The sequence below is a fragment of the Phascolarctos cinereus genome, unplaced genomic scaffold (assembly GCF_003287225.1).
Source record: "Phascolarctos cinereus isolate Bilbo 61053 unplaced genomic scaffold, phaCin_HiC Scaffold_4;HRSCAF=312, whole genome shotgun sequence".
Lineage (NCBI taxonomy): Eukaryota > Metazoa > Chordata > Mammalia > Diprotodontia > Phascolarctidae > Phascolarctos > Phascolarctos cinereus.
Window position 1 is genome coordinate 588,335,268 of NW_027555847.1, and position 288,358 is coordinate 588,623,625.

At 38.9% G+C, this 288,358-nt stretch overlaps 3 protein-coding genes across 3 annotated transcripts; 1 reads left to right on the forward strand and 2 right to left on the reverse strand.

Moving 5' to 3' along the window:
- Window positions 1–63,099: 63,099 nt before the first annotated feature.
- Window positions 63,100–73,901, reverse strand: UQCRB (ubiquinol-cytochrome c reductase binding protein). Its single transcript, XM_020968843.2, has 4 exons — window positions 73,798–73,901; window positions 69,819–69,890; window positions 63,767–63,933; window positions 63,100–63,313 (listed from the first exon to the last, which is right to left on the reverse strand). Exons 1-4 carry the CDS (start codon window positions 73,814–73,816, stop codon window positions 63,236–63,238), a joined length of 336 nt encoding a protein of 111 aa, XP_020824502.1. The 5' UTR covers window positions 73,817–73,901; the 3' UTR covers window positions 63,100–63,235.
- Window positions 73,902–77,503: 3,602 nt separating this feature from the next.
- Window positions 77,504–130,338, reverse strand: MTERF3 (mitochondrial transcription termination factor 3). The gene is made up of 8 exons (XM_020968862.2): window positions 130,173–130,338; window positions 113,485–113,832; window positions 110,195–110,347; window positions 108,017–108,206; window positions 96,267–96,414; window positions 95,052–95,123; window positions 91,151–91,312; window positions 77,504–84,108 (listed from the first exon to the last, which is right to left on the reverse strand). The coding sequence occupies exons 2-8, from the start codon at window positions 113,810–113,812 to the stop codon at window positions 83,914–83,916; spliced, it is 1,248 nt and encodes a 415-aa protein (XP_020824521.1). The 5' UTR covers window positions 113,813–113,832; window positions 130,173–130,338; the 3' UTR covers window positions 77,504–83,913.
- A 354-nt stretch (window positions 130,339–130,692) lies between these two features.
- On the forward strand, window positions 130,693–195,747 carry PTDSS1 (phosphatidylserine synthase 1). Its single transcript, XM_020968851.2, has 13 exons — window positions 130,693–131,102; window positions 139,533–139,624; window positions 148,543–148,587; window positions 151,516–151,640; window positions 157,538–157,696; window positions 160,483–160,634; window positions 162,782–162,923; window positions 164,550–164,662; window positions 170,230–170,295; window positions 182,183–182,282; window positions 188,549–188,617; window positions 189,862–189,931; window positions 190,967–195,747. Exons 1-13 carry the CDS (start codon window positions 130,924–130,926, stop codon window positions 191,074–191,076), a joined length of 1,422 nt encoding a protein of 473 aa, XP_020824510.1. The 5' UTR covers window positions 130,693–130,923; the 3' UTR covers window positions 191,077–195,747.
- Window positions 195,748–288,358: the final 92,611 nt, after the last annotated feature.

The window sequence follows — 288,358 nt, forward strand, 5'->3', positions numbered from 1 at the left end:
CACTGCTGTCAAGGAGCTGATGGTCTACTGAGTTTATAGGCTATAAATTGTAACATAACTGGTGGAAATATAGAATCGTTGAATTGTGAGAGGTCTTTTAGGGCTCTGCTTCTTTGTTAGGGCAAGACCATACCCAAATTATTTCAGCTGGAGAATTCTCTATACCTCCTTATACCAGGTGAGGAAAACTCCCTCCATCAAAGCAAGTCAGCATCTTTTTTACAACTTTCAGAGAATTGCCAAGATCACTAAGAGGTTGAGACTTGCCCAAGGTCACACAGCCAGTAAGTGTCAGAGGTGGGACTCAACCCAAGATTTCCTGGCTTTGAGGCCAGCTCTCTATCCACTATTCCACACTACTTATCATTTCAAACCAAACCAAACCAAGCAAAACCATTAATTCCTATTGTTTTTTAATTCTCCAAACAAGACAAATCTACAACTTCTGTTGACAGCCTACTGTGACCCAGTGATTGTATACAGATATCATTGATTATCATGCTGAGTCAAAAATTCAAGCCGTATGACATCAAGGTAAGGAATACAGACACCTGGGTTGAATGAGATAGGAAAATTTCAAAACAAAGCAAAACAAAGCCTCCTTATTCCTGCCTTTTTCTTATGCTACTGTATATACGTGTGTATGTGTGTATGCATGCACACACACATATACATGTTTGTGTATGCATTGCATATATACATGCATATACACACATGTATGCATACATATACACAAGGATGTATATATGCACATATAATTATATGTTTATTCATTTATGCACATATATACATGCATAAGTGTGTATGTGTATATAAAGGTATATATTGAATATTGAATATATATTCAATTTACCACCAGCAGGGCCCTGATTTACATAACTAACTGTTAATCAAGTCCATCTACAGGGGTAGCTCCTCATCCAGAACACATGGTTGTGGAGGGAGGAAAAAAGGGGATCAAAGTAAGTGAATTTTGGATCTTATCCTGACATACTTTTTCTCTTCAAGGGTCCTCAACTCTTCTAATTCCACATCTCCATGAAGAGTTGGCAACTCTTAAAGGTATCCCAGATCTAAGAAAGGAAAATACAATCTGATTTGAAAACAGGGTCAGTCTTAGCCCTTGGTCAAGGAAGTAGTTACTTCTCTCCTCCCGACAAATCTTCTACTAGCCCTTCTCTAATGGCTAAAGTTTTTCCATTAGAAACTTGTGCCCATAAATCAGAGTCTCATCCCCTGAGAAAATACAAGTACTACCAGTACCCTATGAGGGAATAATAGTGGTTAGCAGTAACCTCAATGTAAACTTATTTATCAGAATCCTTTCAATAGGAGAGCTAACAGAGCAGGCTTTTATAGTTGGGAATGTCCAGAGCTATAGTCATTTCCCAATACTGACAGGCCTAAGGGGATAATGGCCAGTTTGGGCACTAGTCACAAAAGCAGTAAAGGGTATATGGCATAAGCAGAACACCATGAAGAAGGAGAAACTAAGTTTGTTTAGTAAGGATTCCACTGGAGTGAAATTAGGCTGGAGGAAGTCCTCAGGGTCAGAGGTTGCTGAAACAAACTCAGGGTTTATGACTTGGAATTCATGACTTAGGGCTTAAGTAGAACCTAGATGCAGCTAATCAATTATAAAAGTCTTGGCTTTCAGCTCATTAGGAGGTATTTGAGGAATTCTAGTGATAATCAAAAAGCAATATGTTGGCATGGGACCCAATACCACAGAGAAAGCTCTCTTGAAGAGTCTGCATAGATGTCGACGGGCCATCTGTTGTTGGTGCTATTGCTCATCTTTTGCTTTTGAAGAGGACCAATTACATCTCAAGATGATGTCAGGACTTGCTCAAGAATTGGATTTAAGTGAGTCAGAGTTGCACAGTTGCCAGCCTCACTGTCTCTTCCAGAGATATTGAAGTGCAGTGACAAGACAAAAGTCAAGAGGACTGGAGATGGCTCAGGATGCAGAGGATGAACACGGCATTTCTGATGTCTGACCAAGTTCTAAGTGCTCCACAGAGCCCCCTTCAGGCCACTGGGATAAATTGTTCTCATCCTCCCATTCCACTGGAGGAAGTCTTCTCATGCTTCTTAGACATCATCTTAACTCACCAACAGGTTTGAAGCCTGTTGGTTACCCTCAACCCGATTTAGCCCATGTGCTGAGGCAGTTGGCTGCTTGGAGCCACAGGTCAAAGTGAGGTGAAGGTGGGTGAGCATCCCTTAAAAAGCCTCAGCAGGCCCTCACACCAGAGGTGCTAGTCTTCCCTAAACCCTCCATACACCACTGTAGCTACAATGGAAAGAGCACTGACCCTGGAGTCAGACAATCTGATTTAAACCACAAGTCTGATATTTACTACCTGTGCCACATTGGGCAAGACACTTAATCTTCCTGGGCCTCAGTTACCTCATCTGTAAAAAAATTAGAGAGTTGGACTGATTGGGGTTCTTAACCTGAAGTCTGTAAACATGTTTTTGTTTTAATATTTTGTTAACTGTATTTCAATGTCATTGGTTTCTAACTTCCTATGCATTTTAATTTTAATTTGCTATGCATTTTATTTTATGCATTTAGAAATCCTCAATGACACTGTCATAGAATCATGAGATTTCTAGTAGGACGGGACCTTAGAGGTCATCTAGTTTAACTCGTGTTTTCCAGATGAGAAAACATTGGTTCAGAGATATAACAAAGTGACTTGCCCAATATCACACAGCACATAGCAGAGCTGGGATATGAATTCAGGCTCTCTCATTCTGAATCCAGTGTTCTTTCTAATACATCACATTGCCTCTACACGCACACGTGGGCTTTTTGAATTCTCAGAGGACTCTCTTAGGTAGGGTTCAGTAACCTTTTATAAAAGGAATGTACCAAGGAGATTCTGATCATTTTCCTTTAAAGCATGTCTCTACATTTGCTGATTGTGGATTTGTTGAAAGAAGGTAACCCCTGGAGCCCATGAACACAAGAGCTATTTTTTATTCTATATCTATTTCTGGTATATAGAAGGGATACTATGATGGCAGAAAAGCCAGGCCTCATAGAAAATGATACTAGTAGAGTTGGTACTCAAGGCTGTTCTCAGGGTCTGAAGGAGCCCTGAAAACATCCCCAGAGCTCTTCCCCAAATAGGAGACCTTCGAATTGAGAATGTGGCAGAAGAAATAAGGTCCCTATGTCATTGGTCTAACTAAAAGGATGAGTTTTCTTTTGACACTGTCCATAAGTACAGCTAGTTGGAAGTCTGAGCAGCCAGATGCCTTCAGGTGGTATTTGGTATTCCTTGACTTTTTCAGAAGGAAATGTAATGAAACAGCATTTCATAGTTGGTAGGATCCAAATTTTGGCCAAGGTCTATGATTTGAGCTTTAATCCAAGGAACAAAAGATTCCCAAATTTAAATGTTTGGGGGTATCCACTTGCAAGAAGAAAAGTTAACTTCATAAACAAGATTTAAGACCAGAAATTGAGCATTGTAGGCTGGTAAATTTTTCTCACACAGTATTCCATATGGCAAGAACAAATTGAGTCTGTGATTTCTTTTCTTTTTTTTTAAAGACCATAAAATATTACACATTTGTTTAAAAGAAAGAAAAACTATTTGTGAGTTTTCCTGTCATTTGGCATGGTGAATGAGTAGAATCTCCCATGCCACCAAGAATTAGTTTGTAATTTGGGTTTGTAGCAGAACAGTGCCTGTTATGTTGTCTGAACATGAGGGAGTTCCTGAGCCAAACTTCCTTAGAAAACCAGGCTTCAGGTGATTCCTGGGAAGCTTAAGGAACATTTAAAGCAATGTCTGAAATTGATTAGAGTGAAGTCTTCAGAGAGAAATGATTTGCCTGACCTTCCCAGAGGAGACTGTCATCACACTCAGATGTAGACCAGCAAGCCCGCAGTAACTCACACCTGACAACAGGACCGGGTGGACAACACTGGGAGAGAAGCTTATGGTCATCTCAATGGTATGCAGCAGGGCTGAGTGGGGCTCTCCCTGTATATGCAGGTGAGGAAAGAGCCTTCAAAGGCTTCATGGCACCTGGAAGGTTATTGCTAGAGTATTCCAAAGGGAGAGGAATGGGCAGAAAGGAGTGTACTGGAAGGAGGTCTCCCTGAAGACTTATACCCCATTTCTCTCAAAGTCCTGCATCATATCAGCCTCTTCCCTCTTGGAAAACTAAATGAGAGCTGGCCATGTAGCCCGTCTCTATCACTACTGCAACAGGAAGGACTGTCCAGAAGAATGACATAATGTTTTACCTGTTTTCCTACCCAAGACTGAGCCAAGAATCAAACTCGAGGCTTGGAGATGGAAACAGTAACTTCTGTGAACTCTTTCTGTGTTGTAATGTACCTGCTCAGAAAATCCTCTAGTCCTAGAATATGACAAAAGTTTAAGGAGGAGAATAGGGTTCTTTTCTAACAAGTAATTTTGATCAAGATTGAAATGTTCATTTTAAAATATACTCCACTTTACATGTTTCTTATGTAAAATTTCCTGGTGTCTTTCAAGGCAAATTTCCCCAAATCTGAAGTTATCAGCCATGGTTCTGTCACTCAATGTAGGCTGTATCTATAGGATGGGAAATGAGATGGACATATGTGTTGCATACATAGCTAAATGTTCTGCTTAAAATCCTAGATGTGTCATAATTAATCACATGTTTTCAAAGTCCACAAAAACTAGTTTCCCATTTTTTTTCATAAAATAGGTGCTCTTTAGCCTCTTTGCCCCCTTTTCCCTCAACCAGAAAGATGAGGTAACATGGAACTATTTGTTTCATGGGTTATCATGCCTCAAAATTTGATCAATGGGATGGCTTACTTTGACCACATAGTCTGTGGCTGGATCTTCAGTATAACCAAAAATGTATAAAATCATATAAAAAAATTGAGTGAGAGCAAGGGATAACTACTGAGTAATCTGTGTGTGTTTGGGTACCATGCCATGTAAAAAGGGCTAGAGAAAGATTCCCAGCACATTGGGTAAATCTCCAGTGGAAAATTCACAGAAAAATGGTTAACAGTTCAAATCTGACCTCTGATGCTAATGGGTGTGACCTTGAACAAGTCACTTAATATCCATGGGCCTCAGTTTCCTCATAGGTAAAATGAGTGGGTTCTATATCTAAAATCCTATTAATATAATTATAATTATCATCCAATCAGCTATACTCAACAAACATTTATTAACCACTTACTATGAGTCAGGCTTGATCCTAAATGCTAGAGACAAGGGAAAAAAAAAACCAAACAGTCCCTGACCTGAAGGATCTTATACCTAATGAGAGAAGAGAGCATGTATACAAATAACCATATATGTGTATACTATGCAAAATATATAAATAAATAAGCTATATAAAATATATAAATATGTAAAAATATACTATATGATAATACATTTATATGTACATTAGATTAAAATGAATAGCTTGTAGCTGGGGGAAATGAATCTTTATTAAGTGCCTACTATGTGTCAGGCACTATGCTAAGTACTTTACAAATATTGTCTCACTAGTAGCTGGATGGGACCAGGAAAAACCTCATAAAGAAAGAGTTAAGTTTGTGTCTGATTGATTCAAGGAAGGAACAGGCCCTATTCACACTTAGTTTTGATTGTTTGATTCAATCAAAAAAAAAGTATTTACATCTAGTCAAGGAACCAGGACCAAATGGAGTGCTTTTGACTCTACTCTTACATTCATACTCTACAAACTTTAAAACTTAGCTTCAATTCTCACCTCTGGCTGCTTTGCAGAGGAGTTCATAAAGTTCCAGCTCGGATCTTGCATTTAATAGGACTCCCTCAGACATGGGACAAGATTTATGATGAGTTAAAACTCAATAGAATAACCTAGATGGATTCCTTAAGGGTGGGGGAAGGGAACCCAACAACTTAGACAATGATGTCATCTGATAGATCCAACTCTATCAAACCTCTTTGGCATCATTGAGAGTGATCCCCAATTTTCATCAGCTCCTAAGTTGCATGGCCTGACTTGGAGAACTAACCTAGAGGGGCTATGCTTCTTTATTTCTCTTCCCAAAATGAAGAGAAATCATTTTTAGAAATGAGCCCTAGAAATGGTAATTTAATCTGTGGCAGATGTGCCCAAAAGGCTATGATATCATCTGCACACAGGTCTTTCCCCTAGCCCTCTACAGGGGAAAAAAAAACCATATAACATGAAGGGATTTATCAGGTGTATTATCACTAATATTCCCTATATCCTTATGTGCCTCCATGGATTGGCCTACATAAGGTAAAAACAGATGTTAGCTCAGAATTGGGACAAGTGCAACAGATGACCAGCAAGTCGCAATACAAGGAGTCCAAAAAAAATATTTCCAAAGGAACCTCCTCATATCAGAGCATTTATGAAAAGCTTATTTGCAGGAAGCATTTCTGTGACCCTGGCAGAGTAAATGGCTAGCATTCTGAAGATTTGTGGTGAGGTGATTTTATCTGCTGCCTTTTCTGCTCTATCTTCTTCTGCTGAGTAGCCATCAGTGAGTAGTAGTAAGGAGATGCTGGGCAATAGTTAGAAAATGAGAAAAAACTAAAACCCCTAAAACTTCGAAGCTCAGCTCAAGTGCCATGTTCTTCATGGAGCCTGATCCTCCCAGCTATTGGTGCTTCCCTTCCCTCCTCCTCCCCAGACCCTCCACCAACTACCCGGCATTTGTATATACTTATGTATATTTACCTGTGGTCTCCTTCAATAGGATATGAGTTGCTTGAGCACAGATGGTTTCCTTCTTGACTTTGTATCTCCAGTGCCTACCCGTGTCACATTTAAGCAGACTTAGAAATGGCTTCTTGTTAATTGGTTGATTCCAGTGGACTCCACCATTCCATTCTGCCAGGTTCAGTCTCAACATAACTTAAGAGTTTTATGAATTGGAGCAACATGAGCCCTGGCCAGATAGGAGTCTATAGTGAAAATCTAGGTGTCTTTTGTGTCCTGAGAGAAAACATGGCATGGTAGAATGCAAGACATGGATTCAGGAAGAGCTATTTTAATTTTATCTCTGTCTCTAGCTATATGACCATGAGCAAGTCAATTAACCTCTCTGAGACTAAGTTTCTTCATCTGTAAAATGAGATTGATATCATAATTGTATCTCCTACCTCAAAGGATAGTTGAGAGGTTCAAATGAAATAATACATGCAAAGTCCTTTGCAAGCCTTACTATCTGATATAAATGCCATTGCTAGTGAAGATTTTGCTAATTTTCTTTTTTTAATCTTTTTTATTTTAATTAATTTATTTTGAATTATCAACAATCACTTCCATAAGCTTTTGAGTTTTAAATTTTTTCTCCCCCTCCTTCCCTGCCTCCCTCCCCAAGATGGCCCCCAATCTGATATAGGCTATACATACACATTCCTATTAAGCATATTTTCACATTAGTCATGTTGTAAATAAGAACTAGAACTAATATAAGGAACCACCAGAAAGATGAAACAAAACAAAACAGAAGGGAAAAAAATAACAAATAGTATGCTTCGTTCTGCATTCAGACTCCACAGTTCTTTGTCTAGATGTGGATAGCACTTTCCATTATGAGGACTTTGGAGATGTCTTAGATTCTTGTATTGCTGAGAAGAGCTAAGTCTGTCAAAGTTAGTCATCACACAACATGGCTGTTACTGTGTACCACCTTCTCTTGGTTCTGCTCACTTCATTCAGCATCAGTCCATACAAATTTTTCCAGGTTTTTCTGAAGTCTGCCTGCTCATCATTTCTTACAGCACAGTAGTATTCCATTACATTCATATGCCATTGATATTCTGTATTGGTCCAAATATAGACTTTTCTCCAATTATGGAACATGTCCCTAAAATGAGATCTCTTTGAAATGAAAAAAAAAAATACAGGTATACATTTAGATGTGTGCAGTGTGTTTCATTAGGATGTTCATTCAGGGAATTTTTTAAGGTGAAAATTTATTGAAAGCACAATCATAAAGGATATTATTTTCATTCATCAGACCAAAGGAATCAAAACTTTAAGTAAACTTAATTTTAAAAAATGTAAAAAATTATACTTAAAAATACAAAGTTTAAAAAAATTAGATGCATAATGCCAATTTGAGGGAAATATTAGGATGTGCCTGGGCACAACTGGGAAACATTGTGTACATATTTATGGGTATTCATTGGAAAATGCTACTTTTTTTTTTATAAGATTGCACTCAGATTTTATTCATGTCAGATTTGGAAGGATATCCTACACTGTGTTCAGTCCAATATGTTGACTTCTTCACATGAACTTTTGCTTTCGAAATTTAATGCTTGGCAAATATTTAAATGATTAAGTTCTTAAGTTCTCAGAGGACAAGTGGAAGTAATGTTGTATAATACAGTTAACCTCATCCCCTGAGACTGAGGAAGGACTAGCCAGGAGGTTCAGGTTGTAACCATCCAATATTCATTGCCAAGATACAGAGGATGGAGCATAAGCTATGAGTTTTAATCAACAGAGAGTGGCACTTGGTCATGCACACTATGAAAATTAAAATGTATTGTTTAATAATAGTTGATTTGCAGAACCTCACTGTGAAAAAAATGTCCCTTAGTTATGTCACAGGTTGACATCACTTAGCTTAAACAGTATGGTAGTTCACAAAAAGGTGTTGGTCACCATCTTAATCAGTAAAATTAGCGAGCACCCTTACTCTGTGCTCAGGTTGAGTTATTACTATTATTATTTTGATGAGGTTTGTGCTTTCCCTAGAGTTCTTCTGGTAGTAGGGTTCTTCTGGTAAGGAACTCCCTCTCTACCAATGTAGATTGACTAGTATTCCCTAACTTAGTTTTACTGAGTTGCCTGGGAGACAGAGAGGGGTTAAGTGATTTGCCCCAGGTCACGAGACAGTATGTGTCAGAGTAGGACTTGAAAACAAGTTTTCCCTAATCTAAAACCTGTTCTCTATCCACTGACACCTAGAAAGGATCCAGAACCTGACCTTGAAGACTTTTATGGTCTACAGAAAGCACTCTAGAAAGTGTGATCTCATGAAAAGGGCACTATCTTTAGAATCAAGAGACTCCAAAGTGGAAACTGTGGCTCTGCTATTTACTAGCTAGAGAATTTGAGGCAAGTCAAGTAATCTCTGGGAGCCTCAGTTTTCTCACTCATCTATAAAAATGAATTGTATAATACCTTACACCTCACAGAGTTGTTGTGCTTTAGCTGAATGGAGTAGGGAGACCCTTGTGACAGGGAGACCGACCAGTAGGCTGTTACAATAGTCCAGATGTGAGGTAATAAAGATGTACACCGGATGGTGTCAGAGAAGAGAAGGGTGGGGGGTGGTTATTCAAGAAATGTTACGTGTCCACAGAAAAGATTTTAAAATACAGCGTTCACGAGCCAAACACAGATCTACTAAATAAAAGTGAGATGTGGATCAAATTGAAACTGTTAGGTTATAGATATGTATTACAATTCATGTTTACATAGTGCTTAAAAATTTACAAGGCACTTTCTTTAAAACAACACAGTGAGGTAAATAGTTCATATGATAGCATGCATATTTTCCATTTAAGAAAATTTTGATACTCTGTTCTCCAGGTTTTCATGACACCACTCTCTCCTGGTTCTCCTCCTACCTGACAGCTCATTCTCAGTCTCTTTTGCTGGATTTTTATCCAGGTCATGTTATTTCATTTGGTGATCTCATCAACTTCCATGAATTCAATTATCATCTATCTCTATGCTGATAATTCTCAAATCTATTTCTCCAACCTTAACCTCTCTGTTCAACTTCATTCCTGAATCTCCAAATGCCTATTAAACACCTCAAACTGAATGTTCTATAAAGGTCTTAAACTCAACGTGTCCAAAACTGAATTCATTATCTTTGTCCCAGAATGTTTTCCTCTTATAAACGTCCCTATTAAGTGACAAGCAAGGGGCAGCTAGGTGGCGAAGTGGATAGAATGCTAGCTCTGGAGTCAAGAAGACTCATCTTCCTGAGTTCAAATTCATGTTCAGACACATACTAGCTGTGTGACCCTGGACAAGTGACTTAACCTTGTTTGCCTCAGTTTCCTCATCTGTAAAATGAAATGGCAAACTACTGCAGTTATCTTTACCAAGAAAACCCCAAATGGGGTCACAAACAGTTGGGCATGATTGTAAATGACTGAACAACAACAACATATTGTTAGGACCACCACCATCCTCCTAGTCACCCAATCTAGTTGTTGGCCTTGACTCCTCATTCTCTCATTTCCAACATCAATCAGTGGGCCAAGCCTCTCTATTTTCCCTTCATAACATTTCTTGAATAACCACCCCCCACCCTTCTCTTCTCTGACACCATCCGGTATACATCTTTATTACCTCACATCTGGACTATTGTAATAGCCTACTGGTCGGTCTCCCTGTCACAAGGGTCTCCCTACTCCATTCAGCTAAAGCACAGATTTGATCATGTCACCCTTCATTCAATAAACTCCAGTGAGTCCTTACCATCTGCAGGCTCAAATATAAAATTCTCTGTTTGGCATTCAAAGTCCTTCACAACCTAGTGCCCTCCTTCCTGTCCTTTCCCACCCTCATCTTTCCAGCCTTCTTATCCTACCTTATTCCATTCTTCAATCCAGTAACACAGGCCTCTTTGCTGGTTTTCACACAAGATACTCTATCTCCCAGATATGGGCATTTTCTTTTTCTTTTATAATTTTTATTTATTTTATTTTTAATTTATAGAATAAAACAAGTATAATATAATATAATAAAACACAATACAATACAATATAATAATATAACATAGTATATGTAAAACATAACACAGTATAATATAATTAACCATAATAGAGTATAATAAAAAAGATGATTGCACATGAAAGTGCAAGTCTATTATGTACAACTTATTATTCCTTTTAAATACATAAAAGTTATCATGTAAATTTCTTTTTTTCCCTTTTTTTCCTCCCCCACCCTGCCACAGAGATAGCTACCATTAGACACAAATATGTATGCATGTATGTAAGTATGTATGTATGTGTGTAAAATCATTCTCTATATACTTCTATTTATCTGGATGCAGATAGCACCTTCCTTCATAGGTCCTTTGTAGTTAATTTGGATATTTATAATAGTCAAAATGACTTATTCATTCAAAGTTGTTCTTAAAAAACAATATTGCTCTGGCTATCCCTCATGCCTGAAATGCTCTTTCTCCTTATCTCCACCTCCTAGCTGCCTTGGCTTCCTTCAAGTTCCAGCCAAAATTTCAACTTCAACAAAAAAGCTTTTCCCCATCCCTCTTCATTCTAGTGCCTTCTTTCTTCCGTTTATACTGCCTGTTTGTGCATGGTTGCTTGCCACATTATTCTGTGAGTTTGGGGAGCACAGGGACTGCCTTATTTTTGTCTGTACCACCAGTGCTTAGAATAGTGCCTAAGCACTGCATAACATGTACTTAATAAATATTTACTGACTGACTGAAGTAGGTAGTCAATATATTATTATCCTCCTTATACAGATTAGAAGATCAAAATTTTTAGAGGAAGTATATGATTTGAACCCAGAACTCCTTACCTCAGGTCCAGGATCTTTCCATTATACCTATACTCCTACTCAAGAACCAATTTCACAAGCAATTCATTGAATGTCTACTGTGCACAAATGTTCTAGGCACTAGGAGAGTTATAGAGTTTATAAAAGACATTGTCTTCGTCCTTTTGGTTGAAAAGTAAAGATTTAAATGGCCTACATGGTTGTCTCTATCTGGTCTACATGACAAGCCATTTCAATTGATGATTTGGTGTCTGTATCTCCAGTAGCCTCCCTTCAAAAGACATCTTACAAATGGTAGGTTTGCAAGAAAGGTGCTAAAGAAAACAAGTACCTGTTCCCTGCATGAGAAAAGTCATACAGAAAGGCTTGGAGCTAGAAGAAGCCTGCATGAGTCTAGCTAGAATGGAAAGTTGTTATGGTGTGTCACCTTAGAAAGGGGCAAGCTGGTGATGCATTTTGACTGAAACCAGTTTTCCATACTTCCTACTAAAAAGAACATTGGAAATCTGAGTCCAGAGGCATCATGATAGCTCTCCTGCTTGCTAAGTGCTTCTTCCTACATATGTTCTATATAGGATGTGTGGTTGATCCAACTTTGAGTGTTGCACATATTCATTAGTTACGAGCATCTGTGACATTAATATTTGGACAGTAGTACAATTAAGATGGTTTTTCCACAAAGATTATCTCATCAAGAAGAAAGTGACATCAATTTATTTCACCAGTAATGAGGTTTATTGAATTTTCCTTTTCTCATCTGGCCCAATTCTGCACAAGCATGGGATTGGTTAGCAGAAAAGTTACAGCATTAATCAAGTGACTAAAAAATAGATGTAAAAAATCTGCGCCAAGGATCATTTCATTGGGCCCAGCTCACTCACACAGAATAGTTCTAGTGTAATGGTGAAATTAATTAGAGAAGCCCTTGATCAATATAATGAGTCCCTCTAATGAACCTTATGAGATCACAGAGTATGGACCTTACTACTTCTAAAGAACATCTCCCACGGATACAGACTTGCACATATACCTTTCTGACTAGGTTTAAAGATTGGGGCTGCCTCTGATAAATAACTCAGGAAGACTGATGCTTATTGGAAGAATTGTCCCCAGAGAGGTATATAAGAACAAGCTTTGTTATGGACAAATTTTGTTTCTGTGGGGACAGAACTGGACTCATTGGGACTATAAAGTCACAACTTTATTTAAATAGTTGCAGCCCTTTGAGTTTCTTTTGACTGGTTCTAAAATGGCAGCCTTTCTATATACCTTGGGCATATTTTTCCCCTTACGCATAAGGGATTTTATTTTTTAATCATCTCTTGCTAACTTTCCCTTCCAGTGATTACCTTTCCATTGACCCAGTATATAACTCATATATAAATAGTTGTTTGCATGTTGTCTCCTCCATTAGACTGTAAGCTCCTTGAGGGTAAGGACTATTGTTTTTTATTTCCTTTGTATCCACCACTCTTAGAACAGTGCCTGGCAATGATACTTAGTAAATGCTTGTTGATTGTTAAATAAATGCTCTCTGACAACTCTCAACGAATCTTCCAAGAATAGATAACTGCCAAGGACTTCCCGTTTGTGTACAATGGAAAAAAAAAACCCTTAAAAAAACTGTGGATAGAAGCTGTCAGCATAATAATAGCTCCTATTTCTATAATGCTTTAAGGTTTACAAAGCACTTTCCTCACAACTCTGTTGTTAGAGTAATTAGTGCAAGTGTTATTAGTTTTATTTTAGGAATGAGGAACTTCTGGACCTTTTGTCTTATAGCAGAAGTGTGACTCCATATTTAGACTAGCCTTCATTTTAGGTGGTACAGTGGATAGAGCACCCAGCCTGGAGTCAGGAAAATTCATCTTCATGAGTTCAAATCTAGCCTCAGACACTTACTAGCTGTGTGACCCTGGGCAAATCACCTACCCCAGTTTGCCTCAGTTTCCTCATTCAGTTTCCTCATCTGTAAAATGAGTTGGAGCAGAAAATGGCAAACTCCAGGATCTTTGTCAAGAAAACCCCAAATGGGGTCACAAAAAGTTGGACGTGACTGAGAAATGACTGAACAACAGCATCTACCCCCACTACAACACACCCTTGTTTGTTACCTACCTCTGCTTCCTAGAAGCCAATGACGTATTAGTGAGTCTCTGCCCTTCCCCCAAGATCAGCTACAGACACCTGATGCCTACCATTGTTTTATGGCTTCCTATGCTCTGTGTGTGTGTGTGTGTGTGTGTGTGTGTGTGTGTGTGTGTACATCAGTACAGGAAATTACTGATATTCAGAAGTCACTTGGCTAACAGAAGAATGATGTAAATCAATTGATCTCTTTCTGCCAAGGCTTATAATAAGAGTAAAGCTGTTTACTCCAAATTTGTGATATGTAGTCCTTTTAAAACAACATGTAGATCAGTGGAGTTGAATGATTTGTCTACATCATGTATCCAGGAGATATTGGAGCCAGGACTTGAACCCTAGCTTCTGACTCCAAGACAAAACAGTTTTCTTTCCCCTATACCACCCTACCAAACTGTATTATAAGAGTACGTTTCAGTTGCATACAACATTTTAAAATTGTAAAGTACAATCCTGGATTACTCTGAGCACTTAATCCTTATAAATACATTTATTTTTAATATCAACAAATATTTATTAAGTGACTACAGTACTATGTATTGGACACTGTGGTAAATTTTTTACAAATATCTTATTTTATCCTCACCACAACCCTGAGAGGTAGGTACTATTATTATCATCATTTTACTGATGAGGAAACAGAGGCAGGCAGAGGTTAAGTGACTTGCCCAGGGTCACACAGCCAGTGTCTGAAGAGAGATTCTGAAGAGAGATTTGAACTCAGATATTCCTGACTCCAAGTCCAGCATTCTAACCACTTCACCACCTAGCTGTCTATACAAGAGAGTATATGGAATTGATGAAAAATAAAGCTGAGAAAGGTATGATACCATGATAAACCCAGAATGTATCCTTCACTGTAGTTCTTCCAAGTCTGGTTTCAGAACAGAAAAGCTCAGAATCGGAAACTTGATGAAGTACACAAAAGGGAGCACCATGTTTGAAACAAAAATGGAAAGCCACTCTGGTTCAGACATTGATTATCTTCCACCATTTGAGCCCAGTTCTTTCCAGTACAGTAAACTCCAGAAGGAGCCCCTGGGAGCTGTACACGCATGAAGGCCACACGGGAGATCCAGAGGGGCAGGGTAGACCCTCCCAGTACTAGGGGGCTCCAAAAGGCAAAAGGATGGCTTCTGTGTTAAACTAGGAGGTTCAATATTCTTAGCTATTTGTATTCTTAGCTATTTGAATACGCAATTACTTGAACTCTTGTCTCTTTCACTTTCAGATGCCTATACTTCTGCATTGACTACTAAACCACACCTGCCTATTTTTCCCTTCATATTAATCAATGAACAAGCATTTATTAAGCACTGGCTAGCTGCCAATCACTGTGCTAGGTGCTGGGGATACATAAATATCAATGAAAATGTCTCTGCCCTCAAGCAGATTACAATCTATAGGTGCCAACACTCGCACACATTGGTCCATATCTCTGAAATATGTACCTCCTGCCCATTTGCTGCCCAGTTAATCACTTCTTTGGCCTTTTTTGACCCTTTATCTACTTCTGACTCGTCACTAGGATCTGCTCATGGGCTGTTTAGACTATTATATTCTACCAGCAACACAGTATATTCTATGAATGATTCTTGAGTGGGTCAAGGAAGAATGATATACTCTATTGACTGGCCCAAGAGTACTGGTGGCCACCATTATCAGCCACATAGGTCAAAAGTAGGTTAAATGGTAAATTAAGACAAGAAGTAGGGGCAGCTAGGTGGCTCAGTGGAAAAGCACTGGCCCTGAAGTCAGGATGGACCTGAGTTCAAATACAGCCTCAGATCAAACACTTAACACTTACTAGCTGTGTGAACCTGGGCAAGTCACTTAACCCCAATTGCCTAAAAAAAAAGAAAGACAAGAAGTAAATAAGCTAAACCTGTGGATAGAACTACCTTTAACAAAAGGTTAGTGCATCTGTTAGGCTGCTAACCCAGACATGGAAACAGAGGGTAGAAACAGAAAAGAATTTCCAGAAGTAGAATCATAGTAGGGAGGGAGACAAGTTAGGCACCATGCTAAGTGCTTTACAAATATCTCACTTGAACCTCACAAAAACTCTGTGAAGAAGATGCTATCATTATCCCCATTTTACAGTTGAGGAAACTGAGGCAGAAGTTAAGTGACTTGCCCAAGGCTGCACAGCTAGTAAATATCTAAGACCATATTTGAATTCAGGACTCCAGGTCCTGGATTATATCTACTGAGCCACCTAGCTGCATCATAGGGTCCTCTCCTACTCCCTGTACAGGTGCCTGTAGATCTAGGTTCACACAGGTCTTGGGTTCAGTCCTGGTGAAACTGGCATCTGAAGAGAGGCTTCTTTTTCTCACATTCTCTGGCTTTTAATCATTCACCCAGGAGTTCTTGGGAAAATCATCTTTAAAGCTTAGATTTGGTTCGTGTCTAGGCTCTTCCCTCCAAAAACGGGTTCAAAAGGTACTCAATGGAAATAAGGTATAGTATAGCTATTTATTTCCTCTGCACAAAAGCCACCCAGCTTCAAGTTTCTTCAGGAAATAACCCCACTGCCCCTCTTTCACTCCTTGATGCACATTTTGCCCATAACTCAAACAGATTGCTATTCATTTTTACTCCCTCCCCGTCTTTGCCTACTGATGTCTCTAGATGCCATCTCTCCCAACAAGTCTTCCCTGATTCCCCAAACTAGATAGATTCCCTCCTCATTTCCTAATTTGTATTAGAGTGATTTGTGGATTTGCCTTATCTCCCAACTTCATTGGCAAGCTCCTCAATGATAGATATTATGGAGTTTTTCATCTTTGCAAACCCAATGTCTATCACAGTGTTTTGCACATAGGAATAACTATCCTACCTGGGGTTGGAGAGACTTTCCACATTTGCTGACTTGAAAGTGGTTTAGAGTGGGGCAGCTGGGTGGTGCAGTGGATAGAGTACTGGCATTGTAGTCGGGAGGACCTGAGTTCAAATCTAGCCTCAGACACATAACATTCACTAGCTACGTGACTCCAGGCAAGTCACTTAGCCCCATTCACCTCCCCTCCGCCAAAAAAAATGGTTTAGAACTGGAAGGGACCTCAGAGTCCATTTAGTTCAACACCTTTCATTTTGCAAATAAGGAAATTTGAATCCCAAAGATATTAAGTGATTTTCCCAAGGTCACATAGATACTAAATGGCAGAGTTGGGACTGGAATCCAGATTTTTCTGATTACAAATCCAGAGTTCTCTCTAGAAACAATATAAAAAAGAAAAATGCTTCCCCAACCTCCATTCACAATCTTAGTTATTAGTATTTTTGATATATTTATATCTATCACACACATATATATATACATATATATATTTGATATAATATAAAATCTGCTTTAAGGATCAAGCAAAAAAATCTTATTAAGCAGTTACTATGTGCCAGGCATTGTGCTAAGAGCTAGGGATGGGATTGATGACTTCCCCTGCAGTGGCTAGCTCCCTCCATCAATGCAGATCACAACTCTCCCACATTTTAGAGAACAGATTAATGAATTGCAGTGGCCACAATTATTCATTTATGGTCAACCTTCTGATGACAAGCCTCTCCAGGCTTAGCTGGCTGCCATCTTCAACAATATAGATATAGTCTGTCCTTGAAGTCTTTACATCTTGATATGACCTATCAGTTCACTCTACTAGCAAAGCCTTCAGGAATCTAAGGTTACCAGTGCAGTGGTAGAAAGACCACTGGATCAGGAGCCAAATGACTAAGGTTCAAATCCTGCTTAAGCTATTTAGTGACTATGCATCCTTGGGCAAGTCAGATAAATCACAGGGGCCTGTTTCCTTTGTAAAATCAGGGAAAAGGACTAAATGATCTTTAAAGTTTCTTCCACCTCTAAATCTTCTGATCTATGACCTCCACACTACAATGAGGCATTGAAGTAGGGCTTGATACTCAACTGTCAGTAATTATACTGACAACTCACATCTCTCTTAATCTGATCAGAGGATTTAGAGTTGGAAGGGACCTCAAAGGTCAGTTGGTCCAACCTTTGCAGTTAACAGATGAAGAAACCGAGGCCCAGAGAAGTTACCTAAAGTCACAGAAGTGATTAAATGACAGAGGCAAGATCTAAACTCTGAGTCTCTGCACTAACTGTACCCCATAACTGAAATGCTCTACTTCCAGGGTTCTTTACTTTTAAAATACATATATATTCGTAACTACATTATTTCAATATGACTGATTTCTTTAGAAATCCTGCCTATTTTATTTTTGCATTTAAAAACACTATTCTGAAAAAAAGGTCCATAAATTTCACCACATTGTCAAAGGGTTCCATGACATAAAATAGCTTAAGAACCTCTGCTCTCCTCCCTTACCCCTGTATCTTAATTTCCTTGACTGCCTTCAAGACTCAGCTCCAGTATCACCTACTCCAAGAGGCCTTCCTGTCCCAAAAGGTCTCCCACCTACTCTATTTAAATCTTGTATCTACCTAGTTGTTCACTTGTCTTCCCCATTAGAATGTAAGCTCCTTGAGGCCAAGAGTTTGTTTTTGCTTTTCTTTGTATCCCTATCACTTAGCACATCCTAAACATTTATTTAACAAATGCTACTTGACTGACTGACTGACTGACTGAACCCAGATCCCGTTTCCAAAGCAGTCAAGGTGCTCTTTCCACTGGGTTCCAAACCCAGCTTTGCCACCGATTTACTACTTATGTGACTTTGGGGCAAGTAGCCTTTCCATTGCAAACACTGCCTCTATTGGTTCATTTACTAACTAGCATAAGTTCTTTATTAATATTTTCAGGGTGGCTTTTCCCATTTCACTGAATGACCAAGGCTTTGTCATTTATATTTTTTTAATGCAAAGTTTCCATTCAGTTCAGGAGGCATATATTAAGCACCACAACCTCAAAAAGTTCAGGAAACCCTGGCTTGAGCACTAGTACAGGGTAAGCCTGCAGAGAATTGTTTTGTTTTGTTTTGAGGTCAGATCTGAAACACTAGAGGGAATGGGCTCTGCGGTTTCAAAGATGCTGATTGTGCTATTCAGAAAAGGACTTGGAGGATTGGAGTTCTAAACAAAATCCGAGAACAAAGCCCATTTGCCAAGAAGGAAAGCAGATCCCGTGTCGCCAGCATCACCAGCAACTACCGGCCGGCTCTTGCTGACGCAGAGCATCTGCGCTTCCAGGGCAGCTCCTGGGGCGGGGCCCATCAGTTCTCTTTGAGTGAAATCTGCATTTAAATGTTAAGAGCACCAGGGAAAGACGAGAGGAGCTTTTGAAAAACTAGCAGCTGAAAAACAAGCAGCGACCAGGACAGCCAAGTTTCTGCTCTCGTTTCAGTTCAGATACTGGCCCCGTGAAAGTCGTCACAACCAAGTGTTTGCCTTTAAACTGCCTTGTTTGGCTTCGTCCGATGATAAATACTAAGCTCTGAGGTCAGTCTCACCTTTCTCAGAGCACCACAGCTGGACCGCTCAGCCTCCTGTGAGAGAGAAAACTTTTGGAAGCTGCTAAGATAATGACCGATAAACAATGGGCTAGTCTACTCTTTCTTTACGAGACGGAGATTGGGGACGTGCTTGTTATTTTTTTTCTTTTGAAAATCTAATGCTCACAGGACTAGTTTTATCAATAGATTTGCGTCAATTTTCTCTTGTAATAGTTCAGTAGTAGGTGATAGGGGTTGAGGGGGAGGAGCGGGATGGGGAGGGAAGGTGAAGCAGTCCAGCGAGGGGAGGGAGGCCTGGGGACAATGAATATTTGAAATGATCCAAGAACCTTGTTTGAGGCAATAGTATCAATCTTCTCTCAACTTGAACCTAACCTTTTACGTGAGCTCTTAAGAAGTAGCAAAAGGGTCTTTTACCTTTTCTCTTTCATTCTCATACGTCCCAATTTAATGCTTGCAGAATTCACACTTTCATTGGTGTGGGTTGGGTATTCCTGTCACTCACGCAAATGGAAACCTGTCAATCACTTAACAAACTGTCTTTATGTAACCAAAAATTCATTGCCTTGTCAGATGTCCCAATGCCTCCTGTATAACCTCCAACCCACCCCCAGGGTATAGCTCTGGAACAATAAGTAAATTGTTATTGTCACTGCTACTAAAGAAAGTATGTCATTCTTTTCCCCATGGCTCCACCCACCATCTCTGTCACTTTGTAAACTACCATGTATCATCCTGACCACTATCACCACCATCACCACCATATATGGATTGTCTCCTCCAAAAGAAGATAAGCTCCTTGAGGTCAGGGACTATGTTTGTATTCCTAGCACTTCCACAATGCTTGACACATAATGCTCCCTTTTAAAATTCATCAATTCATGCATTCACTCACTCACTCACCCTTAAGTTTAGGCGTGCATGTCTGGTTCTCAGACACCAAAAGTCAGAGTCCATTGATGGATACCTACTGGAAGACTTTGCAGTTTGATAGAACTTGTCAGAACTTATACCCTTCTGGTATAGATGTCCAGAACCCAGCCTCACCTCGATGTCATTATTAGTTGGGGTAAATTTAGTGGAAATGACTCTGAGTTACTTTCAAGTTCAGAGGCTAATAATGGACCACATGACTAAATGGCAGGGGACATTGGTGATCAACCCTATAACAATTGATGGTGCCTTTCAACTTATTGATTCTTTTTTCCTAAGTTTCCTTTAAATTATGAATGCCTTACTTAGATTCTGGTTTGTGGTATAAGTGGAAGGGCCTCTACCTTCAGGCTGATGATTTCTTGATTAAGTAGTATGAATCTAAAGAGTAATTCACTGTCAGTCCTGCAAGTCTGGAGGCCAAGGTCAAAGGGCAGTTCTATGTTGCAAACCCACACAGTCCAAGCACTCCTCTGACCCTGATCCCCAACTTCTAGCACTATGCCTGGGGAACGAGAAGTCAGTGACGGAATGTATAGGGCTAGTACTTGAGAAAAGAGCTATAACCTAGAGGAGGGTCTTTTGCCATATTTTTCTAAAGACCCCGGAGATGTGACTTTATGTTTCCAGGCAAAGAGCCCTGAGTGGCACTGCATTGCTTGCATAGAGTTTATTCACAATGTCAGGCCATTAAGGGGTGCAGTGTCTAGAGTGCGGAACTCCCAGAGTTGGGAAGACCTGAGTTCAGATCCTACCCACACAATCTCTCTCAGCTCCATGCTATTCCCTATGACTGGAAGCCTCTCCCTTCTCATCTTCTCCTCCTGGCCTTCCTGGCTTCCTTCAGGTCCCAACTAAAATCTGCCTCCCACAAGAATCCTTTCCCATTTCTCTTTAATGCCAGCATTCTCCCTCAGAGAGTATATCCAATTTATCCTCGTATACACATCTTCTATGCACGTAGTTGTTTGGATGTTATTCTCTCCCCGCCCCATTAGATTATGAGTTTTTTGAGAGCAGGGATTGTTTTTAGCCTTTCTTTTATATTCCCAGTGCTTAGCATTACACAATTTTTGTTGTTTAGACATTTTCATTTGTGTCTGACTCTTAAGAGTTTTCTTGGCAAAGATACTGGAGTGGTTTGCCATTTCCTTCCCCAGTGTATTAAGGCAAACAGAAGTTAAGTGACTTGCCCAGGATCACACAGCTAGTAAATATCTGAGACCAGATTTGAACTCAAATCTTTCTAACTCCAGGCCCAGCATTCTATCCACTGAGCCACCTAGCTGCCTCATTCTCATTATGCAGAGGAGGAAACTGAGGTACTGACAAGCGCAGTAATTTTTGTTGTTGTTCAGTTGTTTCAGTTGTGTCTGACTCTCTGTGACCCCATTTGAGGTTTTCTTGGCAGAGATACTGAGGTGGTTTGACATTTCCTTCTCTAGGTCATTTTACACATGAGAAAACTGAGACAAATAGGGTTAAATGACTTCCCCAGGGTCACACAGCTAGTAAGTGTCTGAGGCCAGATTTGAATTCAGGAAGATGAGTCTTCCTGACTTCAGGCCCAGCACTCTATCCACTGTGCCACCTAGCTGCCCCAGCATTACACAATGTAGGTGCTCCATAAACGTTCACTTAACTGCTAAATGCTTGCTGACTTGCTGTTTTCTCAGACATGTACCTCTACATTGTGACAGCCACGATTTCTGTAAAATCATCTATATTTCCTGCTTCTTCTTTTGCTTATTTCTGGTCATATTATTTTGAAGAACTAAGTCTTTGATAGTACCAGAAGAATTCCATTAACCAAAAGCCATTTAAAACTAAAATTCTACTTTTGCCACTTAAAAGTTGTAGGATTTTAACAAATTACTGGGCAGTTAGGTGGTGTAGTGGATAGAGTGCTGGGCCTGGAATCAGGAAAACCTGTTGTGTGACAACTGGTCAAGTTACTTAATCCTCTTTGCCTCAGTTCCTCACCTGTAAAATGAGCTGGAGATGGAAATGGCAAACCATTCCAGTATCTTTGCCAAAAAAACCAAAACAAAACCCAAAAAGCAAATGGGTTCGTGAAGAGTCAGACACAACCAAAACAACTGAACAACAGCAAAAAATTACTTCACTTCTCAGTGCCTCAGTTTCCTCCTCTACGTAATGAGAATGAGGCAGCTAGGTGGCTCAGTGGATAGAATGTGGTGCTTGGAGTCAAGATGTGAGTTCAAATCCAGCCTCAGACATTCACTAGCTATGGGACCTTGGGCAAGTCGCTTAACCTCTGTTTGCCTTAATCCATTGGAGAAGAAAATGCCAAATCACTCCAGTATCTTTGTCAAGAAAACCCCATGGACAGTATGATCCATGGGGTCATGAAGAGCTGGACACAATTGAACAATAATAATAACAATGATAATGTTTGACTAGGTGTTCATTAAGGTCTCTTCCAGCCTTGGTCTTTTATGATTCAAATATCTTCTTAAATTTATTTTTAGGAAGAAAAAGCAAATCACAAAAACAAACTTCTTATTAGGCGTTTTGGTCAAAGCATCAACTTTCAGTGACTATTCCAGGGACAGAAACAAGTCAGCCCAACCTGTTACACCTTCTACATCTGTGTAAAGGCCTTTATAAAGTACTTTATTTACACCTCTATAATGCACTTGTCCTGCTTTCTGTTTCATGTTACAAAATAAAATAATATTTTTAAAGTGCTCAGCAAACCTTTAAGTGTTATATAAATGCTATTTATTTTATTGTTGTTGTTGTTATTGTTAATATTATGGTTACCTATATATGTGCCGTATTTCTGAACAAGACTGTAAGCTTCATGAGGGCAGTGACATATGTTGTCTAACTTTGTATCTCTGCCCCTGACTAGCAAAGTACATTGCACATAGTCAACACTTAATATACTTGTACTGAATTTAATTTTATGCCTATGTTTACACTATCATAAGGGGGAAACTATCCATCACAATGAAGATCTTAAAGTCATTCAAGATACCTAATCATCATAGATTTCCTTATGTACAAGATGCTCTGTTCCTTAAGGCAGGAAATCTGACACCTGGAACAAATACAGTTGGGTGTGGCAGGGGTCACAAGGGATGATTTCCCCCGGTCAGGTTCAGTTGCACCAGGGGTCACCAGACCCCAGAAGCTCTGGTCCCAGCTACCATGGTAGTCAGAAGGTAAGAGAAGGCAGCCATGTGGGAAGAGTGGCAGTGGAGGAAGAGGGGATGGGCCCCAGAATAAGGACAGAACCTTTGGGGGAGCACCAGAAGGTATAAGGATGGCAGGTCAGGGAGCCATTGAAAGTAAGTATATCACTCACCCCATCAACGCCCTCAACCATGTCAGTATCCTTGGAAAAAAACCTGGGTTATCTAATGCATTGTTGGTGGAGTTAAGAAATGATCCAACCATTTTGGAGAGCAATTTGGAATTATGCCCAAAGGGCTATAAAAATATGCATACCCTTTGACCCAGCAATAGAGGGCTATATCCCAAAGAGATCGTACAAATTGGAAAAAGACCCACATGTACAAAAATATTTGTAGCAGCTCTTTTTGTGGTGGCAAAGAATTGGAAATGGAGAGGATGCCCATCAATTGGGGAATGGCTGAACAAGTTGTGGTATATGAATGTAATGGAATATTATTGTGCTATAAGAAATGATGAACTGGCAGACTTCAGAAAAACCTGGAAAAACTTGTATGGACTGATGCTGAGTGAAGCGAGCAGAACACAGTAACAGCCATGTTGTGTGATGACTAACTTTAACAGACTTAGCTTTTCTCAGCAAGGATCTAAGTCATCGCCAAAGGCCTCGTGATGGAAAATGTTATCCACTTCTAAAGAAAGAACTATGGAGTTTGAATGCAGATCGAAGCATATTATTTGCTATTTTTTTCCTTCTGTTGTGTTTTGTTTCCTCTTTCTGCTGGTTCCTCCTATTGGTTCTAATTCTTCCTTACAACATAACTAATGTGAAAATATGCTTAATAGGGATGTATATATATAGCCTATATCAGATTGCAGGCCATCTTGGGGAGGGACATAGGGAGGAAGGGGGAGAAAAAATTAAAACTCAAAAGCTTATGGAAGTGATTGTTGATAAATCAAAATAAATTAATAAAAAAAGAAAAAGGAAAAAGAAAAAGAAAAAGAAAAAACCTGGTTATCTTGGCCTAGTTACAACTCTGCTGAAAAATACTTTAACATAGCTTTGATAGATTTCCCAACAGCGAGATTTGAAACACAAAGGGATTTCTACTTAACCTTCATATAGCCAGAAAATTCAATTAACCAGACCACCCCGTTTCCCTGATCATTCTGTTTATTTAGGGTTTTACTGGCTCTTTTTTTTTCTTTAAACTTCCAGTTATAGCATCTCTTCTTTCTGTCTCTCTGGAACATAAATATACCTATGACCTTCTAGCCAGGTTGCCCAGACAGTACCAAAGGGTCCACAGTGACAACCAGGATCTTTCCATGACCAGTATCAGGAACAGTTTCCAGGGCAGAGGTCATTCTCAGGTTACAAGAAACTTATGAGTCCCCAGACTATGAGAGAGAAACCAAAATGTGTTGTAACTGTATTTTCATTAACCCAGACAAAATCCCTTCAGATATTTAAACAGCCACCTCCATCCCCAAACCTTTTTAGCAATCATTGAACCAAAATGCACAGACCCTTTTTTCCCTCCTAGGAGGGTTTTTCCCCCAGGAAGTTATATTTCCTCCTACTGAGGTTATAAATTTATTCAACCACTCCAAACATAGTTCAAGATTAAAGTGTTAAAAAGCAAAATATCAAGACATTAAGCTTTAAGCTAGCCCTGTCATAATTTGAAACACTTGTTCACTAGTCACTCAGTTTTTCTTACTCTCCATCTGCTTTTAGTGTGATATTTAAAATACTAAGAAAATAAAAAACACTGCAGAAAATGGTTAAATGAGCTGGATAATGTGTGCAAGGCTTTGCCTTCCTGCAAGTTAGCTTGCCAACATGGCTTTTGATAGGCATACTTTGATATTAGATTAGAGAGGACCACAACAAAGAATACAAGAAGATGGTAAAGATGGCCCCTCCCATCATAAATAACTGCTCCCTCCTTGGCTCACATGTTATCACCTTGTACCTCTCAGTATTTTCAGTCCTGTAAGGCAGTAAAGAACCTCTCTTTCTCTCTCTCTCTCTCTCTCTCTCTCTCTCTCTCTCTCTCTCTCTCTCTCTCTCTCTCTCTCTCTCTTTCTCTCTCCTTGTCCATATGGTGTGGTAGACAATTCTTTGCCTACTAAGCCAATTTCCAGGAAGAAACTTTCCCCTGATATAAGAAATCTGAACAGTGTCCAAGCTTTTACACTTCAAACATGGCTGGGGTCACTAGCTTAAGTAATTGAGTTGAACAAGTTTTCCACAGCTGGGCATTGAGATTCGCCTCTTGCTCTCATGATGTTTGGCATGCAATTTTTGTCTCATTACCCCTGCTGTCAGCATGCTGCTCCCAAGACAACAGAAAAGGGCCATCAAGAATAACCTTTTGGGATATTGGTATCCAACATCCCCGAAACACAACTGAAGCAGGGCCAGGAAACTTTATCTGGGAGTGTTTCTCTGGCAAGTCGAATCCAAAATACTTTGTAGGCCTTTGACAATAACAAAACCGAGTTGCACAATACATCTTAGAAGGAAAGATATGTTTGAGGTATAGACGAAGGAGAACAGGATCTTTTTCTGCCAAGGTGTAGGCCTAGAGACAATGGTTTGCTCAGGTAGATCTCAGGGGCAAAGCCAGAATACTGTGGGAAGTGACCTAGCAAATGTCCCTTTAGTAACCCTAAAGGGGGCAAAATCATTTGGAGGAGCTTTGGGTGGGTAGGATGCAGACCCCTGGTGAAATGAAGGGAGTGAGGCCATGACAATCAGGAAAACAATAAATCAAATCCTGATTTGTAGCATTTGCTGATTTCCAACACGTAAATGCTTACACTGAAAATTTAACAATTGGCTAGTCTGTGGTACAAACTAGTTCCAGAACATCCCTGACTCACATGGTCCTGTCCCTCACTCTAACTACATGACTGGTCACTTCCTTTTCTGGTCATGCAAGTCTAATGAGATCTTACATGAGTAATGCTTTAGTGGTAATATGCTGTATTATGATGGCTTTATTACTATAACACACAAGATTTTTTTTTACTGCTGAACTTGTGATTTCATTAGTAGAGGGAATTCCTAGTAAGGCACTTTCTTGACCAAAACATTCAGATTTATATCTGCTCTGCAACTTATAGTCTTAGATTACATCCTTTAATGATTCAGTCATATTCTGATCTAGAAATTAAACACCATAAGTAACAAGGTGATTGTTTTGAGCAATAATTTGTTAGCAGACCCTTAGCAATCTTGAGTTTCTGGAGGGGATATATCAAGAGAGATTCAAAATCAAAACTACTAAAAGAATTACATTTTAACCTTCTTCCTTCCACAGACACACATTGGTTCTACAAAAGAACCCATAATTAAACCCATTTCTTGATCCATTGCATGAAGACTTTGGGTCACACTTTTATTTTAAACTAAATGCTGGTGTGGCAAGGTGGCACAGTGGCTAGAGCACTGGCCTAAAGTCAAGAAGACCTGAGTTCAAATTCGGTCTCAGACATTTACTAGCTATATGACCCTGAGCAAATCACTTAACCCTATTTACTTAGTTTCCTCATCTGTAAAATGAGCTGGAGACGGAAATGGAAACTCTTTGCTTAGAAAACCCCAAATGGGGTCACAAAGAATCAGACACAACTGAAAAATGAACAACACCAACAAATGTTGAAAAATCTTTGAATAAGTCATATTTTTTCACTCACAAGATGAGTTCTTTTGCTCAATCTGTTATTTTCAACTTTCCTTTTCAGAAGGTAAGGAATGAGTGTGAAGAAATCCTTAATGACAAAAGCATACAATACTGAACCTGGAAGGAGCTTGGAGACCAGATAATACAAACTTTCCTTTTGCAGAAGAGGGAAGCAAGGCTCTAAGGGTCAGAGTGACTTGCCTAGGAGTCATCCTATGAATCAGTGTCAGTCTGTGGTTTCATACAGACTCAACCCAGGTATTCATACAGATCCAAGCCCATTGCACTGCACTGCCTTAGGGAGGAAGAAGCAATACAATCTCAAAGATTACTTTAGGTCACTTGCTAAAGGGAAAACCTGTATGCAAATGCTGCCTCCAGCAGCTCAAGTTAAAGAAGGTTTTCTGTCCAGGGATATACAGGTAACCAAATCTGGGTTTCCTTGGTAAATATTTTAATCCAACAGTTCCTAATCCACTACCTCAATTTATTTCTTCCTCTCCTTCTCCTCCTTTCCTCCTTCTCTTCTTTCTCCACCCTACTCCAATCCCCATAATCCAGTTCCTACCAGATTCTGGATGCCCCTTCCCCACCACACACACTCTTCCTTTCTCTGAAGTAACCCATAGTTCTATTTAACTTCAACACTTGGACCCACCATTCACTTTCCAATGGTCATTGGTTGGGGGATTTCTGCTTTGCCATTGTTCTCCAGTATTCTTTTGAGAAGAATTTGTTCTTGACATGGTAGTAGCAAGAGCACTTGATTTAAAGTCAGAGTCCTGGGTTCAAGTTCTAGCTCTACCATTGAATGACATTGGGTAACTTGATCTTACCAGTTACCTCTGGACTCTTGGGCTTTTCACCTGCCCTGAAGCTCAATCCTCCTAGAGGTGTTGTCTCCCATAGTTAGAATGTGAGTTCATTGAAAACAGTGACTGTCTCATTTTCCTATTAGGATCCTTCCCATTCATATTACTATATGCTTGGAACATAGTAAATGCTTTATATCATTTTCCACTCCTTTTTCCTTCTCTGCCTCCTCCTCCACTTCTTCCTTCTCTTTCTTCTTCTCTTCTTTTCATTCCCCTCCTCCTTTTCCTCTTTCCTCTTCTCCTCTTCCTCTTCCTTTTCCTCTGTTTTCTCCTCTTCTTCTTCTTTCTTTTCTCATCCTCCTTTTTCTCCTCTCCCACCTTATTTTTTTCCTCCTCTTCTTTCCCTTTTCCTTTTTTCCTCCTCCTTTTTCTCTTCTTTTGTCTTCCTCCTGGTCCTCTTCTTTCTCCTCCACCTTCCTCTCCTCTTTCTTCTCCACCTTTTCCTGCTTCAGCTTTTGCTTTTTTTTCTAGTAAAAGTTAGGTCAGTTGATAATCTCAGAGAAATTTATCCTCTTTTACTATTCCTCCTCCTCTCATGCTTCTGACCCCAGGATGTGTCTGTCTTCACTCTGTCAGATATGGCCATAGGCTTTAGTGGAGAAAAGGACTTTCAAGATCATCTGCTCCACCACCTCTATTTTACTAAAGAAACTAAGGAAGGAAGTACCAAGGTCACCCAAGTACTAAATAACAAAACTCAAACTTTAATACAGATCCTTTGATTCCAAATCTAGTGCTTTTACTACTATGCCATGCTGAGAACAAATATTTATCAAAAGAAAATTGTAGCTTGCTTCCTATTGTTATTATTATTTTTGGTCTTCAATTGTTTCAGTTGTGTCCAATTCTTTGTGACCCCATTTGGGGTTTTCTTGGCAAAAATACTGAGGTGGTTTGCCATTTCCTTCTCCAGCTCATTTTATAGATGAGGAAACTGAGGCAGAGAAAGTTAAGTGACTTGACCAGAGCCACATAGCTACAGTCACACAGGCACAGAGTGTCTGAGGTCAGATTTGAACTCAGGAAGATGAGTCCTATGAAAAAAAAAGTCAGGTAGTATCCCTTAAGAATGATGTAACCATAGTGAAGAGTAAAATGAGCAGAACCAAGAGAACATTGCATACAGTAAGAGCAACGTTGTTTTAAGAATGACTTTGAATGAATAAGTCATTTTGACTATTATAAATACCCAAATTAAATATAAAGGACATATGAAGAAAGACACTATCTATATCCAGAGAAAGAACTGATAAATAGAAGCATATATAGAATAATTTTACATATATATCTATATATACACTTGTGTCTAATGGTAGCCATCTTTGGGGCAAGGTGGGGGAGGGAAGAAAAATGAAATTTACATGATAATTATTATATATTTAAAAGAAACAGCAAGTTGTACATAATAGATTTGCAGTTTCATGTGCAATCATCTTTTTTATTGTACTATGTCATGGATATGTTTGTTTTATTCCATAAATTTAAAAAAATGAAAATTAAATACAAAAAGAATGATGTATGGTGGTGCATGCCTATAATCCTAGTTTTCTGGGGAAGTGGAGACTGGTAGATCTCTTGAGTTCAGCAGTTCTGAGTTGTAGTGAACTAAACTAATTGAGGTTTCCTCACTAAGTTTAGCATTAATATATTGAACCCCAAGGAATGGAGAACCACTATGTTGCGTAAGAATGGGCATATTGACCATGTCAGAAACAGAGCCCATTAAAACTCTTGTACTAATGACTGGTGTGATCAAGCCCATGTATAGCTCCTGCATTTCCAGCCTGAGTAAGATAGGTAGACCCATGTCTTTAAAAAATGTAAAATAAAATACCATAATATGCTTAATGGAAATGAAAATGATCATAAGGAGGGCAGAGACTAGAATTAGACAGAATAATTTGGGACACAGAGAAATTTCTAATCAATCAGTCAATTAACATTTAATTAGAATCTACTATGTGACAGGCACTGTGTTAAACACTAGGGATACAAATAGAAGGAAAAGATAGTTCCTGCCCTTAAGGGAGTCTAATGGGGGAGACAACAAACAAACAGATATGCACAAGGAAGCTATATATATGACAAATAGGAAATCACCAACAGAGGGAAGGTACCAGAAGTAAGAGGCTGGGAAAGGTTTCTTGTAGAAGATGAGATATTAGTTGGTACTTGAAGGAAGCCAGAGAAGTCGGGAGGCAGGGATGAGGAGGGAGAGCATTCCACACAAGGGTAGCCAGAGAAAATGCCCAGAGTCAAGAGATAGAATGTCTTCCTTATGGAACAGCAAGGGAGCCAGTGTCACTGGATCAAAAACTATGTGGCAAGGAGTAAAGTAGAAGGTATAAGAGAGAGGAAGGCTAGGTTATGAAGGGCTTTGAATGTCAAATAGAGGACTATTTATATTTAGTCCTGGAGGTGACAGGTAGCCATGGGAGTTTAGTGAGTAGGGGAGTGACATTGTTGGACCCACGCTTTATGAAAATTATGTACCATGGGGCAATGTTTCTACTTCAATATCTTTGTCATGAAATGATGCTTCTAAGAAGCATAACATGAAAGGGATGAGGGCAAGATTTATAACGTAATAACATAGACATTTGTTAGATGAGGGGGCTCAATGTTGTTTGTTTATTAATTTCATGAGGAATATAAAGCAGCTGAAGAAGGAATAAGTAAATAAAGACCATTGTTAAGGAATAAAAGCATAGACAGAAAACTTAGAGAATTATTTAAGAGAACAAAATAAAGAAACCCTTTTTAGCAAAAGAAAAAATAAGCAAAAAAAATTGTAGGGTAGGACAGGAGGGTTGGGGTTTGAATTTAACCACTTGATGATTAGGAGAGGGGGGGAAATGGAAAAAAGAGGGGAAGAATTAGGTAACTAAATAAAAGGAAAAAATAAAAAGGAAGAAATAAGTTTAGTAAAACTCCAAAACTAGGAGAAACCTAGACACACAAGAGGGAGAGAAGGATTTGAGGGTAAGGAGAAGTAAGCCACAGGAATAGGGTTGATTTAAAGTATAGTAAGCAAAACTAATCACAGGAACAAAGTTCTATGTTAAAAGTAGAAGAGGAACTAAAAATCCTAATTCAGGAAAAAATACTAGAAACACAAACGGAGGAAAATGTAAATCAGACTCATAACTTTTAAAGTGAATAGATTAAGTAATCTAATAAAATGATATAGGACTAAGAAAACAAAACCACACAATCTGTTGCTTATAAGAAACACATCTAAAAAGCAAACGTTGGATAAAAATGAGAGGCTGAAATAAAATTTACTATGCATCAAGTGAATTTTAAAAACCAGGAGTTGCAGTCATGCAATCATACAAAGCACAAAAAAAAAATCAAATATAGATAGAAATAAAAAAAGGAAATTCTATATACTGAAAGGAGCCATAGACAAAAATTAACATCGATATTATACTAATATGTTACAAATAGTAAAGCATCTAAATTCATAAAGAAAAATCAACTGAATTGCAAGAAGATATGAATCATAACACAATAATAATAAGGCACTTAATATTTATCTCTCTGAGTTGGATAAATTAAACAGAAAGATAAGTAAAAGTGAAAATACAGAATTGAACAGATTGTTAGAAAATTTAGAGCTAAAAGACTTGTAAATGGGACCACTAGAGAATAAACATATTTCTCAGCACCATAGGAGGGGAAGATATAGATAGATAGATAGATAGATAGATAGATAGATAGATAGATAGACAGATATAGATATAGATATCTTAAAGTTGATGAATTTTTCATGAATGAAGGTTTACAGTGGAAAAATTGCATTGGTATCTGTACAAATGGTGCTGGAACAATGATGGGCAAGAATGTTGGATTTTTAGCAAAAGTTAAAGCTGGTGGCAATAAACATATCACTTTTACTCACTGCATGATTCATCAGGAGGCACTCATAATCAAAAGAAAAATCACCAGAGTTACATGTTGTGCTTCACAATATTATCAAAATCATTAATTTCATGAAAAGCCATGCCCTTAACAGTCATTTGTTTTCAAACCTTTGGAAAGACATGTACTCTGATTACAAAATGCAGAGGTAAGGTGGCTCTCAAGAGGGTAAAGTTTAAACAGATTACTGAAATAGAAAGATGAAATTGTTATATTTTTGACTGAGCAGAAATCCAATTTTGTTAATTTTTTTCATAATGACTTATGGCTTTCAAAACTGTGTTATTTGTTGGACATTTTTGAAAAACCCAAATGATTTAAACACATCATTTCAAGGAAAAAATTGTAGTATATTTATGTTCAAAGATAAAATTGAAAGTTTTACTAAAAAGTTAATGTATGGAAAAATAGGGTGGAAAAATGGTTCTTTAGAAATGTTTACATCTACAGATGATTTTATAATTGAAAATAAGCTTCCCAAAGATTTAATTGTAAGAGTTATAATTGATCATCTGAAGTGCCTAGAGACACAGTTTCAGAAATACTTCCCTTCAAATTTTGATTCTAAAAAACAAAGTTGCGTTCAGAAACCATTCTCAATCGAAATAAAAAACATCAGTCATCTGCCATTTAAAGTTCAAGAAGAATTAGCTGAGTTATCAAACAACACAGGTTTAAAACTTGAGTTTCCTAAAAAATAGTTAAATTAATTTTGGCTTGGTATTAAGACAGAATTTCCAACAATTTCTGAAATGGCCTAAACATACTTCTGCCATTTTGTACTACGTATTTATGTGAAGCAGTGTTCTTAGCACTGATGATTATAAAATCAAAATATTGATCAACTCTGAAAAATGTTGAAGATGCTCTATGTCCCGCAGTAGCAAATATTCCGCCAAGATTTAATTCTTCATGTAAAAATAAACAAGCACATCCATCTCATTAGTATGCAGATTTGCTTTCATCTTTAATAAATGGTAAAATTATATCTATACCCACAGAATTGTTTTAAAATTCATTTCTTTATGATTTATCATCAGTAAATGTTCAATTTATATACCTATTTCATATACCTATATACCCAGGGTCACTTAAATATTTCTCAGGTGAAAAGTTTAAGAATTTCTGGGCTAAAGAACAAATCATTGGAACACTTAGTAAGCATGTGAAAGACAATGATAATGGAAAAAAAACCCAACATACCAAAATTTCTGTGATGCATCTAATGCAGTCTTTCTGGGGAAAACCTAAAAACCTACAGTCACTAAATAGAAAAAGAGGGGAATAATGAACTGAAAATACATTTTTAAAATGAGAGCCCACAAAATAAATGTGCTCAAAGGTAGCACAAAAGAGAAAATATTGAAGACTAGAAGAGAAACATAAAAATAAAAATAAGAGATTTTAGAAATGATAAACAAAACTAAAAGCTTGCTTTTGAAAAAATTTAAAATTGATAAACTTTTAGCCAAATGGATTAAAAGAAGGCAGAAGAAATCAAATCAACAAAATAGCAAATGAACTACATGAAATCAGAACAAAACCAGAAGAAACAAAAAGAATGATGAGAACTTATTATGCATAATATTATATAAAAACCCATAATAACATAAAAGATATAGATTTCCTCCAAAAATATAAAATACTTAAACTAACTGAATATCAAATAAGCATCTTATATAATAAAATCTCAGAAAGGGAAACAAAATTAACTATAAAGGAACTAGGAAAGAAAAAGAAAATACCTAGTCTAATGGATTCCCAGGAGATGTCTCTTTTAGATGCCTTTAAAGAACAATTAATGCTGATACCAAACAAATTATTGCCAAAAATTGAGAAAAAAAAGTACTCTACCAAACTCCTTTTATGATACAAATATAGTCTTAATGCCTAAGTCAGGGAAGAATAAAATAAAAAGGAAAACTAAAGATCATTATCATTAATAACTGTCAATAAAAATATTTTAAATGAAATCCTGTCAGCATTTACCCAAGATATCACTCATTATAACCAATTTAAATTTATACTGGGGAGATGCAAAAATGTTTCAGCATTAGGAAAACAATCAGTATAATTAATCACATTAACAATAAAGCCATCCAACATGACATGATTATCTTGATAAATCTGAAAAAGCCTTTGACAAAGTACAACACTAATTTATGCTAAAAACCCTACAAAGTACAGGCATAGAAGAACTATTTTTAATATCCTAAAACTTGTGCAAAAAACAAAAGTAATGTGCAGTAGAGATACACAAGAAGTTTTCCCAATAAATAAGGGAGTAGAGCAAGGATGCCTACTTTCACTACTTTACCTGATAAAGTCCTAGAAATGCTAGCAATAGCAATAAGATAAGAGAAAGAAATGAAAGGTGTAAATTTGGGAGGAAAGGAGCTAAAACTACCCCTATTTGCTGAAGATATGATAGTTTACTTAAAACACATAGGGAATCAGCAGAGAAACCAGGTAAAATAATGGCTCCAGCAAAGTTGCAGGCTTTAAAATAAACCTATAGATACAACTACACTTCTAAATGACAATAATAATAGTAATAATAATAATAATAACAATACAATCTAAGAGGCAATAGTAGAAAAGAAACTCTCATTCAAAATAACTACAAAAATTCACGAAATATTTGGTGGTCAATTTACCAAAGTACATTCAATACTTGTGTTTTGCAAAGGGCTCCTTAAAGAATTAAAGAACCTGAGGAGCAGGATACTCTCAGAAAAATCTGGGAAGACTTGCATGGGCTGATGCAAAGTGAACTGTGCTGTGTACAAAGTAACAGCAATATTGTAAGATGATCAGCTGGAAATGACTTAGCTATTCTTAGCAATATGACGATCCAAGACAACTCTAAAGCTCTTATGAAGAAAAATGCCATCCATCCCCAGAGAAAGAACTGATGATGTCTGAATACAGATTGAAGCATACTTTGTTTACTTTATTTTTCTTTATTTTGTTTATGTTTTGTTTCACAACATGACTACTATAGATATACTTCCAATGACTACACATGTATAACCTATATCAAATTGCTTGCCTTCTCAATGGAAGGGGGAGTCAGGGAGGGAAGGAGGAAGGGAGAGAATTTGGAACTCAAGGTTTTAAAAACAAATGTTAAAAATTGTTTTTGCATGTAACTGGGGGAAAATAAAATACTAAATAAAAAAATAAAATGATAAAAAAAATTAAAGAACCTGAAAATAAAATAAGATTGAATTTTTAAAAAATACAAATGGGAGGAGGTTTTAAATAACCACTTAAATAACTGGAGAAATATTCAGTGCTTATAGTTAGGCCATGATGATACAATAAAAATGACAATACTACCATATAGTTACTTTGCAATTTTAATGCTATGCCAATGAAACTATCAAAGGCTTGTTATAGAACTTGATGAAATAACAACAAAATCCATTCATTGGAACAAAATATCTAGAATATTGAGGGAAATAATGAAAAGTGGTAGAAATGAAGGGGGAACAGCTCTTCCAGATCTCAAATTGTGTTATAAAACAACAGTCATCAAAACCATTTGGTACTGAACAGAATTTGAGAAGTAGATCCATGTAACATAGTAGATGGAGAAGAATCAGAAATAATGGAACTCAATAACCTAGTTTTTAATAAACTCCCAAATATGAGTAGTTTATAAAGACATCATATTTGCTAATAATTGCTGGGAAAACTAGAAAACAGTCTTGGAAAAATTAGGTTTAAACCAATTTCTTACACTATATTCTATGACAAATTCAATATATATATGTGCCCTGAATATTAAAGACTATATCATATTAAAGACCAATACCATAAAAAATTAGAAAAGAAAATATCATGTATCTTTTACAGCTGTGATTTGGAGATATATTCTTAACCAAAAAAGAAAAAGAGGAAATTACGAAAGATAAAATAATAATTTTTATTACATGAAATTGAAAATCAATCTATCTGGGATGAGAGACAAAGAAGTTGAATGTGGGAAAAACAAATTTATATTGAACTTTTCAGAAAAAGTTTTGGTATTAATTTTATATATTATATAAATTATATAATAATATATTAATATATTAATTTATATAGAGATAATTTTATATATTAGATATAGAGATGACTAACAAAAATATATCAGTGGTGTTAAACTCAGATAGAAATGGGGACCACTAAACCACACATAAGGATCCCTGTGGGGTTGCATATTGACTTAGAAAATCTCATATTAACATTATATGCTATGGTATTTTTATTGATTTTGTTAGATATTTTCAAATAACATTTTAAACTGTTTCAAGCCACACTCAGGGGTGTTGGGCCACATGTTTGACACCTTTGTTTATATGACCAAAAGCCATTCCCCAATAGATAGCCAAAATATATGAGAAAAAATGTTCTCAAAACATGTTCCATGTCATTAATAAGAGAAAAGAAAAATCAAACCACCCAGAAGTTTCACCTCTTGCCTAACAAATTGGCAAGTTGACAAAAGATGTGAATATTCAATGTAGAAGGGATTGTGAAAAGACTGACATACTAATTCACTGTATTAGTACAACAATGATGGAAAGCAATTTGGTATTATGCAATTCAAGTTATTTAAATGTTCATACACTTTGATCCATAGACTCCACTGCTAGGAATATACCTCAAAGAAACAAATCAACAAACTTTTATTAAATGCTAGATACCAGGCACCATGCTAAGTGCTGAGAATACAAATACATGTGTAAAGAAAGACAGTACCTGCCCTCAAGGAGTTTACATTTTAATAAGGAAAAACAATACATAAAAGGAAGTTGAAAAGCAAGGGGAAGTTGAAAAGGAAAGGGAAGAAGGGAAGTCTCCCATGGTGAAGAAAGGAATTTGGGGAGTCAGAAGCAGACCCCAGAAAGGAAAGAAGATGTTAACTTCACTGATCTGGACACTTCCCTTAAAGTGAGGACTCCAGAAGGAACTGACCAATCAGTGTAAAGGACCATAGAGTGGGAGGAATCTTCCAAGAAGAGAAGGCTGCTTGATAATAGTAGAGAAAGAAGTTTATAGAGTCAGAAATGAGCCCATAGAGGAATGAAGGGGTGTCATGGATAAAAAGAAAAGTCCCAATAGAAACAAAAAATATTTATAGCAGTATTATTATAAACAAAGGAGATGCTCATCAAGTGGAGAACGGGTAAACAAATTATGGTACATGTATGTAATGAAATATTACTATACTTTAAGAAGTGACAAATATGATGAATACATCATGGAAAGACTGACGTGAAAAGATGAAAAGTGAAGGAAGTAGAGCCAAAGAAATAATGTACATAATGCCTACAACAATGGAAATGGAGAGAACAACAACAAAGCAATGGAAAATGAATGTTAAAAAATTACAAAGAACAAGCTTGGCCCCAAACCAGACATAATGAAAAAACACTCTTCCCACTCCTGCACAAACCTGGGAGAGAGAGGGATTCCACAGATGTGGAACATTGCATATACTGTCTGATTTTTAGAATGTATTAATTGGTTTTGCTGATTTTTCCCTCATTTTCCTTTTTCTTTAAAAATATCTTTATTGGGGCAGCTAAGTTGAATGTGGATAGAGCACCGGCCCTGGAGTCAGGAGGACCTGAGCTCAAATCCGGCCTCAGACACATAACACTCACTAGTCTTTGTGACTTAATCCCAATTGTCTCATCAAAAAATATCTTTATTACCTGGGATGGTTCCCTGGAAGGTGAGGGGGGAGGGATACAGAGAGATATTTAGGTGATGTTAAAACAAAAGGTAACAATAAAAATTTATTTTCTAAAAAAAAAGTAAATACAGTACAAAGGTTATCATTATCATGAACAACAATTCATTGTGCATGTACCATATGTGAGACTCATCTGCTAGGGTTACAAAGAACTATATGACACAGTCCCTATTTGTCCTGAATGATGGTCTTACAGTCTATTTGGAATAATGAGGCAAATGTACTAAAAAGAATACAAGGTAGAAGGCACTAAGGGTTTAATGAATGGTTCAAAAAAGTAAGTGGAGCAGTAGTTCAAAGGAGGAAATGATCAATGAGGGCAGCTTTGTTTGGGAAAGTTTCATGAAGGCAGAAGTTGAAGAAGACTTTGAAGAAATGACAGGATCTAGATGAGTGAAGAGGAAGGGTAAAGGCATCACCAGCAAGGAAGCCGTGAGAGCAAACACTCAGAAGCGAGGATGCTCCTAATACACTGTGGAAACATGGGATTTGTTTGAGAAAAGGTGCATGTAAAAAAAAACAGTATGAGAACATGTCAGGATGATCAGAGCCCTCTGTTTTCCATCATGCGTCATCTTTATACCATTAGAATTTTCCTAAACTAATTTATATGAAGAAATGAAGTCCTGATTGGAAGCAGATTGATCAGATGTGGATGGAATGATGATTATCACAGGCAATGTATTTCTGAGAGCCATCGATCTCACTAGGAAATGTTGCTCAGTTTGTCTGACTTGGTCACCTTGTGGTCAGGATTAAACAACCACCAAGGAGCAGGTGGGGTAAATTGTCAAGATGCTAGATCATGTGGTAGAGTTTTCCCTGGTGTCAGATCACTGAGGCAGCTCTCCCCTTGCTAGGAAATGTGTGTGCGTGTGTGTGTGTGTGTGTGTGTGTGTGTGTGTGTGTGTGTGTGTGTGTGTATCCCTAGACAAAATGCCTATATGCTCTCTGGCATGGGCCAACCCTGCCTTTAGTGCCTTTTGATCTAGGCAAATGGATAGCTCACCGAATGGATCACCTTTGTGGATTTTACTGTAACAGGTCTAGGCAGTTGAACCCATAAGCAAAATTGAAGGAATGATAATTCTGTGTCACAAGGTAAATAACAGCCTCATTCTAGATAGCAATTTTGAGTCTTTCCCTATTTTCTCAGGCATGTCCACGTCAAAAGTCACAGGACTCTTAACATTAAGAGGTCGTGTGAACCTTATAATTTTGAGGCAGTGACCAATATAGTGACAACATTCTGCCTTAGCCAACTTTTTGCCATCTGCTTTGCCCACCATTGAATGAGAAACCATGCCCTAGGGGACCTAACCCTTTAAGCTCTGAAACTCCTTCACTGGAGCTGACACTGTTCTGCTTGGTGAGAGTGTCACATGGCCCAACACATCTAGTTGGATCCAGGTATGCGTCACATTGCACCCCAGTCATTTTCTTGCCAATTATGGTACTGCCAGTTGTGATGACTCCCTCTGCCCCAACTTTCCAACTCTGGAATCATAATCAAACCAATTGGGTATGTCAATCAACTCCCCAGTAGTTTCACTCAATGTCCCTGTGATTTTTCAAAACAAAACATTTGGGCAACTCAATGGATAGAGGGCCTGGCTTGGAGTCAGAAACACTCATCTTTCTCAGTGCAAACCCAGCCTCAGACACTTACTAGCTATGTGACCCTGGGCAAGTCCCTTAATCTTGTTCGTCTCAGTTTCCTCACATGTAAAATGAGCTGGAAAAGGAAATGGCAAACCATTCCAGTATTTTTGCCAAGAAAAGCCCATAGGAGATCATGAAGAGTCAGACATGATTGAACAAACCAAAACCCTCCTCCCTGAACACCTCTCTCCTATATGTATTGTCTCCCCCCCTAAACCTGAGGACTCCGTGAGGATAGAAACTTTCTCACTTTTATATTTATATCCCCAGAGCTTAGTAGAGAGCTTGGCACATAGTAAACATTTAACAAATTTTTTTTTCATTCACTTAAGGTACAATGAAAAGGTCACAGGTTTTGAAATTATAAAACCCAGCTTTATGTCCTATCTCTGCCCTTTACTAGCCATGTGACCTTAGTCCTGACATGTAATCTTTGTGAGCCTCATTTTTCACAAAATGGATTTTATATCTGCCATGCCTATCTTATAGGGTTATTGTAAAAAAAAGACTAGATAATAGATATGAATGAAAGAGTTTGGGTAAAATATCAGGCACCATACAAATATAAGATATTAGCATAGGCTGGTGCTAAAATTATCATTCTGTAAATGAGGTGGCACCCTAGAATATATATATGAATATATATATTCATTATATATTTGTTATAAATATTATATATTCATTATATATTGTATAATACCCCTTAGGGAAAAATATACTTACCAAATATATTCATCATATATTATATATTTATTGTAAGTAGTATATATTCATTATATAAGAGGTGGCCCCCTAGGGAAAATGTATATCTGATATCTACAGAGAGAGGGAGGGGAAGAAAGAAAGGAGAGGGGAGGTTAAGTGTTTTGGTAAGGCATAAAGCACTACACCAGTGTAAGAAATTAGAATTAGTCTTTGGAAAATAATCAACCTATAAATGAGGTGGCCCCCTTTTGAGAGTTTATGGTATAGTAGATGTCAGCTGAAAAATGGAAAACAGATGGACGAACAGACATTGAGTGGATTGTTACCATTTCCTAAAGCAGTTTAAATAATGTAAATCAATTGCCATAGCAAAGAGACCAAAAAAGCCTAAAAACCATCTCATCCAACAAATACTTAATCTCTTTGCCAACCATCAAGATATGGAAGCCTATAGCAACACTAATTTAGAATGTAAACTTATTTGAATGTAAACTTACCAGAATATAAACTAAACTTTACTGCTAAATCTTACAGAGGAGAGTCAGAGGAAAATTATATGTGGTATCACCTTATAAAACAATAAGAAACAACAGAGGGGAAAATAAAAATGAAGAAAGCCTGGCAAGAGGCCCAACTAAGTAACCCTGTGGGCATTTGGGGATGAAACTGGAATGAGGAAAACAAACACAAAAATTGAAACATATTACTAGAGATTTTTTTAAACACATTTTTTTAATTGTCAAGGACAATGGACCTGCAACATTTAAACTTGAGCATTAGCCTTGGGTGTGCTGCATGAGGATCTAGAAAAGGCGCTGGAGATAATAGACAGGAAGACTGACTGATATAGACTAAGAATACATGTATACATATATACATACACACACAAAGAGTTTCATGTTAGAGGCAAAAAAATTTTGAAGGCTTTAAGAGATTGATTCTCATGACATCTGAGAGAGGGAAGGCTACCCAAAGAATGGGGGAAAACATTGCTGAAATATTATTTTTATTTTTTAAAAGGTGGCCAAGAGAATTTTAATAACTACCAATCCATATGCCTACTTGCTCATCTCAAAAAATAAAATAAAAATTTATGAAAACAGTCTATGTAGACAACAGGGGAAGCCTTGACAAATGTATAAGAAGAAAAAAGACAGGCCTTTTCTAATTATATTCTACAGTAGACAACATATTTATGTCATGTAACTGACTGAAAGGTGAAGAAAATACAAGATTATACTGAGCTTGTTGTTTGTTGATGATAAAAAAAAATATTTTGTTTTGGTAGAGTAAAACAGTGTCTCCCAATTCCTAGGCACACGAGATTCCTTGAAAGATTTAACAATAAAGAATATTTTATGATCTTATGATTATCAATATCTAGCAAGGAATGAACAGGGAGATATATACTTATCAAGGGGGTTTGTCCCCCACCATGAAGCATTTTCAAAACCAAGTGCAATTGGAAGAGTTTTCTCTATAGATGGTGGGGTCCTCCAAATGATTCTGACTTAAAAAAGACTTAATCTTAGCCTGGAGGTTAAACAATTCACCCCAAAATTACAGGGGCAGTTCAGTGCAGAGAGGATTTGACCCCAGGTTCTCTAACTCCAAATTTTGTTGGTGGTTCTTGGACATAGTTTGGACCACCTGACTTTGTCAGGGAGAGACTTTCTGATTACCATACTTTATAAAATCCCCAATTAAACATCAAAATAGAAATTCTGAAAACCAAAGGAAATACACTTCATCAAATGGGAGCAGACATCCAATAGATGTATCTAAAAAACTGAAATATCATAGATGATAGCATGGAAAAGATTAGTATCCATGAAATCACCAGAGACTCCCAGCAGAAACAATGTGATGCCCAATGGAGACACCATACCAAACAAAGAGATGACGAACCCAGGAGAGAGAAGACCCATAAGTATTCAGCAGAGAGTATCAAGATGAAATCGCCAAGTTCAGGAGAGAGAGAGTCAAGATAAAGGAGTAGCAGGAAGAAATACAGGGAGTTTCACACACACACACACACACACACACACACACCACACACACACACACACCCCTCTAAATAGAAGACTTACGATAAAATGGAGAGTAAAGGACTCACTGCAGAATGAGACATTTTTTTTGAACATAGACAATGTGGAAATTTGTTTTGCTTGACTGTAACATAGTCAGTATGCTCTGTCTACACATGTTTATTATGGAATTATTCTCTATGTATGTTGCCTGGTCATGTTTTTTGCATCCTCTCCCATTATTGGTGTGTAAGAATGTACTTCATGTATGTATAAAGGTAGGAGGATTCTTTATCATTTTATTCACCATACTCTTTGGTGAAACATCTCATTTGAACTCGTGTGTCCTCTGACTGGCTGATAAAAATCACAGAGTAGGGGCAGCTAGGTGGCACGGGCTATAGAGTACCGGCCCTGAAGTCAGGAGGACCTGAGTTCAAATCTGTTCTCAGACCAAACAGTTGACACTTACTAGCTGTGTGACCCTGGGCAACTCACTGAACCCCAATTGCATAAAAAAAAAATCACAGAGTGCCTCAAACTGAGGATAGCTTCTCATAAAAATTACAAAGATGAAAAAAATGGTTGAATTTTTAATAAACTAGGAAATTTGAAGCAGTTACGATATACTTCAGAAAAAACCATTTAACTCAGTCAAGAGGCACAAAGGGTTATACTACACTACACTTAATGTAGTGTTTAATATAGTACTTTTCCCGCTTATGAAGGGAAGTTCCCAAAATGGGAGTTGCATACACAATTGGCAGTTTCAGTACACAGTAAGTAATAAAAGTATCCAACCCCAAACAGGGTCTTGTCCATCATTTAGCATTTCTTCTATAGACAGATATTAATATAATGTGACATTTCAAATTGTGATGTGGAGTACAGTAGTCACACAAGGGACTGACAAAGAAACAGAATATCCATAACAAAGGAAGAGGCTTTCTAGTCACTACCTTTTGGTCAACAGGAATAGAGATCCAAGAGATGGCACTGAATGGCCGTCATAAGACCCACAAAAACATTCTGCAGAAACAATGTGACACCAACAGTACTCAGCACATTATGGCAGAGAGTGGCATGATTACATGCCCAGAGAATTGGGCAGCCTTACAGCATTGGAGGTGTAAGTTCCCTTGGCTTTGAGAGCTCCCTATGCTTTTTCTTCTCTAGGTTAATCATCTCCAGTTCCTTCAATTCATCCTCACATACCAGTCTCCAATTAACTCACAATTCTGGTCTTTCTCCTCTGGACATGCTCCATTTAATCAATTTTGTCAATGTCTTTCCCAGAATGTGGAACAGAACTGAACACAACATTAATTTCCTAGCCTGGAAAATAGGGAATCACAGCACAGAAGGTGTGGTCTGACTAGGGCAGAGTGAGTACTGCAAGCCTCTCACAGTTTCCTCATTGGGAGCTTTAGACTCCAGATCAAAACCTCTCCATACCTTTTGATTCCTATTTTCCAGACTAGGAAATTAAGGTTTCTCAATTTAAAAAAAAAAAAAGGAAAATAATTATACAAATGTTTGAACTTTGAGAGTATTTTATAACAAAAAGTATACCTATTTTTAAAATCTAAAGGGTCCATTCCTAAAGTCTTCTCCTCCCTCCTCCTCTCTTGCCCCCAAAGAGCTGTGTAAATAAATTAATTAAGACTTTGCCTCTTAGAACTCCATTAAAAATGGAAGTTAGGTTTACATAATATTAGGTAGACTGAGTGTTGTGTACTCCTGATCATTTGGTACATTTGCATGAGGCTAAAGGATATCTTTTTAAAGTAAACTGATTTCTAAAACCTTATTCGTTTCTTTGCACATGAGCCAACCCTTTAGAATTCCTTAGGAAAATAAATTTTTGTTTAAATTTTTTTTTAATTTTAGAAATAAAAACAGGCATAACTAATACAAAATGACTTTTAAGAGTCTGGAGAACTCAGCAGAGTTTTAAAGGTCAATCAACCGACAAGCATTTATTAGGTACTTACTGTTTGCCAGCTACCATGCAAAGTGCTTGGGATACAAGTAGGAAGAATCAAATAGCCTATTCACAAGGAACTTACATTCTAATGTAGAAACAACAAATACACATACACATTTATACAGATGAGATACAGAGTGTCCCCAAAATCTTAGTATAGTTTTAAGCTTAAGACTTTTGGGACACCTTGTATAAGCAAATAAATACAAATTCAAGGTAGTTAAGGAAGGAACCAATAATAATTTGGGGCTCAGGAAAGGCTTCATGTAGAAGCTTATGCTTGAGCTTTATATTGCAGGAACAGAGTGATTCTTTATAGCAGGAAGTGAAGAGGGAGTGTGTTCCATGAAGGAGGGACAGCCAGTCCAAGGGTATGGATGTATGAGATGGAGTGTCCTGTGTGAGAAACAGAAAGAAGGCCAGTTTGTCTCCATTGCAGAATACTGGAGGGTAACACAAAAGGAAATTTCAAAGAGATTGGGGCCAGGATGTGAACAGCTTTAAAAGCAAAACAGAGGAGTTTTATATTATCCTATTGGTATTAGGGAGCCATTAGATTAGAAAGATGAGACTGAGGAGAGATTTCCAGTAGGGAGACCAATTAGGAAGCTGTTGCAATAACCTAGGTAAGAGATGATGAGGGTCTGAACTAAATTGGTGTCAGTGGCAAGTTACTCTGATGCTCTCAACAAAATACCCACCAACTATCGCGATGTCCTGCTACCCCTGACTCTCTAGGTATATCTATGTTCCTTTGCATCCTTGTGACCACATGTCTCTTTGTCCCCTGGCTTTGCATATGTTTCTTTTTCTCTGATGTCACTCACTTTTTTCTTTTTCCTAATTGGCTTAAATATCAAAATAATGTGTATTTTGTATTATTTTTTATACTTATTGGATAGAAGCTTGTGTTTTTAGTTTTTAAAACCAGGTGAGTAGAATGGTTTATATTTATTTTCTCTCTAAAACAAAACTAAATTAGGTTTGCTTTTTCTTTCGTGGGCCTGCACTGATTTTTGTCTACTGCAAGTTGTCTCTAGCAGAAAAATGGTTCCCTGCTTCTGCATCACAAAATGTATCTGTACATGAAAAGTTAATGTGTAGAATAAATAATAATTGAAAAAAATCAGAGATGGTTTCTATTTAATGGAATTACATGCTAATTTAAAAACCTGAATAATACTTTTCATAAAGTGAATATAAAAACTATCCTTTATATAGTGCTTTAAAGTTTGCAAAGTGCTTTTTAAATATGATCCCATTCTATCATCACAACAATCTTTGGCAGTAGGTGCTATTATTGTCATCATCTTTTTACAGAGGGACAAACTAAGGCAGAGGTTGATTGCCCCGAGTCACACACAGGTGTCAGAGGCTAAGTCTTCCAAACTCTATGCCCAATGCTCTCTCCACTGCATCACCTAGCTAAAGACTATTGACTACTGTTTTATTTGGTTTGTAAATCACATGCTCATTTACTGGATTTTTAAAAAGTGAAGTACGTCTGACTGTTAAAAGAATCAGAAAAAGTAATTACAGGAGTAAGGACAATCACCAAACCTGGTCATATAGCATAAAAATGTGGTACTCTTTATTTTTAAATGATGTCAATTTGATGTCCAGGCATCAACTATGCAGAAGAGGACAATCTGCATGGTAAAGGGATTAGAAATCCACTTATTTTTACAAATAGTATTAAAAAAAAAGTTCAAATGGAAGCCTTGGAGATATAATGGAATCCTAGGATCTCAGTGTATGAAGGGATCTGAATCCATTTAACTCAAGCCATGCCTGAACTAGAAACTCCTCTATAACGTGATACTGACAAGTTGTTATCCAGTGTCCAGTGAAATCTTCCAGTGATAAGGAGAGCTCATTACCTCCCAAGGCAGCCCATTCCATTTGGAAACATCTCTGATTATTAGAAAGTCTTGCCTTCTATCAAGCTAAAATCAGGCAGATTTTATTTTCCACTCACTGTTGCTACTTATAATCAATACAATAACAATACAACACAATAGCCAGTAATATTCACAAGGTATTTTAAGATTATAAAGATAACTCCATGAAGGATGTCATGCTATTATTATTATCCTCATTTTACAGATTAGGAAACTGAAGTTCAGAGGGGTTAATTTTCTTGTCCATATTCAGCAAGCTAGTTAAATATTGAACCCACATCTCTTCTCTCCAAAACTGTTCTTCTTTTAAGGCAAACCTTGCCTTTTGTCTTCTTGTTATTGTTCAGTAGTTTCACACTTTTCATGACCCCATTTGGGGTTTTCTTGGCAGAAATACTGGAGTGATTTGCCATTTCCTTCTCCAGCTCATTTTACAGTTGAAGAAACTGACGAAAACAGGGTTAGGTGATTTGCCCAGGGTCACAAAACTAGAAAGCGTCTGAGGCCAGATTTGAACTCAAGAAGATGAGTCTTCCTGATGCCAGGCCTGGAGCTATATCCACTGTGCCATCTAGCTGCTTTGTGCTCTAGGGTCAAGCAAAACAAATCTAAACCCTCTCCCATGTGTCAGGCCTTCAAATACTTACCAATAACTCTAATTTCTTTTGACTGTTTTCTTCTCCAGGCTAAACATTCAAAGTTTCTTCCTACTATTAGAACATGGTTTCTAGTCCCCTCAATATGCAGATTGCCCCTTCTGAACATCTTGTTAATGTCCTTTCTATAATATTTTCCCCCAAACCAAACACAGCATTTTTGATGTGGTCTGACTAGGGCTGGATATTATAGCACTACAATCGCTCTCTTTCTGAACCCAAGGTCCCAAACTCATGTCATGCTTATAGTTCACTAAAACCTCCGGCTCTGTTTCCCAAAAACTATTCACGCTATGAAGGGGGAAAAAAATGATGGATTTGGAATCATAAGAGCTGAGTTCAAATCCTGGCTCTGATTCTTTTACTCGCTGTGACTTTGGGCAAGTCATTCAACCTCTCTGGGTCGCAGGCCTTTCAAATGTAAAATGAGAGACCTAGATTAGATGACCTCTATGGTTTTTTCTCACTTTAAATCTACAACCCTACGATTCTAGCCACATTTCTGCCATCATAAAGTTGGCCAGTTTATTTTTTGAACCAAAGTGTAGGACTTTAGAAATATAAAAATTGTCCTTTTGGCAGGCAGTATGAAGAGAAGCGGAAAGTGATCATTTTAATATCTTTGACACAGAGCACAGTCCCTCAGATATTTACAGATTGTCTGCTCTCCGTGTTACAAGGTCTGTAAAGCAGGACGATCTGTTGAGTCTTGCTCTGCCCAGATGTTTATTCATGTAACAACATTTCCCAGCAAAATATAATTCAGCAACACCATCCTGAGACCTCAGAAATGGACATGCTATGGTTTTTTAATATGAAAGCCATAACTAGAATTAAAACAAATTTATGGCAAATAAATTAAAACATTTATATTTTAACATCTACAGACTTTATTAGGTGTTCCTTATACAGTCATCTGGTATGTTTAAAGAGTGAGCAATCATATAAAAGGAAATATGGTCATAACTGATTGAAGTAATAAAATCCTGAAACTAAATAACATCTCATAATTCATTACACAGCATATATTAGATTTCATTACATCAGTATATGACTTAGTAGTAAATTCTCCTGGTGGTCATAAACCTCTAAGGTGTTGTCATCCTGAAAAATGAAGGAGGAGGGATTTAGCAGGATATCAGATGGTCCCAGCTTGAATGAGTCTGGGTTGCTAAAGTTGTGTTGCATCACCACCTGGTGGCGACATGAAATACTACACTTTGGTAAATATACAGTGTTCAGGGGGGCTGTATCATTCTTCACAAATGTGACTTATTTTACCTTTATTTTCAACTCTGATTCTGAGTTTTCAAAAAGTAATGTTTTTACCCAATAATCCCACTACTTGTAATATGCCCTTAGAATGTTATCATAAAGAAAAAAAGGCTATCTGTTTAAGGATGTATATATTCAATTCTAAAAGCATTAGGGGAGGAGAAAGGGGATGAACATTTAAATAGCACCTCCTATGTGCCAGGCACTGTGCTAAGCATTTTAAAAAATATTATTTCATTTGGTCCACACAATACTTCTGAGAGGTAGCTCCTATTATTATCCCCAGTTTACAGTTGAGAAAAACTGATGTAGATAGAGGGTAAGTGACTTGCCCAAGGTCACACAGCCAGGGAATGTCTGAAGCCAGGTTGGTTACCAGGCGTTCTTGACTCCAGGCTCATTCACTGTGCCACCTGCTGCTTCTATTACTATCGCTTTTATTCTATTACTATTATTACTATTACCAAGTTCACAACCAAGATTTCTTCTTCAGTTCCTTTATCTCACCTAATATTTCATCAATTGCCTAGTCTTGTTTATTTTACTGTATAACATTCTCACACATGCTCCCTTCTCTTCTCTGACACTGCCACTCGCACATCAGTACGGTCCCTCATCACCTTATACCTGGACTATTGCAATAGCTGTCTAGTTGATCACTTTGCCTCAAGTCTCTCTCTAATCCAGTCTATCTTCCATTTAGCTACCAAAGTAATCTTTCTGAGTGCAGGTCTGACCATTTCAGTCCCCTACTAAATAGATCCCAGTTGCTCCCTATCTCCTCCTCAAATATAAAATCCTCTATCTGGCTTTTAAAGCACTTCAAAATCTGGCCCTTTCCTGCATTTACAATCTTCTTACACCTTATGCCTCCAATACATTCTATGATCCAGTGATTTTGACCTCCTTATTTCCTGAACAGGACACTCCATCCCCTCTACCAATTCTATGCATTTTTCACTGGCTTCCCTAAATTCCTTCAAGTTCTAGCTAAAATCCCATCTACTACAAGAAACCTTTCCCAGCCTCCATCAATACTAGTGTCTTCCCCTTAGGATTACCTCCAATTTATCATGTGTATATTTTGTTTGTACACAGTTGTGTGAATGTTGTCTCCTCCTATTAAACTATGAGCTCCTTGGAAGCAGGGATGTTTTTTGCCTTTATAATCCCAGCACTTATCACAGTGCTGGCACATAGCAGGTACTCAACAAATACTTGTTGCCTTGACTTGACTTGACTTATAGGACAGTGTATTCATATTTAGTTAGTTTTATGGCATCGTAGCATATAGAATTGATATTAGTACAGTTAAAGTTTGTTTCATCATGCACCAATTTTTGTTTTTAGTTTTTAGATCTTTGAAATGGAAACAATGAAGACATAGAGAAGTTCTGTGATTTTTTTTTTTTGCTATACAAACACAAAATTTATTTGTTGGGTGAGGTTCAGCTTTGCCAAAGCTCTATGTTCTAAGACCTAAAAGATTCTAGGAATCCTAGCTTCTAGAAGATCGAGGGGCGGAGTAGGGCAGTAGGCTTGTTAAACAATAATACTGAGAAACTTTCTATGTCTACCTGAGGATAGTGCCAAGGAGTGTGAATAAGAGTGATAAATTGTTTCCAACCTTTCTTATAGTCTGGCAGAGAAGATATGAGATGTGCATAAATAACTATAACGTAGAATAAGTGCCACAAGAGAGATACAAAGCAGGGGAAAGAGAAAAGCAAAATAACATAGGCAGAAGAAACACAAGAGAGCTAAAACAACTGAACAAAAATCTGCCTCTAACAAGCCTTGTGACTGTGAACAAATCACTTCAATTCTACACACCTTAGTTTTCTCTTCTACAAAGCAAAGGGGTGGACTGGATAATCTCTTATACAAACTCCCCTCCCTTGATTTTTATGACTGCTTCTTGTATTTTTTCTCCTCCCTATCTGTTTCTCCTTTTCCTTTGCTGGATTATCATTATACTCTACTCCCAAGCATAAACGTCCCTCAATGCTCAGTACTACTAGACTCCCTTTTTTTTACTCTATATATTGCCTCTATAAAAGATCACATCTTCTCCTATGTTAAGTTGCCACCTCTACACAGTAGATGTCAAATCTCTATCAGCATCAGCATCAATGAGGAATTGGGAGAGTACCTTAGAGGTCATCTGCTCCAACTCTTGTTTTATAGATGAGGAAACAGACGAAAACAGATTGTGACTTGTCCAAGCTGATACAGATAGTAAGAGTCAGGCCAGGATTTGAAACCAGGTCTTCTGGATTCACATCTATTGCTCTTTTCATTTATGGCAACTCACATGTCCAGCTGCTTGCTTGACATCTCTACCTGGCTTGTCCCACTGGCGCCAGAAACTTAACATGTCTAAAAACCTTAACTCATTATCTTCTCCCCTAAACTTTCCCCTTCTCAATGATCCCTGTCTCTAAGGAGAGTACCACCAACCTCCCAGTACCCCAGTTTTGTAGTCTTAAAGTCATTTTAATTCTTCCCTCTTCCTCACTCCTTCCTATATGACATGTAATATCTAAATTTGTAATTCCAAGTGTGCACTAGGTAGATTAGAATAAGAAAAAATAACTTACAAGTATTTAAGCAGAGGACGAGGGTGGCATTGGGGAAATTCTATAAATACTTTGAGCAAAGCAAGGCCCCTTTAGAGGAAAATGCCTTTAACTCCATGCTTACATAGGCTGGGACAAGAGCTGAACCTGAGAAACCTTGGAAACAACTTAGTTCAGAAAGAATGGTAAGGTTCTTCAACTCTGCCCAACTTTGAGATTTTAGTAAGGAGAAAGCCAGGACATCCCAGCTGCTGAGGAAAATGATATAACTGAGTTCAGTGACCTTTTCAGGCACCTTTCAGGTGTGGAAGTCTTCCTCAAAACCTCAAGAGTAAGCTAAAACTCTCACTCTATCCCTATCATACCATCCCCTAGGCCTGTACGTGTAGAGAGGGCATGCTGCAGACTTTTGCATTTACTTTAACAGTAGTTGATGTCACTTGGAATAAATAAGGTTGTGTTAAAACTTTGTCTCATTCAGCCTCCATCATTACAACAATGGAAACACTGAAGATATGAAATTAAAAATGAACAAATGTAAAAAATATACAGAAATAATTGCCAAATCTTGTTTATTCATTCTCCATAATACCTCTTCTATGTGTCCCCTTCTCTCCATTCAACACTGTAGTTCAGGCCCTTATCATCATTCATCTGGACTACTACTGTAACCCCTAGATTAGCTCTCCCACCTCTGGACTTATTTCACATTATTTCTTTTCATGCACTCCATATTAAAGTTTCGATATGTCCGATCTGCATTCGTATAAGTAGTCCCTTCTCATCTAGGCCTTTTCAGATTCCTGATCTTACTTCAAGTCTAATTTGGGGTGGCCCCTTCTCTGCGGAGCCTTCTAAGATCACCAACTGAGTGCTGTCTCTCTCTCTCTCTCTCTCTCTCTCTCTCTCTCTCTCTCTCTCTCTCTCTCTCTCTCTCTCTCTCTCTCTCTCTCTCTCCTCACATGAACCTAGAACAATGGGATTTTTAAAGCCCTTCACAACCTGGTTCCAATCTCTTTCCAGTCTCATTCTACATTACTATCCTGCCTGTTGTCAGTCCATCAATAGGCATTAAGCACTTACTAAATGCCAGGCACTGTGCTAAGTACTGGGAATAGAAATTCAAGCAAACAGTCAATCTCTGCCTTCAAGGTGCTTAGATTCTCACGAGGAAAGACCAGCCACCTCTTCATTTCTCACCAGGTTGCATGTCACATTTCTCCATTCTGCCCTGGTGCTGGGTATCCTAGACCAACTCTCCACCCCCCAACTCTTTTAGCTTTCTTTTATATGTTGTCCCTAAATGAAAGTTTCTGGAAGACAACATCAAATCAGAGATAAGGGCCTCTGGGGCAAGGGCATGATGGACAGGTATGAAGGAGTGTAGCTTAGTGAGAAATGAAGAGTATTCCTTCACTCTACCATCCATCAAACACCTCCTTAGTGTTAATCATACAGAGCACTCCATCTCCCATCTCCAGGCCTTGGTTCTGGCTGTTCCCCATGCCTGGAATGCTCTTCCTCCTCCTCACCTCGTAGAATCTCTCATTTCTTGAAAGACTCAGTTCGGGCACCACATTTTACAGGAAGTCTTTCTTGATCTCCTCATTCCTTCCTCTCCCCTTCCCAATCCCTGCAATATTAGGGCTTATCCTCCCTCAATACCTTGTATTTATTCTGTCTATATATGGACTGTCTTCCTTCAAGAGCATATAAGCTCTTTGAGGACAGGAACTTTTTTTTTTTTTAGTACCTAACACTTATCACAGAGTAAGTGTTTAAACACTAGAAGGACCAAATTTCAGAAGGATGAAGCAAATATTTCTATCAATTCACATATCTGGTTCTTCTATAAGTAAATGCTTACATACTCTTTTTTTTTTTGCTTTGTTTTCTTGATGAGGCAATCCGAGTTAAGTGACTTGCTCAGAGTCACACAGCTAGTAAGCGTCAAGTGTCTGAGGCCAGATTTGAACTCAGATCCTCCTGACTCCAAGGCCAGAGCTCTATCCACTGTGCCACCTAGCTGCCCTTTGCTTACTCTCTTGATCCTTTCCTTTGGCTCCTTAACTGTCTGTATTATCTGTGTATTATTTGAATTAATACTTTGTATTATCTGTGTATGTCACATCTTTCAAAAAAATTTATTTAGTATTTTATTTTCCCCAGTTACATGGAAAAATAATTTTTAACATTCGTTTCCAAAACTTTGAGTTCCAAATTCTCTCCCTTCCTCCTTCCCCAATAGCCCCTCCCCATTGAGAGGGCAAGCAATTTGATATAGCTTATACATATGTAGTCATACAAAACATTTCCATAATAGTCATGTTGTAGAAGAAAACATAGATCAAAAAAAAAAACTCTCAAGAAAAATAAAGTAAAAAAAGTATGCTTCAATCTGTATTCAGACACCATCAGTTCTTTTTCTGGGGATGGACAGGATTTTTCATCATAAGTCCTTCAGAGTTGTCTCGGATCGTTGTATTGCTGAGAATAGCTAAGTCATTCACAGCTGATCATCTTACAATGTTGTTATTACTTTGTACTTTGTATCAGGTCAAGAAGGCTTTTTCATATTTTCCTGAGAGCATACTGCTCATCATTTCTTATAGCACAATAGTAATCCATCATAATCACATACCACAGTTTGTTCAACCATTCTCTAATTGATGGGCATCCCCTCAATGTCCAATTCTTTGCCCCCAGAAAAGAGCTGCTATAAATATTTTTGTACATATAGGTCCTTTTCCTTTTTTGTTTTTTTAATCTCTTTTGGGATACAGACCTAATAGTGACACTGCTAGGTCAAAGATACTGTATGCATGGTTTTATAGCCCTTTCAGCACAGTTGCAAATTGCTCTACAGAATGGTTGAATTAATTCACAACTCCACCAATAATGCATTAATGTCTCATTTTTTCCACATCCCCTCCAAAATTTCTCCTTTTTCTTTTCTGTTCTATTAGCCAATCTAATAGGCATGAGGTAGTACATCAGAATTGTTTTAATTTGCATTTCTCCAATCAATAGTGAGTTAGAGCATTTTTTCATATGGCTATAGATAGCTTTGATTACTTCAACTGAAAACTGTTCATATCTTTTAATCATTTATCATTTGGGGAGTGCCTCTCATTTTTTCTATGTTTGAGAAATGAGGCCTTTATCAGAGAAACTTGCTTCAAAAATTTTTTTCACAGTCACTATTGCTAACTATATTTCCCTCCATCCTATGCCCCTGCCCCCATTTATTTTATTCTCTCCCTCCTTTCATCCTGGCCCTCTTCAAGTGTTTTGCTTCTGTATGGCACATCTTCAGAAGCAGTTGGCGGCGCAGTGGGTAAAGTGCTGGCCTTGGTGTCAGGAACTTGTTATGCAGTCATTTTCAGTCTTGTCCTCCTCTCCTTGACCCCATTTGGGGTTTTCTTGGCACAGATGCTTGAGTGGTTTGCCATTTCCTTTTCCAGCTCATTTTACAGATGAGAAACTGAGGCAGACAGAATTATTTGCCCAGGGCAACACAACTAGTAAGTATCTGAGGCCAGATTTGAACTCAGAAAGATGAGTCTTCCTGACTCTAGACCTGGCACTCCATCACTTAGTCATCTAGCTGCCCTGGTATCAGGAAGACCTAAGTTTAAACCCAGCCTCAGACCGATCTCTTCCTTAGTTTCTCCTATTATAAAATGGGAATTATAATAGCACCTATCTCACAGAGTTGTCGTGAGGATCACATAAGATAATATTTGCAAAGTGACTATCACAGAGCCTGGGACAGTTAAATCAGTCTCCCCTCCTATGTGAATAGAAACTCATTGAGGGCAAAAATCTTAATTCTGGTCTTTCTGCCCTATTAAATTGTGTGGTTTTTATTGCATACACAATGGGGAATTATTGAATGCTTTAGAGCATGGGAAGTAGCACAGTTACAGTTACAACAATCAGCAGGGCAGCTGAAAGCAGCAATTATTACCCACAGCCCTAACAAAGGGACTAGTCTATCCTACGGTGGAATCGTCAACAACCAGAACTTAGAACTAAAGAGAAGAAAGGTTTCTTTGCTGGTGTTCGGACCTGCTCCGTTTTATTGCTATAACCCAAATCCCTGTCCTTGGAGAAGGAAGGGAAAGCTAGAGTCCATTCAGCTGCAGAACAAGACGAACTAAAACATTAAAAAAAAATTGAGGGGGGTGATTCTTGTGTTCCTGGGTGATTTCCTCTGCATTGTGTATGCCTGCCTGCATCCTGAACCTCAGTACCAATGGGTTTGGTGATGAGTCCACTGAGACCATTCTTTAAAAAAAATAAAAAGATCTGAGCCGTTCCCTATTCTCTTGGGGTTAAAAATCAAGGAACCTTGCCAAAGTGGCAGTATACTCATATTAATTGGCAATCAACGCGTAGGGGAAGGTTAGAGAGAAAAGAGACTGGGCAGGGGCATCAATTAGGAGACTGCAGTCAAGAGTCTAAACGTAAATCATAGACACTGAAGTGGGGTTACGGTGCTTGGAACAGAAGTGACAGATGCAGAAGAGATCCTTATCCCCACACCTCATTTGTTACCATATGACCATCAATTACTTTGTATATAATTTGCATTTTATCTGTGTACATGATGTTATTTTCTCAACGGAATGCAAACTCGTTACCATCTTACCAATTACTTTGTATAATTTTGCATTTTATCCCTGCGGATAATGTTACTTCCTCAATAGAATTCAAACTCTTTGAGAGTAAGACTATTTTCATTTGTCTTAGCATCTTCAGTGCCCAGCATTGTGGCACATAGCTTTTGTTGAGTCATTTCAGTCACAGCTGACTCTCCATGACCCCATTTGGGATTTCCTTGGCAAAGATACTAGATTGGTTTGTCATTTCCTTCTCCAGTTCACTTTACAGATGAGGAACAAACAGGGTTAAGTGACTTACCCAAGATCACACTGCTAGTGTCTGAGGCAGGATTTGAACCAATGTCCTCCTGACTCCAGGGCTAGTACTGTTATCCACCGCACTACCTAGCTACCCTATTTGGCACATAAAAGGGACTTAATAGAGAATACTTAACAAATGCCTGTTGAATTAATGAACAATAAGAATGTATTAAACTTGGTGATTAGACAGATGTCCGGCAGGGAGGTACTTGAGTCAGCTCAAACCAGGTCCTCAAGAACTGATTGTTAAATTCTCAGTGAAAGCATATGCCTCTGGAAATCAACAAAACACTGAAAATCAGGGTTGATTTATTGTTTTGCTGATTACCTAGACTTAAGAAATTGATAGAGGTGGGGTAGCTAGGTGGCACAGTGGATAGAGGACTAGCCCTGGATTCAGGAGGACCTGAGTCCAAATCTAGCCTCAGGCACATAACACTGTAGCTGTGTGTCTCTGGGCAAGTCACTTAACCCCAACTGCTCTGCCAAAAAATAAAAAAAGTGATAGAGAAAAAGTAAACAATGCAGATAAAACTTTTTGATTTTTAAAATGTTTATTATTATGAACTTTCAACAAATACAAACATTCCAAAATACAAAGAACAAAAAGAGGATTGTACGTGAAACTGTGAATTTCTATTATGTTTAGTTTTTAAGTACATGTTAAATTTAACAAGGGAGTAACAAAATTGTCTTCTTGTCCCTTTCTAAACTTATTTCCTTTGTGTATTTTTTAATAGAAAATGATGTCTTTTTTTGTCCCGTTATTTTCATTGGGATTCTCTCTCACACTCTGAATCTGTTGTGGCATCATAGGTGATTGTTATCAAGCCCTAAACCCTACTTTTTTGATGAGTGTGGAAGATTTACACTTGTCTCGTTAGTAGGATATGCAGCTTTATAGCTAGCGCTAGAATGCCTCCTTAAGTGGGACATAGTTAATTAAGAGAGCCTAACCTGGCTTTCCTGTGCAGATTAAACTTAAAACACATGTTGCATGCTTTTTTAATTCTGGAGAGCTGGTAGTTAAACATTTCCCAGCATACTCCTGATGTTAAGGAGAGAAGAATCAAAGATAAATCCAAGGTTTTGATCCAGAATTAATGCGGCAATGCCGTTCATAAGGATTACAGATTTGGAGCTAGAAAGAACCTGAGGTCGTCTAGCCCAACCTCCTAATTTTACAGATGAGTAAACTGAAGTCCACAGAGGTTGTCTTTTGCAGTCATACAGGTAGCAGAAAGTAGCAGAACTAGTGTTTTCTACTCTATTCTCACATTTGCATTTATTTTAGCTCCTAATTTAGATCACTAAATACCAGAATCAACAATCCTTTGCTCATAAATTTCCATTTTTGTCCAAATGCCTTAAACCATTGCCGAGCCTGGATCAGACCAAGACCAATCACGTTTCACCTTCCACTACCCCCAACATAGCCATTCATGGTCTAATAGGACCTACTCTGTTGGGTAGTCTACTTGTCTTTCATTCTTGTCATCTGAAGCACCCGACATCTTTCCCCATAATTCTCAAGAATGAACTTATCCTAATTCGTCTGTCACCCATGTCATTCTTCAGAGTTCCTCATTTACCAAACCAAGGTTTTGTAGTTAGTTCTGCTATAATGCTTGTTTAGAAAATAAATCTGTCCAACTCATGTGACATATTAAGAAACATAATATGAATTCTGGTTTGCTTGTTCATGATTTCTTCATTGAGAAAACAGAGAGAATGCATCACACCCATCAGATTGGCCAACATGACAAAACAGGAAAATGATAAATGTTGGAGACGTGGGAAAACTGGAACACGAATGCATTGTTGGTGGAGTTGTGAAATGATCCAACCATTTTGGAGCACAATTTGGAATTACGCCCAAAGGGCCATATCCCAGAGATCATACAAATGGGAAAAGGACCCACATGTACAAAAAGAGTGATAGCAGCTCTTTTTGTGGTGGCCAAGAATTGGAAATTGAGAGGATGCCCATCAGTTGGGGAATAGCTGAACAAGCTGTGGTATATGATTGTAATGGAATACTATTGTGCTATAGGAAATGATGAACAGGCTGACTTCAGAAAAACCTGGAAAGACGTGTATGGTCTGATGCTGAGTGAAATGAACAGAATCAAGAGAACGTTGTACACAATAACAGCCACATTGTGTGATGACTAATATTGATAAACTTAACCCTTCCCCAGCAATACAAGGATCTAAGACATCTCCATTGGCCTCATGATGGAAAATCCTATCCACATCCAAAGAACTATGAAAGTTGAATTGCTATTTTTTTTCTCTTCTGTTGAGTTTTGTTTCCTCTTTCTGATGGTTCCTCCTATTGGTTTTAATTTTTACTTACAACACCACTAATGTGAAAATATGTTTAACAGGAATGTAAATGTATAGCCTATATCAGATTGTGCGCTGTCTTGGGGAGGGTAGTGGGGAAGAAGGGGGAGAAAAATCTTAAACTTAAAAGCATATGAAAGTGATTATTGATAAATCAAAATAAATTAATAACATTTTTAAAAAAACGGTGAGAATGCAGAAAACTTTGCTACTTTGCACTCACAAGTTGCAACCTTTCTAAAGCCAACTTCCACAAGCAAACTTCGAGTCTTTACTAAGGTAAGCTGCCATATTTAATGTATATCTTCTGGTGCTGTAGGAGCTGTGGGCAAGAGACTAGATCTGAACCCTCTAAATACACACTTTCCATCACTGTGCTACCATTTTTATTACGCTCCTATCTTTTCTTTGTCACTGATGAAGTTTTTTAAGTTGCACCACTGACCCTTATTTTTTCCCATAAATGCTGTGGTTTTTTATTAATTTTGTATAGTGTACTGCTTTTCTGCATATGTCCCATTACATCTGGACTATACTTAATCCTCTCCATTTCTCCTGGGTTATCTGAACCTTCTTTTGACATACCATTATGGGCCATCATTCTGATGCATAGATTATCACAGGAAATACTTTGGAGTTTAACATTAAACTCAACACAAGTAGGGTAAGGAATAGCATGAGAGCACCTAGCCGCCTTTTGAGTTCACTTGACCCAGATGAACCACATCTGTAGGCACTGAAAGAACAGGTAACTGTGACTGCTGAGCTACTCACTGTCAAGTGCTCTTTGATAGAAGGCAGAAAACAGAAAAGTTTCCACGACTGGGAAAGACCAAATGTTCCCACAATCTTCAAAGACAGGAAGGAAATGTGGCCTACAAAGTACAGGCTGCTGAGTTTGACTGTGATGCTTGGCAATATTCTTAAACAAAAGATTAAAGGGATGATTTTGACATTTGACAGTTTCTCATGCTATTCTTGCACAGAACATGAAAAGATGTAGGATAGATGATATTATAGTTAGATGGATCTAGAATCAGAGGCAGCTGGTGGCAGAATGGATAGAGTTCTGGGCCTGGAGGCAGGAAGAACTGAGTTTAAATCTGACACTTGATGTGACCCTGGTAAAATAACTTCAGTTTCCTCAAATGTAAAATGGGATTATATGCCTACTTCAAAAGGTTGTGGTGAGGATTGAATAAGATATTTGTAAAAAGTACTTAGCATAATAGGTGCTTAAGAAATGCTAATTCCCTCCCTAATTGAAATGGCCAAGTCAATTTGGAAGGTCTCCAGTGGGATGTCTTGCTCAAGGATCTATACTTGGCCCTGAACAGTTTAATATTCTTTATCAGTGGCAGATAATATGCTTACTAAATCTGCATATGATGTAAAGTTGAAAGATGACATAATTAAAATCTTAAACAAACCAAACTACAGCAAACTATATGAGGTCTCCATCTCCACACTGCCTATCTAACTACATGTCAGTCCAGATAAAAAACATTTTCTCATACATTTGGTTTTTCATCTGCAGATTTGTAAGTGGATTTTTTTTATGTAAGTAATGAATCTCACTGAAGAAATTCTGTCATGTTCTGGGTCTTGATACAATACATAAAATGACATTAAAAAAAACCCCAAACCAATAACATCTGGGGAACCTCAACACTTTAGGAAATCCCCCTTGCATTTGGACTTTAAACTGGACATGCTCCATGAGAGTGGTGAACATCTTTCAAAAGCCTATCTTTCTGTTTTATGCCTTTAATAGATATTTTATTGTTATCAAGGCACGAAAAAAAAATGAAGTTTACAGACCAAAATTTAATTCCAGGATGAAGCAGTTAAATAAATTCTACAAAGAATTTGACAAAAAATTCTAAACCAAGTCAAAAAATAAACCACCACTCAGGGACTTCAATGAGAAAGAAAGTCAGCATAGGAGATTATGGCAAAAATATATTGGAAACTATGATCCAAGATTAAGAAACAAAAGAGGAAGGACTGACGATGAAAGCCGCTACTCCTCTCTTGACAGAGAGGTGATGGAGAAATATGCTGAATAAAATATACATTTTAGGGCATGGCTAATATGGGAATTTACTTTGAGTGCGCATGTTTGTTATTAAAGTTTTTGCTTTTCTTTTTTTAGTGAGGGAGACGTGGAAGGGGAAAAATTAATGCTTAATAATTAAGAAGCCCCCCCATTCATGACACACCTGACAAGTGGTCAATCATCAAGAAGCATTTACAGTCTACAATGTGCTAGCAACTGGTCATTCAGCTTTTGTTTGAAGACATGGCTAGAAAGCAACCAATGGCAAAAAATAATCTAGGATGAGCAGATTGTAAGCTGAGTCAATAACATGATGCATCAAGAAAGAGTGATCTTGCTGAACGCTGCTTCCAACAGACCACAATTGGAATATCAGGTCCAGCTCAAGTAATACATTTAAGAAGCAAAACTGATAAGCGACTTCACAACAACAACAACAAAGGAACCAGGACAGACTACAAATTATGAAAAGTGAGAACTAGCTGAAGAAAATGGGGTTAAACATGGGAAGAAAAAACACTGGGGGGTGGGGGGAGAAGAAGAGCACGACAGCAGTTTCCAAATATTTGGAGGGTTACCACCTAGATGAGGGATTGGACTTTTTGGCCCTTGAGAGCAGAAAAAAGTGCCAGTTGATAGAAGCTACAGAGATATAGAATTACGGTCTCAGAAAAGGAAGGTACCACAGAATCCATCTATTCAAGGGGTGGGGAACCTGTGGCCTTCAAGGCTCTATGTGGCCCTCTAGGTCCTTAAGCGTTGCCCTTCGACTGAATTCCAACTTCACACAACAAATCCCCTTAATAAAAGGATCTGTTCTGTAAAACTTGGGCTCAGTCAAAAGGCTGCACCCAAGGACCATTCTATTCTAACTCAAACCCGAAAAAGAATCTTTCCTCAGCGTACCCAAAGAGGGATCATTCGTCTTTTGCCAGCTCTCAGTGTGAGGGAATCCACTACTCTGAAACCAATACATCAGTATTGTGGAGAGCTCTGTTGGAAAGCTCTCCCTAAGCCAAGCCTGGACTGGTCTCCATCACCTTTACCCACTGCTCCTAGTTCTGTCCTCTAGAGCCAAGCAGATTTAGGTTTAAGCCAACTTCCACACAGCACCCACCCTTCAAATGCCTGAACACAGGAATCACGTTCCCACCTCTTCCCAGTTCTCTCTGTGCCCAGCTAAGCATTCTCACTTCCTTGAAGTGAATCTCACCACCCAGGTTACTTTCCTTAATGTTTCTCCTAAAATAATAGTACCTAGAATGGAATACAATATTCCAGATAGAGTATGACCAGAGAAGAGAACAAGAGGATAAACATCTTCCTATTCTTGAACATTATGTCCCCTCAATGAACCCTAAATTACATTCCTTAATCAACACATTATCACACTGTTGGCTCAGTAAGCCTATAGTTCATTAAAACCCTCAGATCTGTTGCTGAGTTGAGATCAAGGGTTCTTAATTTGAGATCTGTAAATTTTTTTTTCTTTTTTCTTTGTTTTTGTTTTTATTTGGCTAGGCAATGGGGTTAAGTGACTTGCCCAAGGTCACACAGCTATTAAGTGTTATGTGTCTGAGGCCAGATTTGAACTCAGGTCCTCCTGACTCCAGGGCCAGTGCTCTATCCACTGTGCCACCTAGCTGCCCCCCAAGATCTGTAAATTTTTAAAAAATATTTTGATTACTACATTTCGATATAATTTCATTTCCTTTGTAATCCTATATACATTTTATGCATTAAAAAATATTCTGAACAGTCTAGGCTTCAAACTGCCAAAGGTAATCATTACACAAAAAAGGTTAAGAACTCCTGGTTGAGATAAACTGCTAACCATGCTTCTACCTTGTATTTGTGAAGATGATTTTTCTCAACCATAATGTAAGACTATATTTATTCCTATACTTGGTCAAATATGCTAGCCGGTCAAACTTTTTAAACACTGAATCTCTGGTGAATTTATAACAATGGCATTTATGGCTTTATTCAAGCCAGTGATTTCAAAAAATACTAACAATAAAGAACCACACAGAGCTCTGGGAGTGCTCCTTTGTAAATCTCCTTCCAAGCTGAAGGTGAATCATTAATGACTACTCTTGAGGTTCTGCCATTCATCTAGTTTAGAACCACCTAATTATACTACAGAATCATATAACCCACCTCTCTCCATATCTGCAATAAAATCAACAGGAGAGACTCCTAACTCTTACACTTATGACTACAGGCAAGTCACTTGAGTTCTCTGAATTTGTTTCCTCATTTGTAACACGGTGATAATAATGCCTGATTACCAACCCCCACTCCCCTCAATACTCCCAGTTTTGCTGTGAGGTTCAAATGAAGTATATGCAAAACAACTTTTGAACTTTAAATAGCTATAGAAATGTCAGCTATTATGATTTACCAATCAAATATCACACTTGCAAATAAATTCTTAAATTTTATAAAGAATTCAGAAGTTCTAATTTATAAAGGCTCATAAGCTTCAATTTCTTAAGAAAAAAATGTCCCTGGATATAATCCCTTAAAACAAAAACCCCAATTTATATATGGGTCTATTTTTAAAGTTAAAGCTTAGGACTGAAAAATAAAAATAAGGTTTAAAATTTAGTGTCTAATCAATAAAAGTCATAATATTAGAGATGGCAAAGAAACAACTCTTTTGGTCCAATCCTCTCATTTACAGGTTAGAATACTCAGGTCAGTGACAGCTAAAAGTCCAATTCAAATCCCACCCCCATAAAACCATTTCCTGTCCTTCTTAATCCACAATGTTCTCTCCTTACCCTCATCTCCTATAATAGCCTGTAGATGTACTCCCTTTACATAGCACTTATCACAGGCTAATTATGGTATCATAATAACAATTGTATTATTTAATATATGACCCATCTCTCCCCCCTCCCCACCTCCATCATAAACTCGAGGAAAAGGACAGTATCGTATCTCTTTGTATCCTAACCACATGACAATGTCTTTCGCTTAGTAGTGTTCAATAAATGCTGATAAATTACAAATTATTTTGGTTACTGGGTTATTTCTCTGTATTTTTTCAATTAGAATTTATGTTGTATAGAATTGAATGAACCATGTAAAGCAGAGAGAAAAATTTTGAAATGCACCATAGGCAGAGTTATGGTGGACAAAACACTAAGCCAAGACAGAAGACATGGACTCTAGCACTGACTTAGTCCCCTGACTCTGCCCTCCTGACTCCAATTCTAGCTATCTATCCACAATACTATCTTGCTAGAATTTTCCCCCACAGTCATCTTAATTGCATATTTACAAAGCTAATTATAAAGTAGCAACAGCATTTTGTTGATTATTGGCTAGAGTAGCAGTGAAATTTAACAACCACTCATTTAAAATTATCTTATCCCTCAAGCTAGAGGAAACAGTTAAGTTATGAGGACAACCTTAAAGACACTAGAAATTATATAACACGATTTAAGATGAATGTAGCAAGTTTCAAGATATTTTGATGCAAAGTTTTCTAGTTCACAAGTTCCTATAACAGTTATTTATTTAAATTAAATAAATGTGCAGCAGTTACAAATGGTTAGCTAACCTCATCTTTTGCACAAACATACTTATTAAAAATGTTTTGAAAATTAACGTCTTGATAGATTCTTTTGACGTGATTACTTCTTATTCCATTCTTCTCTCTCTTTTCTTTCACGTATAACCTCCTTCAGATACGGTTGAAGGTATAATTTGTCCTAAAGAAAAAAGTGTCAAGATACTATGTTATATGCTGTGATTATCAGTTTTACATATGCAATTTCTCTGAATTACTAACAAAGAATTCACTGAAACAATTACTTTTTCTAGCTCCAAATCAAGAGAAAACATTTTGAATTTAAAAACTCAGAAATACCAGATTTTCCCCCACAAAGATCTTTTTCAAAAATGGTTTTGCCAATTTATGGGAATAAATGCTGACACGAAGAGAAAGGCTTGTCCTGAAATTCCAATTTTTGGAGACCAGACTGCACTTAGCCTCATTCTAGAAAGTGAAAGTAGCCAAAACACTCAAAAAGAATCCAGTTTTATTGTCATCTCTAGTTCAAAGAATTACAGAGACACAATCTGACAGACTGACTTACACAGTCATCTTTTCCCCCCTAACAATTCCTAATAGTCAGAATTCTGTTATATGAAACGCTTTATACCTCTTCATATTTTGTCCACTGGTTTTTAGGCAGTATCTGATGCCTTATGGTCAGATCCAGAGCTCTCTTGATACGAAACATTCGATCATTATACATATTCTCTGGAAGCCTCCTTATGGCCTCTTTAACATCTTCATCTTCATAAAGTATGTCATCACGCATTAACCCTATTAACAGGAAGAGTAGATGAAAGAGCTGAATTGGACATTTTTTAAAAAACAAAAACTGCTGCAATTTTTTAAGTCATGGAAACATCTCAGAACAGACATTACAGTTTAATGTGAAGGGTCAAGAAGTAAAATCTATCGATGATTTGGTAACTATAGCTCAATTACTATTTGCTTTGAGGCAAAAAGTACAAAAGCATAAAATAAATGTACAAAGCAAGTTTTCATTAAATAGTTGGTAAACTAAAGTGAAATTTAGGCAGGGACATGTTATATAAAAATGGTTTGGTAAATCGAGAAACAAATGATCATTTAGATCTACTGATACAAAATTTATGGCATTTTACTAAATTTAGTTTTTCATCCTAACCTTTTTATCCTCTACAATGATCTCGCTACAATGCCTTATGGTAGCTAGTAGTCAAACTTAGGTTCTCAAAGACTATGTCAGCAGAGTGAAAGTTCTAAAGATTCCACCAAGCTAGAAAGGCTTTCTGAACAGTTCCAGTGACCTGATGGCATCTTCTCTCTAAGGACCAGGAGAGTAAGTAAAAACAGTATGTTGATCACTAGGTGATGAATACTTTGGTCAATCACAGCAACCCATAAAAAAGAGAAAAATTTTAGATGGTCCTTAGTATTATGAAGCCCCTTTCTGCTTCCTCTGTGACAGGGTGGCAGAAATAGGTCAGACAGTACCAATAATTACAGTTTTTTTGATGTTCTGTAAACACAAGTTTAACTGTTCATACTCTGATGTGAAACTTTAATCCAATGACTATGATTCTAAGTTATTATACTACTTAAAATATAATGTTAACAATTCTCTATAAACGAAACCAAAAGACAGAAAATTATAGCTAAAGGGAAAGATGGCTAATGGCATCTTCTTGAGGAAGCAAGTAATGAAACCTGATCATGTCCTCAAAGGCAACAACAACAAAAAAAATAAAATAAACACTTCATGTTATATAATCACCTCATACTCTTGCACTGCTCATGAAAAGAAAATGTTAAATTAAATTTGGGACTAAGAAATTAAAAAGTCCAAAGAATGAATTTTTTCAATATATCAGTCAGTTGCAGCTTTTATTTTTCCTCTCCAAAAAATGCTATTTGTCATGAGATGACTCTAGGAAGGGAGAGGAGAAGGATTCATGGGATATTATGGTGATGTAAGAAACAGAAAATATTAATAAGAACAAAGAAAAAGAAAGAAAATGGCCAAAGATTTGTGGATTACACAGAAGCTTCATACTTGTATCTAACGAGTATATTTTTTTCCAAGAAGAGTTGGAAAGTGTTCAACATTATAAACACTAAACAATATATTTTTTAAAAAATTTAAATTGACCAATTCCTGGGTGCCAATCCAGGAGTTATTTCAGAATTGGTTTTTACATGCAGTCAGAATGACTAGTTAAAGCAAAGATCAAAATCAAATCCAAATTAGAAAGATAAAGGAGAAGACATTGTTTTCAATTACAACTCCAACCCAATCTTTTTTTAATAAGCTGCTGACTGAAAAATGAAAACACAAATGTAAAAACACACACTGATTATCATATGCCTACAGAAGTTTAACCAAACTACTGTCATAGTCAAAGACCTCAGAAATCTTCTCAGGCAGCAAATTTTGCTTTCCATGCCAAACGAGAGCCATGGCAGTCATGAATAACATTGGTTTAGGGCACAATCTCTTTTGCAGAAGGTTATGGAAATAGAGAACTACATCTATCCTGAGAAAACAGGGAAGCAGTAGAGAAGAAAATAAGCATGCAAAAAGCTTTGCGTGAAATCCAACTAAGAAAAATCATCCTAGACTTCTACTTCCAAGAGCCAAGACGGCTGAGTAAGAAATAAGTTACTCTCACTCTTTTATTGACCTCTGAAAGCCTAGAAAATACTGCTCCAGGAAAATCCCTGGAACAGCTGAACCAGACTACTGTCTTGTAGCACAGAAAGCTTGGGGGATTAATGGAAAAGGCCCCTCTCACTCTGGGGGCGGAGGAGCAGTACAGAATGGCAGGAACCCCAGCAAGCCCCACCTTAGCATACCAAGAGGAGGTCCTGAGCCCCAGAGTGGTAGAGCAGCCAAGTGCCAACATAAGGATCCTTGAGTACCTCAGTACAGGCAGGGGAACCTGTAGACACCAGCTTGGAAAACCACCACAGATGATGGTGTTCTCCAGAAGCCAAACACTCCAGTGCGAGGCCTGGGTGAGCAAGTGTTCCCTGAGGGGCAGATTCCCCACCCTTATCCCTAGAGCTCCACTGCTGCTGACCATAGCCCACCACCAAGTAAGCTGCCAGAACCCTACGGCCTCCAACTGCCAGCACCTGAGGCCCCAGTACATAAAGCCAGTGATCAGGTCCTGGACTCCCAGCACAAGAAGAATGGGTCAGCGCTCCCTGCACTCTAGCAGGAGAGCTCAACTTTTTTTTTTTTAAAGTCAGGAAATAAGCAAACACCAAGAGCAAAAAGCAAAAACAGACAATGACCACGGATTCTTATTATAGGGAAAGGGAAGATCAAGGCACAAATTCAGCAAAAGGACAACATTATTAATATACCCACATCCAAAACCTCAAAAGGGAATATTAGCTGGTCTCAAGCTCTAAAAGCCTTCTTGGAAAAGCTCAAGAAGGATTTTAAAAATCATACAAGAGAGATAGAAGAAAAATTGTGAAAAGAAAGGAGAGGTATGCAACAGAGAGAATCAATAGCTTGGAAAAGGACAAAAATTAGAAATTTTAATTAGAAATTAGTAGAAAACAAGTCCTTAAAAATACAACTGGCCAAATGGAAAAAAAGTATACTGAAGAAAATAACTCCTTAAAAAGCAGAATTGGCAAAGGGGCAGCTAGGTGGTATAGTGGATAGGGCACCAGCCCTGAAGTCAGGAGGACCTGAGTTCAAATCCAGCTTCAGAGACATAACACTCACTAGCTGTGTGACTCTGGGCAAGTCACTTAACCCCAAATGCCTCACCAAAAAAAAAAAAGTAGAATTGGCTAAATAGAAAAGAAGGACCAAAAACTCACTAAGAAGAAGAATTCTTTAAAAAGTTTTTAAAATGGGCCAAATGGAAAAGGAGGTACAAAATGTAATAGAAGAAAACTATTTCTTATAAATCAGAACTGGGCAAGTGGAAACTAATGACTCCATGAGAGAGCTAGAATCAGTCAAACAGAAAAAAAAGAATGAAAAAATAGAAGAAAACCTAAAATACCTCATTGGTAAAACAACTGACCTAGAAAACAGACTCAGGAGAGACAATTTAAAAATTATTGGTCTACCTAAAAACCATGACGAAAAAGAGCCTGGACAGAATCTTTCAGGAAATCATCAAGGAAAACCACCCCAAGGTCCTAGAACCAGAGAGTAAAATAGCCATCGAAAAAATCCACTGATTAACTGATCACCTCCTGAAAGAGATTCCAAATTAAAAATACCAAGGAATATTGTAGCCAATTTTACCAGGTCAAAGAGAAAATACTGCAAACAGCCAGAAATAAACCAATTTAAATAACATGTAACCACAGTCAGGATTACACAGGACCTTGCAGCTTCTACAGTAAAAGATCCGAGGAGTATGGAATACAACATTCCGTAAGGCAAAGGAACTTGGATTACAACCAGGGATCAACTACCCAGCGAAACTGAGCATAATCTTTCAGGGGAGGAGATAGACATTCAACAAAATAGGGGACTTCCAAAACTTCCTGATGAAAAGACCAGAGCTCAACAGAAAATTTGATCTTCAAATACAAGACTCAAGAGAGGCATAAAAAGGCAAACAGGACAGAAAAAAACTAATATGTTATTAGTAAGGGCAAACTGTTTACATCCCTACAAGTGAAGATTACACTTGTAACTCTTGAGAAACTGTATTGTTATGCCATTTAAAAGGGGTATACATAGCAGAGGGGATGGGTATAAAAGGACTTTGATGTGATGATAAAAATAATCTAATAATTAAGTGGATTAAGTGGATCTAATTAAGTGGATTATACCAGGAGAAAAGGAAAAGAGGTACAAAAACCTATTCAGTAGAGGGAAAGAATGGCATTGTTTGAACCTTACCCTCATCAGATTTGGTTAAAGAGGGAATAACATAATCAGTTGGGTACAGAAATCTAACTCATCGTATAGAAAGCAGGAGGAGAAAGGGAAAAGAAAAGGGAGGAGTAAACAGAAGGGAGGGAAGAAGCAGTGAGGGTAAAGGAGAGGAAAAAGGAGGGGCTAACAGAAGGGAGGGAAGACTGAGGGAGGTGGTGGTCAAAAGCAAAACTCTAGTAATGAGGGAACGGGAGAAAGGAAAAGGAAAGCATAAAGGGGAGGGGGAGATAGGATAGAGAGAAAGACACAGATAGTAATCATAACTGTGAATCATAATATGAAGAATTCTCCCATAAAATGAAAGCAGATAGCAGAGTGGATTAAAATCCATAATCCTACAATATGTTATTTACAAGAAACACATATGAAGCAGAGGGATACACACAGAGTAAAGGCAAAAGGCTAGAGCAGAATATATTATGCTTCAGCAGAAGTAAAAAATGCAGGGGTAAATGATGAAGATGGGATATAGACACCAAAAAGGAAAACCCTGGACTTTCCCACATGGCCAAATCTCTGGCATTCTCCTGAGGCTATAATCCCAACTGGCCTTTCATTGTGGCTCTGCCCAATCTAGGTAACCCTTAAACTAGCCTTGCCCTCCACTTCTTGCCTCCCTATAGCCCCAGGCCACTTCCCACCTTTAACCCTAAATAGGCTCTATTCTCCAGGTCCATTACCTCACATTCCCACCCCCCCACCCCACTCTGGACTACTTGGCCACTCCTAGATTTCTCCCACAGTCTTTCGGTAAATAAGGTTCATCTGGTCTCCATTAAGGTGCTCAGATTCTTAAAATCTAGCCACTGTTCAGATAAAATATGATGTCTTCCTACCATTCCAATCTTCTTATAGTCTATTCCCCTACACAGCTGATATAATCCAGCCATATTGGCTTACTTGCTAAAGGCCATGATATCTCCCATTTCTGTGCCTTTTCACTGGCTGCTGCCCATGCCTAGAATACTCTCCCAACCTCTGACTTTTAGAATCTCTGGATTCCTTTATGACTAAGACTCAGCTCAAGAGTCATCTTCTCCAAGAGCCCTCTCCTGGGCCCCCAGATGCTAGTGCTATCTTCTGTAAGGTTTTCTTCCACCTAATCTATATTTATCTTGTATATTCTGATTTAATATATGTTATCCATCTCCCCCTTTTCTCCCTTCCCCACCCCCCACTCTTTGATGGAATGGAATGTTTTTGCTTTTTCTTTGTATCCTCAATGCTTAGCACAGTACCTGGCACTTAATTTGCTGAATGATTTTCTTTAACACTCATATTCTCCCAGTGATATTACATGGCTGAGAATAACTGAATACCATAATTAGACAGATTCAAAATTGTTAATGTCATAAAATAATCATACCTAAACATTTACGTTTTAAGTTTGTGCTTAATCATACAAATAGTGCACTGCCATTTTTTGATACTTCCAATTTTTCTTATTTGCTTTTTGGTGAGGCAACTGGGGTTAAGTGACTTACCTAGGTCATACAGCTAGTAAATGTCAAGTGTCTGAGGTCTTATTTGAACACAGGTCTTCCTGACTCCAAGGCTGGAGCTCTATCCACTGCACCACCTAGCTGCCCCCCCAATTTTCCAAAAGCCAACAACATTGTGTAGAAAGTTACAATGACTATCTATATAGTCTCTGCCAATAGTAAATTTCTTAACACTGAATCATTTCAAAATGACAGAACCTGTTTCTCAAAAAAGTACCATTTTTAGAATTTTTTTAAAATGCAAAGATAAAAATACCTACCAAGTTTGTTGAATCCTGCAGCACTGTAATACCACTTCCGAAGACTCTGGAGCCATCGGCCTGATGCTGCAGCTGAAATTACCATAATATTTGTTAACATTATTCATCAGAAATACAAAGTTTGATAAGCAAACATTTTACATCATCCTTCAGGTGTTATCTGGTTAGTTGCTTTACCTCTCAGCTCTCTAGAAAGAAAAACTCTGTGTGAGTTACAAAGAAGGTGCTGCTCTGCCTAGGTAGAGTTTATTCATCTTTGAGTTTCCTACCAATACAGCTCCTACTCAAATAGCAATATGATGCTGACTCTCAAGGATCTATGTAAAAGATTGTAAGTGGTAAAGTAGTCAAGTTGAGTTGATAAAAAGTATCTTAAAGCTAAACAAGAAAACACATAGTCGCCACTTACTAATAATGTGATCCTGGACAAGTCTAACCTCTCTGGGTCCCTAGTATCCTTCCTTATCTGTAAAATGAAGTTAACAGTACCTACCCCAAAGGCTTGTTGCGAGGATCAAATGAGTTAACAAAATTGAATTGTTCTGCAAACATTAAAGTGTTCTATAGAGATGAGGAAAATGAGGTCCCAGAAGATTAAAATGATTTGTCCAGGGTCACAAGTCCAGTTCTAGCCACTTCATCTAGTTATCTCATGCAAACCATTATCACTGATTTAAACTGGGCTAATGTAGGCAGTTCTTAATATATAAACATTCTGCTACTTACAAGCAGATCATAAAGATAAAAATAGTCCTGGTAGTGCCTGCATACCCGTCACTGAAACTCCAAATGCCGGGGGTTGGAGGGAACTCGGGGATGGAGCTGACTACAGATGCTTAAAGTGGCAGACCTGATAATTACTATGTGTCAAGTTGGCTAAACTACTACTTATTATTAAGAGGGAGCACAGGTCAGGCATATTGGGAAATGATCCTGATGTTTAAAAAAAAAAGACACCGAAACACTGATAATGGGTCCTTAGTTACCTTGATCTCCATTAGTTTCTACAATCACATGCACTGTTAAAGAAAGAATGGTCCAGATGTAACTGCTCAGTTAAAACAACAACATCAAAACCACTGATAATATTTTAATGGAGTGCTTAGAGAGCCAATTCTGAGGAATAATTCTCAGGTCCTGCTAGCCTAAGTCCAAAGTATTTTCCTTATCACTGCCTAAATGTTTTCTCTTCATTTTATTATACATAATAGCATAGATTTAGAACTGGATGAGAGCTTAGAGACCCTTGGATTCAACTCCCTCATTTTACAGATGAAGAAACTGAGGCACAGAGAGGTTAAGTGACTTGCCCAGGATCACACAGCTAGAAAACGTCTGAGATTTTTTTACACAAGTCTTCCTGACTCCAAGTTAGGCATATGATTCCCCCAAATTCCTCAAATTAGAGATTCGCTTTGGTTAAAAGCATCCTTTTAAAAATGCAAATACCTCTGAGAAGGCTGTTACTATCAATCATACAGACTGCTTTTTAACATTTAGCTGGGATTTGTTCCTCTGGGGAAAGAATTTTGACAAGGTACAGGGAGCGTGAAGCACACAGGGAAATACCCATGTTGGCACCACTGTGGGGGGATTCAGAGCAGCACTGAGGGGCAATGGATACCCAGGGAGAAAACTAGGAGGTTGAGACAGAGCATAGAGAAAGACTTAGCAAATACAAAGCTACAAAGTGCAAAATGTCTATGTCAAAATTTTTGCCTAGGGACCGGCCCAGTAAATAAGAAAGGATATTCTGTTCCAGTACCACATAGCTCCTTGGTCCAGGGTTTAGGGTTGGACAAGGAACCTAACCATATCCTCACAATAGGAAACTACATTCTAAATAACTTACAAATGAAGTTTTGGAATACAACTGACAAATATTTCAATTAAACAAATTAAGTTCCTATGTTCCGAAAGGCACTTCGAAATACCCTTAGAAAACTGAAAAACCATTCCTACTCTCAGGGATCATACATTGTAATGGGAAAAAAGGCAAAGGTATTAGAAAGGATTTTCTAATAATTTCAAGACATTCAAAACAATTCTATGGTGCTTGCTCTACCAAAGGAGGAGAAGGGTAGGTTGGAGGCACAAATTCTAGCTATAAATACTGGTAAAAATAAAATTAAGTTTTGTCATTTAATCACTGGAGATCTGGAATAGAGACTTGGGAAGACAGAAGAGGAGAGCTCTAGCTCTGATATAATCTGATTTCTGTAACCTTGGGCAAGTCCATTTTTGTCTCTAGATCTTGTTTCCTGGTCTATCAAGAGAAGAGACTGGACTAGATGTCCAAAGCCCATTTCAGTTTTAACACTGCTATGATGATTTACAAATGTTATAGTAACACAACTTCCACTAATCAAAAATTTTAAAGATCTGGAGGATAATTTAACTTACTTAAGAATCTTTGAAAGCATTCTGTTTATATGCAAAATGTGCAGTTAATTACAAATGAGTCATCCATTTATTGAAAGTAATTAGAATATATTTGAAAGCAATAAATCTCCATGTCTCTGGAAATATTCCACAACTTAAATATGCTCCTTTAGGCATTTTTAAACATTCAACTGAACCAAAATGTTATTATTTAATAATTATCTAACTTTCTAAACAGATGTTTGGTGAATGAACAAGCACCTACACTGTTAGATTAGCATGGGCCTAGTTTCCCCTAATCTTGTTTTTTCATTTTCTATCAGAAAAGATCATCGAATGCTGGATCTCAGGCCTTTTGACTCCAGATTCAGAGCTCTTCTCACTTGATTCAGTGACATGGTGAGAGGGGGAGGGCGAAAATAGGCAAAGAAAAAATGCTTCTCCGATCCAAAGTTGGTGGGGGGGGAATGAAGAGTCCAAAAGAGAAGTATTAGAGGGGGCTCAAATCTACCCAAGCTATCTTTTTAGATTACCTTAAAGGGGAAGAAGAAAACAGCCACACTATTTCTGTAAGGGCATGTCCTTCGTAGCTGAAGTTCTTCCTCTCCCAATAATTTCAAGACATTTAAAACAATTCTCAGAGTTTTTTCCCTGGCAAAGGAAGGTAGAGGTATGATTCTAGCTAGAAATACTGTAGAAATAAAAGTAACTTTTGTCACTTAATCGCAAGAGATTTGGAACAGAGGAAACTTCCTGTACTTTCAAAGCTGGAAGATGAGAGTTCTGGCTCTGACACTGCTACCTATGTAACCTTGGACAGGTTCCTTTTTGTCTCTGGATCTCAGCTTCCTGGTCTATCACCTCTTGAGATGTCTGATTCAAGATGTCGTATGAGACCCATGTATTTTTTGGACGTGGACGAATTTATTGGCTACATAGGTCTATTTGACCCAAGAGATTTTCTTCTTTTAAATTGCTAGAAATGAGACAGGGCGGAAAGTAAATGCTTTCTAGTTGAGGAATAAAATGGAAATTTTAAAAGTTCTGCCTCTCTACAAGCCCTCTCTGCACTAGAGTCCAGTTCCTTCAAAGATTGATTCAGGTGCAGGACGAAAAAAAGGCAGAGGTGAGGTAAATGCAATTCTTTCATAGAATGCGGTTATTTCAAAATAGCTAGTATTTGTGTGGCGCCTTAAGGCTTGCAAAGCGCTTGGAGAAGTAACTGCTACGCACATAAAAAATACGCAAAGCGCTTTTCATACCTCCGCACGCTTACTTGACTCTCCCGGTGGGACAGGCTCTATTATTACCAAAATTTTACCGACAGAAAAACGGACTTTCCCAGCACCACCAGCCCATCCAGCCCCGTGACAGCCGGGGAGCCTCCGCCTAGGCCTCGGCAGAGCCCCGACTCCCACCCCAGGTCACCTTGGGCCCGGTCACTCCAGACGGAGCCTCTGCGGAGACGCTCCCTCGAGGCTGGGGCCTCCCACCTCCCTGCCTCCCGCTCCAGATGGCTGAAGGAGCTGCGGGAAGGCTGGAAGGCGCCCGGAGCAAAGTCCGCCCCACCTAGATTTCAGGCGCCCCGATTACTTACCAGGCACCCGCGTCGCCATCTTGATCTGCAGAGACAGGCGCTTTGCCTGCTGGCTAAGTCCTAGAGGACACTAGGAATCACGTGGAAAGGAAGTCCGGCCTCAGCAGGCGAGGGGCGGGGCGGGGCGCCAGAGCAAAGGCCAGGGAGTTGCTTCTGCGCAGGCGCCCTTCGGCTTTCACCTTTCAACGGGTAGCATTCTACCCACTTGACATTGAGTATTCCTTTGACTATTGGCTTGGCCCCTTATCTCTTCCAGCCTAACACATACGCCATTTTTTTAAGGTCCCTAAACACAGATTAGTATCTTGAAAACACTTTTATTGTTGTTATTGCTATTCAGTCGTGCCCAACTCTTCAGGATCCCTTTTGGGGTTTCCTTGGCAAAGCTACCGGAGCGGTTTGCCATTTTCTCCTCCAGCTCACTTTTACAGAGCAAATTGATGGTTAAATGATGATCACACAGCTAGTATATCTCTGGGGCTAGATTTGAACTCAGGTGTTCTAGACCTACTTTATTTATACATTGGTTTATAACAGGTGCAACGTCAACAAATTATCAAAGTCCCTTTCTGCTCTTGGACTCTAGGAAGGGTAAGGAATTACTAGGAACATAGAATGGGGAGGGGGGGGCGGATTTAGGGAAAGGCTGTTGCTAATGCTTACCAGACAGTGATTGTTAAACTTTCAATGTGGGTATTTACATTTCATATATCAGGCAAACCCTACAAGTTAGGAATCAACTTATTGTTTTGTTGACTTCTAGGCTAAGAAAAGTGATGGAGAAAAAATGTTAATAATTCAGATAAAATTTAAGTGTGTGCATAGAATAGCCAGTTGTTGAACATCTACCAGCACACCACTGGTTGGAAGGGACATCCATCTGATGCAATATGTCGGAACTTGAAATACTACTTTGAAAAGGTTGACCACCTCTGCCTACTTAAAAGAAAAAAAGAAAGGAAAATGTAAATTTTTTTTTTAAGAAAAAGAAGACTTGTTTCTTTCCTTTGAATGCACTTACAATCTTGTTGAGGAATCATAAACAGGTGAACAGGAATCTCCCCCTACAAGTCAGACAAGTATTCATCCAGCCTTTGCTTGAAGACTTTCAGACAGGGGATATTTTCCAAGGCAGCCATCCCATTCCACTTTTGGATAGCTCTAATTTTTGGTAAATTCTTCCTTAAAAATAAATTTAGGCAGGCCCATGCTTATAATCCCTGGTACTGGGGCGGAGGCTGAGCCTAGTGGATCCTGAGCTGGGGAGTTCTGAGCTACAGTAGAGCTAAAAGCTGATCACTGACCACACTAAGTCAAGCACCAATACTATGAGCCCCAGAAAGTTAGGGGCCACCAGGATGCCAAAGGAGGGCAAAATTGGCCCAATTTGGAAATAAGCAGGTTAAAACTTCCATACCAACTGGCCCATGAACGGCCCTACTGCAGTTCCAGCCTGGGTGAGAGAGGGAGACAGTTTCAAAAAATACAAGCAAACAAATAAAACAAGTTTAAATCTGCCTTTCTATAACTTTCACCCTTGTTCCTAGTTCTGCCGTCAACGACCAAGCAGCACAAGTCTGGTCGCTCCCATGTGTGACAACTGTTCAAAATCCTTGAAGACAGCTACCTATGGTCTCCTGTTCTCTTGTCCAGCTGCTTTAACAGACTCTCATAGGGTTTGGTCGGGTTGGGGAGGCTACTCATCTTAGTCTGCTGTTTCTCTGCAGTATCTTGTCAGTGTTCTTCCCAAAATGTGGCACACAGAACTGAATGAAATACCAGATATAGGCAGCCTGGTACAAGAGAAAAACCTTGGATACCGAAGTCACAAAACTTTAATTCCAATCCTGTTCCCACCAATTACTGAAATTCAAAGGGATTCTGACAAGTGAAAATCAAAAAATTTCCACTTCTCAGAAGCAAAACAGGCTAATATGAGGATGGGGAATACATGAGAGCTGAAGGCTTCCACTTAAATTCTATTTTAAAAATTTTCTATTGATACCTTTACTTTTTATAGCTCCTACATTTCCCTCTGTGTCTATCCTCCCAGCAAGCCACCTCTAGTAACAAAGAAAAAAAAAAGATGCGAGGAAAAAAAAATTCAGCAAAACCAATCAACATACTGGGGAAAAAAAAAAGGCTTTATTAGCAATGTTCCATACTTGTGTACCTCCACTTCTTCAAAGCAACAGGGGTATCTTCTCACATCTCTTTTTTTGGGGGGGCCAAAGTGTCTTCATTATATTTTGCAACATTCAGTTTCAACTGGCTTGTGGTTGTCCTATTTACATTACTGTAGAAATTCTGTATATTGTTTTCTTGGTTCTGCCTACTTCACTTTGCAACAGCTCATGTAAGTCCATGCTTCCCTGTATTCATCGCAAATTCAACATTTCAAAACAATTAAATTCTTTTTGGAAGCCCTGGATCAAGATTTTCTTTGCACTTGGCCAGGAGGTCTTATACAAGTAGAAAGAGAAGTTGAACTCTACTTCATTTAAAAAAAAAATGAGGTTGTTCACCAAGAACTCCTTGTCTCCTCTCCTCATCTCATGTCTCTGGTATCTTTTCATACTCATCTCCTCCTACTTCACTCCAGTCTCTTGACAAAATAGCCATTATACTTGCCGACCTCTCTACATTCATCCTTGATTCCACTCCTCCCCATCTTCTCCAGTAGGCTGCTCCACCATCACCTCTAATCTTCTCTCTCTTCCTATCATCTGGTTCCTTTTCTGCTTCCTGTAAATCCACATTTCTCCCATCCTTAAAAAACTTTCACTAGCTCCTAACTTTACTTTCTTTCTCAGCTAAACTCCTTAAGACATCTATGTCACTTCAGCTTCTCTTACCCTTTTAAACCCTCTACAACCTAGTTTCCAACTTCATCATTCAACTGAAATTGCTGTCTCCAGGTTTACCAAAGCTATCTTAATTGAGAAGTTTAACAGCATTTTCTCAATCCTCATACTTCTTGAGATTTCCAAAATACCTGAAATTGCTGACTACAACTTCTCCTCTTAGGTATTCTCCCCTCTGAATTTCTCTGGCTGTGATTACTTTCTCTTAGTGTCATCTGACCACTGCTTCTCAGTCTCTTTTGCTGGATCTTCATCCATGTCATGCCCTCTAACCTTGGCTGTCCCCAAGGATTTGTCATAAGTGAACCATCTTCTCTCTTCTTTCTATGCTCTCTTACTAGGTAATCTCATCAGTGGTTTCAATGATCATTTCTATGCAAATGACTCCTAGAGCTTTCTATGTAGCCCTAGTGTCTCCGGAGCTCCTGTGCTGTACCAACAATTATCTGTTGGACATTTTGAACCAGATGGTATCTTATACTCATCATGTACCAAAAGAGAACTTTTCTCAGAAAACCTCTTCTGAACTTTCCTGTCACTGTTGATGGCACTGCCATCCTTCCAATCACCCAGGTTCCCAACGTCAGTGTCATCCCTGATTCTTCTCTCTCACTTACTTCACATATCCAAGTCAGTGGCCAAATACTGGTATTTCTTTCTCTACAACATCTCCGGTATTTCTGAGTATCCCTAGTGTTTGTCCACAGTAAGCACTTAATAAATTCGTATTAATTGGTTGACTGAAAAGCCTTAAAAACCAAAAGATTGGGCCTTGAAACTTAGGTATTACGAATAAACGTAGTGATCTATATTTATAGATCTCTTTGAAACCACATAAACTCTTTGAATTTCTATTTCTTTATTTATAAAACTGACATATCTTGCACTACCTAATACTCATAGCACCACAGATACAAAGAAAGTCAAAAGATAGTCAGTCCTTGCTCTTCAGGGGTTCACAGTCTAGTGAGAGAGATAATGCAAACAACTATGTACAAATGAAATATATACAGGATAAATTACAGATAATCAGCTTAGGGAAGGCAGTAGCATTTATGGGGGATTGGCAAAGGCTTCTTGCAATAAGTGGAATTTTGGCTGGGACATGAAAGAAGCCAAGGTTCCCCAAATGATAAATGATCAAAGGATATGAACAAGTAGTTTTCAGAGGAAAAAATTAAAGCTCTCTAGAGTCATGTGAAAAAATGCTCTAAATCACTATTGATTAGAGAAATGCAAATCAAAACAACTCTGAGGTTCCACATCACCCTATCAGACTGGCTAACATGACAAAACAGGAAAATGATAAATGTTGAGAAGATGTGGGAAAACTGGAACATTAATGCATTGTTGATGGAGTTGTGAACTGATCCAACCGTTCTGGGGAGCAATTTGAAATTTGCCCCAAAACTGTGCATACTCTTTGACCCAGCAATACCACTTCTAGGTCTATATCCCAAAGAGATCATAAAAACGGGAAAAGGACCTATATGTACAAAAATATTCATAGCAGCTCTTTTTGTGGTGGCAAAGAATTGGAAATTGAAGGGATGTCCATCAACTGGGGAATGGCTGAACAAGTTGTGGTATATGAATGTAATGGAATGCTACTGTGCTATAAGAAATGATGAGCAGGAAGATTTCAGAAAAACCAGGAAAGACTTATATGAACTGATGCTGAGTGAAATGAGCAGAACCAGGAGAACACTGAACACAGAAACAGCCACACTGTGTGATGACTGACTTTGATAAACTTAGCTCTTGTCAGCAATGCAAGGATCTAAGACATCTCCAAAAGCCTCATGATAGAAAATGCTATCCACATCCAGAGAAAGAACTTTGGAGTCTGAATGCAGATAGAGGCATACTATTTGCTCTCCTTTGTTTTGTTTTGTCTCTTCTTTCTTATGGTTCCTCCCATTAGTTCTAATTCTTCTTTACATCATGACTAATGTGAAATTATGAATGTATAAGTAGAGCCTATATCAGATGGCATGCCATCTTGGGGAGGGGGACAGAAGGGGAGAGGGAGAAAATTTAAACCTCAAAATCTTATGGAAGTGAATGCTGAAAACTAAAAATAAATGAATTCTTTAAAAAAAGAAGTGAAGGAATCCAAGAGATGAGAACATTCCAAGAATGGCAGACAGCCAGTGAAAATGCCCAGAGTTGGGAAATAAAGTGTCTTGTGTGAGGAACAGCAAAGAGGCCAGTGTCACTGGATTACAGAGTACATCTAGAGAGAAGCCTGGAAAGTTAAGGTTGGGGGGAGCGGGTACTACTTTATGAAGAGCTCTAAAAGTCAAAGAGGATTTTATTGTAGCAAGGACTGTCTTGATGTATGGTTCCAAGAGAGGTGGGAATAAATGTTATCTCTAGTGTATCTTCCCCCCATTCTTTTCCAAACTGTTCTGAGAGTAGTTGGCCACTCTGTTCTGATCCTCAGAGGTGGTACCAGGCTAAAATGAACTCTATCTGCTCCCTGAAATGTTAATCTAGAGCATGTAATTTTTAAGATTCAGAATAAATACTTGCTCACTATTCATTAATGAGGAAGTAGGATCCACAAGCTTTATATCCAAGGTTTGACATTCTTCCCAACAAATGCCAGTTCCATAATGAACATACACATAACCAATAGAAAAGAAAGCCATTTATCCAAGCTGACTGCAAAACAGAAATCAGAGAAAAGTATACACAAGAGAATATATACTGTAGAGAATACAGAATGAAGGCGATCTCATTGGGAGTGAGGTAACCCAACTCAACCGACAGGGTTCCAGATCTCACACAGAAAAATTACCTGAAGTTTCTCAAGGAGCAAGCTGGCAAAGTTCTATATACCAGTTTCTTCCCAGTCTTTTTCACTTCATGGACCTGAAGAGTTTGGCATCACGTATCTTTTCTCTCAAAACTGGAAGCCAGAAGCACTTGAAGAAATTGAAAAGACAAGCTCTTTTCTCCCATTCTCAGGCAGACTTGGGGCACTGAGATCCACCAATGAGGAGAGAGTCCCATACCAATGGGCTCCAAAGCTCAGATTACATGATATTTGATCCTGGAGGTGACAGGGAGCCACTGGAGTTTATTAAGTAGGGGTCTGATGTGGTCGGACCTATACTTTATGAAGATCTCTTTGAAAGCAGAAGAAAGGATAGATTGAAATGGAGAGAGACTTGAGGCAGGGAGACCAACCAGTGATGATGGCTTGCACCAGGATGGTTGCAGAATCAGAAATGTGACATATCAATTTTAAAAGGTGGTTCGCCTCTGCCTATGTAAAAGAAAAAGATGACTTGTTTCCTTCTCTTTAATCTTGTTTGGAAAAAGAGACATATGTGAAATTATATATGAATGTGTACAAAGTAACATTTTAACAAGTGCAAAATATGATTAAAAATACAATTCAAGACAATAACATACATTATGCACCCACCAGGCACAATCAGGCTTAGGAGAGACCAAGGTGAAAGACATAGCCCCCTGCCTTCAAGGAGTGTAAAATCTAGTAGGGAAACACTTTTAGAATTCATTATTAAATGAGTCATGACAGGTACACACAAGTGGTACAGAATGGCATGAAAATTTTGAGACATCACTGGTAGTTGAGGGGCTATGAAAAGAGTAATGGAGATGGTGATATCTGAGCTAGGCTTTGAAAGAAAGAAAAGATTTCAAAAGATGGAGAACATGGGGCTAGGGAGGGGTGGCTACTTCCAGAATGGAAGGATATTGTATATATAAAAGCCCAGAAAGAGGAAAGGAAAGTACATACGCAATGATGGGGGGGGGGGAATAAAAAGAATTAGAGTGGAATTGGGATAAATCGCCCCGGAAAAAATAGCTTTTAGATGTAGGTGATACGGGTAAGGAAGGAAACAAGCATTTAAGTACCTACTATGAGTGAGGCACTATGCTAAACAGCTTACAGATACCTCATTTGATCCTCTGAGAGACAGATGCTATTATTATCATCACCATTTTGCATTTGAGAAAACTGAGGCACAAAGAGGTTTAGTGATTTGCCCTGGGTCATAAAATTAGGAAGCATCTGAGGCCACATTTGAACACAGGTCTTCATGACTTCAGAGCAGCTAGGTGGCACCACGGATAAAGAGCCCAGTCTTGGAATCAGGAGGACCTGAGTTCAAATGTGGCCTCAGACACTTACTAGCTATATGACCCTGGGCAAGTCACTTAACCCTGTTTGTCTCCGTTTCTCATCTGTAAGATGAGCTGGAAGGAAATAACAAACCAACCCAGTATTTTTGCCAAGAAAATCCCAAATAGGGTCACAGAGGGTTGGTTATGAGTGAAATGAGTCAATAACAACTTTCTCACTTCAGACACTCTAGCACCCAGCTGTCTCTAAGTGGAGAAAGTTTACAGGGATAGGGAAGGACAGAAACAGAAATTTGTGGGGAGACTAAAGTTGTCATAGGGTGTTAAAGTTATAACAACACATTTAAGCTCTTTCCTCACAATGATACTGTGAAGTTAATATTGCCAAGTATTATCCCCATTTTAAAGATGAGGAAATTAAATCTCAGCTTAAGTGAAGTGCTCAAAGTCAGGGTTGATAATCAGCCACCCTCCTTGGTGTTTAGGCTATTCTAATGAGCATGCATCATTGCGTATACTCTTTATGCTACCCTTGGGATGAAGACCATCTCCTCTCAGGGTGATACAAACTACAGAATGAAAAGGACCTCAAAGGCCATCTGCTCCAACCTGTACTTAAACAAAAATCTCCTCTGTGAAATACCTGACAAGATGTCATTTAACCTTCGGCCAAAGATTTCTAATGAAGAGGAACCCACTATCTTCCTCTGGGCAGCACATCACACTTTTGAACAGCTCAAACTGATAGGAAGCTTTTCCTTACTTCAAGTCTGTTTCAAAACAAACAGGCTCTGAAGGCAATTCCAAAAGTGTTTTCGACAATGGTACCACTATTGAGAAAAATATATCTAAAATGAGTTACTGCTCTCTCTCTCTCTCTCTCTCTCTGAACTTATTAGTTCACACTTTCCCTGGAAGGAAAGTGACAGTTAAATATATGAGTTTAAAAGTCCTCCCCTTCTACCTGGAGGAGGAAGAATTTTTTAAAAAGAATGAATGCATTATACTTTTTATGGTAGATTAAACTTAACTTATTGTTTTTTATTTTAGAAGTAAGAGGGGCAGCTAGGTGGCGCAGTGGATAGAGCACCAGCCCTGAAGTCAGGAGGACCTGAGTTCAAATCCGGCCTCAGACCAAACACTTGACACTTACTAGCTGTGTGACCCTGGGCAAGTCACTTAACCCCAACTGCCTTAAAAAAAAAAGAAGTAAGAAACATCAAAACTTTTTATTGTAAAAGAAAATCAAAAGCAATTAGTTAGCATAGTGGATAAAGTTCCAGGTCTGGAATCAGAAAGACTCATCTCCCTGAGTTTAGATCTGGCCTCAGACACTTACTAAGCTATGTGACCCTGAGTTAGTCACTTAATCCTATTTGCCTCAGTTTCCTCATCTGTAAAATGAGCTAGAGAAGGAAATGGCAAACCACTCCAATATCTCTTCCAAGATCCCTAATGGGGTCAGAGAATCAGACACAACTAAAAAATGACTGAACAACAAGAAACATCAACATGGGTAATTCCCTATACAAATGTGAACAAAAAGGAGCATTGCATATAAAACTGTCAATTTGCTATGTAAAGTTTTTTTCTTTGCTATATAAAGTTTTAAAAAATATATGTATAATATATAAAATTTAACATGGTAATAACAAGGTTATCCTTTTTATATTATTTTCCAAGCTTGTTAATTATTCAAATGTTTTACTGACATATCTTTCTTTCTTAGGCAGCTCAGTGGCACAGTGGATAGAGTCCCAGGTCTGGAGTCCCAGCCTCAGACAACTCCTACCTTATGACCCTGGACAGGCCACTTAACCTCTGTTTGTCTCAGTTTCTTCGACTGTAAAATGAGCAGGGTTGAAGATTAAATGAAATAAATTTATAAAGTGCTTAACACAGTTCCTAGTACATAATAGGTGCCATATAAATGCTTATTCCCTCCCTCCCTCTTTATTTTGCAGAATGCAAGCTTCCTATGCAGGCCAAGGCCCATCTTGTCAATGCTTCCATTTACTGGTACAATGAGATGTGGAACCTCAATAGCTCCAAAGAATGAACTGTGGTAATGCAGAGATACATGGGGAAATGTGAGTAGGCTGCATCGCTAATCAAGGAGGAACAGAGAAGAACTGGAGCAAAAGCATCATCAAGAAATTTTATGATAGTAAAAAAAGATGGGCTGCTCATGTGGCAGGAGCAAAGGATAGGATGAGCTAGCATTTATATAGCATTTTAAGCTGTCCAAATTGCTTCACGTGTTAGCTCACTTGATCCCCACAACAACTGTGTGAGTTAAGTGCTCTTATAATCTACATTTTACAGATAAGGAAACTGAGGCTGAGAGTAGTTAAGTGACTTGCCCAGGGTCACACTACCAGTAAATGCCTGAAGCAGGATTCAAACTCACAGATAACAAGTAGACAGCAGAGGACTTCAGCAGAACTAACTTAAGGAAGGTCCTGAGTATGCTGAGTGGACTCCTTGTGGTGAACTTTTGGGCGAACATGTACAAGAGGAACACAGGATGGACAGGCACAAATAAGTTACAGTCTGCATCACTGGAGAAAACACTGAAATTAATGAGATTCCCATTTTTTAAAAAATTCTGAATTTGGGGCAGCTAGGTGGCGCAGTGGATAGAGTACCAGCCCTGGATTCAGGAGGACCTGAGTTCAAATCCAGCCTCAAACACATAACACTTACTAGCTGTGTGACCCTGGGCAAGTCACTTAACCCCATTGCCTAATAAAAAAAAATGAAGGAAAAAAAATTCTGAATTTAACAAACATGAATTAAATGGGTTCTTACATATACACAACTGAGCAGAGAGAGTTTACATGAAACTTCAAGTGTCTATTATATACAACTTGTTCTTTTAAAGTATATAATAAATTCACCATGTTACTTCCAAAGCTCTTACTTGTCTATAATTCCTTCTGGCCTTTGCTATGTTCTCAAGAAAATGAATTAAGAACAAGTTAGGAAGGTATGAAAGGAACAAGCCTTCTTATAATATTAAATAAATTTTTATTTAAACCTATTGAGACTTAAAAGTTATTTATACAAAACACATACTGATCCACATAAATATTAATGGATTATTAAATTAATTCCTTTCCATTAACAGCTAAAGAGTTTTTAAGAATATTTCAAAGTCCTGTAGTGAGGCTTTAGCAATCTCTTTACAAAATACTTCATCAGGAACAGATACCAGTTTGTCCAAAGAGATATAGTTAGGCTTTTGGGGATCATATTGTGCTCTTCCTAAGTAGGTAAGAAATGAATGTCTTTCTTTGATTTTTAGCAGCTTTGAATTAAACACCTAGAAAAGAAAAAAAAAGACTGAATTATGTCACACCACCTTAGATTCTCAACTAAGATAAAACAAGCTAAGCTTGATCATCCATCCACCTTTCTCAAACTTGGCTCTGACTTTCGGCTATTTAAAAAATCAAATCTGTGCTGAAAGGATGAAGATTTGCCACAAGCATGGATGATTAACAGAATGTGTCATAGTCCTGAGGGTTAACTCCAAAAGAAGAGTTTTTGTTTTCATTTTTCTTTACCAATTGGTCCTAGTGGAATAAGCATATATACTCCTAAATTAACTACTTTGAAAGTGACAATTCTCACCCAAAAGCAGTCACAATTCATCAAGATATGTATTTTTATAGACATATGTAACAATACATAAAATATATATGTGCACACCTATATTCCAGAATGATTTATATTATTCTAAATGCTTACCGTATTTAATATGGAGTACCTAGAAATATCATTCCCAGTGGAGAGAATCCTGAACACATGAGATATATGGCAAAAACAAAACACAAAACGTTTGCTACGTTGTCCTTATCAGTTTTCTAGTTTGGTTCTAATCAAAGCCAATTATCAAAAGACCTAGGTTCTACTCCCACTTCTACCACTTATAAAACGTGTCAACGGGTAAGTCACTTTACCCTCTACAAACCTCAGTTTCATGTAAAATGGAGACAGTAATATTGGTACCATTTATGTCCCAGGGTGGTTGTAATGAAAGTCCTAAGTAAACCTCAAAGCATGATATAAAAATGGGTTAATACTGTTTGACTTTCAAAATAATTTCCTCACTGAAAGAAAAAAGTTACAATTGTGTAGTCAAATTATTTGGTGAAATAAAAGAACCTCATTTTTTCTAAAGGGTTAAAAAACCAAATACAGCATTTTTAAAAAACCCAACACTGGGAAAAGAGCTTGATTTGGAGATCTGGGTTCTTATCTCTGCTACTTATGACCTGTATGACCTTAATAAGTCACTTAAGTGGCCAATCCTCTTCAACTATAACATGAAGGGACTGGATTATGTTATCACTTAAGTCCCTTCCACTTTGAAATCTATGATCTTACAATCATTTTGGCAAGGGAATCTTAAGAACAGTAATAGTCTAATGTCAAAACTATTTTGTAAGAAGCACAGATTATTCATTAATATTTACTGACTGTCAAGAATTAAATGAAGTAGACATGGAAATAGATATTAGAAATTTAATGATAGAATTAGAAACTACAAGGCTGTAGGTAAAAGCTCGTTACACAAAACACTGAGTTTGAAAAAGAACTAAATTTGCACGGTGGTTTGTGGGAGTAATGACATCTTTTCTCTGGCTACCACACAACTGCTGAAGACAGCTTGCCATCTTCAGCTTTTGTAGTATTGTCAGCTGCAGTGAGTTAGGTGAAAATTTGTAATTAAGACCCTTAGGATAACCCACAACACATTGTAAGATCCCACAACTCAACCAGGGAGGAAAAAGAGTAGTACAAACACCACCTTCCATTATTACAAGAAGTCTCTGAGAAATGAATATATCCAAACACAATCAAATTCTGTAGGCTTGCAACAAAGTAAAAGACTTCCTCATGTTGGTCAGAGTTATGTCTGCACAACCACAACTATGTACTTCCCCAACCCTTAGGACATTTACTACATGTAGAAGGACATTGTGGAAAAAACAGCTCGAAAGAAATTTCAAGAGTATCAGAATAAATTCACAATAATAGAGGTTTTTAATTAGCAGTTTTCTTTTAAAATGTCTACACAGTAGATCAGAAATATATTACTCATTTTTTTTCTTTAAATATATCAATGGAGTGAGGATCTGATCAACCTGCTTATGTCACCAATAATGCAAATGGCAATTCATATAGGCTTATTCACTCTGTGCAACTCATCATGGTATGAAGGGTCAGTCCCTAGGCTCTAAAAGAAAATGCAAGCTCCATCAGATTTTACTGTATATGAAAGGCTTTGAGAATGGTCCCAGCAATAGCGAATGTATGCTTTCCAAAGAACAGCCTAAGCACCGAGAAGCTCACTAGTAGAATGCTGGCCTTCAAATTCTGGTCATGGCCAGCCATGAAACCCTGAAAAATAAAAAATGGCTCCTATTCCTATGCATCTCTCTATGGCAGTGATGGTGGCACAATGGCGGGAAACCAAGTAGATGGTGCTAAGAAGCACACTTTTTAGACCATCTAAAATATCTTTTTTAAAACATTTTTAAAAAACCTACAATTTCAAGATATATAGTCCAAAAGATTATAACTAAGAGAAAGTCCCCGAACTCAGATTTTGGCACTATTCAGACTGGATAATTTTATTCTAATTTCCCCATCTATAAATGAAAACTGTGACCTATTTGAAAGGAAAATTACGAGTAAATATTCCCACACACTAAAATATTTTGAAAATTATACTCCCCCCCCCAAGTACATAATGATTCCATCTCAATGGGGGGGTATACTGGCTTCCCTTGTAAGTTTTCTACTCTGACTAGTACCAGCATGCCTATGGAAAAGCAGAATGGATGCTGTCCTATTTCATGTCTGATAAACACATCTGACAGCAAAAATTGAATTACCATACTGTTGTTACTCATGAGTATATAAGAAGCAGAAATGGACACAGCTGGATTTTTCAGAATTATGGTTGAGTTTCCAGAGTTGACAGTGATTTGCTGCCCTATAACATGAGCACATTTCACAATAGGCAGGACCACAGATGACTACTGAATTCCCAAAGTCATCTTGATAACCAACTTTCAAACTAGAAGAACATTTCAGAAGCCATAACATGACCTCTACCAGCTCAGGATACAGTTATTAAGTGATACCAGACATGTCTAATTTATCATCTATTTTGACAGCAAAAGCAAAGGCTTCATTTAAAAAAAAATTTCCCCACAGTTCATTGACCACCAGGGGTCACCCTGCTATTATCAAAGAAATATAAGCCCATTTTTGATATTCTAAGATAAAGAATCACAGAATTTCAGAGATAAGAAGAATCTTGGTAGCCATGGAGACCAATCCGTGTGTCCTAAAAGGAAGACTCTGCTTGAAGACTTTGGTTGAGAGGCAGGGGGAGGCAGCCTATTCTACATCAGGATAATTCTAATTCTTGGGATGTCTTTCCCTCACACCAAGTCTAAATAGACCTCCTTGCCATTTCTACCCACTTCTCCTAGTTCTGCATTCAGGCACCCAACAGAACAAGCCCAATCTTTCACCCACATAACTTCTCGTGTACTTGCATACAGCTATGATGTCCCTCACAAGTCTTGTCTTCTCCACACTAAACATTCTTAGTTCCTTCAATCAATCCTCAGATGAAACGGACAGAAGGACCATGGTTGGCCTACTGACAAAAAAGCTTGTGAACATTCAAATTACTGATAACAACTCATCATGGAGAAACCTCAACTTGTGTTACCCCACATGGACTGGGCACAGATTGCAGGATAATTCTGACCCCACTCTTTATCCTAGAACATGTGGAAACCTCCTTATCCTCAGCACATCTTCAGACCCAAGCCACTTTAGGACAAGTTTAATTGCAACCCTGAAGTGCCCTGTAGGGCAGGGGTTCTTAACCTAGGGTCCACAGCCCCTTTAGGGAGTCTATGGATAGATTTCGGGGTGGGGTACCTGAATTTTTTAGGGAAAATTCCTCTTTATTTCAATATAATTGGTTTCCTTTGTAATCCTATGCATTTTGTTTTATAAATTTAGAAACAATATTTTGAGAAGACATTCACAGGTTTCAGCAAACTGCCAAAGGGGTCCATACTCGAAGAAAAAGCCAAGAATCCCTGTTCTAGGGGTAAAGCAAGATTCTTTCACCACTTTGGAAGTGCTATAGAGAATATCAATTCAGTCTTCATTAAACCTCTGGAGAAAACATGCTGCAATCCTATTACTGAACTTGACACCTTGTTTGAAATGTTAGGGGAAGAGGAAGGAGGGATGTGTGTAGATAAGCTAGAGTTGGAGATGCAATCATTATGTGCTGACAAGAGGCTTGAGGTCAAAGTTTTTCATCATGTAATCAGTTCTACAACACCTATGCTGTTATCTTCTTCCCTAAGGAAAAAAAATATACTGAATTTGTTTTTGACTGCGAACTGTTACACAGCTGCTTCTGAGGTAGACTAATCATGAGTAGAAGAGGCATATAATTATATGCCATTAACATTTCTATGTGGAATATCTTGCCATTTAATTCAACAGAAAACAAGTTACATATGTTAGGGACTATTTGCATATAAGTTTAAATGAGCTGTAAGCTCAAAGAATCAACAGTGGGCAACCCCAGTGCTGTCACGCCATGTCATGTTACATGTGGCAGCTATAAAAGCCAAGTATATGGGCCAAGACCAGAGAACTGATGATAGTCCCACTATAATGTGCCTGGTCAGATAACATCTGAAAAACTGTGGTCAGTTCTGGGTGTCACATTCTAGTAAAGACATTGATAAAATGTGAATATCCAAAGAAAGGCAACTAGAATGGCGAAAGGCCTTAAGATCATGCTGGATGAGAATCAAATGAAAGGAAGAATGTTTATCCTGGAGAAGACAAACTTAAGGGGAGAATGCTGTCTTCAAAGATCTGAAGTGTTACTACATAGAAACAGGGATACATGTGTTCTGCTTGGCAAAGAAAAACTTCATAACAATTAAATGTATCCAACAGTAGAATGGGCTAGGAGGTAACAGCTCCTTCCTTGCTGGATATTTTCAAGCAAAGTCTGGATTGATCACTTATCAGGTATGGCATAAAGGGGATTTTGGGGGGAGAGTGTATCTATGGAGGGGAGGTGTAGATTAAATGACCTCCGAGTTCCCATCCAACACTGACAGTCTTTGAAGTTCTGATTCGTGAAAAGACACAACAATCTGTGAAGGATGTGTCAGGTGACCAACAAGATGGAAGACTAAACATTTTCACTGATCCTCATGATCTCTCAAGTCTCTCCAAAACAGGAATTATGTGTAAAAGCTAAAGCAATTTCAGGTCTTTCCCTGGTCTAGGACACCAAAAATCCAAATAAAGTAAAAAGACAATGAACTAATAACGGAGAAGAATCCCTAACCCCTAACTCTCTCCCTCAGCATCCTCTCTCCCCACTGCCTAATAAATCTCCCAGAAGCAGGGCTGCATAAGCCAACACCCTCTGCAATCCAAATTACCTTCCTCATTCCCCGTACCTCAGAAATTCAAATAGTGTAACTTGCTTAGGCTGCAACATCATAAAAGCAATGCTCTATGCCACAAGAGAATGGAGGAACACAGAGAAAGGGGGCAGGACACAAATGTGTCTGTGTGGCACTGCTCTAAGCCTTAGGGAAAGAGACAGGCATCCAGCGGAGTCAGCCAGATCTGACCCTCCAAAGAGGCACCTGGGGCAGGGACCAAGGCTGGTGAATTGTGAATTGCCCAGTGTGGGAGGGAACTGAGACACAATGGGATCCATCCCCAAGGGAGACCGCAATCATAGGGAAATCAGAATATGAACAATAAGGGAAAAAAGACTGAAATTACCAAAGATCTCAGAATGAAAAGGCCTCAGTTAAAGACCTTGTTAAAGATAAATCAACAGGGGAGATATTCGTGGCAGAAGGGAATATGTCCTCCAGATCAAGTAAAAGATTTTAGACATCAGTGAATAAATATTCAAGAATTTATGAAGGGACTTGTCCTAATGCAATCTTATTTTCCATAAGTAATTTATTTCAATAGGCTCATGCCAATTTTGTCATCCTTAATGGCACAAAGTGAAGTAAAGAGGGATAAATAATAAATGAAGTTTAGGAGAAAGTAACAAGGAACTCCTAAAATTGCATTCCTTCCCTCACTAGTAAATATCAAGGAAGCCTTATCTCTTTCTGAAGCACGATCACTGTGTTAGAAGAGTGCAACACAGCTTGAAAAGAGTTAAACTCAAAAGGCCCCTGTTAGAACATGACTCATTTTATGTGGGTTTGGGCAAACTAGACCAAACCATAAATGACATCATAAAGGGGTTCCATTGTATATAAGGAATTTTGGTTCTAACCTTTGATTTCAATGTCACAGATAACTCCCAGTATGAAAACTTCCAGTAATGCAGAATGACAACTTAATGTCTTAGGAAGCTTCTTGGCCTTTAACCCAGAGGTTCCACTGTTCAGCACAGAACCCAAGGAGATCAATGACAAAAAGAAAGGCTCCATATGGGTACACCAAAATATCTATCACAGCATTTTTATAGCAGCAAATAACTACAGGGTAGCTATTCCTCATCGATTGAGGAACAGCTAAATGGGTTGTAGTAGATGAATATAATGGAACATTAGTATACTTATGACGAACATAGAGAAGCCTAGGAAGACGTCCATAAACTGAAGTAAAGTGAAGTAAGAAGAACTAGAGAAATAAGATACATAACGAGAATAATGTGAATAACAAAACTACTGAAGCTGAATGCTATGGAAATTACAATGACTATGTTTGGTCCCAAAGAAGACATATGAAAAGACACCTGCCACCCGTCTTTTTAGAGGTGAAGGATTATGGCTAGGGCACACTATGAATAATATTACACTTTTTTTATATGATGGTTAATTCTTCTTTCTCATTCTTTACCATAAGACACAAGTTAGGTGGATACATTGGGAAATGGAGATGATATAAAAACAAAAGCTATCAATTAAGAAACTTGCCTGAGACACTGAGAGGTTAAGTGACTTGCCCGAGACACTGAGAGGTTAAGTGACTTGCCCATTGTCACATGACTAGAATGTGTCTGAGACAGGGCTTGAACATGAGTCTTGCTTACTCCAAGGCTGCTGCCTCTCACATAAAGATTTTACTAGAATAAAATAATTTCAAATGTATAGGGAGAAAACTGCCAGCACACATTTATATTTAGATTCAACTCCAGAGTGTCTAATGAACTCATGTATATGTACATTTACCAAAGTTGTACAGATTTGCCAGCTCTGACTGCATTTAAAGACAAGTTATAAAAACTTTTCCAGAGAAGTTATTATATGCATTACCTGTGGAAATTTTACAATAATATGATGGGGAATGCTCATCACATTGTGAACATAGTCAAACGTGTCTGTTAGTTTCCTTTTGCTTGCAGTTAAAATCTTTGGGATTCTGGTCACCATGTGCTGAATTTCATTATGTTTAAAGCCAAGTTGAAGTTGATAAACCTAAGAAAACCCAAACGCAACAAAAAATAAATTACATACATTTCTGAATTAAATAAGAAATGATATCTCAATCCACACTGGATCATAAACAAAGCATTTAGAATTTTGTGGCAAGTTATCCTGATCCCTTGTGGGATAGAAGTTTTCCTTCAGGAGGAAGTTGGTCCTTTGAACCTTTCGCTGATGATGATGGGCTGGGCCTGGAGTCAGGCCTGGCTCCAGTTCAAATCTAGCTTCAGACACTTACTAGCTAAGTGACTCTAACAAGTAGCTTAACCTTGTCTGCTTGAGTTTCCTCAGCTTTAAAGTGGAGATAAAAATAGCACCTACCTCCCAGAGTTGTTTGTGAAGACTGAATGAGATAACACATAAAGCACTTTGCAAACCTTAAAGTGCTATAAAGCACTAAAGCCAGTACTGGTGGTGACAGTGATGGTGATGATGAAAAAGGTTAGCATCATAACTGGGGAGTTCTCATATGTCAAGCTGAGATTTTCTATTTTCTCCTAGAAGCACAACGAAATCCCTGATGGTTTTTAAATCAGGGCAGGTCAGATCTATGCTTTAGAAAGATCATTGAGGCAGCTGTGTGGAAGGTGGTTTGGAGAGACTAGAGACTAGAAGAAGCAAGAAAATCAATCAGAAAGAGACTAGGCAAGAAGTGACAAGGCCTAAGCTAGAGTAACACAGGTAGCTAGTACAGAGAAAGGGAGAGAAGGGACAGATGGTATGAAGAAATGCTAGGACGGGGAGTGAGAGTCAAAAAATTATATTGGTATTGAGAATCTGGGTGACTAGGAAAACAGTGATGCCCTAACAGGAGGGGAATGTTTAGGATAAGCTCCATCTTAGACATTCTGAGTTTGAGATGCCAATGTCCATTCATTTTTTTCAACCAACATTTACTAAACATCTACTCTTTTCTACATGTGAGGGATACAGAGACAGAAATAAAAAGTTCTCTCCCTCAAAGAGCTTATATTCTGCACAGAGAAACAACAAATACTAAAGCAGGACAGTTAAATCAATTAAAATCACTTTATCCACAGAGCAGCATTGTACTCCACCTCTTTGACACGCACAAGAATATATGCATACATACACACACACGCACATACATATAGCCAGAGCCACAAGGAAATATGGCTGTTCCACATATACACCTACAGGTGGTTGGGGATTAAGGAGGGAGGAAGGTGGAGCAGTGTTTATGAAATGGACAAAGAAGATAGCGCAGTTACACTAGGGACAAGACCAGCAGTTGGCTCTTGTGGGAAGAGTGGAGTGTGACCAATTTTCTCACCCTCAGACTGGCTGGCTGTAGGGTTGTACCACTGCCCACCAGGCTGGGCCTCCACTTTGGAAACTACTGGCTTCTGGGACATTTTAAACTGGATGTTCTAGAACCATCTCAAACTCAACTTGTCTAAAACAGAATTCATTATCTTTCCCTCCCTCCCAACTTTCTTCTGTCAAACTTCCAGTATTTCTGTCAAAGGGCATGTACCACCATCCTTCCAATCATCCAAGTAAAAACCTAGGTGTCATCTTCAATTCATCACTCTCACTCATCCCACCTACCCAAACAGTAGCCCAATACTGTCATTTCTCCCTTTACAATATCTCTCACATCTGATTGCTTCTCTTCACTTACACAGTCACTTCCCTAGTTTGGACCTTCATGACCTCTTTGCCTGGATTATTGAAACAGTGTCCTAATTAGTCTCCTTACCTCAAGTCTCTTTCCACTATAATCTATCTTCCACACAGCTACGGAACTCATTTTTCTAAAGTGCAGTTCTGATCCCCCATTCTCCTACCCCCACCCCATTCAATAAATTCCAGTGGCTCCCTATCAAGAATCAAACAGAAGTTTCTCTGTTTGATACATAAAGGCCTATACAACCTGGGTCTGACCTACTTTTCCCGGCTTATTATACACTACTCCTCTTCCCATATACATAATAGTTTAGCCAAACTGGCCTTGTTCCTCACGTATAACATGTATAACACTTCATGTCCCATATCCATGTCTTTGCATTTGCTTTCTCCCATGCCCAGAATACAAATCATTTCTTATACCCTTCCCCACCTCTCACTCCCTCTTAGAGTCCCCAGTCTCCTTGAAGGCTCAGCTCAGCCACATGGAACAGTGAACACTATACTGCTGGATTGTTGTGAGGATCAAATGAGATAATATTTGTAAATCACTCTGCAAACCATAAATTGTTACTATCTTTTAAAAATTTTTTATTTATTTTATTTTAAATTTATGGAATAAAACAAGCATTTCCATAACAAAATGCTTTTATATAATAAAAATACAATAAATAATAAAATTATATAATAAAATGATTGCACATGAAACTTCAAATCTATTATGTACAACCTGCTGTTTCTTTTAAATATATAATAAAGTCATCATGCAAATTTCTTCTTTTTTTTTTTGTTCCTTCCCCTCCCCTACAGATGGCTACCATAAGAAACAAATATATACATTTTACATATGCATGTAAAATCATTCTACACATACTTCTATTTACCAGTTCCTTCTCTGGATACAGATAGCATCCTTTATACGTCCTTTGCAGCTAATGTGGGTATTTATAATAGTCAAAATGACTTATTTGCTCAAAGATGTTCTTAAAACAGTATTACTGTTACTGTATACAATGTTCTTTTGGTTTTGCTCATTTCGCTCTTCACTGTTATTATTTTACATGAAGTTTTTCCTGAGATCCCCAGCTGCTGATGCCCTTCTCTCTAAATTACCTTTTATCTATTTTGTATATGCCTATATGTGGGCATTTTGCTTGCTCTAGCTAAAATTCCTAGAAGACAAAGAGTGTTTCACAGTGATTTTTAAAAAATATCCCCAGCACAAAGCACAATGCTTGGCACCAGAAGATGCTTAATAAACGCTTCTTGAGTGATTGATTGGTTGGTTGATAGAATGTTGGAAGTCACCGAGAATAAGGCAATGAATGGTTGGAGTGGCGAGGAAGGCTGTGAGCCAGGGATTCATCTCTTTGAGAAAGGATGGAGTAACCTGGATGCCAGCAGACTGCCACAGCAAAGATCTGAATGGGATGATATAAACTGATGAAATGAACCTCAAAGGAGAAGAGATTGCTGAGTTGGTGGCAAATAAAGGGCATCTTAATAGCAGTCAAGATCAAAGAGTATGCTGACTCTTCCTCCATGTCCACTGTGTCTCAAGACATGAGAGAAGGAGTTGTTAGCCTTGTAGACAGTGCTAGGGATGAGATGCCTGACAAAGAAATCCATATTTCTTGGAGTGTCACAACAGAGTCAATGGTCAGAAGTGGAATTGTGACTTATAATTAGATCGCCTGCTCATTCCTCTCCAGACTGCATTCTGGACTTCATTCACCGTGCCACAGCTCTTCATCCTGAAGCCACTCTCCAGCCCTAGAATCCACACATTAGAAGCACCCTTGACCCCTATGGCCTCTCATTCCAACTGGATGGCTCTTTCTAGAACCTCCATTTAAGGAGGACTCCCAGATGCTGATGGCAGCTTGGGATTTGAGGTCTAGATGAAACAAAGCAATCCTTTCAGAAATACTTTTACAGGAGCTACAGTTACTTTAAAAAATACAAAGTCTCAAAACTCTACTTGTCTTAGACGAAACTACAGGCAAATTGTCAATCCTTTAAAAGAAAATAATTTAAGGCAAGGATCGACTTATTTGAAAAAATGAGAAAAAATCCTTACCTTCATATTTTCTTTCACAGGCTCAAGACTTCCAGTTAATAGTCGTGGAAGACGAATAACTAGATCTCTGGTCTAAAAAACAAAATAATCCATTATCACAATACATAAAAATTCAATCAGTTTTAGAAAGCAACATTTATTCTAGCATGAACAATGACATGTTAAACTATTAAAATTATTATGAACTTAGTACACTTTATAGAAAAATAATCTAGTAAGAAAACTATGGAATAGAAAAGCATTTATTAAGCATTTACTATGCAAGCACAGTGCCAAGCAGTAGGGATACAAACAGAAAATCAAAACACACCCTGTTCTTAAGGAGTTCACATTCTAACCAGGAAAGCACACATAAAGGAGGAATTGTTTCTATGTTCAGTTCATGGCAGTAGTACTGAGGAAGGGAAAGCAGCATGGCAGATGGGCAAGGTCCAAAGATGGTATTGTGTTCCCCCTCACTGGAAGTCTTCAAAGCAAGGGCTAGGAGATCATTTGTTGGTTATACTGTAGAAAAGATCCTTGTTTGGATAAAGGAGAAAAAGTTGTCCCCTTAGGTCTCTTCCAATTCTTGAGTGTGACTCATTTGGAAACTAGTCTTGGTGTTTAAACCTGATGTACATACATCCATTCTGATATGATTATAATCAGCAATTATTTTGGGTTTGATTTTTTTTTTACCTAACATTATATACATATTTCTAAGTATCAACATAATTTAGATACTTATCATTTTTGATAGCTATAGAGCATTCAGGGGTACAAAGAGATGGTAGCTTGCTTAGCCATTTTTTCTATTGCTGGGTACTGGGACAGTTTCAAATGTTTTGCTATTATTAAATATGCACTTTGTATATATAAATATCATCATGAAAATTTTTCCCCTTGGACCTCAGTAACAATTTGAAATGTGACTTAATTATCCTATCTGTGAGAAATTCAGATTCCAAAATAAAGACCAAGATACATCTATATCTATACACACACACACAATCTGTTCTGCCAAAGTGACTTTTAAATTTTGTCTACATGCATATTTACTTCTAAAAAAACTAATCTCTGTGTCATGGCTTTACATTTCTAGGAGGCATTCTACTCATATGAACATGTGGGTAAAGCAGCTGATATTTTCTAGGCAAGAATCAAATGATTCTGAGTCTACAAATGCTACTGGAGCCATAACAGGTTCTTATACATTTAAATATTTTTCCCCTTTACCTTTTGCACATTCAGTCCAAGTTCTTTCTGGAAAAAGCCCAATCTGTTATCCAGTCTCTCCACTGGAAAACTCAGCAAATATGGTGCATTTACAATCATCCGTGAGATGTCTGTCTTACTGAACTTTTTTGATTCAAGGTAAGCCACCCTAGGTGATAAGTATACATGTAAACATATTTATGTATGTATGCATCAGAGAGAGAAAATTTACTGCTAGTATATTGGTTTCATTTAATTCTTTAACATGTCGTAATAAACATCTATTGAATGAATAAAATTAATGAGTATAACAAAGTGACAATGTTAGCCAAAATAAAAACAAAACAAAAATCCTGGCCTAATTCTACAAGTACCACAATTAACATCACAGTGAAGACAAAAAAGTCCTGAGTTTTTTTGGCTCTATTCATTTTATTTTTTTCCTCATTACTCATTTAAAAAAAGTTAAATGGATTATCAGTGTAATTATCAGAAATCACATCATCTACACAAAGGAACACTATGTCACTAAGATAAAAGGTCTTTTTTCACTTTTTATCTTTGTTATCTGCATTGGTATTTCTTTCTTTAAAAGTCATTTAGAATTTCTTCTACAAAGACAGATGTGCTTAGCTGTTATTGGAAAGAAAAAAATATGGTCAGCATTTTAGTATTAACTAGACATTTTTTACAAGCCTTTTAACATTTTGGCCACAATTTAAAAAGGAAAAAACTATTGTACTATGAAACCAGGAAAAAAATTTGCAAATTTTTTGGTCAAGATCACAGTCATATTTATCTACATATTGTGACTATAAAGTAGCATGACTGGCTCTTTATTAAACACACCCGAACATATAAAATACAAATGGATACTGTTACCTTCAAAGTAGTTACTTGCACATTTACCACCAAAATAATGCTGTTACTCAAAATCTGTTGCTATTCTTATTGTTGTTTTAAATCCTTCTTTTAGTATTGTCTTTAGAGTCAGTTTACAAACAACAAAAGAAAATCACTTATAACTCATTTCTGATCAGTGATGAATCTGGATATCCGGACTTATTTCCAAATGAATCAGACGGACTCAGAATTGGAAGAGACTTCAGGGGTCAACTAGTCCAGTCCTATCTTCTACTGGCCAAGAATCCCCTCTACAACAGAACAAGAAGCTGCGGAGCCTTTGCTTCGAGCAATTATCTTCAGGGAGGGAGAGCCTGCTTCTACCAGGAGGCCCATTTTCACTTTTGCACAGCTCTAGCTGCTGGGAAGTTCTTCCTTACAAAGAACCTGGTGTTTCAAGTCAAATCTATAGCACCAGAATGAAGATGTCATCAATTAGGTTATTTGAAAGGCTGACACAGGTTCTGAAGGCAGTTTCCAAAGTGTTTTTGTACAATGGCAATATACTGAACAATGGCAAAATAAGCTTGCATCTTCCGAAAGTGATTAAATTTGTGGGGCAAAAATATTATGTTTGTTTAAAAAAAAAGGCCCATGAAATATAGTATTTGGCTAAAAAAGAGGAAAAAAATGGTCAGTGGATTAGAAATTCCAGAAATATATTCAAATTTCTAAGATATCATTTACATCACACTTTATTATCTCATTACAGCTTAAAAGGTAGGTTCTACAAATAGTATCCTAATTTTATACCCAACAAGACAAAAGTTGAGAGCAGTTAAAATGACTTGCCAGAAGCCACATGGCTAAAAAGGGCAGTGTCAGGCCTCAGTTCTGATTCTTCTCTTTAGCTCAAGTTCTTGCCACCATGGCTATTCTGCCTCTTGTTACAAGAATTTATTGTATGAGAAGCCACAAGTTAATGCAAAAAGTAAAAGGAATGACTATTCACTAAAATATTGATATGACACTGAGATATCAGTGCAGAGGATCAGCTTGAATCCAAAGTGAAACCAAATCAGTATAACATATTGATCCCAGGAATGGAGGGGAAATAAATTTCTGACTACTAAAAAGAGAAGACTGACTTCTCACTCCTTCTAAGACAAGATAAATATGTTTGAAGCCATAAGTTATGTTTTTGCTCATATAATAGTAATAGATTATTAAAAGCAAAGTAACAGCATAGGAAGAGACATATGCTAAAAATACTAGCAGATACAGCTTCTATCCAAATATATGAAGAAGAGATACAAATATAATTTTTTTAAATGGGTACCCAGTTTTCATTGGGTAAGTGACCAAAGGAGATCAACACACACATGAAGAAATAAAATAATAAATCATTGCATGGGGGAAAAACTGACAAGATTCATTACTACAGAAAATAATACAAAGTCATATGACTTTGTATATACACACATATCTACACATATATATATATCTGCACACATATGTAGATATGTGTATATACATACACATACATACACTGTCAACAGGCAATCACAACCTCATGAAACTTATGTGAAAACTAGATTTATTAGAAGAGAAATGAATGTGCATGTGCAACCCGAAGAGTTCACAATCCATACAAAAGTTTGCATTTTTATAACAGCAGGACAAAGGTAGGAAGAAGTAACAGGAATTTCCACCTAAAGGGGCATGGCATGGAAGAGGGAAAGGAAGGAAAAGAACAAAATCCCTCCAAAGGGGAGGAGCAAGGCAATGGCAAAAGCCACATTCTTTTCCCTTGGGAACCGCTAGACCAGGGCTTCTTAAACTTTTTCTACTCATGACCCCTTCAGCACTTCTTAAACCCCATATAGGGTCGGGACCCACAGTTTAAGAAGCCTGCACTAGACCATGAAGATAGAATGGTCTGCTTATCTACAAGGGTCCCAGATGCACAAGCCTAGTGCAGACTGTCTAGCACCTGTCTTGACTCCCAAGGACACACAGGGAAAATATGGCAACTCAAAAAGACAAGTTCAGGTGACCCCTTAACAGTCCTTAATAATACATACGTACATACACACACATAAATTAACAAAAATGTAAAATGATTAAAAAAAAACAGTTGGCAGAACTGGTGAGGAAACATATATTTATATCGTGTGGAATAACTATACACTGTTCAGTCTTTGAAGAAAGTAATCAAGCACTAAACATAACAACCACAAAAATAAAACCTGTTCTATTTTTTTTTGGATGTTAGCCTCAAGGAAATAATCCAAAAGGTAGAAAAAAAGTTATTTGTATATAGACACTTTATATTGGGAAGACTAAATAAACCATGGTATATATTAACAAAATGGAAACCATACCATTATGAAAAGTGAAACATGCAGACTAAGTCAATACATAGAAATGTGTTTATAAAATTATTTTACATAAAATGCAGACAAAATAGTATGTATTTTATACACAAAGATAATTTTGAGTGGCAGAGTTTAATATTTATTATGTTTTTCTGTACAATTAATTTCATAAGAATAACAACTCTTGTGGCTCAATTTTCTCACTTGTATAATGAGAATAACATGTGGACCACTAATCTCATATAGCTGTTCTTTGAAAAGTGTTTTTATCATTATTAATTACAATTTATATATCACAATTGCAGAGTCACATCTCATGCATATCTCAATTTCATTTATTTATTTTTTTGGTGAGGTAATTGGGGTTAAGTGACTTGCCCAGAGTCACACAGCTAGTGAGTGTTATGTGTCTGAGGCCACATTTGAACTCAGGTCCTCCTGACTCCAGGGCCGGTGCTCTATCCACTGTGCCCCCTAGCTGTCCCACGTTTTTCAATTTTAAAAAGCAAGACTTTTTGTTTTCACTTTTCATTTGTAATAAGCCATACATTTTCTCACATGCTTTTCCACTGAACAGAAAACAAGAGTTCTGTCTCCTCCATTCCTTTGCAGTTACAGCAAGGCTAATATAAGGCTTTAGAATATTTTTTCCTACATTAAATCTAAACCATTTAACATCAGTACTTTTGAAACAGATTATCTTAAAAGAAACTTTTATCATCAAGTGTACTGTTTTCTGGAAACAAGAACAGAGAAGAACCAGCTGTTTTCTACCAAAGGTGAGAGGAAAAAGTATAATTTGTTATTCAGATTTCTCTCCTTCACATAGTATCTATCATTTTTCTAAAGACATATGTTAATAGATAACAAATTGGCATAAATTATATTATAAATAAGCAACATGCCTGACAAAACTATTAGCACTGAATCCAATACCAATAAGGATAACAAAACCTATCAGCTTCTACATTAAAAGACTGAAGGGCTTGGAACACTATATTTCAAAGAGCAAAGGAGCTGGGTTTGCAACCAAGAATAGTTTACCCAGCAAAGCTGAGTATAATCCTGAATTGGAAAAAAAAAGGTTTATTTAATAAATTGAAAATTTTTCAGTTATTTGTGATAAAAAGACCAAAACTCAATAGAAAATCTGACATATAAGATGATTCAGGAGAAACATAAGGTGAACATTAAAGATCAATTATAAGAGATTCAATAAAATCAAACAGTTTACTTCTCATATGGGAAAATAGTATCTGTACTCTTAAGAGTGTTGTTATTTGGGTAGTTTGAAAGAGCATACATAGACAGCAGACTTAGGGTTGAGTTGAGTATGACGGAATGATTCTAAAAAATGAAATTGGGTAGGGAGAGGTAAAATGGAGCAATTACCTCATAGAAATAAGTTGTGAACTGTTACAGTGGAAGCAGGAGCAGGTAGAGGGCTAGCAGTGCTAGGAACCTCATTCTCGTCAGAACTGGGTTACAGAAGAAATAGCACACATATAGAAGGGTATAAAAGTCTTCCAAATTTATAATGAAATAGGAGGGCAAGGGGACCAGATAGGAAGCCCTTTTAGAAGGGTAGATTAAGTGTAGATTAAGAAGTAGGAGGGTGGCAGGAGAAGATAAGGGAGGGATTCTCAGAAGGTGGATAGATTAAAGAATAGGAGGGCAAAGGGAAAGGATAAAGGAGAGATTCTTAAAAGAGTGTGGATTAGGGAGGTAGACTGGTAGGAGGGGATAGGCTAAAAAGAGAAGGATGATAGGAAATATAGGATGAAGGGAAACAAATTTTAAACTTTGATTGTGAATAGGATGAACTCACCCATAAAACCAAAAATGGATAGCAGAATGTATTAAAAATCAGACTCCTACAGTATGTTGTTTATAAGAAACATTTAAAAATGAGAAATACACAGTTAAAATAAAGGGCTGGAATAGAATTTAATATGTTTCAACTGAGGTAGAAAAAAAAAGCAAAGATAGGCATCATGATCTCAGACAAAGTTAAAGCTAAAATAGATTTAATTAAAAGAGATGAACAGGGAAACTACATTATAATAAAGGTCCATAGACAAGGAAGTAGTATCAAAACCAAACCTATATGCATCAAACTCATCTAAATTTTTAAAGGAAAAGTTAAATGAATTACAGATGGAAATAGATAATAATACTACAATAGTGGGTGTCTTTAACCTTCCCCTCTCAGAATTAGATAAATATAACAAAAAAAATTTCTTTAAATGTTAAGGATGTGAATGGAATCTTAGATAAGCTAGATATGACAGATAACTGGAGAGAACTGAGTGGGAATAGAAATGAATATACCTTTTTTTTCTGTAGTACACAGTACCTTTACAAAAATTCACCATATATTAGGGCATAAAAATTTTACAGTTAAATGCATAAAAGCAGAAACATTAAATGTGTCCTTTTCAGATCACAATGCAATAAAAATTATATTCAATAGAAACATGGAAACACAGATTAAACACCAAATTGGAAATCTTTACCTTAAGCCTTCTCTATCTCTAGGTTGGTTCCCAAATTTTTTCTCAAACTTTTTTGTATCCCATATGTTAATTTTTTATGTTCTTCTCTGGACCTTCTCTATAATACTTCAGAAAAGATGTTGAGAAACTGAACAGAAATGGACACAATAATCTAAATACTAACACAGCAACTGTGAAGTCTTTAACATGTCATACTCAATAAAACTAAGTATCATTTAGGCTGTTCTCACAACAGCACATTACTGACACATGCGATTCATATGACTCCTAAGATCAATCATTTCCCTCAGCGTTTTGGTTTCTGACCCTAAATAGACCACCTTATCTCTCTCCCCACTACTTTTTATAAATTGTTACAGTCATAGTGAATATTATTCCTGTCTTCTGAAAATAATGCATGTCTAATTAATCCAGGAAAAATAAGTTACCAAATCTTGTCTATTCTTTCTCCACAACATCTTTCAGATGCATCTCCTTTTCTCTCTACCCACAAAATCATCACTCTAATTCAGCCCTTATCCTTTAGTCTGTACTACTGTAATAATAGGCTTCTAACTGGACTCCCTGATTCAAGTCTCTACCTCCTCTAATCCATCCTCTATACAACTATCAAACTGATTTTCTTAAGGCATACAACTGACCATGTTACCCTCCTCTACTCAATAAACTCCAATGATCCCTTATTACCTTTTGATCAGATATAAAGTCCTCTGTTTGGCATTTACAGCTCCTTGCTACCTAAGCCCTTGCCATCTCTCCTGTCTTTTTATACATTATTTCCCTCATTCTATAGTCCAGACATAATAGTAGACTTGCCCCATTCCACATACCCATGCCTTGTATTGACTGTTCACCATGCCTGGAATGTCTTCCCTCTGACTTTTAGAATCCCTGGCTTCTTTCAAGACTTAATTGCCACTTCTACCTTGAGGCCTTTCCCAGTCCACCCAGTTGCCAGTGCTTTCTTCCCCTTTAAGCTCACCTTCTAACTACTCCATATGTATCTTACATGTGCCTAATTATATACATGGCGTCTTCCCCATTACAGTGTAAGGTCCTTGAAAGAACGGATTGTTTTTCCTTTTTCTTTGCATCCTTAGCACTTAACAAAGTGCCTGACATATAATTAATTGTAAGCACTTCCTAACTGATTAGCTTCTGCTAAAGTCCTATTCTGGTGTCTCCTCACAGGATAGAGGTGACCCTGGGATCATAAAGGCTATGCTAGCACTGGCAGTTTCTAACAAGCTGGAATGACTCCCAGTGTAGACCCAGTGACAGAACGCATGTCTACTGCCTGAAAATAAACCTAGTTAAATTTGGAACACTCATCACCAAGCTGGATTTTTTCCAGCTGCAGTAGCTGTCAAAGTTGTACATCAACAATCTCCATTGATATGCCTTGACATTAATGAAACCATAAATTACTAAAGTACACAAGAATCAGACACAGGTCTTACTCTCCTAAAGTTTACAAAAACAACTTTTACAACCAAAAGTTTACAATCTAATAAACAGATTCAGGACAAAGCTTCTAACTTACACTGTCTAAACACTTCAATTTCTTTTCTATCACTTCTTTTTTCCAACTATTATACACAATGAAAAGTCTGGAATTTCTGGTTTTCCTCAAAACTCAAGTTCCTCCTTCTATATGAAATCATCCCTCCCCAAATAATCATGTATTCATCTTAGAAATATTCTCTCTATATTTATATACGTACTTTCTCCCCATTATAATGTAAGGTATTTGAAGGTAGGAAATTTTTCATTTTTATTTTTGTATGTCCAGCAATTAGCTGGCCTATAGTATGTGTTTAATACATGCTTATTAATTGACAAAAGGGTTTTGCTCAGATAAGTAATTTTTAAAATGCACCTTAAACAACTCTACAAAACCTTTTCACTTAATGAGTTTTATCAGTCCAAAGAGATAGAGATCCCCCCCAACTCCCAAAGGAGGTACTAAGTTTTTGACAGAAACTAAGTTTTTATACTGATATATAACCCTCTTGTAAAATCAAAAGCTATAGCAGAATGCTTAAATCTTCAAAAATATTTAATACAAAGAAAGAGAAGAAAAAATATGAGCACGGGGAAGAAAAAGACGTCCTGGGGCATCATGCAGCTAAGATGATAAAAATACTGTCACTTAACGAGAGAATGTTATCTTATATAATATTATTTTATTAATCAACATCACTTAGATACTTATCCTTACTTGTACAGCAAGCATTGCTGTGCCTGTGTGTCTGGTATAAAGAAATAAGCACTGGATTTGGAATAAGAGAATGTGAGCTCAAGTTTTGGATCTGATAGGTACTATCACCTGCCACACTCCCATCTTTCATCTCCATGCCTTTAGAGTTTGTCAGTCCCTACAATGTACTTCCGCTTCAGTTCTACGTCTTGAAATCTCTAGTTTTTTTATTTTCAAAGCTCAGCTCAAGCACCATTATCTATATGAAGACTTCCCAACTGCCTTCCTGGGTACCACTCCCCCTTTAATTACTTTTTGTATATACTGTATTAATTTATAAACATGCCATCTCACACAATGGAATGCAAGCTTACTGTTTCATTTTTGTCTTGGCAGCCTCAGCACTAACTGTGAGCCCTGGTTTCTATAAAATGAGGGGACTAGGAGCAGCTAGGTTATACAGTGGATAGAGCACCGGCTCTGCATTCAGGAGGACCTGAGTTCAAATACGGCCTCAGACACATAAAACTTACTAGCTGTGTGACCCTGGGCAAGTCACTTAACCCCACTGCCTAGCCTCCCCGCAAAATTTTTTTTTAAAATGAGGGGACTGGTCTTTTCCAGTTATAAAATCTTATTCCTCTATTTTCAGAGAGTTGAAATTATCAGCAAGTCAAGAATTTACCAACTGCTGCTTTAAGCAGAGAAAGACCTCTAGTATAATGTTTACATAGTGCAAGTCCCTCACACTGGAGCTCCTAGCTAGGAAAAAGAACTAGCATATAGCAGAAAAATGGATCAGGAATCAGCAGAATTTAGTTCTAATTATGACTCTACTACTGGCTTGCCACCTTAGGCAATTAACTTCACATCTCTGGGAATATGAAGGGATCTGACTAAATGATCTCCAAGGTTCCACCCAATTCAAAATCCTATGACATAACCTATGAGATAACTAAGTTAACATCTGGGTTAGAAGTAAGCATGCTGTATGGAAAAGAGCAATGGATGTTCTTGGAGTGCGTAGAGATTTCATCATTTCTTATTGTATGGCTTTGGGCAAGTCACTTGAACATCCTCAAGGCAGCCAACAGCCCTAGGCCTGCAGTCAGGAAGACCTCTGCCCTCAGATATTCCTAGCTATATGACCCTGAGCAAATCATTTAACCTATTTGCCTCAGTTTCCTCAACTGCAAAATGGGGATCATAATAGCATCTACCTCCCAGGGTTGTTGTGAGGATTAAATGAGATAATAATTGTAAAGTGCTTGGCATATAGCACTTAACAAGTGCTTAATAAATCCTTCCTTCTTCCCTTGATCAGTTACAGTTACTTCATCTACAAAATGAGGAGGTTGGACAAGACGACCTCTACAAAGTCCTTTTCAGCTCTAAATGTTGTGACATGACTGTGATAAAGCTAGGCATTTATCCTTCCCCTAGTCTCTTCCCCTTTAAACCAATGCTGGATTAGTAACTACCTACTGGACATTTCCAAATAGATGCCCATAGGCATTTCAAACTCCAAATATCCAATACAAAATTAATTATATTTTCCCCCAAACCCTTTCTCCTCCCATCTCCCCTATTTCTATTGATGGCACCATCATTCTTCCAGTTGCCCAAATTTGTAACCCAGGTATTATCCTCAACTTTCCCTTCTCTTTTTTCCTCATATCCAATCAGGGGCCAAATCTTGGTAATTCCATTTTCACAACATAGTTTTCACCTACACCCTTCTCTCTTCTTACATGACCACTATCCTAGTTCAGGTTCTCAACACCCCTTACTGGGACCATTACAACAAGTTCTTAATTGGTCTTCCTGAAGCCAGGTTCTCCCTTCTCTAATCTGTTTTCCATACAACTGTTAAAGAAATATTTCTAGAATACACACTGACCATAGCACTCTAGGAGAACCTACCTGCCTCTAGAAGAAACTACAGAATCCCTCTGTTTGACCCTTACAGTCCTCTCTAAACTGGTCCCAGCCCATCTTCCCAGGCAGACTGCACATTACTTCCATTCACATGTTCCATGTGTCAGTCAAACTGGCCTCCTTGCTATTCTCTACAACATTCTGTGCCCCATCTCCATTCTTTACATGGGATGGCTCCCAGGTCTGCATCATATTCCTCTTCACAGTATCTTAGAATCCTCAGCTTCCTTTTTACTCGAGGCCTATACCAGTCCTCTAGTTGTAGGGGCCCTCTCCCTATAAATTACTTTTTATTTTGTACATATTTACCTACACACATAATATTTTCCTTCCAATATATAACCTCCTTGTAAGTAAGGTCTGTTTAATCTGTCTTTGTATCCCAAGAAATTACAACAGTGCTTGGAAAATAGCAGGTGCTTCATAAATGCTTACTAAGTAAATGAAAAGCAAACAAAATGAATTTCTTTAAAACTCCTTTATGTAAAGCACATGGGGACTTTCCTTTTCCCTTGAGGAACACATAATAGTAATAATAATAGCTAGCATTTACATAGTACTTTTAGGTTTGCAAAGTACTTTACAAAATTATCTCATTTTATCCTTAGGAGGTAGGGTACTTTTATTATCCCCATTTTAGAGTGAGGAAACTGAGGCAGAAAGAGGTTAAGTGCCTTGCCTTGGGTTACAGAGCTATTAAATAAATGTCTAAAGGTGGATATGAACTCAAGTCCTCCTCACTCAAGGCACAATGCTCTATCCATTAAGCCACCTAGCTGCCTCTAGTTTATATACATGTATTTATAATGGCAAATCAGATTGTTTGCACCTAACTGCCAACTGTAATTAACGTAGAGAGATTTCAAAATATCTGAAATGAGCACATCTTAAGCATGTATTTACACCGAAATTCATCTCTAGGTGTTTCTATCCCCTCTATTGGAACAAAAATTAATCCTTATGTCACAGCCCAAAAAGAATACAGTGTTCAGACTAACAAAAGTTAGCACCAGAGAAAATCCATGAGAAAAACTTACAAGAAATCTTTTTTCTAAATCCAGTAAGGAAAATAAAATCCCTATCTTAGGCAAGGGTTATTGAAATTCATTAAAATTTGGTGACCACAAATGTATATTGTTTTGACTCTAGGAGAAATTAAAAAGCCTAACTTAGGACTCTATTTCCCCACAACTTCATGATCCAAGAGTTTTAGAGTGCACTAGAGTACACTAAACAGAAATCACCTTTCATTCTCGAAGAATTGGTTTAATCACAGAGCTAGATATAAAAAAGGGGATGTACTAACAGAGCTCTTCCAATTACAAGAATTTATACAAGACTGATGGCTCATACAGGTAAAGGCAACTAAATAAATAATTTTGGACTGTGGGGAGAAGATGGAAACAGACAAGCTGTTAAGGAGTTAGCTGCACTACTTACACATGAAATGATTAAGTTCTAAGGCCATTTTTATTTTTTTATTTTATTTTTTTTTAGGGCCATTTCTAAAAGAGAAGGAACAGCTCTGAGAATATTGAAGAAAAAAAGAGGGTAGAGATTATTCCAAGGCTGTGAGTCAGGGAAGCACTAAGATTAATTGTTATTGCTGGGAACAATAAGACAGTGTGAGGAAAGGGGAGGTTTGGTAGTTAACAAAATGAGTTCTGTTTCAGATGCTTATTTTAGACCTCAGTGGGACAAAGAAACCACCACTTCAACACCTCACATTTGCAGTCTGCTATTGTGTTCCAAGCATTTCCATATTTATAACCTCACTGGATCCTCAAAACAACCTGGTAAGATAAAGACAAAAAGAAATACTTCACAACTATGACATTTCTCCCATAATCACATCTTTGGTATTTAGCGAAAGCAGTCACTTTACAAAAGTCCTACCTGGTTCTTAGATTCTCCAAGTCTTCAGTTAAAGTAATATAGTTTTTAGTAAGGAACGCTCCTAATTGGTTATCTTCTACACCAATGTCCTTAAGAAACAGAAGTATTTTTTGTATGTCGTTTTTGAAATCCAGTCTCAGAAGGAGGGTACCAACGCCTCGGCGTTTTTCCAGCTTGGACAAATTGACCCCTGCAGCAATTGATATACATTAGCTGAGTTACCCATTTTGCTTTGCTCATAAATATTTTATCTAAACAATTACTTTTATATATCATCAACAATAGTACAAACTGTAACTTACATACCATTTTACAGTTACAAAGTTCTTAAATTTATCATCTCATTTGAACTTCTTAACTCTAGGAGGTAAAGGTAGCCTAAGTAACTCCATCTAAGAAATGAGAAATCAGATACAGAGATTCAAGTGACTTGTCCTATATCAAAAAACCAGTAAGCGATAATGTCAGTAGCTGAATCCAGGTCTTCAGATTCCAAATCTAATGTTTTTCCCAATAATACACTACACTCTCACTCAATCATCCTTATATCCAGAAAAGAATTTAGATGGGCAAATGAAAACATTCTCATTCTGGACAGTTCCAGGTAGGCCTTTATGATAACGTTCTAAGAGGGGGATCAGCTGAAGGAAGGTGAAATATTTAGCTTGGTGAAAAGAAGACATAGAGAGGAATACTGTCACTGTCTTCAAATATTTCAAGTGCTCTACTGTGGAAGAGGGATTAAACTTGTTTTATCTGGAAAAACTAGAATCAATGGGGGGAAACTACAAGGGAACACATATTGGCCCAACAAGGAAAAACAACAAGTAGAGCTAACCAAAAGTTGAATGGGCTGCCTTGATAGGTACTGAGCTCCCCATCACTGAAAATACTGCCTTGATAGGTACTGAAAATCTCTATCACTTAAAATACACTAAAAAGAGGTTGGGTCACATGTAAGTATGTTGTAAAAGGGATTTCTGCTCAGGGTTATATTAGGTGGTCTCTGAACTCTCTTCCAAATCCTGGATTCTATGATTTCTAAACTAAGTTGGTGACAACTTAGTATTCAAAATAAAGTGTTCAAAATAAAGCAAACAAGTTAAAAAGAAAATGGTGGTACTTATTTAAGGCCTGATATTCAAAAAGGAAGTCTACAGGGTTGCATTACATAGCAACAGGATTATGAGTTATACTTTTCTTCTCAAATGTATTCTTTTACCATTTCTTCACTGGTTTCCACAATAAACAGGATTCACAGAAATAAATACCAAATACAAATTCTTCCTACAGAAAAGCCCTCCCTTGATTTTAAAGTTATTCAGTAAAATGGAAGCTGGTTCCAAAAAACTGTGTTTAATGAGGGTGGGGACACTTTGTAACAGCTTAAATGTCACCTCCAATGGCGTCAGCCTTTAATTTTAAGAAAGTACTGCAGTTTCTACATGTTAAAGTATTTCATTCAGTCTGAGCTGTCAGACTCTAGCTGACTAAGGTAGTGCCATCAGTGTTCATTAATGATTTGTTTTACCTCACCACCTCAGCAATGGCCATTTATTTTTCACCTGTAATTACCACTTGATACAATCACTCCTAGAGATACATGCATAAGGGCATTCCAAAATATTATCCAATGATTCAGTCATAGTTCCACTATTTTTACACTGCTAGGTTACCACCAAGAAAAAACATAAAAGATATCACCCTAAAGATGTATAATTGGAAAAGGAGGTGGACTGGCCTTGAAGCTAGAGGAAAGGATATCAGAGAGACAAACCTAGTGGAACTCTGCCATCACGTGATATTTAGAAACCTAGAGGAAACACCCCAGCACTAAGTAGACTCCCCTTGAGGATTATGAGAGGATAGAGTCCCTAGAAGGCAATGACTGGCAAACTGCATCACTGACATAATAACCCACATCGATGGTACCATTGGTACACTTAAATGTAAATTATCAGCAATCTCTTTTTGCGTAAAATTGTAGAAGCCAAACCTCAAGTGGGATGTGTTAATACTCATTAAATATGTATCTAGCACACACACTTTACAAAACTATAAATTACTCTAAGTCATAAACTTTCTGAGGACAAGGACCACAATGTAAACCTTCTTCATGGCTGCAAGAGAACTAGCAACATAAAAGGTGCTCAAAACAATACCTGATAGACTACTCACCCAGGAGAACTAACTTCTGCAGAGTTTCAGAGCGATCCACATAGTCTCGAAGTGTGAATGAAGTTGGGGGCAGAGGCGGTTCTGCAATAATCTGCACAGCATCCTCCTCAGAAATCTGCTGCAGTGGAGAGATTGGGGGCAAATCCTCCAGTTCTTGAAGTCATCATTGTAGACATGTGCAAGGAAAGAAAGAATAAAGCTAAGTTCTCCCTACTGCATGCATACTTCCTATCAAGACAACCTATTTCTGAGTTTACATCTTTCACAAATTAGACTGATTTCTGCTTTTCCTGGAGGTGGGGTGGGGGTAAAGGAATAGGCTGCTAGATTCACACCTATGATTTCATTTGAATGAGGAGTCTGTGTTCTCGTGTGTGTGTGTGTGTGTGGTGTGTGTGTGTGTGTGTGTGTGTGTGTGTGTGTGTGTGTGTGTGTGTGTGTGTTTCTCTATAACCCTACCAACAAAGAGTGCTACTTTCATTTTTTTTTCTGATTTGATAGTTTGTGGCAGTATTTCAAAATTCTTCTATTTTTCACATCTTTGCTTGTTGGTGAGACTGGCATCTTTGGCATCTTTTCAAATGACTAATAACAATATTTGTTCACATTCTATAATTCACCATGGGCTTAGAGTTACTCCTGTGCATTTTTTTTCTTTTATATTTTAAGCTATCAAGTTTTAATCTGTTGTATTTGCCATAAACATTTTATTCTCACTAGTTGCTTTTTTTCTTGTAATCATCCTTTTTTTGTACTGTATGTTTAAAAAAATTCTAATTTAGTCAAGCATATCTATCTGGTCCCTAATAATTTCATTAAAAAATTCCTTACCACAATCTCCTCCCAGTTTATCTTTTTAATGGTACCCCCATTTCCCCTCGAACTTAGAATTGTGAGCTTTGATTTCTCCCTCACTTCCCACACATCCACCTTTTCTGCCTCTGCAATCTGTCTTATCAAGCCCCTCCTTTCCACCCAGCTCTGGCAGAAACCACATCTCTTCTTGCCCAGACTATTTTAAGACATATTTTTGCTTCAACACTATCTCTTCTCCAATTCATGCTACACAATGTTATCCGAGTCATCTTGCCAATGCACTGCTCTATTTGAGAGGCAGAACAGTACACTGGAAAACGCACTGAATTTGGAGAACACTCAGGTTCTGACCCCACCTCTGCCACTTACTATATCATGTGACCTCGGACAAGTCACTAACCTCTCTAGGCCTCAGTTTTCTCACCTGTGAAATGAAAGGGCTGGAATAAAGATGGACTCTAAGGTCCCTTCCAGCTCTAGATCTATAAGCCTATGATCATGTCACTATTCTATTTAAAATCTTAAGCAGCTCCCCAGTGCCCAAAGCATCAAATTTAAATTCTTGATCTTAGCATTCAAGATTCTCCACAAGTCAACCCTGACCTATGTGCGCAGCCTCCTCTCTTGTTGCTCCTCTTCAAGTATTCTATGTTGTAGCCAAAGTCACCTATTCTCTGTGTCCTGTTTTTTCCTGCCCTTTCCCATACCAATCTTTGGTTACTATTCAATAGGTTTGGAATCCACTTGACCCCCCACCCCAATTGTGTCCAAAGTTCTTCCCTTACTCCAAGGTATAACTCAGGGCAGCTGCTTGTGGGAAACCTTCTTTAACTCCCTCAGGGAAGAGTGATCTTTCCCATTGCTTACATCTTTACACAGCTACCAGCATCCTTACCAAAAAACACAGGAAGACAAGGTTCTGTGAAGTCAGAAGTCAGGAAGAAGAGTGGCAAAAGTGTGCAGCTTCACTGAGAGGAGGTCTCTAACCTGTACTGCCCAAGGCAAGGGCTGTAATGCAGAACTGTGGCTCCTGCCAAACAGGGAAGTTCTGGTGGCCTTCTTCTCAGCATCAGCAAAAGCTGCAGGGAAAATACCTGGCACTATCTGCTAGGAATGATGTGGCTTTGCAGGAGAAGCTGACAAGAATTTGTAGGAGAACTCATCAGAAAGAGTAATGCCTGCCATCGCTTAATGCAAGTTAGTTCCTGTTACCAGAAAGAGTAAGCCTGGCAATACCTACTGCAAAAAGTAGGAAGAAATCTGCCTTTGTGACTAATAATGGAAAGAAGAGACAACTTCCAACTTAGAAGAACAATAACCCTGAGAAAAACAGAGGACTGAGGACTGATTCCTGTTCCCAACAATGATGAAGGGCAAAAAAGAAACTGCAGTGACCTGCATCTAGCATACAATGTTTATCTTTCTGCCATGGATGAATAATTGCAATCTGTGCCCAAAGAAAAGGTGGTATCTTTCCTCTAAAGAGAAGGAAAATGGGCTTAAAGAATAGCTCTCCATTCTCCAGGCTATCAGGGAAAAAAAGATGTTATTTCAAAGAACAATTACGGCTTCATTATTAACAATGAAGAAAAAAGGATCTGATGGGGCAGAAGGAATTCCTGACTTTTGTCAGGAGGCTAGAGGGTAGAAGCTTGGGACAAAAAGAAGGAAGCAAAGAAGGACCACTGAACACCTGGGGTTAACAGGTATGAGACTCTTCCCACAGAAGAGGGAGCTGGACTAGATACAAAGAGAAGTCATTAATGGGTTGATACCAACTTGGCAGCATAAGACTAATACAGTAGCCCATAGACTCTATGCTCAGGCTCATGCACGGATATATAGGTTAAAGGGACCTCAGAGCTCATTCTAATTCAAACCCTACATATTATAGATGAGAAAATTGCAGTCCAAAGAGGGTGACTTGTTCAAAGATACAAAACTGGGATTCAAAATCAGGCCTTCTGACTCCAAATTTGGTACTCTTTCCCCTATATCATGCATGAATTACATTATGAAACACACAACAAATCCAAAATTAATGCAATTTTAAGAAATGAATACAAATATTAAAATTATAAGGATTGCAAGCTGTCTTCCACAAATCTCTCCAAACCCAAACAGTTTGACTACAGTTTTAAGAATCTAAACACTGAAATAAAATTTGTAAATGTTACTAGAAAGTAGGTCAAAAGCAGTCTTGTAAACAAATACAAAAATTTATCAGCAGATTTAAAAAAACCATTTCATCATAGTATAGCTATTTAAAAGTTATAGGGAGTAGCAGCACTATAGTTTGGTTTTTTCCTTGCTAAGTATAAAGTATACTACTTTCTACTAGTATAATATAAACTGTTAGCCTAGAGCAGTAGTCTAGAGTAGTACCTAACAGACTAAGCAGTTTTCTACAAACAACTCCCCCCTTCCCCCAAATGAATTCATAAACAGAAGCTTGCCCCAAATTTCAGAATTACCTTCTAGTGATGTTTGTGAATCAAAGTTGGCTACTTCAGTCTTGAGTTGTAGTTCGTTAAGGGAAGGAGGGTGAGTGTCTTGTGCAGAAATATTCTCTTGTCTAGTTGAGCTGGGAGCCTCAGAACTATTCCATATGGAAGAAGTCCTGTAGCTCTTGAATCCCCAATGGAAAAAATTGCCAGAAGACTGTTCAGGCAGTGCCAAGAGTCCATGTAAAGTTGTTTCTCTTGGTCTCGTTAACTGACTTCTGAATTGCATGATGGTGATGAAATTTTGTATTTTTCTTGAGTAGAACCATTTGGGTATCTGCTGAGCTGGCAGAGCCATTTTCCATATAATGCTGGTATCTATAAAAGAAGTATACAATAAACAGAAGTTTAAAAAAAGCTAAAAAATATTTAAACAAGCAAAACAATATATTCAAGGTAGAAAAAAAAAGTCCTTGTTAAAAACGAGCCCTTCAATAAGTACAAAAAACTGACCACAGCTTTAGAGCTAGAAAGGAGTCCAAATTCAAGCCCTTCATTTTACAGATGGCAAAACTGAGCTCCAGGGAGGTTAAGTCACTTTACCAAAGTCATATATGTATATATGTATGTGTGTGTGTGTGTGTGTGTGTTTGTATTTATGTATATATATACATACACACACACACACACACACACATTCACATGTGTGTCTGTGTGTATATTTAAGAGGCAGATTTGAAATGAGATCCTCTGACTCCAAACTCTTTCCAATGTACCAAACTGGTCTATATAGGGTTTTTCTTGGCCATGAAGAGAAGTTAAGAACCAGGATCTTCAAGAGAAAGACAGGAAGGAATCTGCAGGATGCAGATGTGCAGATGGATGAAGAACCTAACACTGACAAACACATAATACACACAAGTTCAAAATATAAGGCAAAAATTTGAGTGGAAGAGAAAAATATTTAAGACAAATATCTATAATTGTGTCAAATATATCTATCAATTTGAGACTTCGTATTTAGAATTCACATTTCAGGAAGAGAAGAACATGAGAACAATTTAGTGTCCTGAAATTCAATCTTCAAGCAGCAGATTGTGAGCCTGAATATCAGTATTACTGAAATGTGTTTTATGGACTATAAAAGCTGTTAAAATAGAAACACAAAGAAATCATCTCTGCCTTATATGAACTATCAAAACATTTATTATACTACATGTAGAACAGTGAATGCTATTTCTTTTGCTTCATCCACAGAGCTGAGCTAAAACTTGATTATTTCAAGAATAAAACTGTTTTCTAAACCAAGAATTGCTCATAACAAAAGCAGCTCTGTTGAGTCCTGTTACATTAGTAACGGGGGTGAAATTAGATGGAGAAAAATAATGTAGCTTTTAACAAAAAAGGTCACAACTGGCAAGGATAATGAAATGACAGCAATAAGCAAGAATCTGGCAGCAAACAAATACAAATTTCTCTCCAACAAAAAAAAATTTAAAAGAGAGATTATCATTGGGGAAAGATGCTATTCAACCCCTGCAAATCCTGCCTTTTCTAATGAAGATGTCTGTGAGAATACCAAATGCTTTTTTAAGACATTTGTAAATTTAAAAGGCAAATCTGGCTAGACAACAGTCTTAAAGTGAATATATCATAAATTGACATTTCAGGCTGAATTAACCAAAACTGAAATCAGGATCTTAAAATTGCTTGAATTTATCTACTAACAATTTTGCTTCTAGCCTTTTCTTGTTGACTTTACTGGCCAATAAAGAACTTCGAGTACAGTCCAACCTACTTTGATTCCATTTTTTACCTTTAAAATTTATTGATACATAGTTTTCATATAAATACTTCTCAGTATCCAAACATCATTACAAAGTACATTCTCTATTTATCATTTGTCAATAAAAAGAAGGAATGGTCCTTTAATTCTGACAACCTAAAAATGATCACTCTAAGTGACCAAACTATTGCTGCGCCTCTCTGTTGATATTATTTGCTGTTGTGCACAACTAGTTCACTTGGCTACAGAGCCTACCTAGGGCCTAGGATTTCCCAATCACCTGATGAATCAAGACCAGCTTGATTTTCTATCTCGAATGCGCACTGATGAGGCGGGAGGCAGGATGGAAGCAACTCCTTTTATTTTTAGCAAAGCACTTACTTATATAGTAAAATAGCAGGAACTCTTTCTCAGGTTACAGTGACGTATAGCCCATGCTGTGCTCAAGGACAGTGCATGCACGTCCTGTGCACTTATCTGACTCCAATCCCAGAATAGACTAATAATGACCATACAATAACTAGGGGAGTTAAAGATTGTTACAGATCTACACAATGGAGCACCGCACCGGAGAGGGGCCTCCGCCCATCAGTGAGACCTCTTGAATAGCCTGTGGCCCTCTACATCTTGATAGATCCCTAACAATTTACATTATTGTAGTCAGAGCCTTTCACAAAGTAGATTCTTAATACATGTCTGAATGCCATAGTTTGTTTCTTTGACATGACTTTTCTTCCTTCACTCTATCACTTCATATAAATCTTCACATGTTTCTCTAAATTCTTTACAGAATTACAAAATTCATGCTAGCTGTAAACTCTGAAGCCACATGCATTTTTTTAGCAATAAAAAAATTTTAATGGAAATAAAACCTAAATCTGATCACAAAGCCATGAAACAAAAGTACTGACAGGAGAGGACACTGAGGTTTAGTGATTAAGTTACTCGCCTATGGTTATACAGCTAGTATTAAAGAAATCTGAATCCACATAGTCTTTATTCCATATGGCACAATAGTAATTCCACTGTGACACAACTTGCCTAACCAATGGACACATTTTGTTTCTTGTTTTTTTGATATTATGAAATCATGCTACTATGAATATTTTTCTATAATTTCTATTTTCTTGCTCTCAAAATACTTCTTGGAATACAGTCACAGTACTGAACTCTTTGGGCAAAAGTATACAAACAACTTAGTGACTTTTCTCTTACAATTCCAAATTATTTTCCTGAACGGGTGAAATAATTCCCTATTACAAAATAATGAATTAGTGAGCCTTCTTCTCACAGCCTCTTCAACAGTTTCACCATTTTCTAACATCTCTGCAAGCTTGATCAGTGTAAGCTGATACTTCAGTGTTACTTTAACTTAAATTTCTCTAATTAGTTATTCTGAACATTTTCCAGGTTGTTATTGAGAATGTATATAATCTCCTTCCATAAACTTTGGTCTTACATAGCCTTTGACTACTTGTCCTTTGGGTTTTGATGTTCAGTTGTGTCCTATTCTTCAGGACCCTATGGTCCCCAGAATGCTAATACTGTCCATGGGGATTTCTTGGCAAAGATACTGGAGTAGTTTGCCATTGCCTTCTCTACCGGATTAAGGCAAACAGAGGTTAAGTGACTTGCCCGGGGTCACACAGCTAATAATTGTTTGAGGCTGGATTTGAAAGCAGGTCTTCCTGACACCAGGCTCAGAGCTCTATCCACTGAGTCACCTAACTCCCTGTCCTTTGGGATGTGGTTCTTAATCATATATATTTGTGTCCCTGACTTTAAATGTCAGACTTTTATCAGTTATTTAAAAGATTTTCCCTACTTTATATTTTCTTCTGATTCCACCTACATTGATTTTATTTTTGAAAATTTTCTGAATTCTCTATAATCCTGATTTTCTCTTTTGTCTTTTATCATCAGAAGCAACAAAATACGAGGGAAAAAATACTGATCTTGGAGTCAGAAGACCAGGGTTTAAATGCTAGCTCTTATACTTATCACCTAACCTAGATGGGATTCATATCCTCTTTTGTAAAAGGAGGGGGTTGGACTCACTAGCCTGCCAACTGATGGTGCGTTGTTATTCCCTCTTTGTTTTGTTTTTTTTGGTTAGGCAATGGGGTTAAGTGACTTGCCCAGGGTCACATAGCTAGTAAATGCTATGTGTCTGAGACTAGATTTGAACTCAGGTCCTCCTGAATCCAGGGCCAGTGCTCTATCCACTGTGCCACTTAGCTGCCTCGTTATTCCTTCTTTGACCCAACTGTGATAAGAGTGAGGGTAAAGGGCTCCCGCCTACCTCCACCCTATCCCAGTCTTCCCCTCCACTGTAAAAACTCTTTTGGGCTTCTTTTATGTGAGATGATTTACTCCATTCTACTTCTCCCTTCCGTCTTTTCCCAATGCATTCCTCTTGTTCACACCTAAATTTCTTTTTAAAGATATCATCCCATCATACTCAACTCACACTTGTTCCCTCTGTCTAGTAGACTCCTTCTAACTATCTGAATAATGAGAAAGTTCTTAGGAGTTACAACTGTCATCTTCCCATAGAGAAATATAAACAGTTGGGGCAGCTAGGTGGCACAGTTGATAGAGTACTGACCCTGAAGTTAGGAGGACCTTAGTTCAAATCTGGCCTCAGACTAAACACTTGACATTTACTAGCTGTGTGACCCTGGGCAAGTCACTTAACCCCAATTGCCTAAAAAAAATTTTTTTAAAGAAATATAGTTTAACCTTACTGAATTTCTTATGATTTTCCTTTCCCGTGTACCTTTTTATGCTTCTCTTAAATCTTGTATTTGAAAGTCAAAGTTTCTATGTAGCTCTGGTTTTTTTCATCAGGAATGCTTGAAAGTCCTTCATTTCACTGAATATCCATTTTTCCCCTGAAGGACTATACTCAGTTTTGCTGGGTAGGAGATTCTTGGTTGTAATCCTAGCTCCTTTGCTTTCTAGAACATCACATTCCAAGCCCTCTGATCCTTTAATGTACAAGCTGCTAAATCTTGTGTTATTCTGACTGTGGTTCCACAACATTTGAATTGCTTCTTTCTAGCTGCTTGCAATATTTTTTCTTTGACCTCGGGAGCTCTGGATTTTGGCTATAATATTTCTAATAGTTTTCATTTTGGGATCTCTTTAATAAAGGAGGTGATCAATTGTTTTTTTCAATTTTTATTTTACCTTCTGAATATAGGTTCTAAAATATCAAGGAAGTTTTTCTTGATAATTTCTTGAAAGATGATGGCTAGGCTCTTTTTCTTTTCCCATGGCTTTTAGTTAGTTCAATAACCTTTAACCTTGATCTATTTTCCAGGTTGGTTGTTTTTCCAATGAGACATTTCACATTTTCCTCTTTCCCCCCCCCCTCCTTTTGACTGTTTCATTGCTTTTTGATGTCTCATGGAGCATTAGTTTCCACTTGCCCAATTCTACTTTTTAAAGAATTATTTTCTTCATTGAGCTTTTGTACCTCCTTTTCCATGTGGTCAATTCTACTTTTAAAGGAGTTCTTCTCTTCAGTGAATTTCTGTATATCTTTTTCCATTTGGCCAATTCTGCTTTTTAAGGTATTCTTCTCTTCATTGGATTTTTGAGCCTTTTTTTCCTTTCTTTCTTTTTTTTTAACCATTTGGCCTAGTTTGTTTTTTAAGTTATTATTTTCTTCAGTATTTTTTGGTGCCTCCTTTGCCAAGCTGTTGACTTTTTCATGATTTGCTTGCATCACTGTGATTTCTTTTCCCAATTTTTCTTCTACCTCTCTTACTTGATTTTTAAAATCCTTTTAGACTGCGTCCAGGATCTGAGACCAATGCACATATTTCTTTGAGGCTTTGGATGTAGCAGTTTTGACTTTTTTGTCTTCTTCTGAGTCCATATTTTATCTTTCCTGTCACTGTAGTATCTTTCCATGCTCAGGATCTTTTTTTTGCTTGTTTTTTTGCTCATTTTTCCAGTCTGTTTTTCTTTTCTTTTTTTTTAACTTTTAGCTTTATATTAAAATTGGGGTCCAACTTCACGGTTTCTGTGTAATTGTTTTCAGAGCTTGTTCTAGGGGTGAATGGGCAGTCCTTAACCTTTCAGCCCTTTCAAGGTGGTATAATCTTTAGAGAGGTGTGTTTATTACTCTCCTGGCCTGTGAGCAGCCACAAGAAAACTTTTCCACCCTGGAACTGCCACCAGAGTCCCTGCTTCTCTGTAGCCGCAAGCTCTGGCGTGCTAGTGTTCCTCTTTGCCCTGGGACTGCCACCCAGATCAGAGGAGTCCTGCACCTAATACCAGCAAAAAGACTCCTTATCGTCTGTGGGCTGAGAGCTCTATAAGCAGCTGCTGTCTGCTGCTGATTCAGTAACCCTCCCAAAACGTACTACTGGTTTCCTGTTGCCTAGAATGTACTGCTACAGCCCGTGCTGCAGTGAACTTCACTCCCACCTTTGTGCAACAGACCTTTCCTGCTGACTTTCTAACTTGTCTTGGTCAGGAAAATTGTTTCATCTCCTTCCTCTGCCGCTTCAGAATTTGTTTTGAGGCATTATTTACAGTTGTTTGGAGGGGAATTTGGGAAAAGTCAGGTGAGTCCCTGCCCTTTCTCCGTCATCTTAGCCCCTTTGTCTTTCAAGTGGAACAGTTCTGAGTGAATGAAGAAGCATTTATTTTTAGTTTTCAACATTCACTTCCATAAGATTTTGAGTTTTAAATTTTCTCCCCCTCCCCAAGATGGTGTGTAATCTGATGTAGGTTCTACTTATACATTCATATTAAACGTATTTTCACATTAGTCATGACGTATGGAAGAATCAGACCTAATAAAAAGAACCACAAAAAAGAAGATATAAAACAAAACAACAAAAGAAAAGGAGAGCAAAAAGTATGCTTCCATCTGCATTTCAGACTCCAAACTTCTTTCTCTGGATGTGGATAGCATTTTCCATCATGAGGCTTTTGGAGAAGTCTTTGATCCTTGCATTGCTGAGAAAAGCTAAGTCTATTAAAGTCAGTCATGACACAATGTGGCTGCTTCTGGGTTCAATGTTCTCTTGGTTTTGTACTCATTTCACTCAGCATCAGTTCATATAAGTCTTTCCAGGTTTTTCTGAAGTCTGCCTGATCATAATTTCTTACAGCACAGCAGTATTTCATTACATTCATATACCACAACTTGCTCAGCCATTTCCCAATTGAATTTCCAATTCCAATTCCCAATTTCCAATTCCAAATTGCCTGTTACTGTTAAAGGAAGCACCATTCTCCCAATCCCCCATGTTCAAAGCCTCATTATTGTCCTGACACAACTTTCACTCACATATCCAATGTACTGTCAAATCCCCTTATTTGTACCTTCACAACATGTCTTTCACACCCTAATCTCTAGACTCACAGACACAACTCTTGTACAGGATGTCATCACCTCTCATGTGTATTATTGCAATGGCCTTCTAATTGGTTTCCCTGACCTGAAACTCTCCCCACTCCAATCCATCCTCCACTTGCCAAAGTGATTTTCCTAGAGCATAGGTCAAATGTGTCACTCTATCCCCACTCCAATAAATAAACTGCTTATTAGCTCTAGAATTAAATATAAAACTACTATGTTTGGCATTTAAAAGTTCTCTTAGGTAATCATAGAAAAGGAAATCCCATTCCAAATTATACAAAATAAATGAAGTATCTGGGGATCAATGTACTAAAGCACACAAAACATTTGTAGAGATTCAATTACAAAGTTTTCCTTAAAGAAATAAAAAACAACTTAAATAGCTGGAGAAATACTTAGTCATAATGGCAGGGCCATGTCAATATAACAGAATGACAATACTAGTAAAGTTAATTTACACTTTTAATGCTATGCAAATTATCAAAGGGTATTTTACAAAACTTGATAAAATAACAAAATTCATTTGGAAGAACAAAATATCGAGAATATCAAGGGAAATGACAAAAGGAGGAAGGGACATAGCACTTCCAGCCTCAAACTATATTATAAAGCAGCAGTTACCAAAACCATCTAGCATTGGTTAAAGAATAGAGTAGATGAATGGAACAGATTAAACAAGGTAGAATCATAAACAACAGAACTCAAAAAACCAGAGTTTGGTAAAGTGGAAAATGTATCTTATAGGAAAGAACTTCCTACGTGATTAAAAAAAAAGGGAAAACTTTAAAAAGATGTCTGGCAAAACATTAGGCTTACTCAATACATATTCCACAATACATTCTAAATGGATAAATAACCTTAATATTAAATTTTATACTATAAAAATTAGAAGAGATCATATACCTTTCACAGCTCTGAGTAGGAGATGTACTTAATGAGACAAAAACAGTTAACTTTGGCGTGGTTTCAGCTCCATTCCCCAAGAGCATGGGGGGGGGGGTAGCTGCTTCCTGAGCTTCCGGCCCATACACTGAGGGGAAATCCAGCGGCTGATCAGAGAGGGACTGCAGGGATCTCTTTGCCAGTGCTGAGGCAGGAAGCTCTTGCTTTGCCCGTGTGTGGATCTGGGTCACAGTTCTGGGCGGCTGGTGTGGTGGAGCTTGTAGTGGCTATGGAGAGGAACCCCTCCTCACAGTTACAGGACAGAAAGGAATACTGTGGTCACAGGCCAGGAAAGGAGTAAACACCTCACCCCTTATCATACCACCTTGGAAGAACTGAAAATTTACAGGTCCCTACAAGTATCTCTGAAAACAGCTACACAAACCCCTGAAGCTTGGGACAGTACATTCTCCACATTGGAAGCAGACTCTTACCTTAACAAAGAGTTTAAAACTCAAGTAATTGGCTGGGATCATGAGCAAGCAGCGCAAAAAGAGTCAGACTATATTATCTTACTTTGGTGAAAAAGAAGATCAAAATATACAACCAGAAGACAACAAAATCAAAGCTCCTACATCCAAAGCCTCCAAGAAAAATATGAATCAGTCCCAGGCCTTGGAAGAGCTCAAAAGGGATTTTGAGAAGCAAGTAAGGGAAGTAGAGGAAAAACTGGGAAGAGAAATGAGAGTGATGCAAGAAAATCATGAAAAACAAGTCAACAGCTTGCTAAAGGAGACCCAAAAAAATACTGAAGAAAATAACACCTTAAAAAACAGCCTAACCCAAATGGCAAAAGAGGTCCAAAAAGCCAATGAGGAGAAAAATGCCCTAAAAAGAAAAATTGGCCAAATGGAAAAGGAAGTCCAAAAGATTACTGAAGAAAATACTTCCTTAAAAATTAGAATAGAGCAATTGGAAGACAGTGACTTTATGAGAAATCAAGACACTGTAAAACAAATCCAAAAGAATGAAAAAAGAAAACAATGTGAAATATCTCATTGGAAAAACAACTGACCTGGAAAATAGATCCAGGAGAGAGAATTTAAAAATTATTGGACTATCTGAAAGCCATGATCAAAAAAAGAGCCTAGACATCATCTTTCAAGAAATTATCAAGGAAAACTGCCCTGATATTTAGAACCAGAGGGCAAAATAGAAATTGAAAGAATCCACAGATCTCCTCCTGAAAGAGATCCCCAAAGGAAAACTCCTAGGAATATTGTAGCCAAATTCCAGAGTTCCCAGGTCAAGGAGAAAATATTACAAGCTGCCAGAAGGAAACAATTCAAGTACTGTGGAAACACAATCAGGATAACACAAGATTTAGCAGCTTCTACATTAAAGGACCGCAGGGCATGGAATATAATATTCCAGAGGGCAAAGGAGATAGGATTACAACCAAGAATCACCTACCCAGCAAAACTGAGTATAATCCTTCAGGGGAAAAAATGGTCATTCAGTGAAATAGAGGACTTTCAAGCATTTTTGATGAAAAGACCAGAGCTGAATAGAAAATTTGACTTTCAAATACAGGACTCCAGTGGAACATGAAGAGGTAAACAGGAAAGAGAAATCATAAGAGACTTATTAAGATTGAACTGTTTACATTCCTGCATGGAAAGATGATATTTATAACTCATGAGACCTTTGTCAGTATTAGGGTAGTTGGAAGGAAAAAATTATGTATTTATATGTAGATAGATAGATAGATAGAGGGCACAGGGTGAGTTGAAGATTAAGGGGTTATATCTGGAGAATAAAATTAAGGGATGAAAGAAGATGATACTCAGAGAAGAAAGGGAGAGGTAGAAGGGGGTAAATTATCTCACAAAAAAAAAATCAGAAAAATCTCTCACAGTGGAAGGGAAACAAGGGAAGGTGAGAGGGAATGAGGGAATCTTATTCTCATAGGATTTGGCTTAAGGAGAGAATAACATACACATTCAATTGGGTATGGAAATCTGTCTTACCCTACAGGAAAATAGGGGGAGAAGGGGACAAGAGAGCAGGGGTGATAGAGAGGAGGGCAGATTGGGAAAGAGGGTAATCAGAAGCAAATACTTCTGAGGAGGGACAGGGTCAAAAGAAAGAATAGAATAAATGGGAGGGCAGGATAGAATTAAGGGAAATAGAGTTAGTTTTTCACAACATGTCTACTAAGGAAGTGTTTTGCATAACTGCACATGTACAACCTATACTGAGTCGCTTGCCTTTTCAATGAGGATGGGTGGGGAGGGAGGAAGGGAGAAAATTTGGAACTCAAAGTTTTAAAAACACATGTTTAAAAAAAAATGTTTTCACATGCAACTGGGAAATAAGAAATACAGGAAATGGGGTACAGAAGTCTATCCTGCTCTACAGGAAAATAGAAGGGGAAGGGGATAAGAGAAGGGAGGGGGGAGAGATAGAAGACAAGGCAGACCAGGGGAAGGGGTATTCAGAATGCATGCCATCTTGGGGTGGGGGGAGCGGTGAGAAATTTGGAACTCAAAAACTTGTGGAAGTGAATATTGAAAACTAAAAATAAATAAATTTATATGAAAAAAATAGTTAACTTTGATTATATGAAACTGAAAAACTTCTACACAAAAAAAATGCACCTACCACAAAAGGAAAAAAAATCAATGGGGAAAAAAATCTTCATATCAAATTTATCGGATAAGAACCTAATATCCAAGAATCTTAAACAATTAACACACACACATAAAAAAGAGTAAAAGCTATTACCCAAAACATAAGTTATCAAAAGATATGGCTAAACAGTACTGAAAAGAATTGCCAACTATTAACTATTTGAAAGAAAAAGAATAAGAGAAATGCAAATCAAAATAAATCTAAAGTTTCAGTTTCACCCCACTCACCTCACTCACAATTGACAAAAGTAACAAAGGATGGCAATGGTCAATGTTGGAGAGACTTGGGGAAGATAGGCACACTGGTGTATTGCTGGTAGAGATATGAATCAGTGAAGCTATTTTGGAAAGGAATCTGGAATTATTGAAATAAAGTGACTAAAATGTCAATAAACTTGACCCAGAGATTCCATTACTAAACTTCTACTACAAGGAGGCCACTGATAGAAGAAAAGTCTCCAAATACACCAAAATAATTACAGCAGCACTTTCTGTAATAACAAAGAATTGGAAATGAAGTGTGGTATGTGAATATAATGAAAATATTATTGTGCTGTAAGAAATGATGAACATGATTAATATAGAGAATTATGGAAAGATCTACATGAAGTGATACAGAGTGAAGCAGGGCCAAGAAAACAGTGTATACACAATAAAAATGGGAATGGAAATGGAAAAAACAACCATTCATATACACACACACAAAAGGAAAGTAAATGTTCCAAAATTACAAAGAACAAGCATGGCTCAAAAGAAGTGGTAAGATATTTCCACCCCACCCCTTTGCAGAGATAGAGATCCTCAAGTGTTGCACTTTGCATATATTTTCAGACTTTTTCAGTAGATTTGCTAAATTTGTCCTCTCTTTCACATTAAAAATACTGTTTGTTACACAGGATGGCTCTCTGGGAGTAGAAGGATACTGGGCGAGGGGGATACTACATTTATCAAATAAAAAACAAAAACAAAAATCAAACAAACAAAAAAACAATGAAAACTTAAAAGAAAATCATTCTCTCACAATGTGGTTGGTCCCTTCCCATCTATCTTTCCATTATCTTTCCATTTACTCCTCTGTGTATATATAAAATCCAGTTATACTGACCTACATACAGTCCTTCACGCAAGGAGCAGTCTTAGTGCCTTTGCCGTAACTCTACCAGCTCACCTTGACCTCTTAGCTTCCCAGTTTTCCTTCAAGACTCAGCTCAAATTCTATGTTCTGCAGGAGGCCTTTTTCAGTCCTGGCCCTACCCCTTCTTTCAGAGATTACCTTCCATTTATATTATATATAGATATCTCTTATATGTACATTATTTGCACGTTGCCTCCTCTGTTATAAGTGACCTCCTTGAGAATGGTAACCATGTTTAGCCTGACTTCCTATTCTCAGTGCTTAGCATATAATAAGGGCATAATAAACACTTGCTGACTGACATCATCAAAGAAATATGACTGAAAAAGGAAAGTGGGCTACTCATATGACAGGTGAGAAAGAAAACCCATTAACATTCATTGTGCTCCACTTCTCCTGATGTCAGGAGAAAGTAAAGGAAGGCTACCACTCCTGCACTGAATTTATGGGAGATTGTGGATAACAACAATAACAATAATTATAATAGCTAACATTAACATAGTGCTTTAAGGTTTGTAAGGTGCTTTACAAATACAGTACTTCATTTTATCCTCACAACCACCCTAGGAAGTAGGTGTTATTACTATCTCCATTTTACAGATGAGGAAACTGAGGCAAATAGAAATTTAAGTGACTTGCCCACACAACTAGTAAATGTCTGAACCAGGATTCAAACTTCCTGACTCCAAGTCCAACCCTCTACTGTACCACTTAGCACTGTGACAAGATTAAAAGGGATAGGAAGGCAGGAACTGGTTTATAATCTGCACTATGGGAAGGCCCATTCATGCTAATAAGATCATAGAAACATTTTTATAATACTTGAGAAATATTCTGCATCTACTTAGGGTTAGAGCTGGAGGGTTCCTCCAGAGGCCATCAACTAACCCCCTCACTACATAGATGAAAAAACTTCAGTCTAAAAAAGTTAACCGACCTGTCCAAGTTCACTGCAGTAGTTATCATTAAGGTAGGATTTGAACAAAATTTGAAATTTTATCCTGAACTATGATTTTATCAGTGTAACCGCTGATATGGAAAATCAGATGATCAGTACTTATTTCTAAGTAGGTTAAGAGAGTGGTCTGAGCCTTGGAGAGCTTTAGGTGTTTTGCTCAGTTGAGGCAGAATTAGAATGGAAAGAGGCAGGCCCACTTAGCTCTATAACCCAGTAGAGTCAGAAGCAGGACTTAAATTCAGACCTTCCTGATTTCAAGGCCAGCACTCCAACTACCATACAACGCTTCATCTATTTATTACTAAAATTTTTTTCATAAATCTTTGGCAGTGAAGAATCTTTCCAAATCTCTTTACTTAAATATTCATTCTTCTATGTCTTTTTTTAACTTCTACTCCTTAAAGCTACAATGCATTTAAGAACCTGAGTTTCAGACCTATGTGAACTAGCTATGTGAACTTGTACAAGTAAATTAACTTTTAAGAGCCTCAGTTTCTTCACCATAAAATTAATGGGTTGAACCATTATAACTTCCAGGGTCTGAATGAGACAGAAGAACTCTACATTTTGGGGTCATAGGATCAGAGATCAGAGATTTGGAGTCAGAGGGGATCTTAAAAGCTATATTGTCCAACTCCCTTATCACAGACTTTCTTCATGGGTCCAGTTCCTTTGCTATACAGATAATAATAATCATAGCTAACATTTATGTAGCGCTGTGTGCCAGACACTGAGGTAAGTGCTTTACAATTATTATCTCATTGATGATCAGAACAGTCCTAGGAGGTAGGTGCCATTAGTATCCACATTTTGCAGATGAGTAAACTAAGAGGCTAAGTGACTTGCCTAGGGTCATACAGCTAGTAAATGTCTTAGGCTGCATGTGAACTCAGGTCATCCTGACTCCAGGCCTGGTACCCTATCTACTGTACCACCTAACTGCTCTTCAGATGAAGAAATTGAGCTGTGACATGCCCAAGGTCACACAGTATTGAGTGGCAGAGCCATGACTCAAATCCAGGTCCTTTGACTCCAAATCCAGCATCCTTTCCACAGTGCCATGGAAGCCCTGACTCACTAATATCTGTATGATGCTAGAGAAGTCACAGCTTCTTAGGACTTCAGTTTTCCCCTCTTCAAGGAGGCTGGACCTTTATTTACAGATAAGATTGAGGACCTACCACAACATAGCTCTACAATTCTATTACTAAGCACTTTACTACCCTCCCTCAAAATAACCTCCAGTGGTCAACTTCAAATTGAACCCTACAAACTCCTCCTCTGCTTGGCAAGTTGTCCTCAGACGTCCATTTGAGGAAGCGCCCATGTCAGGCTTACTGCAAACATCCTTCAGCCCATGACTACCCAGAATTCTTTTGAACCTTAGTTCTTAGTACCTCCCACCTTTTATACTCCTTGTTATATGTTATCTAGAATGTAAGCTCCTTGAGGGCAAAGAAAGTCTTTCTTTTTGCTCATATTTGTATTTCTAGTAGCTAGCACAGTGTCTGGTACATAGCAAGTGCTTAATAAATGCACTATCTATATATTCATCTAAATGTGTGAATACAGCTCCCAATTCAGTCCAGTCATCTGGAACTCTTATGACTGACCCTGAAGTAAGGGGCACAAGGTTTTAATCCTCACTGCCACTAGCTAGTTGTTTGACTATGAGCAAGTAACTTATCACTTTAGATCTCAAGTCTGTAAAATAGGGGAAATGCACAGACAATGAATGGCTAACACACAGGTAAATAGAACCATAGAACATTAGAGAGGGAAAGGACCTTAGAGGTTATCTAATCCAATTCCATTTTACACAAGGGGAAGCTGGAGTCATAAAAGTTCAAGCTAACAAGCTATTTATTAAGTACTAAGTTCCAGGGACAGTGATACATACAAGGTATACAAAGATAAGCAAACACACAATCCCTACTTTTTTTTTTTAAGGCAACTGGGGTTAGTGACTTGCCCTGAGTCACATAGCTAGTAACCGTCAAGTGTTTGGTCTGAGGCTGGATTTGAACACAGGTACTCCTGACTTCAGGGCCAGTGCTCTATCTACTTGGCCACCTCGCTGCCCCACAATCCCTACTTTTAAGGAGCTCACAAGGTACTAGCTGGCACCCTAGTTACTCAGGTTGTTGTTCCTCCTTCACTTTAAAAGAGAACTGAGGAGAAAGTGAGGCTGGTGACCTTATACAACCCTCCCTCACTCAAATCAAAGTCAATTGCAAGTCCTGTCATCACCTCCCTGATGCCATGGTCTTCTTCTAGGATGAAGGACAAACACAACAACAACAACAAGAGATCTAGCCAGGGCAGAGATGTCTGAGTAAGAAGTTAAATTGCTCTCACTCTCATTGACCTCTGAAAGCCCAGAAAATATAGAACCAGGAAAAACCCTGAGCCAGCAAAAAGACAGGGCACAGCAATCTTGTAGCCTGGGAAGCTTGGGGTATTAACAGGAAAGGGCCCCTCTCATTCTGTGGGAAGAGGAGCAGCACAGGACTGGAGGCATTCCAGAAAGCCAGTAAGCCCCACCTCAGCATACCAGGGGGAGATCCTCACATCCAGGTTGGTGGAGCAGACAAGTGCCAACACAAGGACCGCCAAGAGCCTCAATACAGGCAGGGGAACCTGTAGACACCAGCTTGGAAAACCACCACGTGCAATAGTGTTCTCCAGCAGCTTCTTTTCAGCCACAGATGACAGTTGGATGAATCAGGTGGACACCAAAGGTTTTAAACGAGCAGCCCTCAAAAGGGCCGAAGAAGTCCTCACACCAGCAGTTCTAGTCCTCCTGAACACCTCACACCACCAGTACAAAAGTTACTCAAATTAACAGCAAAATTAACGGCAAAAACCAGGATTCCCACCCAGGCCCTCTCTAGCTACACATCTAATGCTCTTTGTATATTTTAAATTAACACTTACCTGGGAACTACTAATTTGCTTCTACAGTGCTTGGCAAAGAACAATACATTTGAGAATGCTTATAAATTCCACTTGATAATTTGTCTTATGGGAACCAATTTCCACAGGAGGGGAAAAAAACCTTAATTAACTTTGTAGTTCATTAAAATACTCAATGATAGTTACATGCCGTGCATGGCGGCAAGCTAGCTATTGCCTTTACGTTAGATCATTTTCTTCCCCTCAAATATATACCTTTCTCAGACAACAGACCTTGCAGAGTTAAGGGGGGGGGAAAGCAATCAGTATTGATAATATCCGGGACACTCTCCTAGGGAATGAATACAAACTGCTAAAGAGTGTATTAATTACAGTAATTTCGTCATTTAGATTTAATAATCTATTTTAAGTCTGCCAGACCCTGGCCTCAGGTGGTAGCCTGGAAGCCCCTTTATAAACTGGGCTTGACACCAGGGGTTCTTAACCTGATGTCCACCTGGAGGATCCATGGTCAGATTTCAGGGAGTCCGTGAACTTGGAACTTCTAATGTTCCAATTAATTTAACGTTTCAATATAATTAGTTGCCTTTGTAATCACGTTTTATTTCGTGCATTTAAAAATATTATTCTGAGAAAGGGTCCACAGACTTCACCAGTCTGCTATTAAGGGGAGGGTCCATAAGAAGATGAAAAAAAAAGGTCTACACTACCCCAATGGGTGCCTCCAAGTCCGCATCAAGGGTTCCTAGCAAAAAGCAGAGGAGAGCCCCATAATTCAAAAATACACCAGACAGGCCGGAAGTAAACAAGCTTTTTGCCCGCAGACAATCAGGGCCAAAGGGAGAGAGGGGGAGTGGCAGGAACCAGGATCATTATCCCAAGGGTGCGGAGCCGGCTGGGGGCGGGTGGGAGCGTCAGACGGCCCCCAGCCCCAAGTCGCGGAAACACCTTCACCCCGACTTTACCTGCGGCAGGTCACGCTCCGTCCTCCTCCGCTTTCCTACAGCCAGGATCACCAAGCCAGGGCCTCTGGGAACGGACAGCCCAGCCTCCCGCCCGCGGACCCCCGAGGCTCTGTTGGCGGCGTCTGCGGCTTCTCCGGGTCCTCCACGAACCTCCGCAGCCCCCGGGTCCGCCGCCCTCCAGCTCGCGCAGCGCCCCCGCCGCGATCAGCCTCGCTCCTTCTCCCCACGTGGGCTGCCCGGAGTGGACGAACCCATCTGCAGTCCCGGCGGGGGGAGTTAAGGGGGAATGGAGCGGGAGAAGAGTTGACACATAGCGATATATTTTTCCTTCTTTCGTCCTACTTTCTCTAAATTTTATTCAGCAAGGGAGTAGGGACAAATTTTAGAGGAGAAGAGATCTCTTTTCCCCCTGACTGACCTTTTCAGGGCTCTACGTTCCCCTCTCCTTCCGAGCAGAGAAAGCAGAACCACTGTCACCGCTTCCCTGCCTCCCTCGTTCTCTCGCTCGCCCGCGCGTGTGTGCGCGCTCTCGCCTTTGCTCGCTTTCACCCCCAGCCGCAGCCGGCCGCTCGCTCGCCCTCCCGCCGGCCCAGCCAGCCAGCACGCTAGCCTGCCCAGCCTCCTTCGGTCCCTCCCTCGCTGGTCCCTGGCGCGGGCCGAGGCAGCTGCGGCCACCCCCACCTCCTCCTCCGCCACCGCTGGCGCTCCTGCAGGAAGGGGAGAGGTGTGGGGGTGGTGGTCTGGGGGGGTCATGGCGTCCTGCGTGGGGAGCCGGACCCTGAGCAAAGACGATGTGAACTACAAGCTGCATTTCCGGATGATCAACGAGCAGCAAGTGGAGGACATCACCATCGATTTCTTCTACCGGCCGCACACCATCACCCTGCTCAGCTTCACCATCGTCAGCCTCATGTACTTCGCCTTTACCAGGTGAGGAGCCGGCCGCCGGCGTGGGCCCCGGGACACCGGCCAGGCGGGAGGGCCGGCCGGCCTTGGGCCGCGACCACCACCCGGAGAGCTGGGGGGATGAAGACGCCGGGATGGGGGTGGGGGGCAGGGGAGGGAGGCACTGGGGTGAAGGGGTTGGAGGCACGGGGCGGGGAAGGGAGACACTTGAGTAGGGGGCATGGAGGATGAAGGCAGCAGGGTGGGAAGGGATGAAGGGATGAAGGTGAGGCGGGGCTTGACCAGGATGGGAGCCCCATTCAAACCTCCCCCCACCCCGAACTGACATCCCTAAAGACATTCCTCTCCACGCCTCACTCATGCCCACCCAACCCACACCCAGGAGGACAAGGAGGCTCTCCAGACATATGAGCTTGGGTCTCTGGAGGGGGGAAAAAACGGGGGGGGGGCGGTGGATTCTTGTGCTTTTGGGCTGTCAGACCAACCGACCTTTGAGCTGTGGGCTTTTGAAGGAATTTCCAAAACTCTCCTTCCTTCCTTCTTCCCCTTTAGTTCTCTGTTTTACAGACACACCCCACACTTCTCACTCCAGTATTAAAGAGTTCCTCCAAGCTGCCTCATCCACAGCCTACAGACTGAAACCCTATAGATAAGATCCATTTTGTCTCAGTATGGTGTTCTTTCTTTCCTTGGGCAGATTTCCATAGGCGCTTTGCCTGTGTGTTTGCCAATGAGTGGTTGCCCTTGGCATTTGAGAGTACTGCTGCCTTTCATGGTGATCATTTGTATAAGTGTTGGGGGAAGGACAGGTCTTTGATTTGTCCTCCCTTCTTCCCACACTGATGTCCCAGGGAACAGAGTTCGTGCTTGAGAGATAAATCATGCAGTCACCAAATACAGAGTACATTGGGAAATGTCACTGTATCACCCCACGTTGGCTTCATCTCAACTCTCCTAAATCATATGTAATATTTGAATGATGGCTGTAAGGAAGGCATGTTGCTGAGAAGAAAATGCTTTGGAATGTCTATTGATCAGGTTAATAGATGTTCACATTTTATATTAACTTCAATTTAACTCTTTAACAAGGGTTTATAGTGAGGAAACCAGTGAGCCTGAGGAAATGATGAAAGTGGGTTGTTTTTGTTTTTAAGAGGGAGAAATGATAATAACTGTATCATCTCCTTGTGTCTTAGTTCACCCAAGGCCCCAGGAGAGTAGAACTCTCTCTTCCTGTTTGTTATTACTGAAACTTATGCTCAGGAAAGAGTTTCTCTCTTTTAGTGTATACTGCTATGAATTTGATGTTAAATTGCCACAGCAGTAGAGTAGCAGATGCTAGAGTGAATTTATCATCCTTGTTTAATGAAGTCAGTGGCACTACACACATATCTGGATATATCTGTGTTTTTAATTATTTTAACCTCCTAATCTTTGTAACTCCTCCAGAGTTTCCAGTGCCAGTGTAATCACAGGTCTGATTCTTGATACAGTTGTGTGTCTCTTCCTCCCCCTCTTCCCCCCATCAGAAGGATGAAGACATCTTTGTGTAGTGTAAAAAGCCCTGACTTGGAGTCGGGGGACTTGAGTCCACTTCCAGGCTCTGGTACCTGTTTGTCCATGGACGGGTTAATTAACCTTTTGGGCCTCAGTTTCCTCATATTCAGAGTTAGGGGTTGAACTAGTTGACCTCTGAGGTCTCTTCCAGCTCTAGATCTAGGATCTCATGAGTTTTATAAAAACAAACTGCATGACATCTTCATTTTTTTTTTAGAACCCTGGCCATCAGGAAGAGATAAAAATCATATTTTCAGGGTATCAAATAGTAATTTGATCTTTATGTAAAAACATATGTACTATTAGTCGACTTGATCACCTATCCAGTTTTTCAGTGCATTTAACCTTCTCAGTAGCCTCTTTCTCCCTGAAGTCATACATGATTCAAGGTTATACATAGTGTTCTAGCAGAGGCTGGGTGGCCATTTGTCAAAAATGATTAAGGAAAGGATTTAATACATCTCTAGGGCTAGCATTAGATAATTTCAATGTTCTTTTCCAACTAAATTTTTAGGATAGAATGTACAAGAAAATGCTTTGTAACTCTAAGATGCTATTTAAGTTAAAGCTATGGTGACGATTGTCTGTAGGCCTGTTTCCTGATTTGTTAAGAAGGAGGGGCTGGCACTGTGTTGAATGAGCATTAAGGTCCTGTGATTTTTATACCAGCTTTATCTTATTTACTTAATTGTAATTATTTTTATCCCTTTTAGCAGAGATCCTTCCATAGAGGGGTTTTTTTGCACCGTGAACTCTAGTAATGTCATAAAAACAATCATTCTCTTCTATCCATATTATTTTATAATATCTATCTTAGAATCTTCAGCATTATATACTTAGTCTTGAACAAGATTTTGGGTGCACTGCTATTTTGCGCAGTCGTTTTGGTGAGTTTTTAAAAAAACTTTGTTTTCTGTTTTTCAGAGATTAGTTACTACAAAGAAAGATGAGAAATACTTCTAAGTACTTTAGCAGTAAATGAGAAATAATGCTCAGATAATCTCTTGTGGTAATCTTATATACTACATAGACATGCCCCAAATTTAGTAATAGAAATTTTTAAGGTGCTTTAACACAAGCCACTAACAAGTTTGTATTTGCCAGTAATTGCTTTGTAAATAGCAACTAGGCAAACTGGAAGCACCATAACATAAACTAAGTTAGATGTTACTGGAACATTTTCCCCAAGATTTTAAATTTAAAATTTGCCACCATGAATATTATGAAGAACTGTGAATATTAATGAATAATTTTATTCATTTTTCAAAATAGGTACCTGGATACCTTCTGTATTTGTGCAACCAAAGCAGGCCCAAAATAATCTTTGCCTTAAGTTCTGAGTATAATATTGTATAGCAGTGCCCTCATATTTATTCTTTGCCATGATTCATAACTTATAGTTCCTTAGAAATGAGTAATATGTGAATTGTTGAATTACTGGTTTCTTCAGCTCATGCTTTTGCCTTAGAAATACCAAATTCTATCAGCTCATAAGATGTTGATTATTAGGCTACCCTCCTATCAGTACCTGTGTACAGAATTGATGAGAATCAGCTTTTTTGACTAATTGAGCACAAATCTTTTTCCTTAGGGAAGATGATGTTTTGCCAAGGAGCTTTGGTTTAACGATTCAATTAGACATTTATTAAGCATCTACTTTCAACCATTCAGCAAACATTTATTAAGAACCTAGAGTGTACTGGGCACTGTTTCGGTCACTGGGGAAGATGCAAAGTCTAAATTAGATAGGTCTCTGCCCATTCAGTTAACTTAGAATCTAGCAAAAAAAAATATGACACATAAATAGCAATACAGAATTCGATAGAGGTGCTATGTGCACAGAAGGCTCTGGGCCAGGTGTTGAAGATACAAAGATGAAGTAATATCCAGGGCACCTGACCTCATTTCTTGCTTCTCAAATACATTTTTTTCATTTTTTAAGTTGTTATATCTTATTTGTCTTCCTTTCATCTTATTGTTTATGAACACCATATAGATATAGCCACCAATCAATCTGACAGTTGTAGAGATGTCATGATCCTAAAAATGCCAATTCCTCCAGTCTATGTGAAATCTTTTATACAGATGGAATTTCTTAAAACCTTGCTTTTCCTCTCCTTGATTGATATCACAATGAAAGTATTTCAAAATCAAATGAGTACCCATCCCCCCCCACTTTATCTTATTTTCTATAGGGTAGACATTAAAGTAACCTTCAGACCCACAGCCAAAGTGAGTTACATCTCTTTACTTTGTATCCTGGGGTTACATTTTCCGTAGGGAGAAAAAAGATTTTTGACAGTGGTCAAACAGAACTTTTGTACGTGTGTTTCAAGTGCTCCTATCAGTAGTAAATGACTTGGGTGGGAAACAGGATGACTTTCCTTTTAGTTAGAGAACAGCCACCTCACAGAAGTTCTATGTGAAGGTGATTTGAGTTTGAATTGATTACTGAGGTATTCACTGCTACTCAGCTGTCTGAGTCTTTATTTAGCTGCCTTGCAACAGCTCTCTAGGTTGGCAAAAACAAAGTCTGAATACAACTTTTCCTAGTGTGGGACTTTATAGTCCTGGACTTCTGATTTTGAGGAGTTATTCTCAGTTTTAATAGCATGATTTTCTAGAATCAACTTTTGCAAACAAAGATCCCTTAGCTTAGAGGGATCATGGTGATAATAATTACATTTTTCATAGTATTTTCCCACAAATTACTTTAGCTTTTACAACCCAGGAATTTCATCACACAGTGCTCTTTTTTTGGTTGCAGATATTTGTCATGCATATGATTAGACTCCAGTGACTCTTCCCCTTCATCTCTAGAGGAATACTAGCTATAAAGAACTTGAATCTGTAAACTAAATTAAAATCATTTGCTCATCAGATAAATAGAAGAGGAAGGCTTCAAGTTGGGTTTCCTCAGTTGTTTTGTTACCATATACTTCTGCGTTACCATATGATTACTCAGAGGTCCTGGAAAGAGGACTCCCTCCTCTTCCTAATTTTCCACATGGTTTAGAGACTGAATACAAACACTTATATTTATGATGAAAAGTTAAAATGTCTTGTCCTGGATCCCATATTGAGGTCAGGATTCCTAAGTTTCAGTTGTTGCCCTACCACTGGTTCTATGGTCTTAGACAAGTCAGAGGATGATGATGATGATAACAATAATAATAATATAGCCAGCATTTGTATAGTGTTTTAATAGGCTTGCAGAGCACTTTATAAATACCTTATATCCTCACAACAACCCTGGGTTACACAGCTAGAAAAGGTTCGAGACAGAATTCGAAGCCAGGTCTTCCTTATTCGAAGTCCTATGCTCTTATCAACTTCACCACCTAGCTGCCTAGGTGCTACTAAAAAAGGAACGGATCCAAAAAAATAAAAAAAATTTAACAAAATTTTTAAAAAAAGGAAAGGATCCCAGAGACCAACTAGTTCAACTCCTTCCTTTTACAGGTGAGGAAACTGAGACCAAAAGGAAATTAAGTGACATACCTCGAAGATCATACATGTAAACAAGACATTTAAGTTCTGTGCCTCACCTCTTGTTTGTCAAATAAGCACATCTCAAAGCATCAAACAATGCCTACCTCAGAGGGTTTCCAGTAAGATTCAGATAAGGGAACAAATGTAAAAAAGTGCTTTGTAAGCTCTTTGAGGGTAGAGGTATGTTTCTCAGCTCCTAGCTCTGTTACCTTGAACAAAGTAGGCATTCAGTGTTAAACGAAGGAATGGATTTGTTACCTAACAAACCTGAAAGTGAGAAGGAAGTGGATAGAGAGCCTGCCAGAGTGTCTCAAAGACCTGGGTCAGAACTGCCTGTGACATATATTAGCTGTGTGACTGTGGCCTAGTCACTTAATTTTGTAGTTTTCCCCCATCTTCAACTCTCGTAAGATCAGAAGCTAACAGTAGAGAATTTCAGCACTGGGCCTTTCCCACACTGATGAAATCACAGGTCAACAGCCTCCTCTCCCTACCTAATTTAAAAAAAAAAGAAAGAAGGAAAAAGCCTGAAAGTAGACTTTCATTGTTTTAATGCATTGTTCAGTTTCTGTGGTTTATAGTTTTGCTACATACTTCAAAGAATTTTGTTTAGTTGATTTTAAATAAAGGAGACAGATGTGGGTAGAAAAAGAGACATATCTTAGGACACATCTAACAGTGTTAGCAAAGGTTTAGCTTGACTGGTGACACATATCATGAGTCTGTAGAAAACAAAAGGGAAGTATTCTGGGATGGCAGGAAAAACCCTTAGTCAGGTGGGCTGGGTTCGAGTGCCGACTCTACCGCTAATCATAGTGCACTAATCAATACAATCTTACTGACAGAGCTTAGCAAAATGCTTATAGCACAGTAATAATAATAGTAGAATTTATGTGTCGATTTAAGGTTTGCAAAGCTTTATAATTATCTCATGTGATCCTCACAATAAACCTGGTGCTATATATATATCCCCATTTTATTGATAAAGAAACTGAGGCCAGTTAAGTGCCTTGACATTAGTGGCTGAAACAGCTTGGTGGCACAGAGGATAAATGCTGGCCCTGGAGTCAGGAAGACCTGAGTTTAGATCTGGCCTCAAAATACTTAACTAGCTGTGTGACTCTGGCCAAGTTACTTAACCCTGTTTGCCTTAGTTTCCTTATCTGTAAAATGGGGGGAACAGTAGCACCAACTTCACAGGGTTGTTGTGAGGATTAAATGAGATATTTGTAAAGTATTTAGCACAGTCTGTGGCACATAGATGCTATATAAATGCTAGCTCTTATTGACCCGGGTCACACAGCTGGTAGGTGTCTGAGACAAAGGGGTGGCCTAGATGATTACTAAGGTCTCTTATATCAGTCCTATTCTGAGATTGTGGTTTTGTCATATCCCTAATTATAGGTGTGGAAATTTATGTGACCCCAGGGGTCATTTTCTAAATGGAAATACATTAATTCCCTACATTTTTCCAGTCGATCTGAATCCTTAATAGAGAGTTCCTTGGAATATGTTGTAAGAGTTCTATAGGGCATAGGCTGTGTTCAGCACAGTAATGATGATGATGGTGGTGGTTGAGTTGCAACATTGTCATGATGCCTAATCATGATACTTCTGTGGTTTTAAGAAGTCCCCAGAACTTGTGTTTTTGTTTCTGATCAAATATTTAAGAATTCATAAAGTGAGCCCTCAGATCTTTGACCCATATCAGAATTTATAGGGTTAATCAAAATGATAAACTAAATTATATTACTTTTATGATCCCCATTCTTCAAAGGAGAGACCTACAGGTTAGTTTTTTTAATCTGCCAGTCATTTTGGAATGACAAGTGAATTGGATGCATGACCTACATGATGACACTTCTCTGTTTTGCATATTTAGCAGCCTTGGTGTCGTGTGACCACACAAAAGTGTAATATGATAGCACTGGCCTTGGAGCAAATTAATTTCTGCCATTTGTAAAACCATAGTTCAACAGCTAATCAAAATGTCAGTCATATAGCATAGACATGTAAGACGCTGAGACATCTTTGCCCTCCAGAATATTTTCCCCTCACAACTCTTCAAATATATGAATAATTTGGGTAATTTGCATATTTTCTTGTCCAGTTATTCTGTCCTTTAAAATTTTCCACTTTGTTCAACCCTGTTGCTTAGTTTTCATCTTGATTTCTTGCCTTCCTGCTAGAAGAGTTCCTTTCCTATCACCCTTCCTAGGAAACAAGTGATTATTATGAGTACTTTTATGGTAATGTTGCTGTTCCTTCAGTTGGGCACATTATCTTCTTCCCCTTCAGAACAATCTCATGTTTCCTTCTCTCTCATCTTGCTTTTACTTTTCTACCATCTATCCAAACACAATAATAGAAAGGCTGAACTTAATTCTCTCCCATATCTCCCTGCTTTCAATCATTATCAATAATTCAAATAATCTTCCTGTTATCTAATCTGATATTCTCAGTTTTCATTTTTCCCTTCTTCCAGTCACCAAATGTGTCATTAGACTCTCTTCATGTAAACTTTAAGAGTCTTTTTCTTCCTCTCCCCTGCTAGTGGTTATCGTCAGTCTTGAAAATTTTCCCTGGTTTATGATAATTCTATTCCTTTCCTTTGGTCATAATTCCTTTGATTTATTTATTTTTTGGCTAGGCAGTGGAGTTAAGTGACTTGCCCAGGGTCACACAACTAGTAAGTGTTATGTGTTTAAGGCCGGACTTGAACTCAGGTCCTCCTGACTCCAGGGCTAGTGCTCTATCCACTGCGCCACCTAGCGCCCCTCTCATAATTCCTTTGTTTTCAATAATGACTATGATCTTTTTCTTCCCACTGATTTCCTTTTAAGCTTCTTTTTTATGCAATTTTTTTTTCCTTTTTCCTATTCTCATCACACATTCAACCATTTGACCTCCATTTAACTCTATAAAGGAAGACTCTAGGACAGAATGGCTCTGGGATGGCCCCCAAAGGGAGTACTGTCTGTCTCATCTGCTTCTAGAGGTCATTTCTTTAGGTTTGCTGTTGGCTGCAGGAGAGAGAGACAACAGGGCCTACCACCCTTAATGCCTTTGGCATGATGAAGTTTATTAGAGAAGGGAATAAAGAAAAATCACAAGTAGGACTGGATCTGAGATAGGTTGTCAGTATTTCCCTCTTCATTGTTTGGATGTTTCAGGCATTTTTTTCTATATTTGATCTCATCACCATTTCTCCTTACTCTAATTCCTGAATGTGTCTCTGTAGGCACCAACCCACTTTCCTTTCTTAGTTCAATTTCCTTATTAAAAAAAAAACATACTGGACTGGAAGGCTAAGCAGAAGGCTGTGTTTTTATGCACAATAAAGCTCTAAGGACATTGCTGTAACCAAGAAATAACAATAATTTTATTTTGTCTTCCTATTTTCAGGGATGATTCTGTTCAAGAAGATAATATTTGGAAAGGCATCCTCTCTGTTATTTTCTTCTTTCTCATCATCAGTGTGTTAGCTTTTCCTAATGGTAAGTAATAGATTACTTTACTTCATTTCACTACACACAATTGCATTTCCAGTCATTGAAAGCATTGTGGTCTAGTTGATGGAGTTGAAATGGAGTCTGCAAACCTGGTTCTGCCTGATCAGAACAACTCACAACACCTTTTTTATACCTCAGTTATTCCACTTTAGAAGTGAAGAAAGGACTGAAAAGATTGTAAGAGCTGAAATAGAGTTTGTTCCCTGATATGACAACATGGTTTAGTGGATAGAGTTCTGGCCTTCAAGTCAGAAAGATCTGGGTGGATTTGAACCCATTCAAATCCACTCATGGGAGGTCAGTCATGTATCATTTCATGGCTACAGAGGACTTATTGTTGAGAGGTATTGGCGTTTATTTGGCCTACAGGTTCTGAGTGTGGTTCTGTGCTTAAAAGTCAGGGCTTTCCTGAATTTTAGTCCTAGCTCTGCTACTAAGTAGCAGTGTGATCCTAGCAGTGTGAAAGTCACTTCTTCTACCCCCATGTCCTCATCTGTACAATAAGGGGATCAGTATAGAGAACCTTATTCTGGTCTAAGTCAACATTTAAGAGAGCTTAAAGAAGATTGGGGAATGTCACAAAAAGACAACATGAAGACCAGGAGGGATAGAGGGGGGAGGAGGAAGAGCAGGTGCTATTTCCAACTGCCAAGGTGATTTTTCAAAAGTATATACCTGACAATGTCAGCTCCCTGCATAGTGTGCTCCAGTGCCTCCTTAATCCTTCCAGAATCATGAACTCAGAAGCTCTCCCTGCCTTCCCCTCCACCAACTCTTCCATCCAAGTACCCTGGCCTACTTGTAGCTCCTCAGACAGGACTCTTCATCTTCCATCTCTCTGACTTTACATTGACCATCTACCCTTGCCTGCGTTCCTATGCCCTGTCACCTCTGCCTTTTCATTTCATTGGCTTCCTTCACAACTCATCTTAACTCCTACATTCTGCGTATGGCCTGAGTCCTCCTAACTGCTAGTGCTCTCCTCTTCTGCATTACCTTTCATCTACTCTGCATGTAGTTTTTATGTAGGTATTTCCATGTTATATCCTCTATTAGAACGTAAGCTCCTTGAGGATGGGGACTGTTTCTATCTTTCTTTGTATAACACAGGCCTTAGCACATCATAAATCCATCAGGATGAGAAAGGATCTCAGAGGACAGCAGAGGTTAAGTGACTTGCCCAGATATTTACTACATCTAGTAAGTGTCTAAGGCTGGATTTTAACACCAATAATTCTGACTCCAGGCTCAGCACTCTATCTACTGTGCTGGATCACCTAGTTGCTTCATAAACTTTATTTTCACAACCCTCTAACTGAAACTTAGCAATTTGCTTTGATTATGAATGCAGGCCATAAACATTATTCTGAGAAGGAATTCATAGGTTTCACCAGAGTGCCAGAGAAGTCTGGGAAGGCCTTGGTGTTTCTGTTTTTTCTTCCTTAAAAAAAAAAAAGTTAAGAACTTCTGCTGTACTTGAAGGCCTACAGTGAAAAAACTTACTACTGTCTGCAGGCAGACCATTCCCTTTTTAGATGTATGGAAGATTCTCCTTATATCAAGCTGAAATCTGCCCCTCTGCTGCAAGGTCTACCCTGCTTCAAGTTCTACCCAGCTAGGACAAAGCTAATCCTTCCACACGACAGTCCTTTAACTTCTTGAAGGCGGCAGGTATCTCCTTTCCTGAGCCTTCTCTTTTCTGTTGATTGATCATCTCCCTCCTTCTGGACACTCTGCTTCTATTAATATAGCCTTAGATTAGACTGAACTTGAAGTCCACTAAAATCTCCCCATATTTTTTATGTGAACTTTCATCCAGCCATACTTCATCATCTGATATTTGTCCAGTTGTTTACTGAGCTCAAATGGAGAATTTTACATTTATCCCTATTAAAGTTTGTCTCATTAGCTCATTGTTTTAGCCTACCACGATCTTTTTGCATCCCAGTAATGTTGCCTAATATTTGTTAGTCCTTCCAAATTCATATCAACTAGAGATTTGATAAGCACTTACATCAACTCTGCCCTCATTTAAGACATGAATTTTCCATAAAGCTGAAAGGTAACCTTTTAAGTTCAGACTCTTCTTTCTTTTACTTGTTTGTATTTTTTTTAATGTAAATCTTTGTAAAATATACCACCATTTTTTTTCCTACTTAAACAGAGCACACTGAACATTATTTAATCTTTTATAGATTGATGATTAAGGTTCATTCTCATGATATAATTATAGTAATATCACTGTACGTTGACATGTAGATAGTGCGAAGCTTAAGGTTCAGCCGTGACCCTGGAAGCACTTTATTAAAAACATCAGCCTTGAGTTTTAATCATTTTCCTCTGTCACACATACTCTCTCTCTCTCTCTCTCTCTCTCTCTCTCTCTCTCTCTCTCTCACACACACACACACACACACACACACACACACACACACACACACACACACACACAATGTAAATATGTCTCCTGTATTAAAAGGTTTCAGAAGGTATCATATATACAATCCCAGGTACACCAGGACCAGGTCTTCTCAAAGTCACATTACTTGGTCTGCTGCTCACCTATTACTCAATAGTAATGAAAATTACTGTTTCTGATTGCTGACTACCACCACTGACCTCTGCCATTCTCTTTCATCTTTCTTCTGTTTATCTTCTTGAATGTCCTTTATTTTATTTGTCACCTTCTTAAGCAAAGGTGACCTTTTGTGACAGTCAAAGTACTCTCTTCCTTCCATTCATCAGATGTGCTGTGTACAGAAGGTTGTATATAATCTCTTGGCCACAAAAGATTTGTGGTTTAGAGGGATTTTTTTATCTGAATGTTCTGGAAGGATGATTCTATTCAGAAAAGTCAAGATTTTACTATATGTTTTTCAGTAGTTGATCAATTCCCTCAAAGGAACTTTATAGCAAGAATTTAAGTTTTCAGTAACAGATGGTTTCCATAAGGTACTGGAAGGAGACCATTTGGGTAATAAATCCACATGACTTTAAGCAGCTTGTGGTAATTTTGTTTGATTTCTGGTGGGTATTTCCTGTGTTCCCCAAGGAAGCCCTCTTATCAGTTCCTCTAATCTTAAAATGAATTTTTAATTTCTGTTTAAGCTGCAGATTTCTTCCATTTCCCTGTTTTGTTTAAAGAAAGATAAATATATAATTCAATTCACCTCTTATTCCAACTGAGATGGTACTTTTTAAAAATTTAATTAATTTCTTTTTAGTTTTCAACATTAATTTTTTATAAGATTTTGAGTTCTAAATTTTCCCTCTCCTTCCACTTCCCCTCCCCAAAACGGAATGCAATCTGATACAGGTTATATACGTATGATGACATTAGTCATGTTGTGAAAGAAGAATCAGAACAGAAGGAAAAACCATGAGAAAGAAAACAAAAAAACCAACAAAAAAAGAGAAAATAGTATGCTTCGATCTGCATTCACAGTCCATAATTCTTTTTCTGGATGTGGATAGCATTTTCCATCATGAGTCTTTTGGAATTGTCTTAGATCATTGCATTACTGAGAAGAGCTAAGTCTAGCAAAATGGTCATTGTACAATGTTGCTGTTACTGTGTACAGTGTTCTCCTGTTTCTGCTCACTTCACTCAGCGTCAATTCTTGCAAGTCTTCCTGAAGTCCCCCTGCTCACCATTTCTTATGCAACAATAGTATTCTGTTACACTCATATACCACAACGTGTTCAGCCATTCCCCAACTGATGGGTATCCCTTCAATTTCCAATACTTTGCCACCACAGAAAGAGTGCTATGAATATTTTTGTACGTGTGGGTCCTTTTCCCTTTTTTATGATCTCTTTGGGATACTGACCTAGTAGTGGTATTGCTGGATCAAAGGCTATGCACAGTTTTACAGCCCTTTGGGCATAGTTCCTAATTGTTGAGATGGTACTTCTGATATATAGTTTTAGAACATATTTTTTAAAAAATATCTATTTATATACATATATAAATAATATATTTTATATCACATATTTTAAAAATATATTTATATACAATATATATTTTTAAAATATATTTTTTAAGATATATTGAGGATCACAATAACATATAATTTTATACAACACAATATTGGAAATGAAAAGAAACTCAGAGATCATCAAACCCAACATTCATTTTAGAGAAACCACAGCCCAGAGGACCAAAGGGAATAGGGACCAAAGGGAGAGACCCCAGATTATGAGAGGTCATTTGTACAGATGAGTAGATTGAGGCTCAGAGATGTGAAGTAACCCTCCACGGGTATAAAAGTGGTGATTCATTAACATAACAAGAGCTGGTGTTTCTAGTGCCTTCAGGTTTACAATGCACTGTTATTCATTTGGCCTCCTGATAATCCTGTTACAGATATTATCCCTGTTTGTTTTTTGAGGAAAGACTTGCCTATAATCCTATAGCGAGTAAGTTTAAGAGGCAGAACTTGAACACAAGTCTTCCTAGTTTAAAATCTGATCCTAGGACTGGAAGTGTGGTATAATGGAAAGGGCCCTAGAATATTTGGGAGTCAAGTGATCTAGATTCAAATTCTAGCTCTACCACTAATTAGTTATTATCTTGGACAAAACATTTTATATCTCTGGGCCTCAGTTTAGTCATCTTTAATATAAGAAGGTTGAACTAGAGGTCCTGTTCAACTTTATGTTATATGGGATCTTTATAATTTAGTGAAATGAGGAAGGTGATAGTCATACTATACTGTCACCAGGTCTGATCATGCGTGGAATATTATGTTCAGTTCTGGAGCACATATTTTAGAATGCATGTTGAGAAACTGGAGAGTATCCAGAGGAGGGTAATAATAGTGAGGAGACTTAATCATGGTTCAATAAAAAAGACGTGTTTTTATAATCAAAGATGCCTGACCCAGACATAAAAGATTATGTTGTAGATAAATTACAGGAACAAGGAAGAAGTCACCTTTTGGATGTAGCCATAGAATTCATGACTAAAAAAAGATTGAGAGTATCATGCAAGATAAAATGGACAATTTTAATTATAGGAAGTTAAATTTTTTTGCACAAACAAATTTTATATAGTGAAAATTAGGAGGAATACAAATAGCTAGGCTAACCCTTTGCAACAAGTGTCTCTGATAAAGGTTTCCTTTCCATATATACATATATATGAAACTGATTCACATTTATGAGAATGAGAGCCATTCCATGATAGACAAATTATTAAAAGATATGAATAGACAGTTTTCAAAGGAAATAATCCAAATAAATAACCATGTTTCTTAAAATGCTTTAAATCACTAATAATTCAAAAAATGAGGGAGGGGATAATTGAAATGAAAGACTAATAAAAGAAAAAATAAAGTTAAAAGGGAAACAGTTAATTAAGAAAAATACTTGTCATAAGTTTCTCTAATAAAGTTCTCGTTTTCAATATATGCAAAGAATTGATACAAAACTTGTAAAAGCAAAAGCCATTCTCCAGATCATAAATGGTCAGAGCATATGAACAAGTAATTTTCAAAGGAAGAATCTAAGCAATCAACAGCCATATGCAAAAAAAGCTCCTAATCACTAACAATTAGAGAAATGAAAATCAAAGTGACCCTGAGGTTCCACGGATCAGATTGGCAAAGATCACCAAAAAAGGAAAATGATAAATGTAGAGGGTCTTTGGGAGAACAGATCCACTAATAAATTATTATTGGAGTTTTGAATTGAATCCAGTCACTGTAGAAGGCAATTTAGAACTTTGTGTTAGCAAAGAATTGGAAACTATGGTGTGCCCATCAATTTGTGAATGGCTAAACAAATTATGAATGTGATTCATAGCTGGTAGCACAGTAGAGTGCTGGGCCTGGAATCAGGAAAATTTGAGTTCCCATGGTCTCGAGACACTTACTAGTTTTATGCCTCTTGGCAAGTCACTTAACCTTTGTTTTCCTCATTTTCCTTAACTGTAAAATGGGGATAATATCACCTACCTCACAGGATTGTTGTGAAGATCAGATGAGATAATATTTGTAAAAAGTGCTCAGCATAGTGCCTGAGACATAGGCGCTATATAAATGTTGATTCACTTCTGTTTCTCTTCTCTAATGAAATATTACTCTAAGCAGTAATAAAATGGACAGTTTTGGGGAAACCTGCGAAGCCCTTATATGAATTAATGCAGAGGAAAGTGAACAACTATTTTGTAAAAACACTTTGAAAGTCTTAAGAACTCTAATCCAGGCAAAGACCAATAATAACTCCAGACAACCGGTGATGAAGCATGCTGCTCCTCACAACTTGACAGAGAGGGAATAAACTCAAGATACAAAATGAGACATGTTTTTAGACATGACCCCTAAGGGAATTTGTTTTGCTTGACTGAATATTTGTTATGAGAGTTATGTTTTTCTTAAGGTGAAGGTAGATGGGAGAAAAGGGAGGGATAGGATTCCTTCCCCGCTCCAACAAGAAATAAAAAATGAGTTAAGAACAGAAGAAATTACGGGCAGGCAGGACAACCTTGAAAAGTTACGTGTTGAATCTAAATAGATCCTTTTAAAAAAAAACTCTACATAAATAGAGACTCATAGTTTCATGTACAGTCTAATTCCATTCTACAGTGTCTCTGGAAATACTCATTTCACTTGATGCTCATTAAAGTTAGAATGAAAAGGAATAGATTTCTGACAGTAGGAATCTATATTAATACCCATGTAATTAAAGGGAAGTCAGAATATATGGTAGTTGACATCTGGCCTGCTGGTAGAGAAGGCTTATTTGTATATTCCCCATTTCCCTCCTGTTAAATCAAAATTTCACTGAATTTCATTTTTGTCAGATATTGTTTGTATTGTAGCTAATGATACTTACCTTCCTGGTTATATTTTCAATCCCAAAGAATAGTTAATTCAAGTGAATCTATAGCATCTGCAATATAGAGAGACAAGATATTTTTAAAGAGCTTCTATTGTTCAGGGCCCTATTTGAAAGGGTTAGTCCACCATTCTCACTTAAACGAATCCTCCAGGGGATAGGTCGGAATTCAGTCCAGACTTCCTCATTTTTGTTTGTTTTTTGCTAGGCTATGGGGTTAAGTGACTTGCCCAGGGTCACACAGCTAGTAATGTCAAGTGTCTGAGGCTGAATTTGAATTCAGGTCCTCCTGATTCCAGGGCCAATGCTGTATCCACTGTGCCACCTAGCTGTCCCCAACTTCCTCATTTTTGTAAATAGTGCTTCATACTTCTCCTTCCTTCTCATCTCTATCCTTTCAGTTAAAATTGTCATCTCTAGAGGAAAGAGTGAAGACTGCTAGGGAGTTTTTGAAGAAGGTCTCTTATACTATGTGTAATTCATTGGTTAAAGAATTGGAGAGGGGAGGGCATCTTTTTAATTCTCAATTTAGTAAATGCCAGAAGAAAAAAAAAACATTTCTAGCCATAGTTCTGTGCATAGTTCTATACTTGAGTTACTGGTTTTTTAAAGGTGGAGCTTTATATTATCCCTATTTATCTTGTTAGCTTTAGCCAACTGCTTCAACCTGTCATAATCATTTTGTCCCCCAGTTCTGTCATTCAGTTAGCTATTACTTCCAGCATCATATCGTTGCAAATTGGGTATTTGTCCAAACCTCTTGATAAAATTCTGAACACAGTAGGGTTAAATACAGAGAGCTCTAGGGTACTCTGCTAGAAACCTTCCACTCTTATCAGTTCCATTAATCACTATTTGGGTCTGTCTAGTCAACCATTTTGGAACCTACTAACTATACTATTTTCTATGCAAATCATCTCTTTCCAACTTATCCATAAGGATATCAAGAGATACTATATTACCTGCCTTGCTTAAAGCACAGAATGTTTTACCATGATCTTACTCATCTAATTTAAAACCCCATCAGAAAAGAATAAGATTAAATTGGCACATAGCTCGTTCTTCAGGAGTCATGTTGCCTTGTAATAATTGCTTATTTCTAAATGTTTTTAAACATTTCCTTTAACAATCCGTTCTAGAATTTTTTCAGGAATTATTGTCAAGTTCACAAATCTATAGTTTTAAAATAAATTCTTTTTGCCCTTTTTGAAAATTAAAACAACACATGCCATTCTCCAAATCCTTGTTACTCTTTCTGGTAGCCACAATTCCTCAAAACCTTTTCCATGATGGTTCAGCAGTCACACCTGAAATTTTGTTCAGTAGCTTGGGTTTTAATTTGTCTAAGCCAGATATTGAAGGAGATAAATGTTTTCTTACCCTCTTCTTGCTTGTCTCAGGTATCAGTTACCTTTTTCAGAAATAAATTTTTATTGATGTCATTTGTTTTTACAAGCAATGTATCTGTACTCCCCCGTGCCCCAGAGAGCCATCTGTTATAACAAAGAATAAAAAAGAAAACAATAAACAATTCATCATATCAAAAGAAAGTGTGACATTTGCAGTGTTCCACTCCTTTGCATCCTCATCTCTGCAAAAAATGGTTTCTTGGTCATTACAGTTTTATAGCACTCAATTTTGTTGTTCTTTCCATTTACATTGGGATATTCTAATTGTGTATATTGTTTTCTTCGTTATTAAAAGTTTACAAGCAAAATAGCAATTGAACAATTTTATCTTGTATTTGTCTTCCTTTATCATCTTCCTACATCTTACTTCACAACATTGTTGCTTTGGAAAAGAACTCATACTGAGTTGAAAACAACCAATATATAGAACCCATCCTTTTATTAAGTTAAAGATTGCCTGTGATGGTTATGAGGATTAAGGTGATAATGTAGGTAAAGTTTTTAAATATAGTCTTTCACTCAGGAAAAATCAGTGTAAAGATTTTCTGTGTTGATATTTTTCCTTTAAGCATTAGAGAGTTTAATGGTATCAAAATCCACAGTTTCACTTTCTTATTTACAGTTTATGATAATTTTTTGTGGTTTTATCCACAGGTCCTTTTACTCGACCACATCCTGCTTTATGGCGAATGGTTTTTGGTGAGTTTAAGTGGATTAATATATACAGACATTTGTATACACATTTACTGTCTTTATATCAGTATATCATTCTTATTTGCCATTATAACTGTTAAACTTAATTGTTAACCTACTTCTAATTCCAGAGCTTTACAGGAAACTTTTAATCTCCATGTTTACATCTGGTGCTACTGTTAATGCCTATAACATTCTGATTATAGAAGCATTGCCTGTTACTATACCTATCTTAATGGCTGCATGTGTACCTTTTTGCATATACCCTATTCTCAAAGTATTCAAGAATTAATAAAGGAAATTTTTGGCTACTTTTTCCTAAAAGTCATGATTGGGAGAACAACAGGGAATGTAGAAGAGGACTGAGGCAGAAAACATGCAGGAGCCTAAATTGATGGTAGTAGATAAGAATTTTCTGTGATAACAGAGTTTTTTCCTCCATAGCACAGAGTCCAAACGGACAGGTAATGAGACAGTGGAAACGTACCCTAATGACTTCTGTCTCTGAATCCAGGCTCACTGCTTAACTGACTTCTTCAGATACTAAGTTTATATTAGCAGTATAGATTTTGTATAGAGTATCATGAAGGTTTCTGTTTCCCCTATTTTAATGATAGGCATCTCATGAAAATATATAAGCTGTTTCTGGATTTCTGAATTCGAGTTTTCTGGCCAGAATATTTAAGTTAATGTTACAAAATCACAGCTATAACTGATAGAAAAGTAAACCTTAAAAGCTCTGTGTATGAGCCTACTACCTATTACATGAGTCATCAGGTAAAGAATAATTTCTTCTGAATGTTGACGGGGTAGGGAAATAGGTAGAAGAGAGCAGGGAAAGGAAAAGGTCAGCTGTGTGTAATTGTAAAAAAAAAAATAGAAAGGTTAAAGTTTTGGCTTTTGTTTCCTCCCATAATACTCAAAAGTTTTAAGTAAGTCTCTTAATTTTTTTTTTGGTGATTTTCATCTGCTAATACTTGTCATAGATCTAGTATAGCCACTTGAGGTTATAAATTACTATGAGCTTGGATTGGATGCTTATTAATTGTTCTCACCACAGCTGATCCATTTGGCATAATGAGCAAATTAATCGTTGTTTCCTGCCTATCTCTTTAGAGAATCTCTATTTTTACCATTATAAGGATCATTACAGAAAGCTGTTTGGGGGTTTCTTTTCATTTTTAAGACTTGGAAGACATTACTGAAAACTACTGGCATAGGCATCAGTATTGGTATAAAGTCAGAAAGAATATATGACTCAGCCTAAGAACTGGGGAATCATTAGACCCGTAGAGCTGCTTCCATGTCTGAATCTTGCTTCCTACACTGTTTGCCTAGACTCCCCTGGGACAGCCTGAAGACTGGAGTACACAACATGATAATGCCTTACAAGTGATTTTATTCCGGTCACTGATATTCCCTCCTGTAGAGTTGCCCTGTGGGAGAAGAGTAGGGAGCCAAATTTGGATTTGGTAGTGTTGATCCAAGGTCACTTGCATTGCTCTGCCCAAGTGCCATTGTAAGCACTGCTTTTATTATAGCTGATACCACAGAAAGAACAATGACAGAAACTTTGGCACTGGTCATGGTTGGGGATTATGTTGTGTCTTGGCTTTTTATTTGTCTGCCATCCATTTAAGAAAAAAATGATCACAATCTTCAGGTATGAGGCAGGGTGTCTAGGTTTTTTTTTCTGGAGTTTCTATTTTTAGAAAAAACATTTTGAATTAAATTGAGGCTTTTTTGTCTATTTCAAAATATTAAATAGATAGATATAATGTATTTTATCTTTCATTAATGTAGTTACTGTTTCTTTAGTTAGTCCTATAAAAAGACAAAAAAGGACAGTGAATCTAAAGATACACATTTGATATTCTAAATCAGTTTTCAAAACTGGGCTATCACCCCTTTATGCAACAGGCATAGCTAAATCCGTGTGTTGTAAAATGTTGATAATTCAGTAATTTGGGCTGTTAACCTCCCATTTCCATATTAATATGAAACTAATTTCAGTTACTATTAATAGGAAGAGAAATATTAGAGGATTAGAAGCCAGTCTTTGAAGCTCTATGGGTTAAAGCTCTTTCAGTTTTTCCTCTGAAGATTCACACTTCCTGCGCCTCTTCCACCTTATTCATGAATTGTTTTGCATTATTTAACATAACTTTTTGCTGTAAAAAGTTCAGCTCAGAAAGGTACCTTGGGATTTTCTAATTGTTGCCCACTGTATTTTGATTGGTGAGCTAGAATCACCTTTCTTTCTAAAACAAATACCTACTCATCTGTTAATCCTTCATTACTGTTGTTTAATATAAATTTTCAGCATATTGAAGAATCTAGCAGAAATCACTAGCTTGTGACATATTCCAGTTAAACAGTTTAATATTATATAGCTAAAGTCAAAGAGGAAAGAGTTAGGAATGCAAGGGGAAATGTAGGCAATGTTAAAACAACATATATATATATATACATATATATATATATATATATATATATCAATAAGATTGTTTTTGTTAAAAAGAACAGTTACATGATGTTGTATAGTGGCATATATCATAAACAGCAGCATTGTGATTAGAAAAGAGTTTCTAATTTTATTCAAAATTTTAAGGAACCATCATTAATTTTTTTTAAAAATCTTTAGAATTTAATATGATTTAATATGTAAAGCTTATATCAGATTGCACGCCATCTTGGGGAGGGAGGCCAGGAGGAAGGGGGAGAAAATTTAAAACTCACAAGCTTCTAGAAGTGAATGTTGAAAACTAAAAATAAATTAATAAAAGAAAAGAACAGAAAAAAATCTTTAGAATTTAAGCAGTACATTAGAAAGCAAAGTGTAGATATGTGTATGTACATTAACTCTGGCCTATTTTTTATTTATGGAACCAAAATGTATATATACAGAGTATCTCATGTCTTTGTCTTCCTCAGGTCTCAGTGTGCTCTATTTCCTGTTTCTGGTATTTCTTCTTTTCCTGAACTTTGAGCAAGTAAAAGCAGTAATGTACTGGCTAGACCCAAACCTTCGTTATGCCACACGAGAAGCTGATATCATGGTAGGTGGTTTATTTCGATTCTATAAACATTTATTAAGTTCCTCTTTGTGCAAAACATTGTGCTGGGTGTTAGAAATACAAAGGTAAAGAAGATATCGACCCTGCTTTTAAGAAGCTTAGAATATAATATGGAGGAAAGGTACACTAAATGTAACTGACACATAAAGAAGGGATAAAATAAATATAATGGACAGGCCCAGGCAAAATGCTATGAGGAATTTATGGAAGGAAAGATCATTTTCAGCTGAGGGATATGGGGAATGGAATGTGGGAAGACAGAAGATTTATAGAGAGGGTAGTTCCTGAGTTGGGCCTTGGAGGAAGGACAGACTTCAACAGAAAATGATGAAATGTCCAGACTTGGTGGACAGCCTAAACAACGGCTGGGAGATGACAGTTGGGAGAGGGCTTGATGAGAGTGGAGAATGAATGGTAGCTGGAACATAGAATGAGTGAAGAGAATTATTAGCTAAGACTAGAAAGGTATATTGGAAATAGATTATAGAGTGCTTTAAATATGTGGATCCAGAGTGTGTACTTTTACTCTGCATGCTGTAGAAAGCTGCTGAAGGTTTTTGAGTAGCGAAATACAAGTGATGCATTAAGAGGGATACTTGGGCAGCTGTTTGATGGATTGTAGAGGGGATAGACTGGAGGCAGTAAAACTAGGTAGAAAGTTCTTATAATCCTCTGGGCTAGAAAAGAGCCTCAACTAGAGTGGTTGCAATGGGCTTGAAGAGAAGAGCCTGGAAGTTAAGGGATATTGCCCAAGCAAAATCAGTAGGTTTTGGCATCTGATTGAATGTTTGAAATAAGGTAGTTGAAATGAAGTTCTGTCCAAGGTTCTGAGCTTGCCTTACTGGGAGAATAATAGTGCCATTATTGAACATATGTAAAATTTAAGTGTTTAGGCTAGTTTGTGGGGGTTATTGGTGAGTGGGAGAGTTAAGAAATTTAGTTGAGAATCTGTTGAGCTTGAGGTGCTAGGAGGAAGTTGGAGATATGGAACTTGAACTTTGGGGGAGAAGTTAGAGTAGGAAGTCATTTGCATAAAGGTGACAGTTGAAGGTACAGTTGTAGATGTGATTACCAAAGGAACAAGCAAATGATAAAGATAGGGGGGAAAAAAACTGTTGGATTTAATGATTAAAAGAGGGCATTAGTGACCTTGGAAAGAACAATTCCAGTGGAGTAGTAAGGTCAGTTTTCGTTTCAGGGGGTTGAACAGTGATTAGATGGTGATGATAAGAAGACAAGTTAGTGTAACATTTTCTTTCTGAAACTTTAGGACCCAAGGGAAGGAAAGGTAACTGTAGAATAGAATGCTAACATGTAGTGGTAACATCAAAATGAGGATTTTTTACGTATGTGGTAGTCTAGGGAAACTTTCAAATTCTTGTGCTTAAGTTGCTGAACCTTCAAATTTTTAATTAGTCATTTCTTCATCTTTCCAATCCTGGTATCTTAAAACTAAACTACATTTGCGTGACCTCTCATTCAGATAGCATATGAAATAAAGAAGTTATGATTCCATCCACATACTTAACATCAGAAATAAAGCTTTGGTCATTTAGAAGAATTCAATACATCAAACTCACTCAACTGTTTGTATGTATGCGGAATTGCTTGTCACTTGTACATATCCACCATGAAATTGTCGTTATTATTCTTGTGCTTTCAATGATAGTGGTATTTAAAACATGCATATTTTTTCCTTTCCATTTTTGACTATTTAATGTTCTATATCAAATAGAAAAAGCCAGTGCAGTGGCTGTGCACTAAAAAGGCAAAAGATGGAAGTGGACCACAGGTGGTCTGAGTACCAAACAGTGCAGTGCTGTTGTTCCCAATGCTGATGAGCAAAGTCAGGCTGATCTGGATGGAGAGGGAGGGCCGTCCCATCACTAGATCTATGATCCTAAGGTCCCAGCGGATGTTAACAGTGATGTGACATACATGAAAAAGAGTCTGCATACACTTGTGCTTGACTCTCTTCAGACTCATCTTAAATGAAGTTATGGACAAGATGAACAGAAGTACAGAATAATAGTGAAATGGAAAATGGGTCTTATAAGAAAATGACTGCATGTGTGAGGCCCTGGCTTTGATTCCCGGCATCTCCACTTATCTTTGTGGCACAGTGGATAGAGCTCCGGCCTTGGAGTCAGAGGAGGACCTGAGTTAAAATCTGGTCTCAGACACTTGACACTTACTAACTGTGTGACCCTGGGCAAGTCACTTAACCCCAATTGCCTCACCAAAAAGCAAAAAAAAAAATTATTTGTAATTTTTAACATTATGAAGGATGAGAGTTGATTTATTGTCTTCAAGCAAACAAAATTATAATAATAAAATGCACTGTATAAAAGAAAATCCATTCTTATTTTTATTACTAACATATTAAACAATAAATGTCACAGAATCCCAGAGTTTAAAAGGGACTGCACAAGAATCCCTTCTACAGCATACCTGACAAGCCTTTGTTGAAGACCTCCAGGAAGAAGGCAGTTATCTCCAGAGACCGGCCTTTCAACTTATGGATATCTTTAGTTGAATTGTTAGGATGTTCTTCCTTACATCAAGCCTAAATTCACATCCTTGTAGTCTCTGTTCATTGTTCTTAGTTTTGCCCCTGGAGCTAATCATAACAAGTCTAATCCTTATTTCATGAGAGTGCCTTTCAAATAGGTTTAGAGATTTAGAGATGGAAAGGACTTCAGAGATTATCTGATCTGACACCTATTTTATAGATAAGAAACTAAGGCCTGGATTGGACAGATAATAAATGGCAGAGCTAGAATTTGAACCCAGGTCCTTCAAATATAGCACCCTTCCTACTGTAGCATGTTGCTTTCCAATATTTGAAAAAACCTATGAGGTTTTACCCCCACACCCAAATTTAACTACCATAATATGGAACAACCTAAGGCCCTTTGTCATCCTGGTTATATCCTTGCCCTATTTATGTTAAAACGTCTTAAGATCACATTTGCTTTTTTTCTTACTTAAACAACAACAAAAACCTTTTCCCCATGAAATAGTAACTTCTGATTTTCAGAATGCTTTTATCTAATGTTATTTATGTTATCATTCTTATCTCTCTAGTATTTCAGCAAACCTATGAAATAGAAGCAGCAAGAAATATATTAAGTGTATATTCTTTCAAGACACCTGATCTCTATTATTAAGCCAGTGCTTCATAGTTGTCAAACTAGTGGTATTCAGGATCTTTATAGTGTTTGGTGAAATTCAGGAAAACACTGATGATACTACGTTGGAAGCTGAATTTGTTTCTGGCAGAGCTACATTTGGAAGCCATGTTGGCTTGAACCATAGCACTGTTTTCCTAGACCAGGGGTGGGAAATCTACAGCCTCGAGGCCACATGTGGCCATTTGTGTCTTTGGATGCAGCCTTTTGACTGAGTCCAAATTTTACAGAATCCTTTAATAAAATAAAATGAAATGAAATAAAATGAAGTCCTTTTATTAAGGCGATTTGTTCTGTGAAGTTTGGATTCAGTCAAAGGGCCGAACTGGAGGAGTAAGACTTAAACATTATTTTCTTATAAATCAGTAATACCAGCGTGCCAGGGAGGAGAAGAAACTGATCTTCTAGATGTGGTTTCCAGTTGTGTAGTCAGTTACTGAATAATGTGCTACCTAAGGATCCAGATTCTTTGACTCCTATCAGATTCTTGCCAATATAAATTTCTGATGCATTTTTGTCTCTCATGGATTGGTCTAGAGGATAATTATGATCAGTCCTCCTCTATGCTTATCAGGTCATAATGTCATAAAGTAATTAATGTTTTTGAAGGCGGTTACCTATTGAATTTAAGATCCTAAGCTGGAAGTAAACTCAAGAAATTATCTAGTCACCCCTTCACTGTCTCCTGGTGCCTAGCTCCCAGGTTGTTAGGATTGAATGAGATCATGTTTGTAAATCACTTAGTACAGTTCCTGACACTTAAAAAATGCTTCTTTCCTTCCTTCTTAACTTCCTTCCTTCCTTCCTTCCCTCCCTCCTTCTCTCCTTCCTTCTCTTCCCTCCCCCATCTTCAACTGGTATGGTGATAAAAATGACCAATAAAGTGCTTTACATGAATTATCTGGTAAATGCCAGTTTTATTTTTATTAATAATAATAAGTTTTTGGAGAGTAAATACTGTAGGTAATATCCTCACTTGATAGAGAAGAAACAGGCTTTAAAAGAGTAAATGACTGGCCTGTTGTCACACTTGCAACTAGTAATTGTCAGAGCTTAGATTCACACTCGAGTCTCTACTGACTCGAAGGTTAGCACTCTTCACTAGTGACTTTTCTACAACACACATATAAGTAGTGGAAAGAGGAGTAGAATTCAAGGGTCCTGCAATATTTCCTTATAGTGCAACTGCTTCCCTTTTCCTATTTTAAATTACTCAAACATATAGGATCATAGAATTAGAGTTGGAAAGGACCGTAGTGTCCAGACCTCCTTTGACTGCCTGTAACAGCACTATTTATGCTCTGTAGGAGCCAGGCCTAGAAAGTTAGAATCAGACATAGTTCCCTTGGTGCTTCCTTCTTCCTCGTGTTTACCTTCTCTTCAGCTTCCTACTTCTGCCTTTCAGAAGCCTTCCCAGATGCCAGCCTGCACACCTCAACTTTAGAACCTTCTGATCCCAAGCTGCCATAACCTGCTCTTACCCCATTGAAACTTAGCTCTCCTATATCTCATTCAGGACCAACTTGTGTATGCGTTCTAGATTTCCCTACCATTCTAAACTTTGAGCCATTTCATAGTGGTCATTTGAAGACAGTAAGTTCACTCTTATTTATAAGCCAAAGGTTAGCTTTTTATCTGATTGAAATTCAAAACCTTTTTTCTTGGAATAATTAAGGAGAAATAGAGAAGTATTAAGTTGCCATTTGTCTCCCTTCAGAATGTTGGCACTTCAGTTTATAGCTGGCTGAAACAGAGAATGGGAATTGTGGAGGGCAAGATAGTTTGTACATACATTATAGCTACAACTTTGCTGAAACGTTCTCCATATCAATTTGACCCTGAGAAGAAAGGGTAAGAGAGTTTAAAGTAATGCAGACAAATAAATAAACTTTACAAATATAGTAGAAAGACCATTGGAGTTGAAATTTAGGAAACTGAGGTTCTCTTATTAGCTGGATGATCTTGAGTAAGTTATGTAATCTCTCTGAGTGTGTTTGCTGATCTATAAAATTAGGAAAATAACAGTGGCATCACCCGTCTGACAGGGCTGTCGTGAAGAAAGCATTTTATAAGCCATCAAGCACATGTGTTACTGCTCTGTACATGATAACCACATCATACAGGTACCACAACTTACGTTAACCATTAACTTAATGTTAAAAATTCTGTAATGAACAAACTTAATACTATAAATGGAACCAGATTGCATTGATAGTTTAGTAATATTATTTTTCTTTCTATTATAATCCAGTTATTTCAGCAGAGACTTGGAATAGTAACAATTCATAATCTCAAACATAGGAATTTTATAGTCTCTACTGAATTCCTATTCTAATGTCTCATTATGGTGTGGGATTGTTCCTTTATTCTCAAAGGCCATTCTACAGGTTCACAAAGTTTGAGAGGTCTTAACAGTGTGGAAAGGCTTCAAGTCTAGGCCAGGTAATAGAATGTATGGCTGCCCTCCAAAATCCCTCCTAGCCATATTTGGAAAGACTTATTGCCAAAAAGTTGGCCAAGTGAGGATTGGGTTTTTTTGAGGGCTATACCAACACCTGAAGAGATCTTTGAGTGTTATCCAGACTTCATCAGTTTTTGTACTAACTGTACTTGTCAGGGTTTTACAGATTCTTTAAAATTTGTGTGTCTCAGCGTTTTTAATTGTTCACTTTTCCAACTTTGAATTAGGAGTATGCTGTCAACTGTCACGTCATTACCTGGGAGAGGATTCTCAGCCATTTTGACATATTTGCTTTTGGACATTTCTGGGGCTGGGCTATGAAGGCCTTACTGATTCGGAGTTATGGCCTGTGCTGGACAATTAGTATTACCTGGGAGTTGACTGAGGTAAGTAGGCACTTAAGTACCATAAAATGAGTATCTAGAAAGCAGGTAATTTATGAACTGGATACAGTCAGATGGACCCATTGAAGACCATATTTAGTCCATTCTTATAGTTTGACACAAATTTGTACCTACATCATCCCGGACCATTTTTTGAATCTTCTATTTTAAAATCTCTAGAAAAGTGGATTTTTCCACTTATCTTTATAGTTTTTGTCAATATCTCACAACCGTTGTGGTCAGAAAGTTCATTCGACTTTCTACTCCATTCATGTTACAGTTTAGGCCCAGATTTCTCACACTGCTGCCCCCAGTGAGTTATTTTGAAGTAGAAAATGAAATGAGATTTTAACAAATAACTAAAAGTGATAAACAAAAATATGGGAAGACCAATTTGGAAATACTTATCATCAACCAGAGCCACTTGTATTATTATTTAGACATAAAAATGACATTTAGTGTGTTTTGCAGGTTATATATAAATCTTTCATAAATTGCCTTTAAATTTCATTTATAAAAAATAATAGTTGACATTCATATTCCATTCTAAGGTTTATATCCATTATCTTATTTAACCCTTTTAACAACTCTGTAAGATATTACAGACATTATCTACATTTTTATAGATAAGGAAACTTTGTCTCAGAGAGGTTATATGACCACATTTGTTATATGTAATTATAGTGGTTATACAATTAAACAGATGTTGTAGGTGGGAATTGAACACTGACTTTCTTTTTTTTCCCCCACTTAATAATATTTTATTTTTTCCAGTTATATGTAAAGATAGTTTTCAACATTCACTTTTATGAGATTTTTGAGTTCCAAATTTTTTTCATCCTCCATCTCTTCCCTCCCACCTTCCCAAGACAACATGCAGTCTGATAAGGTTATACATGTACAATCATATTAAACATACTTCCACATCAGTCATGTTGTAAAAGAAGAATCAGAACAAAAGAGAAAAACTATGAGAAAGAAAAAACAAAAAAGTGAAAATAGTATGCTTTGATCTGCATTCAGACTCTGTAGTTCTTTCTCTGGATGGAACACTGACTTTCAAGCATAGCACTCTTTCCAACATTCCTTAAAGAGATATTTCCAAAAATGCTAAATTATTTAACCTGTCTGGGCTTCAGTTTCCTTCCCTATGAAGGGGAGTACTGGAGGGTGGAAAGGTGAGGGGGTGTGTGTTAAAATTGCATTATCTGTTTTACAAAGTTGTTGTTAATGATATGTAAAACTACAAGAAATATGTGTTGGTATTAAAGCTATTTGTACAGTGAAAATTTTTAAGGCTAATTGTGTTTCTTACTTAAATTCTAATTATAGAGATTCACTTTCTCATAGTCAAAATTTGTTTCAATGGAATGTATTTCTTGTTGACAAATAAGGGAAAACACTCCAGTCAGAGGAAGGAGACCCTAATCTGAATGCCATATCATAGGGAAAATTCCTTCTACAAATAGCTCTTCACGTCCCAAACCCATGTGCCATTTTTTGTAATGGTACATCCATTTGGGGTACCCTTCACATTCCACTCCCTTGGGTACTATCCACCAATGTCCTATTAATCCACAAAGTAGAGATCCCTTCTTCTCCACCCCCATTCCTACCTTCTGTTTTTACTCTTCCTTGACAACCAAAACTTTCATTGGCAAATGATTAAAGGTCGTGCTTTCTGGAATGTTATCTCACTTTGGTGTGGTTCAAGAATTATATCAGATAGGGGGCAGCTAGGTGGTACAGTGGATAGAGCACCGGCCTTGGAGTCAGGAGGACCTGAGTTCAAATCCAGCCTCAGACACATAACACTTACTAGCTGTGTGACCCTGGGCAAGTCACTTAACCCCATTGCCTAGCCAAAAAAAAAAAAGAATTATATCAGAGCCTACCTTACGTGGACCCCTTTACATGGAATGTGGATTTGGGGTCTTAAGCTATAACTTGAGTTACGTAGTTTAATGTAAGAAAGCAGTCTTTTGAGCAGCAGGATACTTGCAGTATGTATTGAGTTTAGATGCAACAGGTTTAAATAGAGATTCCAACATCTGAACCCTTCCCCACAGTGTAATGTGTTCCAAGTCTGATAATTAATATTAGATGATTCAGAACCATGTTTAATCTAGCTTATAATTGCAGGTCTTTTTTGGAATAGTTATATATAAACAGGGCCTACCTATGTTTAAAAATCATTGCGACTCATTTTTTTGGAGGGTAGGAATATCCAGTTTCTTTTGAGTTCATTTCCCAGATCAAATGATCAAGTTTTATCCATACTGACTTCACTCTTTAGTTTTTCATGGTTTTGCCTAAAGCCACAACATTCCTCTGGCTTGTACCTATAAACATTACCTCCAGTTGTTGAGTTGCTAAATTATATGATTATGTTATAGCCCTTGTGTCAATTCTAAAAATTTTTTTCTTATACTTGTATACTCACATCATCTAGTTACTCTGCAGCAAAACTAGCAGTATGTTCTTGAGAGGAGCCATTATTGAATTCAAAGGCCATTATTGAAATAGAAAAGACATTTGCTAACATTTTTATAAACCATCAGACATTTCTGGAGTTCAGTTCAACAGATTTTTTTTTGAACACTTATTATGTACTAAGACACCTTGGAACAAGAAAAAAGTAGGCCTTTTTTGTACACAAAAGAAGAGAGAAAATGTTTAAATTTCATTGGCTTTTTCCTTAAATACAGTTTTGTGTAGAAGAAAAAGGTCTTTCTGTATTTTACCCTATTTTTTTCCCCCACCCATCATCTTTTTCCTATATTCTCTAGCTTTTCTTCATGCATCTTCTGCCTAATTTTGCTGAGTGCTGGTGGGATCAAGTCATTTTGGACATCTTGTTGTGCAATGGAGGTGGCATCTGGTTGGGAATGGTAGTTTGCCGCTTTTTAGAGATGAGGACTTATCACTGGGCCAGCTTCAAGTAAGTCTTTTTACAACTCAGTTATAATTTTTAATGGTGTATTGGGATTATATTGGTATAACCCAGTTCTTGTCAGTAAGTAGGAAGAAACTGGACCCATGAAGATAATTTTCAGTTTTTTGTAATAACGGAAAAGGGAAAGTGTAAAAGAAAGCTTAGAGAATCCCTTCTCAAAGTTACTAGAAGAAGTTTCTAGAGTTAGTAACCAATTCTTATTTTGAATTTTATTCACCACCACTGTTCTTAGTTTTTTACTTTATTAAACTATACAAATGCTCATTAGCTTATGATTGAATGGCCAGAAGATGAAAGATGGAAAGGAAGAAGCTAGAAGCCTAAGTTATCAGCTCCTCCTCAACCCCTAAAATAGAAGTGGCTGTATTTTCTTAGAAATAAATATATATTTTTTGATCTGGATTATTTATAAAAGGTTTTCTACTGTATGCCAAATGTAAGGTCATAGAAGAAAAGGTTAAGCCTCAAGGTAATTCTTTTGCACTTAGAAGAAAGCCAGTTTCAAAAAGAAATCACATGTGAATTCTTACAACATTGATACTATTTCTTGTAAAATAAAATAATGTATCTTTTAACATATAGCAAACTTGCCTTGCCTCATAATCTGTTCTTCCTTACATAGTCTTGGACTGGGAATACTTTATTCCTTGTCATCCTCAGATAACTTTACTCACTTTCTAGGAGAAAGCTGGTGCAAAGAAAGCCCTCCTCAGACCTCCAGAGGAAGAGTGCTGGCAGCCTGGGGCTGTGAGAAGTTAGCTGGACTGGGGCTCTGAAGGCCTAGGCTTGAATCCTAGCCTTGCTCCTCATTGCCTGCCCGTGTGTCTCAGACACATCACTTTATGCCTTTATGCTTATGCTTCACTTTCCTCATATGAAATAAGGAAATTCAACTACATCATCTCTAAGATCTTTTCTTCCTCTGAACCCTATGATTCACTGGTATGAAAGTCAGCAGCCCCTACATATATTGAGATAGTGCTTTTTTGTTTCATTTGTGAATCTATCTACCTTTTACCTGGTCTCTGTGTATCTAGGGATATACATTTGCAAAGAAATTGAATTAGAGACAAAGTCTATGGAGCATTCAACAGAACCTTTAATTAGTTCTTATCAGGACCCTCCTATTAGGACTGTCAAATGAAAAAACACTGATTAAGCACTTACTGTGTGCCAAGCACTGTAGGAAGCACTGGGGATACAGATAAAAAATCAGAATATTCCCTGCTCTCAGTGATCTCATATTGTAGTTTTGGGGAGACATTGCATAAATAAGGGCTTATGTTCCTGTTCTGTCCATGGCAGGTCAGGCAAAGGCCAGACTGAAGTGGGGTTTCATTAAGGAAAGTAGCAATGCAAGTGGCAACACACTCCCCCCCCCACCACCACCACCTGAGAAGTGGTGGCCAGGCAGATGGTGTGCCACCACCATGATAGCAGTTCCAAAGCCCAGGGCAGGATGTAGCTCTGTAATACCTCCCCTGGAGCCAAGGGGATGAGAATCCACATCCAGCTGACAGTGGGCATCCTGTCCTTGGCGGGAATTGGACAGTGAAGATTGGGTTGGGAAAGGGAAAAGATTTATGGCTCCCCACCTTGGAGCTGGTGGTGACTGTCTCATGAACTCTTGGCAATCAACCAGGCAGTTCAGGTCAAAGGGAGGAAGAAACAAGCTCAAAGAATGAGAAGTTTGGTTTCACTGGAACTTAGAGATTTTCTCCATTTGTCCCTGTACATATCTGCTTGGGAAACAAAGCAATACCTGAGATTAATAAATTTCCTGGCATCTATATCTGTGATTGGGATAGTACTAAACCTTTGTCCTTAATAACTCAGCTTCTTTTGAAAGCTACTAATAGAGGAAGACCTTTTTTTCTGGCCCTGTAATAATACCACCTCTATTATAGAGACACCTTTACTGTGATCTCATTTTCACTGAAATCCTCAACTGAGACTTTTTTACATGTATTTTTGCTGTAAATAAACACTCTTGCTATCAGAAAAAAAATCCTATGGAAAGATATCACTTACCTTGACCCTTTGTTGCTAAATAGTCAATGTGAATCCTTCTTTCCCCTCTCCTACCTCTCTGGGATCTTTGCTAGAATATTGCCGCTATTCTTTTCTTACAGGGACATTCACACCACTACAGGGAAAATCAAAAGGGCTGTGTTGCAGTTCACTCCCGCTAGCTGGACATATGTTCGGTGGTTTGACCCCAAGTCTTCATTTCAGAGAGTAGCTGGAATATACCTTTTCATGATCATCTGGCAGGTAAAAAAAGGGGGGGGGGCAGGAATCAATCATGAAAAATTGTGAAATTGAAGTGCGTCTAAGTTAAAATTACTGTGAACTAGATTTGCCTGGAAGATAGAATGAATTAAATGAAACCACAAGCTAAGAGCGTTACTTCACATGAAAGCTTATATTAACAAACTAGAAATAAGTTACAATTACCTGTGAAAGAAACTAGTGTTCTAGTGTCCACAACTGAGTGTGTTAGGCATTAGATTACTTTTTATTTAGAGTAATTATAGAAACCAAAGAACTAAATGGATAGAATTTTCCAAAGTGCCAAAATGATTAGGCATTTTATTTTGAAACTGATATCTCAGCAGCAGATATTATAAGTATTTTGCAGACATGTGAGTAAATTAATAATTCTCTGTTTTCCCCTCGGGAAAGCTAAAACTCCTTAGCATGAATATATCTGGAATCTCTTTGTGTGCTGTTCTTAGTAGGAAGAAGTTCCAGCAGGAGAGCATTACATTATTGAACTCATTCAGATAACTATAATTAACAATGCACTGTAATTTTTTGAGTGTTGCTGTGATAATGTGACTTATTGTCCCCCTACAGAATCCCCAAAGGCTTTTGTTCTTTTGAGCACAAAGTAAAAGGATTTGTGTGCTCCAAATTTTCAGTTCTTACCATACTTTAATTAGTATGGCTATTCTATTAGACATCCCTGTTTTCCAGAGATAGGCCTTATCTTGGTGCTCAATCTCTATGCCCTGAGAACAATTCCCAGAGTTGGAGTCTCACACAGAAAGACCAGGTTTCATCCCCAGAAACTTTACTAACAAAGTGCTTTTTGAGTAGTTGGACACTATGATGGGCCTCCCTGCTGTGTACTATATTCTCTTTTGTGTGTTTTTTTTTTACATGTGTGTACATACATATCTATATTTATATATACATAACTCTGGCTCTTACTGACTGGCCAACTGTAAGTCCCAGTCCAAGCCCTGCTTGGTCATTGTGTGGACCCTGATTGGCTCAAAGTGAATGTAAATAGTAATTGTTGCCATTTTGGCCAGAAGCTCTGAGGATCTTCCCTTCCCTGATTTTTTTTTTTGACTAGGTAAAAGAGGCCATTCTCTGCCTTATTTCCTTACCTAGTCTTAATTACCGTATGAGGCGTTGCCTTAGTCAAACAGACCTGTTAAAGACCTTGGATTAAAAAGTCCAAGGTCTCCCACTGCATCCAGGGCCATATCTAGTCATCCTGGATCTACTGTATCTTCCTACTGGATCCAGATGGCTCTGGAAGAGAAAGGGGAGGCTGGTGACTGCACAGTCCTTCATTCAAATCACATTCACTCGTATGTCGTGGCATCACTTCCTTGTTGTAATGGTCCTCTTTGAGAACAAAGGACAAACAACAATATATATGTATGTATATGTTATACATACCTATATGTGTGTCTTTTGTGTGATAGCAATATCAATACATTTTCTGAAAACACTATAAAGATCCCAGATTCTTTTAGTTACAGCATGCTATTTAGAGAATTACCTCAAATTCACTATTGAAAATGCCCAGGAACAATATTAGAAGAGATTAATGTGAATGCAGCCTGCTGTCAAATTGTTGACTAATTCCTTCTCCCCTTTCAGCTGACTGAATTGAACACCTTCTTCTTGAAACATATCTTTGTGTTTCATGCAAGCCATCCATTAAGTTGGTGTAGAATTCTCTTCATTGGTGGGATCACTGCACCTACTGTTAGGTAACTTTGCGTTCCTCTTATATCTTTTTATTCAAAAGGGGAGAATAATGAGTTTTCATAATAATACCATTCGAAAGGATCATGTAGAATTTCAAGGCATGTTTTTCCTTTTCAAACTTTAGCTCTGTGGAAGCCTATGTGTTTAAGAAGGGGGGGAGGGGCAGTGGTGGGAGCCAACAGTCAGAACTGTGATAGCTTAGCTCAGGGCACCAAAACTCCTTTCATTTCAAGTTCTTCTTAGTCTCTTAAGTATTTCCCATAACACCCTTTAAATCATACCTATAGTAGCCCTATTTTTTAAAATTCTCTTGTAAGACCAATAATCATCATAATGAAGAGCTCCTAGTGTAGAGAGGCCATATAGCACAGATCTGCAGCTGGTGTACATTTAGTCTCAGTTGCTTGGGGCGCTGAGAAGTTAAGAGTCTTGCCCATGGTCACACAGCTAGTATGTGTCAGAGGCAGGACTAGAATTTAGACATGGATGACAGTTCATCTACATTGATGAATTTATAGGTCTGAAATTATGAGTGTGGCAGTCAGTCATCTAATGTTTACTAAGGGCCTCCTATGTGCCAGGCACTATGCTAAGCATTGGAGGTACAAAAAAGGACAAAAAACCAGTTACTGCATTCAAGGAGCTCATAGTCTCATGGAGGAGACAATGTGCTAAAAACTTATATATAAACAAATATGGACAGGATAAATTAGTGAAAACACTGAGATTAACAAGGAGTGGCAAAGGCTTCCTGCAGAAGGTGAATCTTTAGCTGAGTCTTGAAGAAACCAAAGAAACTAGGAGGCAGAAAAGAGGAAGGAGAGTGTTCTAGGCATGGGAGGACAGAGAGTGAAAATACCTGACGTTAGGAAATGGATTATTGTGTTCAAGGAACAGCAAGAAGACCCATGTCATTGGATCACAGAGTATATGGAAGAGAATAAGGTATAAGAAGACTGGCAAGTTAGAAAGGGGCTAGGTTATGAAGAGCTTTTAAAGTTAAAGGATTTTCTATTTGGTCCTGAAAGTGAGCAACTAGCATTTATTGAAGGGGGGAAAGACAAGAGTGATGGTGATATAATCAGACCTATCCTTTACAAAATCTTTTTTGAGGGCTGAATGGAAGAAGGATTGGAGTGAGGAAAGACTTGAGGTAGGGAAACCAACCGACAATTATTGCAATAGTCCAGGTATGAGGAAATGAGGGCCTATACCAGGGTAGTGGCAGTGTCAGAGGAGAGAAGTTATGAAAATAGTATTTGCAGGACTTAGCAACTGATTAGAAATGGGGAGAGAGTGAGGTGTAAAGGATGACACCTGGCTTTCTAACCTGGGAGACTGAGATAATGGTGGTACCCTTGACAGTAATAGGGAAGTTAGGAAAGGGGTATAGTTTAGGGGGAAAGATACTGAGTTCCGTTTTCAACATGTTGAGTTTAAAATGTCTGTGGGACATCCAGTTCGAGATGTCTGATAGACAATTGGGAATGTAATTCTGGAGTTTAGCAGAGAGATTAGAACTAGATATGTAGATTTGAGAATCATTGGAATAGAGATGATAATTGCAGTAATGAGAGCTGATGAGATCACCAACTGATCATATAGAGAAAGAGGGCCCAGGACAGAGCCTTGGGGACCCCCACAATTAGCAGGTGTGGTGTAGATGATGAACCAACAAAGGAGACAGAGAAAGAATGGTCCAGCAGGTAGGAAAAGAACGAGTATAGAGCAGTGTCAGGAAAACCTAGAAAAAAGAGAATATCGAGGAGAAGAAGGTGATTAATGGTGTCAAAGGCTGTGGAGAGGTCAGGATGGATGAGGATTCAGAAAAGGCAAGAAATAAATGTGAAATTATTATTGTTATCATCCTATCCCAACTTTTTCAAACTTTTTTTGAGTTTCAGTTTTTCAAATTTCCCTCAAATTGCCTCCTTTGTGATAACTATTATTTCTGTAGCACTTTATGGTTTACAGAATGCTTTCCTTAAGACAGGATGATAAAATAGACTTGACCTCATACTTGTCTCTTGTGCTTCCAGGATAACAGGCAAGTTCAAGAGATAGGCCAGTGGACCTCTGAAACATTTTTTCTGTTTTATATTAACTATAAGCTAACATGAGAAAAACTTTTTTATTAAGTTAGAAAAATTCAATAGTCCTTGTTGAATTGATGGTCCTTATTAAAACAGAAAACTAAAAAATGTTTAAAATAGTTCATTATGAAATTAATTTTAAATATTACAAAATTTATTAAGCACATTTAAAACTTCGTTATAAATTGAATTTTAACATACAAATAACCACAACCACCTAACACATCCTCCCTTTGTACCTTTCTAATCTCTTTCTCCATTGACTCATAGATTCAGGTTATGTCTTTTTCTTTATGTAATTGAAGTCAGTGCAAATGTCACTCTTCTAATTCTGCTTTCATCACTTTTCCTTCAGAAAATTTCCATATTTTTATGGTGAACTTAACAATCATCAAAAGCCAAAAACATTTCAATATAAAAAAACTTACAAGAAAGAGGATTGTGTAAAAAATAGTAGACTTCTGTTATGTTCAGTTTTTTGTTTTTTAAGAAAGAGTGACAGAATTACACTATTTGTCCCTCCTTCTGCCCTTTTTTCTTTGTATTAAACAGCATATTGATTCTCTTTTTAGGCATATCTACCATTACCTAATAACCTATAACTTCTTCTCTATCCTTCAAAGAGAAGCCTTCTCTTGCAACAGATATGTATAGTTATGCAAAACAAATCAACACCCTGACCACATCCTGTACCTTGACTCCATTTTATGGTCCTTATACTTGCTGTTCTTAATTACATTATGATATTCCATATTCCATTTTGTCCTGTCAAAATATTAATCATTAATATGTTCCAGGCATTGTGCTAAACTCTGGGAATACAAATACAAGCAAAAAGGCAGTCCCTCCTTCCAAGGACCTTGGGCTTTAATGGGGAAAAACAGCACATAAAAGGAAACCGAAATGAGGGTTGGAGAGAGAAGTACAGATTAAGGTCCTCAACAGGCATGTGATACAAAAAGTCTAGTGTGCAGTATGGAAAGAAATAAAACATGGCTGGCCTGGGAGCCCTTCTTAAATGGAGATTGTAGGATGAGCCATTCAATCAGAAGGAGAGGCCACAGGGGCAGAACATACTAATAGTATGTGAATTCCTCATCTAGAGTGAGCTTCCAGGACAAGAAGGTTTCTGGGACATAGTAAAGGAAGTCTGGAATGCAGCCTCACTAAATATTTTCATACGGATAATTCTATAGCACTCTTTAGGCATATTCCCAACAGTGGGCTTATTGGATTAAATGGTCTGACCATTTTTATAACTCTTATTCTGTAGTTCCATGTTGCTTTCAAAAAGGAGTCCATCAATTTTTAGTGCCACCAGCATTGAATAAGTAAACATGTTCCCACACATTCCTGCCAGCATTGAATTTTTTTCATTTTTGTTTATTTTTGCCAATTTGGTAAGTGACTCAAGGTTGTTCATTTGCATATTTTTGATGGTTGGAAAGAGTAAATGTTTGTATAACTTCTTTTGTAAACTGTCTTTTCATAGCCTTTGATCATTATCCCATTGGCACTGTTGTGAATTATTTGTGAATTTCTCATAAATTTTAGCTTTTAGTTTTTTATTTGATTTAGTTTGCCACATTTCCCTAATACTCTTTTAGCATTGTTTTTTATTTTACATTTTTTTATTGGTGTATGTTGTTAAATCCATTAAAATCCCAGGCTTAATATTTATGTCAATTAAATTGTTGGGAATTTTCATACTGTTAAAAAAAAATCCAGAACAAAATCAGAAACTAAAACCATATGAATTCGGTTTTTCAGAAGGGCTCAGTAAAATATGTGCCTAGTCAGACCAAGGGATTTCATACTATTCTCTCTGTTAATTTCAAAATCAGCCTCTTTCTGTGCATTATATGTTGCCTAAGGCAATTTGGTGATTGGTTCAGACTGACTTTGGGAATTTAGTTAGGTTATTATAATTGTACTTTAATTAGTTTAGTCATGTAAATTAGCATATGTAGGCCAGTACTTTAAAAAAAAAAAGGTTGTAGGCCCCAAGATCAATCTAGTAAGCTCTGATTTTTTTCTTTTGATTTTATTATGTTTTCATGAGAAATAGTTTTGAGATCTTTGAGCATTCTTAGTATAGTATGCAGTACAATTAGATGGATAATGAAGACTAATTAACAAATACAATCAGGTAATGAAAAATTGTAATTTAATGAAGACTTTGTTCATTAAATAACACTTTAGAGAGAATAAATTAAATCCAGGGGAAGATAGGCTCCCTAGGCATTTTTCTCCAAGTCATGACTAAAGATTGAACCTTGGTGAGTAATGATTCAGAGGCCTAGATATCCGAAGACAATGAAATACTCCTGTAGTCTCCTTCCAGTTGCTGCAGGAGCTTCCATTTTCAATCTATAAAGCCAATCTAAAAAGTCTTGAGAATTCATCATAGTTCAGCTCTAATCTCAGAAATCATCTCTAATAGAGGCTGAAGTTACCATCCAGGGGACCTTTTATTGGAGCCCAACCAAGGCTGTGTTTGTTTTGAAGCCAAATAGAGACTTCATTGTTGGCATTGTGCTCTTATCTGTAATACCCATCTCTTAACTAGGGCTCCACAAAGAGCATGGGCTTAGGAAACTAGCCAGGCCAGGCAAGTCAAGTCCAAAAGCATTTTTAAACAGGTACTGTGTGTCAGACTCTGCTAAGTGCTGAGGATAAAAAGAAAAGTAAAAGACAATCCCTGCCCTCAAGGAGCTCATAGTCTGATGAGGGAAATCTCACATTAAAAGCCTTCTTTTAAAGGTAGGCTTTTAGTTGGGGAAGCCGAGAGACAGAGATGAGGGAGAGAATTCCAAGGATGGGGCCAATCAATGAAAATGCATGGAGTTTGGAGATAAGGCCCATGTCACAGTTAACTCTGGAAAATAAAGTGTGAGAAGAGTGGAATGGTGTGATGGGGTCAGGTTACAAGGGGCTTTGAATGACAGATAGAGACATGTTTGATTATGTAGGTGAGAGGGAGAATTGGAGTATATTGAAAGGGGAGATGACATGGTCAGACCTGAACTTCAGGAAGATCACTTTGGCAGTTAAGTGGAGGATGGATTGGAATGAGGAGAGACTTGGGTCTGGCAGGCCAATTAGCTTACTGTTGCAGGACTCCAGGCATGAGTTGATAAGAGCCTTTACCGTGTGATGGCTGTGTCAGAGAAGGAGATACCTACGAGAGACATTGGGAAAGTAAAATTGACAGACATTAGCAACAGTTTGGACATGAGGGACATGAGAGAGAAGAGTCATGGATGACATCTAAGTTGTGAGCCTAGGTGACTGAGAAGGATGATGGTGCCCTCTGCACTAATAGAAAAGTTAGTAAGAGGGGAGGGCTTGAGGAGAGCTTTGAAAGCACATAGCTTTTTAATGTATTTGCTTTATTGAACATGTAATTATACAATATCCTCTTTAACACCTCCTCAAGAAGTTTTCAGTAATTTCAGACCTCTTGTTTCTTTCAGACAGTACTATGCTTACCTCACTGATACACAGTGCAAACGAGTGGGAACACAGTGCTGGGTATTTGGGTGAGTACTCTATTTTCTCTGGTGTTATAAAATTAAAAGAATGAGGATATTTTTAGTTACCACCTGATATTTGGTTACTGCCTGACGTTTCCCTTTGAAAGTCAATTAACTATTTTGGAGGGAACATAGTTTTTCCAAGTATCCTTTTTTGTGGTTTCTTTAACTAGTTCTGATTGGTTGATATGGAAGGAAGGGGAAACCTTAAATGACTCTTTAAATGACTATGAAACTGGTAGGTACATTCCAGGTAAAAACCGGTAGGTAGTTCCTTTTTAAAAATGAAGCAAAATTCAAATTGCCCTTTAGAATAACTTGAATTTTCCAGGCTCTATGATGGACTTACATACATTCTTTGTTTCCTTCCTGTCATCAGTAACTAACCCCTTAAAACTATTGATACGTGCTAAGGTATATTTTTAATCCTCTTTCTGGCAAACAGAAACAATTTCCTTGCTGACTATATGACCCCTAGACAAAACAATTAGCCTCCCTGGGCTTTTCAGTTCTCTCATCTTTAATGTGGCAGAATTGGATTCAGTGGGTCTCTGAGATCCCTCTCAGCTCTACTTTTTGTGATTCTGCAAAATATGTTGGCACCCACCTATTCACACATTCTTGCCCTTTGTTTAATACTTTCTTGCTAGGGTGTGACATATTTTTTATGTTAATAGTGGGTGAACATTTAGATTCTAATATCTGTTGATCATTTCAAGAAGAACGCAATAGAATTAAAACCTTCCGAAAAATTGAACAGAAAATTGAAAAGATTTAGGGTTATTGCAATGAATTTTAATTCCATCTCCACAGGGACAAAATATCAGTCTTGTAATCAAATGAGTCCCCACATCTATAGATCCTCTGTAGCAACAATCAAAACGGCAGTAAGCTGAGAGCAGACAATATAAGCAACTTTTTCAAATCATTTTATAAATTCTTCCAAGAACTTTTAGGAAATCAAGTGTCTCTTTCCAGTTGTTGAATTTGCTTAACAATATAATATGTAGTTTCCAAAATCCAGGTTTGAGATACATCATGGATCACATATGATAAGTCTTTCTGTGATTGTCAGCCTTTTGCTTCTATGGTAGGTCTCACTCAGAATCATGAGTCAGAATATCTTCTGGCAGAGCCAGAGATCTTCTACCTTGATCTTTTTCTGAGTCTCTCCTTCCTCCCAGCCCTCATCCCCATGTAGTTCTATCCAGTAAAGTAAATAGTCAAAGGTCTTGGGAATGAAATAATCTTAAACTGTTCTAAAACTTTAAGCGGGTAAGAAGCCTAGGCATGGAAAGGATCACTTTGGTAAGCAGAACTGGCATTGTAGGATAAGCCCAATGCCAGATTTAGATATGGATGCCAACACACACATCAAACCCCAGAAAGGGTTTTGATTGATATAGACAGCCACTAAGGAATTTCTAACAGCCCAGAAAATGGGAGGGAGCCACACACTTAGGGCTGTGCAGTAAGTAGGAGGACTGAAGTATGCCTGGAAGCCTGAGAAGGGCCTGGCCAGGGAGGCAGGAACTAGGGGCCTCAGCAGATCTTACTTGGCTTTTGGTTACCCTTTCCTTTGGTTACCTCTGTTGTGGTGCTGGGTAGCTGGGCTAAGCCCCAGGGTCATCTTTCCTTCTCCACATCGAGGGTTCTATGGTCTCCAGGAGCCAAAGCTCAACCTTACAGGCTGACTTAGAATTGGTAAAGTCCAGAAGAATCTGACTTTTTAATGAAAACAAAGCATCAGGACGGCCTGTGGCAGGTGTTGACTCAATGTGATTCTTGCCTAATGCTCTAAATATCAAAGTGAAGAAATCAGTGGACAGGAGTAACTAACTCTTTCAAGGTAACCAAATGCCTCATCATTGCTGAGCATTCTGGGTAGGTCCCACCTTTCTACTCTTACCTAATATGGTGGGAGCCAAGCCACTAGGGACTTTTCTTCTGGTGTCACACATGGGCATTACCATTCAGGACCCATGCCAGGAACAGCTTAGGTGAAGATTTGGGGGCCATGCACTTGTCAAACCTTAACACAGGCAGGAATCCTAAGGAAAGCTTAGGGAAGTCACTGACTTTCCTTGGGACAGAAGGGCAAAATTTAGATTTTTCATTACCAATGCATACCATGAAAGGAGAGTCTCACAATCCTTCTAACCTTGAGTTTTTAAAAGATGTCCCAAAAATTACTACTGGGATACTGTACTACCAACTTAGAGCAGCCCAGCATTCAGACAGAGGTTTTTGTTCCTTCATTGTTAAGTCTTCCTATTACTGTAAAACAGAATTAGCCAAGCTTTAAATTATTTATTCACTTATAGGGACACGAACTGGTTTTAGACCATCTTAACAATGTTTATGAGTTGTCACGTTGTACTCAGTATGAAAATAACCTCAGATTCAGAAATTTGGTGTTTGTGCTTGGCTGAGGATCCAAAGGGGTGAAACTAAAATCTATGGAATTATGACTTCATGCCTCTATATCAGAATCCTCCCCTAAGCTGATGACAGTGCAGTGTTAGGAGCCTCAATTAGCCTCAGATTGCTGGGTGCCAGCCTATTTAGATTGGAGACTTGAGAAGTACATCCTTTGTGCTATTCTTATTTATTAAGATACTCCCTTTAAAAAATATGTATTGATCAGTGACATCAAATCAGGCTTTCCCAATTCCCCATTTTCTGCAAAACACTGAGTGTTGTAAATAAGTTTGTTTAATCCAGGGTAGAAGTAGCATCATCCCCAGTCATTGGAATTTTCTTCCCAGGAAGTGCTAATGTCTCCTAGAATCTTAATTTTCAGTGGTGGTGATTTAAAAAAAAAATTTCTAGGCATAGAAAGCTGTAGTGTCCTGTTCATTAAAGGTACTGTACTCTAAAGAAGCAATACCTTCTGTCACCTTCAGACATTGAAAATAGTTACCCCTTTCTCCGAAAAGAAACTTTAGAGTAATAAAAATGCCACATCCTGCTCCAGCTTCTGAGATACTAGCCAGTTCTGAAGGTCAGTACTCTGATGTCCAAGTTAGATTGTATATGTCTAGATTGGGTTTTTTTATTCTTTAAACAAAACTATGTAAAAATTCCAGCAGCCAAGTCACTCAGAAACAAAGGGCCACTTTTATACTTTTTGTGTTTTGTTTTTGTTTTGTTTTACAAATTCTCAATGTAAGCTGATTTCCTTCCATGAAGCAAAAGCAGCTTAAGAGGGAATGACGGATTAGATTCCCTTTGTTGAGTGCCAGAGCTAGAAAGGGAAATTCCACATTTTGATTCAAACTGCTGAACCACTAAACAAAGGAAAATATCCCCATAGAGGGAATAATTTTGTTCTATAGAAAGGAATAATTCCAAAAACCTACTTGATAGCTTGTTTTAGACCCAAGTGACACCTGACGATGGCCTCCCTTCCCTTGTCTTCATCTTCATTGCAGTTGTAAATAATCTCCATACATGTATTTCCCATTCTCAACTAAAAACTCACTCCAGGATCCACAGCTAAAGAATGATAATGCTTTAGTATTTTCCGCTAGACTGAGTCTTTTCAGCATTTAAGGCAAAGGAAATATGGGAAGGTGCTTTAACAAAACTTTACTTCATTTAGACAGCCAAAAAATGACAAGGCTACTTTATAGAGAAGTTGTAAGAATGATATCAGTCAATAATTTTATAGAAAGTTCTTTGAGAAGCTTGTAACTTCTTACTGGAAAATTATTTTAAAATAATACCAGCAGTTGTGTTATTATATGTTGTTATAAAATAACACCAGCATCTCTTCCCATGTTATGTATGGGTCAGCCTAACCTATTCAAACCTAACGTATTCAGGTTTAAAACCTATTCCTTGGGCTGCTAGAGAAAAAGAAGCATGTGTCCTGATAACTCAAAAGACCCTTTCCTCATTCTGACTCATCACTTAATCTAAACTTTAACCAAAACTCCCTGTATTCCACATTATTTTATTAGTGTTAAGTAATATTTTGATAGTTTCTTTCCTTAACTTTTTTTTCCTTCCTTTTGTATTTTTTTCCCCTTTTTGTGACATCCTAAACCTAAAATGAATCCTTGTGCTTACAATGTTATTTCTGCCTCAGCATCTGACTTTTTTTTCTAAGGAGTTTCTGACGAAAAAGGATGCTGTTGGAATTCATTGCCTGTAGTGATAGAACTTCTTCATTTAAATTATGACTTTTCCTCTTCTCTGGACTTTTCCTTAACAATGTTTAGGTTATATTTTTTGTTGCTACAGTTAACTTTTTTTAAAGATTACATGGTGGTCCTTTAAATTCATGCCAGATTACTGTGTTTTTCAAGTTTTTACACTCACAGATTTTCCCTTAGTGGAGACAGGGGTTTCCAACTTTCGAAACCCCACCAGGGAATATGAAGATATGATGCCTAAGTTTGTTCTATTTGCTTCTGTTTTGAAGTGTTCCTTCAGTTCTCTGGAATTCATAGGGATATCTTTGTCTGGCCCTCCTTTATTTGCCTTCCCTACTATAGTCTTCAGCCACCTACCCCATTATGCTATCCCATACCATGTGCTTTCACTTTCCTGTCTTCGAAAGGAGAAAATTGACTTCATTAATTAAAAAAAAAACAGTATTTAATAATCATGTAGTGCCTTGCACACATCTTTTGTGAATTTCACAATAATCCTGGGAGGTAAATAAAAACAACAATACCTTTGGTACAACAAATCATTTGGGGTCATAGGCTTCAGGTAAATAAAAACACAACCAACAACCTCAGAGTTGGAGTCCAGGAAGGTAAAAGTAAGGAGGCTGAAAGCGATGGTCAGGAAAGTTCCGGGGGGGGGGGGATCTCCAGGGCTCTGTGCACATGTCCTAACCTTGTTTTTATATCCTCTTTGCTGGCTCCTATATCCATCTGCCTAATAGCAAAGTACGTTGTCCCAGGTCTGATCCACACCACTTTGGCTTGGTGTAGAGTAATAGGGTTCCACATTCCCCCTCTCTCCTTGTACTAGTATCCTGGCCCCATAAAAAGCTGACATTTGTATAGTGCTTTAATGGGTTATTATTGTTGTTTGGTGAGGCAGTTGAGGTTAAGTGACTTGCCCAGGGTCACATAGCTAGTGTCAAGTGTCTGAGGCCAGATTTGAACTCAGAATCTCCTGACTCCAGGGCTGGTGTTCTATCCACTGCACCACCTAGCTGCCCCTATAGTGCTTTAATGTTTGCAAAGCCTTTAATGTATTGTCTCATTTCCTGCAAGAAGAGTAGAATAGAGATAGGGATTAGACCTGTGATTTCATAAGTTTTGGGAACTCCCATCCCAGGTGATGTGTTCAGTTATTGAGTCCTGTCCAACTTATCTGTTGTGTCCAACTCTTTGTGACCCCCGTAGACTATAGCATACCAGGACCTTCTATCTTCACATCTCTTAAAGTCTGTCCAAGTTCAGATTCTTTGTTGCCGTGATACTATCTATCCATCTCATCCTCTGCCTTCCCCTTTTCCTTTTGCCTTCAGTCTTATTCAACATCAGGGTTTTTTCCAGAATCCTTAAGTATTGACTGATTTGATCTCTTTGCTGTCCAAGGGTCTTCAAAAAGTCTTTTCTAGCACCACAATTCAAAAGTGGCAGTTCTACTGCACTCAGCTTTCCTTCTAGTCCAACTCTCATAGCCATACATTACTACTGAAAAAACCATAGCTTTAACCATATGTACCTTTGTTGGTGAGGTGATGTCTCTGCTTTTCAGTATACCATCCAGATTTGCCATAAGTTTCCTTCTGAGGAGCAAGTGTCTTTTAATTTCATGGCTGCAGTCACTGTCTGCAGTGATCATTGCTTCTAATTTTCCTCCCTTCTGTTTGCTAAGAAATGATGAGACCAGTTGCCTAGGTGTTAGTTTTTTGTTTTTTTAGTGTTAAACTTCAAGCCAGCTTTTACAGTCTCCTCTTTCACCCTCATCAAGTTGTTTCTTAATTCCTCTTCACTTTCTGCTATCAGAATAGTATCAGCTGCATATCTAAGATTGTTGATGTTTCTCCCAGCATACTTAATTCCAGCTTTTGATTCATCCAGCCTGGCATTTCACATGATGTATTCTGCATGTAAATTATATAAGATGACAGTACACAGCCTTGTTGTACTCCTTTTCCAATCTTAGATCAGTCAGTTGTTCCATGTTCAATTCTGACTTGTTTCTTGACCCAAATACAGATTCCTCAGGAGACAAGTAAGATGATCTGGTACTCCCATCTCTTTGAGGACTTGCCATATTTTGACGTGATCTGCACAGCTAAAGGCTTTAGAGTACTCAGTGAAGCAGAAGTCAGTGTTTTTCTGGAACTCCCCTACTTTCTCCATTATCCAGCGAATGTTAGCAATTTGGTCTCTAGTTCCTCTGCCTCTTTGAAAACCATCCTGCTTTTCTGGTAGTTCTCAGTTTACATATTGCTGAAGCCTAGCTTGGAGAATCTTAAGCATAATCTTGTTGGCATGTGAAATGAGTACAATTGTTCAGTAATTTGAACATTCCTTGGCGTTGCTCTTCTTTAGGATTGAGATGTAAACTGATCTTTTCCAATCCAGTGTCCACTATTATATTTTCCAAATTTGCTGTCATGTTGAGTACAACATTTTAATAGCATAATCTTTTAGCATTTTAAATAGCTTTGCTGGAATTCTACCAACTCCACTAGCCTTATTGTTAGCAATGCTTCCTAAGGCTCAGTTGAATTCATTCTCCAAGATGTTTAGCTCCAGATTAGTAACCATACTGTCAAAGTTATCAGATATGTTAAGATCTTTTTATCTTTGTTTGCATGAAATTTTCCCTTGATAGCTCTTATTTTCTCAGAGAGGTCTCTTATCTTTCCGATTCTATTGTTTTCTTCTATTTCTTTGTATTACTCATTTAAGAAAGCCTTTTTATCTCTCCCCACTATTCTCCAGGATTCTACATTCAGTTGCATATATCTTTCTATTTCTCTTTTACCTTTTACTTTCCTTTTTTCCTCTGCTGTTTTTGAAGCCTCATCAGATAGCTATTTTGCTTTCTTGTCTCTTTTGCTTTGAAATGTTTTTTATTGCTGCCTCCTGTACAATAGTTTTTCAGATGCTCTACCAGATTTAATCACTTCCACTTGATTTTCGTGAGGGTTGTTATTTAGGTAGGAACTATATGGTCTGATAGTTTTCCCTACCCTCTTTAATTTAAATCTGAATTTTGCAGTAAGTAGCTCATGATCTGAGCCACAGTCAGCTTCTGGTCTTGTTTTAACTGACTGTATAGAGCTTCTCCACCCACCTTTGGCTGCAAAGCATATGATCAGTCTGATTTTTATATTGACCATTTGATGATATTCATGTGTAAAGTTGCCTTTTGGGTTGTTGAAAAAGAGTGTTATGACCAGCAAATAATTTGACAAAACTATTAGTCTCTGCCCTGCTTCATTTTGTACACCAATGCTAAACTTGCCTGTTATTCCAGTTACCTTCTGATTTCCTACTTTTAGCATTCCAATTTCCTGTGATAAATGTGTCACATACTTTTTTTGGTGTTATTTCTAGAAGATGTTGTAGGTCTTTGTAGAACTCATCAACTTTTGCCTATTCAGCATCAGTGCTCCAAACATCGACTTGTATTTCTGTGATGTTGAACAGTTTGGCTTGGATTCGAACAGATGTCATTTGGTCATTTTTGAGATTATACCCCAGCACTGCTTTTCTCACCCTTTCATTAACTATGAGGGCTACTCCATTTCTGTTAAGAGATTCTTGCCCACAGTAGTAAATATAGTGATCATCTGAATTAAACTCCTGTCTATTTAAGTTCACTGACACCAAGGCATCAGTATTTAATCTTTCCATCTCCTGTCTGACCGCATCCAACTTACCTTGGTTCATACGTTGAGGCTTAGGGGTAGCGGGACGCCGAAACATTGGGAGCAAGAGATGCAGGTTCTTCCCAAATGAATTTGACCCAAGCCTTCTTTCAACCAACGACAATGTTTATTAAAACATTGATGGGACGTGGGAGAGATTTTAGGAATCTGACATATTGGCCAGACTCTTAAGGAATCTAAGCATTTGTATCGCTAATGCAAGTGGGCCAGAGTTTAAGAATCTGAGCACCGTAATGGCTGTCAAGATGGATCTTATATACAGAAAGACTGTGGGGGGGATTTAGTATTTAGAGCACTTCTTCATATGTCTATAGATAGCTTTAATTTTTTTCATCTGAAAACTGCCTGTTCATATCCTTTGACCATTTATCAATTGGGGAATGGCATATATTCTCATAAATTTGACTTGGTTTTCTATATATATTTGAGAAATGAGGCTTTAATCAGAGACATTTGCTGTAAAGATTGTTTCCCAGCTTTCTGCTGTCCATCTAATCTTGATTGCATTGGTTTTGTGTGTACAAAAGCTTTTCAATTTAATATGATCAAAATTATCTATTTTACATTTTGTAATGCTCTCTATCTAGGTTGGTCATCAGTTCTTCCTCTCCCTATAGATCTGACAAGTAGACTATTTTTGGTCTTTGATTGCTTCATTGTCTGTGGTACCTTTTAGCAAGATGTAGTTTCCTTCCTTATCTCTTTTAACTAGGTCTGTTTTTGCTTTAACTTTGTCTGAGATCAAGATTGCTACCTCTGCTTTTTTTCACTTCAGCTGAAGCATAATAGATTCTGCTCTGGCCCTTTGCCTTTACTCTGTGTGTGTCTCTTTCTGCTTCAAGTGTGTTTCTTATAACCAACATAGGATTCTGGGTTTTGATCCACTCTGCTATTCACTTCCATTTTATGGGAGAGTTCATCCCATTCACATTCACAGTTAAGATTACTACCTGTGTATTTCCTGCCATCCTATTCTTCCTCCTCTTTCCCACATTACCAGTGTTTTGCTTCTGTCTACCACCTACCCTGATTTGTCCTCCCTTCTGTTAGTCCCCACCCTCATATCCCCTTACTTAATCTCCCCGCTCCCCGCTTCCCTGTCGGGTAAAGTAGATTTCTATATTCATCTAACTGTATATTATTCCCTCTTTAAGTCAATACTGATGAGAGTAACGTTCAAGTGATGCTCATCACCCACCCTCCTATCTTCCCCTCCACTGTAATAGGTCTTTCATGCTTCTACATGTGAAATAATTTACCCCTTTCTACCTCTCCCTTCCTTCTGCATCCATTGTACTGCTCTTACTCATCCCTTAATTTTTTTTACATCATTCCCTCAAATTTACCTTATATCCACATTGTCTCTGTGTGTGTGTGTGTGTGTGTGTGTGTGTGTGTGTGTATTCCTTCTAGCTGTACTATTAGTGATACATTTTAAAGAATTACAAGTATCATCTTCCCGTGTAGTGTTGTAAATAGTTTAGTTCTATTGAATCCCTTATGTTTTCTTTTCCCTTTTTACTTCTTTATGCTTCTCTTGGGTCTTGGTATTGGAAGTCAGATTTTTGGTTTAGTTCTGGTCTTCTCCTTATAAAAGCTTGAAATCCTTTTATTTCATTGAATGACCATTTTTTTCCCCTTGATGTATTATATTTAATTTTGTCAGGGAAGTGATTCTTGGTTGTAGTCCTAGCTCCTTTGCCCTCTGGAATATCATGTTCCATGACTTCTGATTCTTTAATGTTGCAGCTGCCGAGCCCAGTGTGATCCTGATTGTGACTCCCCAATATTTGAATTGTTTCTTTCTGGCCACTTGCAGTATTTTTTCCTTGACTTGACAGTTCTGAAATTTGGCTATAATATTCCTTGGGGTTTTTATTTTGGGATCTCTTTTCTGAAGTTGTCGGTGGACTCTTTCAATGCCTATTTTGCCCTGTGGTTCTAGGACATCAGGGCAGTTTTCCTTGATAATTTTTTATTTAGTTAGTTTTAGTTTTCAACATTCACTTCCATGCAATTTTGAGTTCCAAATTTTCTCCCCATCTCTCCCCTCCCCCTACTCCAAGAGGGTGTGCAGTCTGATATAGGCTCTACATATACATTCATATTGAACCTATTTTCACATTAGTATGTTGTAAAGAAGAATTAGAACCAATGGGAGAAACCATGAGAAAGAAGAAAAAAAGAGGGATCAAATAATGTGCTTCAATCTGCATTCAGACTCCATAGTTCTTTTTCTGAATGTGGACAGCATTTTCCATCATGAGTCCTTTGGAGTTGTCTTGGATCCTTGCATTGCTGAGAGGAGATGAGTCTATCAAAGTTAGTCATCACACAGTGTCGCTATTACTGTGTACAGTGTTCTCCTGGTTCTGCTCATTTCACTCAGCATCAGTTTATTTAAGTCTTTCCAGATTTTTCTGAAATCTGCCTGAGGCCAGGTGGGGTGTTTCTGCATTTCTCCAGGGCTACACCAAAGCATGTGGATCTAGCCCCCAGAGAATGCCTGTGTGCCCTGGGCTGTGCTCAAGCACATGGAGGTCTGGCCACTGGAGGGTGCCTGCCCACCAAGGGCTGTGCTGCAGCACATAGTGATTCTCAGAGCTGGAGTCTGCCAGTTCCCCTGGCTATGCTAAGGCACAAGGGTGAGTGGTAGAGAATAGGGGGTAGTTCTGGTGTTGGCTTTGTCTACTCCACCACAGTGGGGCTAAGGATCTCCTACTGGTTTGCTGAGGTGGGCTTGCTGGGACAGTTCCTGTCCTGGAATTGCTCCCCTTTTATCTGAGTGAGATGGACCTCTCTTGCTGATCCTTCTAGTCTCCCAGGCTGAAAGACTGCTCCACCCGTCTCTCCACTGGCTCTTTGGTGGCTCCACAGTTCCAGGATTTGTTTTGGGGCACTATTTTATGGTTTTTTGGTTGTTTAGAGATGAATATGGGAGAGCTACAGCAATTTACTGTTGTTTTGCCCTCTTGGCTCCTGGAAGTCCCTATGCATTATTGATCTTTACAGCATCAGGCTTTTCCTTTTGTCACCAGATATATCCACAGCTGAGCTTCCTTTCAGCTTTGGCCCAGCTGCTTTCTCCTTTCTGGAGCTACTTGTAGTTGTCCTCCCCTCTTCCCCAGTACTGTATTGGATACCTTCCAACCTGAAGGACTCATCTTCTGGTGTCATACCTTTTATCATTTTAGTAGTGTAAGTTAGCTCATGTTCATCCAGTTCTAGTAGTATGGATTTCACAGGTCAATCAGAATATCAGAGTTCGCCTTCTCATCACTGAAAATAATAACCTTTTTTCCACTCCCTTTCACTGCTAGCATCTGATACTGTTGCCTTCTCTTTCCTTCCTGAAACTCTTCTCTTTCACTCTTGGGTTCTGGGGTATGACATTGTTTATGTTCTTTACCTACTTTTCCTAGGCAGCTCAGTGTATAGAGCACTGGGCCTGGAGTCAGAAAGACCTGAGTTCAGATCCAGCTTCAGAGAGTTACTAGCTGTGTGACCTGTTTCTAGAGAAAAATAGCAGTAGACTTGAACTGTATGTTTCTGTACACACAGACAAATAAGCAATAGTCCTTTTGCTCTGTTAAAAGATGGCAAGATATGCTATTTTCTGCTATTTCTAGCTGTGGCTAATAGTTGATGATCAAAAGGAAATTAGTTTTTGTGACATTTTATCTACCTAAGTTCAATAATGTCCTTTAAAAAAAGAGACTGGGGGCAGCTGTGTGGCGCAATGAATAGGGTTCTGTCCAGCCTTGGAATTAGGAGGACTTGTGTTCAAATTTGGCCTCAGACACTTGACACTTACTAGCTGTGTGACCCTGGGCAAGTCACTTAACCCCGATTGTCTCTCTCTCACACACACACACACACACACACACACACACACACACACACACACACACAAATAGCGCCTGGCATGCAAAATAAATGTTTTGAAAAGCTCGGGGGGGGGAGGCGTTGGGAAGATGGCAAAATACTTAACCTTTTTTTTTCTTTGTCCTTTAGAGTCATTGGTTTCCTGGAAGCGATTGTTTGCATAAAATTTGGGCAAGATCTCTTCTCCAAAACTCAAATACTTTATGTTATACTTTGGCTTCTTTGTGTGGTGAGTTATTCTTGTTCAACATAACACTGAACACCAGAACACAGTTGGTAGAGCTCCAAGACTCCCCTCTAAAAAACATTCCTCCTGGAACCTGTCCCAAGAAATGTATTGGAAAAAAATCTATTTGAAAGTCTTAAGATTGGCCTCAGCAATTGAGGTATTTAAGAGTTCATGAGTAAAACACATTGACCTAGACTGAACTCATGGTAAATCATAATGACGTGTCAGAAAAATAACCATCCCTTGCTTAAAAGAGATCCTGAGGCAGTTGGAAGTAAATGCCAGCAGATAGAAGGTAATATAACAACTTCATGCCATAAACTGCTTATTTTAAGTCTCCATTGTCATCTACCCATACATGGGAGCAAAAGGCACAGGCTTTATATGGGGCTGCCCTGGTGTTCTGTCTCTCATATCAGTGGCTAGAAAAGTACCTTTCCCCAAATACCCATACTCCTTGTGAATTTCTATAACACTTAACATTAACACTCATTTAACATATAGTAGACACTGCCTTATATTGACAGTTATTTGTGTGTGTGTGTGTGTGTGTGTGTGTGTGTGTGTGTGTGTGTGTGTATCTTTCCAACTAGATTATGAGCTCCTTGAGAGGAGATTGATTGATATGCCGATTGATTAATGAGGGAAAATAAAAATAGAGTCTTATTGGTTTTTCGTATCTATGAGTTTTAATAAAGGTCAGGGCTGTCCTCTAATTCAGAAGTCTGAGTTGCGCATTATTCAACAAGCAGAGCCTTTTATCCCTTAGAGTTCTAAAAGAAACACTCTCTGGAATGGGTACTCAGTATTTCCCAAGGTCTCCTACAAGAGCCAAGTAAATTGATCAGTAGCAATTGTGTAGTGACCAGTTATTGTGAATGTAAATGCTCATTATCATAAAGTGAAAGCTAAACTTTCTGTACAACTATAGCCGGTGGTATGTGTGTAGGATCACATACAACCTGGATCTTTTTTATTTTTTTTCTCTTTTCCCTAAACAAAGAAGAGGCCTGTGCAATTGCTGTTTTACATTCAGACTTTGACAAATTAGGGAGTACTTGCGTAGGCTTCCACAGGTGTGAGGGCAAACCCATGAATTCCAGGCTTTTGTCTCTTGTGACAAATGTAAAATGGATCTCTCTCTCCTTGTTTTCCCCCTAAAGATGGTAAGTTTGTCAGTGACAACAATATATCTTTTGTGGCCTTATCTTGTAAGGCAAACCATTTGTTCAACAAACATTTCTTTAAGTGCCTACTTTGTGCCAGGCAGTAAACATCTGCCAGTACCCACTAGACTAGAACCCAACTTTGAAACTTACACTCCCCAATATGTGAGTCTCTTGGTTCATTGAATTGATACTTATACTATCTACCTCACAGTGTTGTTATGAGGAAAATACTTTGTAATATTTAAAGTTCCCTAATAATGAGACAGCCCTTCTTCTCACAGAGGCCAGCTCTTCTGTGTGATCCTTTGATCTCATCCCTTCCATTAAATTCTCCATTAAATTATCACTTCTATTGTCTTACCATCTTTAATCTTTAGCATCTTCCTCTGTCTATCCCTTATCCTTTCTGCTGCCTACAAACAGTTCCAAATCTTCTCTGCCTTTTAAAAAACTTTACTAGTCACAACCATCCCCTCAAACTATCATCTTATATTCCTTGTCCCTTTCTCAGCCAAACCAAAAAAGCCATTTACACTCATTACTGCCACTTCCTCTCCTTTTATTTCTCAACTCTTCACTCTAGTTTCTGATAGCATCACTCAGCTCAAACCACTCTCTTCAAAGTCACCACTGATATCTTAATTGCCAGATCTGATCCAAATCTTCTTCTTTCTTACTCTTTTTGTAACATTTGACGTTATTGTTGATCTTCTCCTCTTGAAAACTTTCTCTTTTCTAAGCTTTTGTAAAACTGTTCTATCTTGGTTTTCCTTTGTCGTCTCTAACCACTCCTTAGTCTTCTTTGGTAGTTTAACATCCACTTAACCTCAGATGTCACCCTGAGGTCCTATCATGGATCCTTTCCTCTCTAGACTCTCACTTGGTGACTTCATCAACTTCCTGGGGTTTATTTGCCTTCGTTATGCACATGGCATCCACATCTATATACCTAGTCCCAGTCTCTACCCTGAGTTTCCACCCTGTATCACCAGCTGTCTGTAGGACATTTCAAGCCATTTGTCACATAGACACCCCAAACTCACCATGTCCAAAATAAATTAATTCTCTTTTCCCAAAAACCAACCCCTTTTCTATGTGTCTGTGTCTGAAGTATTCCCTGTTGATGGTCTTCCAGTCTTCCTGGTATTTAACCTTGGTGTTATCCTTGAGTCCTCACTATTCTTCACCACCTCACATATCCAGTTAATTGTCAAATCCTTTCTCTTCTATCTCTGTAGCATTTTTCTCATCTGTCCCATTCCAACTACTCACACAGCCACCACTGTAGTTTAGGCTTTTATCATCTCATACCTGGACTATTGATCTTCCTGCCTAAAGTATCTTTCTACTTCTATCCTTGCTCCAAAAAGTTGCCAGAATGATTTTCCTTAATTGAGTATCTCCCTGTGTCACTCCCCTACTTAGACTGCAGTGTTTTCCTATTGCCTCTAAGATGAAATATAAACGTATTTGTTTAGCTTTTAAAACCCTTCACAACCTTTGTTCTTAGTCTTATAATGTATAACTCCCTTCCCCCACTTTACATTCTAGGAAAAATGACCTTGCTGTTTCTTACATACCACACTCTGTCTCCTGTCCCAGCAATCTTCACACTGGCTGGCCCTGTATCTACAATGTACTTCCTCCTCACCTCCAGCTCATAGAATCCCTTGCTTCTTCAGAGACTCAGCTCAAGGACCATCTACATGAAGCCTTTCCTAATCCCTCTCACTACTGCTAGTAGTCTTTCTCTTTAAGCGATCTCATACGTATGTGTATGTTGTCTCCCTGAGAGAATATAATCTCCTTAAGGGCAGGGATTATTTGGATTCCTAGCACCTAACACAGTACCTGACACAAAGAAATCACTTTAATAAATGCTTGTATCAACATGAGCATCTATTATAATATTACATAATATTAATCAATAGCTTCAAAATGGTATATTTTAATATAATTTTTCAGGCTCATTACCTAATTCATTTTTAGCCCTACTGCAGAGAGATTTTAGATAACCAGTTTCAATTTACACATGTGGCTGGGCAGAATTCATGAGTAAAGTCATAGTATCTCTTCTCTTACATGGCAGATAGGCTTCCTATAGATTGATCTGTCATTCCAACACCTCTTTGAGAAAGGAGTCAAATGCCATTATCCCCATTTTAAAGACAGGGCAAGTGAAGAATAAACAAAATACCTTGCCTTATCTCTCTTTTATGCCACTCATAGCAATTAGTGCCGTGCTGTGGACAAAAGCCAGAAAACCGGCTACACAGCTCTTGATGGTTAGTATAGCATTTCTGACATCTATCAGGCATTGTGAGCATTGGATATGATGGAAAGATACTACCAGTGACTGTTTGGATAAAGATACTGCCTTTTCAGATAGAAATAATTGCCTAACAAAACCAAAACTTTGATCCAGATTCAACTTTGACCTAGGAGGTCAAAGGGGGCCTAAGGACACCTAGGTTTACTCACCTGTTCTAAACCTTAGTTTTTTCACTTTCTTAAAATAAGAGAGTCTAGAGATGGTCCAAAATGCCTTCCAACTTTGAAATTCCAGTTCCATAAAAAGTTAAACACATTTGAATTATTCACTCTGAAAAAGAAAGCTGTGGGATGAATTGGGGGTTGTCTTCTAGATTGGGGTTAAAGATAGGGTTGTTTTTGTTTTCTACTAAAGAACAAGAAGAAGAAAAGAAAGAGAAGAGATTTAAATTTATTCTAAAGAAGAGATAGTTGAATTGTTCTAATAGTGGTTAAAGTTCCAAAGAAGGAAGTAGCTTTCTCCAAGGATGTTTGATAATAATGCAATAGGCAAAATGTCTGGGGATGGTTTAGTTACTGTCTTACATGTAGACAAAGAAGTGAACTGTGTGTACTTTTGAGCTTTGATTTGATAAATCTCTAAGTTCCTGCTGTTCACAACACATTGTGCTAAGCACTAGAAGTGGGAAGTCTCTACCCTCCAGGAACCTATGGGTAATACAAATGAGTAATACAAATCACTACAGTATAAAGTAGATTGTTATAAGTGCCATAATAGCAGCATGAAGAAAACACTGTGGGGTTTCAAAGAAGGAATAGCTTACATCTGGCTAAGTTATCAGGGCAGACTTTGTGGAGGAGGCAGAGGGAGCTGTGCCTTGAAGGATGTCAGATTTCAATAAAGAGAGCTGTATGAAGATTACATTCAGGGAAGAGCAAATAGCCAAGGCCAGGAAGTGCTGGATATATTGGGAGAATGGCAAAAAAATCAGTTTGGTTAGAGCACAGAATACTTGTGGGACATTAGTGTGAGATAAATCTGAGAAAGTAGGCTGGTTACCATAGTTTAATATATCTTAAATTTCAGACTATGAAATTTAGACTTTACAGATAGTGGGAAGTCATTGAAAATTTTTGAGTAGGCAGATACTTTAACTGAGATTTTATGTAGGATGAATAGGAGAGGAGAGATTGAGTGTGGGAAGATCAGCTAGAAGGGTATTATAAATATTATAATCCAAACAAGAGGTTATGAAGGTCTGCAACTTGGGTGGTTGCAACAGGAATGGAAAAACAAGAGACATTATGGAGGTAGAATCAATCTTTCCATCTAAATTGCAGCTGGAACCTCCTCTATGTTGGCCCTTCCCATTAGAATTTGAATTCCTTTGAACAAGGAGAAAAAAGTCAAAGGTGATACTAAAGTTTCAAATCCTGGAGTACCTTGGAAAGTAATTGAACATCATTAAGGAAATAGGATAGTTTGGAGGAACTTAGGAGGAGGGGATTTATCATCAGAAACATTTTATTGTATTATCAGAAACCTTGAGTTTTGAGGTAAAGATAAAGCCCACATTCATGGGTCAAGGAAGCAGTATCAGGCTGGAAGCTTTAGAGTCATCTTGGACTTTTTTCTCAAGAAGCTCCACATTCTAATAGGAAGAGACAGCACATAGAGATTTCAGCTGCAAGTTAGATGGAAATGCCCAGTGGTCCTGAGACTGCAAAGCAGATGACAGTGCATCTTTTTTAGTGACGTTTTCATTTATAAATCCACACCTGTGCCTGGTATTTGATGGTGCCAAGGACTTTGAAGATAAGAACTTTCCTTTTTGGTTCTTCAGTAGCTATAGCCACTGAGAAGACAGGGATTGCAGCACTTGCAGAGACAGGTGCCAGGACCCATCTTCGTAACGGTTGTTTCCCTAGATAAGCACTCTGGGGCCAGGCTTAAAGTCATGCCAGTGGTTGGGGCTTGGGGCTAGGCAGTGCTGTTCCTGGGGGCTCTTGAGTACAGGATCCTGGGCTGCCTCCAGTCAATCAATATTTATTAAGTATCTTCTGTGTTCAAGGACTGGGCTAAGGGGAGGTGGTAATCTAGGCAGTGGAAGTGGTTTGCCATACCTGGCACCTCCTACCGTCACCTTTCCCTCTGGATTCCTTGATGTTACATTCAGCCAGGCTTGCATGTGTGCTTCACTGGTAACAGTGGTAACCGGGTTAGTAGATCTCTCCATTGTAAACTTTAACTCTTGCTCTAAGTAAAGCTTTAAAAAAAACCATAATATTTGTAAGCTATTTAATATGTTTGGACTTTCATGAGAGAATGTAGTAGAACACTAGATTTTAGAGTGAAAGGACCTGAGTTCTAATTCTTTGTTATTTATTTCTTTTGGCCTTTGGCACTTAAATTCACCTGCCTTGACCTCAGTTTTCTTATCTGCCATATGAGGGGATTAGAATGGATGATTTTTTTTCTAAGTTGTTTTTGAGCTTTAAATAGATAAGGGTTAGAGGGAGGGAGGCTACTTAGCCTGTGTGTTTACCCTGTTAGACTCTGATTTGACTTGATGGGGTTTTTTTGAGGGCTTAAGATTTCAACTTAGATCTTCTGACTAAGTGTCTTGGCATTTGTATTTTTAAAAGACTTAAGGCAGGGAAGTTCCATAGTATGATAACTCAGACAAAAAAATAGTGAAAAAACAAGAAGAAGGCTATGATTTCATTGTACTCACTCTGTTTAGCTATTCCAAATACATTGTATGTCTGTTCCAAGTGCTTATGCGTAACCATTTGTAAAGTTTTTTATTTGTTTTTCATTTGCAGGCTTTTACTACTTTCCTGTGTTTGTATGGTATGGTTTGGTATGCAGAGCACTGTGATCACCGAGAAAAGGTATGAGAGAGAAGAGAATGATGATATGTTCTTTGAGTGATCCCTTTTGTGTAAGACTTTTAATACGGGAGCTTAACAGCATAATGAAGGAAACAAGGTGTCGTCTTGTCACCAGGACTGAACTGTCACCAGGTACAAAGAGAGTCATGCAGATCTTGGAGTCTTAAGAAGATCTAGGTGTACATCCCACCTCAGGCACTTAGTACAGGTGGCCTTGGGCAAGTCACTTCACCTCTCAGAGGCTCAGTTTCCTTAGCAGTAAAGGAGGACGCCATACTTGCCCGACCAACCACAGAGAGTTGTTGTGAGGAGGGCACTGTGCAAACCTCAGAGCACAATACTAAGTGAATTATTTTGGTGGTAGTGGTTGTTGTCATTGCCAATATCCAATCTCAAGAGTAACTCTCTCTCCAGCAACTTATTCACTCCTGCTGCTGTGAAAGAACTGCCCACAACAGTATTCTCAAGAAGCTGTGTACAGAAGGAGGGGACTGTCCTTTCCAATGATCTACCATTTTTAATCTATTCTTTGGCTCCAGTTTGGAATTCATACAATAGTTACACAAGTAGTGGGAATAGTACTGGAGTAGGAGCCCCATCCCTGGTTTCTAGTTCTTCCTGCGCCACTCACTGGCTTTTGTCAGTTGGGAAAATTTTCATCTCCCTCTGCCTTAGTTTCATTATCTATAAAATCAGGGTATGATATCTGCACTGCCATTCTCACAGGTGATGTGAGGATCAAATGAAATAGTGTGGGGAAATAATTAAGAACCAATAACTATCAAGTACTAATAAGCACCGTCTAAAACTGAAGTTTTTTTAAAAAGTGCAGTAGGAACACTTTTGGATCTTTGTATGATGATGATGATGATGATGATGATGATGATGCTGTTAGTCAAAGATACCATCTTTTGGTGCCTGCATTCCCACAGCTAAACCTAGCAGCCTCGTAGTCATGTTTTCTTAGGCATTTCATTTCTCTGCACCTGACTTTACTCATCGCTGAAATGAGTAGACTGAACCTAATTTAGGACCCTTCCCGGCATCTCTAAGGTTCATCTTTTTATAGTTGAAGGGACGGAAGCACAATGAGGTTTCTTTCTTTTCCCTTTCTTGTACAGTACTCACACATTGAGTAGAAGGGCTGTGACTTAGACAGAAAGCATCCTGACTGCTGCTTTTTACCATGCCTCCTCCCTGGAAATTTGGGAGAACACTTAACAAAGTTTCTCTTTTGTGCCTAGACCTATTCAGAGTGTGAAGACAGCCCTTACAATTCAGATGTCTCCTGGCTTCATACTAAGTTTACAAAAGGTATTCTTTTAATATCTGATTAAGACTTTTTTTTTAAACTGGGTCTTGTTTTTTTTTTAAAGATTTATTCATGGCATCTTTTCTCCATTAATTAAAGATTAAGCCACTCCTGGTATTGCTCTAGATTTCAGATATGCAGAGAGGTGCTAAATACTTTTCTGGAGTGTCACTTCATTTGAATGCCCCTAACAGTAGGATCACAATGTGGATTACTGGAGTGGTCATTGGTAATGATTTTGTGTACTTTTTGATAATGATAGATACTAGATGAAAACGCTAAAGCATTTATAGGGACAAGTGACACATTTCCACATTTACTAGATGATACAGGAAATTCCATGAGGACAGGGATTGGTTTTTAATCTTTTCCTTATCCCCCGGTGCACCTAATATAGTGCTTCACCCATAGTAGGTACTTTAAAATTACATGATGGAGTAAACACATTTCTGCACATAAAATAAAGTCCTGAAATTTTGATCATCCTTTAGTCCAAGTCAGTAGTAATCTAGATTATTGGTCTTTGGGGGATAGAGTTAGGGATGGTTGCCATATGTGTCCTAGGGAATGACTGGGAGTTTTGTTTTTAATTGCCCATTACTTGCTTCATAAAATAAATTTATCACCCCTAGTCTTGCACACCTCTGACCTTCAGAAACTCCTTATGATTTTTCCTAGGCATCAGAGTTTAGCATGACAGTCAAGTAAATAGGGCAGGAGGTGACTCGACAAATATAATATTGATTGTAAGCAAGTCATTTAACCTCTGTGCCTCTTTTTTCCTGTGTAACAGAAAGAGATGGGGCTAAGTGATTTTCTAAGGTAACTTCTAGCTCTAAAATTCTATGAGCTTCTAATTGCAATACTGGAGTTGCTGTCTCTCAACTTAACTCATTAGGCCACTAGATGGAGTGCTAGTATCAGCTAAGTAGCCTGCACCTCTGCCTTGGCAGTCCAAGGAAAGGCAATCCAGTCATCACAAGAGGAACATTTTGAGGTCTTGGGAAATGACAATATGTTGTGATTCCTTTGACTAGGTACTGAAGAGAGCCCACCTAAACATTCGGGAAACAGTGAAAGCCATTCTTCCAGAAGAAGAAATCGCCATTCTAAAGCAAAAGTAACCAATGGAGTTGGGAAGAAGTAATAAAACAAAAACAAAACCCTGGTTTATCAAAGACGTTCCAGAGAGTGCCTAGAGTTGAGAGAGACACTGGACTAGTTTGACTTCCATGTTAAGAGGTTAATATATGTAGAGAAAAACCAGATGAGGGGAAGGAGAGTAGACTTGGGATGGGGGAATCCTTGCGGGAAGGCTAATCTCCTGTTTTCACTTGGATCCTGTGTTTCAGATCATTGCTTGCCACCCCTTGTCATTTCCCAATCTCTTCTACCGTCTACTTCATCCCCTTATTTCCCCGGGAGAGGCACAGTGTGTCCAAAGGGAGATGGAGCTGTTTCTTAGCTCTTGCCAAGAACAGCTTTAGTATCGAGGGGCCCAAGATCCATTTTAAATCTGTTCCTTCAGGCGAGAGCGTGAGCCCCAAGGGGAATGGACCTGTAGCCAGTTTTGTTCTTCAGTCAGTCACTTTGTTTTTAAACTTTGGTTGATTTCTTTAAGCTTCTCTGCTGCCAACTGTTCTTCAATGGCAACACATAAAGCCTTCTGTAGCCATCGTGGCAATCTTTTCCTTTAAGGGAAAAATGGGGGCATTTTTGGTATTGCTGATATGGCCCCCTTTAAATAACAACTCAAATGTCAGAAATCCATGAACCTGCGGAGAGGGTGAGTTGTCTGGAGAGGATGCTGGGCTTCAGATCTGGGCCGTTTTTGTTCCATGCAGACTACCCTTTGTCCAGCCTTCTCTACGACACACGAGCAACCCTTTTACAAAGGCAGTGACCGATGGTTTCTGTCCACAACCAGGTGCCTTTTACATTTGATCTTATGTTGTTTTCTTTCCATGGTGTAATGGCTGGCATTAAGTATGTCTTTTAGTCACATGGGAGGTGCTGGTAAGTATATTATCCTGTCATCCTCACCATGCTTTGTAGAACATTTATCCTAATGGTTATCCACTGGATCCCAGTTTTAAATAAAACCATTTCTGTTAAAGGCCGTCAAAGGCCTGGTTTAAAAACTGACTATGAAATCATTCATTTCTTTAGAAACTCAAATGGATCTTCAGTCTGCTTCTAAGAAACTACTATAATTTCCATGGACCTGTAGGGTAACATGACTATGTTAGATATCCTGTTTCTAACCCTTTACAAGTGATCAACTACAAGTAAACAACATTTTCATTGTTTATGACTATGATGATTATTTCATCAGTCAAGCTGAGGTTTTTTCCCAATAAGTGGTCAATGCATACATGATTGATTATTGACCTTTAGATGCAGACTTGTTGAAAGAAATCCATTTGTTCCCACAACTTGTAGAATACAAATGTTTAGATGTCTTCTCACCCTTTCCTCCCCCACAAGGAAACCCTTAGTAATAGATGGGTCATGTTTTTCTTTTTCTGCAAAAGAATTCCGAGGTGAAAGGGTTAAATGAATCAAGCAAGCCTGGGGGTCACTTCCTGTGCTCTGTGCCTCTTAGAGACAGCTTGGTTGTGGAGCCACGAACGAACGAATGAAGGACCAGCCAAACAGCCAGACTTGTTAAGTACACAAGAATCAGGAGACACATTGTCCACAGGATAACTTAATTGTAAGAAGTTTAACAAAGGGAAGTTGCAGTGATTGGCCACAAGCTGTGTGTTATTAAGAGCTTTAAGAAATCTGAACCCTTCCCAAGCCAGGTTTGGAAATAAGAAAAGAAGTTGTATTAGAACACTTCCCATAGCCCACCAAATGCCTATTCTTGAGAGAGAGAGAGAATTGTACAATTTAAATTATTTTGATTTAAAAGTTCCAGTGTTTCCCCCTACTACAGTCACATTAAATGTTATGACACATGAGGATGGCAGAAGAGAATTAAAACATTTTTAATATTCCTGCATTTTGCTTTTCCTTCCAACTGTGTACTGTGTCCGTACCCATCACTCCTCCATTGCTCTAAGCCTGTGGCATGCCCGTGCTTGCATGTGGATGTTAATTTTCCTGGTTAGTGAAGTGTGGTGCCAATGCAACATGTTTCTGTGTCCCAGAACCTTTTGCCTGATTTCTTTTCATTTTAAAACTTGAACAGAGGAAATTGGAGAAGGAGGCACCTGTTGAGCAGGTGGTAAATCTGACCATACTCTGTAAGGCAAGGCCCCAAGATCATTCTTCCCCAGCTCAGCCAGGAAGGTAGCAGAATGTTAAAGGAAATGTTCTCATGTGCTTTCTGTGCTTCTTTTCCTCTTTGAATTAAAGCTTTTTTTCCTACATGGAAGAGTTTTTCATGACTTATGTGGTGGTTGCAAAAAAAAAAAAAACGCTTTCACTAGTTGGCCAAAGCCACAGCTAAGATTTCCTTCAGCTCTGACAGCAACATTTGCTGGCTGAAATCAGCCTTTTCCACCCCAGTTTCCATGGTTATGGACTTCACATTACCAAAAATAGAATAAAATGCTTTAAAGTTGTCACTTGATAGCTGAAGTGATTTGATTTTAAAGCATTCATCCCATTTCTACCAGGCCATACATTGACTACTTTTGAGGGGAAATACTTGTACCAGACGTGAATGAGAATTTTTGATGCATTCCCCCACCCCCAGTGGCACTTGCAAAGAAGTGTTAAAGGTTTGGGGTTTTGTTTTGCCGGGGGTTTTTTTGCCTGTCCCCAATCTTTCCATAGCCTTTCGCCACTTTTCTCATATCTGTTTTTCTCATCTATAAAATGAAATTTAGTGTACTTATCTCACTGGGATGCCAGGAAGTTTTGTTGCTTCATTAAGCATTTTGATCTTGAAGAATAAATGCTTGTCTGTCATTCTCATTAGGCCTGATTCTCCAGTATGTTAGAGTAAGTGAGTGAAATTAATTAAAACTGAAATCAAACTCTCCCAAATACTGAGGTTTGGTATTATTGATCTCCTCTCTAGGTTGCTGGTAAGCATTTCAAGTACATTTGATTTTGACTCCTAGAAATTGCATTTGTCAATTTTTATTGGTTGACTCATTCAATCCAGATTGGAATTGTTGTTGGGGAGAACCCAGCCACTGAGAAGAAGACTACAAACTCAGAGTGCACAGGGAAAACTAACTGCTGAGAACCATTAATAGAGAGAAAGCTTTAAAGGTGGAGTTGCAAAATAAATCCTTGTGCCTAATTGCCTAAACGAACTGTACTCTACTAGGAAGGAAATTCTGGTCTTCTATCCTCTTTTTATTTATTAGAGCAATTCATGTTAACAGTATTCCTTTTTTTATCTAAAAGGCGATATCAAAAGAACAACAGATGTGCTAGGGATGTACTATGAAAATTTTTATCAATTCTGACACTAAAAATTATTTTTTACAGTAGCTCAGAACCCTGTTTAGCAGTGATTCGTTAAGCAATGCGCATCACTCCTCTCCCTGTGCCTTGCACATAGTAGGTGCTCATTAAATGTTGAACAAATTAGAGTATGTGTTGTGTGTGTGTGTGTGTCTAGTATTTTTGATTTTGTCCTTTTTATCAGTAATGAGTTGGCTAAGATGGGACAATTTTTAAAAATCACGTTCCTCGTTATTCCATTGTACAGAAAGTATTGGGGATTACCATTAGGAAAGGTTATGATATATTTTTAGGTGGGCTGGTAATGTTCTTTTTGGTTAAATAAGATGTATGGATGATAAATATTTTATTTTGTCAATTTTTGTGAATTTTAAGAGGCAGTATTGATGTCAGCCCTAGGGCAAAAACGATTTGCTGGACGTGAATTATTTTTTAATTGTTAGAATCCTAAATTGCAAGAACCACCATGATCCTAAAAGCTATTCATTTAATGCTGCCTTTAATCTCTACCTCTCAAATTAATCAGTGACTTTTTTTTTATCCCTTCATTCCATCATTGCTGCCTGCTACAAGGATTTTGAAGCTGCTTGCCATACAGGAGCCAGTATTAGGCTGTTTGTTGTCATGCTCCCCACATAGCTTTGTGGTTTTTAACATGTCCGAAAGCTCACATGCCACATCTATCTGGGTAATCCTAGTGTGTATTGTATAGATGTAGTTGTTAATGGCAGTTAGCTCCCACCAGAACTATTATAACTATTTCCTTACTGTTCTCTCTGCCTCTCATTTTTCCCTTGCCAATCCATTTGCCCCATGACTGCCAATGAAATCTTTCTACTGTACAGCTCAATTATGTAACTCCTCTGCTCAAAAGCCTTCATTTGCTCCCCATTCACCATAGGATAAAATACAGAACTTAGGTTGACCTTCAAGACCTTACGTGACTGGGTGCCAGCCTTCCTTTCCAGCTTCCTCCTCTCCACACACTCTGCATTCCAGCCAAACCAGACTACTTGACTGCATGCTTCTGTACATGCTGTGCCCTGTGCTTGGAATGGTCTCTGCCTACATCTCCCGCCTACTGAATTCTCCCCCTTCTTTAAGGCCCAGTCCAAGTGTCACCTCCATCAAGTCTTCCTTGATACTACCATCCACCCTCCAGTTAGAAATGATCTCTCTTCCCAAAGGTCTCATTGCCAATGACTTTGGGCTTATCCTATGCATTTATCATATAACTTGTATTATAGTTATTTGTGAATTTGTCATACCCCTTACTAGATTGTAAGCTCCATGAGGGCAGGGACTTTTGTCTTGTTTAATCCTTGTATTCTCAGCACCTAGAACAGTGCAATGCACTAACAGGTGCTTAATAAATGTTTGTCAAATCAAATTGAATTCAAACTCTTTGTATACAGAATAGCTGGTTGGTTTGAGAGGAGATATGGGTCTTTTCTAAATGTAGACATTAAAAAATTCACTCTTGGCCCATATAGCATTATTTTCTTTTTGGAGTGAAAAGGAGGATATTGGCAAGTCAATTCCTTTTCCATAGATGTGGCTGAATACAGTGGCGTCATTCAGATAATAGAAATTGCCTGAGGTCTTTGCTTTCACGGCTGATGCAACCATCTCAGCCACAGAACAGTATTGTGCCCTGAGTATTAATTATCTTTCATTCTTTGTTACTGGTCCTGGAAATCATACTCCAGGGTGCCCGTAAACACTGAAGCGCCAATAAATAAATACTTCCTCAACAGAGGACTCTCTGAGTGGTGGAAGTATGTAGCCCTGCTACTAGTGACTGCCTGTCCTGCTTTTGTGCCTCAATTTCACGACCGTGCTAAGCATGTGACTCTCTTAACCCTAAATTGAATACAACTAATGTGTGTCATTGTCCTAGTTGTCCAGCTGTGCTCTTAGGAAGAGAGGTTTGTAATTTTTTTTTTAAATCTGGGAATTAAGAACCAGATGCATTTTCATGAGTAAAGTATGTATATGATAGCTTTAATTATACTATCAGGTTACAAGCAGGATTTATATAGTACGGTGCCCACTGGAAAATCTGGATTGTAAACTTCATTCCCAGTAACCTGGCAAAAATAAACCTTGGTTAATTTTCTTCACTGACTGCACCCATTGGGGAATGATTATAGATTTTAAAGGTTCAGCCTGGGGAGCAGATTCTCCCCCCCCCATACCTTTAGAGACCTCAACTTCTATTGTTGTAGACAAAAGCCCTTTGGAATAGTTGCAGGAGGGATGTGGACCTGATGACTTAGACAAAGCCCATCTGAGGACTCGGAGTACATGGGCAGTCACTGATTATATCTGTCTCCCTCTTTTTCCCTCTCAGATCACTTGCAGCCCTGGACAGCCATACTTAGATTACTCCCTCTTTCCCTCTTCCCCACCCCCAGACTAGTTGGGGCCTGATGATCTCAGACTCTAATTTTTATAGATGGTTACACCACCAAGCAGCTCTCCAGATGTTGGCTTCATTTGCGATTAACTGGACATGTCCTCAGTGGAAAGAGTAATAGGTGTAACCCATCATTAAGTAAGTCCAGAGCTTTTCTTCTGTCTCGTGGTGAGCAGAATCTGCCTCTGGATTTGACATCACTTCTTTTGGTGGCCTTTTAAAAGTCATTCAAGACTCCAGTTTCCAAAACTCCCTTCTGTATCTTGTTTTGAGCTTTTTTTCTAGTGCTTTTGTGAAGATTCTGCTCTGAAGCTGTTCCTGAGCTTTGGTTGGCAATTCCTCACACCAGGGGGCAGCCTGTAGCTCCCTCTGCCCTCAGGAATCTGATTTATGATCTGGGAAGGCCATAAACCTCTGCTCTTCACTTCTGAAAAACAGAAAAGTATGGGAAAGAATGTAAATTATAAACACTGAGTTCCTATGATCAGCAATAATGTAAGGGCCAATTTTTATTGTAGTGTACATATGGATTTAATTTCGTAGGGTTTGTTCTGCCAGGGCCCCCAATAATATTTCTAAGGACAGATAAAAGTGAAATGCCTTACCAAGTTACCAGGGTTTTCCAAATAAAAAACAGCATTTTTGGGGTGATTCATTGGTTAAAACATAGAAACACTACCCAACACGAACGATGTAGAAGCATGGTTAATATTGGTGACCTGTACTAACTAGCCTGTCCCAACACAGTGGTGTTTAGGTTTGCATCCAAGCAGCTTTATCCAAGCACAGCCCCAGGTCTTTTTCATTCAACAAAATCCTTAATTTTAGCTTCCTGATCAAATTAGACAGTAAGGAGATTTTCAGCAGCACTTCTCTTTTTTTTCCCCCTGAATTTTTGAAATTCTGCCCCTAACTCACTAACTGAAAGCAGGTTTGCTGTTACTACTGCCTCAGAAGGCTGGCTGTGGAGACACACACTGAAGCCAAAGCAGAATCTCGTTTGAATTTCCATACCAGTGGCAGGCCGGTTCTAGGCTTGCATTTCACAAGCAAGAGTAGCTTATTTCTGTGCTAAAGAACAAGAAAGATGAGACAACTCATGATAATTTCCTGCTACTATTCTCAGAGATGATGATCAAATGTTTCTGCAGATCAGCTATGGATAAAAAATGCACCAATTGGCTTCCAAGTTTCCAATGTGCGATTAAGCTGCCAGAATTTAGAGTTAGGGTTTGAGTTTGTCTTTTTTTTTTTTTGAGGTAGGGTTCAGTTGTGACAATATGTTTCTGTAGAAGATTAATATTAGTGTAATGGAAACTATGATACTTATAATTGCATACTTCAAAGATTTATTATTTTGTCATTTTCCAGTATAGATAGACCACTACCTTAATACAGTTTGGCCAGGTCCTGCACTGGGATTTGGGGAAGGGAGATGGCTTTCAGACTAGGACAGATCACCTCCTGCCAGCTTGCTAGGCTTCCAGACCAGAAGAGTCCTTCTCTGAGTGGCTTCCGGATTAGGACAAATCATCACCAGCTTTTATCAGCAGACTTCACTGTTACTCTGCATGGACTTATTCCTCAGTGGTAGCATATTCCCACCTGCTCCTCTTTTCACCCTTGTGATTCAGAACCCTTGGTTACTAAAGAATGAGTAAGTCCCATTCCCCAACCTCAGCTGTTACTCTGTCATTCCCTACCTCCCCTCCTCAATGTCCCACTCCAAATCTGCCTGCCCCTGCCAATCTTCCATTGTGCCTTCTAGGATGCTTCCTCTATAATCAATAAATTTGCTTTCATCTTAAAATTCTTCTTTTCCTATTATCTCCATCTTTTGGAATTAACTGAGACTTAGCCCTCTCCTGATGATGCTGCTTCCATTTCTAGCCCTTCCAGCTATAGTTGAATCTTCACTCACTACTCTCTTCATCCCCTGGTTCATTGGTGATTGTGGTTGGGTAGTATGCCCCCCAGACTCCCTTTACCACCATCACTCAGCAAACTCTTTTTTTGAGATCCATCCAATCCAAATTTATTACCCAGTCCAGATTTGGAAGCTAATACCTACTGACCTGTAGGCCATTCTCCCTCCTTTCTCAATGAATTCAGTGCTTCGTTCTCTTCCTTTCTACTGTATCTCCTTTCTTCATTTTAAGAGACTTCAGAATGTATGTTGGCATTCCCTTTAATATCTTAACTTTTCAGTTGTCCGACCTACTCAACTCCCATGATTTATTCCTCCACCTCACCTGAGCTACTCACGGGGATGGCCATACCCTTGATCTTGCCACAAATATTCCACTTCCAAGAACACTGAATTGCCTTTATCTATTCAAAATCTTTTTATCTTTACATCTTTCCCGATGGCTTACTCCTAAATTTACTCTTTATGCTCACTTATGACTTCCAATCTCTCCATTCCTCAGTACTATCCCAGGCTGTCATCCCTGCTCTGGCTGCAATTTCCTCCCTTACCAATCTTCACTTCGTTGGTGAACCAGCTCAAGTCTACACTATTCTCTATTTTTGAATATGTTGTTCACTTTTCCTGTTGGTGATCACACCTTTCCAAACCCTGTCCCTGAATTATTCCCATCATCCACATCCTTAGATCCTACTCACACACTGCTGAAGAGGACTAGAGGAAATTAAGAAACTGTTTACTGGGTCCACTATGAATATATGCTAGTTGATCTCATTTGGATTCTTGCTATAGCAAGGCAATCCCACTACTTTTCCCTAATTAATTCCCTAATCAACTTACCACAGCAACTGTTCCAAGCTTTCTCTCCAAATTTCCCTAACCACTCCCAACCCCCACTCTACTGAGTCCCTCACCTCATACTTTACCAAAAACATGGAGGCCATTTCCTAAAAGCTCTTTTTCTTCCTCCTCCTCTTCCTACATTTCTCTGACTTCCTGTCACACTATTCCCACCTTCACTACCATCTTCACTACCAAAAGACAAGCTTTCGTTTTGCCAAATCCAATCTCTCTACAAGTACCCTTGATCCAATCTTTTCCTGTTTTCTCCCAACCTCACCCCATTGTCATCTTCAATACTCAATGCATACTGGTTCCTTCTCCACTATCTACAACCACTCACGATTCCCCCATCCTTAAAACCCACATTAGAATGTACCATGACCACCAAGGGATTATCCTGTATTTCTCCTTCCCTTCTCTGTTAAATTCCTTGAAAAAGCCACCCCACAGCTAGTACTTCTGCTTCTCTCATTTTTAAACCTTCTGCAATCTGGTTTCCAGCCTCATCATTAAACCACAATTGCTCTTCAGATTTACCAGTGATTTGATTGCCCCGCCCAATGACTTTTTGTTTTCTCAGAGCTCATTCTTGTTGACCTCTCTGTAGCATTTGACACTAATTGACCATCTCCTTCTAGATATTTTCTCATCTCCGAGTTTTTGTGACTGCTCTATCTTGGTGTTCCTCCTATGTGTCTGATCATTACTTCTTGTTCTTTTTCACTGGGTCTTCATCCACGCCACACCTAGTTTTTGTGTGTGTCTCCCAAATCTTGGACCCAAGGCAGCTTTTCTTTTCTCTCTGTGCGCTCTCACTCGGCAATTTCATCAGTTCCCATGGTTTCAGTTACGGTATTTATCAAATGGTTCCCAGATCTATGATCAAGCCCTAATCTCTTCTGAGCTCCAGTCCTGAAAGACCAGATTCATGTTGGACGTTTTGACCTGGATGTCCTAAAGGCATCTCAAACTCTATGTGCCTAAACAAAACTCAACATTTCCCATTCAGCTGCACTCAAGACTGCCAAATCTTGCCATTTCTTGTAAATCTTATAATTTCTATCTCCACCATAATTTCTACATATATCTACTTCTCACCACTCACATAGTCACTACTCAGGTTCTGACCCTCGTCACCTCTTAGCTGGACTGTTGTAATAGCTTTCGAGTTAATTGGCCTGCCTCAAGTTTCTCTCTGCACTCCAATCCATCCTCCACTGCTAAAGTGATGTTCCCAAAATATAGGTCTAATCATGTCATCTCTTCCCTATGCAACAGAATCCGGTGGCTTTCTGTTATCTATAGGATTCCATATTCATTCCTTGGGCATTTGAAGGTCCTCAAAATTAGGTTCCTTCTTCCCTCCTACCTTTCTAATCTTTTTACGTTGTGCTCCCATCGACGTACTTGATGCTCTAACCAGACTGGCCCATTTGCTGTTTGCCACGTATGACGCTCCATCTCTCACCTCTTAGACTTTGCATTTGCTATCCCTCCTGCTAGGAATGCTCCCTCTTCCAACTTCTGGCTCTTAGATCCTCCAGCTTCCTTTAAGGCTCAAGTCAAGCACTACCTCTGCTCCTGTTTTCCCCAGCTCTTGCTGTCACGCCTTCTAAAATTATCTTCTCCTATTCTGATTTTATCTTGTATGTCCTGATTTCTATACATTGTCTTTTTTCATTAGAATGTAAACTCCTTGAGGCAGAGACTGGTTTTTCTTCTTTCTAATCCCGGTGCTGAGCACAGTACCTAGCTGATAGTAGACTCAATAAATACTTAAATGACTGGTTAATAACTATCTCCTAAGTTTTTAAAAGTCGAAACAACAACAAAGATGATCTCCTACAGCTAACCTGATGATGAGCCTCTTTAAATTTGGCTAGGTGGGTCAGTGAGCAGCAGACATGTAGTCCGACCATCGCTGGGCCCAGGAACGTGTAGGAGCTAGCTCCAAGCAGCTCGAGATTCAATAATTAAAGTTTCAGTGCGAGCATTTACATCTCAGAAATCATGGCCAATCAGGGCTGGATTGGTTATTTTGTTGATTGTCTGGACTTCTAAAAGTGATGGAGAAAATGTCAGTGATGCAGATTAAAATAAAAAAGCATGTCGTGAATAGATTGAGGAAGATGGGGAGAGGTGCAGTCCAATTATTAAACATTTAGTGGCACATCCCTGGGTAGACCTATGCTTTCTAGTTTGGTTGGCCATACCTGAACTTGTGGTCTACTGGTGAGATTCCAAAGTCTTAAGATCCCAGAAAATACCAAAGCAGGGCTTACTATTTATCGCTACTGAATTGTATTCCCCTATCTATGCCCATTTCTGGGTTGAGGTCATTGAGTGAGTATTCAAGCATATGTTGACTTAATGCGTTGAGTTGTTGAGTCTACCTCCTCCTTGGTGGCAAAGGATGTTGGCCCATAGACTGCAATCATCTTGGAAACCCCTTTTCAGCTATTCTGCCTCCATCACTCTACAAGCAGAGAGTGTCAAATAAGACAGTAGGCAATTTGTTTCATGGGTTTCTATGGCCAAAGAGCTTATCACAAAAAAGTTAGACTACTGTGCTAAGTCTCTCTATGCTGGCTATCTTAAGCCTGGACAATTCATAATTAGAGGCTACTAGATGACATAGTGGGTGGAATATAGGACTTAGAACTAAACTTGAGTTCAAATACAGCTTCTGACATTTACTAGCTATGTGACCCTAGGATAGAATGCTGGGCCTGGAGTCAGGAAGACTCATCTTCCTGAGTTCAAATCTGCCCTCAGACACTTACTAGCTGTGTGACCCTGGGCAAGTCACTTCACCCTGTTTGCCTCAGTTTCCTTATCTATAAAATGAGCTGGAAAAAGAAATGGCAAGTCACTGCAGTGTCTTTTTGCCAAACAACAACAACAACAAACACAAGAATAGGGCATGACCAAAAAATAACTGAAGAAGGGCATTTAAGGATGATGTAGGAAGGACAATAAATAAATGAAATGTGGAAAAGAACTGTCAAGATTTCTACAGTGAATTCTTTTCTCCATGAATGACAGCAGAACCACATTTGTACTTTCATATCACAGTCCCCAGTGTACTACATGAGAATGTATAATTAGTACTAAATATGAACAATGGGAAAAGTAAGTTGGCCTAGATAGAGATGGGGAAACTGCAGCCTCGATGGCCACATGTGGCCTTCTAGGTCCTTGGGTGCGGCCTTTTGACTGATTCCAAGTTTTACAGAACAAATCCTTTTATTGAGGCGATTTATTCTGCGAAGTTTGGATTCAGTCAAAGGGCCTCACTTGTGGACCTAGAGGGCCACATGTGTCCTCAAGGCTGCTGGTTCCCCACCCCTGGGCTAGAGCAAGTATATGCAGAAGAGATGGGAGTCTGGGAGATAAATCAATTTGGGGGATTTTGAAGGAATGGTCCTCAAGATATTTGAAAGGGGAGGGAGGGACCCCAAACACTTGGGAGGAAAAAAAACCCATAGACCTTACTATTAACCCCCCAAAATGGCCATTAAAATATCAGGAACTGCTGCTTACTTTTCTATCTCCACAAAATATTAATGAGGATAATCTACACACATGTTTAGGACACCATTTAAAGTCACAAGAGGGGAAAAAACAATAAGTACAGTGGGATCTTGTTTTCTCTTTAATCAATTGTGTGACTAAATAAATGGTCTTCTGGATATCATTTGTGAAAGTGGACCACATCTTTACAGTTATGCAATTGCCCAAAAGCTGAAAAGAATACAATGTCTCATTGTACTTATTGTTGTATTTGGAAGTTTAGCTTCTAAGTTTGTTGTTGTGGTTTTTTTGGAGTTTTGTTTTGTTTTGTTTTTAGGGAGGCAATTGGGGCTAAGTTACTTGCCCAGAGTCAGAGTCACACAGCTAGTGAGTGTCAAGTGTTGGTCTGAGGCCACATTTGAACTCAGATCCTCCTGACTGCAGGGCCGGTACTCTACCCACTGCGCCACCTAGCTGCTCCTTGTACTTATTGTTCTAGATCTAGACAAAAAGTACTTCCATGCCATAAGGAGTACAAAATGCCACTTTAGAGGCTTTCCAAAAAGGTAACTCCTCTTCCTTGTCAAAATCATACAAGATCCCTTCACAGCTATAACCACAAAAATAGCTTTGTTCAACAGCCCTCTCGTTAACTCATTTCAAGCAAAGCACAGAGCAGGGGAGCATATTCCTGTCAAAGGTGTTTGTCACTACCATGGAGAATACCCTGTGCAGAACTGAAATGGAAGAGGAATTCCTTATAGATGATAAGGTCCTCCCAATGCCCCTATTTAGAGATGATATTGTGCTGATGACATCATGCCCTGTAATAATGCAGAGCCTTCTAAATGAAATCCATAATCACTCGAAAGAGTTTGGCCCAGCTATCCACATAGGAAGAAACAAGTATGCAGTTGGATGGACTAACGAGAGAACTTATCCATCAATAATATGTACTTTGGAAAGACACTGCCTATGGATGATGAACTGGGCTCAGAATAGAGCAACAGGAGGAGAATAGGCTGGTTTGCCTTTGGGAAATTATGGAATTCAAAATTTGGGAAATTGTGGAATCAAAAAAAATTGATTTTTTTTAAATGGCCCCAAACTTCTCTCTGAAATAAAGGCTTATGTTTTCAAAATCAATATTTTTCCTGTAATATTGTATGACTAAGTCATAGAATACCACAGTCTCCAAATAGCTGAAATTAAAGCTAAGCCAAAAGGCAATAGAGAGGCGTACAATGGGTAGGAATAGCCTGAAACATTACAAATGAATCATTACATAGAAGCAATGCAAAGATTATTCTCAGCTAGCTATATGACTAGAAAAAAAGAGTAGCCAATTACGTATTGGTGGTAATGTCACCTCTCATGTTCAATGACATTCCTGCAATGTTAAAAGATCTAGGGGAAGCCCTCTACAAGTCAAATTGACTGCTATGAGAATGTATACAGTGACATTGATAATACCTCAATGAGTTGATTTGCACTGATGAATGAGTTGATCGATTAATGAAAAGACATTAAGAACTTATCACATGCCAGGCACTTTACTAAGAGTTGGGCATGCAAATAAAAAAGCAAGACCTTCTGTGCCCAAGGAGTGCAATTATTAATTATGGGAAAGAATGTATGTAAGTGGGTTCATCTGCAGAGCAGATGGAGACATCCAGTAGTCCTTGGAATTCAGTCAGTAGGTGGATGGCAAAGCCTAGGAGTCCGAAGGCAATGCCTGGGGCTCTAGAGGTCTTAGCAGCAGGGTAGTTGGTAAGGCCTCTTGTCCTCCAACATACCAGAAGGACTATAGCAAGGTGGCACATTAAAGAGAAGCTCCAAGTTCAAAATCTGCCTGAGACACTTACTTAGCTATGTGACCCTGAGCAAATCAGTTAACCTCTCCCAGTCTTAGTTTGCCTCTTGGTAAAATGGTAATAATGATACCTCATAGTGTTGTCAGGATCAAGCAGGATATTATAAGTAAAGCTCTTTGCAAAGTTTCAAGTGATATATAAATGCTACATATTATTATTACTTTATATATATATATACATATATATATATGCACATATATATGTATATAGTCATTATTACCTACTTTTTCCCTCTAAATATGTGAGGTATGAGCAACCATGTTTCTAACCCATAACTGTTGAGAAAGGGGTTGTGGGCCCGTGGTTGGGATCATTGGAGGAGAATATCACTGAAGTACCAGAAAAGCATAGCCATCACTTTCTAGAGTGGATTAGACCAGAAATCAGCATCATAACTCACATTAATGTGATGCTTTCAAGTTTAAAATGGGCTTTCCTCACTATGGCTCTGTGAGATTGGTAGCATGAGTATCATTACCCTCATTTTCCAGATTAGGAAACTGAGGCCCTGAGAAGTTAAATGGCTTGACTATACTCATACACTGAGTGGTGGGGCACTCAAAGCCAAGTTTCCTGATTCCAGGTCCAGTAATCTTTTCGCTCTACCATTCTGGCCCCCTCACTAGCCAGTTAATTTATGCAAAAGGCAGAAAAGGCTATTCCTCAAGGTTCCAAAAAGCATTCAGATTGGTGAATTTGTCTAGAGGCCCAGATAATCTCAGCTGCCCTTTCTCTCATCTCTACATGCCCTTTATGCTATTTACAATAAGTATCTGTTTATATACCTCCAGCTAATTTCCAAAGAAATCCAAAAGATTAGCTCAATGGTAATATTCACAGACCACAAACCCTGACCTCCACCATCTGGGAGCTAGTGAGCTCTGTTATCTGTGAAAGTGAACTGTCTGGCCTCAACCCCCAACTACCTACTCCCCAGCCTAAAAAAAGGGGGGAATGAGGGGGAGGAGAGAAAAAGCAACAGTTGTATCTCATTCCTTTCTCAGAAAGAAAGAGCTGTAGTCCTTACATAATCTATGCTCCAAAACATGATGGTAGACCTGTGATTTAATTCCTAGGCTCCCTGCTTTTCCAGACATCATTGTCAGGAACAATAGGATTACTTAAAATACTTTAGAGCAATACTGTAAATGTAGTTTTTTGTACACTGCTTTGCGGTGGCCCAATATTAATCCAAAGCACATTGAATAAGTGGAAAAGGTTGGCATAAAAGCAACCTCCAAAAAACATTTTTTAAAATCACAGGCTAGACTCATGCCTTTGTACCATGTTTGTTTCAACTTACCCAGTCTTTCCCCCTTCTTCCTCTGGCTACCTAAAAAAAAAAGATAATTTCATTGTCTTTTTTACATAGGGCTAGTTTCTTTTCATTTAAGGAAATATTTGAATGCCAGGTCCTGGGGCCAATTAGCTTAGGCTGAAAGGAGGGTCATATTTCAGATTTAACAATAATCTTTTCCAAGATGTAATTTCTTAACCTCACTCTCCTGTCCCGTGAAAACGATGCACAGTACATGAAGAATGAGGAAAGTGGACAAGACCACAAACCCCTTATGCTTGGTTGGACCTCCACTGTGCTGGAAATTATCTCTGTCCCCAAAAGGAAGATGGAGGTGGTACTATCCAGAGCTGTCTCTACCATCCAAAGGTCTAGGGGGGTCACAAATTGTTGCTTCCGAAAGCCCCTTCCAAAGGGCTAGAGGCTCCATCTCCTGGGTTGCTTGCTCTACAGACCCTCCATTCTAAGCCCAAATCCTGCTTCAGACACTTTAAAATCTATGGGACTCTGGGCAATTCATGACCTCTCTCAGCCTCAGTTTCCTCATCTATAAATAGGAATAATAATATTATTGTAAAGATCCAAGGAGATAACATTTATAAAGTGTTTTGCAAACTTTAAAGCACTATATAAATGCTAGCAATTGTTATTATTTTCCCAGAAATACTGTACTAGAGTTCTCTTGCCACAGGTCTCTCTAATTTAAAAGGTCATAGGTCAGTTTACCTTGGCCTGCTTCTGCCAATAAGTTCCTGCCTTCAGCAGATGAGTTCCATTCTTCATGCTTCTGCCTTCATCTGGCTCTGTTAACCACAAAACAGAAGCCCCATCACTCTAGCTGTTCCTTTTCTGGGACCTGTCATGTTTCCTTCTTCCTATTAGTTTCCTTCTAACACTGAGATTTGACAGGCCTCTTTTTTTTTTCTGGTGTGTGTTTCAAGTGTTTAAAAATGCCCTACTTTACAAGAATCTCTATATATCCCTTTTCTTTGGCTAAGTTGCTGGAAGGCAGTGCCTTGGTGTCACCTTTTGATCAACTGTGTTAGTGCCTGGATCAATGCCATAAATATCCAGTGGCCCTCCCCACTATCCTTTCCTCCCCTCCAAAAAAAAAAAGACCCACCCAAAACTATGTTTTGAAATGACAAGCCCTGAGTAGCTCCATGACCCATTCCCTTGGTCTTTAGCACAGCTTGCAAGTTTAATAATATCTGTCCAAGAAAGAGCTGTCTGAGGCTGGCTCAGTAGAACCAGATGTCGAAAAGCTCTCTGATATCTGTCAGAGTGGTGCTTGCTCCCATATAAGCCTCTTCCTTCCTGTCAGGATCAGTATTCACATCTGGTTTTCAGATGGTGACAAGCTGTGCTCTCTGTGGTTCTCCCTGGTGATGTGGGCAGTGCTTTATACCGAACAACAAGGTGTGTGTCAGGCGTCCCTTCTGTATATCCCATGAGGCCTGGGTTCTCTTTGAGTGATAGAAGAAGCCTGAGGAAAGAAGACCACAGGGTTGGGTTGGTGGTTCTTTTAAAACTAAACTAATTCTCCCCCTTCCCATTCACCTTCCTGCTTGTTGCCTTGACTCTTGTATGGGGAACTATATTTGGTCTTGGAAGGGAATAATAGTCTTTCTTCTACCATCTGCTCACCATAAGCTTCTCCGACATATTTCTACCATATTATTGCCCTGAATAAAAACACTCCTGGTTCGCTGAGGGGAAGGGGGATGTGTTTCTTTGTCAAAGCTACCTCAGGTATGGTATCTCCTTTCCAGGGGCCATGCCTTATGTGTCAATCTCATTGTTCTCTGGAGTTGACTTTGCCAAAAAAGAAATCAGTGACTTGGACACAGGGAAACATTCCCTTGGCCAGCAGTTCTGCTGGATTAAGATCCAGTAATCATAGTCTCCTAATTCTTCATGTTGATTGAAGCAACAAGACTGGGCTATATTAAGAGGAGGCTGAGGAAATGAAACATAATAGTCCATTTTTCCCCTTTCCTAGTTCAAAGACAAAAGTTGTTGCCAGATGCTATTGCTACAACTTGGCTTCTGACTCTCCCCTAACCTGTTTAAATGTGTGAAGTAAAGACCTCCCCACAGCCATTACATTGGTCAGAGAAGCCGGGTCGGGGTTGTGGGGAGGAGGAAGGGGATTATATTAGGGAAGTGAGGAAAACAAGACCACAAAGCCATAGAATGATGGTGCTAGAATGAGGATGCCAAAGGCCAGAGAGGGTAAGTGAAGGCAACACCATCCTCCTAATCAGTACCTCAGGCTCACAACCTAAGAGTCATCCTGGATTCTTCACTATGTCTCATCCCCCATATCCAAGATGTTGCCAAAGCCTATTGGTTTCATCTTTGCAATCTCTCTAATATTTACGCCTTTCTCTCCTCTATTATTGCCACCATTCTGATGCAGGCCCTTATCACCTCATGCTGGTCAGTCTGCCTGCCTCAAGCCTTTCCCTGCTCCAATTCTGCCTTCATTCAGCCAGAGAATGATTTTTTTATTAATTTATTTTTAGTTTTCAACATTCGTTTCCATAAGCTTTTGGGTTTTAAATTTTCTCCCCCTCCCTTTCCTTTCCCCTCTCCAAGATGGTGTACAATCTGATATAGGCTCTACATATACATTCCCATTAAACATATTTTCACAGTAGTCATGTTATAAAGAAGAATTAGAACTAATAGGAAGAACCACAAGAAAGAAGAAACAAAACATAACAGAAGAAAAGAAAAGATCAAATAGTGTGCTTCAATCTGCATTCCAACTCCATAGTTCTTTCTCTGAATGTGGATAGCATTTTCCATCATGAGACTTTTGGAGATGTCTTATATCCCTGCACTGCTGAGATTTTTTTAAAGCTCAGGTCCTTCCAAATGGTCACACATATACCTCCCCCCCCATTCAATAAACTCCAGTGGCTTCTTATGGCCTCCAGGATCAAATACAAAACGCTCTGTTTTATATTCAAAGCCCTTCATAATCTAGCCTTTGCCTACCTTTCCAGTCTTTTTGCATCTTACATCTTCCCCACTCTATGTACTTTTTCATCCAATAACACTGACCTCCTAGCTATTCTACTATTCCATCTCTCAGCTTTGGACATTTTCTCTACCCTTCTCCCATGTCTGAATCCTCTTCCCACCTCATCTCCACCTACTGCCTTCCCTGGCTTCCTTTAAGTCCCAGCTAATAGCTCCTCTTCTACAGGAAGCCTTTCCCAACCTCTCTTAATTCTGGTGCCTTCCCTCAGTTAATTATTTCATGTTTATCCTGTATATAGCTTGTTTCTACATATTTGCTTGTTGTCTCCCGTACTAGATTGTAAGCTCCTTGAGAGCAGGGACCATCTTTTGCTTCTTTTTATATCCCCAGTGCTTAGCAGATTGCCTGGCACATAGGAGGTATTTAATAAATGTTTATTGACCAGCTGACTGCTTGGTTCCTGCACAGACTCCTCACAGACTTTGGTGTCTGTATATATGTTGACTGGATCCCTTGGGCATCTCTTAGACAACTGTAGTCTCCACCACCTCTATTCAAGCCCAGCTGTGTGCTACTATGCTCTCAGCTGGAATGCTATTGGTCTTTTTCAGAAAGGGGAGAGACTCTTAACCTAGGATTGCCAGAAGCCTCTCTAATTTTGCTCCTTCTTTGCTCTGAGGTCTGTCACCTCCCAGGTAGCAGGGTAGGAGAGGTATAGTCTCTCCCATTTGACAATTCTTCCAAATGGTCAAAGCTGGATTCCCTCAGTGAGAGACTTCAGCCTAATTTATAATCCGTTATGTTTCCCAGATTCCTGCAGTCTTGTCCAAAACAAGCTGCTCAAGACAAAAGTATGGTAGCAGTATTTGACCTGGGGCAATTTCATTATTTCTGCCGGCCTCTTCTTGTGCAATTGAATTACTTAAAGCTCAGAATCCTTTCAGAGATATCGAATGCTTCTTTTACACCCAAAAGTGCCTTCCCCTCACTTTTCATTATCTCTGTCTTTGCCCCTAACAACCTTCAGCTTTCCTAACGTCTAAGTCTAAAGGGAACAAGCCTGGAACAGCTGTTGTTGTTCAGCCGTTTCAGTCATATCCGACTCTTCTTGACCCCATTTGTGATTTTCTGGCAAAGATACGGGAGTGGTTTTGCTGTTTCCTTCTCGAGCTCATTTTACAGATGAGGAAACTGAGGCAAACAGGGTTAAGTGACTTGCCCAGAGTCACACATCCAGTAACTGTCTGAAATAGTAGGCTGGAGCAAGGTTGTCAAGTGTTTTAAATGCCAAAGAGGGGAGTAAAAATCATGGCCTAATCATATAAAATAAAATCTCAGGACTTCCAAAACTAGAAGCAGTAAGTAGCCACTGAAACATCTCAAGTAGGGGAGTGACACAGTCGGACCTGTGTTTTAAGAAAATCTCCTTGGCAACTGTGTGAAGGGTGGATTAGAAAAGAGAGAGCTAGAGACAGGAAGGCCAACTAGTAGGCTATTGCATGAGTCCAGGAAAGAGGTAATGAAGGTGTGAGCTGGGGTGATTGTGGTGTAAATGAAGACCAAAAAGGATCCAAGAGATATCGTGAAGGTAGAATCAAGAAGACTTGATAACTGATCCCAAATGGGAAAGGAAAGTGAGGCAAAATGAAAAGCTGAGGCTGATTCAAAGTTGAAAACCTAAAAAAATGGAAGGATGACAGTTCCCATGACAAAAATGAAGTTTAGAGAACATGCAGATAGGAGACAAAAGGTGAGTTCTTTTCTGAACTCATTGTGTTTATGATGTCTGTAAGATATCTGATGAGAAGTGTCTAATAAGAAGTTAATAAGCCTCAACATAGTGAGAGAAAGAGAGAGAGAGAGAGAGAGAGAGAGAGATGTGCATAGGTTTGTATAGATACAGATCTTGAAATCTGGTTTTCAATGTCACCTCTTAACTGAAACCACTCTACCCAAACCGCTCTCTCCCTGTTTCTTCATTTACACTTAAATCACTCTATTTTAGGCCTTCATAGCCTCTAGCCAGAACTATTACAGTAGCCTTCTAATTGGTATTCCTGCTTCCAGTGTCTCCAGTTTCTAATCCTATCTTCTGCATAGCTTCCAAAATGATATTCTCAAAACGCTCTCAATCATTACATACAATGACTTTTTTCTCAGATCTCATCCTTCTTGACCTCTCTGTACCATATAACATAGTTGAATATGTGAGAGACAGAGACAGAGACAGAAAGTCAGAGAGGAAAGAGAGACAGAGAGAGACAGAGAGAGAAAGAGAGAGTTATATAGTGGGGCATAGAGGATGAGCCATCAAAAGGGAGTAAGAAGGAATGGCCATACTGGTATAAGGAGATCCAAGAGAGGATCTTGTCACAAAAATCCATAGGGGAGAAAGTATCCAAGAGGAGAAAGTAGTTCATTTTCTGTGTGTGTACACACACACATACACACACACACACACACACACACACACACCTACAGACATGAGAGAATTTCACTGGTATAGGAGGAGGCCAGGTTTCCTGACAGCAATCCATGGGCAAAAGACCTGAGGTCTGAGTTGACCACAAGTTTAATATCAATCAATAAATATTTATTAAGTGCCTACTATGCACACTAAGAGACAGGCGCTATGCTAAGCACTGAGGATACAAGCATAAAGAATGAAATAGTTCTCTCTCTCTATGGTGTGATTACAGCAATCATACACGGCTGTTGAGGGGGAAATAGCTACTGATTTTTTGCTGTATTTTTAGAATTATAGTGCCCAGATCGCAGGCAATTAATAATCAAACTAATCGGATCACATCTAACGTATTATGTCCAGTTCTAGATTCTATATTTGAAGAAAATACATGTAGAAGTTGGACAATGTCCACACTGAGGGTGTTTAACTCGCAGAATAATACTGTCTCACATTTATATAGTACAATGAGAGACAGCACATCATAAAGAACTAGCCTTGGAATCAACAAACCTGGGTTCAAGTCCTGCCTTGACACACATTAACTCCATGAATTTGTCACTTAACCTTCCTATTGCCTCCATGTAACTCTCTAAGGCTCTAAGTAAAGAGGATTGGTAGAGATAGTTTCCTCATGGGGAATTCCCACTCTAATGAGACTGCAAACCTGGAGCAAAACAAACAAAAGAGGTTTACAAAGATCTTTCCTTACAAAAGCCTTATGGATATTATTTCCAGGACACTGAGGCTGAGAGAGGCCCAGAGTTGCTCAGCTTGTAAATAACTAAGTCAGTACCCAAATTCAGCTTTCTCTTTCCAGATCTAGAGCTCTTTCTTCTTGGCTCCCATAGGATTGAAAAGTTAAAAGATAAGAATAGTAATAATAACAGCATTAATATAGCACTTTATGGCTTGTAAAGTATTTTACATGTAATCTCATTTGATCTTCACAACCACCCTGTAAGGTGCTATTATTATCTTCATTTTATAAATGGGGATAACAATATCTTCATCTGTATCCTCAACTACAGATATGAGAGGTTAAGGGGATTTGTCCAGGATCACATAGTATGCCAGGTTGGATTTGAACTCAGGTCTTCCTGACTCTACACCCATCACTCTATCCACTGTGTCACCTAACTATGTGACCTTAGAGAATCTACTCTAGTCCAACACTCTCATTTTACCTATCCAAATAGTGATTAGCTGACCATCTGACATAGATGTCTTAGAAGGGATTTTTGAGTCAGTCGAAAGATTGTATCACTGGACTTCTAGTAGATCTCTTCCAAAAGACTCTATTTGCCTTTAAAAGGCAAAAAAGACTCTATCTACAATTCTACCTTGTTTGTTATTTTGCTTCTTAGAAAGCATCTATTTCTTTCATACTTAAGTTGTATTTTGCTCATATCACTCCACAAAAATCTTCCCTGGTTCCATCACGAAAGATGTCTTGGGCTGGAGGGTGGGGGGTGGCACTCAATCTCCCTAGTCTCCTAAATTCCTCAAAGGCACGACCAATGTGGTCTAATTCCTTTAGCTGCAACAATAGTGCCTAGTTGGATGTTCGGCACATGATGAGAACCCAATAAACGTTGACTTGCTCAGCAGTAGTGTGTCAAAGTCTATCAATTCAAACCCTGTGTTGTCTTGGGCAAATTATTTGACCATTTGTTTATAAAAGGAGAGGAATGGTTTGGTTGAACTCTAATCCTAGTTATCAATCAACAAACATTTATTAAGCACCTGCAAATGTGGCAGACACTGTACGAAGCTCTAGGAAATACAAAGAAAGACAAAAGACAGTCTCTGCTCTCAAGGAGCTCACAGTTTATCTCCAAGAGGGAAGAATTTGTGAGAGATAGAGAGGAGACTAACACAAAGTCCACAGGAAGCAAAAAGAGAAGAAAAGAAGACAAATCGCAGATAGACGAAAGACTGCTTTGTTGGATTCACTTCAGTGAGTCAATATAATTATCCAGCTGTTCTTTAGTCTGTTACTCTCATTACCATGGAAGATAGCCATCTATAATATGAATGAATGAAAAAAGTATTTATTAAGCAAGAACTTAGTATATGCCAGGCAGTATCTGAATGTTGGCATTCAACTACATACGTGAACTAGTCTCTGCCCTCAAGGGCCTTACGTTTCACTAGGGAGAGAACACTAATAAGGGAATGGTCAGGGAAGGGAGTCAATATGAAGAGTCACAGGGATGGAGAGTTCACGCTTACAGCAGTCAATTGATACACCTTTTCTAGATAACCTGGTAGTACTGCTTTGATTATTGTGCTAAAATCAAGAAATAAAAGGATGGAGAGAGTACATGAGGCAAGGGAGATGGCATGGCAGCTGGAGTGGAAATGGATATGATCAATCAATCAACAAGGATTTGTTAAGGTCCTAACTGTGTCCTAGGCACTGGATGCAAAAACCAGTATCTGCCCTCAAAGAATTTACATTTTATTGAATCTGAAGCACAGTCTGGTCTGGGACCAGCTAGATAAAATGAAAGAGATGAATTTGTTCTCCCTCACTGACCAATGAGGACAGCTCAGGTAGGGTGGAGGTAGAGGTAGAGAAGTTCTGAAAGAGAGTAGATTAATTTCCCTATGTTATATGAATAACCTGCTAATTCATGGTGATGATTTGGGTCTTCAATGTGAACCAAGGGGAAAATTCTTCATCTAAATTTTTGGTGGGAGAAAGAACACAATTTCCCACATGATCTCTGCTTGTGGGTGGTGAAGAGGTCAGGAGAGCCCTGCATTTGAGCTAGCTGTATGACTTTGGGCAGTCACTTATTCCTAATGAGCCTCAGTTGTCCTCATCTGTAAAATGTAAAATGTAATACCTCCCTTCAAAGGGTTAGTATGAGCATCCAATGAGATAATGAACTTAAAGTGCTTTCAAAACCTTAAAATGATATATGAATATCAACTAATGCCATTATTAAATGGTTAACTAATCTCTATCACAGGTGGGAACTATACTGGCCTAATCTTCTTACAAAAAGGATAGCTCTTCCTACTAACTTCAGCTCCACAAAATAAAGGCTTGCAGCCCCATGAATCACCTTAAGCCAACAGAAACAGGCATCTCAGAGATGCTTTGAAATTAAACCATGCTAGAGGAAAGAGACAATTATCTTAAGTATGGGTGCTCTTTTAGCTCACAATTTGGAATTGCTTCGTTTTTGTTTGTTCTTTTCTGTTTTGTTTTCATATACGTTGTTTTTCTTTCAGAAGTAAGAGCCATGTTATTGCTTGAGGCCAAAGGTGAGGAGAGCAGACGCACAGAAAAAAGGCAAAGACAAATCTGTGGCATTTCACTATTCCAGGCTTTGGAGAACAGGCAGAATCCAAATTTAAACCATATTTTTTCCAAAGTGCCTTCTCATCCCCCACCACCCACAATTCATATGCATTATATGGGAATTATATGGGAAATGGAATCCGTATGTTTCTTACTCATCTACACTTAAGTCATCAAAGTGGTGCCTTGGAAGAGCCTTGTGATGTCCGAGGAAGGAGCCTTCAGAGACGCTTCTTTGAACAAGGCTTTGTTCTTAGAAACAAAGGAGTTGCCAGAGCTGCTATTTGTAAAGAATAAATGAACTTGAACCCCAGAAAGGTTAGATTTATTTTGAGTGGGCTCTATATTTGGAAAGAATGTGAACATATCATTTCTAATACTTGAGCTTCCATGCTCAAGTGATTTCCTTCTTGAGCTGTCAGGAGATGCTGCTAAGTACAGTAAATGAGGGTCTGTCTAAGTCTAGGGTAGCAGAGTAGTAGAAAGAGAGCTAAGCCAGGCGAGGTGCCTGGAATCCCTGCCGAGGCTGGCAGATCCTTTGAGCTTGGCAGCTCTGTGCTGTAGTGGATGGATGTTTTAAATGGATTCCGAGTCTGAACAAAGTTTGACATAAAAAACTGGTGAGCCTCCAGGAACAGGGGAGTTACCAGGCTTCCTAAAAAGGGGTAAACTAGGGGCAGCTAGGTGGCACAATAGATAGAGCACTGGCCCTGGATTCAGGAGGACCTGTGTTCAAATCTGGCTTCAGATACATAATACTTACTCGCTGTGTGACCCTGGGCAAGTCACTTAACCCCATTGCCTAGCAAAAAAAAAAAAGCTTATGAAGTGAATGTTGAAAATTAAAAAGGAGTAAACCAGACCAGAGAGGAGTTGTTTGTCCTTTGTACTCAAAGAGGACAAATGATATCATGACATTGGGGCCAAGGTACAGTGTGTTCAACTGTGGCTGATCAGTCCAATATGAGCTTGGAAGGTTCAACTACAGCTTGGGCACAAATAGTCCGTTTGAACATTAGGGATGGAGATGTCTGTAGATTTTCTCATCTCATGTTTCCTTTGTGCTACTGCAATTCTGCTTCACTCACAGAGCACGGCACCTTCTTTGCTGTGGGCATGTTATGCTGGGCGGTCTCACAGTCAATATTAAAGTTCTTCAGAGAGACCTAGAGAGTGTCCTTGTACCACTTCTTCTGAGCTCCTGTGAGTGCTTGCCTTGTGTGAGTTCTCCATAAAATAATTTTTTAGGCAAATGTACACTGGGCATTCAAACAAAGTGGCCAGCCCATCAGAATTGAGCTCTCTGCAGTAGAGTTTGAATGCTTAGGAGTTCAGCTTGAGAAAGGACCCCAATGTCTGGGACCTTATCTTGCCAGGTGATCTTCAGAATCTTCCTAAGACAATTCAGATGGAAGCCATTCAGTTTCCTGGCATGGTCCTGGTAGACCGGTAGGTCCGGATGTCACAAGCATACAACAATGTGGTCAGCACAATGGCTCTATAGACCTTCAGTGTGGTATGCATCCTAATACCTCTTCTCTCCCACACTTTCTTTCCAAGACTCCCAAAGCTAAGCTGGCTCTGGCAATGCATATGTCAACTTCCTTTGCTAATCAGTAGACAATAGCCCCTGTACTTCCAGCCTGAGTGAGTCTTTAAATTTTTTTTTAAAGTGGTTCACTTTAAGTCAACAACCTCTGTTCAAATCTCAACTCTAATATTATGTGACCTTGGGCTGGACTTTATCCTCTCTAAGACTGTTGACAACAACAATAACTATAGTTACCATTTACATGGCACTTTAAGGTTTGCAATGCACTTTACATATATTTTCTCATTTGATTCTCACAATAAACCTATGAAGTAGGTGCTGTTATTCTCCCTATTTTACAAATGTAACATATGTTCTGAAGCCTCTATCCCAACTCCTACTAGTACTTACAAGTGGTTTCCCTAGAGTATGGCTGCTATATCTTTTCAGATCTCTAGGGGGAGCCCTGAAGAGTGGCGAGTGTCCTACTAATGCTACAATTCACAGACCTCAACTGGTATGCCTCCTTTATGGTTATCAGTTAATATAAATTAGTTAATCCATCAGATTTTAGAAATGGGTATTTTTCTAAGGTGTAGTAAGAACAGTTACTACAAAACACCACACATATATGCACACACACATGTACATGCATACATACATACATACATGCATGCACATACCCAAAGTCTATGACACATTCTTCCTCTAGTACATACAGAGTCTATGGAAATGTGGACTCAAGCTTAGATAGGTTATAGGGTAAGAGCTACCACAATTCCTGGAAGTCCTCTTGCTGTAGTCCTTGCTGATTCCCTTAGGCATGGTGTAGCTTTTCTTCTAGGATCATAATAGAATCTTGAACCTTCCTTCTTTCATTTCATCTAATCTTTTCTGAACTCCTGATGAAGACCGTGCTGCCAGCTACTGCTAACCCAACTCCTGCTAACTCTAGGATGCTGATGGAAATATGGGAAGTCCAAAACCCTCCTGGCCATTTGAAGCTCTCAGGGTTCTTCTCCTCCAAAGTGGGGATGTGAGGGGATGTAAGCAAAGGCCAAGGCTCCCTCCTCCCTACCAAGGGATTCCTTCTCAGGAGTGATTCTCCCTCCCCTACAATTCCTCTCCTTTTTCTAATTAGTTTGATGGCTTTTTATAAGCTTGAGATAGAGAAGGACAAAGTCCCTCAGCCAAACCAAATAACTTGAGTTGGATCTAGGGAGGTGTTCAGGCCATGTTCATACCCAATGAACAATTATAGCATGTCTTCACTTACTTAAAGTAGGGTAGGATTAAAATCTAGGCTGACTCCTACCCTTACACAAATCAAGAGAGTTAAGTGACCTTCCAAGGCCATACGTCCAGAAAGTGTCTGAAGAACTTTTTGATCTCAGGTTATCCTGACTCCAAATTTAGTCCTTTATCTACTGCCTCAGGCCACCAAAGAATTGCCATGGCCAAAGAATTCCTCACTGGTGTTGAAGATGGTCCTCAGAAGCACTTGTAGACAGTTTTGGAGGTTTTTCCGACATAACTAGATCTGTGTTTGCCGGCATAGTACTCTAGGGCCCAGGGTCACCATCATACCGTGTGAAGCAGAAGGCTCCCAACATGTTGAGGGGCCTCCTCTGGATGATTTATGGGAGGGAGGGCACAAGCAAGAGTCAGCTAGGGTGGGTAGGCATGGATGGTTACTATCTGCACCACTGAAGAAAGTGTCCCTACTGATGAATCAAAATGATGTGAATGTTTATAGCTGGTTCATGTATTTATTTGGAGTTTATCTTGTTATATGGTGTGAAGTGGTGATCTAAACCTAATTTCTGTTAGACTGCTGTGCAGTTTTCCCTGCAGGTTTTCTCAATTAGTGAGTCCTTACCCCAGTAGCTGGGATCTTTGGGCTTATTGAAAATGAGGCTACTGAGTTCATTAGTACCTAATCTGTTTCTCCGATCAGTCTCTCTCTCTCTCTCTCTCTCTCTCTCTCTCTCTCTCTCTCTCTCTCTCTCTCTCTCTCTCTCTCTCTCTCTCTCTCTCCCTTTCTCCCATTATCAAATCATTTTGATGATTACTGCTTTGTAGTGTAGACTCCTTCCCACTTATTTTTCATTATTTCCCTTTAGATTCTTGATCTTTTCTTCTTCCATATGAATTTTGGTATTATTTTTTCTTGTTATAAATCCTTGGTAGTTTGACTGGCATGTCATTGAATAAGTAAATTAATTTAGGTAGTATTGTCATTTTGTAATGCTAGTTTAGCCTAACCACAAACAACTAATATTTCTCCAATTATTTAAGTCTTTATTTGTGTGAAGAGTGTTTTGTAGTTGGGCTCATATAATTCCTATGTGTATCTTGGTAGGTAGAGTACCAAGTATTTTATATATTCTTTAATTTTTTTGAAGTGGGACTTTTCTTTCTATCTATTCCTGCTGTGTTTTGTTGGTAACACACAGACATGCTGGTGATTTTATTTTATATCTTCAGTTTATTTTTAATCTGAGTGAGTTATTTTGTAGCCTGTAATTTCCCTGGTTTCTTTCAAAGCTCAGCTCAAGGATCATTTCTATCAGAGGCCTTTCCTGATTATTACTACTGCTTCCCCCCAACTACTACTGCCTGCCCTCAAAAAATAATCTTACGTATTATTAGTGCAGTGATTTCATATAAATTTGTATGCACACGTTCTGTCCCTCCAATAGAACATAAGCTCATTGAAATCAAGGACCATATCTTTTATTATTTCAGTGCCAGTACAGAGCCTGGCATTGACTAGATACTTAATAAATCCTTGATTATGTAATTACTTGATGGATTGAGTGAAGATACTTGGCATAGGTTTTGAAAGTTAGGAAAGCTTTGGACAAGTGGAGAAGAAACCCAAGGGCATTCTCTATGTGGAAACAAAACTCTGTGTGGAATAGAAAATAAGCAAGGGTCTAAGGACCAGTGGATAGAACAACGTGGCTTGAATGAAAAGTTTTATTAAGGAATTGTGTGGCAAAGGCTAAGTGGACTCTAGCACTGCAATTAGAACATTTAATGAATATTTGTTAAACAAACCTTATGTTACAGACAACCAGGAATGTTTGTTTCTGGGCAGGGAGGTGGCAGTGTAAAATTGATGTTTAAGATGGCACTGGTATGCAAGATAGATCAGAGAGCAGAAATGTTAGTTAGGAAGACCAGTTAGAAGTAACTGCAATAATCCAGGTGTGAGGTGATGATAGCGATGATGATAGCTAGCATTTATATAGTGCTTTAAGGTTTGCAAAAACACTTTTAAAAATATTTTCTCACTTGATCCTCACAAAAACCCTGTGAGGTAGGTGCTATTAATGTCCCCATTTTACAGATGAGGAGACTGTGTCAAATAAAGGCACAATGAGTTGCCCAGAGTCACATACCTGATAAGTATCTGAGGCCAGTCTTGACCTCAAGTCTTTCCGACTCAAGACCCAGTTCTCTATCCATTGCGCTATTTAGCTGCTGGGGAAATGGCACTTTGATCCTGAAAGTGACAGGGATGGTAAGTGGGGACTAAGGGAGTAGATTGACATGCCCTATCCAAGAACAACAGCAGAATTTATTTGATCATCATTCCATCATTCCAAAAGTGGAAAGAAGAAGAGAGATGAGGAGAAGGGAAGAAGAAACTGACTCACAGAAGAGATATTTCTTGATGAAAATCACATAAATGGTGGACCTAAAATTCAAATCTAGTCTGTCTGACTTCAAATCCAACGCTCTTTCTACTACATCAGACATCCAATTAAAAATGTCTACTAGTCCATTAGAGATCACATCTGGAGATTGATTTAGGAGGCGTAATGTTCAAACCATGAGAGTAGATGGAATCTCCAAGGCAATGATCACACAGAGTGAAGAGTAAATGTTGTTGAGTTATTTCAGTCATGCCTGACTCTCTGTGACTCCATCTAGGGTTTTCTTGACCAAGATACCAGAGTGGTTTGCCATTTCCTTCTCCAGCTCATTGTACAGATGAAGAACTGAGGCAAACAGTGTTAAATGACTTGCCTGGAAGATCACACAGCTAATAAGTGAGGCCACATTTTAACTTAGGAATATGAGTCCTCCTGACTTCAGGCCTGGCATTCTATCTACTGCACCACTTAGTTGTCCTGGAAGAACAGATGACCAAGGACTATATACATTGGGGAAATCATTTCTGTGGATCTTTTCTCAAGAGACAATCTGTCTATTTCTCTTAAGATTTGTTTTCTTGCCCTTTTGATAGACTCTCTCCTTTGATTTGGATTTAGGAATTGAGATGAGAAAGAATTCTGTGTTACGTTATCCTAAGGTGCTACTAAAAGCATGTTTCTTCTTTCTTTTAATGATTCAATTGACCCACTCCCTGGAGGGCCAGGACTCACTTGGCACAGAGAGGCTGATCAGACAGCAAGTAAATATTTTAATTAGATTTTCCCTGTCATTTCTGAGCGTCTGTGTTAAAGCCAAAGGATGATGTTCTGAAAAGGAAGAAGAACCGTCTTGGGGGGTGGTTTTACTTGAACTTTTCCGTTTTCTTTACCATTTTTTATATTTCCATGAGGAGAGGTCATGAGTCTGAGGGAACTGAAGTGAACTATGGAGGGGAGAAATATGCTCTGTACCACCCTATTGGAGGTCACTCTAACGCTCCCACTCTCTTAGTTCAGGTTTGATGTTGAAACAAAATGAGGAATTAGTGAGCTATTGAACAGTTAACAAAAAAGGTTTACTTTGCCCAAACACAACAAGGTTACAGTGGAACTTACAGTGTGGGATATGGTGAAGGACATTGGGATTCATGTGGTCTTCAGAAATTCAGTGACTGAAAGGCTCAGACTCCGTGTGGTTGGGATTTTGTATGCCCTTAGATGACCAGAAAGCTGTGTCAGGGAAACCAGAGCCAATCAAGTCCCAGAGGCAGCTTTGTCTTTTTTTTTTTTTTTTTTTGGTAAAGCCACCCCATATTGTATGTAGGAGGAAAAGAAGCCTTGTCAGGATAATTCCGGTTCTATCTGAGCTCACTCTCTCAACCACCAATCTCACTGACAGGCTGCGTCCCCAGAGGGCAGCTTACTATTCTTCCTTTTAGGATTCTAGGGATAACCCTGAAGTGTTGTAGCTTTTAATACTATCATTTATGAGCCCCCACCTGGTGTGCTCCCCAGCTTTGGTCAACTAGTTGGCATCAATTCATTTTTACACAAGGATATTTACTGAGAAGGTATAGCAATAATAGAAGGCACAAAAATATCCTAAACAGAGTGGTGTGCTCTTCCCTTATACACATGCAAGGTCCCTGAGGGAAACTGGGCTCAAAATTAAAGTACAAAATTAGTAAGATATTGATGTTGGGAATACAAGGGAGGAAGGGATGACTCTTGACTCCTGACCCTAGGAGTGCCTTTTCTCCTTTCATGGAGTCCCCACCAATTTCAGTATGAAGTAAGGTGTCAGTGATGGATGAATCTCCTCTTAGTTCAGCTAGACTGGCTCACTGTCTCATTGTAGGGATGGTGTCTCATCTGACTTAGTTAATTCACTGTTGGGCTGGGTCAAGGAGGTTAATCAACTGTAGTATACTGGTTCCTTACAAGCCTCAGCTGCTGCTGCTACTACTACCTTCAATTGCTAAGTGAAACCTCTTTGATGGTTATAATGGATATTCCAAACTTACTGGTTGTCTGGGAACTCACTCTGCTCTCTCAATACTCACAAGAGATAAAAGTAACACATATGTCATGTTTTTATGGACATATGGTGGCCAGGTGGGAAGATAAGGAAGCCACCACACCTTACCCCATCTAGCAGCTCATAGCAGTTCTTGCCTCATTGGGGACCAGGAAGGAAAACCACACACACACACACACACACACACACACACACACACACCCCTGAGGCAGAGATATATATATATATATATATGTGGACTCAATTCCAGATCCATGCCTCCTTGGTTATCAGTTCTCAAACTTCAAATCCAATCAGAAGACTTTTCATTACTATATGATACAGACCCCTGAATCATTTATGACTCGAGTAGGCCCACCGAGTCTTCATGTGTTAGCTTGCAACCAGCCAAGTATATTGAGCATGTTCTATATAAGAAGAGCAAATCTGAACATACTCTAAGGATTGAGCCTTCCTTGGCCAGTCCTTTTATATCATGATTGAACTGACTCAGTTCATGCCTTTAACTTCTTTATTTTCATAACACATTTTTAGAGACTGCTAATGAATTGGTATCCTGTCCAACTGATCTCTGGCCCTCACAATTATGCTCTCTATTTTAAGACCAGCTTGCATTACATAATTTAGAAAAGAAGAGGGAATTTGCTTTAAATGTCACATAAGTAGATTAGGTAGTCCAGATTAATATGTCTGTAAGTAATTGGTGCTCTAGCTAGACTGGACTGTTGCCTTTTCTAAACTTTTCTGTCTCCATGCATTTGCCTATGCTGTCCCCACTAGTTGTAACACACTCCTCTCTTCTCACACACAATCTGCAGGGTTCCTACTGAACTTTTAAAGTCCAATTAGAATGTCAGTTTTTTAATGAAGACTCTCATGATTTCCCCAATGAATGACTTTACTCCCCCACCTTGGACTTCACATAACATTTTCTTTGCACCTCTCTTATGGATTTAAGATGCATTACTTTGTTCTATCGTTATCTGTAAATGTGTTTTTATCTACTTACTAGATTGTAATATGTTCATGGGATTTAGATCTGGAGTCATGCTTAGGGGTCATCTAGTCCAACCTTCTTATTTTACAGATGAGGAAACTGAAGATTAAATGATTTGCCCAAGATCACACACCAAGTAAGTAGCAGCCTGGTATTGAATCCAGGTCTTCTGACTCTTAACATTGTGCTTCTCCCTCTGTACCATAATGTCTCTAATTAATGATCTGCCCAAGGCTGAACATCTAGTTAGTGGTAGATCTGGGACTTAAATCCCAGATCTCCTCATTCCAAGTTTAGAGTTAATTTAATCTTTCTAGTTCTCCCCAGCCTTAGCACACTGCTATGCATACTGTTGTTGCTGCTCAGTCATGTTTGACTCTTTGTGACCCCTTGAACCATATTGTCCATGGGGTTTTCTTGACGAAGATACTGGAGTGGTTTGCCATTTCCTTCTCCAGTGGCTATGGCATAATAAATATTTGTTAACTGAGCTAAATTGAAACCACAGATCTTGAGACTGAATTTTATAGGGAGATGAGAGTCTATGCACTTTAAATGATAAGATGCCTTAATGGGGTCTTCTTCAGAGGGAACAGAATGCTTGAGAATAGAGCAACGGGAGTGAAATGCTAGCTCCTTGGTTTTGACAGGGCAGCTTAATGAGTTGATTAATTATCCTCAGATTCCCGTTGTGGATTTTTTTTGATTGTTATTTGATAAAGAGATGATTAGAAACCCCAATCCTGAAGACAAATGCCATTGTTATGGCAGAAGCTAGAGCAGTCTTTCTTGGAAGAATGCAAAAGGTATTTTGAAAGGACTCCTCTGTGTAGTTTTACAGAAGCATACCACCCTGCTGTACAGCTTCTTTTCCTCACTTCCCTTCCCTCGGCTTTGGGAGGGATCATTTCACTTGGAGAACTACCCATCAGGCCAGTCTACTGCCAGTCTACAGATTAAACTGGTGGCAAAACAGCAACAACAACAACAACAATACACGTTGCTAAGTGCTTTCCTTGTGAGGTGAGGGATGCCATTGGTATTATGGAAATCAAGGCTCAGAGAAGTTAAATGATTTATCCAAGGTCACACAGCCTGTAAGTTATCGGAGCTAGAATTTAAACTTAGGTCTTCTGACTTCTACTGCCCAAACTGGGTCATGTATTTGGTGGTATTTTTAAAAGAAATTGGCCCATAATGAAGACATTCCATTCCTGGTGAATGTGACTGTGTACAATCTTGAGGTGTACCAAGGAACACAGCCCAATTCACATCTAAGCCAAACTCTCTTCCTGGAGTGTATTTATGGCTTTTTACAGAGAGGGGAGCTCTTCTGGGTGGGATATTGGAATGGTTTATCATGATCTGATCTTTGGATATGATTCATTTAAATTCAATAAGCATTTATTAAGCACCTACTGTGTCAATCTAAAGGGATGAGCCCGAACGTCACTAGGAGCTGGAGAGAAACAGGCAAAAACAAAATAGCCCATGTCCTCAAGCTGCTTCCTTTCTCCTGAGGTGAAACTGTGCACGTAGATAAGTAAATACAAAACACATAGAAAAGAAATGCAAAGAAATTTGATAGCTTGGGGAGACAAAGCATCAACAACTAAAGAAAACAGAGGGTATATGTTGTTTTCTCTCAGTAGAATGTAAGCTCCTTGAGGGCAAGGAATTGTTTCATTTTAATCTTTGGCTCTCCAGTGCCTAGCACAGTGCCAAGCACCCAGTAGTCACTTAATAAATGTCAGTCGAATTGAATGAGCTACACATCAAATATAATGCATTCTTTTCTCTCTAGGAGGTTTCACGATAATAGGTGTTGAGGGGATTCAAAGAACACAGACACAAATAAGTGTGCAGTTTTGTTGTTCAGTTGTATCTGACTCTTTATGACATCATTTTGGGTGGTTTTGGTAAAGATACTGGAATGGCTTGCCATTTCCTTCTCCAGCTCCTTTTATAGATGAGGAAACTGAGGCAAACAGGGAGAAGTGACTTGCCCAGAGTCACACAGCTAATAAGTGGCTGAGACTGGATCTGAACTCATGAAGATAAGCGTTCCTGATTCTAAACCCAGTGCTCTCTCAACTGAGTCACCTGGCTGCTGCTGATAAATGTGGAAAGTCCCCCAAAAAGGAAGATCAGAAATCTAAGGAGATCATTTTTATGGCAAAGGGAAGGGAGGGTTAGAGAAGACTTCTCCAAGAAGAAGACATCTGGGTTGGAGCGCAAAGGAATGGAAGGACTTACAAAGATGTAGATGGGGTGGCCCATTCTAGGCATGGAAGATGGCCTGAGTGAAAGAGTAAATGCAACATGGTGTACAGGAAAGAGACGGGATCCTATGAGCCTGTGAGTCGTCCAGCTGGCTGTAACAGAGTGCTCCAAGGGGTATGATATGAGATCATGTCCTTCCATTTAACAAGGGTACACGCTCAAGCTGAGCCCCTTGGACCAAAACACTTGTTCGGATTTTCTGACTCAGAAATAAGACCTTTTGTTTTCTGCTTCAGTTTGGTTTCTTTCCCTTCCCCATACTTTGGCCTGGAGTAAGAGCGAATGGAATAAACAGCATATACTGTTTTAGTGTGGTATGGTGTGGGGTTTTCTGTTTGCTTTTGTAAGATTTTTTTCCCCTGGCCTTCTGCTTGAATATGACAATAGAGAAAGGATGAATATTATTAAAACTGTTCAAATGCCAAAGAGCAGCAGGAACGGTAAACTGAGCCCTTGCCAGACCTGCTTCCTTGGCCCAGGCAGGAAAGAACTGGCAGGAAACTTATTCACGGGGAGTTTAGATTCAATGCAGAATAAAGCTTCAGTGGAAAATGCTTTAATTGAGTCTTGCAGATAAAGAACAAAATATTTGAGCAGCCTACGGTCCAACAAAGCCACCCAGCCTGTAGTGCACATAGGAAAAATCAAGTTGGGGTTCTTGACTACTACTGCATGATTTCTCTTGAGCGAGGAGCTGTCTGAAGTGTTCTGTGTTGAAAGCAGCTATGCAGAAAGAAAAAAAGCAAAGGTCGGGAATCATAGGCATTTAGAGATAGAAGGCAGTTACTTTAACCATCTCATTGTGCGTATGTTTGTTGTTGTTATTTTATTGGTGCTTTTTGTTTTTACACCATAATCATTTCCCAGGAAACACCCAACCCTCTCCTACTGCCTCTGAATTCTCCTTTGTAACAAAGAAAAACAGAGAAAACCCACTGACGCAATGACTGCCTGACAGCACATGACACACCCATACTCCCACCTCACAATCAAAAAGAGGCAGGCATATTTCTTCACCTAACCAGGGCTGATCACTGCAGTTAAACTTTCTGCTGTCTTTTACCATTGTTTCTGCTTGCATTACTGTAGTCCTTGTATCTATATAGGTCTGTTGTTGTTCAACTGTTTCAGTTGTATCCCCGACTCTTCATGAGCCCATTTGGGGCTTTCTTGGCAAAGATACTGGAATGATTTACCATTTCTTTCTCCAGCTCATTTTTACAAATGAGAAAACTGAGACAAATAGGGTTAAGTGACTTGCCCAGGATCATCACATAGCTAGTAAGTGTCTGAGGCAGGATTTTACCTCAGGAAGATGAATCTTCCTGACTCCAGGCCTGGCACTCTATCCACTGTCTCATATATAGTTCTACTTCTCTTTAATTCATTTTTCCCCTTCATATATCTTTCCATGTTTTTCTGAATTCTTAGTATTAATTTCTTCTTATGGTATAAGACTACCATTTTATTCATTTAGCACAATTTGCCCAGCCATTCTCCAGTTAATGGATACTTGCCTTGTTTCCTTTGGAGGGTGAGACTGGGGGTGGGAGTGAGGATTTCTATCACAGAAAGTGCTGCTATAAATAATTTGGTATATATGGAGCCTTTTTTTTTTTGTGGTCTCTGACCTCCTCCTTTCTATTTTAAAAAATCAGGAAACTGAGGCCCTAAAAAGTGATGCTTTTCCACATAGCATCCCTTCTCACAAATCTGGAGAATAGCTTCTCTAAGTACAAGGTACTCTGTGGGTCTGAATTCTCTCAAAAACATAGAACTCATGAGGGCTTGTTGATGTGTTTTTTTTTTTCCTGTAGTGGGCCAGGAGAAACAATTAGTTTTTTAAAAATGGCATTTAATGAAAAAACATAGTAAGAAAAGTTGCAATAAAACATTGACCCTGTAAGCCTGGGATATACTCTCTCAAAAGTACACATTATCATTAGAAAGAAGAGTGGGTATGCATACAGAGCAAACATGATCTAATTCTAATTGTTAAGAAGACCTTCCTAAACCATAGTAGGTGATTCAATAGACATTGGCTCATGTGAAACACCTAATGGACCGAGACCAGAGCTCCAAAGTTTAAAAAACAAAACAAAAACCAAAAATCCAGTCCTCTTTTTACCTTTAATCTAAGAGTTCCCTTATTCTTCAGAAAGGAAAGGAAGACTTAAATGGCATCATTTCTGAGACCTTGCCAAATCAGCCCTAAAAAGGGACATGAAAAAAAATGTCCTATATTTAGAGTGAGAAGACCAGAGCCTGAGCTGCTGGTATTCACAGCCTACCTGACTGTGGACATGAAAGTGAATTGGCGTCACCTCACTGATGTCATGGTCCTCTTCAAAAACAAGGACAAATAACAACAACAATAATGATGATGATGAGCTTGGACAAGTCAGGCACTAGCTCTGAAATGAGAGGACCTGTTTTCAAGCCCCATCTACTGTAGGTCTCTGTAAAACAAAGTGTTTGGACCAGAAGGCTATTAAAGTTTAGCTCTAGGAAGAATACTCTTCAGGGCCATCTTGGTTTTCATCAGTGGGAGTATGGTGCCTAGAACCTCTCTCCCAGATAAGGCTTAGCTGGGAGGTCTTTAATCATAGGTGTCACGCCTAGCTAACAAAAGAGACAAAGCGGGCCTGCAAGCTAACATGAACTCATTTCTTTTGGGTGACAAAGTTTGGGTCAAAACAAGTCAACAAGCGTTTAATAAGTGTTTATTATGTGTCAACCACAGTTCGGAGATAAAAAAGAAGCAAAAGAGAAGCAAGTACTTACCCTTAAGGAGCTGAAGTCACAACTGGGGGGGAGACAACACATAAAATGAAGCTGAGAAGGGGGGGGGGGTAGAGAGGGCAGAGAGGAAGGAAGGAAGGAAGGAATGTAACTGATCTGGGGACCCTTTCTTTAAATGGGGATCCTAGAGGAAACAACCAATCAGAAGAAGGGGATATTGGGACAGAGGGATCTTCCAGTGTGAGAAGACTTCTGGAAATGGTGGCAAAGGAAGCTTCCAAGGTGAGACTGTGGGGAGAATGGTGGAGAAAGAAGTCCACATTCCTGGAGAAGAAAGGTGTGAACAGGAGAGGGCAGAAATAAAGCCCTTTTCCCAGACTTTGTCTAAATTAGTGTTTGATGGTTTTAAGGTCCTATATGGATTAGCATGCAAATGAATTGGAGCCAAAAGAAATGGCAAACTAACCAAAGAGGCAAGGCCATTGTTCTCCAACTACCAGGCTCTGATTTCTGCCTTTTCATTGGTTTGTATCAGTTACTAGGTCACTATTGCTTGAAACTATTTTGTCTGACAAACAGCCCTCACTATCTCTCAAGGGAGCAAAACCAGGATTTGAGTTCTGGTCCTCCCACCACAATCCATTTCTCTCTCTTCTCACCATGCTGCTGTCTACACAGAGATTCTACCATAGGTTATACATTTTAAATAATTTTTATTTATTTAAAGCCAAATGTATTGCCTTATACTATTACAGTATAAATATATATAACCACTACATTGTAATGACATGATTTCATATAGAGCCCCCCATGGGGCTAGAATTAAGATACTTAAGAAAGTTTTTGAAAAGGGAATTTTGAAAGATTTGTTAGATTTTCTATTGGTCTCTGCTTTCTCTTTCCCTCCATCTCTTCATATCACTGGAATTCTTGCTAAATACAGTGGAAGAAAATGATGCATTATTGTTTGGGTTAAGATATTCAGTTTTATTGATCATCTAGGTAGTACACTGGATAGAGTTTGAGGCTTGGAGTCAGGAAGACATCTTCCTGAGTTCAAACCTGGCCTCAAACACCTGTGTGACCCTGGTCAAGTCACTAAACCCTGTTTGCCTCAGTAACTCATACATGCAAAATGAGCTGGATAAGGCCAGGACAAACCACTTCAGTATCTTTGCCAATAAAACCCCAAATGAGGTCATGAGTAGTTGAAGAGTTGGACATGACTGAACAACAACAGAATAACACTTTAGTCTTATTGGAATTTTTATTGTGGTCTTTTTTCTGTTTTCCTTTGCTTCACTTTTGTGTTTGTTTGTTTAATGGAAGGTGGAACTATGAAGAGGGCAGAGAAGGAACAATGTCCCTCAATCAAGGAAAATCTATTTCTGAAGTTCTCCCCATTTTGTTTCAGACTTTGAGTTTCTGATACAAAGGTGGCAAATTCTCATATTTGTTTGCTTAGCAGGGGCTCAACTTGGGGGCCATGAACTTTTTTATTTTTTTAAATATATTTATTTTGTTAAATATTTCCCAATTGTATATATACAATTTTTACGTTTTTAAAAAGAATTTTTGAGTTCCAAATTCTTTCCCTCCCTCTCCTGCCCTTTGAGAAGGCAAGCAATATATTTTTATATTAATTTCTTTGGTTACATTTTAAACTATCTCTCCCCCTCCCTCCCAACCCTGCACTAGAGAAGGTCACCATTTGATACAGATTTATAAATATATGTAAAACCATACTATGCATACTTCTATTTAACCATTCTTTCTCTGGATAGCATTGTTCTTCATAGGTCCTTTGTAGCTGATTACACAGAATAAAGTGGTTGTTCACAATTATTCTTTGAACAATATTGCTGTTACTATATCGAATGTTCTCTTGGCTCTGCTCATTTCACTTTTAATTATTTCATGCAAATCTTTCCATGTTTTTCTAAAATTAACCAGCTCATCATTTCTTGTAGCACAGAGTGTTCCATCAGAATCATATACCACAATTTGTTTAGCCATTCTCCAATTGATGAGCATCCCCACAATTTCCAGGTTTTTGCCACCACACAGAGATGCTATAAATATTTTAGAACTTATAGGTTCTTTGCCTTCTTTCCTGATCACCTTGAGAAACAGACCCAATAGTAGTGTTGCTGGGTCAAAGGATATATATTGATTATACATGTGAAGTCAAGCAAAACATATTTCCATATTAGCCATGTTGCAAAAGAAAACACACACACAAGAAAAATAAAGTGAATCTGCTCTCAGCAGAGCTCATCAGTTCTCTCTCTGGAGATGGACAGCATTTTTCATTATGGGTCTTTTGGAATTATCTTGGATCCATGAACTTGTTTAAAAAAATATTTTCATAATTGGATTTCAGTAGACTTGGTTTCCTTTGTAATCCTGTATACTTAACTCTATGCATTTAAAAGCAACATTCTGAGAAGGGGTCTGGAGGCTTCACCACACCGCCAGAGGGATATATCACATAAGGTCCCTTGGCTTACAGCATCTGGATCTTAGTCAATTTGAAATTTTTCTTATATTTTACCCGCTGTATGCAGCTACTTCTATGTAGTTCTGCAGGGCAAGACCCAACAACAGGGACTCTGAGGAAGAAGAATAGGCTTCTCCTTCAAATAAAAAAATTAAATAGCCTGGCACCAAAGAAAGAATGCTGGGTTCAGTCAAAGGATCTTGGTTTAAGTCTTGACAGTACCCCTTGGTGTCAGGGTGACTTTAGGCACATTGTTTAACCTCAATTTCTTCATTTGTAAAATGAGGAGATTGGATTAAATTGGGGTTATTATTCTTAAGCAGTTTTTTTGTCATGGACCCCTTTGTCAGTCTAGCAAAACCTATGGACTCAGAATATTTTTTTTTAATTTCATAATAAAAATATTAGATTTCAATTATAGTTTTGTCAAAATAGAGATGTGATTTTTTTCCACCTAAATTCATGGACCCCTTGAAATCTAGAGCCCAGGTTAAAAACCTCTGGATTAGATGACTTGTAAAATCCCTTCCAACTATAAACCTATGTTACTATGAATAATTTCCTACTGACTAATTAAGCAGGAAGAATATACCTTTCTGAATTCTGATTTGGGGAAGCAAATGATAAAGGAATTCACAACTGGTCAAATCCTCTGTTTTAAGTTTCATGTGAAGGCAGCAGGGGACATTCTCTGAAGGTCTGACTCCTACTTGAATGGGCTTTCCATTTTAATGTAGTGTCCAGGCCAGAGCACTGCCCACTTAATCAATAATTAGAATCTGTTGAAATCTTTGTATTGCTTGGCCACTTATATCAAAAGAACTACCACCAATTTCACTCAACAAATGCTTCTAAAATGCCCACTATGTGCAAGGAAATGTAATAGGAGTAACAGAGGATATTAACTAAGATAGTTTTAGTAATAACAAAAATGGCGTATATATCACTTTGATATTCACAGAGTGCTTTCCATATATTATCTCATTTGATACTCACAAAAATCCAGTGAGATAAGTCTTAATATTGTGCCAGTTTTACAAATGAAGAAGCAGGTTGAGGTCACACAGCTAGAAAGTGTCTGAGGTAGGACAAAACCTCAACATGCTTACAGTCACTGGGAAAAGGTAAGAAATGCAGAAATTAGAATGTGAAGCATGAGTGTGTGTGTGTGTGTGTGTGTGTGTGTGTGTGTGTAAGAAAGCTACAAAAACCAAATGATCAACAATCATGTATTGAGGATCTTTTTTTTTTTGGTGAGGCAATCAGGATTAAGTGACTTGCCCAAGGCCACACAGCTAGTAAGTATCGAGTATCTGAGGCCAGATTTGAACTCAGGTCCTCCTGACTCCAATGCCGGAGCTTTATCCACTGTGCCACTTATCTGCCCAACTATCACTATACTACATACCAATGCACTGTGCTAGGTGTTGGTAATACAAAGGCAATTTTGAATGTTTCTGCTCTCATAGAGTTTACATTTCATCAGAAGAGGAACCATATTTATACATCAAGAAATCCAAAAACCATACAAATAATAAATACAATATATCAATTATACATATGAAGTCATGCAAAACATATTGCCATATTAGCCAAGTTGCAAAAGAGAACACACACACACAAACACAAACACAAACACACACGCAACAAGGAAAATAAAGAAAGTTTTAAAAGCATACTTCAACAGCTCTTTTTGTGGTGGCTAAGAATTGGAAATTGAGGGGGTGCCCAGAATTAAGGTTTGCTAACTGTGATATATGATTATGATGGAATATTATTGTGCTATAAGAAATGACAAGCAGGATGATTTCAGAAAAACCTGGACTTACATGAACTGATGCAAAATGAAATGAGCAGAACCAGGAGAACATTGTACACAGTAACAACAACATTGTAGAGGAAGGATTGTGAATGACTCAGCTATTCTCAGCAATACAATGATCCCAAAGGAACCGTGATGAAGCATCCTAACCGCCCCCCAGAGAAAGAACTGATATTGTTTGAAAACTGACTGAAGCATGCTATTATTCACTTTCTTTTTTTTTCTTATTCAAGTCTTCTTGTACAAAATGTCTAATATGGAAATGGTTTACATGACTGCACGTGTATCGGATTGCTTACCATCTCAGGGAGGGGGGAAGGAAGGAAAAAAAAGGAGGAATAGAATTTGGAACTCAATACTTTAAAAAAAAATTTTTAACTCTTAACATTAGGGAAAACATTCTTTTAAAAACAAATGCTTCATTCTGCACTCAGAGTTTATTAATTCTCTCCCTGGAGAAAAAACAAGTGCCATAGTAGTTCAAAGCAGTGAAAAATTTTTCCCATTGAGATGAGGGAAAGCTTCATGGAAGAGATGATGTTTGACCTGGTCTCTAAAAACTGTGTAGTATTTCTGTGACATTCCTGGCAAAAGGAAGAATGGGAGCATAAAAACATTAGCATGTCCAAGGAATGGCAAATGATTCAGATGAGCAAAAGGTGAGTAAAGGCGAGGGAATGTGGAATCAGCCTAGGAAGCTCGATTAGGGCCGCATCGTAGAGTTTCAACTTTATTCTGTAGGCAATGGGAAGTCATTGATCATTTTTGAGCTGAAAAGTGGCAAGATCAAAAATGTGCTTTAGGTATCATAAGCATTTATTAAGCAGTTTAAGTTCCTGTGGGCCAGGAACTGGGCTAAGCACTGAGGATACAAACAAAAACTCATTGTGACAAGGAGCATAGATGAGGGATTTAAGTCCCCTTCCCCAAGTGCATTCTCCCTTTATGGTTTTGCATTAATGTTGTCTTTTACATGGGGAGGGGGAGGAGTGGCATTGGTGAATCTAAGGTGAAGGGATAATATGGATATTTACAGCACACAGACAACCATCACAGTTCCCTTTCACCATTCCTTACCAAATCCTTTCCTAGGACTTTTACAAGAAGCAGAATAGTGTTGCTTTGTTGAACTAAGATCACATGGGCCCCTATGTGGTACAGCGGATAGAGCACTGACTTTGATAGTCAGTAATAGTGAGTTCAAATCTAGCCTTTGTCACTTAGTAACTGCTGACCCTGGGCAAGTCACTTAACCTCTGTCTGCCTCAGTTTTCTCATCTCTACAGTGGGGATGATAATAGTACCTACCTCCTAGGGTTGTTGTGAGGATCAAATAAGATAAAATTGATAGGGTGCCTAGCACATACTACACTTAATAAATTATTGTTCTTTTGTTTTTATTTTAAATGCTTGTTACCTAAGCAAGGAAGTACACCTCTTTCAGACTCCCCCAAACTTTCTGAACATAAGGAGCAAGTTACAAAGATAGTGAGATGTAAGCATATATCCCTCATAGAATGAATTTTACCTTATGTAGGGTAAGTCTCTTTCCAGACTTAAGTAGATTGTGGTATACAAAAAAGAAGAAAACTTTGAAAGGGGTCATCTGCATTGTTGTTGGGAAGAGGACAATGACATCATGGAGGGGATGCTATGACTTGCAAGTGAATTGGATTTAAGTGAGGGAGGGCTGTGCAAAGTCACCAGCCTCACTTTCTCCTCCAGAGTCATCTAGGTCGGGTGGTAAGATCAGGACAACTGGAGATGGCTCTCCCGTTTGCATAGAAAAAGGCCGGGGGGGGGGCACCTCTAAACTGCCCAGAGAGACTATGAACTTGCCTGGGGTCATAGATTGCCTCTGAACTCCTTCCCTACCCTACTCCACCTCCTGGCCACCCCACACCCTCCCATCACCATCCACCACTTACTTTCTTAGACCTATGGGAAAACCTTAGAATTTAAAAAGGGGGAAGGGACACTGTGCTCCAAAGCTATTTGTTGATTATTTAGCAAATGGCCATTTGGAATTCTAGCATGTAGAGATAAAGATTGGGGAAATGTAATGGATAGTCAGCATAAATTAATTTGAGGTCTCTCACCATGGGGACCCAGCCACATACTGGGAAGAATAGTGAGAAGGAAAGGATAATACCATTAAGATCCTGTTTTCCTGCTTTCCCACCTCCTGCCTGGAAGGACCCTGAGGAAATAACTGGAGAAGCATCTTTTAGTCCTAGGCTAAGGGTCTGTGCTTCTCTTGAAAGCAGCTGAATGTTACAGCTGAGCCTGAAGCTCAAGCCCAGCTGAACAACACATGAAGCACGGATGTCAGGGCCAGCTTCATCAGAGGACCTTGAGGCCCTACATGCTCTCTACATGAGAACCTAACTACGATTAATGCTAAATTGTGCCCACATCCCCCAGATTTGTGTAAGAATGCTTCCCAGCCTTAGGGAAGGGGACATTTTATAACTACTGCTCTTAAATGAATGAATAAAAAGGCTTTCATGAAGCACTTGCTACATGTTCAATAATGAGAATAAGAATCAGATCAAGCAAAATCAAGCCTTCTTCCAAGGAGCTCGTACTCTAACTGGGGGACCGTCCGTATAAGAGAGTTAAATTGGGAGGCAGAGGGAGAGGATTAAAAGTCCAATGGCCAAGGCACCAGTGTCTTTAAGGTGCATAAATAAGTCAGATGGTAGAGCTTAGGAGTCTGGAGAAAATAACAGGACAATGACAAGATCCGGAGGACCTCAGAATGCAGTGACATAAAAAAAAGGCAAAGGCTTAGCAGTCCTCCATCTCACTAGAAGGATTGTTAGTTGGTGATTCCCAATTTATCCAAGCACTGGAACAGCCATGTCGCTCTTTCTGCCTGGTCACCTGGGATGGTATCTCTGTGGCCCAGGAACTAAGAAAAGGGAAAATTGAAGGGAGGGGTGAAAGGGTGTCCCCATTGGTGGCTTTTTTCACTGGTTCAGTAAATGCCTTTGCTAGGAGTTCATTGAGTCTACTGGCTGATTGTTAATGGGAAGCACACTGGTTTGGGCTCGTGAGCTATAGCGCTAGGAGTGCTCCTACATCCTACATCACTCCTACATCCCAAGAGTAGTAGCTACCTTGTGGGGATCTAAGTTGAAGGAGTAGTCCAGAGGGGATGCTACATCTGTTTTCAATGCATTTGCTCATAGAGCAAACTCTGGGGCTTATATAACTGATGGATGACATCGTCTAAGCAGACTGATCCCTGATATTTATCCTATTGAGAAGGAAACAACCTGGCCTCTTTCATTGGATGTTTTCCTTCTAGTGCTCTCTCATTCCCAGATGAGTTAAGGTCGGGGAAGAGCTACCCATGAAACTGGAAGGGTTTTGTTCCTCTTACTGAATACTGGGATACTGCTGAGATCATTTTGTCCCACTTAGTACAAATATACAAACTTGTGCTTGATATTTGCCAAGAAGAAGATAAACAAATAGTGAAAAAATGATTATCACCCGCCTTGTTCCTCTGAACCTAAAGGGACAAATGGGAATTTTCACTGTTGGAAAAACAAACTTGACAAAAAGGAGCTATTTGTTATAAGACTTTTCCCCCTTGCTCTGAAATGCTTACCTTAAAGAATAATTAAAGCATACTTTATACAGAGAGATATGTATGTGGGAGAAAACATTCTATATGTATGTTGAGTATACAGGAAGTATATACATATACATGCATGCACATATTTATATACATTATGTCCTTGGATGGGGAGTGTGTATATGTATGTATGTATGTATATGTACATATACACACATATATATATAAAATACACAAATGCAAATGAATATAAATACATAACTATATGTATACATATGCATATTTATATACATTCCCCATCCAAATATATGTAATGTATATAGAGTATCTGTGTGTGTGTAATATCTAGGCTCTGGGGCCCCCTCTTCCAACCTTCATTTGCCTCGGCAATTTAGTTTCCCAAAGTGTGGCTGGCTATAGCCCCTCAGGATTCCAGTAATGCTATTACTCATGAGATCCCATCCATTATGTTCCCCCAGTACCAAATGCCTGTTCATTTATCTCCAATATAATTTAATCAGGGGCACAGTGGTAGACATTGAGCTTGGAATCAGGGAGACATCTTCCTGAGTTCAAATCTGTCCCAGACACTAGCTGTGTGACTCTGGGCAAGTCACTTAACCCTGTTTGCCTCAGTTTTCTCATCTGTAAAGTGAGCTGGAGAAGGAAATGACAAATCACTCCAGTATCTTTGCCAAGAAAACCCCAAATGGGGACACGAAGAGTCAAAACGACTGAGCAGCAACATAACTGAACCCCATTAACTTCAATTAGATTTTAGAAAGGGATATTTACTGAGAGCATGTCGTCAAACTAGAAGCATACTTTTCCTTTCTTCTCCTTGGTCCCTGGGAGAATGGACTTAAACTTAAGATAGTTGCTATAGAACATTCTCCCCTACCAGGTTCACTTCCTAGTTTGGCAAAGCTGATGACCAAGTCAATCCCTTGCTTGCAAGACACATCGTCTCTGGTGCTGGGCCAGTTCAGTGCTAGGCGGGGTCGAGATAGTTGCTCCTCAGGGATGGATCTTCACAGTGTTCGGCTCCTGCTGCTACCAGCTCTGGAGGCTCAGGGAGCCTTTGGTGGTTCTTCTGACCTTTGAAATCCTTCAAGACTATAACATGATCTATTTTGACTGTGACACTCATTGACCTAAGATCAGGAAAGAAACAGAAGAAATGAAAGTACCATACATTCATGGACACATGGAAGCCAGGTAGGGAGAAAAGATAGTTAAAGGCAAATGGCATGTAGCCGCCGCTTTTACCACTGCTACCACTTCTACCACCCCGATATTCATAGCAGCTCTTGCCTTGACTGATACCAGGATTTTTGGCTGCGTGAGCTTTTGTATGCAAACTTAGTTCTGCCTTGGCAGCCAATTAAAAGGTTTTTTGTTGCCAAGTTAAGAACACCTGGGCATCCTCTGAACTGGAAGGACAAGATCTCTCCATCATTGCTGTTTGCATTTCTCGAAGAGGACCAATGTCATCAGGAGGGTGATGTCTTGACTTGCGAGTGAATTGGCTTTAAGTGAGGCAGGCCTGTGCAAAGTCATCAGCCTCACTCTCTCCTCTAGAGTCACGGGAGTCCAGTGGCAAGACAAAGGTCAAGATTTCTGAACCATATTTCTGAAAGAAACCTCACCAAGCCTCCACAGACTAGGCAGAGGACCCTACCCATGTTCCAAGACGGAGCCCTCATTGGCTAGCCCTCTTATTCCTTATACAAATATTAAAATGTTTTGCACAAATTACCTCATTTGATCCTCCCAACAACCCTGCAAGCTAAGTAGTTCAAGTGTTATAACAGTATTCCCATCGTATAGATGAAGAAGCTGAGATTTGAAGAGAATTACTTGGAGAGTGATTTGATTAAGGAAATACTGGAGCTGGGACTTAAACCCAAGGATTCTCACTCCAAATCTAGTCCTATTTCCACTACCCTTTGGTGACTATCATAGTATTAATTTTATTTCATCAAGGCAGGGGAAATGGAGTACATAGTAAGTATGGAATCAAATCATGGCTTTTGACCTATGTTCCATCAGCTTCTCTAGACATTCCTGGAGAAGAAGTTACAAGGTGGGCACATTCTTTTGATTTTTGCATCTTCAAGCAGAGGTTGGATAACCACTTATTGGGGGTGTCTAGGAGGATATTCTCTCTAGGTACTTGTTTAAATGAAGCATTTACCAAGTTCACTCTCCCGGAGGGTGGGGATGAGAGGGGCTGGTCTGTGCTCCCAAAGAAGTATCTATTTCACAGTTGCTGGGTTGCTTTCCCTAAAAGGGGAAGAAAGCTATTCTTCTATTAGTTTGGTTTGGAGGACTAAAGGATGAACCTCTTGTTTCCTTGCTGTAGACCGTCTTTGTAACACGTACTATAAAGAACCCAGTCCAGGGATGGACTGGGTTAAGGCCACACTTCAGGATCTAGAAGGCCACATGTGGCTTCAAGGCTGCAGGTTCCCCATCCCTGTTCTAGTCAGTATCCGAACTTTGGTGAATTCTGCCTTTTCCTGAATTTCCTCTTTCTAACCCAGTGTCGCTGGCCTAGTGAATGTGGAGGAGAAAGGGGAACAGCATCTATTTTTAGTAAATCGTATCCTTTGATTCTAATTGTGACTAAGTTTATTTTTATTTCATTTTATGATCCATGAGTGTTTCATTGCTTTTTAATCTGAATCCTGAATCCCCGGCTTGGTCTGAGGTAGGTCTGGTTCAGAGTACAAAGAAGCCCTTAGGGGCTTACATTCTATTGAGAGACACAGCAGAAATACAAATAAGAATGCACAAAAGATCCACAGAGTAAAAACAATGTAATTTCAAATCAAGCAGGGACACCTTGCTCAGAGACCCTCTTCTCTCTCTCTGGCTTCTTTCTTGGTGGGCACATTAGTGGACAAAGCACTGGGCCTGGAATCAGGAAGACCCTACTTCAAAGCCAGTCATTTAACCGCTGTTTACCTCAGTTTCCACTGAGGATAATAACAGCACCTACCTCCCGTGGTTGCTGTGAGAATCAAATGAGGTTAAATGAAATAATATATATAAAGCATTTAGCATAGTGCCTGGAAAATAGTAGGTGATTAATAAAGGCATGTGGGCAACTAGCTGGTGCTATGGATAGAGTGTCAGGTTTAGAGTCAGGTAGACCCATTTCCTAAGTTTAAATCTGGCCTCACACACCTACTAGCTGTGTGACTGTGGGCAAGTCACTTAATGCTGTCTGCCTCAGTTTCCTCAACTGTAAAATGAGCTGGAGAAGGAGATGGCAAACCACTCCAGTGTCTTTGCCAAGAAAACCCCAAATTGGGCCATGAGGAGTCAGACAGGACTGAAAATGACTGTAAAACAAAACCATGTCTTACATCCCCTACTAGACTAATTTTTAAGAACAGGTATAGTGTCTTATTCAGTTCTGTATCCCACCCTCCCACCCCAGTGCCTTATCCTTAGTAGATGCTTAATGAGCATTTGATTAATCAATGTCAAATTCATATATATATAGGGCTGAAGCTAGAACTCCACAGTAAAAATAAGCCAGATCTCTTTACACCCTTCAACAAAGGACTTCTCAGCTCACCAAAAAGGAAAGGAAAAAAAAATAGTTAAATGGCACCATTCCTAAGACTGTCAAATTTGATCCCCGAGAAGATGGGGGAATGAGGGCCAAGTCAGAAGATACAGGTTTGAGTTCCCTTTCTTACTGCCTCTCCCTCACTGTATGACCTTGGACAATTCATGATCTCATTAGTAGAATGAGGGCCCTTATACTTAATCTCTCTGAGATTCTTCCCAGCCCTAAATCAATGATCCCATGACTGCTTTCCTTCCCAAAGCACCTTAGTGCATATGTTTTTGTCCCCATATTATGTGTGTTTACCACCACCACGCTCTTTATAATAACCCCATCAATCTCAAACTAAGATAAGTGCTTGTTCCAGGTCAAATGAGGTGTGGAAAGCAGCAAGCCCATTTGCCGCCACAGGGGGCCATTCATTTCCAGTGACTTTGGAACGCCCTATAATTGCTTTGGTAAGTCATTCATAGGGACCTTGTATGCATTTTCTACAAATCTCCCAAAGAACACCAGAATGCAGCCAGAGCAGACTTCAAAGCAGAGACAGATTTCTTGCCGCATGTGGGTTATTGCTATCAGAATCCAGTGTTGCTTATTTTCTTCTCGTTTGGTCCCTATTAATTCAACCGGTGGGTTTCATTCAGCCACATTATTGAGTTTTGATCTAATCTGGGTTATGGGGACTTTGCTTCCTAGAAATTCCAACCACAGCTTTCGGCTTCCATAAGCCTGGGCCTTTCATTTCTTTGATCTTTTTTGGTTTAGGACAGATGGGAGGCAGTGAGGCATCCCAGACTATCTCTGAACTGTGCCTTCTGGGACATCAGCACGATTTGATCTGGGATTTATTCTAACCTGTGCCAAATGCGGCTGGTATCTGAAAAGTAGCGAGTGAACTCTTGAAGACATTTCATGAATTTGTGGCTTTATCACTTTTGAATCAGTCTGGGTTGCTCATATGACTAAGAGAAGATGTTTGTTTTCCATTCCTTTGGGGCAGTACCTCAATAGTATGTGGAAAGCTATTATTTAGGCAGTCTGAAGATACTCAGGAACTTGTTAAGAACATAAACTTAAGACACTGGGTTTCCATTAGCTGGAGGAGCAGCTAGGTGGTACAGTAGATAGAGTACTGGGTCTAGAGTCGGGAAGATCTGAATTCAAAAGTGGCTTCAGACATTTACTAGCTAGGTGATCATGACCAGTCACTTAACCTCTGTCTGCCTTAGTATCCTCAACTGTAAAACAAGGGTAATAATAACACCGACCTTCCAAGATAAGCTAGTTGGCACAGTAGATAGAGTTGGCATCAGGAAAATCTGAGTTCAAATCCAGCCTCAGACACTTACCAGCTGTGTGACTCTGGGCAAGTCACTTCAGCCTGCTTGCCTCAGTTTCCTCATCTGCAAAATGAGCTAGAGAAGGAAATGGCAAACCACTCTAGTATCTTTGCCAAGAAAACCCAAACGCGGTCACAAATAGTTGAACACAACTCAACAACAACAACACTTCCCAGGATCAAATGAGATCATTTTTGTGAAAGTGCTTACATCCTGTAAGTACATACTGTGCAGTGCCGGACGTGTAGTGGTGCTCAATAAATGCTTCCTTCTTTCCCTTTGCTGATTTATTCACATCTGGCAAACCAAAATGCCAAAGGCTGAATTTCCTTTATCTTCTATGAGAGGCAGCGTGTTATAGTGGATAGAACATGGGAGTCAGGGTCAGGAAGAGACTCCTAGAGATATCAGCTCCGTATCAATGGTCTTGTCCAGGCTCTTCCTATAACTCATACCATACTCATACTCAGTGATCTTCTGTCTTCCTATAATTCATACCTCTAGTTGTTGATACTACTGGTCACTGTTGTTCTTCACATTCCTTTTTGCCGTCCTAAATTGCTATATATGTTGCTCACATTTCTAGCAATTCTCAATACATGTCGCTTTTTGCTCTTCCCCATTCAAGAATTTTCTGCTGTCTTGCTTCATTATTAGTTTACACCTTTTATAATTCTTTTTAACTCCCAGCAGATGGCTTTGAATCTTTTCCCCAGGGGACCAGTACTCTGTTTCAAGAATCTCTGGCCTTCTGAATCACAGTTCAAAAAAATTAGTGTTTCAAGTGGCTCTATACGGTTCTTGTGGCTCCAGGCTTTAGACACAAGAAATGGATTTCCAGGATTCAGAAATACACTTCTCTTTTCATTGTTTAAATGTTTCTCTCTCCCAAATTTCATTGTTGCTCCACTGACTTTTTCTCAATACAGCTCATTCTACTTTGAGAGAGCTCTAATTTTTAAGAAGGATTTCCTTATGTAACAGAGGATTAGTCAATGAAAGCCTTGTCCTTAGAACATCTTCCATGTGCTCTACTTCCTTCTAATTCAGGTGGAAGAGCCTGGGGAACTACTTTCTGAAAGTGCATAATGGAGGACCCTGCTCTCCACTTCAGAGCATGTATATTTATTCACATAGTCCAAGAAGCAGGCAGACCATGACTCCTCACATGGTTTGAAAACACAGAGAGAGAGAGAGAGAGAGAGAGAGAGAGAGAGAGAGAGAGAGAGAGAGAGAGAGAGAGAGAGAGAGAGCATAGAGCATGCTCTGAGAATGAGCTCCTATCAGCCAGTGGTGCCTCATTACACTTCTGTCAAACCTAAATTTGTCTCTCAGCAGATTAGATCCATTGCCTCTCCCACCCAATCCTTTGGATACTTGAAGACTGATTTTATTTTCCCCAAATCATTTCTTCTTAAGTCTAAGCTTGTTTTTCTGCAAGTCCTTCCTCACAAGGGGATACCTTGTCATCCTGGCCACCTTCCACTTTAGATTGTCGAGCTCACCATCATCAATGGCCCACCTAAAACGTGCTACCTAGAACTGAAAACAATACTTTAGATATGGTCTCTTCAGACAGAGTCCAGTAGGGCTGTAACTTTCCATGTTCTCATCACTATACCTCTCTTCTTTTAATAGAATCTTGTATTAGGGTTGGTTTCTTTGTCTGTTTGTTTTTTTTTTTGGGGGGGGGGGTTGGCTTACCAAATCATGGTATTAAGTCCTGTTGAGCTTGAGACTTATTTTTAAAAAAAAAGTGTGGTTCTAAAAATTTCCTCTAGGGGGTTTCAGAAAAACCTGGGAAGACCTTTATGAATTGATACTGAGCGAAGTGAGCAGAACTAGGAAATCATTGTATACAGTAATAGCAATATTGTAACAATGACCAACTATGACTGAACTGCTCCAATCAATATAATGATCCAAGATAATTCTGAAGGACCCATAATGAAAAATTCTATCTACCTCCAGAAAGAGAACTAATGAACTCTGAGTGCAGTATAATTTTTTTTTTACTTTCTTTATTTTTCTTCCTTTTTTTCCTGCATGGCTAATATGGAACTGTTTTACATGATTTCACATGTATAATTGGTATCATATTACTTGCCTTCTTAATGGGTGAGGAAAGGGCTAGAGGGAGGGAGAGAATTTGGAACTCATAATTTTTAAAAAATGTTAAAAATAAATAAACTATAAAATATCTAAAATTTCCCTAGCAAAAGAATATAGAGTGAGAAGGACATTAGCTAGGGATCAAGGATTAGAGCTTTGAGAAGAGTTTAGGCCTGGTGCCCTCCCTCCCCTTACAGAGCAATCCTTCTTGAAAGAGGTACTCTGTGCTGCCAAACTGACTGGTCATCCTGAGGAATACAGTGAGTTTAACTACATCCCCAGCCTTGAAGAATGAAGTGAAAGAAGGAGGATATCCATGTCAAGAAAGAGAAAAGAGAAATCACTCTTTAATACCAGTCACGTGCATTGAACATTAGTAAACACTGTTTTGGCTGAAAGAACTGAATTTTTGGTATTCATTTTCAAAACTCTAGGATGAAATGGCAGGGTGTGTTGCCTGTACCATCTAAAATAGGTATGTTTTCACTGCCAGAAAGGAGAGGAAGATAATATGCATCTAATATTTTACTACAGAATTCAAAGCTTGTGACTCTCTCAAAAACATTAACTGCCAAATAATAAAAAAAAAACAAGCTTTGGGGTACAGTTTCATCATCTCTAAAGTAACAGTATTGGTTTAAAACAGGGGTTCTTAACTTTTCTGTTGTGGATACCTTTGGCCATGTGGTAAAGCCTATCAATTCCTTCTCAGATTCATGTTTTTAAATAATTGAAGAAAAAGCTGAATTTCAGTTAGAGGTTATTGAAAAAAAGAGGTAATTTTTTTCCTGTCCAAGTTCATGAACCTCTTGAAATCTGTCCACAGATCTGGATCTTTCAAAACCCTCCAGTTTTGAAGGTAATTAAGGTCTTTTTCAGTTCCACACCATAAGACGATCATTGCTTCTGGGATGTTTAAACTAATTCCCCTGCATTGCTTTCCAATCTTCTACTGTCCTTTACAATCATATTCTTCCTAGCAAGTATATCTGAATTGAGGATAAAGAATGTTACTGTCATCCTGTCTGTCTGGGAAATGTTGAGCTCTTCAGAAAAATGCTTACTTTTCTATAGTAAATGAATAACCTTTATTAAGGGATAAATAGAAACAAATAACAGCTTTCTCTCTCTGGAAATGGTAATGGATACATCACCACTAAGCTGGGAATCAGGAGATGTGGTTTCCACCCTAATTGCTGGTTTCTAAACACTAAAGGAAGTTATTTTTCTCTCCCCCCTCTCACTTTCAGCTCTCTTTTATATGTTGTCTTCATCAGAAGGTAAATTCCTCGAGGGTAGGGACTATCTTTCTTTTTTCCTTCTTATATATACATCCTCAGTATTTAGCACAGTCCTGGCATACAGTAAGCACTTAATAAATGCTTGACTTGACTTGGCTGTTATTTTTGGTTCACTTCTCCAAATAAATAGGTATGACAATAAATGCCCTCTTTTGAGTTAGTGAGTGGTTTATTGAACAGACAATTAATACACACTTACCATATCTGCAGCATGGTTGCTGGAGTAATGAGGTGGGGACAAGCACGGCTGTATATTCTGAGGCCTAATAGGAGACGAGGTTGGATAGGTAATGGTGGCCCTTGAATACTAGGAAATACAGATTTGGTTGGCAATGGGAAGCCCTTCATTTAAAAAATCTATCTCGTTGGGGAAAAGGATTTATACACAGATGAGTTTCAAAAATAATATAATTAAGTAGCAAATCAATGAGTTAGACAATTTGTCCTATCTGGGTTCAATGGAAAGAGGCCATTTTGGGCAGAGTTCTATAAAAATATTTCATGGGACTTGAATAAAGTTTGCAAGAAATTGTTAATTAATAAATGTTATCCATTAGCTTAAAAAAATTTTTTTGGACCAAACCCAATTTGAATGGTGTAGGGAATTCCCGCAGAATTACAGAGTTTGCGAATTAGAACGAATCCCAGCCCCAGCTAGTCTAACGCATATACAAGAGAATTTCTACTATGATATGCCCAGCAAGTGATTCACAGGAGGAGGAATTGCCACTTCTCAAGGCAGCCTGCTGTGTTATATTGGACAGCTCCAATGTTTAGGAAGTGGTGTTTTTGTTTCATTTTGTTTTTGTTTTTTGCTGACATTGAGCCTAAAGTGATCTCTTTGCAGTTTCTACCCATTGTTTCTGGTTCTGCCTTCTTGGGCCAAACAGAACCAATCTCATCCTTCTTCCATAAAACAGTTCTTCAAATACGTGAAGTTAGGTATCCTGTCCCCACTGACTCCTCTTCTCCAGGCTAAACTTGCCCATTTCCTTTAACTCGTCCTCATATGACACGGACTGAAGGCCCGTCATCACCCTGAATGCTCTCCATTGGATATTCTTCAGTTTACCAATGGCTTCCTTAAACCATGGCACCCAGAACTGAACAATGAAACCAGAGGAAGTCTGATGCAGGCAGAGTACAGTGTTCCTGGAAATCAGGCCCATCCTAATGCAGCTGGTTGCCTTGTCATTGGAAAGTCACAGCTTAAACTAGAAGGCAGGCCTGACATTTCCTGGAACACTTTTGGTATGCAGAGTACCCTATTCCCTTGGCCTGCAGACCCTTTAAAAAAACAACAGCCTGTATATTTGTATCCTTTTGACTCAATAAAACTGTACAAACACTTCTGAATATTTCCCTCCATGGTATTATCTAAAGGGATTTAATTTTTTCCATATGGCTATATAAGCTCTTAGATCCTATAGAGCTAAATAAGCAGAGTTTATACCCCCCAAGCCTGGCACCAGGTGCTCACACAGAGGGTATTTATCTGACTAGGCTGCTTGCCAAAGGACTTGGCCGCCCAATGTATGTGCTGAGAGCTTATTTATCTCTGTGCCGCAGTGTCCTCTGACTGCCTTGGTGCCCCACACAGGTGTCGTGAGATTGGATTTAGCTACCACTCTAGGTAAGCAAATACAATTGTTTCCAAAACAGTTGTGGGCAACCAGGAGGTGGGGTGGGCAGGAGAGCAGGAAACCTTGAATGACAAAAATCTGTGACTAAGAAAATAAAATTCCTTATAATGCTTGGAATGTGTCTAATCAATTACATATTAACTACCTCACTGCCCCCAGGGATTTGGCTTTGAAGAGAGGCTCAAGAGGCCAGATTCCACAGGAAAATACACATTCTAGGTCAAAAATGTAGATAAAAATGTAACAAGCAGAGTATTTTCTTCTGTGCTAGAGTTGATGAATAAAACCCATGGGAGTTCTAGATGACATTTTAATGATCTCTTCTCTCCCCCTCCCCCTTCCTCACCACAGCCAAAAAAAAAAAAGAGGTTTCTTATAACCTTTTGAACCCAAGCTCAGTTTCTTTAAATATATTCTCATATGGCAGGCAGCCGTAGAACCAGCCTCTCTACCCTTACTGCCTTTCCAGTCCTTGTATACTTAACTCCACTGCACATTTTCTGATACAGGGACTCTGGCCTTCTTGCTGGGGTTCTCATGGGGCACTTCATCTTCTACTCTTGCCTTTTCATTATCTGTCTCCCATGATTGAAATGTTCTTCCTCCTCTCTCTGCCTCCTGGCTTCCCTGGCTTCCATCAAGACTGCTCAAATCCAACTTGTACAGGAAACCTTTCACAGTCCCTCTTCCCGCTCCCCCCATCCCCACTGCTAGCTCCTTCCTTTAGAGATGACCTCCAGTTTCCCCTGTATATATCTTGCATGTACACCGTTGCTTGTGTGATGTCTTCATAATCAGAATGTGAGCTCTTTGAGGGCAGGGTCTTTTTTGCTTTTTTTGCCTTTCTTTATATCTCTAGTATTTAGCATAGGGCCTGTCATATAGCAAACACTTAATAAATGGTAGCTGAATTGTTACTTTAATATACACAGGCTTTCATAGGCAAAGGTCATCCATAAACTTCATGAAATAATCTTCTTCCTTTAGATAAGCTAGAAGGAAACTTGGAGGCCATAGATGGCCTAGAGTCCAACCCATACATGAGGAAATAGGCTGAAGGATGTGAAAGTAGTCACTCTGAGGGGCAGCTAGGTGGTGGAGTGGATAGAGCATGAGCTCTGGAGTTAGGAGGTCCTGAGTTCATACCCAACCTCAGCCACTGGCTAGCTGTGTGACCCAGAGCAAGTCACTTAATCCCAATTGCCTCAAAAAAAAAAGAGTCACTGTGAAGATCACTTTGGAAGCAAGCACTAAAAGTGAAATTTGAACTCCAGTCCTCTACCTCTAGACCTTGCCCTCATTCCACTGTATTATATTGTCTCCTAAATACCAGAGCCATAGTTACTAAATGATGGTGTTTCACCAACACCACACACACTTCCAGTTCATTTGCCAGTCAGAGTGGGGAGTGTTTGAGAAACATGTTGGAAGGAAACCATGAGGCTGAATCAATAGTCTGGTGTGGAGGACCAAGCAGAATGAAGTGACCCAGGAAATGAGTCGTCATCTATGACCCTTTAAGGAAGAATCCATTCTCCTCCCAACTCCACTCACATCATCTTTATTTTGGGTACCCCTACAGTACCTCCTTATTCAGCTCCATGCCTTCAGTGTTCTATCATTACCTTCCCATTCTGCCCATACTGCAACTTCCCCTCTTCAATGTTCTAGACACCTGTGAATTTTCTTTCTTCATTCCCTATCAAAATTTGATGATAATAACTAACATTTATATAGCACTTACTATGATGTCTTTACAATGATATCATTTTATCCTCTCAGCAATCTTAGGAAGTCCTCTTCAGGAACAAAGGATCAGGTGTTTTTTTGTTTGTTTGTTTTGTTTTTTGGCTAGGCAATAGGATTAAGTGACTTGCCCAGAGTCACACAGCCAGTAAATGTCAAATGTATGAGGTCAGATTTGAACTCCTTCTGACTCCTGGGCCAATGCTCTATCCACTGTCCCACCTAGCTGCCCCAAGAACAAAGGACAAACAACAATGTAGGTGCTATTATTATCCCCATTTTATAGATGAGGAAACTGAGGCAAGCAGAGGTTAAGTGACTTTCCCAGGGGTTTTGAATTCAGGTCTTCTTGACTAGACAACCAGGGCTCTGGCCACTCTATCCAATCTGTCCTGTGTTCCATTACTTTAGTGCTGAAATAAGCTTATCCCAACCACACATACATGGTTGGTCACACAACTAGCCAGTGTCTGAGGTTGAATATGAACTCAGGACCTCCTAACTCCAGGGCCCGTACTCTATCCACTCCACCACCTAGCTGGCCCTCAGAGTGACTACTTTCACATTCTTTGGCCTCTGTTTCCTCATGTATGGGTTGTACTAGATGACCTCCAAGTTTCCTTCTAGCTTATCTAAAGGAAAATTATTTTATAAGGTTTATGAATGACTTCTGCCTATAAAAGCCTATGTGACATATATGACAATTATATAGGGTGTTACTCCTCCCAGAAAATACTAACCTTTTATCAGGGTACTTCCACTCTCTAACCTGAAAAGCTAAATCTAGTGATGTAAATTTTGGTCTCCAGACCAGTCCAGCAGGGGAACATTTTTGAGAATGCAGGATTTTCCATGTCTCTCCAATCACACTAAGTAGGTGGCTTCATACTTGACTGACACTTAGAACAATCCTACCTCAGTGGGCTTAAGTGAGGGCAACAGCCCTGATGTGACCACTTAACCATTTGTTTCATTGATGGTGGCTAGAGCACCAATAGCAGTAAGGATAGCTACAGGAGATTTTTTTAGGAGCCTGGCTGCTAAGGTATTCTTGGCAACAACTAACACTCAGTTACCTTGAGAAGCAATGCAATAGCAGTGAAAAATAAAAAAAAAATAGAAATAAGAAAGCGTGCTATCCCTGTAGCCAGGTAAGGATAGGAGTAGATCTGGGATTTCATTGGTGTGGGGAACTACCATGATTACACATATATAACCTACATCTGATTGCTTACTGTCTCAGGGAAGGAGGAGATGAAGGAGGGAGGGATAGAATTTGGAATTCAAAACTAAAAAAAACAAATTAAAAAATCATTTTAACATGTAATTGGGGGAAAATAAAATATATTTTTAAAAGAAAAGAAAAGACCAACAGCTTAGGAATCAGGGGCTTGAGATTCGAGTCCTGACTAAACTACTATATGATCTATGGTATGTAGCTTAATTTTACCAAACATATTTTTTCATCCATGAAATGAAAAGAATAATACTTTTACTTTCTTCTTCCCAGGGTTATTATGAGGATGGTGTTTTATTAAACTTGGTGGAAATATGACTTTATTAGTATTATTGTAATCATCATTATGAGTTTATACTCATACCTTATGGTGCTGCGGCCATTTCGTGTGGAACAGTTTGTTGTTGGCTTAAGTTTTCTCCGAATTTTAAGATAAACAGTTATTTTGATTCAGAAAAAAAAAATCAGTATAGCCGTTTGGATATTGAGCTGGCTTCAAATCGAGAAGACCTGAATTTGAGTCTCACCTCTGACACATACTAACTTTGAGATGCTAGACAAGTCATTTAATTTCTTAATGGTCCAGGCAATTAAACTGCAGGACAGTTGAGAACGTTTTCTCACCAAAAATTTCCCTGCACCGATGCAATCACAAATCTAGACTGAAAAAAAGTTACCTCCTTATTACTCAGATTGATAATGTAGTATCTTCATTGGCTTATCTTAGAATGAGGATGACCCTAGATTCTCAGAAGCTACAGCATTAGAGTGGAGGCTTTGCCAAGACCTACCAAGCTGGGCAGCTAGGTGCCATGGTGGATAGAGCACAAGGCCTAGAGTTGGGAAGACTTCAGACACTCATTAGCTATGTGACCCTGGGCAGGTCACTTAATCCCGTTTGCCTCAGTTTCCTCATCTATAAAATGAGCTGGAGAAGGAAATGGCAAACTACTTCATTACCTTTGCCAAGAAAATCCCAAATGGGTGAGGACTGGAATGACTGAACAGTAATAACAATCCAGCTGGAAGTGCTTTGGAAATGGGTTCAATGAAGGGCTGCTATATTTTGCCTCTGGACCTGATGGAGTGCTTGGGTTCTTGTACTCAGACACCACTTCCAAAACCATATTTCTCCTTAGCCTCAAGACACTATCCCTGACAGTCTCTCTCCAGCCCAAGGACCCTATCTCTGGCAGTGACTCATGAGTCAGCCCAGTGAGGCAAACTATCTCTCCCTGTTACAAGAACAAGCTGACCTCTGTAGAATTTCCCTTGTACAATCTTGTATCAACAAAACTATCATGTACTGATTCCCACAGTTATCCTGTATGATCCAGAGGTCAAGTTATTGACATCAATTCCTGAAACCATCTTGTTACCCTTTAAAAACCCTCTCTTCCCCCACCTCCCTCCCCCTGCCCCACAATTTCCAGTAGTGAATGACGTAGTTGTATGTTATCACCTAATTAGCACACTTGCCACATAATTCACTACTTTTCCTATATAAGCTTTAGCATCATTGCTGTTAGGTTGCAAGTTCCCTAAGGAGGTCTGCCCACCATGGAAGAATTCCTTAAGGACCTCTACCTGCTGTATAACATAACAATAAATCTTTGCCACCTTGACTTAAAGAATGCATGAGTCTGTGAATTCATGACCTCATCTTGTACCCTGGTCCATGAGGGATCGAAATCTCTCAGACCAAAACAGACCTAGATGGCTCTGGAGGAGAAAGTGAGGCTGGTGACTTTGAACAGCCCTCCCTCACTTAAATCCAACTCATTTGCATGTCATGGCATCACATCCCTAACTCGAGGCCTCTTTAAGAGCAAAGGACAAAGAATAACAACACCAACAGCACATCTAGGGGCAGAGGACCAGCCTAGCTAACTTTGAAAAGATTCATTACCAGATTGGCCATGGGATGAATTTTTTGGTCACAGAAACTCTCAAAGAACATCTACCAAATCAGAGTGGGATAATCGGTGTGAGGAAGGAGTGTCCCTTCTAAAACTATGGTACCCTGACAGATAAGTGATACTGTAAGCCATATCTCCTCTCCTCTCCCCCCCATTGTCTCTCTCTCTTTCTCTCTCTCTCTCTCTCTCTCTCTCTCTCTCTCACACACACACACACACACACACACACACACACATTCAGGAGACAGTAAATAGGTAAGTTTGGTTGGAATGGAGGATGAAGGAGGGCAGCTAGGGAACAAGGTTACTATCATAGAATCACAGGGCTAGAAGACTGAACAGGTAGGTCAGGGTCTGACATCCTACCCTGCCCCACGCAATTTAAATTTGATCATAGAGACAATGGGAGACCTTTGAAGGTATCTGAGCCAGCCAATCAATCAATCAATAATAATTAAATGCCTACTATATGCCAGGCACAATGCTAAGTACTGGGAATTCAAAAAGAGGCAAAAGACAGTCCTTGCCCTCAAGGAGCTCACAATCTAATGAGCTAGAGAATGACATGATGGAAGGGTTGTGAACTTAGGTAAATTGCTTAACTTTCCTTACCTTCATTTTTTTTTAAATATGGGAAATGGACTTTAAAATATATCCACAGTGTACAGAACTCTGCTGGGATAAATACAAAGATAAGACATGGTCCCTGTCCTCATGGACCTTATAGTTTAGTAGGGATATTAAGTCAACAGCACAGGTGAATGTAATAAACAGAGCTATGTGAGGCTGTGTTAGGGATTTGTAAAATAGTGTGGAAGGTACCAGGTTGAAACAACCAGAGGGATAAAGGAAGACTTTGTGGAGGAGGTAGAATCTGAGTTCAACTTTTAAAAATGGGTAAGAAATGTTACAGGTGAATAATAATAATATTAATAATGCATTTTTGTAATGCTTTAAAATTTGCAAAGCATTTTACATATATTATTTCATTTGATCTTCATGATGACCGTTGGAGGTAGGTGCTATTATTACCCTCATTTTGCAGATGAGGAAACTGAGGATGAGAAGAATTAAGTGACTTGCCCAGGAGCACACAGCTAGGATATATCTAAGACAGGACTTGAACCCAGGTCTTCCTGACTCCAGCTCCAGCACTCCAAATCATCATATCACCTACTTTCCTCCTACTACAGTAATAATGACACCAATAACAGTAGTGGTAATAATAGTGATAACAATCCTGAAGATGCTTTCATTGAACCCAAAGCAGATGAGCTTGTCTCCCTGCCCTCTAATCCAATGACTGAAAATTAGTATTTTGTCAACTTAGGCAAAGGTTTGCTGAACATTAAATATGTTTTTTAAAAAAAAACACTAAGTAAACATTAAAAAATAAATTAAAAAGTCAGTAGTGGAAATACTGACTTCTCTGAGGGTTGTTTCTATCTGAACTACATAATCATAAAAGCTAATGTTTATGTAGTGCTTTAAGACTTATAGAACACATGACAAAGATTATTTCATTTGACCCTTGTAACAACTCTCCCCATTTTGCAGATAAGAAAACTGAGGGTCAGAAGAGTTGAGGGACTCACCCTGGTTTGCACAGGTCTTCTGGGCCTGAGGCAATATTTAAATCCCTGACTCTAAGACCAGCATCCTGCAATGTCATATAGTCTCTCTGAAAAATAAAGTAGTTAATGATATTGATGATAATAGAAACTGCCATTTATACAGTAGTTCAAGGTTTACAGAATCCTTTAGATGTATTATCCCACTTGAAGCAAGAGACAGAGGATGTAACTGCCAAGATCCTTGAAAGCAGGGACTATTTTTTGCCTTCTTTTGGATCCCCTGCCATATAGTAAGTGCTTAATAAATGTTTGTTTGTTTATTATTAATTGATTGATAAGAGACCTAGACACAGGGAAAGAAGAAATTAAAGAAGTAGCTATACAGTGCCTACCATGCCAGTCAGGCTAAACACTTTACAGGTATTATCTCATTCAATCCTCACAACAGTTGTGCAAGGTAGGCACTGGTATTATCCCTATTTTACAATTGAGTAAACTGAGGCAGGTAGGAACTTGCCCAGGATCAGAGAGCTAATAAGTGTCTCAGACTGGATTTGAACCTGGCTCCAAATCCACCTAGCTGCTTTGTGTCAAGACCAAAGGACAGAGAGTATCATCCTTGTTCTGTGAGCAGAGTAGTCCAGTATAAAATTCATGGAAACAACAAAGTTGGAACACTATGGTAGTGCTATTTTGTGGAGAGCCTTGAATGCCGGACAGAGGAGTTGGAGTTTTATCCAGATCTACATATAAGAAAAGTTATTTGGAAGTAGTATGAAGGATGGATTAGAAGGAAAAGTGAGCATGGTAATGAGTTTCTGTACTAGGGTGGTGTTTTCTAGTTGTTTTTCAGTTCTGTCCAGGTTGAAAGATATTTGAATGCAGATTAGAAGCAGATACATGCTATGGGAATCATATCTGTTTATGAAAAGATAATAATAGCTCTCCGTTGTTTAGTTGTTTCAGTCATGTCCAACTCTTTGTGACCCCATTTGGGGTTTTCTTGGCAAAGATACTGCAGTGGTTTGCCACTTCCTTGTCCAGCCCTTCCTGACTCCAGGCCCAGCCCCCTATCCACTGTGCCACTTAGCCGCCCACTGGGTTGGTAGCAGTGGGAATAAAGAGGCAGGGACAGATGTTGCAGAGCTACGATTAATAAGACTTGGTAACTGGTTGAATGCGAGACAGAAGTTCATTGAGTCCAATAATTTAGCAAGGACTGTGGCATGGTGAAAAGAACCCTAGTTCTGAAGACAGAAGACTTAGGTTCGAATCCCAGTTCTGATAGTTAATACCTCTATGACTTTGGACAAGTCATTTAACTTCCTCTGGCCTCAGTTTCTTTATGAATGAATAAGGCACTTATTAAGTATTTATCATATGCAAAGTGCCATATGAAGGAAGACACTCTCTGCATGCAGAGAAAGGACTGATAAATAGAAGCATGTATAGAATGATTTTATATATACATATATACATATACATATGTGTGTGTATGTATTTGTGTTTAATAGTAGCCATCTCTGGGGCAGGGGGGAGGGAGGGAAGAAAAAAAGAAATTTACATGATAACTTTATTATACTTAAAAAGAACATCAAGTTATACATAATAGGTTTGCAGTTTCATGTACAATCGTCTTTTTTTCTGTCATGTTATGGAAATGCTCATTTTATTTCATAAATTAAATTAAAGTTTGGAGATACAAGTAGTAATGTAAGACAGTGCTTGTCCCCAAGGCACTTCTATTCTAGTAGTGGAGTCGACATAACTTCTCTGTTAAATGAGTGGATTGTACCGATGGGCCTCTGGGGGCCTTCTACCTCTATATCTATGGGCCCTCTCATTATACAGAGGGGGGAAAAGAAGCCCAAAGATATCAAATGAATTGTCCAAGGTCACATAGGTACTAAGCGTCGGAAGAGGAAGGAACTACCCATCTACCTCTCCTCAGTCTCCTTCACTTTCTTCAAGACGCAGCTCAAGCACCATCTGCTGCTCCACACCTTTCCTGATCTCACCTGCTATTATCCCCACCCCCAATTATCTTGACCCCATTTTGCACCCACCCACACATATGTCCGTATTGTCTACTTCTGCTAAACTGTAAGCTTCCTGAGGGCAGGCATAGTTTTACCTTTTCCTTCATACCTCTAGCTCATAGCACAGTCCCTTGCACATTAGTACCCAGTTAATAAATACTTGGTTACTTACTTGATTGTTTGATAGACAGAAAGAGTGAAATCAGGAGGAAGACAAGATGTACATTCTACATACATGTTATTTTACCTTCTGGAGGAAGGTAAAATTCTTCGTCTCAGTCTCATTATTCATTAATTTATATAGTCTCAGGATTCATTTATTTAAACCATAATAGATTGATAATTGAATGGTACTGTCCAATATTTCCATAGTAAGAGAAAATGTTAAAAAAGGGAGAATGTTGGAAATCCTTCATGATGGAAGGAGGGGTGATCTCTCACCGCCCCTCCCAACTGCATCTCAGGTTGATCAGTGATTTTTTTAGACTATTTGAGATTCATTGTACCGTTTGGTAGCTATTGAGGGCAAGCTTGTGTTGAAACTTGTCAAACTTGTTCAGGGCAGCTCCAAAGTCTATGTTGTTCCCCCTCTCTCCTGCCCCCTCCCTCTCCCCAGTCCCATGTAGCCCTGTTGCAATTGCCTGCTATTTCATGTTTAGGATTATCTAGCTGAAAAGTACCACAATCTCCTCGGCATCCTGGAGAACACTGAAGCCCAGGAGGTGGCATCGTGATAAGGATTTCCATATATGGGCAGCGTGACTAAGATCTGAGAGGATGTGGCTAAAACTGCTTGCTACAAATCTGGGCTAATTCCCTGAAAAGAAGTAGGGAGAGTGGGGGTGGGGAGAGAAGGAAGCATAACAAAAAAACCAAGGCTCACCGGAAATGCCTGGCTAATACAACTGGCCCAGCACATTTGTGTGGGAAAACGCACAGATCATCAAATGCCAATTCCTAATGGAAATATGCCTTGAAAAATGTTCTCCCTCCCCATGCCCCCTCCAAACACTTTTCAGATGACATCCAAGAAGCCAGTCAGAATGTTTCAGCTGTGGCTTTTTTTAAAAAGAAGAATGAGAAGAAAAAGAAGGCTTCGGCTAGTCAAGGCTAAGCAGTTGAAATAGCATTGCTCAGTAGCTTAGCTCTGTTTTCTTTTGGAACTAATAAATCTCTCCACCCTGAGACTGAGCTGCTGAAGAAGGACATTTCTTTCCAAGAGTCTGGGTTTTCAGAAAGTCAGGACGATGGTTTTCATTATTAAGTGAGTTCAGAATAAAATTAATTTCCCCCCTGGAACCTGCATAGCGTAACCTTTTTTGGGGGGGGGCGGGGAGGGATGAACATAAAATGATGCCCTTTGCACCAAGGGTGGGTAAAGGCCAAGCAGTTTAAAATAGTTGGAATGTTTAAAGATTCCCCTATTGCTTTAGTCCATGCACAGATAGAGCATCAGGACTACCATTAGCCTTGGACACTGCAAAATCATGTGGAACCGTGGTACCAAGGGTGCTTGTGGCAGATAGGAAGCAAGGGAGTTTACTGGAGGTGGAAATAGACTCTGCTTCTCTAGTTTTGAGCCTCCATCCCTAAACCTGGAAAAATGTCTTCCTTAACCAGATAAGATACAAATCAACTCCACAACTGAGGCCCAGATCTATCAGAAGGAAGTCTTTGTTGTTTATTTATAAAGAAAAAAAAATTTTAGAATGGTTTTCCCCAATAGCTTGTTCACCTTTGACCCTGAACAATTCACTACTATTTCTAGGCCTCCGTTTCTTCATCTGGAAAAAAAAAAGAGTTTGGATTAGATGGTCTTTATTATCTTTCCGCTTTAAAACTCTGTCTACCACATGTACAAAACTATTTATAGCAGCTCTTTTTGTTGTGGCAAAGAACTGGAAATGGAAGGGATGCCCATCAATTGGGGAATGGCTGAACAAGTTGTTGTATATGAATTTAATGGGATACTGTTGTGCTATAAGAAATGGTGAACAGGCAGACTTCAAAAAAACCTGGAAAGATGTAGAGTGAAAAGAGCAGAACCAGGAGAACATTGTATACAATAACCTCAACTTGGCATGATGGCCAACTTTGATAGACTTAGCTCTTCTCAGCGATACAATGATCTAAGACAATTCCAAGAGTTATGATGGAAAATGCCATCCACATCCAGACAAAGAACTATGGAGTCTGAATGCAGATTGAAACATACTGTTTTTTTCTTTTTTTTTTCTTTCTCATGGTTTTTCCTTTTTGTTCTGATTCTTCTTTCACAACATGACTAATGTGGAAATATGTTTAATATGATTGTACATAAAAAGCCTATATCAGATTGCTTGCCATCTTGAAAGAGGGGAGGGAAAAAAGAGAGGGAGAAAAAATTTGGAATTCAAAATCTTATAAAAGCGAGTGTTGAAAACTATCTTTACAGGTAATTGAAAAAAATACTATTTTGTGGGGGGTGGAACAAAAACCAAAACCAAAACTGTGTGTCTATCTAGTGAACATTTATTAAATGTCTACTGTAAGCCAACAGGAAAGAGAATTCTGGGAAGTAAATGACTCTTTAGCCCAGGATATAATTGGCTTCTTTGTATTAATGTGCTAACAGAAAAGTATTGATCTTAGTAACTAGGCCTTCTGGAGACAACATCTCCACTTCTGTTGTATAATTCACTAGTGACTATGAAAATGGAGATTTCAGTTCTGATAAGTGGGACAGGAGCAGACCTGCAAGGGAAAACATGGGAATAGGCTGCTTCACAAATCACTCTGCATAAATAGCTGCTTTACTGCAGGAATTTAAAGGGCCTAGCCCAAGATGATCCAAGGGGAACCATTCTCGTCTAGCCTGGGCCAGGAAGCAGGCCCAGCTCACTAATAATAATAATAATAATAATAATAATAATAATAATAATATTTATTATTATAGCTAACATTTATATAGCGCCATGTGCCAGGCACTGTGCAATTATTGTCATTTGATCCTCATAACAACCCTGGAAGGTAAATGCAATTGTTATCTCCATTTCACAAATGAGGAAACTGAGGCAGACAGAGATGAAATGATTTGCCCATGGTCATACAGCTAGTAAGTGTCTGAGGTCAGATTAGAATTCAGATCTTCTTGACTCCAAACCTGGCGCTCACCAAACTGCCCTGAAGGTTAGCTACTCTAATCTAGAAGGCTATAATTCTGGCACCAACCCAAGGGTCTGAGACTACAGTTATCCCTTCCACATCACAATTTCGGTCTATTGCAGGTTGGCATAAGAAATTAAATGGGAATTCTTGGGGAGTTTTGTGGAAGCCAAAGACACAAAAGTTTAGAAACTCAGAAATGCATAAAATATATGCATAGTATTGTGTAATATCAACATATTTTATCTTTTAATACCATAATAATTCAGATTTCTTCTCTGATACAAAGGGAGGGCCTAAAAATTGTATGTGGGTTTTCCAGATTGCTGGAGGGCACTGTGCCTAACTGTATTCTCAAATAGGTCTGGGGTATTTCTACAGGTTCTAGATAAAGACACATATAAGCCTCACTTCGATCTTATAAACAGCCAGTGTGGTCTTCCCATCATTCTCTATAGACTTGATCTCCCAGGATCAGGTCATACCTCCTGGGTCATTCCAAATCAATCCAGAGCCAAGAGACACTGGTTTCTGGAAGGTGGGAGGCCTGGGATCCCACAAATATTTATTTACAGCCCTAAATTCTCTTCCTTTTTTGTTGGGGTTGCTAGATTAGGGTGATGCCATGTATTCATATCATCTCCTTAAAGGCAGGGTCATGTCTTATTTATCTGCTGTAGCACCTAGCACAGTGCACTCCTTATAGGATGTGCTTAAATGTACATGGATGGGGAGGGAATAAGCATTTATCAAGTGCCTACTATCTGCCCAGGACTGTGCTAAGTGCTTTACAAATATTATTTCACTTGATCCTGCAGCAACCCTGGGAGGTAGATGCTATTATTATCCCCATTTTACAGTTGAGGAAACTAAGGCAGGTGGCAGTTAAATGACTTGCTCAGGGCAACACAACTAGTAATTGGGATTTGAACTCAGGTTTTCCTAATGCTAGGCCTAGAGCAGAACATTCTGGGCTCGTCTTGGGCTGATCAGCCACAGCTGGGGATGCTTTATAACTTGACTCTAACATAGTGATGTCATTTGGATCCTTTTTGAGAACAAGGACAAAGGCCAACTAAGGATAGGAAATAAACTCATGTAAATCATTAGCTCTTCTATATTGCCAACAAAGTCCAGCAGCAAGAGATAGAAAGAGAAATTCCATTTTAATAATTATAGACAATGTAAAATACTTTTCTACCTGCCAAGAGAAACCCAGGAACTACATGAACACAATTACAAAACACTTCACACAAATAAAGTCAGATCCAAACAACTAGAAAAATATCAATTGCTCATGGGTAGGCCAAGCCAATAAGATAAAAATGATAATTCTACCTAAATTAATTTACTTATTCAGTGCCATACCAATCAAACTACCAAAAAATATTTTATAGAGCTAGAAAAAATAACAGAATTCATCTGGAAGAACAAAAGGTCAAGAATATTGAGGGAATTAGTGAAAAAATTTAAAAGAAAGCTGTACCAGATCCCAAGCTATATTATGAAGTGCCAATCATTAAACCATATGGTACTGGTTAAGCAATAGAGTAGTGGATCAGTGGAATAGGTTAGGTACATAAAACACAGTTTGATAAACACTAGATTACTATGATCATTTACTACTGTGTTTGATAAACCCAAAGACTCCAGCTTCTGGAAAAAAAAATCACTATTTGACAAAAACTGCTGGGAAAACTGGATAGCAGTATCTCAGAAACTAGCCACAGACCAACATCTTATACTGTTTACCAAGATAAGGTCAAAATGGGTATGTGATTTAGACATAAAAGGTGATACCATAAGCAAATTAGGAGACCAAGGAATGGTTTACCTGTCACATCTATGGAGAAGAGAAAATTTTTTTGACCAAACAAGAGAAAGACACCATTATGAGATATAAAATGGATAATTTTAATTATATTAAATTAAAAAGGGTTTGCACAAACAAAACCAATGCAACTAAGATGAGAAGGAAAGCAGAAAGCTGGGAAATAATTTTTACAGCAAGTAACTCTGATTAAGGCCTCATTTCTCAAATATATAGAGAACTATTCAAATTTATTGTTTTATATACTTTAAACTTAAATACAAAATGAGAAAAGAAAAAAAAATCACTGCCACATACACAGCAGAACATAAGAGAGGATTCAATATAAAACAATAAATTTTCATTTCAAGAAAACCTATATAATAAATACTACACATTGTTTTCAAAGCTGCCCAGCTTTTCTTTGTTTCCTTGCAGATTTTCTTTTGTTCTCTGCTTTGCACTTTTTACTTTTTTTCCCTTTTCCCTAACCCATTTTAAAGAAAGCTTACAATTAAGCATGGATGTATATACACACATAAACACACATATATACAGATATCTAGAAACATACACATATATACTCATACTCATATATGTAAGACTGTACTAGGCTTATTCCACTTATCATCTATTTCTCTGAAGGTAGATAGCGTCTTCCTTCATAAGTCCATTTCTTCCCATGTTTTTCTAAGCAACCAGTTCATCATTTCCTACACCACAGCAATATCACAACCCAGTCATAACCTATCTGAGAGATTGTCTATGGAAGGTTTTCCCCTAATTTTCTGCATTCCTTCTGCTCTTGGCTACATGAAAATTTTAATTTAAAATAATCAAAATTATTAATTTTACACTTCAACAATGTTCTCATCTTATAATATAATTTAAGGTCTGATACTACTGAATCTGCTTCCTTTACACTTTTTTCCCCTGATTTCTTTGAAGTTCCTGACCTTTTGTTCTGCCAAATGAACTTTGTTATTATTTTTTCTAACTCAGTAAAATGATTTGTTTTAGTAATTTAGTTGGGACAGCATTACATAAATAGCTTAGATAAAATTATCATTTTAAAAATTATGTTGGCATTACTTACCCATGAACAATAAATATTACTTTAATTCTTTAGACCTGACTTTATTTGTATAAAAAGTTTTATATTTATGTTCATATAGTTTTTGTGTCTGTTTTAGCAGGTATAGTCTAAGGTATTTTATACTGCCTAATTATTTTAAATCATCTAAAACAATATTGAATAATATTACTGATACATAGTATAGTTTCCCTATTTTTCTCTTTTGACTAAATCTATTTTAGCTTTAACTTTTTCTGAGATCATGATTACTACCCTTGTTTTTTTACATAATCAATTCTACTCCTAGACCTTATTTTATCTTTGTGTTTATCTCTCATTTTTATAACATTTCCTGAAAGCAACCAATTTTGAATTCAAATTTTTAATCTGCTATCAGTTTCCATTTTATGTATTCATCCCATTCACATCCAGGTGTGGGGAGTCAAAGGGCCACACTTGAGGACCTGCGGGGCTACATATGGCCTCAAGGCTGAAGGCCCCACTCGTATAAGCTATAATTATTTCTGTATTTTCCTCCTTCCTATTTTTCCTCACTGTTAGGCCAAAAGAAAACAGTTACTCCCATCAGCCAGCACCACACCACCCATATATGAAACCACTGGTTACAGCAAATGGAGAAGTTTTGAATGCTGTGGATAAGTTCACTTGCCTTGGCAGTATACTTTCGGGGATGTACTTACTGATAATAAGGCTGACTCAAGCATTGCCAGAGCTAGCTCAGTATCTGGGAGGCTCTTAAGCCACTGCTAGTCAGTCATGCTATCTGGCAAATGATCTTGCTTGCTGTGGTCCCTCAGGTGCTGCAAACTACAACTGTCCTCTCTTCCCTGGAATTGTAACCAAAGACTCTACTCTCCTGTAAGTGCCCACAGCCAGCAAAGTCCTCACCCTTCTGCTACCACGTTCACCATGCATGTGCTAGCTCCTTCTCCCTAGCAGAGGCAGCCCAGCCCAGGACTCATCTGGTCAGCACAACTATACCTGGTGGCCCTTGACAGTGGAAGGTCCTTCAGTCTTCTCCTACTCAGCCTTCAGAACTCCACACTCTCAGTGAGATTGAAGTTTCTAAAGCTGAGGCTCCTCTCAACCAAGATGCCCCCAGACCCTGTTGTTTGTTGATTCCTTAGAGTTGGCCTGGAGGTGTTTGCACTTCATTCTGGCTGAACCTTCACCCCTGGAGGTCTTTGGGGGGGGGGTCTTCTCAAGTTGTCTTAGGACAACAACTGCTTTACCTTAACTTTTGTTTATTTTTGCTGCTCTACATTCCCTCTGAGGCAATGTTCTGTTGTTTTTTTGTGGAGGAAATTTGGAAAGTGGGAAGTTTTCTGACCTACTCTGCCATCTTCCCCTGAGTCAAATTTATAAGGATACAAGTCATTCCCCAATTAATAAACAGTCAAAGGGTATGGAGAGGCAGTTTTCAGATGAAGAAATCAAAGCTATCTATGATCATATAAAAAAAAAGCATTTTAAATCACTATTGATCAGAGAAATACAAATTACAATAACTCTGAGATACCACCTCACACATATCAGATTGGCTAATATGACAGAAAAGGAAAATGATAAATGTTGGAGATGTGGGAAAATTGGAACACCAGCACTGCTGGTAGAGTTGTGAACTGATCTAATCATTCTGGAGAGCAATTGCAAACTATGCTCGAAGGGCAATAAAACTGTGCATATCCTTTGATCCAGCAATATGACTACTAGATCTGTATCCCAAAGACATCATTAAAAATGGAAAAAGGACCTACATGTATAAAAATATTTATAGCAGCCTTTTTCGTGGTGGCAAAGAATTGAAAATTAAGGGGATACCCATCAAGTGGAGAATGGCTGAATAAGTGGTAGTATATGACTATCAAGGAATACTGTTGTACTATAAGAAATGAAGACCAAGTGGAATTCAAAAAAATCTGGGAAGACTTACATGAATTGAAGCAAAGTGAAATGAGTAGAACCAGGAGAGCATTTATGCACGGGAACAGCAACATTGTGTGATGTTCAATTATAATTGACTTAGCTCTTCTCAGCAGTACAAGGATCCAAGAGAATTCCAAAAGACTCATGATATAAAAAGCTATCCATTTCCAGAGAAAGAACTATGGGTTCTGAATGCAGATCAAAGCATATTATTTTCACTTTATTTTTTCTTTTTTTTGTTCTATTTCTTCTTTCACGACATGACTAACATGGAAATGTGTTTTACATGATTGCACTATATAACCTATATCAAACTGCTTACTATCTTAGGGAGGGGAATAGGGTGAGAGGGAGGGAGAAAATTTGGAACTCAAAGTTTTATAAAAAATGAATGTTAAAAATTGTCTTTACATGTAATTGGGAAAAATACCATTTCAAAATCTCAAAAAATGAAAAAAGAAAAAGAAACTCATTCAGAATTAGTGATCTCTGAAGTTACAGAAAATAAATCTTTGCCTCATGACATCCTCCCCTTCCTTTCCCCCCATTGTCCTTGAATTAAAAAGGGCAGGAAAAAAAATGGTTACTAGGGAGCTGATACCCAACATAAGCAGGCAGTTAGTAAGAGAGCACATAGCTGTTCTTGACGATATCAAGTTACCATGCTTAGAGCTACATGCTAGGATACACAAAGAACCAGCAGAGAGGAACCACCATCAGTGATTTTTGAAAAATTGTAGAGATGGGAAAAGTGGTGCAGGAATAGAAAATAACAAATCATAGAATCACAGAATTTAGGAGTGGAAAGCATCCATCTAGTCCAATTCATATCCCAAAGGAATCCTTATTCTAACATGCCTGACAAGTGGTCACCAGCTTCTATTTGAAGAGCTCCAATGAGGAGAAACCATTACCTCCCGAGCCTGCCCATTCCGTTGCTAGAGGGCTCTAAGTGTTAGGAAGCTTTTCCTCACATTCAACCTAAATTTGACTCTGTAACTTTCACTGATTGTTCTTCATACTGGCCTCTAGGGACATAAGAACAAGTCCAATCCCCTTTTTAACTTGACAACCTTTCAAAGGCTCGAAAACAGCTATCGAGTTCCATGCCTTCCCCACCCCAAGCTTTTCTTCTGCAGGCTAAACCTTCCCAGTTCCTGCAACTGGTTGTTTACATTAAATGCTTGCTCTGTGCCAATAATTGTGCCAAGCCCTGTTGCCTAATCCACGTCTTTCTTTGTCATAAGTAGTATTGTGTCTCAATTTTCAAAAATGGGGGACAGTTTTATGTGCGATCATCTTTTTTTATTATATTGTCATGGAAATGTTTGTTTTATTCCATAAATTAAAAATAAAATAAATTTAAAATTTTTAAATAGCTAAAAAATGGGAGAGAATTGAGTAAATACTACTAAATACTAGTAAGATTCGCTTTTATTCCTAATAAAACTATAGAACATACTATTAAAGGGATGGTTAGTAAACATTTAGAAAAGGAAGCAATGACTAGGAAGAGCTGGTATAACTTTGGCAAGAACAGGTACTATATTCAATCTGGGCATCACATTTTAAGAAAGGCATTAATATAGTGAAAAGCATCTTGGGGGAGCTCAAGCAGAAAGGTGTAGGGTCTCAGAATCATGGCATTTACAGGTTACATGAAGGAATTGGGACTCTTCAGCCTACAGAAGTCTTAGGAGGAACACAATCACTTTCTCCAGGTATTTGAAAGGCTTTCCCATTGGAAAAGGAAGTAGATTTCTTTTACTTGATCAAAGAAGTGGGAACAATGAGTAGGATTTTCCAAGAGGCAAACATAGGCTTGACACAAAAGGAAACTGCTTAATAATTAGAGGTACCCCTAGAGGTAATGGGTTGTTATAGAAGTCAATGTGTTGTCTCTTACTGAAGGTCTTCAAGCAAGAGCTAAATGACCATTTGCCAAGTAAACTCTAGAAGGAATTCTTGTTTAAATATGGATTAGGAGAGAGAGATTCTGAGGTCCCTTATCACATTGAGGTTCTGTGACTCTTTGGTTCTTAGAAATCACAAGAGAGTTTTATTTCTTCAGAAACTTGGTAGTAAACTGCATATCACCAGGGAAAATATACAGTGAAGCCCTTGTAGGCCTGGAAGAGATACCAAAAGATTATTTAATTGTCCTCTTCCTCTCTAGATCTTCTAAGACACAGTAGTGTAGGACATTCTCTAGAGAAAAATGGGATGATTTAGTCACATGAATTAGAACTGAAAAGGGCCTCAGAGGTCACCTAATCCAACCTTCTTAGGTCCACAGAGGTTAAGTGAATTACCCAAGGCCATATGATAGTAAAAGTCCTATTTTGACTATAGTAAAAATATCATTCCGGATCTACTCACATTCTACTACTTCCTAGCTGTGTGACCCTCAATTTCCTCATCTGTAAAATGGGGAAAATAATAGCCTTGTGTTGTTGTGAGGATCAAATTAGATAATATTCGCAAAGTGCTTTGCAAACCTTAAAGTACTGTATAAATGTTTGTTGTTGTTCAGTTGTATCGGACTCTCCATGACCCCATTTGGGAATTTCTGGTTTGGTTTGCCATTTCCTCCTCCAGCTCATTTTACAGATGAGGAAACTGAGGCAAACAGGGTTAAGTGACTTGCCCAGGGTCATATAGCTAGTGAGTGTCTGAGATTCGAACTAAGTCTTCCTGACTTCAGGCCCAGTACTCTATCCACTGCACCATCTTGCTGCCTTATATAAATGCTAGCTGTTATTATTATTACAACATAACAGGTATTTGTTAAGTCTACTATTAAGAATTACAAATGTCAGGGTTCAAGTGAGTAAATATGATTGTGCAGTATTAAATGAAAACAGATTATGGGGTCTCATAGCCCAATTTAAAAGATTTACTTCAATTGGTTACCTCCTATGTAATCCGACAACTTAAGGGGTAAAAACACCCTCTCTGTCCTAACAATTAAGAGAATAACCCCCTGAGTTTCACACTTTCTGAGGACTTTCTCTCTTGAATGAAAAATAAAATTCTAACCCTAGGAGTTTCCAGGTCATTTCAGTAAGGGATTCAGTTATCCATTTTGCTAATTTTCACCAGAGGTCCCTCCATGTTCAAATTTGGAAGGCTCCTCTTCCCACCTGTGGTCCTCAAAGGACTAGAACAGAAGTGAGGAACCTGCAACCTCAAGGCCACATGTGGCCCTCTAGGTCCTCAAGTGCTGCCCTTTGACTGAATCTAAACTTTATGAAACAAATCCCCTTAATAAAAGGATTTGTTCTGTAAAACTTGGACTCAGTTGAAATGCTGCACCCAAGGACCTAGAAGGCCACATGTAGCCTCGAGGGTGCAGGGTCCCCATCCCTGGACTAGAATAATCTCCCTTGGGGTCTCCTATTAGGCAGTGATATTGGAGATTTCAATAGGAAACATCTCTCTGTTACTGCATTAGGGAGCTACTGCACCTACCCGGGAACACTATAATGTCTCTCATGCCCCTTGGGCTTAGGTGTTCTGGCCACCCCCAAACACATTTCCACAGGTTAATTTCCCCGGGCACAGAAATCCACTTTTGTTCTCACCTGTTATTCCTCCTTTACTTTTCCCATATCCCCCTTCTCATTCTAGGTTGTGCCTGGTCCAATTCAGGTGCTTCCGACTTACAAAAGACCTTTATAAATGACAGGTTACCAGTGTCTCTGCCTCTTCCCTTGCCATAGGATTCATTCTGAAAAAACTATAGGTTCAAAAACATGTGACTATGAAAAAGAAGGAGTTTAGTAGACAACCCAGGAGAAGTCTTCAAGGCAAGGATGGCCTGCTTGTATAGCATCCTTCCCACTCCCCCATCACCAACGCTACACCCTTCAATCTTTCTCCCTGCCTCATCCTATGTTATAGGCTTCATTTTTCATTTCCATTCACTTTTTTATTTTTAGGCAATTGGAATTAAATGACTTGCCCAGGATTACACAGCTAGTAAGTGTCAAGTGTTTGGTCTGAGGCTGGATTTGAACTCAGGTCCTCCTGACTTCAGGGCTGTGTGCACCAGCTAGCTGCCCCTTCCCTTCATTTTTACTGCCTAAAATTTCAGCAATTTGAAATTTACTCTGGTTATCAAGCACCTCTGTTCAATTCATTTGAATAACTACTTATAAGTATCAAGTATATTGTAAGGCAGTGTTCTGGGTACTGGCTATGCAAAGACCAAAGAAAGAATAATCCCTGCCCTTGAGGAGTTTACTTTCTAATTTATTAACTTATCTCCGATGAATAAATGCAAGATAAAGTCAAGAAGGGAGAGTCCACCAACAAGAAAAGCTTCGCACAAAAGATGAGCCTTGAAGGAAGTTAAGGATTCTGAAGCTGGGCGAGGAAGGAATACATAGTCAGTCTGGAAGACACTGCACCAAGATACAAAGCTTTGAAGGAAATGGAGTGCACATTTGGGGAATAGGAAGTAGGCCAATTTGGCTGCAACATGGAGGAGTAATGTGAAATCATTTTTTAAAGGTAGATTGGAGCCAGACTGGTTAGGACCTCAAATGCCAAGCTGAAGAGTTGATATTTCATCCCCAAAGCAAAAAGGAGTCTTTGAAACTTCTCGAGCAGAAGAGTGGCTTGGGCAGATTTGTACCATATGGTTAGGGTCTATTAGTTAATCGCACATTTGTATGAATTCACTCAATTACATTGTGTTGCTTTTAAAAACCCAGATGAAATTAACTATACCAAGAGGAGTGTTTTGATCAAAGAAGATTAGGGGACATCAGCGAGGTGGGACATGGTGACCCTTTGGAAGTAGGGCAGTCTTGAGGGTAGTAGGAGGTAGATGGGCAAATAACAATGATGGACACAAGAGAAATTGAAGAGAAGGGTGTTAGGAGATGTGAAAAGGAGTACAGAAAAAGAAGTGAGAGGCCCGAGAAAATGAGTTTAGAAAGAAAACATGGTAAAGCTAGAAGATTACTTCCCATTGTCTAATCCAAAACCTTCACTTTATGTAGGCTCAGAGTGGTAAAAATGACATGTCAAAAGTCATTTATCTAGAGGCAGCTAGGTGGCTCAGTGGATAGAGCACCGGCCCTGGAGTCAGGAGGACCTGAGTTCTAATCTGGCCTCAGACACATAACACTACTAGCTGTGTGACCCTAGGCAAGTCACTTAACCCTACTGCCTAGCCAAAAAAAAAAAAAAGTCATTTAACTGTTTAGTGGCAAAAGCCAGGTTTCTTGCCTTACCCTCTAGCTATACAAAACTGTCTCTCAAGCTAGGAAAAATTTGCATCAGTTTATTTCTGCAGCAAGAAAATGGAGGGAAATTCTCTCCCTTCACCTTCCTGTAACATATTTCCCCCTGAGCCTAGGACTTAGGACCTACCCTGGTAAAAAAAGACTTAATTGAGTCACAGGTTAAGTAACCTAGGAACCCAACCATGACATGTAATCCTTTTTTTAAATTTATTTTTAATTAATTTTGATTTATCAACAATCACTTCCATATGCTTTTGAGTTTAAAATTTTTCTCCCCCTTCCTCCCCACCACCCTCCCCAAGACGGTGCACAATCTGATATAGGCTATACATTTACATTCCTATTAAACATGTTTTCATACTAGTGGTGTTGTAAGTAAAAATTAAAACCAATAAGAGGAACCATCAGAAAGAGGAAACAAAACTCAACAGAAGAGGGAAAAAAAGATAGCAATTCAACTTCCATAGTTCTTTCTTTAGATGTGGATAGCATTTTCCATCATGAGGCCTCTGGAGATGTCTTAGATCCCTGTATTGCTGAGAAAGGTTAAGTTTATCAATATTAGTCATAGCACAATGTGGCTGTTATTGTGTACAACGTTCTCTTGGTTCTGCTCACTTCACTCAGCATCAGACCATACAAGTCTTTCCAGGTTTTTCTGAAGTCAGCCTGTTCATCATTTCTTATAGCACAATAGTATTCCATTACATTCATATATCACAACTTGCTCAGCCATTCCCCAATTGATGGGCATTCTCTCAATTTCTACTTCTTTGCCACCACAAAAAGAGCTGATATGAATATTATTGTACATGTGGGTCCTTTTCCCATTTTTATGATCTCTTTGGGATATAGACTTAGAAGTGGTATTGCTGAGTCAAAGGGTATGCACATTTTTCTAGCCCTTTGGGCATAGTTCTAAATTGCCCTCCAAAATGGTTGGATCATTTCACAACTCCACCAACAATGCATTAGTGTTCCAATTTTCCCACATTTTCTCCAACATTTATAATTTTCCTGTTTTGTCATGTTGGCCAATCTGATAGGTGTGATGTGGTACCTCAGAGTTATTTTGATTTGTATTTCTCTAATCAATAATTATTTAGAACACTTTTTCATATGACTATAGATGGCTTTAATTTCTTCATCTGAGAACTGTCTGTTCATATCCTTTGACCATTTACATGATATATAATCTTGCTTCTGTGATGAAGTATGTTCTAAGTTCCAGAAAACTGACCCACAAACTGAGTAGGGACCATCTGCACTGATGGCTCATGCAGTATTGTTGGGCCTCTTCATTGGGATTTGACCAGAAAAGGGCAGAGAGAGCCATCTTAAACAGAACAACAATCTACACTATGTTCCTTCCAGAATAATTGCATATTCACAGAATCTCAAGGTTGGAAGGGATCTTGGGGTCCAATTAGTCCAACCCATAAATGAAAAAATTTCTCTGTATAGCATATCCAGTAAGTGTATCCAGCCCCTTTTTGAAGATGTCCAATATGAGAGAACATCATGTCTACTGTGCTAGCCCATTCTACTTTCAGAAGGCTCTAAATGTTACCAAGATTTTCCTTCTATCAAATCTAAATTTGTTTTGTGTTCATTTTTCCATCTTCTACACACTATCTTCAGTTCAAATCCCTGGGGCCAAACAGACAAAGTCTAACCCATGTCCCACATGCCAGTTCTTCAAATACTGGAAGATAATTATCATATCTCCTCGAACCACTTCTTCTACAGCGAAACATACTCAGATCCTTCCCTTGCTCCTCATTTGCCCTGAACCTCAGGCCTGTTGCTATCCTGATTTCCCTCCTGTGGGTGGATGCCCTCCAATTTAACATCCTCCCTAAATTACATCTCCCAGAACTGAAAACAAAATCCCAATGTGTGACCAGGACAGAGTACAAGACTATCTCTGTACTTCTCTCTTAACACAGTCCAAGATTCCATTAGCTTTCTTGGCTTCTATCTCATACTGTTGACTCATATTGAGCTTGTAGTCATACTTAAACAGCAGAGGATTTATGACTAGAAGAGGCCAATGATATGGGCAAGTCACTTGCTGTGATTCCAGGTTGATTCTTCCTGAATTAGAATCCCACATGTTTGGCAATCCCTCCAGAGGAGCTGTCAATTGGTTTGATACATATGAAATCTGAAGACTGAGATGTTAGAAACAGTATATTGACTGTATCAGGGGTTAATAAATCTTTAAAGTATAGAAGGGAAAGGAAAATGCTTTTCACTACCAATGGGATCAAGATAGCACATGTAAAGTCTCCAAATGTGAAAAGAACACCTAGGGTAATAAAGGAAAAGGGAATATTTCATTTCTTGGGCCTGGCTTTTATTCAATAGGGGGAGAAAATAGGAACTGGCTACCATACTAGGGTTTATGCACACTTCACTTGTAACTACCCAAATGCTCCATTGGGTTAGAATGTAATCAAATATCTAGGTTGCTAGTCCTTAAATTTGTTACAAGCATCAATGAAAAAATGAAAGAAAAAAAACACATGAAAAAAATTCCTATTCCAATTTAATAAAAGTTTATTCCTCAAACTCAAGTAAAAAATAAAGAGTTCTGGAATTGATGCCAAGTGATGGGTCCTTGAATTTTTAAAAATATTTAGTAGAAGCATAGATGTAGAAAGGGACCCTAGAGAGCATTTGGTTCAATGCTCTTCCCATTTTACAGATGAAGAAACCTCCTGAGAGAGAAAGTGACTTGCTTCGAAAGTGAAACAGCTATCTAGGGATAGTGTCAGGATGCCTACTTTCCAGTTCAGTGATCTTTCCTCTAAACACCTCTAAAACTTGAAAGTACATCCTTTAAAAAAAAAATTAAGGGTCATGTTAGTGTTCCTTTGCTAAAGTATTCCTTGGATGCTTTAATCATGGTGTGGTGTTGACTGCATTCTACGCCCTTAGAGGATAAGGTACAGCAAGAATAGAGGTAATGTGTCTGTTGTCCTAAGTAGAAGATGTCATCAGAAGGCTGTCTGCTTAGTAGAGCACACACACAAACACACATAGGTCTTTCATATAACATACATGTGTGTATGTATGCATATGTGTGCATCTATTTTTACCTGGGAACAAAACCAGTCATGCCCAAGGGAGGGCATGGTGACACAGAGAGCAGTCTGACCAAGGTTTGATTGTTGATGGGTCATTTTCAATCATGTCTGACTCTTCGTGACCCCCTTTGGGGTTTTCTTGGCAAAGATAGTGGAGTGTTTTACCATCTCTTCCTCTAACTCATTTTACAGATGAGGAAACTGAGGCAAACAGTGTTAAGTGACTTGCCCAGGATCACACAGCTAGGGAGTGTCTGAGGCCAGATTTGAACTCAGGAAGATGAGTCTTCCTGACTTCAGGCTCAGTGCTCTATCAGTGCCACCTAGCTGCCCCATTTACTGAATAGATATGGGTAACATAGTCAAATCTATGCTTTCAGAAGATGACTATAAATCAATGTCAGAAAAATAATCTGGGCTTGGAGGCCCGGCACTTTGTAAAATAGACAAGATTCTGTGCCTAAGGGGCTGCCTGAGTGTCCCAGTGATTAAACTGTCCCCTAGGTCAAACTCAAGACCCAGCCCTGTGTTAACTATTCCTGCCTTTAATGTGGGGCAAAATATACCGGTGGTTTCTGGGAAAAATAGGCTTGTTAATTATTAGCTGAAGCACAAAGCACTGGAAAGGGGGCCTTTGGGTCATGTCCAGGACTGAGAAATAACTATTTTAACCCTTTTATGGCTCTAACAAGATGCATTGACACATTTATAGTTGACTTTTTGTGCAATGAGTCTTCTGTTTGATACTTAAACTCTTTACAAGCTGGCCTCTTCCTACCTTTCTGGTCTCATTATACACACACACACACACACACACACACACACACACACACACACACACACACACACATACACACACACACACAGAGTCCTACTCTGGTCTCTGGCTGTCCCTCTTTGTCTGAAATGCGCTGACCATTCACTTACTCTTCTAAGTTTCTTTGGCTTTCTTCAAGACTCAATTCAAATCCCATCTTCCACAGGAAGATGCCCCTGATGCCCCTCCATGGCTAGTGCCTCCCTCTCTGGCATTATCTTTCATCCACTCTGTATAATCTACATACCTAGTTGTTTGCTTTTTACATGTTGTCTTCCCAACTAGAATGGGAACTTTTTGAAGGAAAGAACTATTTTACTCCCAATGCAAAGTACAATGCCTGGCAAACTAAAGTTGCTTAACAAATGCCTGTTTGACTGAATGAATTGTATCCTCATCTTATTCCCTGATTTATACCTTCATTTCTAGGTTTTGGTTTTGTTTGTTTGTTTTACAATACACTCCACAGGCCTGACTGTTGCCTCAAGGTCAGTATGGTATATGAACCCAATCTTTTGAAATCGTATTCTTGTCTGTTTCAAGAGTTGGACTAGATGATGATAGATTCTTCAGTAATATCACTGTAAAATCATAGAACCCCAGAACATCAGGGTTGGAAGGGATTTCAAGGGCCATCTAGTCCAGCCCTACCTGAAAATGAATCTCACATACAACATATCATACAAGTGGTCATCCAGTATTTTCCTGTAGTTATCCTTATAATGAAGGGAACCAACTACTTCCATCGGCAGTTAATTTCATTCTGGGAAAGTTCCAATTGTTGGGAAGTTTTCCTTATATCAAATCTAAATATGTGTCTTTCCTAATCTTACCCATTGTTCCCAATTCTGCCTTCTCTTGCCTAATAGAACAAAGCTCATCTTGCTTTTCCATGTAACTCTTCAGATCCTTAAAGACAGCAATAATGCTCCCTCTTAATTTTCTTCTCCTTAGGCTAAACATTCCTAGTTCCCTTCCATGGAAAGAACATTTAATCTAGAGTCAGATCTAGGTTTGTGCCACAAATCTTTCACTTGGCACCTATGTAAAGAAGGGGTGAGGGAAGGAGACTCCTCCACTGATTATTTTTCAATTCAACTCACTAAACATTTATTGAGCACCTTCTATGTGCCAAGCATTGTGCTATTCGCTAGAGAACACTAAGAAAAAGAAAGACAGTCCATGACCTTAAGGAGCTTGCAATCTAACGGGGGAAGACAGCACACAGAAGAAGCTAAAATTTTTTTAAAGTGCAGAGAGGGAGTGGGGCAGCAAGGGGTACATGTCAAGGGTGAATAGGGTGTTCAGAGAAGACTCGCACCTCTGATGTGAGGGTTTGCTGAGCCCTTTTCAGAGCTGCTGATCCACTTTTGATGTCCACCTTTCACCCCACTCTCACCTGTGTCTCCAAGAAGCTGTAGAACGTGCAGCAGCCACACCCCAGTAAAACTGTCTTGGAAGATAGGCTAAACCAGGTTGAGGGTAATAGACAGGCCTCAAACTCTTCAGTGAGTTAGGGAGATGTCTACCCCAAAGCATGTGAAGACTTCCCAAAGCAGAATGGATAGATGAGAACAATTTGATCCAATGGCCAGGAATGTGGCTGAAGTAGGCACTGTGGGGCTATCAGAGCTTGGTCAGACATTGAAGATGCCAAGGTCATCCACTGCATCCCAGGTCGTCACCAATTTTCTTAACTTTTGTCTTTGATGACTCTGAAAGAGAAAGTGAGGCTGACTGCTTCATGCAACTCTGCCTCACTTAAATCTAATTCACTTGCAAGTCATGAAAGAAGGAAGAACAACATGTCTGGGAGTGAGCTGTTGAAGAGTTATCTGGAAAGTTTTGAACCTTCTATAAAGGGAGGCTTTGGGAGGAGTCTATCGCTCAGCCCTCCAATCACAGTGGAGAGTCTTGAACATTAAAAACTGAGACAATATGCATGTGATAAGATTTTAGGTGATCAGCTTATCCTGGGGGAAAGACTTGATGTCCCCTGGAGAAGAAACTAAACAAAGCCTCTAAGGTGGGTTTTGTTGCTGTTGAGTTGTTTTATTCATGTCCAACTCTTCATCAGCCCATTTGGGGTTTTCTTGGCAAAAATACTGGAGTGGTTTGCCATTTCCTTCTCCAGCTCATCTTACAGATGAGAAAACAGAGGCAAACAACATTAAGTGACTTGCCCAGGATCACACAGCTGGTAAGTGTCTAATTCCAAATTTGAACTCAGGAAGATGAATCTTCCTGATTCTAAACCCAATGATCTATCCACTGCACTACCTAGTTTCCCGCTATGGGGGGATTATCCCACCCCAATCAAAATAATTGCCTTTATTAGGCAAGAACACTTGATTGAATCAATGGAACTGAATGTGAATGGGGCATGAACCAATCAAAGCCACTGAGGGAGAGAATTTGTGACATGCTGAGGAGCTTGTATAAAAAGGAGGAGCTATTTAAGAACCATATGGTGATTTAGAGGGTTTGGAAGCAGAGAAGATATATAGGGTAATGCACAGCTGATCTGGGAAGACCTGGCAACTGGTGTCATTGCACATTGTGGCTGTTACTGTGTACAATGTTCTCCTGGTTCTGCTCACTTCACTCAGCATCACCCTCAATTTCCAATTCTTTGCCATCACAAAAAGATCTACTCTAGATCTTAAGACATTACAATCCAGATAGAAGAATGTCAGAGCTAAAAGGAACCTCAGATATCACTTAGTCTAGAGATATCAAGCTCTCAACAGTGGGCCTGCAAAACTCCTTATTAAGTTAAACATTTTAACAAAATAAATAAAAATATAATATAATATAATGCTAATCTGTGGTTTTCTAAGTCAATATGTGGCGTCAGGGATGCATTTCTATTTGAGTTTGACAAAATTGCAGATGAGAAAACTGAGTCCTAGAAGTGAAATGATTTGTTCAGGGTCACACCAGTCAGAAGTTTGGCATAAATTAGGATCTTTCTTTTGTTCAAAAAGTCTCAAGGTACAATTCAGGCAACATGGTGACAAAGAAATAGAGACAGACTTAAAGTGAGTCAGGATAACATTTACTATGTGATTTTGGGCAAATCATTTCATCTCGGGCCTCAGTTTCTTCTTCTGAAAAATGAAAGGTTTGGACGTGGATCCTCTAGAGTTCATCTAAATCTTGAAATTTTCTTCCAGCTCTACTCTGACTCTGGTCCAAGTTCTGTGTGCTACTGGGTAAGTTCATGTCTCAAACCTAATTCAGGGGTTGAATTGGGTGTCTTGAACATAGCAGGTACTTAACAGATATTCCTTTAATGGAATTGAATTATAATACTTTCCAACTTTAAATCCACAAGTAATCACATATTACAGGGTTGCCCAGTTGCCGGAACGAACTGTGAGTCCCTTAGAGGTAAACAGTAACCAAACCATGCATGAGCACATCAAAGTTAATGGCTGTGACCTCTGGGGGAAGGTGTTAGATTATCCTTTTCATTCAATTCCTGGGAATTTATCCTTTATTGCTATGTTATCCATTACTTATCTAGAGAGCATTCTCAGTGCCCCAGCTATTCCTTCTATAAGAAGTTGGTTTGTGAACAAATGTTTCTTAAAGAGTTTTTGCTCTTTTTCAAAGCTGAAATTAATTAAAGACATTAAGTTTAGAGGGGTTGCTAGAGTATGGCAAATAACAATAGCATGTTACTTATGGGGAAGTAATATAGGGTGAGGCAGCATGGTGTAGGGCTGTTGTGTGGAATCTGTGGCCTGGAGACCACATGTGGCCCTCAAGGTCCTCAAGTGAGGCCCTTTGACAGAACAGAAATTCAGACAGAAAGGGCCACACTTGAGCACCTAGAGAGCCACATATGGCCTGGAGGCCGAAGATTCCCCACTCCTGGTAGTGATAGAAATCTGGCCTTAGAGTCAAGATGACCTGGGTTCAAATCCTGCCTCTGTAATTCATTGGCTAATTGACCCTAGGCACGCTACTTATCCTCTCAGTACCCCAGAAAACTCAATAATATTAATAATAATAGCAGCTAACATTCACATAGCTCCTAGTATTTGCAAAGCATTCTCATTTGATTCTTACAACCACCTTGTAAGGAAGGTGCTATTATTATCCCCATTTTACATTTGAGAAAAACAAGGCAAACAGATTAAGTGACTTGCCCAGGGTGATTAGCTATTAGGGTCTGAGGCTGGATTTGAACTTAGAACTTTATTTTCAGAACAGTTGTTGAAGGTTATTGACAGAAGGATTTTCTTCAATTGAAGTTTCCTACACCAAAGAAACTTGAAACTCCAAGATAACAATGACTTACTTGACTAAGGTCATCTAATTAGTGGTGGAATTGGAGCTAGAATACAAGTCTCTTCATCTTAAGTCTAATATAAATCTATCTATCTATCCATCCACCCATCCATCCATCCATCCATCTATTCATCCATCCATCTTTCTATCCATCTATCTGTAATGGGTTGATGCCAATCTGGACTGAGGTCTCCAGTGAAGTGACAGGAGCTTCCCTGTCTTTGGTTCTGTTCTATACAACATTTTTCATCAATAGCTGGGGTGCTATGCTTATTGTTATGCTCAAGGCATGCTTATCAAATGACAGAAATGACACATGCTTTGCAAAAGACTCGAAGTGAGGATAACTGACAAGTCAGACAACAGGCAAATATCTCAAGACCAGAATAATAGGACTAATTTAACAACATTAATAGAGTTAAATATGAAGACCTATACTTAGGTTATTGTTGTTGTTGTTGTTGTTGTTGTTGTTGTTGTTTAAAGTGCATAAACAGAGAATAGGGGGAGGTATGGATTGATAAGCATTTGGGTGAAAAAAAAAGACGACTTTGGATTTTATCGGCTTTGAGCTCCATGTGACCCAGTAGTATAACATGTTAGTAAAACCAGCAAAGATTTGTTCTTATGCCGTATTAAGAGAGACATGTTGCCCAGAATGTTGAAGACAATCATTCTATCATTCAAATCCATCCTCAGACACTTACTAGCTGTGTGAGCTTGAGTAAGTCACAACTTCTGTTATACCAGTCAATCAAGCTAGCATTTATTAAGCACTTATTATGAACAAAGCATTTGGGGATACAAAGAATACAAAAACAGTCCCTGCCCTCAGGAAGCTTAAATTCCACTGCCGAAGAAACATGTAAGTAATTAGGTCCATAGAAGAAATATGCAGACCAGATGGAAGTCAATCTCTGAGGCAAAGGTTCTAGCAGAGGGGTTAAGAGGTGGAGGTCAAGCTGGTGGTGGGTTATCAGGAAAGACTTTCCACAAAAGGTGGTGTTTGAACTAAGTCTTGAAGGAAACCAGGGATTGTCAGAAGCAGAGGTGAGGAAGGAAAAGTTTTGAGGCAAAGGGGAACAGCTGTAAATAATCACCAAGACACACACACACACCCCAACCCCTGCAGGAGTTTACTTACAAATCTAAGTCACTTTTGGGGGAGACACCTGTGATAAGGTGAAGAAAAAACACCTCAGGATTTAAAAACAGGAGATTTGGCTTTGAGTCCAGGTTCTGGCATTCATTAATTACGTGACCTTGGACAAACCTGTGAATAATCCTGGGCCTCAGTTTCCTCATCTGTGAAATGACAATAATTCCTGTAGGTTATCATGGGGCCCAAATGAGGTAATGTATATCAAATGCTTTATAAAAGTACATAACAGTTACCTATTATAATATTTACAATATTATATTCCTTCCTTCATCAAATACTTATTGTACAGTGTATAAGTCTCTTTAAAAACTATAATAAAATCACTAAAATTCTCCTTGGAATTTAATGAAATGCATGTTAGTTCCTAAAGGTGAGGGAACTCAGTCAGATGATCTTTAGTCCTTCCAGCTGGATGATTCTATGATTAGTTAAGTACCCATTAGGGAATGCTTGGATAAACTTTGTAGGTGTTAATTGGCCCCAGAGGGGGTCCACAAAGTTCATAGTGTAGCTTCTGATTCTGAAACTTTGAAGTTCAACTCCAGAGGGCAGGAATGGACCAGGGAAATGCCCCTATCAGGGGAGGAAAATCAATGACTTCAGGTATGTAGAACTAGTAAAATGCCAAGGACTTGTACATGTTTTTCATTCATTCTTTTGGAATTAGACCAGCTACATCTTCCCTTCAGGGTTACGGGATACCCTTGAGGGGTCAAGAATGTTTTTCTTTAATGCAATTGGTTCAAGCTCCCATTCTGATGTGTTACCCCAACTGTTATCCACCAGTCATTATTAGCATGCCAGTTTTATTTAACCAATTAACATCAGTTAGTTTTTACAAAGGGAAAAGATATATTCAAAGATGGAGCAAGAATAGAATTCCTAACATTTTCCTCCAACATCTAATAATAATAGCTAACATTTCTATAGCACTTTACAATTATTATCTCATTTTATCTTTACAACAACTCTGGGAGGTAGGTGCTATTATTATCCCATTTTCCACTTGGGGAAACTGAGGCAAACAGAGGTTAAATGACCTGCCCAGGGTCACACAGCTATTAAGTGTCTAAGGCTGGATTTGAACCTGGATCTTCCTGATTCCAGGCCCAACATTCTAGTCACTGTACCACCTAGATGCCCAAGATGACCTTGGGACATACTTCTTTATACTGTTTTTGTCTCTGGAAAGAGTAGGTTCACATTTAGAGCAATCCAAGTTCATTTCCAAATGCAGCATGGCCAATGGATGGATGAATTAGCATCTCTGAAACTGATAAACTCTGCCAAGCAGGTTGCTTGCACGTTTTGTTTTCCTTGTTCATTTGTTCAGTCATGTCCAACTCTTTGTGACCCCCTGGACCATAGCACACCAGGCCCTTCTATTTTCCACTATCTCTCAAAGTCTGTCCAAGATCATGTTTATTGTTTCCATGATACTGTCTATCCATCTCATCCCTTGCCATTCCCGTTTCCTTTTTCTATCAATCTCCCCGAATATCAGGGTCTTTTCAATGAGTCCTGTCTTCTCATTATGTGGCCAAAGTATTTTAGCTTCAGTATTTGACCTTCCATGAATAGCCTGAATTAATTTCTATAAGTATTGACTGATTTGATCTTCTTGCTATCCAAGGGACTCCCAAAAGTCTTCTCCAGCATCACAATGGAAAGCATAGATTCTATGATGCTCAACTTTCCTTATAGTCCAACTCTTAACAGCTATATATTACTATTGGAAAAACCATAGCTTTGATTATACAGAACTTTGTTGGCAAGGTGCTTTCTAGTATGCTGTCCAGATTTACCATAGCTTTCCTTCTAAGGAGCAAGTGTCTTTTTCTCACTATCTGGCTTGTAGCAAATCCCAGTCCAGATTCCAGCTTCTGGATTGATGGTAGACTACTTTCCTGGTCTTTCAAAGCCCCCAAGGTCATAGCTATCTCCAAACTCCTTTTCTAAAAGCCAGAAAGAATAGAAACAACAGCACTGCCATGCACTCAACTCATGCTGGCTCCCGATGAAAGAGAATGGGTCCAAGGCCCCTCTACCACCCAGTGCTGATGAAGTTTTAGACATGTTGAGTTTGAGGTTCTGGGGACATTGAGCTCCTCCATAAACCATTCTTTGATTCCCCAAGTTGGAAACCACTTCTTTGTCTTCAGATTTCTTATATTAAATGAGAGAACATGTGCTGCAAGCTTTAATAAAGTACTTACAGTACTCCATTAGAAGAGGATCCCCTTGAGGGCTTGGACCTAGCACAGTGCCTGCCTAGCTTAATAAATGTTTGCTGAGTACAATAAATGTTTGCTACTCTGCTACCTCTATTTCCCAACTCTACCCAGATGGACAGATTTTCCCCTACCTGAAGCCCTTTCCCAAGCCCATTGATTCCTAGAGAGTCCCTGTGGATGAACTGAGCAATCTGTCTGAAATATATTTCACTGATGGGTCCTGCAGAAGAATGGGATCAATCTGACAGTGGGTTGGGGCTGCATATCACCCAGACTCAAATACCCATTTGTACCTGGAAGGGATGGGCCAGTCTGCACAATGGGCAGAAGTTTGAGCTGCTCTGTTAGCTGCATACCATGTTGCATTCTTGGATCTGAAGGTCTGCCATTTCTATAGAGACTCTTGGGCACTGGCTAACTGACTGTCTTGTCTGGCCAATGGTAGACACATGATTGACACATCCTAGACCACCAGCTTTGAGCCCAAGAACTCTCAACTTGCCTGGCTAAAGCCATTCCTTTTTTGCTTATCCATCATATATCTGTCCACACCAACCAAGCTTTGCTGAGGGCCAGGCTTAATGTTAAGACTGATCATCTTCCCAATTCTGCTGCTACCATCAGCCCCTAGTGGGCTTGGGGACCTCTTCTAGGTTAGGCCTATAAAACCTCCAGCCATCTAGCCAAAAACAAATTCCAGGACTGACTGAGGTGGTTTGGCTACCCTGGACCTAGCCATTCTGGAGGCGGTCAGTTACTGCCCTTTGTGTATTCATTCTCACTCATGATGCCATTTCCTGAAAGGCCATATGGCACAGTGACTGTCCACACAGCAACTGGAAGGTAGATTACATTGGTCCTCTGCCCTCTGGTGCCAGTGCCACCAGTCATGTGCTTATTACCACAGACCAGGTCTGGGGAACCTGTGGCCTCGAGTACTCAGGTGCATCAGTAGCTAAAGTTTTCCTTTGACTGATCAAGGTTAGCAGCAGCAATAATAATCAGAGCAGTGGTCCTATTTCTCTTGTCTCACTTTTATGTTGAGTTGCAGGGTCTTATGGGCAAGGCCCACCTACTTGATGATTCTCTTGTGCATGCCCTTATTTAGAACTACATGTGGCCTTCTAGGTCCTTGGGTGTGGCCTTTTGACTGAGTCCAGGTTTTATAGAACAAATCCGTTTTATTTAGGGGATTTGTTCTGTGAAGTTTGGATTCAGTCAAAGGGCCACACCTGAGGATTTAGAGGGCCACATGTGGCCTCAAGGTTATAGGTTCCCCACCTCTGCCATAGACACTTTTATTGGTTTACTAATAGCCTGCCTGGTACAATCTTCCAGTGCGACTGCAATCTGTTCTGTTCTGTAGCTTACCCTAGTCATACCCTTTGGCCTACTAGACATCATCCAAAGTAACCAATGAACACATTCTACTGCTAAGGAAACCCAATGTTGGCTTAGTGCACTGGGTCACGGACATTCTATCCATTATCACCTACCAATCTCTCTCTGACCTGATTAAGTACCACAATGGCTCCTAAGGAACCTTATGCTGAAACTGAGGAGCAAGTATGGAAGCCCATATGGACCAAACTTGTCCCTAATACCCTGGTTATTATGCTATACTCCCACCCATATGGCCCTGTTACGCCATATGTTAATGGTATACCCATGAAGGCCCCACCACTGCTACCATTAGTTGTCACCCAATGGCCTGGGGCTCTTCTGCCAGAATGGCTGCCTCCAGCTACCATCGGTCCCAGAGAAAGAGAAGGGCTATGAGTACCCCTTCTCATTAGTCTCCACGGACCAAGGAGTGAGCGTATGCCTCCCCCTTGAGCCCCACCCTTGAAGGAGGCCCTTCTGCTGCCTACTAAAATGATATGCCCCAAACCTGAACCTCTTATGGACACTGAGGTAGAAGCCCATGGCTCCAGGACCTGGAACCAACTTATGGGTAATGTGCCAAGGAAGGGAGTGCTCCCAACTGGTACATGGTAACTCTCTGTTGAAATGATAGATGTGCCTCCCCTGTACCCATGGCTAGATGACAAAGGAGAAATTGAAACCCTATCTAGAACACAGCCCCTAGGATCCTATGGGACCTGCCATCTTGCACATAGGATAGAATGGACCAGTTTAACTTGCCACAGGTCCTCAAGAAAAAAATGGCTCTACTGCCATTGCTTCCTAACGCTCATATTGGTCCTTCCGCTGTTCTGGCTCCTGTGATGGACAGCTCATACTCTCTAGCCCTGCCCTGAGGGACACCAAGATCTGTCATGCCCCTGAGACATAATTCTACGGACAACCAGATGCTCACCCTGGAGCACAGAAAACACTATGTGGGCCCTGGCTTCCAAATAAGAGCATGCACAAGAGAATCATCAAGTAGGTGGGCCTTGCCCATAAGACCCTGCAACTCAATATGAAAGTGAGACAAGAGAAATATGACCACTGCTCTGATTATTATTGCTGCTGCTAACCTTGATCAGTCAAAGGAAAACTTTAGCTACTGATGCACCTGATAATGACTTCACATCAATCTTCACACCTGCCTCAAACCTCCTAAGGCTCACCATCAAACAGGAGGTAACAGCTGGAAATCCATCTGCTTCATGGGTGAGCTAAGAGATAAAACCCCAGAAAGAATGTATACGAGACATATGGTTTATTTTTAAACTCAGACGTCTCCCAGACTGCAAAAGATAGGAAGACATTCCTGGACTTACCCCTTTATGCCTCACTGCACTGTGGGCCAGTATTAACCAATGCCTGAATCCTTCCAAGTAGGAACCAGAGTGTTTTATTGTGGTCCTTCAAGCCTCATAAAATAAAGACCTGGGGATAGCCTGCCTTCCTACCTAACAGACTATTAGGATATTGATAATAATGGAGATCTCTTTCTGAAAACTCTCCCCATTACTTCCCCTCTGCCATTATCCATGGTTGCTGTTCTAACCAGTCCTGTTCCTCAGAGGGATCTCTTGATGCTTTCCAGAAACCTTCTGCTAAGCTAGTGACAACCACCCCCAGGCCCACACCAGAAGGACCTGCATATGGAAGATGTGGCTAAGATTCCTAGAGTACACAAAAGGATGTAATCAAGATAAGCCCCCTTTGCCTCATGATGGATCTGATGCTTAGGCAGCACTCCTTGGGAGCCACAATTTTTTCCATCTCTCCTACAGCTGGCACACCTTAGGGACTTTGAAATAGCCTGTCAATGAGCAGCTTCAGAAGACTATGAGGAAGACTCGAAGGATGAAGCCCCTTCCTGGGACACTCCACTCAGACAATTGCTAGGATTTTACTTACCAAAACCATTTCGAATACCTCACTGATGTCTTCTCCCACCAGCATTTCTCCGGACAATCCTGGGGCCACTGTGCAAATGGTAGTAAGCAGAAGGACTCCAAACACTGAGCCAACAGGATTGGCCATCCAGCAACACTATCCTGTTCCTCACCCCTCACCCATTTATAGGACATATGGGGTATTCAGGGAGAACTAGCACCTCTGGTGTTAGGGCTAGCCCAGCCCATTTCAGGGCAGCTCATCCACCTTTGATGTCCACCTCTCACCCAACTCTCATTTGTGGCTCCAAGAAACTGTAGCATGAACAGTAGACACACACCAGTAAAACCATCTTGGCAAATGGGTTAAACCAGTTTGAGGGTAACCAACAGGCCTCAGACCCATTGGTGAGTTAGGGGGATGTCTATTCTAAGCATGTGAAGAGCTCTGGTGAAAGAATGTGAGGAGGAGAACAATTTGTTCTAATGGCCATGAAGGTGGCTGAAGCAGGCAGCATGGAGTGCTTAAAGCTTGGTCAGACATAAAAGAGACAAGGTCATCCTCAGCAACCCTGGCCATCACCAGTCATCTTGACTTTTGTTTTGCCACTGGACTTCAATGGCTCTGTGCAACTCTGCCTCACTTCAATCCAATTCATGCACAAGTCAAAACATCAGCTGCGATGTCATTCGTCCTCTTCGAAAACAGTGAACAGCAATTACCCACTCATACCCTTTGGACCTGACTCATGGGGAGCAAGAGCATGACTGGGGGACTTGGACACCTGCCTGGGCCCCTTGGATACAAGCAAATGTGACAAAGTATGCCATGAGTGCTGGCCATGGGAGGAACTTAAGGGCAATGTGCCAAGGAAGGGAAAACTGTTATGAAATGGTAAGAAAAATCACGTAACAATTACTGGCTTCAATTCAGCTGAAAAGGAAAGTGGAGACACTTCTGCCAGACCAGTCTCTACCAGAACAATGTTGCCTAGCCATCAATGTCTCCCCTTCACCACAATGGAGGCACTGACCCTACTGTATGGTGAGTGGTCTAAGCCTCCCCTCCACCCTCCGCTATGGATTTGGCCTAAAGATTGGCCCTGGGGTATAAAACATCATTGGAGTTTGTCCACCTGGCAAGAGCACATGTGGGATCCCAACATCACGATACCCCATATCCCTGGGGCAACCCAAATATTACCACCATGAACTACCTCCAACTAATACCTTTATACCTGCACCTGCAGAAGCCGTACAGCTCTCTAGAAAATCCCAGTCTGTGGATCCCACAGTGGGTCCCTTCACCTCCAAAGCCTTATAATTCATAGGAATAGAGAGCCTCCTCTTGGAAGAAGAAGTGAACAGCCTTCTCTGAGCTAAGAAGTGGCTTGAGACTGAACTTCAGCAATCCCCCCCACACCCCCAAGAGTGGAAGGGCTAGTTCAATCTTTTCTCGCACAGCTTGGAAGGGCTTTCCATGACTTGACCCCAGGACACTGTGCTGTTATCTGTCATCAACTAATAGCATCAGCATCTGCCTGGATCCCAGAAATCACCATCACAACAACTATACCAGAGGAGGATTCTGGGCCTCCACATGTGACTGTGAAAACTGCCCTGAGATTGTGTTTTGAAATCAGCCACTCTGGAATCCGCAGTGGGGCAAACACCATCAATGGGATTGCCAGGACATAGCTTGTCATCCTTGCCAGATACCTATAGAATGACCTCTAGTAAGTGCAAGCCATCCAACTATACCATGGCCCACTAATTACCTCCCAAGTATAAAACTGTCAAACCATACTGTGGTTTGTCCTGTTGAATGTCCTTTGCTGCTACTGAGAACACTTAGAGGACTTTAAGATCATCTTCAGTCTTTTTCAATGCCCAGTGCAAAAGATAGTAACCCACTGGGAAACTAAGCAGTAATCCAAGGTGGCTCTGTTGTCAGTTATTTCTTTGTGGATAAACTTTATGTCTTCAACTGCACAGGTATAGACTTTGTTTTCAAAATTCTTACTTTCCTTTAAATCATTCAGGAACATCCTCCTGTGATTCCACACTCTCTCAGGAATCCACAGGATACTCATCATGAGGTGAGTCATTTTCATTTGTATTGTAATATTTATTCATAGATGTATTGACTCTTTTAGATGACCTGGTGATCATATTCCCTTCTGTTATGAATGACTTCCTTGTTGGTTTATCTTTTTGTGCTCCAGATCTTTACCTGAGATTTTGAAAAAGTTTGAGATAGCCTGAGGATTGAAGAAAATATTCAGTCCTCCATCTTGTTGGTCACATGACCCAGAAAGTACTTTGAATTTTCAAATAAATACTTGTTGAATAGATGATTGGTTACATCAGGAATTTAGAACTGTGATTATGAGGTCAAGATATATTGGTCAGTCATAGGATCTCAATATCTAGAGCTGAAAGGAAGGTTAGAGATCATCTAATCTAACTCATTAATTTTTCAGACGAAGAAACTGAGGCCCACAGAGGTTAAGTGATTTTCCCAAGGTCATACAGGCAGTATATGAAAGAACCAGAATTAAAACTCAAGTCCTGTTACTCCAAGTTAAGCACTCTTTCCATGGTACCGCAATGACTCCTAATTAGCTTTGCTCTGTATCTAAGTCTGTTTCTATACCTACCTATTCCTAGGAACCGTACTCTTAACAGTTCAAGCATACTATAAATAAAATTGGTCATGAGAAACAAGCGAGAAGTGAGGAGTATAAGAAAAATGGAGGTGGGACTGCAAATGGAGTAGAGCAAAGAAAATATTGACAAATGACACATGAGCTAGCACAGTCTTAAGGTCAGTTATGACAACAGTCTTAGTCAACATCAAAGTTTGTGCATTGTACTCTTCATCCAAGAGATGAGTCCATTGACTCAGAATTGGTAGACTGTACACTATGTTGTTTGTCTGTGTCCCAATGTGGGTTTGCACTGGTCCTTCCACAATTTTCACCCACTCCTTAAACAGCAATTCAATTAATTGAATGCCTACTTAGCACAAAGCACTTGACTATGCTCTTTGGATACAAAGATGAAAAACCATAGCCTATGCCTACCAGGAGCTTGCAAATGTAATGTGTGCACAAATAAGTGTGATTAAAAATAAAGTGATATAGGGGGAAAGGAGAGATCCAGGCAAAATGCTGCAAGAAAATTTCAGGAGAGAGAAGTCACTAATAGCATTGGAGTGATAGGAAATGCTCCATGGAAGCGGCAGCACATGAACAGAATCTTGAGGGAAGGGAAGGATTTCAACAAGGATAAAGAAGAAATATGTAGCAAGTATGGAGGGAAGCCTGCATAGAGGGAGGGAGGGAGGTGAAGGATGAATTTGGGGAACAGCTAACAGTCTAGTTTGGCTAGAATTAGAATATATGAATGGGGTAAGATGTGGGTGGGGTAGGGTGGGGATTCTGTGTCACTGTGGGAAAGTCACTTAACCCTGCTTGCCTCAGCCTAGAAGCCAGACTGTGGAAGTCCTTAAATGTCCCAATGGATTTGTGATGTCATTGATTCTAGAGTTTCTTCTAGTGATACAGTTTGTAATCCATCCACGTTTACCCGTCCTATGTGACTGTTGTCATATCACCCCTTAATTTAGCACCAAAGAGCTTTGCTCAATATAAGCCATCCCACCTTCCCTTCTTATCATACAATTATTTGATAATGTTCTTTGCTCCTTTCTTTTTTAGGAGTTTCACATTGGTTATATGTTGCAGCCTATTCACATCTACCATGCTCCTCTCCAGGCACATCATACAGTTGCCCTCTGTATGATTACTTGACTCTAGTCCTACCAAGGCAATGGTTTTTCACATCTCACCAAAAAAATATGAGTATTGAGAAGATAGCCTATGCTTTCATGGGAAGCTTAGTCAGTAAAAGAGCATTTCAATTTTCTGAAAAACAGTCTAGTCTACTCTCTTCCTCCTGTCCGACTCTGGATCCAGCTTGTTATTCATCTGTATCATCTGTCCCAGACATACGTACTGCTATACAGGGTATTATTCTAAATGCATGTTGAAATCCAAGTAACAGATATTCTTCATCCACTTGGTCTTTCATGTGTGGATGGACAGGTCCAACCCCATGAGAGAATATAGATCCCTTCCAGGAGACTCTGATAAGTCCTGGGCCTTAGAAGAATCAGCACAATGCCAAACAGCAACATTTATAGGACTGGACCATCTTCAGAGAAGCCCTCTTCAACACTGAATATCATCTATCACTGTGGCACATACCTTTTACAAGGATACATCCTTCCTAACTAGATGGCAGCTAGGTAGCTCAGTGCATGGAATACTAGACCTGGAATCAGGCAAACCCGAGTTCAAATAAGGCCTCTGATACTTATGATATATATGACCCTGGGCGTGTCACTTGGTAACCTCTCTCAGATACAGTTTCTTCACTTGTAAAATGGCGTTAATAATAACACTTACCTCTCAGGGTTGTGGTGAGAATGAGATAAGATATTTGTAATGTATAAGGCACAATGCTTTGCACATAGTAGGCACTTAATAAGTGCATGTTTCCTTCCTTTCCACCTTCCTTGCTTCCTGATTTATGACTTACCTGACGTATTATGTCATTGAATTGGGATATTTCTCTTCCAAGAATTCTGGAATGATCTTCGATGACTGGGAAAGACATCTTGTTTTTAAAGAATTTGTTAGGCTGTTTTTTCAAATCAAATGGTTTTAGATTCTGTTATTGTTGTTATTGTAGGACAGTTAGGTAGTGCAGCGGATAGAGCACTGGCCCTGGAGTCAGGAAGACCTGAGTTCAAATCTAGCCTCAAACCTTTACTAGCTGTATGATCATGGGCAAGTCACTTAACCCTGCTTGCCTCAGTTTCCTCATCTGCCAAATGATCTCGAGAAGGAAATAGCAAACCACTCCAGTATCTTTGCCAAGGAAACCCCAAATGGAGTCACGATGAGTCAGATGCAACTGAAAAGGCCAAACAATAAATTATTATAATCAACAAACATTAAGAATAGGATTCTTATATTCTTTTCATGTTTCAGTTCATTGTGAAATGGTAAAGATGTATACCATTGTTGAATATTGCTTGTGAAAACCTGTTTTACCTTTAATAATTCCCTCATTAAAGATACCCTGGATCCTGGTATAGTTGACTCTCATAAAGATTTTGTATAAATGGGATAGTAGCCATAAAGGTCTGAAGATAATAGTATTCTCTTGGTCATTTTTTTTTTTTGGTATTAATAAAGTCCAAGATCTTTTCCATTCCTTTAGTATTTTTCACTCTGTCAGACACTCCTACAGAGTCTCTCAGTCTCTGTAATTATATTGCCTCCAGTATGGATTTCCTTTCCATATCTTTGATACAATCTGGCTGGTTTTTTTTTCTGTCTTTGTTCTCATTAATATAATTTCTACTTCCTCCATAAGCATGTCAGGGATGTGAAGTGATGTTAGGATCCCAGTGTTAGGGTTCCAGTGTCCTTAATGGACAAATCTGTTTGTTAAAATGGTTTTTGTAAATATATTCCTTTTTCTTCTGTTTATAG

Bases quoted from the DNA above. Each gene is read 5' to 3' on its own strand.
- PTDSS1 (XM_020968851.2), top strand. From the start codon at position 130,924: ATGGCGTCCTGCGTGGGGAGCCGGACCCTGAGCAAAGACGATGTGAAC. The intron at 151,641-157,537 runs GTAGGTGGTTTA...ACTTTGAATTAG, and splicing joins CACGAGAAGCTGATATCATG to GAGTATGCTGTCAACTGTCA. The intron at 182,283-188,548 runs GTGAGTTATTCT...TTTCATTTGCAG, and splicing joins TACTTTGGCTTCTTTGTGTG to GCTTTTACTACTTTCCTGTG.
- UQCRB (XM_020968843.2), bottom strand. The intron at 63,934-69,818 runs GTAGGTATTTTT...TCCTGTTAATAG, and splicing joins TGCAGGATTCAACAAACTTG to GGTTAATGCGTGATGACATA. The intron at 63,314-63,766 runs GTATAAAGCGTT...TTTTTTCTTTAG, and splicing joins AGTGGACAAAATATGAAGAG to GACAAATTATACCTTCAACC.
- MTERF3 (XM_020968862.2), bottom strand. From the start codon at position 113,812: ATGGCTCTGCCAGCTCAGCAGATACCCAAATGGTTCTACTCAAGAAAA. The intron at 110,348-113,484 runs GTAATTCTGAAA...GATGACTTCAAG, and splicing joins TTCACAAACATCACTAGAAG to AACTGGAGGATTTGCCCCCA. The intron at 84,109-91,150 runs GTAATGCATATA...TTTCTTTTCTAG, and splicing joins TTATTGTAAAATTTCCACAG to GTGTTTAATTCAAAGCTGCT.